A 279,802-nucleotide genomic window follows, 5' to 3' on the forward strand; every position below is an offset into this window, starting at 1 on the left:
CAAAGCGCTGGGATTACAGGCGTGAGCCACTGAGCTGGGCCCTAAGCCATAATTTCTAACTTTGTAGCTAATGTTAGTCTTACAAAGGAAACCTGGGTCTCAGGCAAGAAGGGGGTTTGTTTTGGGAAAGGGCTGTTACTATCTTTGTTTCAATATTAAACTATAAGTTGCTCCTAAAGTTAGTTCCGCCTATGCCTAGGAATGAACAAGGACAACCTGGAGGTTAGAAGCAAAATGGAGTGGGTTAGCTTAGTTCTTTTTCACTGTCATAATTTTACGTTGTAATTTTTGCAAAGGCAGTTTCAAGCGCAGGGACAGTGTGTGGTTCAAGGTTTTACGTAATGCACCTCCCAAACTCAATAAATATTAGTCGCATAAAGGAAAAAAATGCAGCCCTGGAGGAAGATGCCCTGTTGCTGGCATGGGTGAAAAAGAGGCGCTCACAGGGAGGGTTCCTTCCCTGTTCTCCAGCCTCGTATGCACCGAGCAAACAGGCCCGGAACATCCCACGTGCTCAGCCCCTGCTCCACGCCAAATCGCCTTCCCTCCCACTGACGTAACCACGGCGCATCACGTGCCTCCAGAGACCCCGCCCCCCGCTGTGACGCCCCGGGCCTCGGCCCTGGTCCAAAGTCTACCCGCCTCCTTGTGACAGAAGTGCGACTGCCAGCTGCCGAGGCGTTCGGTCCTGCCGCTGCGGCCGCAGCCCCAGGGCTGCGGGGACGGTGAGTCGCCGGGACGCATTCAGAGACGGCTTCCCGCGGGAGCCCTCCTCCCCGGGGGAACGGTCTGGGCGCCGAGCCCCTCAGGTCGGGGCGTGACCTCGGATTGTGGCGACCCCTCCCCGCCCCGGCCCGCGGCGCCTGCGCGGTGCATGCTGGGCACCGTAGTCCCCAGTCTCCGAGCGCGCTGGGGGTCGACCGGGCGGACTACAAGTCCTAGAAGCCTCTGGGCGGTGGGGCTAGGGCGGGGGGGGGTTCGTTGTGCGCGCAAAGCCCCGCGGGGCTGAGGGTCTTGTACTCTCCCGGCTCCTGTCGGGACCCAGGCACCTTTCAGCGTTCGGCTGGCTTCGGGCACCGGGCTTCTGGAGGTAAAGCAGGGCCGGCGGTTGGGGCGCGGCATGGCGGGGCCCGTACCTCTCCTCAGGGCGCTGCCGAGAGCTAGCGCGGCCCTGGGGATGTCGAAGACGCTGCGGTGGCTGGGCCCGGCGGGCGCCCGGCTGTGTGCCGCGGGGTTGTGCGCCTGGAATGGCAGCCTGCTCGCCCGCACGGTTTTCTGTCAGGGAAGGTTGTGGAAATTGCCAACTCCGTCTTGCAGTGCGAGACGGGGAGGGGAGGGGCGGGAGTTGTTTTCTCAAGGAAAGAGGGTCGGGGAGGAGCCCCGTGGCGGAGCCAGCCCCTGCCGAGCCCAGCGGGTGACCTTGGCCGTCCGGGAGCCCAACAGCGTCCTGCACCCGCGCCCGTATCGCCGACGTGTGGAGTCGGGATGTGGCGCTCGGCCGCGCATCCCCCGCGGAGATGGCGACGGCCTGGCCTGGGTTTGGGCTAGGAGTCGCGCCTTCGAGGACCTTGGCTTAGCGAGTTCCTGGGGGGCTTCTCAACAGGTGTTAGGTGAGGTGGGGCGAGCGGCTGTGAGTTCCTGCAAAGGTGGGTTCAAGATCTGCGTCAGAACCACCGGGGACTCTTGGGAAACGGGCAGATTCCTGGGCCCCACCCCAGGTGTTGCGATTCTGTAGTTCCGGCGCGCGGCCCGGGAATCTGCATTTAGTAGGCTCCCCAGATCATTCCCGGGCGCAGCTGGGGCTGAGAACCTGTCCCAGTGAGGAGGATGGCGGGCCCGAGGCAGGGACGTTCCGTAGCGTTTCTGCCAGTTTCTTCTGTATTCTGGAGCCTGATGCTGGGCAGGGCGGTGCCTGGGCAGGTGACTGCTCTCCTGGGTTCTTTGCTGCTTTCCTTGGGGCCGATCTAGGTAGAACTGGGTGGAGGGAGGCGTGCCAGCTCTGCCTTGCCCTCTGCCCTTAATCGGAAAGGTTATGCCCAGTCATTTGCCAGTGTCAGAAGACTCCCCCTCTACACATTCATTTATGAAAAACGTGAAACATATAAAAGTTGTGAACACCCACAGACCGCCCCCTAGAATGTAGAGTTAACATTTTATTGTATTTCATCACATATCTGTCCACCCAGTAGTCCCTCTTGTTTTTTGTGTCAAAGTAAGTTGCAGATATCAGTGCCTTTCCCTCCCAAATAAGCATGCATATCATTAATTAGAGTCTTAGAATTGTTTATTGGGTTTGATTTCTTAATCTTCTGAATGGTTTTTACCTTAATGGAAGCCCTGGGTGTTTAGAAATCCTTCTCTCACCCTTGAGAATTTGAAGGAGTTTGGAGGTTTTCCACAGGAGGGGAGGACCAGGGAAGAGCTTTACAGGTTCTCTTAAAAGGATTCATTTATTTAAAGCCAGGGTCTTGTTCTGTGGCCCAGGCTAGAGTGCAGCGGTGCTGTCACATTCACTGCATCCTGGAACTCCTGGGCTCCAGCGATCCTCCTGAGTACCTGGAACTACAGGCACGTGCCACCATGGTCGACTAACTTTTTATTTTTTTGTAGAGATGGCGTGTCATTATTTTGCCCAGCGGGTCTCTAACTCCTGGGCTCAGGTGATCCTCTCGCCTCACCCTCCCAAAGTGCTGGGATTACAGGCAGGAGCTACTGTGCCCGACTTTACAAGGATTTAAAAGCAGCCAGCCATGGTTCTAGAATCACCATAAGAGCAGAACATTGACTGTGTGATGTAAAGTAATACTTCAGGGAACAAAATTGTTTTGAGAAGTAGCTAACGGAATGCGTCCCAAAGGCCAGCTTGCTCCAGCAGATCACGTTGGCAGTAATTGAAGCTAGTCATCAGCTTGCAGCTCCGTGTCGGCTCATTACACTGTAAGCGTGTCCGTGTTGAACCTACCAGTTCAGTGTGTGTTTTCTAAGCTCTAGGAGAACTGGGCTGTGTAGTGCAATTGAGCTCATGGTGTTGATGCACTGGAGGCCATGGCTTTGAGACCCTTGGGCCCAGGTACTTTGTTCCTTAGCCACAAACGCCAGCCCTTAACCCTACTCAGCTGCCTGAGTGGGAAAGAAAAGAGACGCACTGTGCAAATTTGTCTCCACTTTGAGGAACGTGGTTCCAAGGGCAAGGACATGTTTTTACTCATAAGAGGACATGAAAATGTGGCGGTTAAAGTTGTGGCATTTTTTTTTTTTTTTTTTTTGAGACGGAGTCTCGCTCTGTCACCCAAGCTGGAGTGCTGTGGCCGGATCTCAGCTCACTGCAAGCTCCGCCTCCCAGGTTCACGCCATTCTCCTGCCTCAGCCTCCCGGGTAGCTGGGACTACAGGCACCCGTCACCTCGCCTGGCTAGTTTTTTTTTGTAGTTTTTGGTAGAGATGGGGTTTCACCGTGTTAGCCAGGATGCTCTCGATCTCCTGACCTCGTGATCCGCCCGTCTCGGCCTCCCAAAGTGCTGGGATTACAGGCTTGAGCCACCGCGTCCAGCCAGTTGTGGCATTTTATAGCATGTCACGTGCTGGTGAGAAGGTGGCAGGCAGGGAGAGCTCTGCAGAGGACCTTGGTGCTCCATGGGGAGGATGGAGAGAGTGAGCCAGGCTGGCAGTGGTGACAGCAGGTTCCCTTTCCCCCACGAGGGGACTTGGAAATAGATTACTGAAAATGGAAATGTGCTCCTTTCTAGGATCCCACAAAAAGTTTGTTTCTGTCTCTGCCTAGTCAGGAGTCTCCCAGCCACAGTCTCTGTGGGAGGTGGTAGAGGCTACATTGTAACACAGTGCAGCAGAGGTGGGGGTGCCTAGGGCCTGTGCCAGAACCTCCCCATGCCCAGAGGGCTGTCCACTCTGGGAGACACTGGTTTGGCGGCTCCTGAACCCGTGAGCCTGATGGCCCTGATCACCACTTCTCCTACTCTGTGAGTCATCAGGTAGTGGTCTGGTGACAGTGGTGGTGTCCTGGGACCAGGGCTGCCTAGGTGTGGAGACCTCTCCGTCATATTGAAGCTGTGTGACAGACAGGCCTTGCTCACCGCATCTGTGATAGGTGAAGAGCAGCACCCAGGCCACAGGAAGGCCTGCATCTGCTGTTAGTGCTGAAGAAATGAAGGTCCCCTGATGGCAGACAAAGCAAAACCAATACAAAGCCTGCAGTGCAGGGTGACAGGGTCCAGCAGCATTCTGATTCTTCCCTTGAAAGTAGTTGTGATGTATTTTTGGTAATACTGTATCATTTTTCTAGAAAACATTTCTTGTCACCTTTTCAGTGCTCCTGATTTGTGGGTGAGACCTGGCTTGGTCTGTACATTGATCCAGTACCATCGATTCTTACTGCAAGGAGGTGTAACGGGGTTCAGTGAACACTTGGGGGTCTTCCTGAGATGTAATTGTTCAATCAATGCTAATTAAGTCTCAATTTAGATCTAGTCCCAGTGTCTGGGTATTTCCCCCAAGAAGGAAAAGAGAACAAGGCAGGTAGGTGGAAGTAGGTAGAGAAGGGTGCTAGAGTTGCCTTGGGAGGGTTTAGGGAGAATTCCAACCCGTGTTACTTCAGGAAGAAAGCGAGCTTGGTTGTTGCAATTCTGGTTAACATGCAGGCTGGGTGCCGTGGCTCACGCCTGTAATCCCAACACTTTGGGAGGCCAATGGGGGTGGATCACCTGAGGTTGGGAGTTTGAGACCAGCCTGACCAACATGGAGAAACGCTGTCTCTCTAAAAATACAAAATTAGCCGGGCATGGTGGTGCATGCCTGTAATCCCAGCTACTCCGGAGGCTGAGGCAGGAGAATCACTTGAACCTGGTAGGTGGAGGTTACAGTGAGCCGAGATTGTGCCACTGCACTCCAGCTTGACAGAGCAAGACTCTATCTGAAAAAAACAAACACAAACAAACAAACAAAAAAAAAAACAACATGGAAACAGCGGCCTCACAGGCTGGGGAAGCAGGAGGAAATGGGGTTCTTTGCAGAGTACAGCCCTATGAACATGCTTTGTTCTCACCTGTCAGCCAGGGAGGTGGCAGCACTGCAGGACTTTGCCAGCTGAGGCAGCAGCCAGAATGTCTAAGTGACTTGCCCATGGTTGCCAAATAATGGCAGAGAAGGGCCCACGGCTGGCCCTGAAACAGCAGGGGTGGCGGGAGAGCAGCTGAGGGAGACGTGGGCTCTCCTGGCCCCATTGTGATTACTGCGTCACGAAGTTGACTGGAATTCAAGAAATGGTGTTTTTTCCTGTCTGGATTTTTGGCTATGAACATAAGTACTTTCCTGAGGAGGCAGTGGAGTCCGTCTCGGCTGCGGCTGTGTTGTCGCCCTGGGCAGTGGCCTTTGGGTTAAGAATGGCACAGGAGGGGTCGGGTGCGGTGGCTCACGCCTGTAATCCCAGCACTTTGGGAGGCCGAGGTGGGTGGATCATTTGAGGTCAGGAGTTTGAGACCAGCCTGGCCAACATGGTGAAACGCTGCCTTTACTAAAAAAAAAAATTAGCCAGGCGTGGTGGCAGGTGCCTGTAGTCCCAGCTACTCAGGAGACTGAGGCAGGAGAATTGCTTGAACCTGGGAGTTGGGGGTTGTAGTGAGCCGAGATCGCACCACTGCAGTCCAGCCTGGGCGACAGAGTGAGAGACTGTTTCAAAACAAACAAAAAAAGAATGGCACAGGAGGTCCACTTAGGTTAACCCCAAACCTCTGCACTCATTTCTTCAACACACATGGACCAGGTGCCAAGCAGAGCCCAACGATACGAGTGGGAGAGTCCCAGGATTCTTGAGGGGAGATAAGACAAGGGACAGAGAATCCCTTGGCAGGGGAATCCTCAGGAAGGCCCACGTTTGCAGGGAAGTGGGGTGTGGGCGTGTTGGGAGGCCAGGGAAAGAGTACAGGGGTGGGCTTGGGAAGGGTGGGGGCACGAGATCGTTTGGAGGAGTGTGAGTTACGATCCGGTGGGGTCATGGTAGATCTGGGATATGGTCCAAGTCCAGACTCTTCCCTGTCACCCTTAACTGTTAGATGAGATAGTGGATCTGAGGGCCTTTGAACCATGGAGTTAGTGGGACTTGCTGACTGGTCATGGTTTAAGGGGACGAGAAAGGTCTGGAGCGCCTCTCAGCCATCCAGCTTGGCAATGGGAGTGAAGTGAACAGAAGGGTCCGCTGGCTGGAGAGCAGAGTTCCTGCCTGGAGTGGCAGCCAAGCTGCGGCCCATCCACCCACTCACCCATGTTTCACAGGCTGCCTGGTGCCCTGGAGAAACTGGCCCCAAGCCCTGACCCTGCCCTCCAGGAGCTATGGGTCTGACTGGAAGATGGCCCTGATCACAACTTTCTAATTCTACATGTTATGAATGACTCTCTTGCCCTAGACCTAGAACTCCCTGACCACCTCCCTGTAGAGCTTTGAAGCCCCTGACAGGCCTCCCCTTTTCTCTGCTGGAGCACTTGCTGTCACAGAGGCAACAGCTCCTGCTGGGCTTGCCCCTGTATTTTTTATAAGTTCTTCTCAAGTGTCACTTGTCTTGCCAGGTGGATCTGCAGCTCCCTGAGGGCAGGGACAACAAGGTGAGTGACCTCTATGGAGCATCTGATGAGTCTTTTCAAACAGGTAGTCACTTAAACAAAAGAGAGAAAGGAACTTGGATGGTGATGGCTCTGCTGAGTGAAACGGCTTCATCCTTGAACCTGAAGAGTCCTGCCCTGTTCAGGGGTGAAGGCCTCAAGTGAGCACTTCTCAGGTCTCGGATTCCCCAGGCATTCTGTGTCACCTGACCTCAGGCCTTAGTTTCTGTCCCCAGCATGGTCAAGCTCAGGTTTTGTGGTGTGTGTTTAGCTGCTTTGCAGGGAGAGTGGCCACACCATTACACGTTTCTCTGTGGCCCCAGTAAAACTGGCCAAAAAGGAACTATACCTGCTGAAGGTGGTGGCCAAGTGCTCTCCGGGTCCTCAGCTCTAGGAGCCACCTACTTGATGTCAGAACTTTGGAGGACTGGATTAGCATCGCAGGTGAACACAGAAAATGGAGAATTGCAGGGCGACATGATTTCCCAAGCTCTCTACAAGCCTCTCAGCTTATCAGGTAAAAGTGGGCATCCTGTTGTGGCCAGAGGACCTGGCCCACCCATCCTCCAATACAAGGAGTGTTCCCTGCTCAGTGGAGCTGTCCTTGGTGAGAACTGCAGCCCTGCGGCAACCCCTTCCTTGATCTTCCTTCCTCCATGCCACGTTTTGTTCTGTGCCGGGCCCGATGTTTTATTTCTGTATTTTATGCCCTCCAGTCAACCCCCCACTGAAGGTGCATGCCGTTAAGACAGACATTGATCTGCCATCTTCAGTGCCTAGGAAATGCCTCACACATAGTGTGCGGTCCATACTTACTGGTTGAATAAAATGATATAGCGTGCCTGCATTTCAGCCGTCTCATCTTCCTAAGAGCCAAGATGCAGGGACCATGGTCTGCATGTGCCCTGTCGTTCCCTGAGTGTTGGGGGTGCTGTTTTGCATGCAGGGTTGAATTCTTCAGTACACATTCAGTGGGTTCGGTTCTACAGTCAACTAGCAGAGCAAAGACCTCATTAGTTAAACTGTCCTCTAAAGTCCTTGAATTGCCTATTAGCTCAGAGGCACTCCCACTGCCAGAGGCCCGGAGGGGCCGCAGCCCTGAGGAAATAGCAAGTTCTGTGTCCCATTTCCCTCCTCAGGGAAAGCAGGGGACTGGGCAGCGTCACTTCAGCTTTTTGTCCTGGGTACCATGAAATCTGTGTAAATAGAACGCATGTGATGGAATTCCATATGAGCTGCAGCTTGTGAAGCACTTAATCGGGAGTGTGAGATCCCACTCAAGTGTATTTTGAAAACCGTTTTTGGAGAATATGTGAGAAAAGAAAGAGGGCTGACAGTGATGTGGAAGGAGAAAGAGTCAGGACAGCCAAGGTCCTGTCTTGGCTCTGTCATCTGCAGGCACCTGGGGCAGCCACTTCTCTCCTCGGAGAGCGCTCCCAAGTCTGTGCCACTGCTTGCTCGCCCACTGTCCTCCAGCACTTCACAGGGCACCTGTCTTCCATGGGTGCTTAGTAAACATTTAAGACAGAAATGAATGGCAGCTTAGACTTGGACTCATTCATCTCTGATGGCCTTTCAACCTCCAAAAGGTGGTCTCTGGCCAGGTGCAGTCACTCACGCCTATAGTCCTAGCACTTTGGGAGGCCAAGGAAGAAGGATCACTTGAGGCCAGGAGTTTGAGACTGTGGCGAACATGGCGAAACCCCATCTCTGAAAATACAAATAAGAAGACTGGGTGCGGTGACTCACACCTGTAATCCCAGCACTTTGGGAGGCCGAGGCAGGTGGATCAGGAGGTCAGGAGATCGAGATCATCCTGGCTAACACGGTGAAACCCCGTCTCTACTAAAAATACAAAAAACTAGCTGGGCGTGGAGGCTGAGGCACGAGAATTGCATGAACCTGGGAGGTGGAGGTTGCAGTGAGCCAAGATCACGCCACTGCACTCCAACCTGGTCTCTGATGTCTGAGTCATAGAGAAATATATACATGGCCAAGCAGATGGCAATCCCAATCATGACGTGGGTTCCTGTTTTCCCAAGCCTCCAGAATAAGTCTTCTGTCCCAGTCAGCATGAGTGAACTCAGGGCTAGATGTGACTTCAAGTTACAGGAACTTAGGCAAAAACTGCAATTACTTTTGTACCAACCTCATAAACTTCTACGTACTATTTCTTTTCTTTCTTTTTTTTTTTTTTTGAGACGGAGTCTCGCTCTGTCGCCCAGGCTGGAGTGCAGTGGCTGGATCTCAGCTCACTGCAAGCTCCGCCTCCCGGGTTTACACCATTCTCCTGCCTCAGCCTCCCGAGTAGCTGGGACTACAGGCATCCGCCACCTCGCCTGGCTAGTTTTTTATATTCTTTTAGTAGAGACGAGGTTTCACCGTGTTAGCCAGGATAGTCTCGATCTCCTGACCTCGTGATTCGCCCGTCTCGGCCTCCCAAAGTGCTGGGATTACAGGCTTGAGCCACCGCGCCCGGCCTTTTTCTTTTCTTTGCTTTGCTTTTCTTTTCTTTTTTTTTTTTTTTCTTTTCTTTCTGGCAGTCTTAATCTGTTGCCCAGGTGGAGTTCAGTGGCACAATCATAGTTCACTGCAGCTTTGAACTCCTGGTCTCAAGCGATCCTCCTGCCTTGATTTCCCAAAGTGCTGGGATTTTTTTTTTTCTTTTTTGTGAGATGTAGTCTTGCTCTCTCGTCCTGGCTGGAGTACAGTGGTGGGATCTTTGCTTATTGCAAGCTCCACCTCCTGGGTTCACACCATTCTCCTGCCTCAGCCTCCTGAGTAGCTGGGACTACAGGCGCCAACCACCACGCCCAGCTAATTTTTTTGTATTTTTAGTGGAGACGGGGTTTCACCGTGTTAGCCAAGATGGTCTCTATCTCCTGACCTCATGATCCGCCCACCTTGGCCTCCCAAAGTGCTGGGATTACAGGCGTGAGCCACCGCGCCTGGCCTTTTGTTTTTTTTTTTGTCTTGTTTTGCTTTTTGAGACGGAGTATCACTTTGTCACCCAGGCTGGAATGTACTGGCGCCATCTCAGCTCACCACAACCTCCGCCTCCTAGATTCAAGTGATTCTCCTGCCTCAGCCTCCCGATTAGCTGGGATTACAGGCATGTGCCACCACACTCGGCTAATTTTGTATTTTTAGTAGAGATGGGGTTTCTCCATGTTGGTCAGGCTGGTTTCGAACTCCTGACCTCAAGTGATCCGCCCGCCTCAGCCTCCCAAAGTGCTGGGATTACAGGCGTGAGCCACTGCACCCAGCCTATATACTATTTCATATAATGCAGTGTATACTACTAATTCAGTTTGTTTCACACCCAGCCAGTATGAGTGAATTCTTAGGGTCAGATGCCAACTAAGAGTGATAGGAACTTAGTTAAATTTCTATACGCAAAATACACTGTTGCATCTAATGTAGTATAAAATACAAATTAGATTCCCACTCTCAGTTCCTAGAGCACTTTCTTCACCCAGCAGAACTGTCTTCAAAATAATTGAAAGAATGCCCTGTAACATGAGAAACCTAAATGTCGCAGGGATGAGCCACTCTCCTCACTGTTCTGAGGGAAAATTGCTGGAAGGGGAGCTCTTGTGTATAGGTATGTATGGTGACTGACACATTTGGAAGAAGAAAGCCTAGAGGTTTGCTTTTCCACATCCCACCCCGACCCACGGAATAGGGGGACTCAGGCAAGGCCTGGCCGCAGGCAGAGCCCAGCTCCCTGGCTAAGGAGGGCCAGGAGACATTTGTGTCTGAATTAAGACTCTTCCACCTGGGTGACTGTGAGTGGCCACATGTCTTGACTGCACTTACCTGCTTGGTGCTTTTTTGTAGATTGCAATGCTGTGTCTTGATCTCACCCAGTAGACAGCTGGTTGAACAGAGTCAACCCAAGACTGTCCATTTTGTGTCTGCTCGATACAGGCAGACGGAAGGATTTTGTTTAAGGGCTCCATTTTGAGCGCTTAAGTGATGGTTCTTTAGGTTGATGCTGTTTCTAAAATTAGCCTTGTAGTTACCAAGCCCTGCCTGTGGGACAGGTGCAGATGACTTGTTTATTCACTTGTGGTTGTTCTGTGTCTGTTTTTTTCCTTTTGCTCTGCATTTCCTCTCCTGTCTGTGCTTCCTTCATTTTCTCTGCCAGGACATGCAGGAACAAGCTCTTGAGCAGCGATCTGCCTGGGAGGCAGTTCAGAGTCCCAACGAGATCACTGGACCAGTTGGGAGGTTGGAACTGTGTCCTCAGCATGGGCTCCATCACTCCCGTTTTTATTTTTCATCCAGTGGGGACTTTCTTACCAGCCCTCCTTGGTCAGGTGACCTCCCGCTGGGTCTCCTGGCAGGGTACTCCTAGGCTAGCAGGACCTTGAGGTCATTACATTCCAACTTTACAGATCTAAACTTTCCATTTGCCTGGAGTACCGGGAGGTGATCTGGCAGAACTGACTCATTTGACCAAACTCATGGGAGACCTACGTAAAGGCCATAAGGGGCTGATTTTGGAGAGGAGGCCACTAGCCAGTCCAGGCCTCTGGCTTGCTCTACAGTGCATTTTCTCCTGTATATGAAACTAGATTATGTAGTCTGAGGTGTGTTTCCGGATTGAGGAGGAGTATACTTTTTTTTTTGAGATGGAGTTTCACTCGTCGCCCAGGCTGGAGTGCAATGATGCAATCTCGGCTTACTGCAACCTGTGTCTCCTGGGTTCAAGTAATTCTCTTGCCTCAGCCTCCCAAGTAGCTGGGATTACAGGCATGCGCCACCACACCTGGCTAATTTTTGTATTTTTAGTAGAGATGGGGTTTCACCACGTTGGCCAGGCTGGTCTCGAACTCCTGACCTCAGGTGATCTGCCTGCCTCAGCCTCCCAAAGTGCTAGGATTACAGGTGTGAGCCACTGTGGCCAGCCTTTTTTTTTTTTTTTTTTGAGACAGGGTTCCCCACTGTCATCCATGCTAGAGTGCAGCAGTGCAATCATGGCTCACTGCAGCCTCCACCTCCTGGGCTTGAGTGTGCGTCCCTCTTCAGCCCCCCCCCCCCCCCAAGTAGCTGGGATTATAGGTGTGAGCCACTGTGTCTGACTTATAATGAGCATTTTGAAGAAGGAATCATGTAAGGGTGCTGCCCACCATTAAAAAACTAGAAACTACACATCAGTAGAAAGTTTCTGTATGTGTACGTACATATAAACAAATCCCCTAAACTCTATGTGTTAATATGTGGTATGGCTGAGTGCAGTGGCTCATGCCTGTAATCCCAGCTCTTAGAGAGGCAGAGGCTGGAGGATAGCTTGAGCTTAGGAGTTTGAGACCTGCCTGGGCAATATAGCGAGACCCTGTTCTCCACAAAAAGGAAAAAACAAAGACAAAAAATATGTTATGTATGTAAATACATCTAAAGAAGAATCACACTGTGCTACTGCTTTTTTATTCACTCGCTGCTGTATCAAAACCATTTGTCTGTGTCAATAAAAATCTATATCATTGGCCAGGTGCGGTGGCTCATGCTTGTAATCCTAGCACTTTGGGAGGCCATGGTGGGTGAAATCACCTGAGGTCAGGAGTTCGACACCAACCTGGCCAACATGGTGAAAACACCATCTCGACTAAAATACAAAAACTAGCCAGGCGTGGTGGCGGGTGCCTTTAATCCTTGTTACTCGGGAAGCTGAGGCAGGAGAACTGCTTGAACCTGGGAAGCAGAGGTCACAGTGAGCCGAGACTGCACCATTGCATTCCAACCTGGGCAATAAGAGCAAGACTCCATCTCAAAAAACAAAAACAAAAAAAACTATATCATTTTTTAGGGGCTGAATACAGTTACATTATATAGATAATCACATTCATGTAACTAGTTCCATTTTCTTGAACATCAAGACAGTGGTGCATATAAACATCTTTGCCTGTGAATCTGTGTTTACACGTCCATTTACCTCTAGAACAAATACCCTGACGTGGAATTGAGTCAATAAGACAGTACAGGTAGAAAGGCTGTCCAGAAAAGTTGTACTGATCCACTATGCTGTGGCCCCGTGCTGTGGACGGAGTGTCAAGTGAGAAGTGGTTTGCCAGGAGGTTTGACTAAAATTCAGCATGATATAAATTGCACAGTAATTGTCGTCGTCATAGTTCCTAGAGGCCTTACTACTTTTAGGTTTAGAACCATTCTTCGAGTCTGACTGACTTTGCTTCTGCTTAAGAGCAACAGTGTCACTGGGCGCGGTGGCTCACACGTGTAATTCCAGCACTTTGGGAGGCCGAGGCTGGTGGATCACAAGGTCAGGAGATCGAGACCAACCTGGCTAACGCAGTGAAACCCCATCTGTACTAAAAGTACAAAGAATTAGCTGGGCATGGTGGTGGGCGCCTGTAGTCCCAGCTACTCAGGAGGCTGAGGCAGGAGAATGGCATGAACCCGGGAGGCAGAGCTTGCAGTAAACTGAGATTGCGTCACTGCACTCTAGCCTGGGTGACAGTGCAAGACTCCATCTAGAAAAAAAAAAGAAAGCAACAGTGTCTTCTTTTTTCTTGTGTACTTCCTCTCTCAGGCTTGTGTGGCCGGCTCTGAGTGGTGTGCCCTTCACCCATGGCCTCGCCCGTGCCTCATCACAACTCTTGATTAGGGGCTGCTCCTGCCACCATATCACAGATGGAAAAAAAATCTGAGACTGGAGAGTCAGGTGGTAGGGCAGGGTGGTGGGCATGGGGTCTGATGCCTGTGCCCCACTTGGTGCAAGATTCTGCCCCTGCAGCTCTGCCTGTGACACAGGGCTCATGCTTCTGTTGGAGGGCACAGTGGTGTTTGGGGCCATGTGGTTGGGCTAATGTCTTTTTTGTCTTTTTTATTTTATTTATTTTATTTTTATTTTGTTTTTTATGTTTATTTATCTTTTTTTTTTTGAGACAGAGTCTCGCTCTGTTGCCCAGGCTGGAGTGCAGTGGTGCAATCTTGGCTCCCTGCAAGCTCCAACTCCTGGGGTCACGCCATTCTCCTGCCTCAGCCTACCGAGTAGCTGGGACTACAGGCGCCCGCCACCATGCCTAATTTTTTTTTTATTTTTAGTAGAGACAGGGCTTCACCATGCTAGCCAGGATGGCCTCAATCTCTTGACCTGTGATCTGCCTGCCTTGGCTTCCCAAAGTGCTAGGATTACAGGTGTGAGCCACCGTGCCCGGCTATTTTTTATATTTTGAGACAGAGTCTCGGACTTTTGCCCAGGCTGGAGTACAATGGCATGATCTCGGCTCACTGCAACCTCCGCCTCCTGGGTTCAAGTAATTCTCCTGCCTCAGCCTCTCGAGTAGCTGGGATTATAGTCACATGCCATCATGCCCAGCTAATTTTTGTATTTTTAGTACAGACAGAGTTTCACCATGTTGGCCAGCCTGGTCTCGAACTTCTGACCTTGTGATCGGCCCACCTCTGCCTCCTAAAGTGCCATAATTATAGGCATGAGCCACCGTGCCTGGCCGGGCTGGTGTCTTATCTCTGCTGAGACTCATCATGGTCGAGGAGGAGCATGCAGGGTTGGGTGGGAAGAGAGCCAGCAGATGGGAAAACCAGATCTGTTTTCTGGTCCTTTCTGTGACTTAAGTTGAGCTTGTTTTGAAGTGTTGAGAATTCCCAAGGTATTAGATACACCCATGTTCAAGTGTTAAAATAAATAAATGGTTCAGAGCCACCAGCGATGTTATCTGAGGGAGGGACTGTCTCTCGTCCTGCTTCCATCAGGACAATGGGAAATGGGCCATGTCCAGGATTTCCCAGGCCTGCCTTGCTAGAACTTGGCAGCTGAGGACAACGGTCCCAGAGAAGGGGATACATTGGCAACCTCCCTGAGTCTTGGGAGGGCTCAGCCTCACTAGAGACTGCTCTGCAACTGAGTGGACCTTGGTGGAAGGCCTCCTCCTCCCTCCTCCTCACCCAGTGTTGGGAATAGGGTTCCTCTGGTCAGCAGCTGAAAGGCCACAGAGAATCCTGCCCTGGTTCCACATGGACTGGGGTGGCTGGATTAGCCCCAGGTTTGGGTAGGGCATGGTGGAGAAGGGAGTGGAGAGGGTTTGGGACCCAGGAGCAGTATCACAACAGAGGCTCCCTTTTGAGCACCTCCTCACTTGGAGCACTTCCTTTGTGTCCCTTTGGTGGGCACTTGCATCCAAATAGTGCATGCTCTATTGACGTTCACTGCACACCATCGTCCTCCTCACCTCCTCCTTGAAATGAGCTGAGGTCATGCTGAAATGAGCACTGGGGTTGCAGAAGAATGTGCCCTCCCTCCAAGGCAACCAGCCACTCTTCTCTTGGGGCCTATTTTAACTACAGAAGCATCTGCTCCAGCCTTCCCGCCAGGGGGTATTCCCCATGCCTTGACTTCTGCACTGGCTGAGGCTGTGTCCTGTGACCTAAAGAAAGCCATGATCCTTTTGATCATGGATCCCTTGAAGAGAACTTGTGTTCCTTCAGGCTTAAGGAACTGTAGAGATATATTTTTGTGGTGGAGGGGGATGAAGTCTCACTCTGTCACCCAGGCTAGAGTGCATTGGTGTGACGTAGCTCATTGTAGCCTAGAATCCCTGGGCTAGAACAGTCCTCCCACCTCAGCCTCCCAAGTAGCTGGGATCACAGGTTTCTATCACCATACCTAGCTATTTTTTTTTTTTTTTAGAGATGAGATCTTGCTATATTGCCCAGGCTGGTCTTCAACTCCTAGCTTTAAGCAATCCTCCCACCTTGGCCTCCAAAGTGCTGGGATTACAGGTGTGAGCCCCTGCACCTGTCTATGCTGTATATTTGTAATGACATTTGTTTTTCTTCCTTGTTAATACTTAACCTGAATTTAATATACCAATAATTAACCAAGAAAACAAGTTTTATTACTCACGTGGAAGATGTGGGAGGTGGTCAGTTTGTGCTGGTGTGGTGTCCCATGGCTGTCCTAGGCACTGGCCTCCATCCCAAGGCCCTCATGGTCAAGCACAACTACTGGAGCCATGGCATCCATCTTCCAGGCAGCAGATGGGAGGAGGGCAGGAAGTTTGAAGCGCCTGGCTACGGGCTAAGTCGGCTTGCCTTGAGTGCCTTCTTATGGTCTGGACACTTCTGCTTACAGCTCATCAGCCAGAGCATTGTCACTCTAAGAAAGCTTGGGGACCATCTTGGTTGATGGACTGCTGCCCTGAGTGGAAGTGGAGTTCTGTATTCAAGAATCGGGGAGAGAGTGGATTTGGGTGCAGCTGACAGTCTCCAGTCTGTACTTCATTAGGAAGAACGATGCTGCTCCAGATCTTGTTATTCTGCCTTCTTCCTTTGCAGTGTGATGTGGAGGAACACAGCATAGCCCTGTATGGGTGGTGGTATCTGCGTAGTCATTCATGGAAGATGTCTCCAGCAATACAGCCTGGACATTTACATGTGGGGTTTCGTTCAGCCTCCCAAGAACCTCATTTTCCACATGGGAAAACAGAGGCTCAGAGAGGTTGCGGAATTTGTCCAGGGCTGGAGGCCATCAGGGGCGAGGAAGGGTCCCAGGGAGACTTGTGCTCTCCCAATATTGTATTGACAGTCAAGCAAACAAGGCCACTGTCTTTGTTCCCAAGTGCCACAGTGCAACAAGGCTGAATGGTGCTGGAGGTCTCCTGGGGAAGCCTAAAGCCTGAGGAGAAGGGCCTGGGACACTGCCCAGCTGACTTTGTCATCCTTGTCCTGGAGATCTGGGGTATTTGAGCTCTGAAACAACCCCTGTGGCCGGGTTGCTGTGAGGGCCCCAGGCTGCCATCTGGCCACCCTCCGGGGCATAGCCCTCCTTCCTTAGGCCTTGTGTACTTACTGTTCCTTCTGCTGTCCCCATCCCTCCCTTTGCCTGCTGGTCTCATTAACTCTTCCACCACCTCCTCCCAGGCTTGTTTGAAGAGACGCTGTTAGAGCTCCAGAATGGTGATATTGCCGTCCTTCTGCTGTATCCTGGACTTTCTCAACACCACTGGTCACAGGTGTAATTGTGTTTGTGGTTTTTTGGTGAGGGGGTGATTATTTAATGCTCGTCCTCCTTACTTGACTGTAAGCTTCTGGAAGGCAGGGACGTGTCTTTTGTTTTTTGAGATGGAGTCTCGCTCTGTCACCCAGGCTGGAATGCAGTGGCGCAATCTCGGCTCACTACAACCTCCGCCTCCTGGGTTCAAGTGATTTTCCTGCCTCAGCCTCCCAAGTAGCTGGGACTACGGGCACCCACCACCACGCCCAGCAAATTTTTGTGTTTTTAGTAGAAACGGGGTTTCACCATGTTGGGCAGGATGGTCCTGATCTCTTGACCTCATGATCCATCCACCTCGGCCTCCCAAAGCACTGGGCTTACAGGTGTGAGCCACTGCGCCCAGCCAGGGACATGTCTTTAATCCCCAGCCTGTATCTGGCATGGAGGATGTGCTGAGTAACTATCAGAAGGAATTCCAGAAAGAAGCACCATCCCCTGCCCTCCCCTCAGAGGGCCTCTGTTACACGGTCACCTCACAGACCGTGCTTCAGCCCAGCCCTGGGGTGCTTGGGAGAACAGGCGGAACAGCTATGTGGTACCGCGCAGGGAGTCAGCAGCCATCCCTTGCAAGTAACAGTCCCCCTTCTAAGGACCCTCATGCTGTATGGCCCCTTACAGCAGTTCAGGAAGTTTTTATATCCATGCCTCACTTAATTCTCACACCGCCCTCCCAGGTGGGTTTGAACTAATCTGTCTGTGTGTTAGATGGAGATGTCACAGGATGGAAAGGCCTGGTGTGGGCCAAGCCTTCCTGGAAGGGTCCCCTTTGGGCCTGCACCCTTGGTGGGAATTCTCTGCTCTCTTCCCGCTGTCTCGTCCCTGCTGGGTGCTGCCCCCTGGACTGAGAGCATCTTCCCTGAGGCCCACGTCAGCTCCTGCTTGCTTCTGGCTCGCTTCTTACTTTGGCCTTTTCCTCCAGACCTGGTTTGGGCCTTGCCATTCTCTTTTCAGACTGAAGGAGCACACAGAGTGTTTGTCTTTTACCTCTGCTCTGCCCCTCGTGGAGCAGTGGGCACCTCCTTTGTTCAGCACATGGAAGCTGCAGGCGAGGCAGAAAACGGCCTTTCAGTTTTCCCAGCAAAGCAGAAAGCCCTGTTCCTGGCTGGGTGCCTGGGACCTGTCTCCTGGGGACAGAGGAGCCCCTCTGAGGCCAGCTGGCGTCCTGATGCCATGGCTGCCACGTGGGTAAGCACCTCCTGGGGATGCAGCGCCAAGCCAGCCCAGCCCTGAGAAATGTGGCTGGGCAGCAGTTGCTGCAGAGCCTCTGCCACCAGGTTCTAGGGGTGGAGCATCCTTCCAGGGGCATTACCAACCTTGGGCACTCCCAGGCAGGCCCCTGGCATTTCCACAGCCCGCCAGGAGAGACGGCCCTTGGAGGACTGCTAGTGTCTCTGCCTTCCCAAAGGATTGTCTTGGGTCCCCATGGAGCAGGTGGCCCAGCTGAGCTGTGCTGTGAGGGAATGCTGCTGAGCTGAGCTCTTAGGGCAGGGTTTTGATTGCAAGTCCCTCCAGAATCCTGTAGCAGCATTCCCGTATAGTCATATTAGTGAACGTGCACCAGGATCCCTCGTTGGGGATCAGAAGCCACCCCATGGCAGAGGCGTAAGTACCTGTTGTTTTCTTCCCTGTTGGAAGTTGCCTAATAAAGCATAATAATAGCAGGTTCCGTTTATTTAGCGTCCTTGTGTGCTGGGCCCAGCGTTCCTGCTGCAGGCATTTCGCACACACTGTCTGTCTTCAGCCTCACTCCCACCCTGAGAGGTAGGTATGCTCATCTGTTTACAGAGAAAGAAACCGAGGCTCAGCTCACTCAGCTGGAAACTGGTGGGTCTGGGGGGTCTGGGTTTGAACTAACCTGATGCAGCGCCCCCTGCCCTTTTTTTTTTTTTTTTTTTAATATTGATGACGTCTTGCCATGTTGCCCAGGCTGGTTTTGAATTCCTGGGCTCAAGTAATCCTCCCGTCTCGGCCTCCCAGAGTGCTGGAATTACAGGCCTAAGCCACCATGCCTGGCCCAGAGCCCATGTTCTTGACTGCTTGCTTCATTTAAAGCCTTCCATGGGGTGGCAAACACATCCCTGGGGTGGGGCCTTGCCAGAACAACAAACTCAGGGCCTCCCCAGGAGCGACTCCAAGATTTGCAGGCCACTCTTGATCCCTCTGGTTGTGAAGCCCTGTCCCAGCCCTGCACTTGGCTGATACCGCACCCCCTTAACTTCTAGTGGGGGTTCCTTTAGCACAGCAGTTCTTGAAATGTGATCTGCAGTCTCCTGGGGGTTTCTGAGAGCACTCGACCACTCAGGGGGCTGAGGATCAGAACTGTTTTAATAATAACATGGCCATGATTTGTTACCGTGCCTCTTTGGTTGTGATGGCTTTCAGATTGATGGTGTAGGAGCGGTGGGGAAAGAAGCAGTGGGCCTGCACAGACTCAAGACCGGCACCACACTGTGCTGGTCTTGTTGTAACTGAGTCTTCACCACCACACACAGTACACACACACACACACACACACACACACACACACACGCCAGTGTTGCATCAGACAAAGCAGTAAAAATCAGCTTTTTAAGTCCTGACCTATGAGTCCGCATCTTTTTTTTTTTTTTTTTTTTTTGAGAAGAAGTGTCGCTTGTTGCCCAGGCTGGAGTGCAGTGGTGTGATCTTGGCTCACTGTAAGCTCCGACTCCCGGGTTCACGCCATTCTCCTGCCTCAGCCTCCCGAGTAGCTGGGACTACAGGCGCCCGCCACCATGCCCAGCTAATTTTTTGTATTTTTAGTAGAGACGGGGTTTCACGGTGTTAGCCAGAACGGTCTTGATCTCCTGACCTCGTGATCCGCCCACCTTGGCCTCCCAAAGTGCTGGGATTACAGGCGTGAGCCATCGCACCCCGCCTAGTCCACATCTTTTTAAGATCCTGTGTGATGAAATGAGGCACACATGAAGTATGTCACATGGAGTTTGATGCTGTCATGAGGAAAAGCACATGTGCATTCATTTCAGGTGTGGGCTGAACTAGCTGCCTTTTTCATGGACTCCACCTTCACTTAACTGGCACACACTGTTGTTATTCAGATTTGGATATTTAGCATACACTTCCTTGAAAATGAGCAAGTGAAACAACTGACCTTTTATTTTTGTATATGTTGCTGTTTCTAAATTTGTTAGTGCTTTGTTGCCAGTGATGAAATTCAAACTTTCAAATGATGATTAGCATAACAATATTTAGTGACTTTAATGATGACATTGGTAGCAACACCAGCAATGTGATTTTTAAAAATATATATTGTTCAATGAGATGTGTCAACATTGGTAGATCTGCATTACAGGAACCAGTATTTTCAGGTGACCCACACATGATGTTAAGAAATCATGTCTGTGTAAAAGACTCATTCCAAATGCAAGGTACACCAATGACTTCTAATGTAACACATTAGAAAAAAATCATTGTTAAGGATTCTAATTCCTGTGGCAAGTAACCCTTAAGAAACTACCATTTGTCGGCCGGGCGCGGTGGCTCACACCTGTAATCTCAGTACTTGGGAGGCCGAGGCAGGTGGACATGAGGTCAAGAGATCGAGACCATCCTGGCCAACGTGGTGAAACCCTGTCTCTACTAAAAGTACAAAAATTAGCCGGGTGGCACACCTGTAGTCCCAGCTACTCAGAAGGCTGAGGCAGGAGAATCGCTTGAACCTGTGAGGCAGAGGTTGCAGTGAGCCAAGATTTCGCCACTGCGCTCCAGCCTGGCGACAGAGCGAGACTCCGTGTATAAAAAACAACAACAAAAAACCCTACCACTTATCAAGTCTTGATGTAGTATAAGTCCATTGTGCTTCTCTAACAGAATACCTGAGACTGGGTAATTTATAAAGAACAGGAATTTATCTCCTTACAGTTCTGGAGGCTGGTGTCTTAGTCTATTTGTGTTGCTATAAATTACCTGAGGCTGAGTAATTTATAAAGAAAAGAGTATTTGGCTCCTGGTTCTGCAGGCTTTATAGGATGGCACAGTGCCAACATCTCCTTCTGTTGAGGGCCTCAGGCCGCTTCCATTCATGGCGGAAGGCACATGGGAGTCTCTGTGTGCCGAGATCGCATAGCGAGAGAGCAGGTAAGAAAAGGAGGGGAAGCACTAGGCCCTTTGTGACAACCAGCTGGGATGGAGGGACTAACAGAGTGAGAAGTCACTCACTCCTTCCCCACCCCAGGGAGAGCATTTATCTATTTATGAGGAATCCACCTCCCATGTCCCAAACACCTCCCATTAAGCCCCACCGTCAGTCACCCACAGTCACCAAAACTGTGGTGGCTGGGAAGTCCAGGATCAAGGCACTGCCAGCATCTGGCAAGGGCCTTCTTACTGCGTCATCCCATGGTGGAAGGGCCACAGGGAGATGTACCCACAGAAGACTAACTAATCCTCTTATAAGGAATCCGCTCCCAAGATAATGATTTATAGCCAGTCTCAGAAGCGTAGGTAGGTTGCAAGCTGGGAATTGCGATTGACATCAGAAGTGGGGGGCAGTCTTGGGACTGAGCCCTCAACTTGTGGGATCTGACGCAGTAGCATCAGACCTGAGTGCGACTAGAAGACGTCCAGCTGGTGTCCGCTACAGAACTGACTGCTGGCTTGTTATTGAGGAGAAATCCCCACGTTTTGCCACGAAGTCTTTTCTGTTGATTGTTACGGGGTGAAAGCAGAGGAGAAACAGGTTTTTTCTCCACACCTTCACATGCCACAGAACCCAGAGGGTGTGGAGTTTATTTTTTACTTTGCAGAGGCCTCTGGTCTCCCAGAGGAGTGACTTACTGTTAAGTTTCTGACTGAGTTGTAAAGATTTTCAAACAGGCATCTATTTTGTTTGCAGTTTATAAATCCGATATTTAAAGCGAGAAGGCCAAGAAGCCTCTCTTGGATTTGTCAGGGCTGCAAGTTGATTTCAGTGGGCTCCCCAGACACCCCAAGTCTCCTCTTCCTCTTCTGTTGGGAACAGGGCAGATCCCCAGGTCTCCCAGCCCCTTCCCTCACCAGCACCTTCCCACAGCAGAGGTGCTGGGGCTGCATTTTCAGATCAGACATTTTCCATTTTGTAGCTTTGAACAGTACTTATTTTATTGGAAAACTATTTTGCTTCTGATTGTGTGATTAAAAGATTATTCTTGTAGTTTTTATTGCACCCTACACAACATGGTTTTGTGGGAATGCATGGTTGATTTTATATTGGAAGGCACTGGGAGAATGGGTGTTTAAATTCAGGAAATCTTCATGAGCTGTTTTCCAGATACCTCTCCTTGGTAGAGAAGGATCTGCCCCGCAGTCTCTGCTGGGGTTCAGGAAGGACGCATGTGGATATGGAGGGGTGAGAGGGAGCAGTGAGTAGCAGGCACGGCCCTGGGTGGGGAAGACACGGAGGAGCAACAGGGCCCTGCAGCCCCATGTAAGGGGCAAAGAGAAGGTGGGCTCTGTGGCCAGCGAGCTGGAGTGGAAGCCAGCCCTGTGCAGGTCCAAACCCTTCCCTGTGGCCTGCATTGTCATTATCCAGGTTGGGTGGACACCAAGGGAGGACTTTGCCCTGTGGGCTTGCACCCTGTCATCATGGGCAAGGCTGTATGTGGAATTCCAGAAATAGAATTTTTGAGCTCTAGGAGACCATAGGATTATATCTGTTGACTTTGATGAAAAGATGAGCCAGAGAAAGGCAACACTTGCATTCTCAGAGATGGGGGGTGTGTGCACGCGTGCATGTGTGTGTGCTCCCTGCAAGGGACCCAGGCTGGGATCTGCAGGTGGGTTTAAGTGACTCACCAAGCATAGTGCAGCTTACTTTCCTGGTCTGCTCAGAGCATCCCAGGGCCTGGACCATTCCCTGGTGAGCAAGACTCACCAGACTCACCAACTGCATACCACAGTGTTGGGCCACTTGGTGGACAGTGGTGCCACCTAGAGGCACCAGAGAGCATTTTCTGGGAGTCTGGGAGTTTGTAGCAGGGGCTGGCACCACCTATTCCACAACTCAACATATTGCAACAGTTTTCCAGATGCAGGTAAAGTCCCATCAAAGGCTGCCCTCTTCTCCCCTGCAGGAGGGCACCTGGCGGGCTAGGAGCAGCCTGGGCAAGGGACACCAGGACCAGCTCCAAGAAGCACTGTTGCTACTCCCTGTTCTGTTTTTTCTTTTTCTTTTTTTTTTGAGACGGTCTCGCACTGTTGCCCAGGCTGGAGTGCAGTGGCCTGATCATGGCTCAGTGTATCCTCTCCCTGAGTCTTGGGCTCAGGTGATCCTCCTACCTCAGCCTCCCCAGTAGCTGGGACTACAGGCGTGCACTATCATGCCTAATTTAAAAATTTTTCTTTTGTAGAGACAAGAGTCTTGCCATGTTGACCAGGCTGGTTTCGAACTCTTGGCCTCAATCCATCTTCCAGCATCAGTCTCTCAAAGTGCTGAGATTACAGGCATAAGCTGCTGCACCTGGTTACCACTCACTGTTCTTAACCCTGTGCTATTGGAATTCACTCTGCAGACAGGAGGGTGGGAGAGTCATGCCGGGGTCCTAGACTTATGTCCCGCCCCATCCTTTTCTGGGCCTCCATGTCTTCTGTCGATAATAAGGCAACTCAGAAGAGTGAGTGTGTAATTTCTGAACACTTGGAAAGATGTTCTGTCTCCTGTCAAAGAAATGCATATAAAAATGTGTCATTTTAATATTAAAATTAATGATAACTGGCACTATAAATTGGCATCCTTTCAAAAAGGCATAACATGCTCATGTCCTTTGACCCAGTCATCTCACTCTGATAAGCTTAGCCTGAGGAAATGATCTAAGAAAAGGGAAAGAGCGGTAGACAGAGGTGTTCCCTTGTATTTCATGAAAACAGCAAGTAGGGCCTTGCCTAAATGCCTTAAAGCGTTTGGTCAAGTATGCCCATTTTGTGGAATATTAATATCGATGGTCACGGAGTCTTGTAAGATGGAATATGTGTGACACAGCATTAAAAGGATTTACCAGCCTGGCCAATATGGTGAAATCATGTCTCTACTTAAAAAATACAAAATCTCAGCTACTTGGGAGGCTGAGGCAAGAGAATCGCTGGAACCTGGGAGGCGGAGGTTGCAGTGAGCTAGGATCGCGCCACTGCACTCCAGCCTGGGCGACGGAGCAAGACTCTGTCTCAAAAAGAGAAAAAAATAAAAGGATTTAAAACTGTCAGGACAGCAACTGTATTTTTATATAGTATGGGCTGGGAGCAGTGGCTCCTACCTATAATCCCAACACTTTGGGAGGCCAAGGCAGGAGGATTGTTTGAGGCCAGGAGTTCGAGACCAGCCTGGGCAACATAGTGAGACCCCATCTCTACAAAACAAAACCAACAAGTACGGGTGCCAGTGCATACAGACCAGCAGGGACATATGGAGATGGGCTGCAGCAGGGTGGTAGGACTAATTTTCTTTTCCCTCGTTTTTTAAAAAAAGTTTTATTGACATAATTTATGTATCATTCAATTCACCCATTTAAAGTATACAATTTAGTGGTTTTTAGTTTATTCACAGAATCATTCAACTATTGCTACAGTCGGTTTCAGAGCATCTTCATTACCCCAGAAGGAGATCCCATGTTCCCCACTTCCCCCTCTGTCCCAGACCTAAACAGCTACTAATGTACTTTCTGTCTCTATGGGTTTGCCTACTGGGGACATTTCATATAAGTGAAATCATACATTATGTGGCCTTTTGTGTCTGGCTTCTCTCACCAAGCATGTTTTCAGGGTTCATGCTGTAGGGTGTCAGTGCTTCCTTCCTTTTTATAGCTGAATCGTCTTCCATTGTCTGGGCAGCCTACAGTTTTGTTTATCCACTCTTTGTTGATGGACGTTTGGGTTGTTTCCACTTTTTGGCTATTATGAGTCATGCTGCTGTGAACATTTGTGTACAAACTTCTGTGTAGACAGGTTTTCATTTCTCTTGGGCAGATAACTAGGGGTGGAATTGCTGGGTCATCTGGTAACTCTAGGTTTAACCTTTTGAGGAACTGCCAGACTGTTCCTCAAAAGGGGAACGGGGTGGCAGTTCCTCAAAAGGTTGGCAGGGGCTGTCCCCCACCAGCAGTGTATGAGGGTTCCCGTTTCTCTACATAATGCCTATTACTGTCTTTTTAAATTTTAGCCATCCTAGTAGATAGGAAATGGTCTCCTTGTGGTTTTGGCTTTCATTTCCCTTATGAAAAGATGCTCAGTAGTTTTTCATGTGCTTTTGGCCATTTATTTGTCTTTTGAGAAGTCTTTGTTCAAATCCTTTGCCCATTTTAAAAACTGGGTTGTCTTTCTGTTATTTAATTGAGTTCTTTGTATGTTCTTAATGCAAGTCCTTTATCAGATCTATGAATTATAAAATGTGATGGTGTCCTTTGAAGCACAAGAGTTTTTCATTCTGATGACATCCAGTTGAAGTTTTCTTTCTTTTTGTTGCTTTGCTTTTGGTGTCATATCTAAGAAACCACTGCCTAATTGAAGGTCATAAAGATTGATGCCTGCATTTTCTTCTAAGAGCTTTTTGATCCCTGTCTTTTAGTTTTCAAACTGCCATGGTACTTTATAGTTGAACCCAAGAGCTTGGACTTGGTTCCTCTGGCCCTGCCCCTGATTTGTTAAACTTCATATTCACACTTATGTGCCCTCCATCCCCTGCAGGTGCTGGGCTCTCTGGGAAACGCTCCTTTCCCTGTATCCTTTTGTTCCATTGAAACTGATTTTTGTCTCATTTTATTACTTTTAGCTAAGGTAACTGAACCCACTTCCCAAGTCCTTTATGATGCGAAGTAAGAGCAAAAGCTTCCCGGCTTTCTGAGCTGTGCTCAGAGAGTTTGGTGATAGAAATGAGGGAAAAGATTTCACTTGACTCTTCTTCCTCCCCACCCCCGCCTCAGCAAACAAACCAGAAGGGCACAGGCCAGAGCACAGCTTGCCTGGCAGTCCTCATGCATGGGAGCTGAGGCCTGGTAGGAGGGGATACAGAGGGCCCAGCCATGGCCCTTCGGTGCCACCAGTCTTGGGAGAGGGAGGAAGCAGACCTGTGATGAGACCGGGGAATGGAGGGGTGGTCGGGTGTGTGGATGGCACAGAGTGACAGCCAGGGAGAAGCCTGACGTGGGAAGGGGAGGGACTGCGTGGTACGCGCAGGCCCCTGGGCCCAGCCCTGGCTTGGCGGCCCCTGCTGCCTGCTGAGGGCCCTGCCTTTCCTTCCCCTGAAACAGTTCCCGGAGCCCTGCCTGTTCCCTGTCCATCCAGGCCAGCAGCTGAAGGAGCCTCACCTGCCTCCCTTCTCTGAGTAGCACAGATTTGAGGTAAGAAATCCCCCAGAATCCCCATTCCCAGTCCAGCCTCTGGCAGAGATCAGTCCATTGTCTCCTCGACTGCCTTGGTGCCTGCTAAATGTTTGGGGAGGGGAGAGCTCGGTGCCAAACTGCTCTCATGTGGGGCACGTGCTAAGTTAGGCTCCCTGGGGCACTTTACCTCATTGGACCCTGCTTCCTGGGTTCTGTCCTTGCCCTCCAGCTTCCAAACAGGGAAGAGCAGGTGACTGCTGAGAGGTGAGGATGGTGGCTCTGGGCTAGGTGGCCCTGGGGAAGGTGGGGGATCCCCAGTGCCTGGAGGCAGCCCCTTCTGAGGATGGTCACACGCCTTGTGCAGTGTCTTGGCCACCCCCCAGAGCTGAAGTGGAAGGAACCTGGCTGGGAGCTTAGTTCATGCCTGGGTTTTCCCTCCATGTCCAGGAGAAGCAGCGAAGATGTCCAACGAGCCACCCCCTCCTTATCCTGGGGGCCCCACAGCCCCACTTCTGGAGGAGAAAAGTGGAGCCCCGCCCACCCCAGGTAGGGGGTCACTGTTCCTGAGGCTCCCTGTTGCAGTCCCCTGTCCCCATGGCATGGTTGGGACTCTTAAGTGGTGATGCCCACTCCAGGATCACCCCTGGGCCCCATCTGTGTCCCAAAACAGTGGCCTCTGGTCCAGCTCATTGTCAGAGACTCCAGCTGAGTCTCCTCTTTCTGCCTCTCTGTCCAGGCCGTTCCTCCCCAGCCGTGATGCAGCCCCCTCCAGGCATGCCGCTGCCCCCTGCGGACATTGGGCCCCCACCCTATGAGCCGCCAGGGTCACCCAATGCCCCAGCCTGGCTTTATCCCCCCACACATGAGTGCAGATGGCGCCTACGTGCCTCCGGGTGAGTGGGGAAGGGATCTCAGGGGAGCATGGGCTGCTCCTGGCTGCTGTCTGGCCTGCACTGGCTGTCCTCAGTACAGGTGGGCATCTGTTGTAGGGCAGGGACTCCAACACACCCAACCAGTCCTGGTCTGGAGCTCAGGCTGTGTGTGGACAGGGACTGTGGACGTGGGAAGGTGGGACTGCTATTACTCAGGCTGCTTGGGCAGGGCTGGTCCTTGGCACAACAGGACCTGACATGGGTGGGGAGGGGCACCCTGTGTGCAGGAGAGGGGTGGGTGACCTGCATAGCTTTCCCTCCCTTGGTCATGGGCTTGAGGCTGAGTGCCCTGTCCTTGCATGCCAGAGACAGGAGCAGAGAACCGGGTCATGTGCCTGGCTCTCTGCCACAGCTGTCATGGTCCCCAAGGGGTGGGGACCAGGAAGGGCTGGGAGAATGTGGCCCCAGTTGACTTAGGGCCCCAGCTGTAAGGCCTCCCACTGGCCCGTTAGGAGGGTGGTAGGAAGTCTGAGGCCTAGCCTTGCACCCTGGGCGCTGTGGACCCTGGGGCTTTGCGCCGATCTCTTTGTCTGGGGCAGGTGGCAGGCCAGTGACCGCTCGCCTCCATCTTCTGTGCCATTCCAGGTTTCTACCCTCCTCCAGGCCCCCACCCACCCATGGGCTACTACCCCCCAGGGCCCTACACACCAGGGCCCTACCCTGGCCCTGGGGGCCACACAGCCACAGTCCTGGTCCCTTCAGGAGCTGCCACCACGGTGACAGTGCTGCAGGGAGAGATCTTTGAGGGAGCGCCTGTGCAGACGGTGTGTCCCCACTGCCAACAGGCCATCACCACCAAGATCTCCTACGAGATTGGCTTGATGAATTTCGTGCTGGGTTTCTTCTGTTGCTTCATGGGGTAGGTGGTGTGGGCACTGGTAGGGTTGGGGCTGCACCAGGATCATCTGGCTGCCTCTGCCTCCTCCGCAGCAGGCCTCAGCCTGTTCTTCCCTGTCTCTGATTCAGATGTGATCTGGGCTGCTGCCTGATCCCCTGCCTCATCAATGACTTCAAGGATGTGACGCACACATGCCCCAGCTGCAAAGCCTACATCTACACGTACAAGCGCCTGTGCTAACGGAGCTGGGACTCGGGACTCCCCTGCCTGTCAGTCTGGCCCCCTGTGCTTTGCTCCCTGCGCTCAGTGGTCACTTTCCCGCTCCCACTTGGGGATGGGAGCTGTACCACCATCCCCTCGAAGTCCTGTCCTCCTCACCCTGCCCTACCCTGAGCAGCTGACTCTTCTGGCAAAAATTCTGTTGGGATTTAAGGCCAGGGGTCAGTGGGTGGCAGGGGGCTGCCACTGAACTTGTGTGTTGTTGGTCTGCTTGTTGTGTGCGATAAAGAAGATAAGCTGGGAGGGGTCTCCTGCTGGGGTCCTGATTCCTCTAGTTTCAAACAAGGTACAGGTTCAGTCCAGACTCTTTCCCCCAGGACCAAAAGCAGCCAGAGCAGTAGCCAGTTAGTTCCCCAGGCCTGTAGCCACAGTCGTTTCTGACCTGCTGGGCCGAGAATGGGTAAGTTGTCTGCAGTCAGGTGGACCTAAGTAGGACAGGGTCACAAAGCCTGGGTTTGTTTCTGGGTACTTTGCGTCTCTGGGATGCTAGAGGTGGGGCATGGTGGCCGGAAGTAAAACTGCCAACTCTGGCCCTCAGAACTCTCAGGTATAGAAACCCAGGATGTCTAATACCCTGTCCCAGTGCCCGAGAGCTGTCTGGTGTCAGGTAGAGAGGACACTGTACCTGGGTGAGTGATCAGACCCTGGTAGCTAAGAAGGAACTTCTCCCTTTGGGTCAGTGTGCAGACCCCCTTTCTGGCCATGCCTCTGTGAACCCTGTATTGCTGGGGCCCGAAGGAGCCCCTGAGCCTAGCCCCTTCCCGTCTGCCTCATGTCCTCATTGCGTGTGGATGTGACCTCTGCTCGGTGGCTGGTGTGTCCCAACTGGGGCAAGAGATGGCAGAGGATCCCCCTTGTGGGTGTGCTTGGATGTGCAGAGCCCTCTCCATGAGTTTTCTTCCCTGTAAGTGCCGGGCCCTCGCCCCAGCTGACAGGCTGTTGCTGTACCTGCTCCTGCAGGCACACTGGGCTGGGGACGAGGAAGGAGCAGCCACAAGTGGTAGAACTGCCTGGGTGGACACCAGCCTTGCCCTGTCTTTATTTCCTGAATGGTTTGTGAACCTGCTCACCTGGACCGCTGTATCCTGCCACTGTCCTTCCTGGTCTCGCACTGCCACTGCATGGCCTCCTGTCACTGTGAATCGTGGCCCAGTCTCAGTTTGTAGTTTCTCATTAAATTGGCCCTTTCACTTCCCCACCCTGGGCCTCTGCTCTCTTGCCTGGCTTCCTTCTTCTTTGAGGGAAAGAGGGTGGGGCTGCAGGCAGTCTACTGGCAGGGCAGGAGGCTGAGTCCTCAGAGTCTCACATCCTCAGTGCTGATGCCATGCCAACTGCCTGGGACAACACCAACATGTAAGGACCTAATTAAACCAAACCAGAGTCGGGTGTAGACCAGCCCTGGGAATTCCAGCTGTGACTGGGCCAGGGCACACGTTGGTCTCGGCAGTGGCTGTAAGGTCACCTTCCTTCCTCTGATGCTGGTTTCAACCATCTACATAACACAGCATCCACGCATGGGATCTGCAAGCTGGAGCCCTCCTACCCGCAGGCTTGAGCACAGCATCATCCAGCTCTGGGGAGGCGCCACCTTAAGCAAGACAGACTCGACTGAGGCTGATAGGCTGAAGACTAACAGAGCGCAGTCTGCACACACAGGTTCTGGGCCAGCTTTGGCCCTGGCCATCTCTGCACTAACTCATCTGAATTATGAAGGTGCCAGGCTTGGTCAATAGTTTAAAGAGTTTCCCTACCTTTTAACCCTTTTTGAAATAAAACTTTTACAGATAGTAGATTCCTATTAATAAAACTATTTAAGTTCATGTTTCTATTTTAGACAATGACTTGTTTAAATACAAATATATGCTTTTTTAAAACCTTTTAAGTAGGAAACCTCTAAGGTATTTCTAAGCTAAAAAATAACAGTGCTGGATACACTTTAAAGATATTTGCAGCCGGGCACGGTGGCTCAAGCCTGTAATCCCAGCACTTTGGGAGGCCGAGACGGGCGGATCACGAGGTCAGGAGATCGAGACCATCCTGGCTAACACGGTGAAACCCCGTCTCTACTAAAAAATACAAAAAACTAGCCGGGCGAGGTGGCGGGCGCCTGTAGTCCCAGCTACTCGGGAGGCTGAGGCAGGAGAATGGCGTAAACCCGGGAGGCGGAGCTTGCAGTGAGCTGAGATCCGGCCACTGCACTCCAGCCTGGGCGACAGAGCGAGACTCCGTCTCAAAAAAAAAAAAAAGATATTTGCAAGATGGTTAGAGTGACTTTGCTTTGGAGACTAGGGGTGCTGGAGAGTAGACCAAGGGCAGGAGGTAGCTGCTGGGGGCTGTGATGGACGATGTCCACTCTCCACACAGACATAACATGCCCTTACTTCTGAGGGACTCTCTCTCCTATGGGAGAGGTGGCTTGACCCACCCGGTGCCAGGAGGCAGGGAAGGAGGCAGCTTGCAAAGCCCACTTTATTGAGTGTTGGAGCATTTACACAGGGCGGAGGAGGAGACAAGCTGGGGCTGAGCAGACCTCACCCAAGGGGTTACAGGGATTCTGGGTGAGAGGAATAAGCTCCCAAGGCCTCTGAGGCTTCCACCCACACCCACCCTCACCCCCAGGGTCCAAGAGAGGCCCAGAAGTAGTAGTACAGCAGCATCCAGCAAGGCCCCCTCCCACAGCCTGGGCTTACAGGCCACTCACCTCCAGCAGGGGAGAGAGCCACCCATGTACTACAAAAACTGGGACTACTGGAAGCAGCCTAGGGCCCAGAGGTGTGGGAGCCTGGAGTAGAGCTGGGTTGGTCAGGGGCCAGGCCTGCTGCACTGTGCCGACTGCTCCCAGGGTGACAGCCTGTGCCCAGTGCAGAATCTAGCCCATGGAGAGGATGCCGTCAGGCAGAGGCTCTAGCATCTGGCTTTTATTGGTTGCCTTTCTTAAACCCAGCATTTTTTAAAAAGTCACCTGAGGTGGTAGTTTAGTCAGGGCTGGAGAAAGGGGTAGGCCAGTGGTCAGTCGGGAGGAGGGTACCGGCGTGGCATGATGGGTCCTTCACATGTAGTACCAGGCCAAGAGTCCAGCAGCTAGGGCCATGCCAGTGGCCAGGATGAACTGGAGGCTGGGTTTCTTCAGCACAGCCATGGCTGTTCTGAAGGGACAGCTGCTGCCCTCCAGGGCACCTGTGTGGCAGCATCAATAGGAGACATGGCATCAGTGGAGTCTACTGCTACACCTGCCCCAGGAGGGGAGCTCAGGACACACAGACCTACCTTTGTCTTGTTCACCAGCGTAGAAAGGGCATTTACGCATGTCTCCTTTCCCATCGTGTACAGGGAACCCATCCTCCAAGGTCTCTCTGGCCAGCGTGGAGCCGGCCTGGTCCAGTTCATTGAATATCTGCAGGAGCAGAGGATCGACTGAGCCATCTTTGGGCTGCCCACACTTTTTTTTTTTTTTTTTAATGTCTTTTGACATGAGGTGTCTGTTGCCCAGGCTGGAGTGCAGTGTTGTGAACATGGCTAATTCACTGCAGCCTCAAACTCCTAGGCTCAAGTGGTCCTCCCACCTTAGCCTCCTACATGTGTATACTATCATACCTGGCTAATTTTTAAATTTTGGGGGGAGATGGTGTCTCACCTTGGTTGCCCAGGCTGTTCTTCAACTCCTGGGGTCAAGTAATCCCCCTGCCTCAGCCTCCCAAAGTACTGGGATTACAGGCATGGGCCACTCTGCCTGGCCACACTCTCCTTTTCGAGGATGCCCTCCGGATAGAGTGAGCTGGAGCATGTGAGCTTGCTCAGGTGTGCCAACTACATAGCAAGCAGCCCTGGTGGGCAGCAGCTGCACTGCCTGATGCTCCTCCCTCCCTAGCACGTGCTCTGGGGAGGTGTGGATGTTGGTACCCCAAGAAGGCTGCCAACTGCTGGGTCTCCCCTGGGAACTGACCAGAGAGGCACCCCATGCCTGGCCTTCTCTGAGGTGGCTCTAGCCACTGAAACTACCACAGCACAGACAGGAGGGCATGAGTATACCCCCATTTCTAGTTGCTGGTTATTTTTTTATCAAGAAGCAATAGAAAACCTGGAATATGGGAGAATGAGGCTGTGGCAGGGCTGACCCATCCTGAGTGGCCCTGGGAGGCCTCACTAGAAGCTGACAGGATCTGGGGACACAGTAAGCCTCCCCAGGTTCAGCCTCATCTACAGGCTACTTGTAAACAGAGCTTACTTACTCTCCTTGGTGGCACTGGATGTCTATTAACTTACAAAGCAGGGCTTTTCAGAGCAAAACTTAACTAAAAAGAAAATTATCCATTCTTCAAGACCAGCATCCTGTAGGGAGGAAGGAAACCAGCTCCATTCTCCCAGACCCCTCCATGTGCTGGAGGACTCACCATTCCCAAAACACTACCCACTGGCATCTATCACACCAGGCCTCCATGCTGGGAAACACCCACTGGGCCCACAAGCTCTGGTGGCCACCTTCTTCTCAGCACCCTGCAGCTCATCTGTCCTAATGCCATGTGTGCCCTCCTAGGCCACTCTGGATCTGCTACCACTGTCAAAGTTTCCCTCTTCAGCCCTGGCAGCTGGCAGCTCCCAATAGTACCTGCATGTTATACTCAAAAGCCTTGTTGGCCTCCTCCACGATCCTCTCTTTGGTCTTCATGTTCAGGTCCAGGGCATTCATCCTGGCCCGGTAGAGCTGCTTGAACTGCTGGGCATTGTCCACATTCTCAAACAGGTAGAACTGGGTCCCTTCCCCTGTGCTGGGGAGTTTCAGGGCTCGCTGGGCCACCTTCTTCAGCACCTGGCCCCCCGAGAGGTCCCCCATGTAGCGGGTGTACGCATGGGCCACCAGTAGCTCTGGCTCATTCTGCCCTATGTAGTGGATCCGCTCCACGTACTTTTTGGCAGCCTTGGGGCACTGCACCTGCTCCTCCCAGTTTTCACCAAAGAAATATTCCATGTCCTTGGTCAGCGCCTCCTTCCGGTGCAGCTCCATGGGGAAGTACAAGGGGGCAAAGGCTGGATGGTCCTTGTTGCGCTCCATTTCCTCCTCGAGGGCTGAATATGTAAAGTAAAGTGCCGTGGTGGCCAGCTGTGGAGGTGACAGGAGGAGGCCAGCCATGCCTGAGCACACCACATCTGAGCAGCTGGATGCAGGGGCTCAAGTGACAACCCCCAACCCTGAAGACCCAATCCTATGGCCCATTTTTATGTAGTGAATTATTTAACAACGCAAGGAATCTTGTGTTTCTTAAAGGAATGGCATGGCATGGTGAAGTCTTTGGAACACGCATACTTTTGCTTCCTTCACACAACTATGTTATTCTATCTAAGCCATGAGAAACTTTTTTTTTTTTTTTTTTTTTTTTTTTTTTTTTTTTTTTTTTTTTTTTTTTGCAGGGGACAGAGTCTCGCTCTGTCAACCAGGCTGGAATACAGTGGGGCGATTTCGGCTCACTGCAACCTCCACCTCCCAGGTTCAAGTGATTCTCCCACCTCAGCCTCCCAAGTAGCTGGAAGTACAGGTGTGCGTCACTACACCTGGCTAATTTTTGTATTTTTAGTAGAAACAGGGTTTTACCATGTTGGCCAGGCTGGTCTCAAACTCCTGGCCTCAAGTGATCCACTTGCCTCGGCCTCCCAAAGTGCTGAGATTACAGACATGAGCCATCGTACCCAGCCGAGAGCCAGAGCTTAATGTCAAGAAGGAATGGAGTGTGGAGAAAAGCCCAGCTTTTCCCTCAGAGTGGCTCCGGGGCACCTTTCTCATGGGACCAAGGCCTCCACCCCAACCCCATATGACAGTCTGGAACCCAAAGTGGGGCACAAACCTTAAACAGCTCCTTCTTAATGTTGCCTTTCAAGAAGTCCTTGACAAACTGGGTGTTTTCTGCCCGGTCGTGTGCTTCCTTGGTCCCTTCCTTCAGGAGCTCCGAGAGGTCAGCCATTCTGTGGAGAGATGGGAGGTGTTGTGTGTCAATTAGCCCTTCCCAGCTTCCCAGAAAGGACCATAGGAAGAAGACTGAGTCCAGACCCCAAGGTGACTACCTGTTGTACTGGAGGCCAGGGCTTCTCAGACACTTCACTCCAACACGAAGAGCAGGAATTTGTTGGGGAACACAGGGCAAGCAGACATGACAGTCTACTCCAAGGACTCAGGACACACGGGATGACTGTGGCCTGCTCCTTGAGAGTAGTACCCACGTCCATGTGTCTGTGTTGGGAACCACTCAAACGAGCCATGCGTTGCTTCTGTGGCCACCTAGTGGCCGAAGAGACACACATCTATACTCCCATCAGTATTTGCTGGCTTCTAGGAACAGCCTGCCTTGGAACATGTCTCCTGGAATCCACACACCTCAGTAAGGCTGTGACCATGGGTCTCCTCGGATGGCCCCACTGCCTTCCTTCCACCTTGGACCCACAGCCTCATCAGGACTATATATGACTAGGACCAAGCACAGAAGGATGAAGAGACAACCAAGAGGCTGGGGCTGGGACCTTGGGTTTGTGCTGCTTAAAGGAATTACACAGTGTAAAGGTGTGTGGATGGATGGACAAGGCAGAAAACGTGTGATCCTAAAGATGGTTGTACTTGGGCAAGGGCTTACATGTGTCCACACAATCCATCTACAAGAGTGAGAGAAATTTGGCCTTATCATGGTCTGGCCTCTGCTGGCTTTTTTAGGAGATTAGCTTGTTATCATCCATGTTCTGAGAATCGATTTATTATTAGCAATTATTTCAAAGGATAAAAAAAAAACTTGGCCAATGACTGGGCTATAAAGAGAGGCTAATGATGCAGAACAGGGCCTGGAAGCTCAGGTTTAGCATGAGCTGTCCCTATGCAGAGTAAGGAAAGCCTGCCCTGCAGTCAGAGTTACTCAATTTTATGGGGTAAAGACTGAACAGAGCCAGCTTTGCCTCCATTTACCGTTTCTCAGCCCAGATGAGGAAACATGCAAGTTTTTAAGAAGAAAAAAGGATGACTACCATCAAATCCTATCAGCACTCCCAGGAGCACCTGCTCTGCCTCCTGGGATGAGACAATAGACCAGTGGGGAGAATTCTAAGCAGCCGAAACTGTATGCGGTCCCTGCAGGGCCAAGCAGGCACCCAGGGGTCCAGAGCTCATGGCCCATGGCCACTCCCCAGTGCTGCCAGCAGACGAAACTGGGTGTGCTGAGCAGGACAGGTGCTGGGCCCACCTGACTCAGTGCAGCCAGCCCCCATCACTCACCTCATTTGGTTCTCCTTTTCTAAGGCCCCAGAGTTCTTTTTCTCTGATTCGTCTACCCCCTCTGAGGTTTCCACTTCCGCTGACATTGCTGCTGGGTGTGGTTCTTGCTGCTCTCACTCTGGTCCTGCAGAGACACAAGGAGGTGGTGATGTGGCACCCACGGCAGTCACTTCCCCAAATACCTGCCGGTTCTGCTTTCCTCGGAGCCAATGTAACCAAGGTGACACCCACACACCCCAGGATTGTTTTCTTTAAAATAAAGCTCTGCCATTACTGGGACCATAGTGGAATATGGAAAAAATCTGAATATGAACAACGTATTAGGTAATAGCATGGTATTGACATTAAGCTTGCTGGTTTTAAAAAATAATTGTACTGCGATTATGTAAGAATGTCTTTGTTCCTAAGAAATACACACTGGGGTATTCAGAAGTAAAGGCACACTGCCTGCAACTCCCTGTCAGATGGTTCAGAAGACAGTGTGTGTGCATGTGCATATGCTGCAGGGTGGGGACACTGGCAAGTCAGAAAAGCAAACAAGGCAAAATCCTAGCAGTGAATCTGGGGAAAAGGTTCTTTGAGAGTTCTTTGTACTATTCTTACCATTTTTCTGTATGCTTAAAACTGTATCAAGACAGGGTGCAGGCCGGGCGCGGTGGGTCAAGCCTGTAATCCCAGCACTTTGGGAGGCCGAGACGGGCGGATCACGAGGTCAGGAGATCGAGACCATCCTGGCTAACACGGTGAAACCCCGTCTCTACTAAAAAATACAAAAATCTAGCCGGGCGAGGGTGGCGGGCGCCTGTGGTCCCAGCTACTCGGGAGGCTGAGGCAGGAGAATGGCGTGAACCCGGGAGGCGGAGCTTGCAGTGAGCTGAGATCCGGCCGCTGCACTCTAGCCTGGGCGACAGAGCGAGACTCCGTCTCAAAAAAAAAAAAAAAAAAAAAAAAGACAGGGTGCAGTGGCTCATGCCTGTAATCCCAGCACTTTGGGAGGCCGAGGCAGACTGGAGTTCGAGACCATCCTGGTCAACATGGTGAAACCCCGTATCTACTAAAAATACAAAAAATAGGCCGGGCGCGGTGGCTCAAGCCTGTAATCCCAGCACTTTGGGAGGCCGAGACGGGCGGATCACGAGGTCAGGAGATCGAGACCATCCTGGCTAATACGGTGAAACCCCGTCTCTACTAAAAAATACAAAAACTAGCCGGGCGACGAGGCGGGCGCCTGTAGTCCCAGCTACTCGGGAGGCTGAGACAGGAGAATGGCGTGAACCCGGGAGGCGGAGCTTGCAGTGAGCTGAGAGCCGGCCACTGCACTCCAGCCTGGGCGGCAGAGCAAGACTCCGTCTCAAAAAAAAAAAAAAAAAAAATACAAAAAATAGCCAGGAATGGTGGTGCACACTTGTAATCCCAGCTACTTGGGAGGCTGAGGCAGGAGAATCTCTTGAGCCCAGGAGGCAGAGGTTGCAGTGAGCTGAGATCGCGCCATTGCACTCCAGCCTGGGCAACAAGAGCAAAACTCTGTCTCAAAAAAAAAAAAAAGTATCAAAATTAAAAAGTTAGGCTGGACGCAGTGACTCATGCATTTAATCCCAGCACTTTGGGAGGCCGAGGCGGGTGGATCACCTGAGACTGGGAGTTCAAGACCAGCCTGACCAACATGGAGAAACCCCGTCTCTACTAAAAATACAAAATTAGCCAGATGTGGTGTACATGCACCTGTAATCCCAGCTACTCGGGAGGCTGAGGCAGGAGAATCACTTGAACCTGGGAGGCAGAGGTTGCAGTGAGCCAAGATTGCGCCACTGCATACTTCAGCCTAGGCAATAAGAGTGAAACCCTGTCTCAAAAAAAAAAAAAAAAAAAAAAAAAAAAATTAAAAGTTACCGAAAACAAAGAAAACCTCAAAAACCTTAGGGAAATAAAAAGCTTGGCAAGCAACGCACAGTTCCACCCCTCTGCAAGTGTGCTGACGCCAGTTCATCCTACCTGTGAGAGGCTGGGTGCCTCGTGCAGAGGGCAGCCTACAGGAGTTACCAAAAAAGCAGACGGTCCGTAGCCTACTTAGGACTTTGCTAGGCTGAAGGAAATATTAAGTTGGCCAATCAATTCCCATTGCCTGCTGCAAAGGCTGAGCCTTCGTCAGCCAGGGAAATACAGTCCCATAACAAGGCAAGCTCATGCTCCATCCCTGGGGGCTTCTGCTCAGGCAATGTAAGGCGCAGCCCATTTGGGAAACCTTCTACATGAACAGCAGCACAGTAGCACCAACAACTAACAAAGTAACTCACAAAGACAGAACTAGGGCCAAATCAGGCCAAACTGGGCCAAGGAAAAATAACTTATCTACTGAGCATTTTCTGTGTGCTCTACCCAGAAACAGGTGTCAAGAAGAACAAAGAAGTGTAAGAAATGGTCCTTAAAAGGCTCAAGGCACATATCCTTCCTGAGTTTCCTCTAGATAGCTAGTTACATTTTTGTTATCTTTTAGGATATTACAATACATGGTTTGCTCACTGAGGCCTTTTTGAACCGTCTCTCTCACCTTTACATTTAGCATCTATATTGGGATTATTTTAGGAAGTCAAGTGATAACTCATATAGCACAATGCCTACCATGTGGTAAGCACTCAATGAATGTTACATCATGATCATACTTTATTTTGACTGAGGTTTAGTGATGTCTGAAAACACTCAGAAAATAAACATCGAGATGTACAGAAAAATGGAACCTTCTCTTGACTCCAAATCAGAAACACTCTACTCTGCAATAATGCTGATGAACTGTATGATGCACAGCACAGTCTAGAAGAAAGTGAAAGCAGGCGGGTATCACATGGAACAGTATGCAGAGGGCTTCCTGGGGCAGGACCCTCAACACAGACAGGATTTGGGGCAGGAGTTGGGGAGGGCCTCTAGATCAAAGGAATATTATGAACAAAGCCAGAAACGGGTGGTTCACAGAGATAGCATAAGGCTGCCCAGCTGTGTGTCCGCTTATCAAGGGGCCAGAACAGGCACTGCAAGCTGTAGAATAAGCCTCACGTGGGCCTTCACACCTTGATTTACATATATATATATATTTTTTTTTTTTTTTTGTAAAAGAACATCTTTGCTGGCTGGGCGCAGTGGCTCACACCTGTAATCCCAACACTTTGGGAAGCCAAGGTGCACAGATCACAAGGTCAGGAGTTTGAGACCAGCCACTGGCCAACATGGTAAAACCCTGTCTCTACTAAAAACACAAAAATTAGCCAGGCATGGTGGCACACACCTGTAATCCCAGCTACTCAGGAGGCTGAAGCAAGAGAATCGCTTGAACCTGGGAGGCAGAAGTTGCAGTGAGCGAGATCGAGCTGTTGCACTCCAGCCTGGGAAAAAGAGCGAGAGTCCATCTTAAAAAAAATTTAAAAAGGCCAGGCGTGGTGGCTCACACCTGTAATCCCAGCACTTTGGGAGGCCGAAGCGGGCAGATTATCTGAGGTCAGGAGTTCGAGACCAGCCTGGCCAACAAGGCGAAACCCCGTCTCTACTAAAAATACAACAATCAGCCAGGCATGGTGGCACATGCCTGTAATCCCAGCTACTTGGGAGGCTGACGTAGGAGCATTTCTTGAGCCTGGGAGACAGAGGTTGCAGTGAGTCAAGATCATGCTGACAGAGCGAGACTCTGTCTCGATAATAAATAAATAAAATATTTAAAATAATAATAAATAAATAACAAGAACAGCTTTGCTATACACCCTTGAGGACCCTGAGAGCCAAAATTTGTCTCTGGCTGCTCAGTTCTCAGGCAGCAGAGAAAAAGGTGCTGGGATGAAAACACTGAGCTATCTAGAGGAGGGAGGGGCGCAGTAAAGGGTCCTGGAGCCTCTAGATGGGTGATGGAAGCAAAGGACCAGGCTGAGCGCACACCCCAGGTACCCCGGGACCACAGGCCCCATGCTCCTTACAGGCAAAATGAGGCAAAGACAAGTGCAATCCATGGCCCAGGTCACCAACTGCAGTGACTGGAGTACGCTTCTTGCCATTTGCACCTAATTATCATGCTGCACAACAGTTGACAGGGAAGGTGATTAAATCTCATTAACTGTGTTTTACTCAGTAATAACTCCATGCTCTGGGAGAGTATAGTCTTGCTTAATTAAACAAGTCCTTTTGCTTCTCTTAAAAATACAAAAAGGCGCCAGGCGCAGTGGTTCACAGCTGTAATCCCAGCACTTAGGGAGACCGAGGTGGGCAGATCACCTGAGGTCAGCAATTCGAGACCAGCCAGGCCAACATGGTGAAAGCCCATCTCTACTAAAAATACAAAAATGAGCCAGGCATGGTGGTGAGCACCCGTAATCCCAGCTACTCAGGAGGCTAAGGCAGGAAAATCCCTTGAACCTGGGAGGCGGAGATTGCAGTGAGCCAAGATCATGTCACTGCTGCACTCTAGCCTGGGAAACAGAGCAAGACTGTCAAAAAAAAAAACGGGAAGAGAAAGCTGCTTCCTTTGGTACCCACTTGGGCATTTTCTCAGCAGCACTTTACTTGTGTTAAAGTGCTGTCTGCCAGCTCCTCTTCAACCTCACTCCTGTCTGCCAGCTCCCGGTTCTGACCTCCCAGCCCGTGGGAAGCCAAACTCTGGACCAGAGCTGTCTTTTCCACTACTATAGCTCCAGGGTCTGGAAAATACTAGATTCTCAATAAATACTTGTTGAGTAAAAACACCCAACAGAAAAAAAAAAAAAAAAACAGGGTTGAGGGGAGAGGAAGGAAGGAGAACATCTCGTTCGTGCATGATGCCAATAATATGCAATTTTTTAAAAACAAGAAAAAGTAATCTGCTGTCCACAACTTCAAATTTTCTAAACTCAAAACAGGTTCTACTGATTTTACTTGGAAGGAAAGCTAACAGGAAGAATACTGAGTCCTCAAGGCGGGCTGAAAGTACCAAGTACCATCTGTACAGACCCGGGGGCTGGGGCAGAGGAGGCTCCTGGGAAGGCTCGGTTAGCACATTCAACCCACAGACTGGGGCCAGGGGAGGCGACTTTGTGGCCTAGCCACTGTCCAAGGGACGGGCCACACAGTGTGGCATTCAGAGGCCACCTTACAACAGCAGAAACATAATATTTTTTCACTTTCTGAAAAGCTACATGTCCAGACTTAGTCTGGTTGGTTTCTATACTTGAATGCTCTTTTGTTTGCAGGAACCATTGGTATCTCTAGAAAATTGGGGGCCAAATCATAAACGTAGAACCTTTTTAGACTTCAATCTCTAATATCCACAAGAAGCTACATGTTCCCCACCCCCGCCCCCACCAAAAAAAAGAAGAAAAAAAGATCCTAAAATATTCCACTCTGGGAAATACACTTCAAGAAATAGTGATAGTAATCGTAATCTGTATCAAAATAATACACAGCCATACTATGATGTTAGGAAAAAAACAACACACAGCCTAAGAACAAAGGGCATGACTGCTCAAACAACAGTAAACAATGGAATCCTGGCACAGCAGGGACAAGTTGATAAGCTGTGTTCATGCAGGGAAAAGCCTACAAAAACTTTTTTTTTTTAAAAAGGACCCCAAACACTGACTACAACTGTGTGCAAAAGTATATAAGCATACTGATAATGACAAGCGGGAAATTTGGAGAGCTATAAATACTTGTTTTTTGTTGGACTTTTTAGCCAACTGCCTGCTTCTTTTATACGGAGTGACTCAATTCTCTTGGAAAGAAAAAGGGAAGAGGGAGGGGAAGGCAGGGAAGGGAAAAAAGAAACCAAGAGACAGGAATTGGACCAAGCAAACCAGCTAAGATCCCGCACTGTGTTAACTAACTAGTCAATGGAAACTCCTGGGTCCTCTTTTCTATTACAAATGCTAGAAAGGCCAGTCTGCCCTCTCTCTTTCCCATTTCCAAAAACCTGTGACCCTCTGTTTATAAAATCTACCTCCACTACTCCATAATTCCAGTACTCCTAGCTGTTCACCTGATCAGCTGCTGATTCTCATTCCAACACCTGAGCTAACAGAAGCAGTAACAAAGTTCCTATCACAGTTACTTCCAGGAAAAGAGGTTCCTTTAGACCAGCTCAGCAGATCCAGAATGCTGTCCCAAAGCTTTTGCTCCTGCTAGATTGCTGGCACGAGGCACTACTGGGACTTCTGAGACAACAGACAAAGATGTCAAATCCTCCTCCATGGAGACTAAGTCCAACAAATTTCACGTCAGGTAACTCAGTGCATTGCTGCCAGGTGGGAATATAATCTAAGGTCTATATTATAATTCATTTCCTATATTGTGATACAGAAAGGAACTTTATGACTTCTTTGCCCTGGAGAAACCTCAACTGAAGGAAGAGAGCAGGTTGCTCAGCTCAGCCAGCACCGAGGGTAAGGAACAGCAGACTGACTCATTCCTTGGAATGAGAACAATTCTGCAGGCTTCTGACTCAATGAAACAGTGACACCCGACAGTGACCAGCTACTGCACTGCATGAGATGCCCACAACATGAACTTGGGTTGTTATCCCACAAGCATGGGGAAGCTAAGTGGCTGCTCAGAGACTTCTGCACTGGGACTCCACCAATGCTCCCTCCCTGCTGAACGTCTTGCAGTTGCGCATCATGATTCTTACCATCACCCTAGATGGGGGTCCCCTGCCTGCTTCCTAGAAGGCTGTTTGCAGCTCAGAGCTCACTCCTATATAAAATTGCCACCATATATATATATATATATTTTTTTTTTTTTTTTTTTTTTTGAGGCGGAGTCTCGCTCTGTCGCCCGGACTGGAGTGCAGTGGCCGGATCTCAGCTCACTGCAAGCTCCGCCTCCCGGGTTTACGCCATTCTCCTGCCTCAGCCTCCCGAGTAGCTGGGACTACAGGCGCCCGCCACCTCGCCCAGCTAGTTTTTGTATTTTTAGTAGAGACGGGGTTTCACCGTGTTAGCCAGGATGGTCTCGATCTCCTGACCTCATGATCCGCCCATCTCGGCCTCCCAAAGTGCTGGGATTACAGGCTTGAGCCACCGCGCCCGGCCAATTGCCACCATATTAATATGAGGTGATACTCTTCAGCTTCCACAACTGACTATCATCCTGTCTTCCCAGTAAAACCAAAAGCTTCCTACAAGAGAGATCCAGATTCCCTCAGATTCAGATCAGCGTCCAATATGACTTACAGGCCAGCACCCTGGGGAGCATCCAACCCGTTACAGCTGTTGCAAATACACAGATGGAGTCCTACTGAGAAAGCCAGTTAAACAGAGGGTATGTGTGCCTGTGCCTGTGTGTGTAACGAGAAAATAACAGTTAAATTCTAAAATACCAAGTAAAGTAATATAAATTTTTAATTGGGTCCCATGTCTCTAAATTAGCTGTATGAAATTTGTTTTGACTTCTCTTCAGATCTGACTTGACTCTTCTAAGTTTTTAACTGACAATTATATTTATGGGGTACAGTGTGATGTTTGCACACATGTATACATTGGGGAATAATCAAATCAGGGTTATTAACAGATCTATTAGCTCATATACTTATTTCTTTGTGGTGAGCACTTTTAAAATCCACTCTTTTAGCAATTTTGAAGTATACAATACTATTATAATATTAACCATATTAACTATAGTCACTATGCTGTAAGACAGATCATCAGACCTTATTTCTCCTAACTGAAATTTTGTACCTTTTAATCAACATCTCCCCTTTCCACACCCAACTTTCCCTTCCCCCAGCCACTGGTAACCAACATTTCACACTCTCCTTCTATAACTTGGACTTTTTCAGATTTCACATATAAGTGATATCGTGCACCATTCGTCTTTGTTTGGCTTACTTCACTCAGCATAATGTCCTCTAGATGCATCCATGTAGTCACAAATGACAGAATTTCCTTCTTGTTTATGGCTGAGTAGTATTCCATTGTGCGTAAATACCAGCTTTTAAAAATCCATTAATCCACTGTGTGCTGCGAAGACTAAGTGGGCTAACATGTATGAACGTTTGACAAAAGGTAGCACCACTTCAAATATTGAGCTCTTACTGAGGAAGTCGCTGGTGAGAATGAGCAATTGGATGATTGTTAAACACTGAGAAACAACAAGAAATGCAGCAAATTCTGATAGTTCTGGGCAGGTCACACCTGAGGACTTCTAACTCAGACCTCATTCTCCAGCAGTGTCAGGAAACAGGAATATCTGCCCTTTCCAAGGTGAACCATGTGACCACTACAGGCTAGAATACCCACATTGCAGATGCCACTGGAGATTGGCTGAGCCACATGTTTGGGGCAGCAGACAGAGCTCAATCAGTTCTAATCCACTAAGGCACTAGGTAACAGAGACTTCTCAACACCCTGAAGAAGCCACATCATCTAGAACTATAGCTTCTAAGTTTATAGAATAAATGGCCTGAGGTCTCCTCTGAACTCTGGTACTGCCACTCCTCAGGAAATATTATACATAAGCCCTTTCATTTCAATCACGGGGGCAATTCAATCCCACAGTTCATTGAATGGAAGAGTGACTATTAACCTCTTGATAAAAGAGCAAATCCAGGCTGAGTGCAGTGGCTCACACCTATAATCCCGGCACTTTGGGAGGCCAATTGGGAGGATCGCCTAAGCCTAGGAGTTTAAGACTAGCCTGGGCAACACAGCCAGACCTTGTCTCTACGAAAAACAAAATAATTAGCCAGGCGTGGTGACACACACCTGTAGTCCCAACCACTGGGGAAACTGGGGCCAGAGGATCTTTTAACCCCAGGAGTTCAAGGATGCAGTGAGCTATGATCACACCATTGTACTCCAGCCTGGCAAGGGAGTGAGACTCAAAAAAAAAAAAAAAAAAGAGCAAGTTAAGACTGAATCCAGCTGGGCGTGGTGGCTCACGTCTGTAATCCCAGCACTTTGGGAGGCCAAGTGAGTAGATCACCTGAGGTCAGGCATTCAAGACCAGCCTGGCCAACATGGCGAAACCCTATCTCTACTAAAAATATAAAAAATTAGCCAGGTGTGGTGGCGCGTGACTGTAATCCCAGCTACTCGGGAGGCTGAGGCACAAGAATTGCTTGAACCCAGGATGTAGAGGATGCAGTGAGCCGATAGTGCCACTGCACTCCAGCCTGGGCGACAGAGCAAGACTGTGTCTCCAAAAAAATAAAAAAAAATAAAAATAAATAAAAAAAAAAAGGTTGGGCGCTATTGCTCACACCTGTAATCCCAGCACTTTGGGAGGCCGAGGCAGGTGGATCTCACGAGGTCAAGAGATTAAGACCATCCTGGTTAACACAGTGAAACCCTGTCTCCACTAAAAATACAAAAAAATTAGTTGGGTGTGGTGGCAGGTGCCTGTAGTCCCAGCTACTCGGGAGGCTGAGGCAGGAGAATGGCGTGAACCTGGGAGGTGAAGCTTGGCAATGAGCCGAGATCACGCCACTGCCCTCCAGCCTGGGCTACAAAGCGAGACTCTGTCTCAAAAAACAAACAAAAAAAAAGACAATGAATCCTGGAAAAGTGCGGACTCGGGACACAAAGCACTTGAGTCAGATTTACTAAGTAAGCATTTGCATGTCTGGGCAAAAAGGAAGGCAAAAGCAAAACAACTGCAAACTAATTTAAAGGCATTAGCCTCTTAAGTAACCTCAAAAACTGACAAGAGACTGGTTGTGGTAGCTCAAGCCTATAATCTCTGTACTTTGGAACGCTGAGGTAGAAGGATCGCTTGTGGCCAGGAGTTCAACACCATCCTGGGCAACAAAGTGAGACCCCCTCTCCATCTCAAAAAATATATTGAATAAAAAAAAAAAAACAACTGATAGCAGTTCAAGAAGTCCAAGACTTTTCTTGCAGGCTTTTTTACTGGAGAAGAGAAGTGTGCTCATCTCTAGCCATGTTCAAATACAACTGAGCAAGCAGTGAAGGCAGACACCAAGGACGGAACCTGAAACACTGAAATGAGTTCAAAGAAGGGGCCTGGGATTGACTATTGCTGGGACAACGATGAGTCCTGATAGAGTCTTCCTATTATAACTGAAATAAGCACAAGACTCGCCCCTATTCCCTGACTGCCACCTCACTTTATATGAGAAGAATGTGTCCCAGGGCTGAGAAGCTGAGGACTCTTTAGTTTCATAGGCAGCACCGGGGTGGGGGGAGGTGGTAAAGCCCTGAGTGAATTCTAAAATGGTTCTGGTGGGATTTTTATAGGGACAGAGCCTAGGCTTCAGGCATCCCACAGGGCTGGCTTTAACTGATGAAACCTTGGGTCATCCCTAGATTACTATCAAGCAAATATTATTCCAACACTGAACAACCTTGAAAGCAGGTGTCCTGTGGATAAGTGGAGTCAGTCATGTTTCCTTTTACACAGGCACAAAAATTGTCACCTGTAAGCTTCAGCTTCTATCATAAACAGGAACTGCTGAAGAGCATTTGGGGCTGGAGGGAAAAAAATTAGGTGATTAAGGTGCACATGCAGAACTGTCATTTTGGGAAACCTGAGAGTGCCATCAGCTCCCAGATGCTTTCCTCTCCACAAGCAGCCTGAAGCATTAGAAGCCATTCCTGGAGGCTGGTTCTGGTAGCTCACACCTATAATCTCTGCACTTTGGGAGGCCGAGGCTGAAGGATCACTTGAGTCCAGGAGTTTGAGACCAGCCTAGGAAACATAGTGAGCCCCCAGCTACAAAAAAATAAAAATAAAGTAATTTTTTTTTTTAAAGAAGCCATTCCTGCCTTGGCAGACGACCCTCAAGTTCACCCAAGAGAGCACTAGACTATAAGTCTGACAGAGCTGGGTATACCAGGCTACGTCACTTTCAAGCAGTGTCTCATTGGCTCTGAAGAAACTAAGATCAAGAGAATTAACATGGGCAAGGTCACTCAGAGAGCTAATGATCAAGTTGAGACTAAACTTGAGTCATTCTGAATGCGAGGTGACTCCTCCTGTGTCCCTAGCTAACCCTCATTGGTTCCTGCATGTGAGATTAGTATGGTGTCACCACAGACTGCTAGTAACATGGAAACTGAAGTTATGGGCTAGAGGCACTCGTAGCACACTGCATTTATGCATGCAGTAGAGAGGTTAAACTACTGCCTGTAATTTGTTGTTTTAGTATGAAAAGTGAGCAAGAGGCCGGGCATGGTGACTCACACCTATAATCCCAGCTCTTTGGGAGGCCGAAGTGGGCAGATCACTTGAGGTCAGGAGTTCGAGAACAGCCTGGCCAACATGGTGAAACCCCATCTCTACTAAAAATACAATTATTAGCCAGATGTGGTGGTGCACGCCTGTAATACCAGCTACACAGGAGGCTGAGGCAGGAGAATCGCTTGAACCCAGGAGGTGGAGGCTACAATGAGATGAGATCGATCTACTGTACTCCAGCCTGGTCAACAGAGCGAGACTCTGTCTAAAAAAGAAAAGAAAAGAAAAGAAAAGTGAGCAAGATTCTATTATTTCTGAGAAATAAGTGCTCAGGCCCAGCTGAAGATTCAGAAGTTGATGCTGCTTGTCCCCAAAACACTCACCTTGGCTCACTCAGATTACACAACAACCTTAGAAGATTGTTCCCTGGTGAGATCTATTTTTGATGACTGACAGGGCAGGCCAAGGCTGGTTCCAGCAGGGGAGGATGGCATACCCCAATATTCAGTGCCTGAAGAGAGACAATCAGACCTGCCAGACCTTAGTGGACAATGAAGCCAGGGGCTCCAGAGCATCCCTGTACCAAAGGGAGGTCACAATAGGGTCTGCACATCTCTATAGCATCCATTGCTATAGTAACTACAGAGAAATAGACTAAATCGTGTCAAGCATGTATTGAGTGTTTAAAATCTAAGCAGTCCTGGCCGGGCGCGGTGGCTCAAGGCTGTAATCCCAGCACTTTGGGAGGCCGAGACGGGTGGATCACGAGGTCAGGAGATCGAGACCATCCTGGCTAACACAGTGAAACCCCGTCTCTACTAAAAAATACAAAAAACTAGCAGGGCGAGGTGGCGGGCGCCTGTAGTCCCAGCTACTCGGGAGGCTGAGGCAGGAGAATGGCATAAACCCGGGAGGCAGAGCTTGCAGTGAGCTGAGATCCGGCCACTGCACTCCAGCCTGGGCGACAGAGCGAGACTCCGTCTCAAAAAAAAAAAGAAGGAGATTCTTCATGATGAACCTCAACTCAAAGTCTGTGACCCTCAGTGTAAGCCATTTATTTATTTATTTGTTTTTAGAGACAGGGTTTTGCTCTGTCTGGAGTGTCCCATCTACTTAGGAGACTGTGGTGGTGCGATATTAGCTCACTGCAGTCTCTACCTCCTGGGCTCAGGCGATCCTCCCAATTCATCCTTCTAAGTAGCTAGGACTACATGTGCGCACCACTATGCTAATTTTAAAAAGTATTTTGTAGAGATAGGGTCTCAATATATTGCCCAGGCTGGTCTGGAACTCCTAGCCTCAAGGAATCCTCTCACCCTCCCTGTGTTGGGATTACAGTTGTGAGGTACTGCATCTGGCCCCTAGTATAGATTTGATGCTGCCTGTAAGGCTTTTCATGGAGACAGCGATATTTCCATTTCTTGTTTGAAAGTATATGGGGTGGCCGGGCGCGGTGGCTCAAGCCTGTAATCCCAGCACTTTGGGAGGCCGAGACGGGCGGATCACGAGGTCAGGAGATCGAGACCATCCTGGCTAATACGGTGAAACCACGTCTCTACTAAAAAATACAAAAAACTAGCCAGGCGACGAGGCAGGAGCCTGTAGTCCCAGCTACACGGGAGGCTGGGGCAGTAGAATGGCGTAAACCCGGGAGGCGGAGCTTGCAGTGAGCTGAGATCCGGCCACTGCACTCCAGCCTGGGCGGCAGAGCAAGACTCCGTCTCAAAAAAAAAAAAAAAAAAAAAAAAAGAAAGTAAGAAAGTATATGGGGGTTAGGCACAGTGGCTCACACTTGTAATCTCAGTACTTTGGGAGGCCAAGGCAGGTGGATCACAAGGTCAGGAGTTCAAGACCAGCCTGGCCAATATGGTGAAACCCTATGTCTACTAAAAATACAAAAATTAGATGGATGTGGTGGTGCGTGCCTGTAGTCCTAGCTACTCAGAACCCGGGAGGCAGAGGCTGCAGTGAGCCGAGATCATGCCACTGCACTGCAGCCTGAGCAACAGAGCGAGATTCTATCTCAAAAAAAATAAATAAATAAATAAAAAGAAGGAAAGAAAGAAAAGAAAGAAAAATCTTGGAATTTCAAGCAAAATATATATATATATACTTTTTGAGATAGAGTCTCACTTTGTCACCTAGGCTGGAGTGCAGTGGCAGTCTCGGCCCACTGCAGCCTTGACCTCCTGAGCTCAAGTGATCCTCCCACCTCAGTCCCCCAAGTACCTGGGACTACAGGCATGCAACACCATGCCCAGGTAATTTTTCGGTATTTTTTGTAGAGATGGGGTTTCACCATGTTGCCCAGGCGAGTCTTGAACTCCTGAACTCAACCAATCCAATTGCCTTGGCCTCCCAAAGTGCTAGGATTACAGGAGTGGGCCACAGTACCCGGCCTAGCAAAATAAATTCTGCAAAAGACCTAAGGGAAGATATCGTATTGTTTTAGTTTAACTCCTTCGAGGAGATCCTGAACAAGACTTAGGTGAAGGGTCCTCCAGTAACCGAGAATCAGGGATGGAAGACAGGACACACTTTTGTTTCTTTAGAGTGACTTATAAAAAGTAAAGGTTTAATTAGGTAACTGAAAATTTACTTTGTCCTGTGACAAATCTGATTTGCATTTTCATCTCATGACAACCAATCTCCAATCCAGGGTTTCTCCAATGGGGGCCAACTTGTCCCCCAAGGAACATGTTTGGAAACGTGGCAATGTTTGCAGACATGTTTAGCTGTCACAACTGAAAGATGGGAGTGTGCTACTGACAATAGTGGGTAGAGGTCAGGGACACTGCTCAATGTCCTATAATGCACAGATAGCACACACATGCTTGCATGTGCGCACACACACATACCCCACCGCCACAAACGATCCAGCCCAAATTGTCAACAGCACTAACGTTGAGAAACCCTGCTGGACCACAAAAGCAGTGTGCATTCAAAAGAGGACATGAGTCTAATACCGCTCTCATCCCTTCATCAATTTACAGAGACGAGATTGTTAGTCACCTTTATCAAATATCCCTTACATAGATTTCTGAGGTAACTAAATTTCCACCAAAAAAACAGAAGAGGCTATTAGAGGCCGCTTGGCACTGCCCACAAATGACAATGAAAAGGGTTACAGTACCTTCCCGGGAATAGACCTTATTTGTTATGTATTTGGATCTCTGGAAGTTAAACATTTAAAACAAACTCAGTAACAAAGCCAGGCAGGCTGAAGCCCCTGACAGAAATGTGTTTATTGACTTCTTTGTGGGATGGAACATAAAACTGGGAGAAATTTCATTATCGTTTATCAGTCTGGTATCTGACTGCTAAGAAAGCTAAGAATCAGGAGAACTCTGCAACTAGCTAGCTGTAGGACTTCCTTGGAGCTCCAATGAGTCATTTCTCAGTGAACTACAGGGAGGATGGCTTTGAAGAGGAAGCAAAGCAGGAAAGGCTGTGGGCCTCCTATACCCTGCTTCAGTCAGAACAGCTCCCCTATTCCTTGCTATTATTTTCTCCAAGAAAAAGATTGTGCTGCTTCTAAAAATAAGATCCAAAAAACAACAATAAGTGATAATATTGTAGGCCTGATATTACATTCAGAGCTACCTAAGTAAGCCTTTTATGATCCATCCTAGCACTTGCATCTTGTTACGGTATGTATCTGTTTATATGTTTGTTTTCCAGATTACAGTTCATTTATCTTGGCCTCCTATTGCCCAACCTACACATCAATCAGGGTTTGCTGACTGAATGAATCATTTCCAGAATACAAGGTATTCTCAAAATTGAGGCATTCTCAAAGTGCTGATGACAGAGGGCAATCAAAGGTGAATCTCAGGTATAAGAATAAGGGGCCGGGCGTGCTGGCTCACGCCTGTAATCCCAGCACTTTGGGAGGCCGAGGTGGGTGGATCACGAGGTCAGGAGATCGAGACCATCCTGGCTAACACGGTGAAACCCATCTCTACTAAAAACACAAAAAATTAGCCAGGCATAGTGGCGGGCACCTGTAATCCCAGCTACTCAGGAGGCTGAGGCAGGAGAATGGCGTGAACCCGGGAGACGGAGCCTACAGTGAGCAGAGATTGCGCCACTGCACTCCAGCCTGGGCGACAGTGTGAGACTCCGTCTCAAAAAAAAAAAAAAGAATAATGGGGCAGGTGTGGTAGCTCACACCTATAATCCCAACACTTTGGGAGGCTGAGACAGGAGGATCACTAAGGCCAGGAGTTCGAGACCAGCCTGGGCAACATATAGAGATCCCTGTTGCTACCTCCCCCCAAAAATTATAAAACTAGCTGGATGAGGCTGGACGCAGTGGCTCACACCTGTAATCCCAGCACTTTGGGAGGCCGAGGCAGGTGGATAGCTTGAGTACAGGAGTTCCAGACTAGCCTGGGCAATGTGGCAAAACCCCATCTCTACAAACAATACAAAACTTAGCTGAGCATGGTGGCACACGCCTGTAGTCCCAGCTATCTGGGAGGCTGAGGTAGGAGGATCACTTGACCCTGGGGTTGGAGGCTGCAGTGAGCCACGATCATGCCACTGTACTCCAGCCTATGTGACACAGCAGGACTCTGTTTCAAAAAATTTTTTAAAAGTAAAATAAAATTAGCTGGATATGGTGGTGAGTGCTTGTGGTACCCGCTACTCGCGAGGCTGAGGTGGATCACTTGAGCCCATGACTATGCCACTGCAGAAGGAAGGAAGGAAGAAAGTAAGGGACGAAGGGAGGGAGAAAGGGAGGCAGGATGATGGCTGCCTAATGACTAAACACTTAGTGAAAGATGAGAATGGCCCTGTTGGGGGATCAAGCATTTGACACTTTGTGCTTGAGTAACTCACTGTTTCATACATGAAGGGAAAATGCTGCATTACATTGGTCTTAAACTGGCTTCCTTACATTCCACAGATATGACTACTGAGAGCGTACCTTTTAGATTTTGTTTTATGGTCTCTGAAAGCCTGATTGGTAGCATAACACTGTGTTACTTGCCCCCCCAACCTTTTTTTTTTTTTTTTTTTTTTTTTTTTGAGGCGGAGTCTCGCTCTGTCGCCCGGACTGGAGTGCAGTGGCCAGATCTCAGCTCACTGCAAGCTCCGCCTCCCAGGTTCACGCCATTCTCCTGCCTCAGCCTCCCGAGTAGCTGGGACTACAGGCACCCGCCACCTCGCCTGGCTAGTTTTTTGTATTTTTTAGTAGAGACGGGGTTTCACCGTGTTAGCCAGGATGGTCTCGATCTCCTGACCTCGTGATCCACCCGTCTCGGCCTCCCAAAGTGCTGGGATTACAGGCTTGAGCCACCGCGCCCGGCCTCTTGCCCCCTCTTTATATAAAGAAATGTATACCAGCCTGGGCAACATGGCAAAAACCCTGACTCTACAAAAAGAACTACAAAAATTAGCTGGGTGTGGTGGCACATGCCTGTCGTCCCAGCTACTCAGGAGTCTGAGGCAGGAGGATTGCTTGAGCCCAGGAGGTGGAGGTTGTACTGAGCCAAAAACGCACCACTGCACTCCAGCCTGGGCGACAGAGTGAGATCCTGTCTCAAAAAAAGAGAGAAATGTACAGGCACACTTTTAACTGTCATGGTGGCAAATGCTTGCCAGCCTTCTCCACTCAATGCATACACAAACCACTGACTCCTTGATGTCTACATTTGTGAAAAAACATCCAGTGTCCCCCAAGTTGTCCTTAGAGTCTGGGTTTCATAGCAGCAGCAAGGTCTCTTCATGTTGTTCTCTAGGGAAGGGGTCAGCCACAAAAAGGCAACAGTTATACAACTTTGTAACAAGCCCACATCCTGTATCTATGCACATTTTGGAGGAAACACCAAGGCCTCAGATTATCATTATTGCAAAGGAAAATGCTACAGTTATCATAATTTACTGAAAAAAAAGAAAAAAGAAAAAATCAAAAATCCCAGCAGTTTGCTGTAAAAACTGAGTAACTTCCTGTTACAATCTTCTCCAATGGGGCAGCACCCACAACTATACATATTAAAGTGAAGTTTAATGTCCAAGAGTTTAATTCCTTTAATTCCCGAGTTCCCAAAACTGGTCAAACATCATTATCTCCATTAATCATTATTCAGAGGAAATTCAAATAGCCCAGAACGTCAACTACTGACTGAGGACATGATTAGGCAACAATGAATGAACAGCTTCAGAAAAAAGCAGACAAAATGGAAAAGGCAGCTGTCCAACAGCTCAGGCGTTCTCCAAGCCCGTGAGAGGTATACTCAAGCCTTTTTTTTTTTTTTGAGATGGAGTTTCGCTGTTGCTGCAGCAAAACAATAGAGTGCAATGGCGCAATCTTGGCTTGCTGCAACCTCCGCCTCCTGGGTTCAAGCGATTCTCCTGCCTCAGCCTACTAAGTAGCTGGGACTACAGGCATGCACCACCACATCCAGCTAATTTTGTATTTTTAGTAGACACAAGGTTTCTCCATGTTGGTCAGGCTGGTCTCGAACTCCCAACCTCAGGTGATCCACCCGCCTCGGCCTCCCAAAGTGCTGGGATTATAGGTATGAACCACCGTGCCAGGCCACGTCTGGCTAATTTTGTATTTTTAGAGGTCAGGCTGGTCTCAAACTCCTGATCTCAGGTGATCCACCCACCTTGGCCTTCCAAAGTGCTGGGATTACAGACATGAGCCACTGTGCCCAAACTTTTTTTTTTTTTTTTTTTTGAGACGGAGTCTCGCTCTGTCACCCAGGCTGGAGTGCAGTGGCCGGATCTCAGCTCACTGCAAGCTCCGCCTCCCAGGTTTACGCCATTCTCCTGCCTCAGCCTCCCAAGTAGCTGGGACTACAGGCGCCCGCCACCTCGCCCGGCTAGTTTTTTGTATTTTTTAGTAGAGACATGGTTTCACCATGTTAGCCAGGATGGTCTCGATCTCCTGACCTCGTGATCCGCCTGTCTCGGCCTCCCAAAGTGCTGGGATTACAGGCTTGAGCCACCACACCCGGCCTTTTTTTTTTTTTTTGAGACAAGGTCTTGCTGTGTTGCTCAGGCTGAAGTGCAGTGGCTCAATCATAGCTCATTGCAGCCTCAACTCCTGAGCTCAGGTGATACTTCTGACTTAGCCTCTGGAGCAGCTGGGACTACAGGCATTCACTACCACGTCTAGCTAATTAAAATTTTTTTTGTAGAGACAGGGTCTCACTATGTTGCCCAGATTGGTCTCGAACTCCTGGGCTGAAGCGATCTCTCTTTGGCCTCCCAAAGTACTGGGATTACAGTCGTGGGCCATGATGCCCAGCCTCAAGCCTTTTCTCAAACAAAACCCTATACACATGGCCAATATATAAAGGAAATAAGTGAGCTTCCATACTTAAAAATGAGGAGAGAAAGAGAAAGGAGGGCCAAAAGGGACTGAGCTCAGCTCCTCAGTCGCCTCAGGACCTCGAGCTTGGCTTACTTTGCTCAGCTATGGTCTAGGAGACAAAAGATACTCAATTAAACATTTGCTGGCTACCATTTCCCACTACCTGTGCTAAGTGACCAGTGGCTCTGGGCACGGTCTCTTATTATAGGCCTGTATGCCCAAATCAGCAGTGGGAAGCTGGGCCTGGATTAGCCATTGTTCCCAGACCTGACCTGCCCAGAGCTTTCTGGCTTACTGGGCCAGAGCTCCATCTACTCTTCCACACATCATTTCCAGTTGCCCACTAGCTCCTTGAAAACTTCATGACCTTCCAAAAAACCATGTAGTTTCTGTGTCTTCAACTCACCTCATCCCCAGCATTGGTACTGAGCTCTAACTCTGTATTAGGGACAGGCACATACTCTAATCAGCTGTCCTTGACTAAAGGCAGACCTTGAGCTCTAAACACTTCTGCCTCACCCACACCAGCCAGTTAAGTTGCTGCAGCCTCAGCAGTCCTCTCCTAGGAACCAGATTAGACCGCTGCTAACACATGGGGACACGCTGTCCTTTGGACAAGTACTCAGGCAAGTCCCTTGACAGTTGGTGTTTGGTAAAAGGCTGTTTGTTTACAAAGGAATGTCCTAGGGTTTCTGTCTTCAATCTACTCAAATACTTTTCTCGAACACAATGTGTGTTCGAAGACACAAATTGAGAGATGTGTACTTCTGAAGATGGGAAGAAAGGGTATTTGTCAGAACAATCCTTATCTTTTTTTTTTTTTTTTTTGAGACGGGGTCTTGCTCTGTCACCCAGGCTGGAGTGCAGTGGTGCGATCTCGGCTCACTGCAAGCTCCGCCTCCCGGGTTCACACCATTCTCCTGCCTCAGCCTCCCAAGTAGCTGGGACCACAGGTGCCCGCCACCACACCCGGCTAATTTTTTGTATTTTTAGTAGAGACGGGGTTTCACACTGTTACCCAGGATGGTCTCGATCTCCTGATCTCGTGATCTGCCCGCCTCGGCCTCCCAAAGTGCTGGGATTATAGGCATGAGCCACCGCGCCCAGCCCCTTATCCTGTTTTTGGTTGCAAATCCCTTTCAGAATCAGAGCAAGGCTTCAGATTCTCTCTCCAGGACAATAGTATAGTTTTAAAACATTGCCTGTGGCCAGGCATGGTGGCTCACGCCTGTAATCCCAGCACTTTGGGAGGCCAAGGTGGGTGGATCACCTGAGGTCAGGAGTTCAAGCCCAGCCTGGCCAACATGGTAAAACCCCGTCGCTAACAAAAATACAGAAATTAGCTGGGCATGGTGGTGGCAGGCACCTTAATCCCAGCTACTTGGGAGGCAGAGGCAGGAGAATCGTTTGAACCCAGGCGGCAGAGGTTGCAGTGAGCCAAGATTGAGTCATTGCACTCAAGCCTGGGGGACAAGAGCGAGACTTCCCTCAAAAACAAAAATAAAAACAAAAACAAAAAAAATCAATCCCTGTTCTAAAAGGAGTCTATCAGTGACATTCTCTTTTTATGGGTAAAGTTTTCAGTAAGACCCTGAGTGCTCTAAGAAAGGTTTCTTCTTTCTTTGGCCTCCTTCCTTCTCTTCTCTTCCTACTCTATCTTAGCGGGTTCAGTGCAAGTTCTCCCGTTTTCTCAATTTCTCCACTCTAACTTCCCCGGCCTCTCAAAACTCTCATAAAACTTACAAAGTGATTTTACTGTTTTGTGTCTTCCCAAAGTTACTACCAGCTCCTAGTAAACAAAGACTGTGCTTGGTTTGCTGTTGTATTTGCACATCCCCTCAGTGCCAATACTCTGCACACCTTAGAGGCTCAATACAGTACAGTCAGCCCTACATATCCATGGGCTCTGCATTTGTGGATTCAACCAACCTCAGATTAAAAATATTCACAAAAAGGCCTGGCATGATGGGTCACGCCTGTAATCATAGCACTTTGAGAGGTGGAAGTGGGTGAACCACTTAAGGTCAGGAGTTCAAGACCAGCCTAGTCAACATGATGAAACCCCGTAATCTGCTAAAAATATAAAAATTAGTCGGGGGTTGTGGCAGGCACATGTAATCCCAGATACTTGGGAGGCTAGGGCAAGAGAATCGCTTGAACCCAGGAGGCGGAGGTTGCAGTGAACCAAGACTGCACCATTGCACTCCAGCCTGGGTGACAGAGTGAGATGCCGACTCAATCAACCAATCAATCTTCGGGGGCCGGGGGGGGAAACAAGATGGCTGCATCTGTACTACACATGTACAGACTTTTTTTTCTTGTCATGATTACCTAAACAATACAGTATAAAAACTATTTACATAGCACTGTATTAGGTATTATAAATACAGATGATTTAAACAATACAAAAGATATGTATAAGTTATATGCAAATTCTATACACCATTTTATATAAGAAACTTGAGCTGGGAATGGTGGCTCATGCCTGTAATTCCAGCACTTTGGGAGGCCGAGGCAGGCAGATCACCTGAAGTCAGGAGTTCAAGACCAGCCTGGCCACCATGGTGAAACCTCATGTCTACTAAAAATACAAAAATTAGACAGGCGTGGTGGTGCACACCTATAATCCCAGCTACTCCGGAGGCTGAGGCAGGAGAATCATTTGAACCCGGGAGGTGGAGGTTGCAGTGAGCCAAAATCGCACCACTGCACTCCAGCCTGGGTGACAGTGCAAGACTCCGTCTCAAAAAAAAAAAAAAAAGAAACTTGAGCATCCTGGATCTTGGTACCCTTGAGGGGTCCTGGAACCAATTTCCACAGATGCTGAGGGATGACTATATATACCTGTCAAATGGCCTCATATTACTGTTTCTTGATCCTTCTACCTTTAGATATTTGGACTTGAATGTGTTGCCTCCTTTAAAATTTGGGCATATAGGCCGGGTGCAGTGGCTCAAGCCTGTAATCCCAGCACTTTGGGAGGCTGAGACAGGCGGATCACGAGGTCAGGAGATCGAGACCATCCTGGCTAACATGGTGAAGAAACCCCGTCTCTATTAAAAAATACAAAAAACTAGCCGGGTGTGGTGGCGGGTGCCTATAGTCCCAGCGACTCAGGAGGCTGAGGCAGGAAAATGGCATAAACCCGGGAGGCGGAGCTTGCAGTGAGCTGAGATCCGGCCACTGCACTCCATCCTGGGCAACAGAGCGAGACTCAGTCTCAAAAAAAAAAAAAAAAAAAAAAAAAAAAAAAAAAAATTGGGGCATATGAGGCCCGGCACCGTGGCTCACACCTGTAATCCCAGCACTTTGGGAGGCTGAGGCGGGCGGACCTACTTGAGGTCAGGAGTTCGAGACCAGCCTGGTTAATATGGTGAAACCTCGTCTCTACTAAAAATGCAAAAATTAGCCAGGTATAGTGGCGCACATCTGTAGTCCCAGCTACTTGGGAGGCTGAGGCAGGAGAATCGCTTGAGCCCAGGAAGCGGAGGTTGCAGTGAGCTGAGATAGCGCCACTGCACTCCAGCCTGGGTGTCGCAGCAAGACTCCATCTCAAAAAACAAACACAAAAAGATGTATAGCTATATTTCATCTGCACCCTAGGTTCCTAGCACAAAGCTCCTAAAACTTTTGTAGATGGAGGCACTAGGAGAATCTTTCGTTCTGATATTGGTCTTTTTTTTTTTTTTTGAGAAGGAGTCTCGCTCTGTCACCCAGGCTGGAGTGCAGTGGCCAGATCTCAGCTCACTGCAAACTCCGCCTCCCGGGTTTACGACATTCTCCTGCCTCAGCCTCCCGAGTAGCTGGGACTACAGGCGCCCGCCACCTCGCCCGGCTAGTTTTTTGTATTTTTTTAGTAGAGACGGGGTTTCACCGTGTTAGCCAGGATGGTCTCGATCTCCTGACCTCGTGATCCGCCCGCCTCGGCCTCCCAAAGTGCTGGGATTACAGGCTTGAGCCACCGTGCCCGGCCGTTGATATTGGTCTTTAACCCCAGTTCCTGACACAGAGCTTCTAAAACTTTTGTAATTTCCTAAATCCCTTGGAAGTTCCTGGGTAATAGGAGCATCTTGTTTTGTTTTGCTTGAGACAGAGTCTCATTCTGTCACCCAGGCTGTAGTGCAGTGGCACGATATTGGCTCATTGCAACCTCTACCGCCCAGGTTCACGCGATTCTCCTGCCTCAGCCTCCTGAGTAGCTGGGATTACAGGTGCACACCACCACACCCAGCTAATTTTTTGTGTATTTTTAGTAGAGACAGGGTTTCACTATTTTGGCCAGACTGGTCTCAAACTCCTGACCTCGTGATCTGCCTCCCAAAGTGCTGGGATTACAGGTATGAGCCACTGCACCCAGCTGGTAACAGGAGCATCTTTTGTTATAAGTAAGTAACTCTTGGTGGGCTCCTAGATAGCCTCGGGATAGGGGCTGATTGCCTGGGGAACCAACTATGTGATTAGAGGGTGGGACCTTTCAGCTCTACCCACTTAATCTCAGGGGAGAGGAGAAGGTCTAAAGGTTGAATTGATCACCAATGGCCAATAATGTATTCAATTATGCCTTTGTAATGAAGCCTCCATAAACAAACAAACACACACACACACACACACACACACACACACACACACACACCCAGGGTTTGCATTAGCTTCAGGATAGCTGACTACATGAAAGTTCCAGAAAGGGCGTAGAAGCTCCATGCCCCTTCCTACATGCCTCACCCTATACATGTCTTCCATCTAGCTATTTATCTGTATCCTTTTTTCTTTTTTTCCACTCTGTTGCCCAGGCTGGATGGAGTGCAGTGGTGTGATCTCAATTCACTGCAACCTCCGTCCCCAGGGTCCAAGTAATTTTTCTGCCTCAGCCTCCCTAGTGGCTGGGATTACAGGCATGCACGACCACGCCTAGCTAATTTTTTTGTATTTTTAGTAGAGATGGGGTTTCACCATGTTGGTCAGGCTGGTCTCAAAGTCCTGACCTCAGATGATCTGCCCTCCTTGGGCCTCCCAAAGTGCTGGGATTACAGGCATGAACCAGCACGCCCAGCCATCTGTATCCTTCTTAATATCCTTTAGAGTAAATGGGTAAATATAAGTGAAGTGTTTTCCTGAGTTCTGTGAGCCACTCTAGCAGATTAATCAAACCCGAGGAGGGACTGTCAGAACTCTCAATTTATAGCTGGTAGGTCAGAACAGGTGACAATTTACTACTTGTGACTAATGCCTCAAGTTGGGACAGTTTTGTGGGACTGAGCCCTCAATCGGTGGGATCTGACACTATCTCCAGATAGAGTGTGTCAGAATTTAACTGACTTAGAGGACATCCTGCTGATGTGTCTACTAGAGAACTGCTTGGTGTATGGGGAAACAACTCCCGTATATCTGGTGTCAGAAGTGTTGTGTTGAGTGACTGTGGGAATAGAGTAGGAAAAACACTTTGGGTTTTTTGCCTGTCTCAAATAACTAGAAGAGCCACAAGCGAAGACAGAGAAGCATAACCTACAGCAGCTAGTTTCTCAGCACAGCACGTTTTTCCCCTTCTGGGTCCACTTGCCTTTTTATAAACACAAAAAGTCTTACAAAGCAGGACAAATGTGACACTGAGCACAGACATTTGAACATTTTGCTAGAGGAGTGGAGTTTTTAAAGTTATATTCTAATTAGTGGGATACCTGCTATTACCAAGCAGACTGAAGGCCTGACTTTCCCTGTGCCCTTCCTACATAAAAAGAAGGGAGTAAAGATTTAATGTCTTCTAGGTAGACGTTGGAGGACCACCCAGGCCACACTTCACTAAGTTTGCTTTTTCATCTACCTTCAAACACTACTATTCACACTCAGCTTTGCTCATTTATTCCTTCCCTTCTCCCTCCTGCCCTCCTCCAGACTGCCACAGAGATAGTTCAAGGTGACAACAGCTCCTCTGCAGCAGCACATAGTGGTCTTGCCAGAGACAACAGCAGATCAAGTAACTACTGAAGATGATGGCTACACTTGGACAGGTGACATTACATTATCATCAACAAATATTTATCACCTTCTTCACTATTGTGACTACAAAGAAGGCTAAGATCTTCTGCGCGTTAAGTACCTTTCAATCTAGAGAGTTAGGTGGAAAAATAAAAAGATAACATAAGGTGTACCATTTTATAAATATTAATTGTGCAATACAGACAACTGTGTTAAGACAGAGCTTTATGTTCCTGACTTTCCAGAACAATCCTGATTTCAAATATCCTGTTCCACCTAATTCTTTCAGTACACCTGTATGCTCAGACAATGACATGTGTTTGGCATAAAAATTATGATCATCACAGCTACTTATGAGGCCAGTCAACTAGATTAACTAAAATCAGGATGGCATTATAATACCAGATTGTTTCAATCACACTAGTACCTTCTCGCAGCCTTAGCACAGTGCTTTAATAATAGGCCCTCTATCTCAGACATGTCAACATAAGCAAAACAAAAAATAGTAGGCCTGGCCGGGCACGGTGGCTCATGCCTATAATCCCAATACTTTGGGAGGCAGAGGTAGGTGGATCACCTGACGTCAGGAGTTTGAGACCAGCCTGGCCAACATGGTGAAACCCTGTCTCCACTAAAAATACAAAAAATTAGCCAGGCGTGGTGGCAGGTGCCTATAATCCCAGCTTCCCCAGAGGCTAAGGCAGGAGAATCGCTTAAACCTGGGAGGTGGAAGTTGCAGTGAGCCAAGATCACGCCACTGCACTCTAGCCTGGGTGACAAGAGTAAAACTCTGTCTCAAAAAAAAAAAAAAAAAAAAAAAGTAGGCCCTTAGCCGGGCACGGTCGCTCACACCTGTAATCCCAGCACTTTAGAAGGCCCAGGTGGGTGGACCACTTGAAGTCAGGAGTTTGAGACCAGCCTGGCCAACATGGCGAAACCCCATCTCTACTAAAAATACAAAAATTAACTGGGCGTGCTGGCACACACCTGTAATCCCACCTACTCGGGAGGCTGAGGAAGGAGAATCACTTGAACCCAAAAGGCAGAGGTTGCAGTGAGCCGAGATGGCGCCACTGCACTCTAGCCTGGGCGACAGACCAAGACTCCAGCTAAGAAAAAAAAAAAAAAAGGCTGGGTACTGTGGCTCACGCCTGTTAATACCAGCACTTTGGGAGGCCGAGGAGGGTGGTTTGCTTGAGGTGAAGGGCTGGAGACTAGCCTGGCCAACATGGCGAAACCCCATCTCTACCAAAAATACAAAAATTAGTCAGGCATGTTGGTGCATCCCTGTAGTCCCAGTTACTTGGAAGTCTGAGGCAGGAAAATTGCCTGAACCCTGGAGGCAGAGACTGCAGTGAGTTGAGATCAAATCACTGCACTCCAGCGTGGGTGAGAGAGCCAGACTCTGCCTCAAAAAAATAAAAAATAGGCCGGGCGCGGTGGCTCAAGCCTTTAATCCCAGCACTTTGGGAGGCCGAGACGGGCGGATCACTAGGTCAGGAGATCGAGAGCATCCTGGCTAACACCGTGAAACCCCATCTCTACTAAAAAATACAAAAAACTAGCCGGGCGAGGTGGCGGGCGCCTGTAGTCCCAGCTACTTGGGAGGCTGAGGCAGGAGAATGACGTAAACCCGGAAGGCGGAGCTTGCAGTGAGCTGAGATCTGGCCACTGGACTCCAGCCTGGGCGACAGAGCGAGACTCCGTCTCAAAAATAAATAAATAAATAAATAAATAAAATAAATAAAATAAAAAATAAAAAATAAAAAAGCTGGGCGCAGTGGCTCATGCCCATAATCCCAGCACTTTGGGAGGTCGAGGTGGGTGGATCACCTGAGGTCAGGAGTACGAGACCAGCCTGGCCAACACAGTAAAACCTCATCTCTACTAAAAATACAAAAATTAGCCAGGCATGGTGGCATACAGCTGTAATCCCAGCAACTCAGGAGGCTGAGGCTGGAGAATAGCTTGAACCCAGCAGGCTGAGGTTGCAGTGAGCTGAGATTGTGCCACCACACTCCAGCCTGGATGACACAGCAACACTGTCTCAAAAAAAAAAAAAAAAAAAAAGGCCGGGCGCGGTGGCTCAAGCCTGTAATCCCAGCACTTTGGGAGGCCGAGACGGGCGGATCACGAGGTCAGGAGATTGAGACCATCCTGGCTAACACGGTGAAACCCCGTCTCTACTAAAAAGACAAAAAACTAGCCGGGCGAGGTGGCGGCGCCTGTAGTCCCAGCTACTCGGGAGGCTGAGGCAGGAGAATGGCGTGAACCCGGGAGGCGGAGCTTGCAGTGAGCTGAGATCTGGCCACTGCACTCCAGTCTGGGTGACAGAGCGAGACTCCGTCTCAAAAAAAAAAAAAAAAAAAAAAGGCCAGGTGCGGTGGCTCACGCCTGTAATCCCAGAACTTTGGGAGGCTGAGGCGGGAAGATCACGAGGTCAGGAAATCGAGACTATCCTGGCTAACATGGTGAAACCCCGTCTCTACTAAAAATACAAAAAATTAGCCGGGCGTGGTGGCGGGCACCTATAGTCCCAGCTACTCAGGAGGCTGAGGCAGAAGAATGGCGTGAACCCGGGACGCAGAGCTTGCAGTGAGCCGAGATCGTGCCACTGCACTCCAGCCTGGGCAACAGAGCAAGACTCCGTCTCAAAAAAAAAAAAAAAAAAAAAGAAGAATAAGAAAAAGGCAGGCTGGGTACAAGACACCAGTCTGTTATGCCATTCTTCCCCACAGCCTTTTTAAAGTTACTGAGAACTATGACAGTAATTAGGCCTATGATACTCCTGGGAAGGAAACGAATCTATTTGTGAAACAAAAATTAATTTTTTCCCTAAGCCAAGTGAAGAGAATATCCACTTCGTTGGCCTCTGATATACACACTGACAGCACAGTTCACCACACAACAATCACCTCTTCTGGCGTCCCTTTCCTCAGGTATTCTATTCACTTACCTCTCTATCTTCCCTGCTAGTCCACTCCCTCCTCTTTCCAGCCTGTGCCTTAGACAAGGACCCCAAACAAGAATAACCTGAGAAACTCCAAAAACAGGTTCGCAGTCATAATCCCAATTTTACCAAAAAAGAAAGGTTTGGAAACCCCTTAGATCAACAAGCAGCATCCAAAGACACCAAAAACTTAGGCTCACCAAGTATTAACTTCCTGCCTCAGCCTCCCAAGTAGCTGAGATTATAGGCATGTGCCAGCATCCCACTTATTGTTCAGTCTAATATAATTTTTTTTTTCTTTGAGACCAAGTTTTGCTCTTGTCGCCCAGGCTGGAGTGCAATGGCACGATCTCAGCTCACTACAACCTCCGTCTCCTGGCTGCAAGCAGTTTTCCTTCCTCAGTCTCCCGAGTAGCTGGGATTACAGGCTACTTTTTGCAAGGCTAATTTTTGTGTTTTTAGTAGAGACACGATTTCACCATGTTAGTCAGGCTGGTCTCGAAATTGCAAGGCTAATTTTTGTATTTTTAGTAGAGGCGGGTTTCAACATGTTAGCCAGGCTGGTCTCGAACTCCTGACTTCAGATGATCCACCTGCCTCGGTCTCTCAAAGTGCTGGGATTACAGGCGTGAGCCACCGCACCCAGTCTAGGTCAAGTTTTTAATCTCTTTTCTCTCCAAGGAGTTAGAAGCTGAATTTCAAATTTTACACTGAAATACACAATTCTAATTTTCTTTTCTTTTCTTTTTTTTTTGAGACCAAGTTTTGCTATTGTTGCCCAGGCTGGAGTGCAGTGGCGCAATCTCAGCTCACCACAACCTCCGCCTCACAGGTTCAAGTGATTCTCCTGCCTCAGCCTCTCAAGTAGCTCAGATTATAGGCACGTGCCACCATCCCTATGGTGATGATTATAGGCACGTGCCATCATCCCTATGGTGAATTAGCAAAAAAGCTAATTTTTTTTTTTTTTTTTTAAGTAGAGACAGGGTTTCTCCATGTTGGCCAGGCTGGTCTCTATCTCCCGACCGCAGGCGATCCATCCACCTCGGCCTCCCAAAGTGCTGGGATTACAGGCGTGAGCCACTACACTGGACCCACAATTCTAATTTTCAAAGTATATCGCCCTCCTGGAGGAGTGATATTCCAGTTTTGGGTGCAATCCTGATGTAGAGCCCAAATGTCCTGTGAAGAGAGTCAGCTGTTAAAAGGAAACCAAAAAATCAAGGTAGCTCTAGCTGTCCAATTTTACAAGTTTTCAACAGATTTGATGAGGGGTGACCTAAATGCAGTCAATGCTTTATTGTCTGTTAACTCATTGGCACTGGCGTTTCTAGAGTTGCTCATGTTCCCCCTTTTGGTGACTCACAGCATTTCAACATGTTGCCACAGCAAAGGAAAAAAGGAAATCAAGTCAGACAATGGAGGAATCACAGGATTTCCCTCTTCACATCCCCATTTAGATGAGGTCATTCAATGAGTGTGTGTGTGTTTCCAAGGCTCCACAAATTCCCACACCCTCACCAGTGTTTAAACCTAAATGTTGTATCTGATAACTTTTTCTAATTTTACCAAGTAAACTTTTATATGTCTTATTAACTGTGAACTCCTGGTAAGCACAAATTTTGTCTTGTGATATTTATTTTTTCTTTTTTGAGACAGGGTCTCACTCTGTCAGCCAAGCTGGAGTGCAGTGATGCGATCTCAGCTCACTGCAACCTCCACTTCCTGGGCTCAAGTGATCCTCCAAAATCAACCTCCCCAGTAGCTGGGATTACAGCCACGCGCCACCCTGCCCATTTAATTTTTTGTATTTTTAGTAGAGATAGGGTTTCACCACGTTGACCAGGCTGGTCTCTAAGTCCTGACCTCAGGTGATCCGCCTACATCGGCCTCCCAAAGTGCTGGGATTACAGGCGTGAGCCACCCTGCCCAGCCTAAGCTGAGTTTTAACACTGACCTCGTTTTACACGTGGAAAAATGATCAACTCGCAAGGCTTTGCAAGGGGCTGAGAGGAGAAGGCTTCCTCCGGTGGAAAGTACCACGCAGTGCTTTTTTTCTTTTCTCTTTTTTTGAGATGGAGTCTCGCTCTGTCACCCAGGCTCTGCCTCCTAGGTTCAAAGGATTCCTGCCGCAGCGTCCTGAGTAGTTGGGATTACAGGCATGCCCCAACACCTCAGGCTAATTTTTGTATTTTTAGTAGGGACGGAGTTTCACCATGTTGACCAGTCTGGTCTCGAACTCCTGACCTCAAGTGATCTGCTTGCCTCGGCCTCCCCAAAGTGCTGGGATTACAGGAGTGAGCCACTGCACCGGCCAGCGTTTTTTTCAATCACACTCCACCTTGTCTGGTTTATAGTGCCATCAACAAAACAGTATGTAAGGATGGACAGCCACAGGCCACGACAACCGGCTCATCAGAAGCGATTTTTTTTTTAATGGAATCTTGCTGTGTTGCCCAGGTTGGAGTGCAATGGCGTGATTGGTAGCTCACCGCAACCTCCGCCTCCCGGGTTCAAGCGATTCTCCTGCCTCAGCCTCCTGAGTAGCTGGAGCTACAGGCTCACGTCACCATGCCCTGCTAATTTTTGTATTTTTAGTAGAGACGGGGTTTCATCATGTTGGCCAGGCTGGTCTCGGACTCCTGACCTCAAGCAATCCGCCCGCCCCGGCCTCCCAAAGTGCTGGAATTACAGGCTTGAGCCACCGCCCCGGCCCAGACGCGATTTAAATGGCATGACACAGGCAGGCCACGTGCAAAGACGGCAAGGAGGTCCTGGCAGCTTTTGCAGGGCAATTAATGCACCCAGAGCACTGCGCTCAGAAGGTGACAGGTAAACCCGTGTCCGGACTAACCGGCTGCCCCTACAATTGATCCCTCCCAGTCCGACTCTGCTCCAAGCTGTACCAGGGTTCACTTGTGAAGTCACGACACCCACTCAAGCGGCACTTCGTATACAGATAAGGGCACTGGAGGAAGGGCAGAGACCCGGCCAGTGCCAACAGCCCGGGAAGCCGCTAAGCCGGGCTCCAATCTCTGCCAGCATCCCCTGTCAGCACCGCCGACTGTCCCCAGCTACGACCCGGGGGGTCACCTCGCCCAGCACGGCCGTGACGCTGGGAGGGGGTGGGCCCAAGGGGGACGCCAAAGAAAGCCGCTCAGGCCTCCCCGCGTCCCCGGGGAGACGATTCTAGAGAGCGGCGTCCGGGGTTTCGCCCTCCCCTGACAGCCCCTCCACGCCCGTCTTCGTCCTTCTGCCCGGCCTCACCCAGTTTCCGGCCTGCCCGGTCTCCCCTCAGACCCGCGCTGGGGACGCAGACGGCTGTGGCCTGGCCGAGCCCAGGTCCGAAGGCCTGGACCGAGGCAGTGCCCGCGAAGGACGCGGCGCGGTGCGAGGAGCCGGGCGGAAGGAAGGCCCTGGGAGGGCGCAGACAGCTCACCTGCCGCAGGTCGCTGTGGCCCGACGCAGCCTCCACTCAGCTTGCCCGTCAGCGACTCCCTCAGGCGCCGCAGTCCCCGCAGCCCAGCGGACTGGCGCGAAGGCCGGTGCAACGTCGGCACGCAGCGCGGGGTGGGGCCTAGGGAGGACACGCCCCTTGTAGCTGACACGCCCTTGCGGGGGGCGGGAAGCGGAGCATGTGGCTTTTTCCAGGTCTTTAGACGCTGCAGGCTCAGGCTCTGCTCAGCTGGGTAAGTAGGGGTGCTTCGGCAGGAACGCTACTGTTCACAAGAGCCGAGGTGTGTGAGGGTGCCTCAGGGCTGAGAACTTTTCTTCCGCAGTGTGGTTTAATCCTTTTACATCCACTCAGTGATGTAAGAAATAGGGTTGTCAATCGTGGCACCACCCACTTGGTCACTTGCCAATGCAATCTGCGAAACTGAGTCTCAACTCCGACACATCGGTTACAAGTCTTGTATCTGATCTCCCTGTTGCATTATGGGCATTCTTCAAACAGCAGCCAGAATGACAGAATGATTTTTTTTTTTTTTTTGAGATGGAGTTTTGCTCTTGTCACCCAGGCTGGAGTGCAATGGCGTGATCTCGGCTCACTGCAACCCCTTTCCCCCGGGTTCAAGCAATTCTCTTCCTCAACCTCCCGAATAGCTGGGATTACAGGCACGTGCCACCACACCCGGCTAATTTTTATATTTTTAGTAGAGATGGGGTTTCACCATGTTGGCCAGGCTGGTCTTGAACTCCTGACCTCAGGTGATCCACCCGCCTTGGCCTCCCAAAGTGCTGGGATTACAGGCGTGAACCACCGTGTCTGGACTTTTTTTTTTTTTTTTTTTTTTTTTTGAGACAGGGTCTGGCTGTGTCGCCCAAGCTGGAGTGCAATGGTGCAATCAGAGTTCTCTGCAGCCTCGAACTCCTGTTCTCAAGCCATCCTCTTGCCTCAGCCTTCCAAGTAACTTGGACTAAAGGCATGCACCACCATGCCAGGGAATTTTTTACTGTTTATAATCCCAGCACTATGGTAGGCAGAGGCAAGAGGATTGCTTGAGTGCAGGAGTACAAGACCAGCCTGGGCAACATAGGAAGACCCCATCTCTACAAAAAAATTTAAACATCAGTCTGAGGTGGTGGTGTGTGCCATGTGCCTATAGTCCCAGCCACTTGGGAGGCTGAGGTGGGAGGATTGCTTGAGCCCAGAAGTTCCTAGGCTGCAGTGAGCTGTGATGGTGCCACCTTACTCCAGCCAGGGCAACAGAGTGAGGACGTGTCTCTTCCAAAAAAAAAAAAAAAAAGTCACCAGAGATATGAATATGAATACATAGCTCAGATAGGACGCAATGGCTGATTGCTGTTTTGTTTTGTTTTTTTTTTTTGAGATGGAGTCTCACACTGTCGCCCAGGCTGGAGTGCAATGGCGCAATCTTGGCTTACTGCAGCCTCCTCCCCGGTTCAAGCAATTCTCCTGCCTCAGCCTCCCAAGTAGCTGGGATTACAGGCGCCTGCCACTACGCCCGGCTAATTTTTTGTATTTTTTTTAGTAGAGACGGGGTTTCACTATGTTGGCCAGGCTGGTCTTGAACTCCTGACCTCGTGATCCGCCCACCTTGGCCTCCCAAAGTGCTGGGATCATAGGCGTGAGCCATGGACCCCAGCCCAATTTTTGTGTGTGTTGTTTTTTTTTTTTTTGAGACCGAGTCTCGCTCTGTCGCCCAGGCTGGAGTGCAGTGGCCGGATCTCAGCTCACTGCAAGCTCCGCCTCCCGGGTTTATGCCATTCTCCTGCCTCAGCCTCCCAAGTAGCTGGGACTACAGGCGCCCGCCACCTCGCCCGGCTAGTTTTTTGTATTTTTAGTAGAGACGGGGTTTCACAGTGTTAGCCAGGATGGTGTCGATCTCCTGACCTCGTGATCCGCCCGTCTCGGCCTCCCAAAGTGCTGGGATTACAGGCTTGAGCCACCGCGCCCGGCCTGGGCCTTGTATTTTAAAAGGACTCACATTCCTCAGATAAAATTTCTTCTCTGGGCCAGGCGCGGTGACTCACGCCTGTAATCCCAGCCGTTTGGGAGGCTGAGGCAGGCGGATCACCTGAGGTCAGTTCAAGACCAGCCTGGCCAACATGGTGAAACCGCATCTCTACTAAAAAAAAAAATACAAAAAATTTAAAAAAAATTATTTTCTCAAACTCGAATTAATGTCCACACTGAAGTGTTTAAGGGTGAAGGGCACTGATGTCTGCAACTCACTTTAAATGCATTTAAAAAGTAAGATAGTTGATGAGTGGATAGATGGATAAATATATCTAGGTGGTAAGTATATGGGAGTTCACCATTCAGCTCTTTCAACTTTTCTGTATGTTTACACATTTTCATAATAAAATTTTGGTGAAAATAATATTGTCATCCACGTCTGTGTGAAGAGACCACGAAACAGGCTTTGTGTGAGCAATAAAGCTTTTTAATCACCTGGGTGCAGGCGGGCTGGGCCCGAAGAGAGAGTCAGGGAAGGGAGATAAGGGTGGGGTCGTTTTATAGGATTTGGGTAGGTAAAGGAAAATTACAGTCGAAGGCGGTTTGTTCTCTGGTGGGCAGGAGTGGGAGTCACAAGGTGCTCAGTGGGGGAGCTTTTTGAGCCAGGATGAGCCGGGCACAAGATAATGTCATCGCTTAAGGCAAGGACTGGCCATTTTCACTTCTTTTGTGGTGGAATGCCATCAGTTAAGGCGGGGCAGGACATTTTCACTTCTTTTGTGATTCTTCAGTTACTTCAGGCCATCTGGGCGTATACGTGCAAGTCACAGGGGATGCGATGGCCTGGCTGGGGCTCAGAGGCCTGACAAATATAACTGTAATAGTCTATTGCCAGATGCGCACAGCAAGTCAATACACCAAGACACAGGGCTGCAGCAGAGAGAGGCTGAATAGTAGGGCCAACGAGGTGCAGTGGCTCATGCCTGTAATCCCAGCACGTTTGGGAGGCCAAGGGAGGAGGATCACTTAAGGCCAGGAGTTCAAGATCAGGCTGGACAACATAGTGTAGCAGGACGAGCGGCAGACAGAACTCCTCAGACACCGAGTTACATACAGAAGGAAGCGGTTTATTCAGCTGGGAGCATCGGCAAGATTTCTGTCTCAAGAGCCAAGCCCCCCGAGTGAGCAATTTCTGTCCCTTTTAAGGGCTCACAACTCTAAGGGGGTGCATGTGAGAGAGTCGTGACTGATTGAGCAAGCAGGGGGTACGTGACTGGGGGCTGCATGCACTGGTAATTAGATCGGGACAAAACAAGACAGGGATTTTCACAGTGCATTTCTATACAAGGTCTGTAATCTATAGATAACAGAACTAATTAGGTCAGGGGTCGATCTTTAACTACCAGGCCCAGGGTGCGGCACTGGGCTGTCTGCCTGTGGATTTCATTTCTGCCTTTTAGTTTTTACTTCTTCTTTAGAGGCAGAAATTGGGCATAAGACAATATGAGGGGTGGTCTCCTCCCTTAATAGGAGAACTCATTTCTACAAAAAATAAAAAAAAAATTAGCTGGGCATGGTGTTGTGTACCTTTATTCCCAGCTACTGGGGAGGCTGAGGTGGGAGGATCGCTTGAACCCTGAAATTTGAGGCTGCAATGAGCTATGACCACACCACTGCACTCCAGCCTGGGCAACAGAGTGAGACCCTGTCTCTTAAAAAATCAATCTTAGGGCCACCCAATGAGGAGATGGGAGGAAACTTCAATCTGTCTCCCCCAGTAATTTGGGGCTAGGGTTTTTAAGGATTTTGAAGTGGGCCAAAGTCGTGAAGACTGTTGATTTGTTGAAGAGTGCAGAAGGAAGCCATGGGACAGGAAGATGAAGGAACTATAGTCTCATGCTGACTTCATGGAGGTCTTCAAACTGGTTGACATCACCCTTTTTCCTGGAATTTGGAATCTGAAAAATATCTTAAGCAATTTTTTTTTAAGTTATTTTATTTTTATTTTTTAATCAATCTGTTTTTTTATGATGCACTTTCTGCTTTCGTCATATCTTAAGCAATTCTCAAATAAGAGCTTATGATTCTAGTGTCACAGATCCTAACTATAGGAACAATGGGGAGGCAAAAGGTCAGTTCTCAGGGACTTTCAGTTACAAGGAAGTGGGTAAAAGTACACAGCCTGATTAGTGCTTAAATATAACTGAGTGTGTGTCCAGAATTCTTGTTAACCATGTGAGGCAGGCTTAAATATATTCATTCTGATCCCCTCCTCCACCGACCTTTTTTTTTTTTTTTTGAGATGGAGTCCCGCTCTGTTGCCCAGGGTGTGCAGTGGCATGATCTCGGCTAACTGCAACCTCTGCCTCCCGGGTTCAAGTGATTCTCCTTGAACCTCCCAAGTAGCTGAGACTCCCAAGTAGCTGAGACTACAGGCACCCGCCACCATGCTTGGCTAATTTTTTGTATTTTTAGTTGAGATGGGGTTACACCGTGTTAGCCAGGATGGTCTCGATCTCCTGACCTCGTGATCCACCCACCTCGGCCTCACAAAGTGCTGGGATTACAGGTGTGAGAGACTGCGCTGGGGTGATTCCCCCTTTTAAGAGATGGGGTCTTGCTTTGTCATCCAGACTGGAGTGCAGTGACATGATCTTGGCTCACTGCAACCTTGACCTCCTGGCCTCAAGTGATCCTCCTGCCTCAGCCTCCCAAATCACTGGAATTACAGGCCACCGCACCATGCTGAGTCATTTTTTAGTTTTATTGAACACAAAGAAATTACTGAAATCGTGGGCCGGGTGTGGTGGCTCCTGCCTGTAATCCCAGCACTTTGGGAGCCTGAGGTGGGACGATCACTTGAGGTCAGGAGTTTGAGACCAGCCTGGCCAACATGTCGAAACGCCGTCTCTACCAAAAATACAAGAAAATTTAGCCAGGCATGGTGGCTCCTGCCTGTAATCCCAGCTACTCAGGAAACTGAGGCAGGAGAATAGCTTGAACCCAGGAGGCAGAGGCTGCAGTGAGCCAAGATCACACCACCACTGCACTCCAGCCTGGGCGACAGAGCAAGACTCCACCTTGAAAACAAAAAAACAAAACAAGGCCGGGCATGGTGGCTCAAGCCTGTAATCCCAGCACTTTGGGAGGCCGAGAGGGGCGGATCACGAGGTCAGGAGATCGAGACCATCCCGGCTAACACGGTAAAACCTCCTCTCTACTAAAAATACAAAAACTAGCCGGGCGAGGTGGCGGGCGCCTGTAGTCCCAGCTACTCGGGAGGCTGAGGCAGGAGAATGGCGTAAACCTGGGAGGCGGAGCTTGCAGTGAGCTGAGATCCGGCCACTGTACTCCAGCCCGGGCGACAGAGCGAGACTCGGCCTCAAAAAAAAAAAAAAAAAAAAACGAAAAAACCCAAAATCAGTGCAAATAGCAGCAACTTCAAAAGTGAGTTAAAAGCTGGGCACGGTGGCTCCCACCTGTACTCCCAGCACTTTGGGAGGCTGAGGCGGGTGAATTGTTTGAGGCCAGGAGTTCAAGAACAGCCAGGCTAACATGGTGAAACCCCCCTCTCGACTAGAAATACAAAAATTAGCTGGGCATGGTGGTGTAGCAGGGTGAGCCGCAGAAAAGAACCCCTCAGACACTGGATTGTAGAAGGAAAGGGCTTTACTCAGCAGGGAGCATCAGCAGACTTACGTCTCCAAAACCCAAGCTCCCTTTTAAGCAATTCCTGTCCCTTTTAAGGGCTTACAACTCTAAGGGGGTCTGTGTGAGAGGGTTGTGACCGATTGAGCAAGCAGGGAGTACATGACTGGGGGCTGCATGCACTGGTAATCAGAACCGAAAGGAACAGGACAGGGATTTTCACTGATGCTTTTCCATACAATGTCTGAAATCTATAGATGACATAAGCAGTTAGGTCAGGGCTTGATTTTTAACTACCAGGCCCAGAGCGCGGTGCTGGGCTATCTGCCTGTGGATTCCATTTCTGCCTTTTAGTTTTTAACTTATTTCTTTGGAGGTAGAAATTGGGCATAAGACAGTATGAGGGGTGGTCTCCTCCCTTAGTGGCACATACCCGTAATCCCAACTACTCAGGAAACTGAGACAGGAGAATCGCTTGAACCCAGGAGGCGGAGGTTGCACCGAGCCAACATTGTGCCACCACTGCACTCCAGCCTAGGCGACAGAACCACTCTGTCTTAAAAAGAAAAGAAAAGGCCAGGTGAGGTGGCTCACGCCTGTAATCCCAGCAATTTGGGAGACCGAGGTGGGTGGATCACGAGGTCAGGAGTTCGAGACCAGCCTGGCCAAGATAGTGAAACCCTGTCTCTACTAAAAATACAAAAACTAGCTGGGCGCGGTGGTGTGTGCCTGTAATCCCAGCTACTCGGGAGGCTCAGGCAGGAGAATCTCTTGAACCCGGGGAGCGGAGGTTGCAGTGAGCCGAGATCGCACTCCAGCCTGGACGACAGAGCGAGACCCTGTCTCAAAAAAATAAAATAAAATGCAGTGGCCGGATCTGAGCTCACTGCAAGCTCTGCCTCCCGGGTTCAAGCCATTCTCCTGCCTCAGCCTCCCGAGTAGCTGGGACTACAGGCGCCCACCACCTCGCTCGGCTAGTTTTTTGTATTTTTTAGTAGAGATGGGGTTTCACCGTGTTAGCCAGGATGGTCTCGATCTCCTGACCTCGTGATCCGCCCTTCTCGGCCTCCCAAAGTGCTGGGATTACAGGCTTGAGCCACCGCGCCCGGCCCCTAAAATAATAAAATTTTTAAAGTGAATTAGGCAAAGCAAATACCCAGCGGACAAGGCCTCAAGGGGTACGAGTCATGGACATAGCTTTAACTATCTTTGCCTGACGCCAAATACCTGAAAATTCAGATGTTCATGCAAGATAAAGTAATTTTCTCCTCCTCCCAGTGGTCACCCGCAGCATCCGGTTAAGCGGCTCTCCGCCTCGCTCATTTCGGTCTAACCGGATTTACACAAATTCACGGTGCACGTGCCTGGGGCGGGCAAACCCGGAAAGAATGCCGAGTCCCGCAGGAGCAAGGAGGAGCCAACTGCGCCGGAGGAGGAGTTTCTGCCGACACTTCCGGATTGGCTGCTACAGCCGGGGGTCCTCCGACGCTGTGCTCCCGGGAGCGGCGCTCTGCCGGGTGAGGCCGGAGCTGCGAGGTGGGGTCGGCGTCTCGCGGGCAGCTCCATCCCCGCCTCTGCAGTGGACTTGGCCGCAGAATCGGGGTCCCGGGCTCCTGGAACTTGTTCCGGCCAGGCCGCGGCACGGAGGTCACTCCAGCCGGTGGAACTCGGGCCAGGGAGCGGGTGACCGGACTCGGGCGGGGGAGGCGGGACGGAAGAGGGTCGCGGGTCTCGGGACGGGCGTCTTGCCGCTCCGGGCCCAGCTGCCCCCCCTCGACACATACTCGGTGCGCAGACAATGAGTGGTCCCTTGTTGCTCCTGGCGGGAACCCGGGCCTCACCCCCAATTCCACGCCTCCCACCTACCCCCAGATCTCTCTGGACCGCATTCGTCCCCTTCTCGTCCTCATGGCGGACAAGAAACTGGTGGTGGTTTTCGGAGGCACAGGTGAGCGAAACCCCAGACTGGGGCCCCTGCAGAAGCAGGGCGCCCAGCCCTGAAGACCGCCCGTCCTGGGGTCTGCAGGGAGGGGTAAGGTCACTGGGACCCCCGACCCGGGTTGGGGCTGTGGTCGCAGGAACGAGACCAGAATTGCTTTCCTTTTTTTTTTAGACGGAGTTTTGCTCTGTCACCCAGGCTGGAGTGCAATGGCACGATCTTGGCTCACTGCAACCTTGGCCTCCCGGGTTCAAGGGATTCTCCTGTCTCAGCCTCCCAAGTAGCTGGGATTACGCGCATGCCACCATGCCCGGCTAATTTTTGTATTTTTAGTAGAGTCGGGGTTTCATCGTATTGGTCAGGCTGGTCTCAAACTCCTGACCTCAGGTGATCGACCCGCCTCGGCCTGCCGAAGTGCTGGTGTTACAGGAGTGAGCCACCACGCCCGACCTGCTTTCCAAATTAAAAAAAATAAGTTACTTAACTTACTTGAATAGGAGTACTTGAACATGATACCAAAATTATATCTTCTTCCTAGCCTCCTCTTCTACCTCATCTATCGCTGTTACCAAGTTTCTTGAATATCCTGCCAGAGTAGATAACACGTTATCATTTTTAAAAATGATAGCATAGGCCGGGCGCGGTGGCTCAAGCCTGTAATCCCAGCACTTTGGGAGGCCGAGGCGGGGGATCACGATGTCAGGAGATCGAGACCATCCTGGCTAACACGGTGAAACCCCATCTCTACTAAAAAATACAAAAATCTAGCCGGGCGAGGTGGCGGCACCTGTAGTCCCAGCTACTTGGGAGGCTGAGGCAGGAGAATGGCGTAAACCCAGGAGGCGGAGCTTGTAGTGAGCTGAGATCTGGCCACTGCATTCCAGCCTCGGTGACAGAGTGAGACTCCGTCTCAAAAAAAAAAAAAAAAAAAATGATAGCGTATTATTTCACTCCTATTTTTTTCTTATTTATACATATTTATTATCTATAACAGCTTTATTGAGATATAATTCACATACTATACAATCCACCTGTTTAAAGTGTGTAACTCACGGGTTTCTAGTGTATTCACAGAATTATACAACCATTATTACCACAATCGATTTTAGAAAATTTCCATCACTGCAAAAAGAAACTCTGGCCCAGGTGCAGTGATTCAGCCCTGTAATCCCAGCACTTTAGTTGGACCAAGTGGGCAGATCACTTGAGCTGAGGAGTTTGAGACCAGCCTGAGCAACATGGCAAAACGTCGTCTCTACAAAAAAATACAAAAATTAGCCAGGCATGGTGTCATGCACCTATAGCTACCTGGGAGGTTGAGGTGGAAGGATCACCTGAGTCCAGTAGGTCAAGGCTGCAATGACCTGATTGTGCCACTGCACTCCAGCCTGGGTGACAGAGTGAGACCTGATCTCAAAAAAAAAAAAAAAAAAAGAACTCCATGAACCCATGAATGGTTACTCCCTATTCTAACTCCTCCCAGCCAACCCCTAGAAAGCTCCAATCTACTTTTGGTATCTATGGATTTATCTATTCGGGACATTTCATATGAATAAAATCATAATATGTAGCCTTTTCTTTCTGGCTTCTTCCAATGAGCATGTTTTCAAGGTTTGTTCATGTTATAGTGTGCGTCCGGGCTTTACTATTTTTTTTTTTTTGAGACAAGAGTCCCGCTCTGTTGCCCAGGCCGCAGTACAGTGGCGTGATCTCTGCTCACTGCAACCTCTGCCACCCGGGTTCAAGCGATTCTCCTGTGTCACCCTCCTGAGTGGGACTACTGGCGTAAGCCACCATGCCTGGCTAATTTTTGTACTTTTTGTAGAGATGAGGTTTCGCCATGTGGGCCAGACTGGTCTCAAACTCCTGATCTCAGGTGATCTGCCCACCTCAGCTTTCTAAAGTGCTGGGATTAGAGGCGTAAGCCACCGCACCTGGCCAGCTTTACTTTTTTTTTTTTTTTTGAGACAGAGTTTCTCTCTTGTTGCCCAGGCTGAAGTGTGATGGCGCAATTGCTGCTCACTGCAACCTCTGCCTCCTGGGTTCAAGCAATTCTCCTGCCTCAGCCTCCCAAGTAGCTGGGATTACAGGCGTCTACCACCACACCCAGCTAATTTTGTACTTTTCTGGTAGAGACGGGGTTTCACCATGTTGGTCAGGCTGGTCTCGAACTCCTGACAGCTTTACTCATTTTTATAGCTAATATTCCACTGTATGGATAGACCACATTCTGTTTATCCTTTCATCAGTGGATGGATACTTGATTTATTTCCACTTTTTGGCTATTATGAATAATGCTGCCATGAACATTGGTGTACACTTTTTTCTGAGTCAGGGTCTTGCTCTGTTGCCCAGGCTGGAGTGCAGTGGCTCAGTCATCACTCACTGCAGCTTTGACTTCCAAGCCTCAAGCAATCCTCCTGCCTCAATCTCCTGAGTAGCTGGAACTTTAGATGAGCACTAACAGGCTAGCTGATTTTTTAATTTTTTGTAGAGACAGGGTCTTGCCCTGCTGCCCAGACTGGTCTCAAACTCCTGACCTCAAGCAAAACTCACCCCCCTTACCCTCCCAAAGTGCTTAGATTACAGTTATGAGCTACTGTGCCTGGCCTCAGTCCTTATTTTTGATCTGCAATTTCCGTGTAAATTGCAGATATGTGTACACTGCCCTTTCATACTAAGGCATGCATGACATTAGCTAGGATTCAGTATTTGTTTACAGATTTTTTTTTTAATTATGAGATAAAATATACATATAATAATTTTTTTTTTTTTTTTTTTGGAGACAGGGCCTTACTCTGTCACCCAGGCTGGCGTGCAGTGGTGTGTGTGATCACGGCTCACTGCAGCCTCAACAACCTCCCAGGCTGAGGCTTTCCTCCAGCCTCAGCCTCCCTGGTAGCTGGGACTAGAGGCACATGCCACCATGCCCAGCTAATTTTTGTATTTTTTTGTAGAGATAGGGTTTCGCCTTGTTGCTGGTTTCACCACATTGCCCAGGCTGGTCTCAAACTCCTGGGTTCAAGAGATCTGCCTGACTCAGCCTCCCAAAGTGTCAGGATTACGGGCATGAGCCACGATGCCCAGCTGCAATGCGCAAAATCTTTTTTTTTTTTTTTTTTTTTTTGAGACGGAGTCTCGCTCTGTCGCCCAGGCTGGAGTACAGTGGCGCGATCTCGGCTCACTGCTAGCTCCGCCTCCCGGGTTTATGCCATTCTCTTGCCTCAGCCTCCCGACTAACTGGGACTACAGGCGCCCGCCACATCGCCCGGCTAGTTTTTTTTGTATTTTTTTAGTAGAGACGGGGTTTCACCGTGTTAGCCAGGATGGTCTCGATCTCCTGACCTCGTGATCCGCCCATCTCAGCCTCCCAAAGTGCTGGGATTACAGGCTTGAGCCACCGCGCCCGGCCTATGTGCAAAATCTTAAGGGCACTTCTGACAGATGCGCATGCCTGTGTGACTCAAAATCCCTCGAGATTGGAATAAGTTTTTGTATTCCTTTCTTTTAACTATTTTTCTTTGTCCCATTTTTGAGCAGATCTTAATATGGTTGTGTATCTGAATATGGCTTTATATTCTACTTCAGGAAGAATTCATATCCCATCAAGATCTGAATATGTTTTTGTTTTGTTTTGTTTTGAGACACCCAGACTGGAGTGCAGTGGCCCAATCTCGGCTCACTGCAGCCTCTGCCACCCTGGTTCAAGCGATTCTTCTGCCTCAGCCTCCCGAGTAGTTGGGATTCCAGGCTCCTGCCACGTGCCCAGCTAATTTTTTTTTTTTTTTTTTTTTTTTTTTTGATATGGAATCTTGCTCTGTCGCCCAGGCTGGAGTGCAGTGGCTCAATCTCGGCTCACTGCAAGCTCCACCTCCCGGGTTCACGCCATTCTCCTGCCTCAGCCTCCTAAGTAGCTGGGACTCCAGGCGCCCGCCACCATGCCTGGCTAAGTTTTTGTATTTTTAGTAGAGACGGGGTTTCACCATCTTGGCTAGGCTGGTCTTGAACTCCTGACCTCATGATCCACCCACCTTAGCCTCCCAAAGTGCTGGGATTACAGCCACTGAACCCAGCCTGAATATGGTTTTGTATTCTACTTTTTTTACTTTATTACATCATAAATATTTTTACCTTTATTTTTTTGAAACCAAGTTTCACTCTTGTTGCCCAGGCTGGAGTGCAATGGCACGATCTTGGCTCACTGCAACCTCTGCACTTCCCAGGTTCAAGCGATTCTCCTGCCTCAGTCTCTCGAGTAGCTGGGATTACAGGCATGTGCCACCACGCCTGGATAATTTTGTATTTTTAGTAGAGACAGTGGTTTCTCCATGTTAGTCAGGGTGTTCTCGAACTCCCGACCTCAGGTGTTCCACCCGCCTTGGCCTCAAGGTGCTGGATTACAGGTGTGAGCCACTGCGCCGGCCCTTTTTTTTTGAGAGGGAGTCTCACTTTGTCACCCAGGTCACCCAGGCTGGAGTACAGTGGCGTGATCTGGGCTCACTGCAAGCTCCGCCTCCTGGGTTCAAGTGATTCTCCTGCCTCAGCCTCTTGAGTGGCTGTGACTACAGGTGCCCGCCACCACGCCTGGCTAAGTTTTTGTATTTTTAGCAGAGACGGGGTTTTACCTTGTTAGCCAGGATGGTCTCGATCTCCTGACCTTGTGATCCACCCGCCCTGGCCTCCCAAAGTGCTGTGATTACAGGTGTGACCCACCGTACCTGGCCCTTTTTTTTTTTTTTTTTTTAAATACAGATTCTCACTCTGTCACCCAGGCTGCAGTGCCGTGGCACAATCTCAGCTCATTGCAACCTCCGCCTCCTGGGTTCCAGCAATTCTCGTGCCTCAGCCTCCTGAGTAGCAGGGAGTACAGGCATGTGCCACCACACCCAGCTAATTTTTGTATTTTTTGATAGAGGTGGGGTTTCACCAAGCCAAGATCGTACCACTGCACTTCAGCCTGGGTGATAGAGTGAGACTTCATCTCAAAAAAATAAATAAAATAAAATAAAAATAATTGAATGAGAATCATCGCTGAGAAGGTTTCCTGGATGTTCCTTGCGGTGGTGGAGCACTCCCTTCAGGGTTTGGCCCTTCGGTGGGACTTTTAGGCAGGTTTGACCTGGGAGGTGTTTTTGACTCTTTATAGGTGCCCAGGGTGGCTCTGTGGCCCGCACGCTCCTGGAAGATGGAACATTCAGGGTTCGAGTGGTGACCCGAAACCCTGGGAAGAAGGCAGCAAAGGAGCTGAGGCTTCAAGGTGCAGAAGTAGTGAAGGGAGACCAAGATGACCAGGTCAGCATGGAATTGGCCCTGAATGGGGCTTACGCCACCTTCATTGTGACCAATTACTGGGAGAGCTGCAGCCAGGAGAAGGAGGTCAAGCAGGTGAGGGCAAGCAGGAGCTGCAGGGAGGCCGGGCCAGGCTAGGAGCAGAGCGCCTGGGAGGAGCTCCAATTCTGCAGGGAGGGCTGAGCACTGCAGGCCTTTCCCTCTTCTTCATGCCTCTGCCTGCTCTAGGCTGTGAAGTAGGTGGATGCTGTTGCTTTCTCATCCAATGATTTTTTTTTTTGAGACAGTCTCAGTCTCACTGAGCAACCACACCTGGTCTGTTTTTTAATCAAAAATGTTAGAAGTTGCTTTTTTAAATAAATAATTTCCAGTTTTAGTTTAGATTCAGGGGTACATGCACAGGTTTGTTACATTGGTATAATGAGTGATACTGGGGTCTGGGGTGTGACCGGACCTATCACCCAGGTAGTGGGCACAGTACCCAGTAGGTAGGTTTCAACCCTTGCCTCCCTCCCTCCCACGGTCCCCAGTGTCTGCTGTTGCCTTCATGTCCACATGTACCCATCCAAACTTGTCCACATGTACCCATCCAAACTTGTCCACATGTACCCATCCAAACTTGTCCACATGTACCCATCCAAACTTGTCCACATGTACCCATCCAAACTTGTCCACATGTACCCATCCAAACGTGTCCACGTGTACCCATCCAAACGTGTCCACGTGTACCCATCCAAACGTGTCCACGTGTACCCATCCAAACGTGTCCACGTGTACCCATCCAAACGTGTCCGCGTGTACCCATCCAAACTTGTCCGCGTGTACCCATCCAAACGTGTCCGCGTGTACCCATCCAAACGTGTCCGCGTGTACCCATCCAAACGTGTCCGCGTGTACCCATCCAAACGTGTCCACGTGTACCCATCCAAACGTGTCCACGTGTACCCATCCAAACGTGTCCACGTGTACCCATCCAAACTTGTCCACCTGTACCCATCCAAACGTGTCCACGTGTACCCATCCAAACGTGTCCACGTGTACCCATCCAAACGTGTCCACGTGTACCCATCCAAACTTGTCCACGTGTACCCATCCAAACTTGTCCACCTGTACCCATCCAAACGTGTCCACGTGTACCCATCCAAACGTGTCCGCGTGTACCCATCCAAACTTGTCCGCGTGTACCCATCCAAACGTGTCCGCGTGTACCCATCCAAACGTGTCCACGTGTACCCATCCAAACGTGTCCACGTGTACCCATCCAAACGTGTCCACGTGTACCCATCCAAACGTGTCCACGTGTACCCATCCAAACGTGTCCACGTGTACCCATCCAAACTTGTCCACCTGTACCCATCCAAACGTGTCCACGTGTACCCATCCAAACGTGTCCACGTGTACCCATCCAAACGTGTCCACGTGTACCCATCCAAACGTGTCCACGTGTACCCATCCAAACTTGTCCACCTGTACCCATCCAAACGTGTCCACGTGTACCCATCCAAACGTGTCCACGTGTACCCATCCAAACGTGTCCACCTGTACCCATCCAAACGTGTCCACGTGTACCCATCCAAACTTGTCCACCTGTACCCATCCAAACTTGTCCACCTGTACCCATCCAAACGTGTCCACGTGTACCCATCCAAACTTGTCCACCTGTACCCATCCAAACGTGTCCACGTGTACCCATCCAAACGTGTCCACGTGTACCCATCCAAACGTGTCCACGTGTACCCATCCAAACGTGTCCACGTGTACCCATCCAAACGTGTCCACCTGTACCCATCCAAACGTGTCCACGTGTACCCATCCAAACTTGTCCACCTGTACCCATCCAAACTTGTCCACCTGTACCCATCCAAACGTGTCCACGTGTACCCATCCAAACTTGTCCACCTGTACCCATCCAAACTTGTCCACCTGTACCCATCCAAACTTGTCCACCTGTACCCATCCAAACTTGTCCACCTGTACCCATCCAAACGTGTCCACGTGTACCCATCCAAACGTGTCCACGTGTACCCATCCAAACGTGTCCACCTGTACCCATCCAAACGTGTCCACGTGTACCCATCCAAACTTGTCCACCTGTACCCATCCAAACTTGTCCACCTGTACCCATCCAAACGTGTCCACGTGTACCCATCCAAACGTGTCCACGTGTACCCATCCAAACGTGTCCACCTGTACCCATCCAAACGTGTCCACGTGTACCCATCCAAACTTGTCCACCTGTACCCATCCAAACTTGTCCACCTGTACCCATCCAAACGTGTCCACGTGTACCCATCCAAACGTGTCCACGTGTACCCATCCAAACGTGTCCACCTGTACCCATCCAAACGTGTCCACGTGTACCCATCCAAACTTGTCCACCTGTACCCATCCAAACTTGTCCACCTGTACCCATCCAAACGTGTCCACATGTACCCATCCAAACGTGTCCACCTGTACCCATCCAAACGTGTCCACGTGTACCCATCCAAACTTGTCCACCTGTACCCATCCAAACTTGTCCACCTGTACCCATCCAAACGTGTCCACGTGTACCCATCCAAACTTGTCCACCTGTACCCATCCAAACTTGTCCACCTGTACCCATCCAAACTTGTCCACCTGTACCCATCCAAACTTGTCCACCTGTACCCATCCAAACGTGTCCACGTGTACCCATCCAAACGTGTCCACGTGTACCCATCCAAACGTGTCCACGTGTACCCATCCAAACGTGTCCACGTGTACCCATCCAAACGTGTCCACGTGTACCCATCCAAACTTGTCCACGTGTACCCATCCAAACGTGTCCACGTGTACCCATCCAAACGTGTCCACGTGTACCCATCCAAACTTGTCCACGTGTACCCATCCAAACTTGTCCACGTGTACCCATCCAAACTTGTCCACGTGTACCCATCCAAACTTGTCCACCTGTACCCATCCAAACGTGTCCACGTGTACCCATCCAAACTTGTCCACGTGTACCCATCCAAACTTGTCCACGTGTACCCATCCAAACGTGTCCACGTGTACCCATCCAAACGTGTCCACGTGTACCCATCCAAACGTGTCCACGTGTACCCATCCAAACTTGTCCACGTGTACCCATCCAAACGTGTCCACGTGTACCCATCCAAACGTGTCCACGTGTACCCATCCAAACTTGTCCACGTGTACCCATCCAAACTTGTCCACGTGTACCCATCCAAACTTGTCCACGTGTACCCATCCAAACTTGTTATTAGCCTTGACCCTTCCTTCAATTATGGTCTTACCTAGAAGCCCATTATATAGAACGGACAAAGACAACTTCTCTGATTAACACAGATCTTTTTTGGTTTTTTTTTTTGAGACGGAGTCTCGCTCTGTCCCCCAGGCTGGAGTGCAGTGGCCGGATCTCAGCTCACTGCACGCTCCGCCTCCCGGGTTCCCGCCATTCTCCTGCCTCAGCCTCCCGAGTAGCTGGGACTACAGGCGCCCGCCACCTCGCCCGGCTAATTTTTTGTATTTTTAGTAGAGATGGGGTTTTACCATGTTAGCCAGGATGGTTTCAATCTCCTGACCTTGTGATCTGCCTGCCTCGGCCTCCCAAAGTGCTGGGATTACAGGCGTGAGCCACTGTGACTGGCCAGATCTTTTTTTTTTTTTTAAGATGGAGTCTCGTTCCGTCGTACAGGCTAGAGTGCAGTGGTGGAATCTCAACTCATGGCAACCTCTGCCTCCCAGATTCAAGCAATTCTCCTGCCTCAGCCTCCCGAGTAGCTTGGATTACAGGTGCGCACCAGCACGCCCAGCTAATTTTTGTATTTTTAGTAGAGACGGGGTTTCACCATGTTGGCCAGGCCGGTCTTGAACTCCTGACCTCATCTGATCTGCTCGCCTTGGCCTCCCAAAGTGCTGGGATTACAGGCGTAAACCACATGCCCGGCCCGAAGCAGATCTTATTTCTTTTCTTTCTTTCTTTCTTTTTTGAGACTGAGTTTCGCTCTTTTTGCCCAGGCTGGAGTGCAATGGCGCAATCTTGGCTCACCGCAACCTCCGCCTCCCGGGTTCAAGTGATTCTCCTGCCTCAGCCTCCCGAGTAGCTGAGATTACAGGCATGTGCCACCATGCCCGGCTAATTTTTTTGTATTTTTAGTAGAGACAGGGTTTCTCCATTTCGGTCAGGCTGGTCTCGAACTCCCGACCTCGGGTGATCTGCTTGCCTCGGCCTCCCAAAGTGCTGGGACTACAGTTGTGAGCCACCCCGCCCAGCCCAGCAGATCTTATTTCTAATCCTGATGATTCCGTGTGGGCTTCCTGGTACTGTCACAACAAAGGACCACAATCCACGTGGCTTAAAACCATAGAAATCAGCTGGGCGTGGTAGCGCACGCTTGTAATCCCAGCACTTTGGGAGGCCGAGGCAGGCGGATCACTTGAAGTCAGGAGTTTGAGGCCAGCCTGGCCAAGACAGTGAAACCCCGTCTCTACTAAAAATACAAAAATTAGCTGGTCATGGTGGCGGGCGTCTGTAATCCCAGCTACTCAGGAGGCTAAGGCAGGAGAATCACTTGAACCCTAGAGGTGGAGGTTGCAGTGAGCCAAGATTGTGCCACTGCACTCCAGCCTGGGTAACAGAGGTAGACTCTGTCTCAAAAACAAAAACAAAAACAAAAATAGAAATAGATTCTCTGATATTCTAGAAGCTAGAAGTCCAAAATCAAGGTGTCAGCAATGTCACCCTCTCTCCAGAGGCTTTGAGGCTGGGTGCGGTGGTTCATGCTTGTAATCCCAGCACTTTGGGAGGCTGAGATGGGCAGATCACTTAAGGTCAGGGGTTCAAGACCAGCCTGGCCAACACAGCAAAACCCTGTCTCTACAAAAATTACAAAAATTAGCCAGGCATGGTGGCGGGCACCTGTAGTCCCAGCTACTCAGGAGGGTGAGGCAGGAGAATTGCTTGAATCCAGGAGACGGAGGCTGCAGTGAGCAGATATCGCACCACTGCACTCCAGCAGTGGATGACAGAGCGGGAGTCCGTCTTAAAAAACAAAACAGTGGCCAGGCGCGGTGGCTCAAGCCTGTAATCCCAGCACTTTGGGAGGCCGAGATGGGCGGATCACGAGGTCAGGAGATCGAGACCATCCTGGCTAACACGGTGAAACCCCGTCTCTACTAAAAAATATAAAAAACTAGCCGGGCGAGGTGGCGGGCGCTTGTAGTCCCAGCTACTTGGGAGGCTGAGGCAGGAGAATGGCATAAACCTGGGAGGCGGAGCTTGCAGTGAGCTGAGATCCGGCCACTGCACTCCAGCCTGGGCGACAGAGCGAGACTCCGTCTCAAAAACAAAACAAAACAAAACAGGCCAGGCGCAGTGGCTCACGCCTGTAATCCAGCAATTTGGGAGGCCAGGTGGGTAGATCACGAGGTCAGGAGATCGAGACCATCCTGGCTAACACAGTTAAACCCTGTCTCTACTAAAAATAGAAAAAATTGGCCAGGTGTGGTGGCAGGCGCCTATAGTCCCAGCTACTCAGGAGGCTAAGACAGGAGAATGGCATGAACTTGGGAGGCAGAGGTTACAGTGAGCCACGATCTTGCCACTGCACTTCAGCCTGGGTGACAAAGTGAGACTCCGTCTCAAAACAAAACGAAACAAAACAAGGGGTTCAAGGGAAATCCTTCTTCACCGTTTCCGGTTTCTTGTGGCTCCAGGTGTTCCTTGGCTTGTGGCCACAAAGCTCCCATCTCCGCTTCCCTCTTCGCATCGCCTTCTCCAAGTTCGTCTCCTCTCCCGTCTCTCATAAGTACCCTGGTTACTGGATTTAGGGCCCATCTGGTTAGTGCAGGATGTTCCTATCTCAAGATCCTTCACATAATTGCATCTGCCAAGACCCTTTTTCTGAATAAGGTCACATTCACATGTTTTAGGAGTGAGGATGTGGCGTATCTTTTTGGAAGCCACCATCCGAATCCCTGCATCACCTCATGCAGTAGGTAGTGTTGTCATCTGCATTTAACCAACGAGCTCAGGATGGTGCCATCACTTGTCCAGGGTCACACAGCTTGTACATGGCAGAGCCTGATTGGAACCTAGGCAGCTGTGGTGTCTCTGTATAGCCTCCCAGGGCTCTCCAAGGAAGATGGCTGAGGTCCGTGGGCAGGGTGTTCTCACACCAGCAGAAATGGGACACGTGCATTGTCCTTTGGGCCTCCATGCAGGCCGTCCCCCTGCAGCCGACCTGCTCGCCCCTCCTATGTTGCACATGGTGGGCCACAGTTGGTGGCTGGTAGAAGGCTGCCAGGGCTGTGTTAACAGGTGTGCTGTCATATGTGAACATCATTCCAGGAGAGGGGGCCTCCTCAGGGATAAGTGGGGTCTGGCTGTCAACCTCGCAGATGGTGGCCGCTCCGGGATTAGAACACTGGGGCCGTGACCAGGGACAGACGTCCTTCCTCTGAGCCTTGTGATCTCTCTTTCCCTGCCCTCCAGGGGAAGCTGCTCGCTGATCTGGCCAAGCGCCTGGGCCTCCACTATGTGGTCTATAGCGGCCTAGAGAACATCAAGAAGCTGACGGCAGGGAGACTGGCCGCGGCGCACTTTGACGGCAAAGGGGAGGTGGAGGAATATTTCCGAGACATCGGCGTTCCCATGACCAGTGTGCGGCTGCCCTGCTATTTCGAGAACTTCCTCTCCCACTTCTTGCCCCAGAAAGCCCCAGACGGAGAGAGCTACTTGCTGAGTGAGTGCCCTTCCTCGCACACGGTGAGGCAGAGCTCTCCGCCTTGTGAAGCCGTTAGTGTAGCAGACCTCAGGCAGCTGTCATGTGGTGCCAGGTCTGAGCCGTGGCTCCCTCACGTTGGGCCCAGGGACTGAGCATGTCCTGTCAGCTTGCAGGGCCTCAACTTCCTGTTCTGTGAGATGGGCTTTATACTGACGTTTGCAGGGGTGGCAAGATCTACTGAGACAGTGATGATGCAATGCTCGCTTGGTCCACTGGAAGGCTTTACAGAGAGGACCTAGTGGTTGTCAGTTCTCCTTCAAAGATAAGGAGGAGGAGCAGGTGCAGTGGTTCACACCTATAATCCCAGCACTTTGGGAGGCTGAGGCGGGGATATCACCTGAGGTCAGGAGTTCAAGACCAGCCAACATGGTGAAACCCTGTCTCTACTAAAAATACAAAAATTAGCCAGCCCGGCATGGTGGCGCACACCTGTAATCCCAGCTACTTGGGAGCCTGAGGCAGGAAAATTGCTTGAACCTAGGAGGCGGAGGTTGCAGTGAGCCGAGATTGTGGCACTGCACTCTAGCCTGGGCGACAGAGCAAGACCCCGTGACAAAAAAAAAAAAAAGACTGGGCACGATGGCTCACGCCTGTAATCCCAGCACTTTGGGAGGCCAAGGATGGTGGATCACAGGGTCTGGAGATCGAGACCATCCTGGCTAACATGGTGAAACCCCATCTCTACTAAAAATACAAAAAATTAGCCAGGCGTGGTGGCGGGCGCCTGTTGTCCCAGCTACTCTGGAGGCTGAGGCAGGAGAACGACGTGAACCCAAGAGGCGGAGCTTGCAGTGAGCTGAGATCCGGCCACTGCACTCCTGCCTGGGCGACAGAGCAAGACTCTGTCTCAAAAAAAAAAAAAAAAACCTCCAGTCAGGGATATCTCCTGCTCCGGTCTCTGAGCTCTGTGCCCTCGAGCTCCTAGGGGATCTGAACTGGTAGCTGCATTGGCCCGTCTCTAGGTAAGAGGATGGCACCCAAGCATTCCACGGGCCACACCCAGACCCTTGCCAGCCTCCCCATCTACAAAACCTCAGCCTGGAAAGTTGCAAGTCATTCATTCATTCAGGATTTATCAAGCATTTATCATGGACGTGCTGCTCTGGGCCAGCCCTTGGTGTCTGGTTAATCAGGATTTCTGGTAAGTGAGTTGGTATTCAGAGTATCCACCCAGAGGTGGACATTCCAGCTTCCAGGAATTGAGGATATGACAGAGTACTTCAAGCTGGTGCCTCAGGATCAGTGGAGACCCTGGGCTCCAGCCGCACTCTCTGTAGCAGCTTTCAAAGTCCTTTTCCTTTGTCCCTTGTCCGTCATCCTAGCGCTAAGAGAGCTGGGCAGGCCCAGGTTCGTAGCCCCATTCTGGGAACGCAGCAACCCAGACTCAGAGAGCCTCAACAGCCTGCCCCAGCTGGCAGTAGCCGGATTCCATCCTGCTTCCTGACTCAATTCCACTGCTACCTCTGTGCTACCACAAATAGCAAGACATATCTTAGCTATGCCTGAGTGCTGGAGTATGCAGCTGACTGCTGGGAAGAACCAGCTTGGACCCTTTGGAGAGGGGCTCTGTCCCTGCCCGGGTCTGCCCTTGGGACATGTGCCAGCTCATGTCTGTGCCCCACAGGCCTGCCCACAGGTGACGTTCCCATGGATGGCATGTCTGTGTCCGACCTGGGTCCCGTGGTGCTCAGCCTGCTGAAGATGCCAGAAAAATACATCGGCCAGAACATCGGGCTGAGTACTTGTAGGCACACGGCTGAGGAGTATGCTGCCCTGCTCACCAAGCACACCTACAAAGTTGTGCACGATGCCAAGGTGGGTCTCCCCCACCAGGGGACTCAGGTAGCCGTGTCAGGGCTTTCTAGCTCCCCATAGGGAGGGTGTATCCAGGGCTGCCCACCCCTCTGGGAAATGCATCTAAATTCATTTGTTCATTGTCAACAGTTTATTTTCTGCTGTTCTGGGAGCTAAGTGGCCACAGAGTGAAATTTCTGGCTTACATGTTTTGGCCAAGTAGAGAGAAAAGCTTCCAGGAGGAGGGGTGAAAATGCAGGCCCTGCCGGGCTCCTCTGTGGGAGGGGATTTGAAGGGGAAGAGTCTAGAAAGAGAAGCCCAACCCCTGCCCCCAATACTGGCCTGGCTGGGTGGGCAGAGGCCTACTGGACAGACTCTTGGGTACCTGGTTTCTAATGTCTGTCATTACCATTAGGAAAGTAAGACCTACTCATTAAAGAATCTGGAAGGCCGGTTGCAGTGGCTCATGCCTGTAATCCCAGAACTTTGGGAAGCTGAGGCAGGTGGATCACCTGAGGTCAGGAGTTCGAGACCAGCCTGGCCAACATGGTGAAACCCCATCTCTACTAAAAATAAACAAATTAGCCGGGTGTGGTGGTAGGCGCCTGTAATCCCAGCTACGTGGGAGGCTAAGGCAGGAGAATCACTGGAACCCAGGAGGCGGAGTTTGCAGTGAGCCGAGATCATGCCATTGCACTCCAGCCTGGGTGACAGAACGAGACTCCAATTCAAACAAACAAAAAAAAAAGAATCTGGGAAACACTGGAGTCCTTAAAAGACAAAAGTTGGGCCGGGCGTGGTGGCTCACGCCTGTAATCCCGGCACTTTGGGAGGCTGAGGCAGGTGGATCACGAGGTCAGGAGATCGAGACCATCCTGGCTAACATGGTGAAACCCCATCTCTACTAAAAATACAAAAATTAGCCGGGCGTGGTGGTGGGCGCCTATAGTCCCAGCTACTCGGGAGGCTGAGGCAGGACAATGGCGTGAACCCAGGAGGCAGAGCTTGCAGTGAGCCTAGACGGTGCCACTGCACTCTAGCCTAGGGGACAGAGCGAGACTCTATCTCAAAATAAACAAAGAAACAAAGACAAAAGTTGAGCTGGGTATGGTGGCTCACACCTGTAATCCCAGCACTGTGGGAGGCCCAGCTGTGTAGATCACGAAGTCAGGAGCTGGAGACCAGCCTGGCCAACATGGTGAAACACTGTCTCTACTTAACATACAAGAATTAGCCGGCATGGTTGCAAGCACCTGTAACCCCAACCATTAGGGAGGCTGAGGCAGGAGAATTGCTTGAACCTGGGAAGCGGAGGTTGCAGTGAGCCGAGATCGCGCCACGGCATTCCACCCTGTGCGACAGAGCAAGACTCCATCTCAGAAAAAAAAAAAAAAAAAGACAAAAGTTAGTTGGGCACGTTGGCTCATACCTGTAATCCCAGCACTTTGGGAGGCTGTGGCAGGACTGCTTGAGCCCAGGAGTTGAAGACAAACCTAGGCAACATAGTGAGACCCCCATCTCTACAAAACATACAAAAATAACCCGATTGTGGTGGTGAGCACCTGTTGCCCCAGCTATTCAGGAGGCCAAGGCAGGAGGATCACTTGAGCCTAGGAGTTCAAGACCTGCCTGGGAACCATAGGGAGACCCCTTCTCTAGAAAAAATAAAAATTAGCCATGTGTGATGGTACGTGCCTGTAGTCCCAGCTATTCAGGAGGCTGAGGTGGGAGGATTGCTTGAGCCCAGGAGTTCGAGGCTGCAGTGAGCTATGTGCACCCTACCGCCACTCTAGTCTGAATGACGGAATAAGACTCAGTCTTAACAACAACAAAGACAAAAGTCACCCTTAGAGCCCTACCGAGACCCAGTACAGTAATGGGAGGAGGCTGTGGCACAGAAAGGTTCAGCGTTCAGGTGGGTCAGCCTCCTGGGCTGAGATCTGGTTCCAGCCATCGAGACCTGCCAACGTGTAAGTTCAAGAATGTTTCCTGACCCCTCTCTACCTGTTTTCTCATCTGTGAAAAGAGTGTATCAATAGTATACACCCCTTTGGTTTGTTGTGAGGATTAAATGAAAAAAAAATGCAAAAGGTTTGTTTTAGTACTATGCCTAACACCTCCAAAATATGCACTAAATGACTTATATTGCTTTAAAAAAGAAAAAGGCCTGAGCCAGGTCATGGAAGATTTGGGGAGCTGAGGAGTTAAGATTCAGCTCAGTGGGGACGGGAACAGCTTTGGTTTTTTGTCTGTCTGTCTTGTGGGTGCTGTTTTTGAGACAGTCTCACTCTTTTGTCCAGGCTGGAGTGTAGTGGCACAATCATAGCTCACTGCAACTTCAACCTCCCAGGCTCAAGCAGCCCAACCACCTGTGCCTCCCAAGTAGCTGGGACTATAGGTGCATGCCACTGGGCCTGGCTAATTTTTGAAAATTTTTTGTAGAGTAGGGGTTTCGCTTTGTTGCCTAGGCAGGCTGGTCTCGAACTCCTGGGCTCAAGCGATCCACCCACCTCCACGTCCCCAAGTGCTGGCATGACAGGTGTGAGCCACCATGTCGGGTCAAGCTTTGGTTTTTGAGCAAGAAAGTGATGCAGGGAGGTCTCTGATTTGGAAGGGATTGAGATATTTTCATCTCATGATCTGAAAATAATAGTCTTTTTATTTATTTATTCAGTTTTGAGACAGGGTCTCACTCTGTCACCCAGGCTGGAGTACAATGGTGTGATCTCAGCTCACTGCAACCTCCACCTCCTGGGTTCAAGCAGTTCTGTCTCAGCCTCCTAAGTAGCTGGGATTACACGCATGCACCACCAGGCCCAGCTAATTTTTGTATTTTTGGTAGAGATGGGGTTTTACCGTGTTGGCCAGGCTGGTCTCAAACTCCTGGCCTCAAGTGACTTGCCTGCCTCAGCCTCCCCAAGTGCAAGGATTATGGGAATGAGCCACAGCCTCTGGCTACGAACAATCTTTAAACTGATCTAGAATGTCAGCCTGCTCAGGAGAGTAGCGGTGTCTCAACTTTTGGCTCTTCTAACTTCTACTAAGTTTTCAACTGACCTTGTACTGAGGACCTGGGTCAGCGACTGAGACAGTAGTCGTTCTGGGTGTAGCAAGTCGGGAGACCCCAGCCCATCTGGCCTTCCCCCCCAGCTTGCCACCTCCCAGGGCACTGGAGGACGCCGGCCACGACAGGCTCCTCTGCTTCCAGATGACTCCTGAGGACTACGAAAAGCTTGGCTTTCCCGGGGCGCGGGACCTGGCCAACATGTTCCGTTTCTATGCCCTGAGACCTGATCATGACATCGAGCTGACCCTGAGACTCAACCCCAAGGCCCTGACGCTGGACCAGTGGCTGGAACAGCACAAAGGGGACTTCGCCCTGCTGTGACCTGCCCAGCTTGCAGCCCCTTGTGGGGGTTGGGGACACCAGAGGGGCAGAGGCACCGACATCTGAATAAAGCCATTGTTCTCCCAGATGGCTTCCAGGATTTGGCTTGGGGTGATAGCTGGGTACCAACACAGCAGTAAGAGGGGGTCCAGGGCTGAAGGGATCACTTGGTGACTGGGACGAGTGACCTACACGTGTGTTTAGTCAAACAGGTGTGAAGTGGCCCGTTCTAACCTCAGCTAGCAGAGCAGCTCTGACCAGCAGCCTCTGTTCCCATCACATTTGAAATTCATTTACAGACGGGGACATAGCACAGGACACAGAGGAGCCCCAGGAGCCGAGCTTCCGACACACCCCTTTTCATCTCCAGAGTCAGTAAGGCCATCTGCACATGTGAGCTGGGGACAGGCTCTGCCGGGGGGCGGGGAAGGAAAGGGCTTCTCCCTTTCCTCCTCATCCTTGTCCTGGGAGGAGCCAGCCTTGGGGTGCTGTCCAGGACACAGGCGACCTTCAAACAGGTTGGAAAAAGGAAAATCGGATGTGGCAGAGCTGTGGCCCACAACGCACAGTGATTGCACACTGCTGGGAAAAGGTGATGCTGCCTGCAGCAAAGGCTGGGAAGCAAAACTGAAGGAGAAACAATCCACCTTGCTTGCTGGGGTGGGTCACAGAGAAGAGGGACAGAGGCCGAGAGACCAGTCATTTGCCTGAGAGTTCGTGGTCCATGGCAGTTCTGTGATTTTTTTTTTTGAGACGGAGTCTCACTCTGTCACAGGCTGGAGTGCAGTGGCGCGATCTCAGCTCACTGCAACCTCCGCCTCCTGGGTTCAAGTGATTCTCCTGCCTCAGCCTCCCAAGTAGCTGGGATTACAGGCACCGGCCACCACGCCCAGCTAATTTTTGTATTTTTAGTAGACACGGGGTTTCACCATATTGTCCAGGATGGTCTTGATCTATTGACCTCGTGATCCACCTGCCTCAGCCTCCCAAAGTGCTGGGATTACAGGCATGAGCCACTGCGCCCAGACAATTACTATTATTACTATTTTTTTTTTTAAGAGTCAAGGTCTCGCTCTGTTGCCCAGGCTGGAGTGCAGTGGTGCAGTCATAGCTCCCTGCAGCCTTCACCTCCGAGGCTTAAGTGGTCCTTCCACCTCAACCTCCTGAGTAGCTGGGATTACAATATGGGTGTCAACCACCAAGCCCAGCAGTTCTGTGAATTTCAACACGTTTGGGTTTGTGTGACTACCATCATGATTTTTATTTTTTTACTTCCCCACCCTGGCTCTGGTACTCCAGGCACAAAAGTTCATTGTATCCGTTGACTGAAGCATTTCTTTGACAATTTACCAGTATGCTGGGCCCTAAATACAATGTAGCAAAAAAAGTTATGCTCCCTGCCTTGAGGAGCTTCTGTTTAGTGAGAGAGCCTGATAGAAACGCACAATAAATAGTTATGAATCCATGCCTGTAATCCTGGCACTTTGGGAGGCCGAGGTGGAGGATCGCTTTAGTTCAGGAAGTTTGAAATGAGCCTGGGCAACATAGCAAGACCCCATCTCTACTAAAAAAAAGAAATACAGGCCAGGTGCAGTGGCTCACGCCTGTAATCCCAGCACTTTGGGAGGCGGAGGCGGGTGGATCACGAGGCCAGGAGATCAAGACCATCCTGGCTAACACGGTGAAACCCCATCTCAGGCACGGTGGCGGGCACCTGTAGTCCCAGCTACTCGGGATGCTGAGGCAGGAGAATTGCGTGAACCCAGGAGGCGGAGGTTGCAGTGAGCCCAGATCGCCTGGGCGACAGAGCGAGACTCCGTTTCAAAAACAGAAACAAAAAAACAAAAAAAACTAGGGCCAGGCGAGGTGGCTCATGCCTGTAATCCCAGCACTTTGGGAGGCCAAAGCAGATGGATCAGTTGAGGTCAGGAGTTCGAAACCGACTTGGTCAACATGGAGAAACCCTGTCTCTACCAAAAAATACAAAAATTAGCTGGGCATGGTGGCGTGTGCCAGTAGTCTCAGCTACTCGGGAGGCTGAGGCAGGAGAATCAGTTGAACCCAGGAGGTGGAGGTTGTGGTGAGCTGAGACTGTACCACTGCACTCCACCCAGCCTGGGCGACAGAGGGAGACTCTGTCTCAAAAACAAAAAATATACAAGAAATGGTGGCAGGCATGTGCCTGTACTCTCAGCTACTCAGGAAGCTGTGGTGGGAGGATCACTTGAGCCCAGGAGGTCAAGGCTGTGGTGAGCTGTGATTGCACCACCGCACGCCAGCCAGGGCAACAGAGTGAAAACCTGTCTCAAAAAAATAAAACCCAAAAAACAAATTGACGTAAGGGCTGCAAAAAACAAAACAGCAAGGATAAATAACAAATGGGGGCAGGAGCAGCATTGGGGAAGGTGACCAGTAAGCTAAAGTCTGTGGATCATGCCCTTGGCCACATGACTGTGGACCCACTTCACCTTTTACGTTCCCACCTGGCCCATTTGTGACCCTTCAAGGGTCATGACAAATCAGCAGAACTTCTGGTTAAAAGACATGCACAGGGCTGGGCGCGGTGGCTCAAGCCTGTAATCCCAGCACTTTGGGAGGCCGAGACGGGCGGATCACGAGGTCAGGAGATCGAGACCATCCCGGCTAACACGGTGAAACCCCGTCTCTACTAAAAAATACAAAAAACTAGCCGGGCGAGGTGGCGGGCGCCTGTAGTCCCAGCTACTCGGGAGGCTGAGGCAGGAGAATGGCGTAAACCCGGGAGGCGGAGCTTGTAGTGAGCTGAGATCCGGCCACTGTACTCCAGCCCGGGCCACGGGGCGAGACTCCGTCTCAAAAAAAAAAAAAAAGACGTGCACAGTACTTATCAACCAGCAAGTGAAACAAGCCTCTTGCAGGAGCTGTGCAGCTGCGTCCTCCATATCAGAGCTGGCTCTGCAGTGCTACGAACACAGAGGGGCAGGGGCAGCTGGAGGCCTGTGGGCCTGGAGAGGATTCCTGCAGACAGAGCGGGGTTTGGTTGACAGGAAAGGAAACAAAGGCCAGTCCACCAGAACCCGAAGGACTGTGAGGGAGGAGGAGGCTCAGGTTGGAAGCAACCCAAGCCCAGGCCTGAGGTGGGGACGGGGCTGAAGACCAATCCCTGAGAGCTGGCCTTGTGCACCCTCCTAATGTTTTGTTTTGTTTTTGAGATGGAGTCTCGCTCTGCCACCCAGGCTGGAATCCTGTGGCGTGATCTCGGCTCACTGCAACCTCTGCCTCCCGGGTTCAAGGGGATCTCCTGCCTCAGCCTCCCGAGTAGCTGGGATTACAGGCGCATACCACCACACCTGGTTAATTTTTGTATTTTTAGTAGAGACGGGGTTTCACCATGTTGGCCAGGCTGGTCTTGAACTTGTGACCTCATGATTCGCCCATCTTGGCCTCCCAAAGTGCTGGGATTACAAGTGTGAGCCACCATGCCTGGCCCACCCTCCTTATTTTTAAGCAAGTGCCAAGCATGCACCTCCCACAGGCTCACGGGCCTAGAGATACTTTATTTTCTTCAGACAGGGTCTGGCTGTGTCACCTAGGCTGGAGTGCAGTTGCATGATCACAGCTCACTGCAGCCTCCAACTCCCCAGCTCAAGGAATCCTGCCACCTGAAGCTTTCCGAGGAGCTGAGATTACAGGTGCAAGCCACCACTCCCAGCTAATTTTAAAAAATTTTTTGTAGAGATGGGGTCTATCTTGCTCCTGAGCTCATGCAATCCTCCCTCCTTGGCCTCCTAAAGTGTTGGGATTACAGGTATGAGCCACCATGCCTGGCCTTTTTCTTGTATTTTTAAATACATACTCCTACTCCGAAGCTATAAAGTCTGGTGACATATACATCAGGAGCACAAGTGGAAATAAACCAAACCCAGGCCTGGAAAGGGCATGGAATTTTACAGCTGTTGCATGGCCACCCCCCCCTTTTTTTTTTTGAGATGTAGTCTCGTGCTGTTGCCTAGGCTAGAATGCAATGGCATAATCTCCACTCATTGCAACCTCCACCTCCTGAGTTCAAGCGATTCTCCTGTCTCAGCCTCCTGAGTAGCTGGGATTACAGGTGTGCGCCACCACGCCTGGCTAATTTTTTTGTATTTTTGTAGAGACGGGGTTTTACCATGTTGGCCAGACTTGTCTTGAACTCCTGACTTCAACTGATCCACCCGCCTCGGCCTCCCAAAGTGCTGGGATTATAGGCGTGAGCCACCGGACCCAGCCATGTACAGCCACCTTCTAATCCCTTGAGGGAAGGATTCTTCAACACAACAACGGTTTCTGTTTAGCAAGAGAATCCGCCTTTCTCTTCCAAAGTCTTTCTCTAGACTTCTGCTTTGAAACAATAGGACATGAATGAGACTCAGGGCGACTGTACCAGGAATAAGCCCAAGCTTTCACATGAGACACAGTCTAGCTCCCCACTGCTGTGTCCCCAGGAGCTAGAATAGTGCCTAGTCCATACTGAGTGTCCACAGTAGTCTGGCAATCAGTATTTCATTGATGAAAATACTGGGAAGTATCTGAGATGAGCAGAATGTCACTGCTGAGCCTCTCCTATCCGTCAGCTCTTTCCCGAGTCTCTTCTCCACCTGACCCAGCGAATGGACTCACATCTCACCCTGCTCAGCCCGGAGCACCAGGGCGGACTGAGCCGTGTATCAAGGCCCCTTCAGCCATGCCAGGCATAGAGCTCGGCTGGGAACCCAGAGTAGCCAAACTATAATACATAAAAATTTTGGCCAGGCATGGTGGCTCACACCTGTAATCCTAGCACTTTGGGAGGCCAAGGCAGGCGGATCACCTGAGGTCAGGAGTTCAAGACCAGCCTGGCCAACATTGTGAAACCCCCATCTGTACTAAAAATACAAAAATGAGTCAGGCGTGGTGGCGGGTGCCTGTAGTCCCAGCTACTCAGAAGACTGAGACAGGCGAATCACTTGAACCCAGGAAGCAGAGGTTGCACTGAGCAGAGATGGTATCACTTCACTCCAGTATGGGCGACAGAGTGAGACTCTACATCAAAAAAATAAAATAAAATTGAATGTAAAAGATGCAAAGACTCTGAAAAGAATGTAGAGAAACAATCCAGTGGGGGAGACTGAAATGCAGGGACCCAGGGACGCTGCCCAGCTCTCACAGCATGGGCTCCCAAGGAAAAAGTCACATCCAGATTCTAGAACATTCACTCACATGGGACTGTTGTGTCATGGCCAGCACCCCACTCTGGAATCTGACTGAGGGTCAGCACTGTCGGCATCCCAGACCTGTCTGCCTCTATGTGCTCTGGGTGGGCGTGAGCACAGGATGAGGCCAGCCAAGTCTCCTGTAACCCCCCCATAAGCCACCTGCAGAGGCTGGCTGAATTCTTTCAAAGAAGAAATGACCACAATTTAGGTTTTAAATATCTTTTTGCAATAGATAATCTTATTTACATTAACACAGAATCATTTTACATTCCTAAATCAGACACTAATAGATGCTTTATTTTAGTAAATTATAAAGGAAAACAAAAAGGAAACTATTGAGAAATGTTTCTTCATTAACCTGTCTGACAACAGCCCGAGGATCCTGAAACACATGGAAACTGCGACATGCTACCAGCAGAGGCTGGGGAATGGGTGTTCTGCTCTGGCTGAATGGTGGGGAGCCTTTAACTGCTTAGCCTGTGCTTTCCTTTTCTGAATCAACATTTACACAGGAAAAAACAATGATTAGCACTGAATAATTTAAACACACTTCAGAAAATAGATGTCAACAGTGTAAGTGGGAGAACCAAGACCCTGGCTAGCAACAGTGGCAGGGCTTCAGTTCCCAAGGCAGCTGAAATCTGGCCAGCACAGTGCTGCAGAGGGCTGTGGCTCAGCAGAAGGGCAGGAGCCTTCCATGCCTGGCTTAAAACAACAGGACTCGATGGTCAGGGACAGGCGGCCATCCTGGATGGGGTGGGAGCAAGGACTGTCCATCCTGATAAGGATCACCACCACCCACACGGTCAGGAGCAGAACCCCCAGGGACTCTCTGGGCCTCTATGTGCCTCCCAGGCCCTGAGTGTGCAGCTGCTTGGTACCCCGGGAATAAAGACTAACTGAGCAGAGCAGCTGACGCCTCAGCAGGGCCCCTCATCAGGGGAGGACGGTGCTGATGGGGCCTGGGGGCCCCAGACTCCCATGAAGACAACCTGTGAGGAAGAACTCATTCTGGAACCTCCCGGAGGTTTGCTGAGAAGGAAATTAATCACTTTGTAACTTGGTGCCGCTTAAGGCTTCATTTCTAAGCTGTAAGCATGGCCTTTAATTAAGATCTCCACAACATTCAATTCCAAATTAGAGTTTTAGTCCTACAAGAGTCTAACCGTCTCCCTCTGCCTGAGCCAGGGGCTGTCACCTACCCATGGACAGGAAACTGCCACCAGCCTTCGGGGCTGCATCCTACTCCCCGGGCTGTCCACTGTGACCTTTCTGTGGAGAGAGGTGTTGTCCCATGATTTCGCTGTTGTCAAGGCCATCCAGAGGCTCTGCGGGTGGGAGCTCAGTGCTGCTGTTCTGGAATCCTCCCGTCTCCCAGGTGTCCTGGCCCTGGGAGGGGCTGCTGCTTCCTGGCCTAGTTTCCAGTGGATCTTTTTCCTGAGCCAAAGAGACAGGCAGTTACCTTATACTCAACATCTCAAGGGAACATACCCTGCTGGGGAGCATCTGTTAATCCCTGGAAAGCAGCTGTGCGAAGAGAGGGGCGAGAACCCCAGCCGCTGAGATGAGCGTAGTCAACAAAAGTGGGTCCCAAGATGACAGGGCGAGCAAGCGCTACCCCTGGAGCAGCCCCCAGGCTTGCACAGCCCTGCGCTGTCTACACAGGCGGGCAGCTTCCAAGCAGGCAGGACGTGAGGAGATCTGAGTTCTAGGCCTGGCTCTGCCTGACTCGCCCTTTGTGACCATGGGCAAGCCGGACCCACCACTGTAGGGGGGCTGTACAACAGCCCCCCCATCGCCACCTCCCCAGGAAGAAGACACAGCCAGAGGCTGGCCGCGGCAGCCCAGCCAGTCCTACACTACAGGTTGACTGCCACGTCATCTCTTCCCTAGGCTGAGAGGCCGGCTCCTATTGGAGCTAGGTTTACCACACCTTGGACTGGCACCTGTTCCAACTCCTGGGGATAGGGGCACAATATTGGTTAAAGTGGGAGAAAACCAGGATTAGTTCACAGAGGAAAACAAGGGAAAGAAACCTCCAGGGTTTTCCTACCTCAGCGGGAATATCAGGAGGTAAACATTTTCTTAAGTTTGGAAAGGAATCCCTCCTCGTCCTCCCCAGCCTCACGCCTAGCCTTGCTTCCTGCGGAGCTATCCATGGAGCTGCCACCTGGGCACAAACAGCAGAAAGAACTGGTGTCAGGGGCCCGCACCTCCAAGGTCACATCCCAGGCCCCACCTACCCCGGCCTGGCTACCCAGGGGCCCACATTCAAGGAGCGGCCAAGCACCACCTCAAGAAGAGTGGCGGCCACTCCTAAGATGGCACAGGATGCCTCACCTGGCAGATGACTGAGGTAACAGACCACTCAGAGCCTGAAGGTCTCCCAACTGCCCTTTCAATCATGGACCCACAGCAGGGAAACAAGAAATAGAGATGGACCATGACAGCTGTCTCTATCTGAGCAACAGTGACAAAAACACAGTCAAGTGCCAGACACCTCCCAGGCCAGGACATACACTTCCTTACAGGCAAATGAAAAAAACAAAAAAGGGAGGCACAGAGAGGTTACAGGGTTTACCCAAGGCCCACAGAGCCAACAAGCGGGAGGGAGGAATGAGTGTGAGCCCACGCAGTCTGACTCCAAAGCCGAGACTCTCAACCACCATGCTATTGGCTATAAGAAGGTAAATAATGACGCCAAGAAAAACCCTACTTCTAGACCAAATGACCAGATTCCATGCTGCTGCTGTGTGTAAAGACCCTGCAGAACAGCCTATGTAGGAGTCACGGCCACGCACAATCCTCTGTCATGGGCACTTCATCTCATCTCTCACATCAGCAGTCTATGTTGTCCCCATTTGGGGCGCAACAAGTTGAGCAAGTTGTCCCCATTTGGGGCGCCTAACCTAAGTGCTCTCAACCTGGGGGAGGTGTGCTATTTCTTTAGGGCCCAGGCTGACACCACCTAGAGGTACTTTCTCACACAAACGTGTTACAGATTTGCCAACCACTAGACAAGGAGTGCACACTTTTGTTATGAGTGAGAATATAAACCTGAACTTGGCATGTTAATTGTCGAGCGCATTTTTAATGTGCCCAGAGACCTAGGCCATAACGGAGTAAAGACCTCAGTCTAAGTAAGACAGTGCCTTCGCTAGTGGAAGGTCCAAAGCTTGGTTCCACAGGTCCCCGGGAAGGGGCGAGGCAGGCTACATAAAACAGAGTGAGACCCAGTCTCAAAAAAGAAAAGGCCGGGCGCAGTGGCTCATGCCTGTAATCCTAGCACTTTGGGAGGTCGAGGCGGGCAGATTGCCTGAGCTCAGGAGTTTGAGACTGGCCTCAGCAACATGGTGAAACCCCATCTCTACTAAAATACAAAAACATAGCCGGGGGCGGCGTGCGCGTGTAGTCCCAGCTACTCGGGAGGCTAAGGCAGAATTGCTGGAACCCAAGAGGCAGAGTGTGTTGCAGTGAGCCGAGATCGCGCCACCGCACTCTGGCCTGGGTGACAGAGTGAGACTCTGTCTCCAAAAAAAGCAAAAGAACAATAAGGAGCCATACTGTGTCTCTCACTCAAAAAGTCACATGGTAATTGCAAGCCCCCCCAGTTCCCTCTCTTTTTGCCAGAAGATGGACCTGTTTATCCCTGCAAGTGCTGAGTCTCTAAGCACACCATGGTCTTTCTGGGAGACCAGGGTCAGCTATTAAGGTTTTCAGCAGCTACATTAAGGAATAAAAATAAATAAGATACTAAGCGCATCAAAAACTACGCTGGTCAGGCACAGTGGCTCATGTCTGTAATTCCAACACTCTAGGAGGCCAAGGTGGGAGGATCACTTGAGTCCACGAGTTTGAGGCTGCCATGAGCTATGATTGCACCACTGCACTCCAGGCTGGGCCACGAAGCAAGACTCTGTCTCAACCAAATAAATCCCACTGTTGCTTAAGTTCTCAGGACATGGGAATTATATGTCCTGTAATACTGTCATCTGTGGACGCAAAACTAACTTCCTTCACAGTATGAGAGACTTAATCACTCACAGGCAGCAGACCGACATGTGACAGTGTATGCTTAGGGACACTCTCGCCCTGGCACCCAGGCTGGAGTACAGCGTCGCTGTTGTGACTCACCGCAGCCTTGAGTACTGGGGCTCAAGTGATCTCATCTCAGCTTCCCAGGCAGCTGGTGATGGAGGTGCACGCTACTGCACCTGGCTAGTTTTAAAACCTTTTGTAGAGACAGTCTCACTATATTGCCCAGGCTGGTCTCGAACTCCTGGGTTCAAGTGATCTTCTTGTATTAGCCTCCCAAAGTGCTGGGATTATAGGTGTGAGCCACTGCACCTGGCCTCACCAAGATTTTTAAAAGGAAGAGCCGACAGTGTCTTGCACACAGGAGAAGAAATCCTGGCTGAGTGAGGGAACAGCTGAGTGAGGCTGAGTGATCAGGACAAGGAACCATGAAAGTGACAAAGGATCTCAGTGGATGGCGGAATCAACTCTCAACTTACAGTATCAGAGAGGGGGTCAAAACATCAACTGGTAACCACTAATACCCACCCTCCAATAGAGTAAGCAACACCCACGACCCCACCCAGGGCCCGGCCCTAGCACACCTCAAGCTACCCTGATGGGCGGGAGGAGGGAAGGACAGCTGTCTATGGAGCCAATCTCGCATGTGCAATGATTAGAGTTCCAGGGAACAGCTACACTATGACCAATTCTATTTTAGTTCAAGAGATACAACAAGAATAAAAGATGATAGCATATGTACCAAACCATTAAAATAAGTGATATTCGGAACCTGGTTGGGCTACAGAGTTTTATGGCAGGTGCTTTTTTTTTTTTTTTTTGAGACAGAGTCTCGCTATGTCGCCCAGGCTGGAGTGGAGCAGCACAATCTCAGCTCACTGCAACCTCTGCCTCCCGGATTCAAGCAATTCTCCTGCCTCAGCCTCCTGAGTAGCTAGGATTACAGATGCTCACCACCATACCCGGCTACTTTTTGTATTTTTCTTTTTTAGTAAAGACAGGGTTTCACCATGTTGGTCAGGCTGGTCTCAAACTCCTGACCTCGTGATCCACCCTCCTCGGCCTCCCAAAGCGCTGGGACTACAAGCGAGAGCCACTGCGCCTGGCCTTTTTTGTGTGTGTGACCGAGTCTCACTCTGTCACCCAGGCTGGAGTGCAGTGGCGCGGTCTTGCTCACTGCATCCTCTGTCTCCTCAGTTCAAGCGATTCTCCTGCCTCAGCCTCCCCAGTAGCTGGGATTACAGGCATGCACCACCATACCCAGCTAATTTTTGCATTTTTAGTAGGGACGGGGTATCACCATGTTGTCCAGGCTCCTGACCTCAACTGATCCACCTGCCTCGTCCTCCCAAAGTGCTGGGAGACGAGAGCCATTACGCCATTACATGCGAGAGCCATTGCGCCCAGCCAGCAGCTGCTTTTTAAAAGCGGACTTCCAGTCCCCTAGGAGCAACAGGAGCTCAGTGAAATTCCAGGGACTTCCATCCCAGCCCCTGCCCCTGCCCCTGGAGCTCCAAATCCTCCACTTTATTGAAAAATCTGCCCCCAGCTCCAAACACCTGCTACGAATTACCATGCACTAATCTAAGGCCACGCAAGTTCTGAGAACTCCACCCAGGAGCCAAACAAAACCAAAATAATGCAATGAGGAAAATACGTGCAGCCTGAACCAAGGACCCCCTGGGCACAGCCTGCCCTGCCCTGAGCAGGAGTCCCAGGAAACAGAGGCCCCACCTCCCACGGGAAGAGGGGCTCCAGCTCGGGTACCATTGCCACAGGTGCCCACAGCAGGTGTTCTGGTGACAGATTGCTAACACTCAGCCACTCGCTAGCACGATGTCTGAACTCAGGGTAAATGGTGCATCTGTTCATGGCTAGATGAACTCGGAGTGAGTCCTGCTCTAAAGCAGCGAACTGAGTCCTCTGACTGTGGCTCCACTGCTGTGGCTGCTGTTGTTCAAAAGACACTCTGAAATCCTAGCGGAGTGTCCCAGGTGGGAAGTGCACAAATCCTTCCAATCCATGCTCTCCTTATGCTTTTGAGAGGAGCTCTTAGGGAAGGATTTGTCCAAGGTCACAGGGCAAGTGGCAGAACCAAGGATAGAACTCAGAACACTGGGTCTGAGACACGCAGAGCTGCCTCCAGGAAGTGCCCTGGTGCTCTCACCTCAGCACACGAACATGCACAGAGAGGAGGTGAAGCTTGGACTGGGGGCTGCGGCTCCCTGCCCGGTGTTCCCGCCCACAGCCCCCCTCTTTCAACTGCACATTTTAAAGGCTTCATGAAGAACCCCAAGTGGAAACCCCAACATGCTGCCCTGAATCGTCCATACTCCAGGGGGCTCTGAGGTCCCCACATGTCGCCGCGTAGTCTTCAGACCCCTTACCAGAGCTGGTGAGTGTGACACCATTCACTGTCCCCTCCACATCTGTCTCGTCCTCGGCGTAGCTCAGGATCAGGTTCTGCTGTCGACTCGTTAGCCTCCTGTGGATCAAGCAGAGTCAGCAGCCAAGGCTTCCACCAGGAAGCTTTGGAAGAACTCACAGGCAGCCAGTGCCCTTGAAGCACACGGGAGGAGAGGGACCCAACCCTGGCAGGGGCGGAAACCCTGAGCCAGTGCAGTGGTGAGAACCTAAGGACCACGCCCTCAAAGCTTCTGTACAGAAAAGCTCCTAAAACACCCTAAGTCGTTTAAACAAGTGTCACTATGGCTATACTAAATACAGTTTACAGGAGGGGAAACACATTTTACAAGTGTGTGTGTGAAGCAGGTAAGAAATTATCTAATTATGCCAGGCGCAGTGGCTCATGCCTGTAATCCCAGCACTTTGGGAGGCCAAGGTGGGCAGATCACGAGGTCAGGAAATAGAGACCATCCTGGTCAACAAGGTGAAACCCCGTCTCTACTACAAAAATTAGCTGGGCGTGGCAGTGTGTCCCTGTAGTCCCAGCTACTTGGGAGGTTGAGGCAGGAGAATTGCTTGAACTTGGGAGGTGGAGGCTGCAGTGAGCCGTGATTGCGCCACTGAACTCCACCTGGAGACAGAGCTGGACTCTGTCTCAAAAAAAAAAAAAAAAAAAAAAAAAAGAAAAGAAATTATCTAATTAACAAAAAGCACGAGTGCTCCCGAGGTGAGTCAGGCATGTCCTGCCCTAGGTACTCACAGCACTCTGCCCAGGCTGCCTCTCCAGCTCCTAACAGTGCTAGTAACATCAGTGAGAAAATCAGCGGGCCAGGCATGCTGGCTCACACCTGTAATCCCAGCACTTTGGGAGGACAAGGTGGGCAGATCACCTGAGATCAGGAGTTCGAGACTAGCCTGGCCAGCGACACTCCATCTCTACTAAAAATATAAAAATTATCCGGGTGTGGTGGTAGGCACCTGTAGTCCCAGCAACTTGGGAGGCTGAGGCATGAGAATCACTTGAACCAGGGAGGAGGAGGTTGCAGTGAGCTGAGATGGCACACCACACTCCAGCCTGGGCAACAGAGCGAGAGACTCCTCAAAAAAATGCCAGGCACGGTGGCTCATACCTGTAATCCCAGCACATTGGGAGGCCGAGGCAGGTGGATCAAGAGGTCAGGAGTTCGAGACCAGCCTGACCAACACAGTGAAACCCCGTCTCTACTAAAAATACAAACATTAGCCAGGCGTGGTGGCGGGCGCCTACAGTCCCAGAGGCTGAGGCAAGAGAATGGCGTGAACCTGGGAGGCAGGAGCTTGCAGTGAGCCGAGATCACGCCACTGCACTCCAGCCTGGGCTACAGAGTGAGACTCCGTCTCAAAAAAAAAAAAAGAAAGAAAAAAAACAGGCCGGGCGCGGTGGCTCAAGCCTGTAATCCCAGCACTTTGGGAGGCCGAGATGGGCGGATCATGAGGTCAGGAGATCGAGACCATTCTGGCTAATACGGTGAAACCCCGTCTCTACTAAAAAATACAAAAAACTAGCCGGGCGACGAGGCGGGCGCCTGTAGTCCCAGCTACTCGGGAGGCTGAGACAGGAGAATGGCGTGAACCCGGGAGGCAGAGCTTGCAGTGAGCTGAGAGCAGGCCACTGCACTCCAGCCTGGGCAGCAGAGCAAGACTCCGTCTCAAAAAAAAAAAAAAAAAAAAAAAAGAAAAAAAACAAGAAGAAACTCAATAATAGCAGCAGCAGCAGCGAAGCAATTCCTATGTGTTGTTCATTTAATTCTCCCAGCAACTCCAAGAAGTCGACCAGACCGGCTGGGCGCAGTGGCTCACACCTGTAATCCCAGCACTCTGGGAGGCCGAGGTGGGCGGATCACTAGGTCAGGAGATTGAAGCCATCCTGGCTAACACGGTGAAACCCCGTCACTACTAAAAATACAAAAAATTAGCAGGGTGTGGTGGCGGGCACCTGTAATCCCAGCTACTCAGGAGGCTGAGGTAGGAGAAGTGCTTGAACCCAGGGAGCGGAGGTTGCAGTGAGCTGAGGTGGCGCCACTGCATTCCAGCCTGGGGGACACAGCGAGACTCCATCTCAAAAAAAAAAAAAAAAAGAAGTATACCATTCTATTACACCCACTTTACAGACAGAGAATTCGGGCAGGAACCACCTGACCTATAGGGAGCAGTCCGCTGCCCAAGCCACAGAGGCTCCCAGAGCAGTGCCACCGCAGGGGCAGGCTGGCTTAGACACGGCCTAGGGGGCACTTACTTTGGAACTCGTATCTTGATGTGGATGTAGTGGTCTCCGTAGCCGTAGCTGTTAATCCGGGGGATGCCTTTCCCACCCATGCGAATCTTCTGGTCTGTCTGAGTCCCAGGGGGGATCTATAAAGAAAGAAAATCTGTGGTTTCCCCTGGTCCCCAGTTGCTCAAATAAAAAGTTTTCACTACATGAAGACAATCTTGATAGGAATTCGTTGAAAAGAACTACCACTGGCTCACGCCTGTAATCCCATCACTTTGGGAGATTGAGATGGGTTGATCACGAGGTCAGGAGTTCAAGACCTGCCTGGTGAACATGGTGAAACCCCGTCTCTACTAAAAATACAAAAATCAGCCCGGCATGGTAACGTGCACCTGTAATCTCAGCTACTCGGGAGGCTGAGGCAGGAGAATTGCTCGAACCCAGGGAGGCGGAGGTTGCAGTGAGCCGAGACTGTGCCACTGCACTCCAGCTCTCGGTGACAGAGCAAGACTCCATCTCGGGGGGAAAAAAAAGCCAGGCACAGCAGCTCACGCCTGTAATCCCAGCACTTTGGGGGGCCAAGGCAGGTGGATCACGAGTCAGGAGATCGAGACCATCCTGGCCAACACGGTAAAATCCGATCTCCAACAAAACACAAAAAATTAGCTAGGCATGGTGGCGCATGCCTGTAGTCCCAGCTACTCAGGAGGCTGAGACGGGAATCGCTTGAACCTGGGAGGCGAAGCACCACTACACTCCAGCCTGATGACAGAGCAACACCCTGCTGTCTCAAAAAAAAAAAAAAAGAATGGCCACTGGGCTGGGCACAGTGGCTCACGCCTGTAATCCCAGCACTTTGTGAGGCTGAAGCGGGTGAATTGCCTGAGCTCTGGAGTTCAAGACCACCCTGGGAAACACAGTGAAACCCTGTCTCTACTAAAATACAAAAAATTAGCTGGGTGTGGTGGCGTGCGCCTGTAATCCCAGCTACTTGGGAGGTTGAGGCAGGAGAATCACTTGAACCCTGGATGTGGGGGTTGCAGTGAGCCAAGATTGTGCCATTGCACTCCAGCCTGGACGACAGAGTGAGACTCCAGCTCAAAAAAAAAAAAAAAAAAAAAAAAAAAAAAAAAAAAAAAAAGAACTGCCACTTGGGTTTCTGGGCCAAGCCCGCCCACAAGCACATGGAAATAAGCTAAGTTGGGTCTGCCCAGAGCAGAGCCTGTGACTAGGATGAGGGGGCAGGAGTTTGGGCAAGTGAGCCCAGGAAGCAGGAGTGAGGGAGCGAAGCAGGAAACGCCAATACAGGGTGTGTGGCTGAGGTCGCTCCCTGGCCCTCGGAACCACAGGACCCTGGAGAAGCCAAGGAACAGCCCCCAGATGGAGGAGAAAGCCTTGGCCCAAAATGCCCACCTCCTTGGTGGAGGTTATCCCAAGGTTCCCCACAAAGAAGCTGGAGAAGGTTCTGAGGCGCATACAGAGAATGAAGTGGCCTGGAAGTGGGAGGAGCAGGAGGGGCAGATCAAGAGAGAGGTGGGGGATAGGTGAGGGCAGCACACAGGCAGCCATCACTGTGGCCAAAGAGATGTGCACAGCCCCAGAGACTTCTGCTCTTGGAGCCAGACGCTGGACAGAAGCAAGAGCAGAGAACACACCCCAGGGTGAACCTCTCTGTGTCCTGGGTGTGCCCAGTTCCCAGGCCCCGCTAACCAGTGTGGGAGTGATGCCAGCCAGTAACTGCTTCCCATGCGATTATAGAGTCAAGGCCTGTGGCTCGTGGTCCACACTCAAGGAGCAATCTAAAATTCCTCATGTCCTCCCCTGTGAGTACCCCCCAAAATGCTGGTCACTCATGGGTTCCAGGCCACTGGTCAGTTCTTTTCCATTTCAGAAAAAGAACAATAAAGTACAAGGGTGACAAAGGCATTCTCACACCCTCTTACCGTCAGGTTGATCGTCTCGTACAGGCCCTGGGCTCTGGCTGTCCCCCCAAGAAGAGCTTGAGCTATAGAAATAAAGAGGTCGGAGTGGATGTCTGCGCCGTCCCTCCGGAACACAGGGCTTTTCTGCACCTAAGGTCAAACATGACAGATGCATGTGAAGATAAGTCCACTGCAGACTAAACACCAGCTGCGTGCCTGGCCAGGCCCAAGCTCAGACTTGACAAACTTCACACCCCTTCCATACATAAAGCACAGTGTTGAGGCAAAGAACTGTCGTTCCACCAAGGTGACACCATCATAAGCCCAGGAATGACATATTCTACATATTTCAACACTGCAATATTCTACACATTTGCACACCGAAACGGAAGCGCGCCTGGATTTCCTCAGTCTCAGATCAAGTCATTCAATTGTGAAGGGAAATAAAAACGTAAAACTGGCTTTTGAACTTTTTTTTTTTTTTTGAGACGGAGTCTCGCTCTGTCGCCCGGGCTGGAGTGCAGTGACCAGATCTCAGCTCACTGCAAGCTCCGCCTCCCGGGTTTACGCCATTCTCCTGCCTCAGCCTCCCGAGTAGCTGGGACTACAGGCGCCTGCCACCTCGCCCGGCTAGTTTTTTGTATTTTTTAGTAGAGACGGGGTTTCACCGTGTTAGCCAGGATGGTCTCGATCTCCTGACCTCGTGATCCACCCATCTCGGCCTCCCAAAGTGCTGGGATTACAGGCTTGAGCCACCGCGCCCGGCCTGAACTTTTTTTTTAATCTTACTTTAGCCAGGCATGGTGGTTCACACCTGTAATCCCAGCACTTTGAGAGGCCAAGGTGGGTGGATCACCTGAGGTCAGGAGTTTGACACCAGCCTGGTCAACATGGTGAAACCCCGTCTCTACTAAAAATACAAAAATTAGCCAGGTGTGGTGGCAGGTGTCTGTAATCCCAGCTACTCAGGAGGCTGAGGCAGGAGATCCGATTGAACCTGGGAGATGAAGGTTGCATTGAACAGAGATCACACCACTGCACTCTAGCCTGAGCAACAGAGCAAGACTCCATCTCAAAAACAACAACAACAACAACAACAAAATCTTACTTTATTAGGAAGTATAGGCTAGCCGTGGTGGCTCACGCTTATAATCCCAACACTTTGGGAGGCCAAGGTGGGTGGATTACCTGAAGTCAGGAATTCGAGACCAGCCCGGCCAACATGGTAAAACCCCGTCTCTACTAAAAATACAAAAATTAGCTAGGTGTGGTGGCGCATGCCTGTAATCCCAGCTACTCAGGAGGCTGAGGCATGAGAATCCCTTGAACCTGGGAAGTGGAGGTTGCAGTGAACTGAGATCACGCCACTTGCACTCCAGCCTGGGCAACAGAGCAAGACTCTGTCTCCAAAAAAAGGAAAAAAAAAACGGGCAGAGTAAATAATATAACAAGCGTGTCATACCCACAACCCAGTGGAGGTATCACAGGCTGGGTGCCGTGGCTCACACTTGTAATCCCAGCACTTTGGGAGGCCAAGGTGGGTGGATCATTTGAACCCTGGGGTTTGAGACCAGCCTGGGCAATATGGTGAAACCCCATCTTTACTAAAAATACAAAAATCAGCCGGGCCTGGTGGTATGCACCTGTGGTCCCAGCTACTCAGGAGGCTGAGGTGGGAAGACCACCTGAGCCCAGGGAGTCTGAGGCTGCAGTGAGCCAAGATCGCCCTACTGCATTCCATCCTAGGCAACAAAGCAAGACCCTACCTCAAAAAAATAAAGTAAAATAAACTAAAACATCATAAATACAGGTGAGTCTTGCCTTCCTCAGCCAACCACGACCCTGACTTTAGCATTTATCATTCCTTTGAGCTTCTATTTACTATGTATCTCCAAGTCCCTAAATAATACATAATGCCATCTCACATGCCTTAAAACTTTACGTAGATGGTCTCTGAGGCCCTATAGCCACTGGCAAGCTGCCTTCCATCCCTGCTGTCCGTACCTGCAACGCCTGGAGCACCCCTTGAGTGCAGCTCTCACTCTTTCCTTCCGACTACCCTGCAGCAGCCTCTGACCACCACGGCTCACTGAGCCATTCTCTTGTTGGAGGAAGGCGGTGTCTTGCTACCATGGACAGGACTCTCGTGCACCCCTTTGTACCCATTGCCTGCTAGGCTTGTGTGGGTTTTTCTCAAGTGTACACATAGGAGGGAAATTGCCAGTAGAAGCCATTTTCATTAATGTTTCCACCATCTCAGAAAACCAAGGTTTGCCCCTGTATACAGTATGTAAAATTATAACTTTCACACTCACTGCCTCATCAACAATCTTATCATAAAAACGCAAGATGTTTTCTGTATTTTTGTGACCTGTATTTCTAACTTGTTAACATCTTGAAGAAGTTGTCTTCTCACCACACAAGGCACAGAACTTTGAAGGTAACTCTAGGTGGCCACTGTGCCCCTCAGAAACATGAATGGCAAGACATGTTTCTGTGAAGCTTTGACTGCATGGAGCAGCCTCAGCCACATCCACCCGAAGAGAGGAAGGGCCCAACAGAAGCTGTGCGGGACAGAGCACCTACCCTGAACGTGATGAAAATTTCCCTTTTCCCCACAGGCATCCTCACGGTCTGGCCATCCTCGACTCCTACAAGGGACGTTAGAAAGGAAGCAGTTAGGCAGAGCCCGGTGGCTCATGCCTGCAATCCCAGCACTTTGGGAGGCTAAAGCGGGCAGATCATGACGTCAAGAGATCAAGACCATCCTGGCCAACATGGTGAAACCCCGTTTCTAATAAAAATACAAAAATTAGCTGGACGTGTCAGTGTGCGCCTGTAGTCACAGCTACTCGGGAGGCTGAGGGAATAGAATCGCTTGAACCCAGGAGGTGGAGGTTGCAGTGAGCCGAGATTACTCCACTGCACTCCAGCCTGGCAACAGAGCGAGACACCATGTTAAAAAAAAGAAAAAAGAAAAAAAGAAAAAAAAAGAAAGGGGGCAGTTATTTTGAGACCGCCCACAGCACTTTCCACCCAAGATCCACTTGTAACCCACAGCTTCTTCCCCACTCCTGTTTCTTATTAACGAGGAACAATGACATTATGTAAGAGGCACATGGGTAACCTTCCAGAGATGCAACGCAAGACACCTGATGACTCAGCACCTGCCTCAGGCCTGGTCTATGTAGCACCTCAGGGAGTTCACGGTCTTACTGGGGTGATGGGTGTTAACCAAACAATAGCACTAATGCACAACTACAAACACAGAAATGTTCTTCAAAGCAAATGCTCACAACTCTAGAGAAAGGGATATCTAAAGAACAGGGAGGAGGGCGTGAGGCTTGCTAGGGAAGGGATACTCAAGCTGGGATCTCCAAGATGAACAAAGTTAACCCAAAAAAGAAAGCAGAAAGTGAGTTTCAGGCAAGGGAACAGTAGACGTGGACTGGGGGGTGGGATCTGTGGAGCTGATGTAGATAGGGTGGCAGTGGGGACAATGATGGCTTCGGTGACTAAGACAGAGGAGAGAGGAGAGGAGCCCGGGGGTTGGAAGCTGCTCCCTCACCAGGAAGAAGCAGAGCAGGCACATCAGGTCTCTTCTCCCCAGTGTGACACTCAAAGTGTAGATTCTAAGGATAACTGGCACAAATAGAAAGATTCAAGGAGACTCTAGTTCCTCCTCCAGCCTGGGGCTCCAGGGCCCCAACCATAACTTCTACTAAGAGCCCACTCACACAGAGTGCGGTGGCCTCAGCCCTTTCCGCCGTCTCCAAGCTCCTGGACATGGTGGGCCCAAACACCCACCTGCAGGCACAGGGACCATCACTCGCTTTTTCTGCTTGGCTTGTCCTGCTCCCCTGCAGACCACACAGGGCGTTATGATGATGGAGCCACGGCCACCACATCTCCTACACGTGGAACGCATCACAAAAGGGCCTGTGTTGATGGTTTCCTGATAAAAACAAGAAAAATGGTAACCTAACTATGCAGGTAAACCGATGGGTGGTTCTGGGACCACAATGTGCGTAAGAAAAATGTCTCTTTAAGGCTTGTTTTTTATGTGCATGTGCACTCAAACATACTGCCTAGGAACCCAGGTGCAGGGCATCAGAGTCTGTTCATCTTATTTTCTAGAACACACAAACTTCTGCACTCCAGATCATCAACCTGACCATACGACACTGAAAAATGTGATACCGCCTCTTACAGAAGTACCTGACGACTCCTGGGAGCTGAGCAGTACATTTAAAAAAGATTATTCCCCCTTGAATTACAAAAGCAATTGTTAGAAAAATAATGAAGAAAGTGACAACTGGATGCAATCCCCTGCCCCACCCCCGGAGCTGCTGTGCTCTGGTTGCTGAGCCTGCGATGCCAGGGAAGGAGGAGCACAGGCTCGTCTCCTCAGGGTCACGGGGGAAAGACAGATAGGCTGAGTTCACCAACTCCCTCCACTCCTAGCATAAGTTCTCTGGGAGCAGTGCCACAACCAGCTCTTCTCACGGTCAGTGGCGCAAGCCGTGGGAGGTGGAGTCTTGGGCAGACCCTTACCATGCCGGAGCCACCGCAGTAGTGGCAATGCTGCACCTTGGTGCCGGGCTCGTTCCCCTTGCCGTTGCAGCGCTCACAGGTGTCCATGATGTTCACGGTGAATTCCTTGTTGACCCCCTTTGCAGCCTGATTGAATGTCAACTCCATGATGTACTGAAGAAACCAAGGGACAGCCTCTCAACTTTTGTTTGCAACGACCAAAACTGATGCTTGGCTCTAAAGGGAAAGGAGGGCACTGGCCCACATTTTCAGTCACTCTTTCACCACTGTACTTACTTGCACTCTGCCAGGTAAGCACAGGTAGGACTCACTGAACCAATTCTGCCCTAGTCTTTGGGATTTGTAAGAGATAATGTGACTTAAATGAAAACATACTTTCAATAAACTGAAAATGTTCACAGATAAATACTCATACATGGTACTTAAAAAGGAGCCTGAAGGCCGGGCGCGGTGGCTCAAGCCTGTAATCCCAGCACTTGGGAGGCCGAGACGGGCGGATCACGAGGTCAGGAGATCGAGACCATCCTGGCTAATACGGTGAAACCCCGTCTCTACTAAAAAATACAAAAAACTAGCCGGGCAACGAGGCGTGCGCCTGTAGTCCCAGCTACTCGGGAGGCTGAGACAGGGGAATGGCGTGAACCCGGGAGGCGGAGCTTGCAGTGAGCTGAGAGCCGGCCACTGCATTCCAGCCTGGGCGGCAGAGCAAGACTCCGTCTCAAAAAAAAAAAGGAGCCTGAATGATCCACAATCATAACTTAGATCATAAATATATCCCCTCTCTCTTCCACTCTGACAGTGTTTTATAAAGACATGAGAGAGGATCAGCAGTGCCTTCCCAGCAGACAGAGCTCTCCTGGAACACTGTACAGATGAGAGACAACACTCACACCCTCAGCGTGGGCTCTGAAAGCCTTCGGTGCTGCCTGACTCTGCAACTGTGAAGAATACCATCAGAATGGATGTACTCATTACTACCCATGCGATTTTTCAAATACTGAAATTATTTCCTACTAAAATGGCTGCCTCCAGATCACTCCATTTAAGCTGCCTTGCCTTTCTGAGAAACAGAATCTGATAAAACAATTTGTTTGACCCATACTTAGTCTAAAATCTGATTAATTCTTCAAAGCGAGGAACTTACTTCCTGAGGCTGATCAAACACAGTCTGGAAATCTCCAAACGAAGAGGAAGAGAACTCCCCGAAGATCTTCCTGAACAGCTCCTCGGGGTCCACAGTGGGGCCTCCCTTCCAGTAGCTATGCTGGGAGCCGCTGGCCCCAGAATCGAAGCCCGCAGAGCCGTAGGCATCGTACTGCTTCCTCTTCACCTCATCACTCAAAACCTACAGCAAAAGGCAGAGCCACTGGGCATCCTGGGTCCACCAAGGCCCAGGAATACAGACAAGAGTTCACAGCAAATAAGGCAGCCATAACATTTACTAACTGGCCCTGTGTGCAAACACATCCTATGAGGTTGGGGTGGGCCTGTGACTTTAGCACCCAGAATAGGGACGAGATGACCAAACTGAATGCTAAGTGTAGGGCGTGAAGTGCTTCCAAAAGTCTCACGAACTCTCCCAGGGGTCGCGCGTGCTGGGGAAATGTTTGTGTTGATCCTCGCTCGACCTCACAGGCACCCTGGATTCTTCACAGATTCACACTTCACCTCTCTCCTCAGGAGACATTACCTTGTAGAGAATTTAGGCTTCCTACGCTTACCTTCATCGACAGGTCTTCTGCAAGCCAGAACAACCGGAGTAACAAGTAGAAGTAACACAGCGACAACAGCCGTGCTGCAATCCTAGCTCACTGCAGCCTCAACCTCCCAAGTTGAAGCAATCCTCCCGCCTCAGCCTCCCGAGTATCTGGGTCTACAGGCGCACACCACAATGCCTGGCAAATTTTTTAATTTTTGGAGAGACAGGGTCTTGCTATATTGCCCAGGCTGCTTTAAACTCCTGGTCTCAAGCAATCCTCCCACTTCGACCTCCCAAAATGCTGGGATTACAGGCATGAGTCATTGGGCCTGGCTCACAAAACTGTTCATAAGGACTAACTACCTCAAAAACGGGGATTAGGGAGGGGCAAAAAAAAATGTAGTATTCACTTTGTATCTTTTCTTTTTTTTTGAGACAGAGTCTTGCTCTGTCACCAGGCTGGAGTGCAGTGGCACGATCTCGGCTCACTGCAACCTCTGCCTCCCGGGTTCAAGTGATGCTCCTGCCTCAGCCTCCCGAGTATCTGTGACTAAAGGCACGCACCACCACCATGTCCAGCTAATTTTTTTGTATTTTTAGTACAGACAGGGTTTCACCATGTTTGCTAGGATGGTCTCGATCTCTTAGCCTCGTGATTCGCCTGCCTCAGCCTCCCAAACGGCTGGGATTACAGGCGTGAGCCACCACGCCTGGCCCTCACTTTGTACCTTTTTTTATGTGTTTTACTTTTTTTTTTCTTTAATTAAAAAGACACTGCCCTAGGCTGAGTATGGTGGCTCACACCTGTAATCCTAGGACTTTGGGAAGCCAAGGCAGGTGGACTGCTTGAGTTCATGAGTTCAAGACCAGCCTGGGCAACATGGTGAAACCCATCACACGAAAAATATAAAAACATTAGCCAAGAATGGTGGTGCACGCCTACAGTTCCAGCTAGTTGGGAGACTGAGGTGGGAAAATTGCTTGAGCACGGAGGTTGAGGTTGAGGCTGCAGTCAGCCGTGACTGCACCACTGCACTCCAGCCTGGGCAACAAAGTGAGACCCTATCTCAAAAAAAAAAAAAAAAGGCACTGTCCTTAAGGCCAAACAGAATAGAGTATGCGTCCTCCAAAGCAAAAGACACTTCCACCTAGAATGGAGGGGGACGAAGAAAACAGGTGGAGGACAGCTTGGTGCCTAGGGTAATTCTTAGGGCACCCAGTTCAGACGCAAAGGAAGAAGGTTGGCAGAGGAAGAGACAGGTAGGAGTCCATGACTTCCTGGTGGCTTTTATCTCCTGGTTCCAGCCCTTCTCAAGGAATTGCTGCTACTCTTGGGTTCTGAGGCTTGGTCCTTTTAATAACATCCCCCTTGGAGATGGAAGTAAGCAAAATGGTGGATTAGGACTCTCCAAAACTCATCCCCCTGGCAGAAACATCAAATCAACTATCCATGTGGAAAAATACATTCACAAGAATAACATCCCCCCTACCCCATTAAAAACTGAATCTGCTGGGTGCAGTGGGGAACCGGTAGTCCCAGCTATTCAGGAAGTTGAGGTTGAGGCAGGAAGACTGCTTGAGGCCGAGTCTGAGGCTGCAGGGAGCCGTGATCTCGCCACTACACTCCAGCCTAGGCAACAGAGTGAGACCTCAACTCTTTTATTTATTTATTTTTTGACTGGGAGTCTCGCTCTGTTGCCCAAGCTGGAGTGCAATGGTGTAATCTTCGGCTCACCGATGCCTCCTGGGTTCAAGCAATTCTCCAGCCTCAGTCTCCCGAATAGCTGGGATTACAGGCGCCCACCAGCACACCTGGCTAATTTTTGTATTTTTAGTACAGACAGGGTTTCACCATATTGGGCAAGCTGGTCTCTTGGCCAGGCTGGTCTCAAACTCCTGACCTCGTGATCCGCCTGCCTTGGCCTCCCAAAGTGCTGGGATTATAGGGATTATAGACGTGAGCCACTGCACCTGGCTGAGACTTCAACTCTTAAAAATAAATAAATAGGCCGGGAGCGGTGGCTCACGCCTGTAATCCCAGCACTTTGGGAGGCTGAGGCGGGCAGATCACGAGGTCAGGAGATCAAGACCATTCTGGCTAACACGGTGAAACTCCGTCTCTGCTAAAAATACAAAAAAAATTAGCCGGGCATGGTGGCGGGCGCCTGTAGTCCCAGCTACTCAGGAGGCTGAGGCAGGAGAACGGAGTGAACCCGGAGGCGGAGCTTGCAGTGAGCGGAGATCGCGCCACTGCACTTCAGCCTGGGCGACAGAGCGAGACTCCGTCTCAAAAAAAATAAAAATAAATAAATAAATTTAATCTTATCTCCATAGAAGTAGGTTCCAAGACTCTTCAGTTATGTTATCCATTAGTTTGAGTTACTTAATAAAAACAAATTATTTTAAAATTGCCCTAGTAAATAAACCTTTCATTAGATCTAGTTGACAGACATCTACTCAAAAAAGATTTACTGAATTGAGGCTGTTCTTGTATGTGGCTGTCCCCTCCTGTAGATATACGAGCTCCTATATATCCTGAACGCCATTAGACGGCCAAAGTTGGCCAGGTGTGGTGCCTTGCACCTACAATCCCAGTACTTTGAGAGGCCCAGGCAGGAGGATCTCTTGAGCCCAGGAGTTCAAGACCAGGATGAGCAACATAGAGGGACCCTGTCTCTTAACCAAAGAAAAGATGGTCAAAACATCTGGGGAACAGGTCTACTTTCAGAAAACTATGGAAGTGGTCAACAGCTGTTTTCAGAGATTTGTCCTCTGATTACATTGTAAATTCTTATAGGACAAAAATGGGCTTCTACTTTTACAATAACTGCTATCCCCAAAAAGCAGTGATGCCCTGAGGTGGAGGAAGGGGGTGTTACTGAATAAGGGCTGAATTAATTAATCCAGCTGTGAGTTCCCAAATCCAGCTACAAGTCTAAATTACCTGGGGAACTTTATTAGTATAGATTATTGGATCCTGCTTTTTTTTTTTTAAGAGGGAGTCTTGCTCTGTCACCCAGGCTGGAGTGCAGTGGCACGATCTCGGCTCACTGCAAGCTCCACCTCCTGGGTTCACACCATTCTCCTGCCTCAGCCTCCCCAGCAGCTGGGACTACAGGCTAATTGTTTTGTATTTTTAGTAGAGATAGGGTTTCATCGTGTTAGCCGGGATGGTCTCTATCTCCTGACCTCGTGATCCACTCGCCTCGGCCTCCCAAAGTGCTGGGATTACAGGCATAAGCCACCACGCCCGGCCTGGATCCCATTCTTCATTGAGATTCCAAGTTAGTCTTAGAATTTTTTTTTTTTTTTTGAGAGGTCTTGTTCTGTTGCCCAGAACATAGTGCTACGGTACAATCATGGCATCATGGGTCACTGCAGCCTTGAGCCCCTCAAGTGATGAACCTGACTCAGCCTCCCAAGTAGCTGGGTTTACAGGTGCGCCACTACCATGCCTGGTGATATACTTTTTTTTTTTTTGTAGAGATGGGGTCTCACTACATTGCCCAAGCTGGTCTCAAACTCCTAGGGTCAAGCCAACTCCTGAGATCAAGTGATCCTCCTGACAGTCTCCCAAAGTGCTAGGACTACAAGAGTGAGCCACCATGCTTGGCCTGGAATCTCTCTTTTTTTTTTTTTTTTTTTTTTTTTTGAGGACGAAGAATGGACTCGGTCGCCAGGCTGGAGTGCAGTGGCAGGATCTCAGCTCACTCCAGCTCCGCCTCCCAGGTCACGGACATTCTCCTGCCTCCGCCTCCAAGTAGCTGGGACTACAGGCGCCCGCTCAATCGCAAGGCAGTTTTTGTATTATTTTTAGAGACGGGGTTTTCCGTATTAGCCAGATGGTCTCGATCTCCCTGACCTTGTGATCCGCCCGTCTCGGCCTCCAAAGTTGCTGGGATTACAGGCTGAGCCACCCGCCGGCCGGCCTCTTTTTTTTTTTTTAACAAGATGACTTAGTGCAGGGAAATGGCTTCACACTGGACTGTATGACACACCAGGCTGCCCCAGGTAGCAACGCAACCTTTGATTCACACACATAGCTATAACAGCAGTGGCTGCATGCACCAAAGTCGTGTTACCTCATAGGCTTCTGCCAGCTGGGAGAACTTCTCCTTGGCTTTGGGATCATCCTGATTTGTGTCGGGGTGATACTTCTTGGCAAGCTAAGGGAAAAACATGAGAAATTATTTCAGATACAACATGAACCCCAAATACCAGACACAACAGAACCCCAGATACCAGTCATAATTATGTTTCCTTTATCAAAGTTGTCTTTCGGCCGGGTGCAGTGGCTCACGCCTGTAATCCCAACACTTTGGGAAGCGAAGGCAGGCAGATCACTTAAGCTCAGGAGTTCAAGACCAGCCTGGGCAACATGGCGAAACCCCTCTCCACCAAAAATACAAAAAATTAGTCAGGCATAGTGGCACAAGCCTGTGGTCCCAGCTACTCAGGAAGCTGAAACACGAGAATCACTTGAACCTGGGAGGTAGAGGTTGCAGTGAGCAGAGATCAAGCCACTGCACTCCAGCCTAGGTGACGGAGTTAGACTCTGTTCCCCCACCCCACAAAATAATAATAATAATGATCTGTTTTAATGTACCCATCTCTTAACTTGAGGGCAGGAACTAATTCTGATGTATCTTTGCCCTTAGCACCCAGCATGGCTTAGAATAGGTTAATGAACAAAAAAGAAAAACAAAATTTTAAAAAGGGGGCCGGGTGCAGTGGCTCATGCCTATAATCCCAGCACTCTGGGATGCTGAGCTGGGTGGATCACCAGAGTTCAGGAGTTTGAGACCAGCGTGGCCAACATGGTGAAACCCCATTTCTACTAAAAATACAAAAATTAGCCAGGTGTGGTTGCGCACGCCTATAAACACAGGTACTCGGAAGGCTGAGGCAGGAGAATCGCTTGAGCCTGGGAGGCAGAGGCTGCAGTGAGCCAAGATTGCACCACTACACTCCAGCCTGAGCAAGAGAGCGAGACTCTGTCTGAAAAAAGGAAAAATTTTAAAAAAGGAAAGAAAATGACTGAATAAATAGACCGTTTCTGCTGTTTCAATTATTTTTGTAAGTACATAAAATACAGTAATTGCTACAGCTTTACCTGATCTTTTTACTTGCACGCCTAAAAACTTGAATGGTTCTCTAAATTAAGTATTTCTCTTAAATTATGTCTCTAGGACTTGCTAAGGGCCTCAAATCAACTGTCATGTGAATTCAACCCAGCCTCCATCTTTTCAATCTTTTCCCACTCTTGGATCAGGCACCTGACTCTTGAGCTCAGGAAGAGACAGGCCATTCGCTATTCACAGGCCAGGATCTCTGCTTCCTGTCCCCATGCCTCTGTTCATTCCATTACAACCCAATTAAAAAAAAAGACAACCCAATTAAAAGAGGGCAATGGATCCAAACACACATTTCTCCAAAGACATACTAATGGCCAACATGCACCAGAAAAGATGCTCAACATCATTAGTCACCAGGGAAAAAGCAAATAGAAACTTTAACGAGATAGCATTTCATATTCACTAGGGTAGTAATTAAAAAGACAGATGATAATAAGTGTTCACTGGAATGTGGAGAAATCATGGCCCTCTTATGCTGCTGGTGGGAATGTAAAATGGTGCAGCTGCTTTGAAAAAGGCTGGCAGCTTCTCAAAAGGTTAAACATCCACTTACCATAGGACTCAGCAACTATACTCCTAAATATCCAAGAGAACTGAAAACATGTCTACACAAAAACTTACATATGAATGTCTATATAGCAGCACTGTTCATGACAGCAAAAAGTGGAAAATATCCAAATGTCTATCAAACGATGAAGAAACAAAATGTGATCAATCCATGCAACAGATTATTTGAGTATGAAAAGGGATGAAGTATTGACACAAGCTACAACACAGATGAGCCTTGAAAACATTCTGTGAATGAAAGAAGCCAGACACACAAAAGGATACATATCCTATGATTCCCTGTATATGAATATTCAGAATCGGTGATCCAAAGAGGCAGAACGCAGGTTAGCAGCTGCCAGGGACCGGGGAGAAAGGACACTGGAGGAGGGTGCTAATGAACACAGGATTTCTTTTTGAGGTAATGAAAATGTCCTAACGTTGACTGTGGTGGCAGCTGCACAACTCCAGTGAAGTGTGCACTTATAAAAAGCTGTCAATCCTACAGTGGTGCCTCCAATATTGATTTTATTTTATTGGTCAGAGCAAACCAAGGGTCTAGGAACCAGTGGTGTAGACATCTTGTATACAACTTTACTCAGCTACCCTAACTACCCTAATACACTCTGGGATACGACAATGGGAATTTCACATTTTCCAGGTTAAGAAAAGGCCAGGCGTGGTGGCTCACGCCTGTAATCCCAGCACTTTGGGAGGCTGAGGTGGGTGGATTGACTGAGGCCAGGAGTTTGAGACCAGCCTGACCAACAAAGCAAAACCCCACCTCTACTGAAAATACAAAAACAATTAGCCGGGTGTGGTGGCATGTGCCTGTAGTCCCAGTTACTCGGGAGGTGGAGGTTGCGGTGAGCCGAGGTCACGACACTGCACTCCAGCCTGGGCGATGGGATGAGATTCCATCTCAGAAAAAAAAAAAAAAAAAAAAAGAAAGGAAGTAATTCTAAACCTATAAACTTCTATCTGGATGCAAAAAATGACTACCTAAAACTTAGACTAGCATACCTACTGATTCAGAAACTACAGATTAAATTTAATTATGAAAACAGCTCTGGAAAAAAACTTCTTAACATCTCTGGTTTTTTCTCTTTTTTCTGAAGCACTAACCTCTATGGCATTGTGCACCGAAAAACAGTATAGCAAAGTCCAACTTTATCACACCCTTCTATATATCAGCTCATGAGACCTACCCACATGGGCATATATGCTATACTGATTCAGGATCAGATGGGATCAAAAACATTCCTTCTACAATTTGGTCACCAAAACCTGACTTCCATACAGACCTGATAATAGGCTTTCTTGATCTCTTTCTGGCTGGCATTTCGAGGCACTCCTAATATCTGGTAATAATCTTCTTTGGCCAAAGGGGCATTCGTGTGGAAGGAGGCAGTACAAATCAAAGGGTAATGTTTTGTTCCTAAAAAGAAAAAAAAAAAAAGAAAGAAAATCACTCTGGGAATGTTCTCAACAAAAGAAAACTGTGAGTACATGACCCACCGGTCTATATCTGTGAAGGAACAACCAACCTGGTAGGGTTTGGCTGTGTCCCCACCCAGATCTCATCTAGAATTTTAGTTCCCATAATCTGCATGTGTCATGGGAGGGACCTGATGGGAGGTAACTGAAGCACAGGGGCGGTTACCTCCATGCTGTTCTCCCGACAGTAAGTTCTCACGAGATCTGATAGTTTTATAAGGGGCTTTTCACCCTTTTGCTCATTCTTCCTGCTGCCATGTTAAGAAGGATGTGTTTGCTTCTCCCTCCACCATGATAGCTGAGGCTTCCCCCGCCATACTCAACTGTGAGTTAATTAAACCTCTTTCCTTTAAAATTTATCCAGTCTTAAGTATGTCTTTATTAGCTGCATGAGAACAGACTAATACACAGGCTACAGCTTTAGGGCTGTCCCTGGCCAAGCCCACTGCAGACCAAACTCAATGTACTTCAATAATGGCTAAAGAAGCCACAGTATTCAATTAATATTAAACAATGTCAGAGTATTGGATGAGGCTGGTTCTCCTGCCTTATACTACTGGAGTGGTCTCAGCACACCACTAAAGGAATAATACTCCTGACTGCGAGATGATTAAAAAGGGATTCAGCTCCCCTTCTTATACCACATGAGCACTTACCATATGCTACGTATTTTCATATTCTTCTGTCATACTTAATGCTTAACAACTCCCCACATTCTTTTCCCTCTATCTTGCAGCCTTGGGTATCTGCTTAAGGAGCGGTTCTCAAGACTGTGGTCCCTGGACCAACAGCATCATTACATTGATGAAAATACAGACGTTCAAGCCCTACTCCACACATTCACCAAAAACTCAGGAGGTCTCCACTCACTAGCAGACAACTCCCCCTATGTCTCCAGGCATTGCCAAATGTCCCCTAGGAAGTAAGTGTCCCCTGCTGAGAACCAATGACAACTCAATCTAGGAAGATCGGGGAAGAACTTCTAGGCATCAGTTGTTAAGCTGCAGAAACTGGCTGAGCTGCCCAAGAAAGCACTTGCCATTTTCAGTGGAAAACAAGTAGTGGTTACTAACTAGGATGACTTTGTACTTTGGATCTGGATTTGCAGCACCTTTTTTTAACAGCAAGACAACAACTGCTTAAGAAACAAAGATGTTTTAGTTCATCCATTTAACAGATAGGAAGAGCGGGTTTTTTGTTTTGTTTTTTTTTTGAGATGGAGTTTCGCTCCGTCTCCCAGGCTGGAGTGCAGTGGTGCCATCCTGGCTCACTGCAAGCTATACCTCCCGGGTTCACGCCATTCTCCTGCCTCGGCCTCCCAAGTAGCTGGGACTACAGGAGCCCGCCACCACGCCCGGCTAACTTTCTTATATTTTTAGTAGGGACGGGGTTTCACTGTGTAGGCCAGGATGGTCTCGATCTCCTGACCTCGTGATCCACCTGACTCAGCCTCCCAAAGTGCTGGGATTACAGGCGTGAGAAACCGTGCCCCGCAGGTTTTCTGTTTGTTTGCTTTTTTTTTGAGATGAGTTTCACTCTTGTTGCCCAGACTGGCATGCAATGGTGCAATCTTGGCTCACTGCAACCTCTGCCTCCTGGGTTCAAGTGATTCTCCTGCCTCAGCCTCCCAAGTAACTGGGACTACAGGAATGCGCCACCAGGCCGGGACTGGAATAGTGTTTTAATAGGTGAAATGTGGCCGGGCGCGGTGGCTCAAGCCTGTAATCCCACCACCTTGGGAGGCCGAGACGGGCGGATCACGAGGTCAGGAGATTGAGACCATCCTGGCTAACACGGTGAAACCCCGTCTCTACTAAAAATACAAAAAACTAGCCGGGCGAGGTGGCGGCGCCTGTAGTCCCAGCTACTCGGGAGGCTGAGGCAGGAGAATGGCTAAACCCGGGAGGCGGAGCTTGCAGTGAGCTGAGATCTGGCCACTGCACTCCAGTCTGGGTGACAGAGCGAGAAAAAAAAAAAAAAAAAAGGTGAAAAAAAATAAAAATAAAAAAAATAGGTGAAATCTCTTTAAAAAGTGAGTAAGCCGGGCCAGGCGTGGTGGCTTACGCCTGTAATCCCAGCACTTGGGGAGGCCAAGGCGGGCGGATCACCTGAGGTCATGAGTTAGCGACCACCCTGACCAACATGGAGAAACCCCGTCTCCTATACTAAAAATACAAAATTAGCCAGGCGTGGTGGCGCATGCCTGTAATCCCAGCTAGTCAGGAGGCTGAGGCAGGAGAATCGCTTGAACCTGGGAGGCAGAGGTTGCAGTGAGCCAAGATCACACCACTGCACTCCAGCCTGGGCAACAGGAGCAAAACTCCATCTCAGAAAAAATTTAAAAAATAATAATAATAATAAACAAATAAATAAAAATAAGCCCGGGCACAGTGGCTCTCACCTGTAATCCCAGAACTTTGGGAACCTGAGGCGTGAGGATCGCTTGAGCCCAAGAGTTCGAAACCAGCCTGGGCAACACAGAGACCCTGTCTCTATTAAAAATAAATAAATAAATGGATCAAAGACTTGAACTTATAAGGCACACTAGCTATGTTTGCAAATAGACTTATGACATGGGAAAAAAAAAAGAGAGAGAAAGAAATAGGCTAAGAGAGCTTTGAATCCATACAGATTTATGCCTCTAAACTAGAGATTCTGTATGTGGTGGCAGTGGTGGTTACAGATGATAATGATTAATGGGGCCTAGGAATAAGAAGGGCCTTAGAGTTGTGCTAAGGAGTCTGGATTTTATCCTAAGAGCAACAGAGAGCCACTGCAAATGTTAAACAAATAACTCATTGGGTTTGCATGAGAAACAACTCTAGGCCGGGCGCGGTGGCTCACGCCTGTTGTAATCCCAGCACTTTGGGAGGCCGAGGCGGGTGGATCACTTGAGGCCAGGAGTTTGAGACCAGCCTGGCCAACATGGTGAAACCTTGTTTCTACTAAAAATGCAAAAATTAGCTGGTCATGGTGGCGCACACCTATAATCCCAGCTACTCCAGAGGCTGAGGCACGAGAATTGCTTGAACCTGGGAGGCTGAGGTTGCAGTGAGCCAAGTTGGTGCCACTACACTCCAGCCTGGGAAACACAGCAAGACTCCATCTGAAAAAAAAAAAGAGAGAAACAACTCTAGGAGGCCTGGGAGACTACTTGAAGTTAATGAGCACAAAATACAGCCAGAGGTGTTGAACACATCCAAGTAGGAGGCCGGGTAAAGGATAATCAGAGAGGAGAATGAATAGGAATGGTCAGGATACTTAAAATTAGAAGTAGGAAATAAATCCGTGTGTTTGGCATACCCAATACCCTGAGAATATAAACAACACACTGGAAGCAGTAGGGGTCAGGAGACCACTACTGTGTTTCTTCAGTCAGACTTGAGAAAACACTAGAGCTGGCTTATTATTGAACCTGTACTCCACCTTCTTTTTATTTGGGAGTAAGGGGTTGCCCTGGCCCAGTCCAGCCTCTCTCTCACCACTCCTTCCAATGCCAGAAGGCTGAGGCTGCTAGTGACCTGTGGCAGCTGTGACTTCAACATTGTGGGCAGAGAACATGGACTGGAGGTAGTACAGAGATAGTGAACGCACAAAACTGCATGTGGATAAAGACAAATCACGTTTAATTACAAGATTGATGTCTTTGTTTTTTCTTTTTTTTTGAGTCAGAGTCTCGCTCTGTCGCCCAGCTGAAGTGTGGTGGTGTGATCTCGGTTCATTGCAACCTCCATCTCCCAGGTTCAAGCAATTCTTCTGGTTTAGCCTCTCAAGTAGCCAGGACTACAGGCACACACCACCACAGCTCGCTAATTTTTGTATTTTTAGTAGGTAAAAATTTCACCATGTTGGCCAGGCTGATCTCAAACTCCTGACCTCAAGTGATCCGCCGGCCTTGTCCTACCAAAGTGGTGGGATTACAGGCATAAGCTACCATCCCCAGTCTGATGACTTTTGACATTATCTAAAGGGCATCAATGATTAACAATAATTAGAGTTCATTTAATAGACAATTTAGGCCGGGCGCGGTGGCTCAAGCCTGTAATCCCAGCACTTTGGGAGGCCGAGACGGGCGGATCACGAGGTCAGGAGATCGAGACCATCCTGGCTAACACGGTGAAACCCCGTCTCTACTAAAAAATACAAAAACTAGCCGGGCGAGGATGGCGGGCGCCTGTAGTCCCAGCTACTTGGGAGGCTGAGGCAGGAGAATGGCGTGGACCCGGGAGGCGGAGCTTGCAGTGAGCTGAGATCCGGCCACTGCACTCCAGCCTGGGTGACAGAGCGAGACTCCGTCTCAAAAAAAAAAAAAAAAAATAGACAATTTATTTTACCAGATATGACCAGTAAATGTCCTGTCCTTTTTAGAACAACCCAGAATAAAATTAGCCTCCAAGTCGTTCCAAGAATGGCCAATCCATTGTCCAACAACTGCTTTTTTTTTTTTTGACAGGGAATCTGGCTCTTGTTGCCCAGGCTGGAGTGCGTGCAGTGGCACGATCTCGGCTCACTGCAACCTCTGCCTCCTGGGTTCAAGTAATTCTCCTGCCTCAGCCTCCCGAGTAGCTGGGATTACAGCCATCATGCCTGACCAATTTTTTCTATTTTTAGTAGAGATAAGCTTTGGCCATGTTGTCCAGGCTGGTCTCAAACTCCTGACCTCAGGTGACCAACCCACCTCCCAAAGTGCTGGGATTACAGGCATGAGCCACCATGCCTAGCCACCAACAACTGCTTTCTTTCTGCTTGGAAGAAAAGTCAGATTTAAAGTGTTGTTACGTCAACTTACTACTAGATTTGAGACAAGATCACAGACTAGTGTTTGGAAGCTGAGTTGATGACCTTTTTAATTTTTTTTTTTAAGAGACGGGGGTCTCATCATGTTGCCTAGGCCAAACTCCAATTCCTGGACTCCAGCAATCCTCCCACCCCAACCTCCTGAGTAGCTCGGACCAGAGGCTCGCCACCACATGGCTTCTCAGTTGATGACTTTATTCATTAATTTTTTGGTAGAGAAAGAGTCATACTCTGTCGCCCAGGCTGGAGTGATGTCATCATGGCTCACTGCAGCCTCAACCTCCTGGGCTCAAGGGATTCTCCCACCTCAGCCTCCCGAGCAGCTGGGAGTTCAGGCAGTTGCCACCACAGTCGGCTAATTTTTTTTTTTTTTTTGAGACATGGTTTCGCTCTTGTTGCCCAGGCTGGAGTGCGATGGCGCAACCTCAGCTCACGGCAACCTCCGACTTTCAGGTTCAAGCAATTCTCCTGCCCCAGTCTCCCGAGTACCTGGGATTACAGGCAAGTGCCACCAGGTCTGGCTAATTTTGTAATTTTTGTAGAGACGGGGTTTCTCCATGTTGATCAGGCTGTTCTCAAACTCCCGACCTCACGTGATCCGCCCATGTAGGCCTCCCAAAGTGCTGAGATTACAGGCGTGAGCCACCGCATCCAGCTAGTCAGATAATTTTTAAAAATATTTTTGTAGGCGAGGCGTGGTGGCTCACACCTGTAATCCCAGCACTTTAGGAGGCCGAGGTGGGTGGATCACGAGGTCAAGAGATGGAGACTATCCTGGCCAACATGGTGAAATCCCGTCTCTACTAAAAATAGAAAAATTAACTGGGAGTGGTGGCACGTGCCTGTAGTCCCAGTACTCAGGAGGCTGAGGCAGGAGAATTGCTTGAACCCAGGAGGTGGAGGTTGCAGTAAGCCGAGATCACAGTGAGCCAACATTGCATCACTGCACTCCAGCCTGGCTACAGAGCGAGACTCCATCTTAAAAAAAAAAAAAAAAAAGAAAAAGAAAAAAAACTTTTGTAGAGATGGGATCTCCCTATGTTGCCCAGGTTGGTCCCAAACTGCTGGGCTCATGTGATCCTCCTGTCTCAGCGCCAGCATAGTGCTGGAATTACAGTCGTGAGCCACCCTGCCCAACCACTTGATGACTCTACCTGTGAAAACAGAACATATATACTCTGAAGGATGCCGCCTCTCACCTGTGTACACTACCTGATACAAAACTTGCCCGTGGCAGGTTATAAGCTCACTTGGGGAACAAAACAGCTAACCACAGTTCTTAGTAACAGCCTCACACAATGCTTAGTATTTAGTGCCTCTCTTTCACATACACAATAACAACAAATGCTCCCAAATTTGTACAGCTGGAACTTGAACAAATTTGACTTAATAAAAGAAGTCACCTAAGGAATTAATATTTGAACAAAAAGATGCAGCCAGATTCTATTTAAAACAACCTTGACATTAGAAAATGTTAGCAAGCTCTAAAAATGACCACTTTTGCTCATGTTGAAAAATCTAGCCTGGCATGGTGGCTCATGACTATAACTCTGGCACTTCGGGAGGCCAAGGTGGAAGGGTCATTTGAGGCCAGGAGTTTGAAACCAGCCTGGGCAACATAGTAGGACCATGGCTCTACAGAATAAAAAAATATGTATGTGTTTAAGAAAAAAATAAAAAAATCCATCATGACATCTCTCCAAATAATCCACATGAAATCTAGAAAGAATACTGAACAGACGACTGCTCCTTCCATGAGGTATACAGATGCAGGGACAGAATTTAAAAATTCACTCTTGGGCCAGGCCTGGTGGCTCACAACCGTAATCCCAGCACTTTGGGAGGCCAAGGTGAGCAGATCACTTGAAGCCAGGAGTTCAAGACCAGCCTGGCCAACAAGGTGAAATCCTGTCTCTAATAAAAATATAAAAGCTGACCAGGCACAATGGCTGACACCTGTAATCCCAACACTTTGGGAGGCCAAGGCAGGCGGATAGTCTGAGGTCAGGAGTTCGAGACCAGCCTGGCCAACACAGTGAAACACCGTCACTCCTAAAAATACAAAAATTAGCCAGGCGTGGTGGTGGACACCTGTAATCCCAGCTACTAGGGAAGCTGAGATAGGAGAATTGCTTGAACCCGGGAGGCGGAGCTTGCAGTGAGCAGAGATCACACCACTTACACTCCAGCCTGGGCAACAGAGCAAGACCCCGTCTCAAAAAAAAAAAGAAAAAAAAAAGGCTAGGCATGGTGGCACACACCTGTAATCCCAGCTACTTGGGAGGCTGAGGCAGGAGAATCGCCTGACTCTGGCAGGCAGAGGTTGCAGTGAGCCAGGATCACATCACTGCACTTCGGCCTGGGCAACAGAGCATGAGTCCATCTCAAAAATAAAAATAAGGCTGGGCGCGGTGGCTCATGCCTGTAATCCCAGCACTTTGGTAGGCCAAGGTGGGCGGATCACCAGGTCAGGAGATTGAGACCATCCTGGCTAACATGGTGAAACTCCATCTCTACTAAAAATACAAAAAATTAGGCATGGTGGCGGGCACCTATAGTCCCAGCTATTCGAGAGGCTGAGGCAGGAAAATGGCGTGAACCCAGGAGGCGGAGCTTGCAGTGAGCTGAGACAGTGCCACTGCACTCCAGCCGAGGTGACAGAGCCTAGGTGAGACTCCGTCTCAAAACAAAAAGAAAATTCATTCTCTTGGCCAGGTGCAGTGGCTGATGCCTGTAATCCTAGCAATTTGGGAGGCTGAAACAAGCAAATCACTTGAGCCCAGCCTGGGTAACATGGTGAAATCCCATCTACAGAAAACTAGCGGGGTGTGGTGGTGCATGCCTGTATAGTGCCAGCTACTTAAGAGACTGAGGATGGAGGATCGATTGAACCTGGGAGGTCCAGGTTGCACTGAGTTGTGATCGTGCCACTGCACTCCAGTCTGGGCCACAGGAGGCCCTATTGTAAACAATAATTAAATAAATAAATAATCGGCCGGGCGCGGTGGCTCAAGCCTGTAATCCCAGCACTTTGGGAGGCCGAGACGGGCGGATCACGAGGTCAGGAGATCGAGACCATCCTGGCTAACATGGTGAAACCCCGTCTCTACTAAAAACTACAGAAAAACTAGCCGGGCGACGTGGCGGCGCCTGTAGTCCCAGCTACCCGGGAGGCTGAGACAGGAGAATGGCGTGAACCCGGGAGGCGGAGCTTGCAGTGAGCTGAGATCCGGCCACAGCACTCCAGCCTGGGTGACAGAGCGAGACTCCGTCTCAAAAAAATAAATAAATAAAAAATAAATAAATAAATAAATAAATAATCACTCTCTTAACCAAACACACATCCAATCTCTTTGTTCTCTGCCATCTCCTCAGCGCCCAGAACAGTGGCTGGCATACAACTGGCCTCAATTAATACCTGTGAATGAATGAATTTTCAAAGAGAGGCTCAAAGGGATTAAATAATACACCCCACTCACACACACTGGGAAAGTTCACCCCTGAAACCCAGTCTCTTTTCTTTACATTGCATGAAGTAACCACAATTACTGATACTTTAACAATTGTCGGCCGGGCGCGATGGCTCAAGCCTGTAATCCCAGCACTTTGGGAGGCCGAGACGGGTGGATCGCGAGGTCAGGAGATCGAGACCATCCTGGCTAACACGGCGAAACCCCGTCTCTACTAAAAAATACAAAAAACTAGCCGGGCGAGTTGGCGGGTGCCTGTAGTCCCAGCTACTTGGGAGGCTGAGGCAGGAGAATGGCGTAAACCCGGGAGGCGGAGCTTGCAGTGAGCTGAGATCCGGCCACTGCACTCCAGCCTGGGCGACAGAGCGAGACTCCGTCTCAAAAAAAAAAAAAAAAAAAAAAAAAAAAAAAAAACAATTGTCTACTATGTACGTATTACAAACTGGATTGCAATAGGAAGTTACTTGGTATAAATTCTCTTCTCAGGGCCCTTTATTAATCTTTATACATTTATAGATAGCTTAAATATCATTTGCACAAACTCTGGAGGACACGAAACTAGCACAATTCAGGTACATACAACACACAGCACAAAACACACAGCATAAGAAAACATGGTTAAGCAAGGCGCGGTGGTTCACGCCTGTAAACCCAGCACTTTGGGAAGCCAACGGGGGAGGCGAGTCACCTGAGGTCAGGAGTTTTGAGACCAGCCTGGCCAACATGGCGAAACCCCATCTCTATAAAAGATAACAAAAATTAGCCAGGGGTAGGCCGGGCGCGGTGGCTCAAGCCTGTAATCCCAGCACTTTGGGAGGCCGAGACGGGCGGATCACGAGGTCAGGAGATCAAGACCATCCTGGCTAACATGGTGAAACCCCGTCTCTACTAAAAAAATACAAAAAACTAGCCGGGCGACCTGGCGGGCGCCTGTAGTCCCAGCTACTCGGGAGGCTGAGTCAGGAGAACGGCGTAAACCCGGGAGGCGGAGCTTGCAGTGAGCTGAGATCTGGCCACTGCACTCCAGCCTGGGCGACAGAGCAAGACTCCGTCTCAAAAAAAAAAAAAAAAAAAATTAGCCAGGGGATGGTGGCGCGTGCCTGTAATCCCAGCTACTTGGGAGGCTGAGGCAGAAGAATCTCTTGAACCCAGGAGGCAGAGGTTGCAGTGAGTCGAGATCCAGCCACTGCACTCCAGCCTGGGCAACAGAGCGAGTCAGTCTCAAAAAAAAAAAAAAAAAAGAAAGAAAAGAAAACATGGCTAAGCACTTCAAGGCTTAACGTATAATTCAGTATCATCTCAGGCAATGAAATCAAGTCTCCACCTCTTTGTGACATTTGTAAGTGGTTTAACATCTAAGCCTCGGTATCTTTATAAAATGGAATAACAGTGCCTCTCACGTGGAAATGTGATGTAAGGGGGGAACCATGCCTGGACAACAGTAAGTGCTCAATAAATGTCTGACTGTGTTATTATTACAATCACCAACTAAGGACTTCTAAAAAGATCGTTAACTGTGCCCTTGAATTAGCACCACGTGATAGAAAGAGCGTAAGCTATGACACGACAGTTGTGGGTTTGAGATGGGTTTGAGACAACTCTTCCCGTCTAACTTCATGACCTTGGGCTGGTCGATTCCTCTGTTGAATCTCAGTTTCCCATTCTCTAAAATGGGGATGACGACAGGCATCTTGCAGGGTTTTTGTAACTTAAAAGTACCTAGGCCTCTCCGAATGGCAGTTAGCTCTTCCCTTCCTCTACGGGCTAGAAGGTGGAGAGATGGGAAAGGAAGAGGACGAGGGAGCAGCGGCCTCCAGAAATGTTGACAGAGAGGTGAAGGATCACGGTCCACGGGGCGTTTTATCACCGCCGCCGGAGGCTCCACGCTTCTCTCCCTTCCCTGACGGCTGAGTAGCCTCTTAGGCCTCCCCGCCTCCTGCCTGCCTGTGTCTCCGGCAATTTTGCATCCGGGTCGGAAGACACCCTCCACCCCACTACCCCCGCAGCCGCAGTCACAACGAGGAGACTCACTCCTTTCTAGGCCCTGAAACCGCCACTCGGGAGGTGGAACCTGCCCTCACCTGTGAGGCTGACACCAGGTCTCAATGTCAGCAGCGCTCTGGGGCCGCGAGAGGTCAGGGAAGACGCAAAGGCGGGGACGCTCAGCTTGCGGCTCAGCCATGCCCCCACTACACCCTCCCTGGGTGGCCGAACCCCTCTCCCCGATGCAGCCGGCAGCCGCGGGGTCCCCACAGCCACCAGCAACCAGCGTGTGGAACACCGCGCCGCCATCTTGGCCGGGGGACACTGCGCCTGCGCCGCCCGGCTCTAGGGGGCCTCGCGGGAACGGCGGGCGCGCGTAGAGGTGCATGCGTGGCGCACGCGCAGCCGCACCCAACGCGCCTTCCGGGGAGCCATCGCCGAAACGCGGTTTGTTTTGAAGAGTGTTGTTCGGTAGACTTGCCCTGCAGAACCTCGTTATTCTGTGCTAGACAATCAATGAGTGTACGTTATCGGTGTAAGGACCTGGTTGAATGTAGCCGAACGTAACCGGTCCGAGGGTTCTGGCTAAGGGCGAGACTACAAGTCCCGGCATGCAACGCGGCCCGCCGTCGCGCCACTCCCACTGTGCAATGCAATGGTTCCCTCCTGCTGACCCTGAGACTTAGGGCGAATTGCCTGAGCTTTACTCATGGGGTCTCCGCGCGCTTCTAGTAAATCTTCACCGCCACCCCCATAGCCTGGCCGGAGTCTCACTTTCTCTTAGGCTGATTCCCCACCCGCCTCCTCTAACAAGACTCAGTTCTCTCCTTTTTTTTTTTTTCCTTTGGGCAGACAGCCTCGCTCTGTCGCGGCTGGAGTGCAGTGGCGCGATCTCGACTCACTGCAACCTCCGCCTCCCGGGTTCAAACAGTTCTCTGCCTCAGTCTCCCGAGTAGCTGGGATTACAGGCGAGTGCCACCACACCCGGCTAATTTTTTTGTATTTTTAGTATAGACGGGGGTGTCACCATCTTGGCCAGGCTGGTCTTGGAACTCCTGACCTGGTGATCCACCCGCCTCGGCTTCTCGAAAGTGCTGGGGTTACAGGCGAGAGCCACCTAGCCTACCTTAGCTCCCTCCTTAAGCGTGTTAGCCTTTTCCAAACCTGCAGTGAACTTGCTGGTTCAGAATGGGAGCCGTGCTGCCCAAAAACTAAATTAGTAAAACTTGTGAGCGCCTGCTGTGTGTCATGCATGTTCTAGAATATCGGGGATACAACGATGCATGATACACCATCTCTGCTCGGGAGGAGCAAACAGTGACCCAAGAGAGGCTCCTTACCAACTAACAATGTTGAATGCTATCATAGGAATAAGCACTAACAGGCATACAAAGTGAAGGAGTCATTCCATTTCTAAAATCGGGGAGAGGAAGTTTGGGATGTCAGGGCTTCTGAGAAGTAAGATTCAAATTGGACATCGATGAAAAAGTGTGTCAGGTAGGGGTGGAGTATTCCAAGTAGCCTGAACTTCAGAAACAAATGTCTAAGATATGAAAGTGTTTGCCGTCTTTGCTTAAGCTGTAAATTTAAGAGTATGTGATGAGGCCGGTCGCGGTGACCTGTAATCCCAGCACTTTGGGAGGCTGAGGTGGACGGATCACGAGGTCAGGAGTGTGAGACCAGCCTGGCCAACATGGTGACACCCTGTCTCTACTAAAAATACAAAAATTAGCCAGGCGTGGTAGCACACACCTGTAATCCCAGCTGTTCGGGTGGCTGAGGCAGGAGACTCACTTGAACCCAGAGGCGGAGGTTGCGGGGAGCCAAGATCCCACCACTGCACTCCAGCCTGGGTGAAAGAGCGAAACTCTATCTCAAAAAAAAAAGTATGTGGTAAGATGAGGCTAGGAAGGGAGACCTGACCTGATTAGTCTTGTAAAGGACTTCCAATTTTCACACTCCCACCATCATCACCACCTCAAGCAATAGGAAGAAAACCTGAGGATTCTTGGTTGGATTTAAAACAATCTGTGCTCCTAAATCTTCGCCCCCATCCCCAAACCCTGGGAATCTGTGCCACTCCCCCTTCCCCCTACTCCCAGCATTGTTACACCAAATTTTTGTGTACGTGGATGTTAATTTGGGTAGATACCCATAGCTTTTGTCAAATTCTCCACAGGCATTGAGACTCGAAGATTAAAAACCACCAGTCCTTTGAAGAACAATGACCAAGCTATCTTAAATTGCAAGTAATAGTTGAAGAGAGTTGGGCTACGGAATGGAGAGGACTGAGATGAACAAGGGTGTTGGGAGGTGAGAAAAGAGTTCCTTTAATACATTCAGCAAATACTTAAATGACCAGCATAGTGATTAAGAGTATGGGTTCTGGGCCGGGCGCAATGGCTGACACCTGCAATCCCAGCACTCTGGGAGGCTGAGGCGGGTGCATCACCTGAGATCAGGAGTTTGAGACCAGCCTGGCCAACACGGTGAAACCCTGTCTCTACTAAAAATACAAAAATTAGCTAAGTGTGGTGGCAGGCGCCTGTAATCCCAGCTACTTGGGAGGCTGAGGCAGGAGAATTGCTTGAACCCGGGAGGTGGAGGTTGCAGTGAGCCGAGATTGTGCCACAGCACTCCAGCCTGGGTGACAGGGTGAGACTTCATCTCAAAAAAAAAAAAGGTCCGGGCACGGTGGCTCACGCCTGTAATCCCAGCACTTTAGGAGGCCAAGGTGGGTGGATCACCAGGTCAGGAGATTGAGACCATCCTGGCTGACACGCTGAAACCCCGTCTCTACTAAAAATATGAAAAATTAGCCGGGCATGGTGGCGGGTGCCTGTAGTCCAGCCACTTGGGAGACTGAGGCAGGAGAATGGCGTGAACCTGGGAGGCGGAGCTTGCAGTGAGCCAAGATGCGCCACTGCGCTCCAGCCTGGGTGACAGAGCAAGACTCTGTCTTAAAAAAAAAAAGATACGGGTTATGAGTGGGCGCAATGGCTCATGCCTGTAATCCCAGTGCTCTGGGAGGCCAAGAAGGGCGGATCACAAGGTCAGGAGTTCAAGACCAGTCTGGCCAACATAGTGAAACCCCATCTCTACTAAAAATACAAAAATTAGCCAGGCATGGTGGCATGTGCCTGTAGTCCCAGCTACTTGGGAGGCTGAGGCAGGAGAATCGCTTGAACCCAGGAGGCAGAGGCTGCAGTAAGCCAAGATTGCGCCACTGCACTCTAGCCTGGGCAACAAGAGAAAAACTCCGCCTCAAAAAAAAAAAAAAGAGTATGGGTTCTGTGGCCAGGCGTGGTGGCTCAAACCTGTAATCCTAGCATTTTGGGAGGCTGAGGCGGGCGGATCACCTGAGGTCAGGTGTTGGAGACTAGCCTGGCCAACATAGCGAAACTTCGTCTCTACCGCAAATACAAAAATTAGCCGGGTGTGATGGCGGTTGCCTATAATCCCAGCTGCTCGGGAGGCTGAGGCAGGAGTATCGCTTGAATCCAGGAGATGGAAGTTGCAGTGAGCCAAGATTGTGCCACTGCACTCCAGCCTAGGTGACAGAGTGAGACTCCGTCTTAACAATAAAGAAAAAGAGTATGGGTTCTGTGCTAGGCATGGTGGCTCATGCCTGTAAATCCCTGCACCTTGGGAGGCTGACGCAGGAGGATCATTTGGGCCCAGAAGTTCAAGACCAGCCTTGGCAACATAGCAAGACCTCATCTTTACAAAAAAAAATTTTTTAGGCCAGGCGCGGTGGCTCAAGCCTGTAATCCCAGCACTTTGGGAGGCCGAGACGGGCGGATCACGAGGTCAGGAGATCGAGACCATCCTGGCTAACACGGTGAAACCCCCTCTCTACTAAAACATACAAAAAGCTAGCCGGGCAAGGTGGTGGGCGCCTGTAGTCCCAGCTACTCAGGAGGCTGAGGCAGGAGAATGGCATAAACCCGGGAGGCGGAGCTTGCAGTGAGCTGAGATCCGGCCACAGCACTCCAGCCTGGGCGACAGAGCGAGACTCCATCTCAAAAAAAAAAAAAAAAATTTTTTTTAATTGGCGGGGCATGTGGCATATGCTTGTGGTCCCAATTATTTGGGAGACCGAGGTGGGAGGACCACTTGATTCCAGGAGTTCAAGGCTACAGTGAGCTATGATAGTGCCACTGCATTGCTGTCTGAGCAACAGAGCAAGACATTTTCTCAGAAAAAAAGCATAGCTCTGGAGTCTGCCTGGGATTGAATTCTAGCTGTGCCGCTTACCATCTGTGTGTCCTTGGGCAACTTCACTCTGTTCCTCTGTTTCCTTTTCTCTAGAATGGGGACATAGGCTGGGCACGGTGGCTCACACCTGTAATCCCAGCACTTTGAGAGGCTGAGGTGGGAGGATTGCTTGAGCCTGGGAGGCTGAGGTTGCAATGGGCCATGATTGTGCCACCGTACTCCAGCCTGGGTGACAAATGAAGACCATATCTCAAATAAATAAATGAGGACTTAATAGTAACGACTTTAGCCCCGTGTGGTGGCTCACGCCTGTAATCCCAGCACTTTGGGAGGCCGAGGCGGGAGGATCACCTGAGATTCAAGACCAGCCTGGCCAACATGGTGAAACCCCGTCTCTCCTAAAAAAGTACAAAAATTGCCGGGCATGGTGGCTCATGCCAGTAATCCTAGCACTTTGGGAGGCTGAGGTAGGTTTATCACCTGAGGTCAGGAGTTCAAGACCAGCCTGAGCCACTTGGTGAAACCCTGTCACTACAAAAATACAAAAATGAGGCCGGGCACGGTGGCTCATGCCTGTAATCCCAGCACTTTGGGAGGCTGAGGTCGGCAGATCACAAGGTCAGGAGTTTGAGACCAGTCTGGCCAACATAGTGAAACCCTGTCTCTACTAAAAATACACAAAAAATTAGCTGGGTGTGGTGGTGTGCGCCTGTAATACCAGCTACTCAGGAGGCTGAGGCAGGAGAATCACATGACCCTGGGAGGTGGAGGTTGCAGTGAGCCTAGATTGTGCCACTGCACTTCAGCCTGGGTGACAGAATGAGACTCCATCTCCAAAAAAACCAACAAAAAACAAAAATACAAAAATGAGCCAGGCACAGCAGCACGTGCCTATAATCCCAGCTACTTGGGAGGCTGAGACACGAGAATCATTTGATCCAAGGAGGCGGAGGCTGCAGTAAGCTGAGATTGCACCACTGCACTACAGCCTGGGCAACAGAGTGAGACTCCTTCTCAAAAAAAGAAAAAATATTAACCAAGAGTGGTGGCACGCACCTGTAGTCCCAGTTACTGGGGAGGCTGAGGCAGGAAAATCACTTGAACCTGGGAGGTGGAGGTTGCAGTGAGCCGAGATCATACCACTGCACTCCAGCCTGCACAACACAGCAAGACTCTGTCTCAAAACAAAACAAAATATAGTAATGACCTCAAAGGGTGATCTGAGTGAAATCATGTAAAGGCTTCCTATAGTACTTGATGCTATAGCCAGTGCTCAGTCTGCATTAGCCCCATGTGCCAGGCTCCACTAAGCACTGAGAATACTAAGAACTCAGACACGGTTACTTACTTACAGGGAGCCCAAAACTTAGGGGAAATGGGGGTTGGGGGAATGTTACTGGTTGAGAAGAACAACTTTCAAGAATAGAAGCTGAGAATAGGAGCCAAAAGACCTTTCATTTACTACCTCAGAGTGAGTGAGGAACTACAGGAGAGCTCAGTAATATGAAAACTGTCACCGTTGTAACTTCCCCCTTTTTTTGTTTTAATTTTTGTTTATCCCCCATTTATTTCCCCATAGCGATGAACAGTAAAAATTCTCTACGTCGAAAGGGTGTGTGTGTTCTTGTTTTCAGGGATAGCAGGAAGGCTGATTGTCGAGGAACCAGTATTTTCTATTATGAAGCAGAGAACTCTTTTTTTTTTTTTTTTTTTTTTTGAGACGGAGTCTAGCTCTGTCGCAGAGGCTGGAGTGCAGTGGTGCGATCTCGGCTCACTGCAAGTTCCGCCTCCCGGGTTCACGCCATTCTTCTGCCTCAGCCTCCCAAGCAGCTGGGACTACAGGCGCCCGCCACCGCGCCCGGCTAATTTTTTGGATTTTTAGTAGAGACGGGGTTTCACTGTGGTCTCGATCTCCTGACCTCGTGATCCGCCCGCCTCGGCCTCCGAAAGTGCTGGGATTACAGGCGTGTAAGAGGCCAGAGAACTCTTCAGGAGTGTAGTGGAGTGGATGATGGTAATTACCAAAGGAAAGGACAAAGTCCTTGGGATCTGCCACACAGAAGAAAGAAAAACATGGGAAAGACTCCCAGCTGAGAGCAGCCCAGGCCTATGCCTGGTCTCTTTTTGGTGCTAGACTTTATTATTATTATTATTTTTTTTTTTTTTTTTTTTTTTTTTTTTTTTTTTGAGACGGAGTCTCGCTCTGTCACCCAGGCTGGAGTGCAGTGGCCGGATCTCAGCTCACTGCCAGCTCCGCCTCCCGGGTTTACGCCATTCTCCTGCCTCAGCCTCCCGAGTAGCTGGGACTACAGGCGCCAGCCACCTCGCCCGGCTAGCTTTTTTTGTATTTTTTAGTAGAGACGGGGTTTCACCGTGTTAGCCAGGATGATCTCGAACTCCTGACCTCGTGATCCGCCCGTCTCGGCCTCCCAAAGTGCTGGGATTACAGGCTTGAGCCACCGCGCCCGGCTATTATTATTATTTTTTAAGACAGTGTTTTGCTCTTGCTGTCCAGGCTGGAGTGCAATGGTGCGATCTCAACTCACCGCAACCTCCACCTCCCAGGTTCAAGCAATTCTCCTGCCTCAGCCTCCTGAGTAGCTGGGATTACAGGCATGCGCCACCACGCCCAGCTAATTTTGTATTTTTGGTACAGACGGGGTTTTGCCACGTTGGCCAGGCTGGTCTCGAACTCCTGACCTCAAGTGATCTGCCCACCTCAGCCTCCCAAAGTGCTGAGATTACAGGCTTGAGCCACTGTTCCCTGGCTTTGTTTTCTATTTTGATATGAGCACAACCCTATGAGGTAGGTAGGGGGAGGACTATTCCCGTTTTCACAAACAGACACGCCCCCTACAAAGGAAAAAAACAATAAAATAGGCTCTGCAAGATGAAAAGACTTGTCTAAGGCCACATAGCTAGTAAGTGAGTGAATCAACACCCAATCCCAGGTCTTCTCACAATAAAACCGTGTTTCTTTTCCTTTAAATCACATGCCTACCAATCGTCCGTGTGATCAGCATCTCTCAAGCATATGGCTCTTGAGAGTTTCTGAAGTACTTTCTCATGCTTATTTTGATTTGCTTTTCACGACAAAAGAGAGGCAGGGCAAGCATTTATTACTACCATGGGTACAAACTGCTGCCCTGCCTCTCAAGGACTTCTGCTGCGACTAGACACAAATGGATCCATCCCAGGCTTGTTGCCAAAGACTGCAGGAGCCACAAGCTACACCTATCCACAGTGCCAGTCAGAATATGACTGCATGTTCTCCAGGCAGAAGCTCAAAAATGTGAGCTTTAAGGAGAAACAGGCCGGGCGCAGTGGCTCACGCTTGTAATCCTAGCACTTTGGGAGGCTGAGGTGGGCAGATAGCCTGAGGTCAGGAGTTTGAGACCAGCCTGGGCAACATGACGAAATCCCATATCTACTAAAAATACAAAAATTAGCCAGGTAGGGTGGTATGCGCCTGTAATCCCAGCTACTCGGGAGGCTGAGGCAGGAGAATCGTTTGAATCCAGGAGACAGAGGTTGCGGTGAGCTGAGATCGCGCCACTGTACTCCAGCCTTGGCGACAGACTCTGTCTCAAAGAAAAAAAAAAAAACCAGAAAGGAGAAATAAATGTTACTTGCAAAGGGCACACAAAGTCGTAAGCGTTTCCCCCTCCACACTTCATTTCACTAGACCAGCAATTCTACTGAGCCCGTTCCCCAAATCCTGAGCTGTGGGCGTGTGTATGAGAGCTGGGAAGGAGTTTAATGGTGCTCCTCCACAGTGCTGGGCTGAAGGCAACGGGAGACAAGAGGGTCTCCGTGATTTCTTGCTGAAACCACTGATCATTTGAAGTATAATGGAACTGACCAAATTCATGGCTGCCAATGGCTGCAACTCTTCCATGTGAGCTCAGAGCTCTTCTACAGAAGGCAGAAGAGCTTCAGCCCAGCTCTTCAGGGGCATGATTTCTCTAAGTGTAGCATTTTCTTTACTTCACAGAGAGTATAGGATAATTCCAAGCGGGTGAGGAACGTGTGGTCCAGATGTTCTGGTCTGTGATGTCTGTAGCAGGTGCAGTTCCCTGTGAAAGGGGATGAGCTGTGCCTCGGACGCCTGGGATCCAGTGGGACCACTGTCCTGATGATTTTCGTTTTACTTTATATTTTTTTGAGATGAAGTCTCGCTTTTGTCCCCAGGCTGGAGTGCAATGGCGTGATCTCAGCTCATTGCAACCTCCGCCTCCCGGGTTCAAGTGATTCTCCTACCTCAGCCTCCCGAGTAGCTGGAATTACAGGCGCCTGCCACCACGCCTGGCTAATTATTTTTATTTTTAGTAGAGACAGGGTTTCACCACGGTGGCCAGGCTGGTCTTGAACTCCTGACCTCAGGTGATCCACCCACCTGGGCCTCCCAAAGTACTGGGATTACAGGTGTGAGCCACAATGCCCAGTCACCTGATGATTTTCTTTGCTTTCTTTGTTTGTTTTGTTTTGTTTTGTTTTGAGACAGAGTCTTGCCCTGTGGCCCAAGCTGGAGAGCAATGGCACGATCTCGACTCACTGCAACCTCCGCCTCCCGGGTTCAAGCAGTTCTCTGCCTCAACCTCCCAAGTAGCTGGGAATGCAAGCACCCACCACCACGCCCAGCTAATTTTTGTATTTTTAGGAGAGACAGGGTTTCACCATCTTGGCCAGGCTGGTATAGAACTCCTGACCTCTTGATCCACCTGCCTCAGCCTCCCAAAGTGCTGGGATTACAGGCGTGAGCCACTGCGCCCGGCCAACCTGATGATTTGCTAAAAACCTTTTTGGACTGGGCACAGTGGCTTACGCCTGTAATCCTAGCACTTTGGAAGGCTGAGACGGTGGACCACTTGAGGTCAGGATTTTGAGACCAGCCTGGTCAACATGGCAAAACCCCATCTCTACTAAAAATAGAAAAATTAGGAGTGGTGGCGCACACTTGTAATCCCAGCTACTCAGGAGGCTGAGGCAGGAGAATCGCTTGAACTCAGGAGGTGGAGGTTGCAGTGAGCCAAGATCACACCACTGCACTCTAGCCTGGGCAACAGAGTGAGACTCTGTCTCAAACAAACAAAAAACCTTTTCAATAAACCACAAGTGACTTTGACTCACAGTAAATATACTTCTGCCCAAACTAAGATAAAATGTAAGCATTGCTTTTCAAACCTTAGAAATGCAAGAATCAGCTGGGTGCCTTGGCTCATGCCTGTAATCCCCACACTTTGGCAGGCCAAGTTGAGAGGATTGCTTGAGACCAGCCTGAGCAATAGAATTAGACCTCATCTGGACAAAACATTTTTAAAAATTGAAAAATAAAAAATTAGGTGGGAGTGTTGGCTTGCACCTGTAGTCCAGGAGACTGAGATGGGAGGTTCGATCACCTGAGCCCAGGAGACGGAGGTTGCTGTGAGTCAAGATTGTACTGCTGCAGTACAATCAGGGCAACGGAGTGAGACCTTGTCTCAGAAAAAAAAAGAAAAATGCAAGAATCTCTGTTTTAAAGGTAAAAAAGGCTGGGCACGGTGGCTTACACCTTTAATCCTAGTACTTTGAGAGACCAAGGCAGGAGGATCACTTGAGCCCAGGAGTTCGAGACCAGCCTAGGCAACATGGTGAGACTGCATCTCTACAAAAATAAAAAGAAAATGGGCTAGGTGCAGTGACTCATGCCTGTAATCCCAGCACTTTGGGAGGCCCATGTGGGCGGGCAGATCACTTTGGGAGGCCAGGCAGGAGTTCAAGACCAACTTGGCCAACAAGGTGAAACCCCATTTTTTTTTGTTTGTTTGTTTTGTTTTTCTTTCTTTCTTTTTTTTTTTTTTTTGAGATGGAGTCTTGTTCTGTCACCAGGCTGGAGTACAATGGTGCGATCTTGGCTCACTGCAACCTCTGCCTCCTGGGTTCAAGTGATTCCCCAGCCTCAACCTCCCGAGTAGCTGGGACTACAGGTGCATGCCACCACACTCAGCTAATTTTTTTTTTTTTATTTTAGTAGAGACGGGGGTTTCATCATGTTGACCAGGATGGTCTTGATCTCCTGACCTCATGATCCACCCACCTCAGCCTCCCAAAGTGCTGGGATTACACGTGTGAGCCACCACGTCCGGCTGGTGAAACCTCGGTTCTACTAAAAATATAAAAATTAGCCAGGCGTGGTGGCCCGTGCCTGTAATCCCAGGTACTCGGGAGGCCGAGGCAGGAGAATCACTTGAACCCGGGAGGCAAAGGTTGCGGTGAGCCGAGATTGCCGCCATTGCACTCCAGCCTGGGCAACAAGAGCGAAACTTCGTCTCAAGAAAATAAAAAATAATGGCCGGAGTCCAGAGAGTGACCACTCGTCTCACATGTTCTCAGACCCTTTCTGGCTGAAGAGAGTGATTCCGTAAGAGTTCAGTGTATTCCGGCTGCCACAAACTTAAGCAGAATAAATTACTTTGGGAATTGCAAAGTTGAACTGGAGGGCCTCCGATATTCCTCCCAGTCCCACAAACCTGTGAATAACCAGCTTTGTTTCTTTATACTCCTAGTAATGCAGACAACTCCACTGTTTGTCTTAAGGGTACTGGAAGACACCTCTCTACCCTGAATGGCTGTCCATCAAATGGCAGGTCAAATTCCAGCAAAACAGTAATGGCTGGTTAGCCTGCTGCCTGGCATTGGTGATTTGGATTTCACAAGTCCTGTTTTCAAGAATAATTAATAACAAACAAGAATTTGAGAGTTCATTGTAATAAGGCCCTCATTCTGGAAAACTCAAAAATAATTCGTACAACTGAAGAAAGTAACATTAGCAGAAAGAAAAAGGGCCTAGTGATGAAGAAGAGGGCAAAAACCCTGCAGAAAAGCCTGGAAGAGTCTCATGATGCGTCCCAATTTTTCACTGTGATGCCAAAGAAAGAAGTTTCCAGCCTGCTGTTAATATTCTAGGAAATCGGTGATTTCAACAAATCACAGTTTCTGTGGGAGAGGGATAAATGAGGCTGGCTTCAATGCCAACAAGCTCCTTAGATCTAGTTATCTGTCCCTGAACTGACTATTCATTAAAATGCACATTGAAAACATTTTTTCTGGCTGGGCGCTGTAGCTCACACCTGTCATCTCAGCACTTTGGGAGGCTAAGGCAGGTGGATCACTTGAGGTCAGGAGTTTGAGAGAGCAGCCTGGCCAACATGGTGAAATCCTGTCTTTACTAAAAATACAAAAAAAATGGCTGGGTGCCTTGGCTCATACCTGTAATCCCAGCACTTCGGGAGGCTGAGGGAGGATCATGAGGTCAGGAGTTAGAGAGTGGCCTGACCCACATGGTAAAACCCCCTCTCTTACTAAAACTACAAAAATTAGCCAGGCACGGTGACAGGCACCTGTAATCCCAGCTACTCAGGAGACTGAGGCAAGAAATCTGCTTGAACCCAGGAGGCAGAGTTTGCAGTGAGCCAAGATTGTGTCATTGTACTGCAGCCTGGGCAACAGAGAGACTCCATCTCAAAAAACAAAAAAATTAGCCGGGTGTGGTGGCGTGCACCTGTAATCCCAGCTACTCGGGAGGCTGAGGCAAGATAATTGCTTGAACCTGCGAGGCAGAGGTTGCAGTGAGCCGAGAACGCACCACTGCACTCCAGCCTGGGTGACAGGAAGTCCGTGTCAAATAAATAAATAATAAATAAACATTAAAAGTTATTATAATTATTTTTAGAGACAGGGTCTCTTTCTGTCCACCTGGCTGGAGTGCAGTGGCACGATCACAGATCACTGCAGCCTCGACCTCTTGGACTCAAGGGATCCTCTTGCCTCAGTCTCTCAAAGTCCGGGATTACAGACGTGAGCCACCGCGCCTGGCCCGATGCAGAGGCTTTTGAGTAGGCCCGGCCGACAGGGATTTGCTGGTCTACCTGGGCCCCTGTTGCCCCTCTGCCTCTTACCGTTGGTGTGAGCTGGGGACCAACAGCTTACATTCTCCTTTAGCGGAGGGTTTCCTGTCTCTAAAATGGAGCTAATTTCTCCCTCTCTACCGGAAGAGGTAGATAGTGCTGGAAGGCGTGCTAGGTACAGCGCAAATACTCCACAGCAAATCCTGCACACAAAATCGCGGATGCTGCGACCCAGACCCCACGCAAGCAAGCACCACACGGTACGTGGGCGGACAGCTGCGCCCCACGTGACCTCCCACCCGCGCCTGTCAGTCCCCTCGATATCAGGGCGTGGCCTCGGGGGGCGGGGCCGGCGGTGAGCGAGCGAAACGAGAGGTCAGGGGCGTGGCCGAGCCGGCCGGAGGCGGCTGCGATTGGCAGTGGGGCGTGCCGGGGGCGTGACCGCGGCATTGGGTCCGGGGTAGGGCCCAGGCAGCCGGATTCGCGGTTGCTCGGCGTGCACCTGAGGCTCGACGCCCGGGGTCCTCGAAGCCGCGTCCGCCGCCGTCCCGGTCGCCATGAACCGCTTCAGGGTGTCCAAGTTCCGGCACACGGAGGCTCGGCCGCCCCGCCGCGAGGTGAGTCCAGCCCGAGGACCGGGCGCTGTCGCCTCGGGCCCCGGCCGGCTGCCCCTCCCCCTGCCCGGACCCCACACGGGGCCCCCCGAGGGCCGCCTGGACCCCCGAGCCCTACATCCCCGGGGAACCCCCTTCAGGCCCGGACCCCGGCTTCCGGGCCGTTTCGTCGCCTCCGGAGGGCAGAGTTCGGCGCTCCCGTGACTCCCTCTGGCGCTCGGTGACCCTGGCGGTCTGCCTGCCTCACCCACCTCGCCCCGGGACCCCCGAGGCGGCGCAGCCCTCCTAGTCGGGGCCCAGGCCTGCCAGGCCGCCTCTAGCTTCCGGTCGGCCTCGCCGAGAGCCGGGGCTCGGGGCGCTGCCGGCGCCTGGCTCCTCCTCCCTGCCGCTCCGAGTCGCCCCTGCCCCGGGCTGGGCTGTGGGGAGACGCCCCTCTCTCCTCTGGCTCCGGCGAGCCCGAGTGTGTCAGTGGTGGGGAGGGAGCCCCTCGGCCGCACGCGCCCCTCCTTTGGGTTTCCGCCGGTGCTTCCTCTTCTGGCTGCTGGCGCAAGCTCTTCCCTTATCTCGGTGATGCTGCCACGGCTGGGTGGGGCCTGGGGAAGCCTGAGCAGGTGGAGCCCCAAAGAATTGCTGAGGCAGGTGCCAGGAGACCCTTCGGACCCCCGAAAGGGCAGGAGGACTGATGAGAGGTATGCTTTGGTGGATGTAGCTCTGCTCTGCCGCTTTCCATGTTATTTTTAAGGCCTGGGAGTGTCCTGCGATACCTGGGCCTAGGAATTGACCTCAAGTGACCCCATCAGGGTCCCAGAGCAAGTCAGGGCAGTCTGGGTAGAGGCTCCGTTTTTGTGGTCTGGACTGTATTTCCTCTGCTCCCACTTCATGCTCTGCTAAGCTGCTGGAGACATCGCGGTGAACACAATGGCATTTTCCTTCCCCTGTGACACTTGTAGCCTCATGAGGGAGACAGCAAACTGACGGACAAGAGCATTGGAGGTTTTCATAAGGACATCGAAGAACACACATAAGGGGCTGGGATGGAGAATGGAGGGGCCAGTCTCAGTAGGGTGGTCAGGAAAGGCTGTTTGGAGTAGGTAGCATTTCAGCTGAGGCCAGAAGGGTGAGAATTGAGAAAGAGCCTGGTGGAGAAATGGAAAGTGAACATGAGTGGATGGAGTGGATGGCCGGAGCAGCATGGTGACGGATGAGTCCAGAGTGGTCCTACAGAACCTGAGGGCCACCGGAAGAAGTTGGGTTTTATTCTCAATGCAGTGGGGAGCCATTGAAAAGTTAGGGGGAGGGGCTGGACACTGTGACTCCCAGTACTTTGGGAGGCTGAGGTGGGTGGACTACTTTGAGCTCAGGAGTTTGAGACCAGCCTGGGCAACGTGCCGAAACCCCTCTGTACAACAAGTTAAAAAAAATAAAAATTAGCCAGGCATGGTGGCTCACTGCAGTGGTCCCAGCTACTTGGGAGGCTGAGGTTGGAGGATCTGGAGGATCTCTTGAGCCCAGGAAGCGGAGGTTGCAGTGAGCCGAGATCGTACCACTACACACCAGCCTGGGCAACAGAGTGAGACACTGTCTCAAAAAAAGAAAAAAAAAAAGTTAGGAGGAGGTACCTAGGTTTGTATCAAGACAGCTGGCGGCTCTGAGTGCAGTTAAGTACTGCTTGGAGGGGTCTGGAGAATACTTGAGGGATCCTAGTTCTTGCTCCTGGGTGGGCCCTAGTCCAGCAACATAAAGAGATAGGCATGGAACTACAGACTGTAGGGAGAACTTAAAACAGTTTATGTTAGGGAGGTGGGAGAACAGGTGATCTGGTCTTTTCACACATATTTCCAGTCACTGTGTTTATACAGTAAACACGAATCAGGAGGGAGAAATAATAGGGTGGGACTGATGTTCTAACCATGGCAGGTGAACATTGATATAGAAACTTCAGGTGGCGGAGGTGGTTTCCGGGGTGCCATGGGTGGGTGGATTGGAAAACGTGGGTGTTCTGTCATTGAGGGCAGGAAGGAGTGCTGAGCGGTGGTTTGACGACAACAGAGAAAATGTGTGGACCTTGCAGATCTTAGTTTCAGAAAAGTGCTCCTCTGCCTCCCCTTGGGTGGGGGTGTGCCTTTTACTTATGAGACTTTGTGGAGAGGTGTGTCCTGATGAGGCCAGGCCTTGGTGGTCCCCTTCCCTGGGCTTGGGTGTTTTTCTCCTGGTACTTGGGGGAGGCCTGGCCACATTTTGCATTTTCTTTTTCTTTCTTTTTTTTTTTTTCTGAGACGGAGTCTCGCTCTGTTGCCCAGGCTGGAGTGCAGTGGCATGATCTCAGCTCACTGCAACTTCTGCCTCCTGGGTTCAAGCGATTCTCCTGCTTCAATCTCCTGAGTAGCTGGAATTGTCGGTGCCCCCCGTACCATGCCTGGCTAATTTTTGTATTTTTAGTAGAGATAGGGTTTCGCCATGTTGGCCAGGCTGGTCTCAACTCCTGACCTCAGGGTGATCTGCCCACCTCAGCCTCCCAAAGTGCTGGAATTACAGGCGTGAGCCACTGTGCCTTGCCCACATTTTGCATTTTCTAAGGGACTTCGTGAGTGGGGACCCGATCTGAAGTAATACATCACGGCTGGGTGTGGTGGCTAATGCCTGTAATCCCAGCATTTTGGGAGACCGAGACAGGCAGATCACTTGAGGCCAGGAGTTCAAGACCAGCCTGGCCAACATGATGAAACCCCATCTCTACTAAAAATACAAAAATTAGCTGGGCTTGGTGGCAGGCACCTGTAATCCCAGCTACTCAGGAGGCTGAGGCAGGAGAATCACTTGAACCCAGGAGGCGGAGATTGCAGTGATCCCAGATTGTGCCACTGCACTCTAACCTAGGCAACAGAGTGAGACTGTCTCAAAAAGAAAAGAAAAAGTAAATAAAAGAATGCATCTCGAATGGTACAGCTTTGAGCTAGAGTTCCCCAGATTATGCCCCACCCCTTGCTTTAGGCATGTGTGGAGGTGGAACCCTGTCTGTCATCACATGCTTCTTTACTCTTGGTTTTCAGGCCTGGATCAGTGACATTCGAGCAGGAACCGCCCCTTCATGCAGGAACCACATCAAATCAAGCTGCAGCTTGATCGCGTTCAACTCCGACCATCCAGGTAGGGAGTGGCCATGAGTGTGGAGATTCGCTCATGTATTTGGTCATCGTCACCATAGATGGAGTGGGGAGCAGGGGCAGGCTTGGTTTGGTTGGAGACTTGGAACAGAACTGCCTTGGGGAGCTCAGAGGTGAGCCCCATGCCAGGCTTTAGACCCCCACAAACTGGTCCAAGTGCAGTAATCTGATTGCTTTTGATTAGGGCATGTGTGTGTACAAACCACATGCAAGAGCATGGCCAGGAGGGCTGGGAGGGGACTGATGCTTGTATTTCCAGCTGTCCCCCTGTGCTCCCTGCTCCTCATCTTCAGGCCCTGGATGGCTGGGGACAGTAGGAACACAAAGGTTTGAAAATCCCATGTTTTGTTTGGCACTCTCTTGATTGATACTGGTAACTCAGACCCTCAAGCTGGCTTAAGCAATAAATGGATAACGTTTTAACCTAACTAAGAGGTCAGGGGCTTCAGGCAGATTGGTACCCAAAGGCTCACATGTACTGTTGGCCCTGACCTCTCTGGGTCTCTCAACTCTGCCACCTTGGGTATTGGCTTCCTCCTCAAGTAAAGGTGGGGAAAGTGGCAGATGGTAGCCACAAACCCCATACAAAAGCCCCCAGCCCGTTTGTATGACCCATGTGAAAAAGAGAGGACCTCTCACCTAATGTCTTCTGTATCCATCCGAGGCATGGATGGCTCATGCATGGGGCCAGAACCTACCCATAGGCCATTGCTATGTGCAGAGGATATGATCTTGTGATTAGTGGAGACTCTGGGAAGGTCTGAAGCTGAGCTGCTGGGTTTCATCTCCTCTGGGAGCCCTGGGCGAGGAGTTCGGTGGTCCTCCTTCAGGTGGGGCCTGAAGTCAGAGCCCCCGTGTTTGTTTAACAGGTGTACTGGGCATTGTGCCTCTGCAAGGCCAAGGAGAAGACAAGCAACGTGTGGTCCACCTGGGCTGCCATTCAGGTGAGTGGGTGTCTAACTAGTGGGTGAAGCCTGAAACTTGCACCTCCCTCTCCAGCGCCAGAAATTCATCCTCACCTGGCCCCACCGCCCCATGGTTTGCCAGGTCCCTCCTGTCACCCTGTCTGTGCACTCTCTCAGAAATGGTGGGGCTCAGAAGGCTTCCTCCTGGTGTAGAATTCCGGCCTGGGCGGAGAGGATGGAAGCTGTGTGCTCCGGTTGTGAGCTGGATGGAGTGGGGTGTGCAGTGGCCACCCCAGGCTCCAGACTGATGCTGGCTCCCTGTCCCTGCCGAGGACTCCACACTGGATGGCTCTGAGCCCTCCGTCTTCTCCTGGAGCCCCCTCTCCAGCAGGCATCCTCCCCAGCCCAGCCGCTCGGGGCCCTCCAAGGAGGTGGCTGTGCTGGGCTGCAGGGGTGGAGATGGGCTGTCACAAAGAGACCTTTTGTGTCCTGCAGCTGCTTCTGGGAGCGCCCAGCAGCCTGCCTGGCAGACTGCCTGCCTTGAGGGAACAGTTTGCTCGCCTCAGATGGAGGCAGAGCGGCCCAGCTGGCCTCACCTCTCCCTGTCCAGCTGCAGCGGCCGCGGGCCCAGTCTCTCTGGCCTGCATTCCTGGCTGCTTGTTGGGAGGCCTTCGGGTGAGGGAAGGCAGTTGATACCTGGTCCTCAGGCTGGATATGCAGGGCCCTGGAGGGATTCTGATGGTGATAATGATGGTGGTTAATAACAACAGTAAAGATTTATGGAGAGTATGTTAGCTGAGTTTTCTCATCTAAACTTTTTTTTTTAACTTTTAAAAAGTATATAGAAGGCAAGGTCTTGCTGTATTGCCCAGGCTGTTCTCAAACTCCTGGGCTCAAGCAGTCCTCTCAAGTGAGCCTCCCAAAGTACTAGCATTACAGGTGTGATCCACCATGCCCAGCCAACATTACCTGTTTTTTGTTTGTTTTTGTGACAGGGTCTTGCTCTGTCACTCAGGCTGGAGTGCAGTAGCATAATCATGGCTCACTGCAGCCTTGACCTCCTGGGCTCAAGCAATCCTCCCACCTCAGCCTCCCAAGTTATCAGGACCACAGGCGTATGTCACCACCCCTCCGGCTAATTTTTTTTTTTTTTAATTTTTTTTTATTTTGAGACGGAGTCTCGCTCTGTCGCCCGGGCTGGAGTGCAGTGGCCGGCTCTCAGCTCACTGCAAGCTCCGCCTCCCGGGTTTACGCCATTCTCCTGCCTCAGCCTCCCGAGTAGCTGGGACTACAGGCGCCCGCCACCTCGCCCGGCTAGCTTTTTGTATTTTTTAGTAGAGACGGGGTTTCACCGTGTTAGCCAGGATGGTCTCGAACTCCTGACCTCGTGATCCGCCCGTCTCGGCCTCCCAAAGTGCTGGGATTACAGGCTTGAGCCACCGCGCCCGGCCCCTCCGGCTAATTTTTAAAAATTTTTTGTAAAATGGGGTCTTGCTGTGTTGCCCAGCCTGGTCTTGAACTCCTGGCCTCAAGCTATCTTCCCGTCTCCCACCTTGGCCTTCCAAAGTGTTGGGGCCCAGTCATATTACCTGTTTTAAGTAAAGAGCCAGATGATTCTTTTTTTTTTTTTTTTTTGAGACGGAGTCTCGCTCTGTCGCCCAGCCTGGAGTGCGGTGGCGCCATCTCCGCTCACTGCAAGCTCCGCCTCTGGATTCACGCCATTCTCCTGCCTCGGTCTCCTGAGTAGCTGGGACTACAGGCACCCGCCACCATGCCCAGCTAATTTTTTTTGTATTTTGTATTTTGTATTTAACACGGGGTTTCACCGTGTTAGCCAGGATGGTCTTGATCTCCTTACCTCGTGATCCGCCCACCTCGGCCTCCCAAAGTACTGGGATTACAGGTGTGAGCCACCGTGCCCGGCCAAGAGCCTGATGGTTCTTATTAAAGAGACTGAGTCATGCGCACTGCCATTCAGTTTTAGAACGTTTCCATCATCCCCAAAAGATCCCAAGTGCCCCTTTGCAGTTAATCCATTTCTACCTCGGATACCACAGCCCCAGGCAACAGCTGATCTGCTTCCTGCCTCTGTAGCAGAGGTCTGCAAACTACTGTCACGGCCAGATCCAGCTGGCTGTCTGTTTTTGTAAACAGTTTTATTGGAACACTGCCACGCCCATTCATTGATGTATAGTCTGTGGCTGCTTTCTTGCAACAATTGCAGAGTTGAGTTGTGACTGAGACTGTTGAGCCCTGAAATCCTAGAATATTTACTACCTTGCCCTTTGCAGCTGTTTACCGGCCTCTCCTCTATGGAGCGGCCTCTTCTGCGCATCTCACGTAAACGGAATCACCCAATACATGGTCTTTGGAATCTGGCATCTTTCATGTAGCATGTTGTTTTAGAGATACATCTGTGTGGCAGCTTGTATAACAAGTCTGTGCTCACCTAATCTCAAATCTCTTTGAAGTAGGTTTTTTTTTTTTTTTTTTTTTTTTTTGAGACGGAGTCTTGCTCTGTGGCCCGGGCTGGAGTGCAGTGGCCGGATCTCAGCTCACTGCAAGCTCCGCCTCCCGGGTTTACGCCATTCTCCTGCCTCAGCCTCCCGAGTAGCTGGGACTACAAGCGCCCGCCGCCTCGCCCGGCTAGTTTTTTGTATTTTTTAGTAGAGATGGGGTTTCACCGTGTTAGCCAGGATGGTCTCGATCTCCTGACCTCGTGATCCACCCGTCTCGGCCTCCCAAAGTGCTGGGATTACAGGCTTGAGCCACCACGCCCGGCCTGAAGTAGGTTTTAAAACAACCCATTTTATAGCTATGAAAACTGAGACTCCTGCAAGGTTAGGAACTTACCCACTGTTACGGCAGGGCCAGAATCAGAACCCAGGTCTATAGGAGCCTGTGTTTGGGTTTGTTTTTTTTAGAGACAGGGTCTCTCTCTGTCGCCCAGGCTCGAGTGTGGTGGTGCAATCACAGCACACTGCAGTCTCAAATTCCTGGGCTCAAGGGATCCTCTATCTCAGCCTCCCTGGTAGCTGGGACTATAGCCACACACCACCATGCCCAGCTGATTTCTTTATGTTTTGTGGAGTTTGGATTTTGCTGTGTTGCCCAGGCTGGTCTTGAACTCCTAGCGTCAAGTGATCCTCCCACCTTGGCCTCCCAAAGTGCTGAGATTACAGGCGTGAACCAATGTGCCTGGCTTCATGTTTGATTTTTTGATACTTTTTACCCATGAGGGAGCTAGCCCAAGTTAGTGATGCTTACAAGGTGGTGAACCCTTTGCTACTAGGACTCTCCAAATAGAAGCTGGACCAGGGTTTTGTAGGCAAGTCCTTAGCCTCATTGTGGCTGCAGCTGTTCAGAGCCTTGCCTGCTTGAGCAGCCCTACTGGGAAACTGCTCATGGGAAGGTGAGCTCCAGCAGCCCTGGAATCTGCCCTAGAGGCACCAGGTGCCCTTCTGCTTCAGAGGTGCTGGTGTGGGGAGAAATGGCCAGGCGAGGCTCTGGCTGCTGCCCTGCCTTCAGGGGCTCCTTCAGCCTCTCAGCTCAGGGCCACTCTTGCCCTTACGTCCAGCGGCCAGCGGGGCAGAGGGTGAGCAACTTCTGGGCGCGTTTCTGGTGTCCAGGCTGTGGGGTGGCAGCTGGGGCCCACTCCAGTGGGGAGAGGCAGCAGCATGTCATGCTGAGCGGTACAGGTTCTAAAGCCAGCCCTGTCTCTCAGCTGTGTGACTTGGAGCAGTTACCCACCCTCTCTGGGTTTTGGTGTCCCCATCCTCCAGTGGGGGATGCTGCCACAGCACCACCTGCTGCATCCTTGTGAGGATTCAGTGAGGTCCCTGCATGTCAGCCCTTGGGCACCTGTGGTGCCGGCACACGCTGAGCACTCACAGTACTTGATTACGTCATCACATCTCATGCCTGAGTTGCCAGCCCACCTGTGCCAGCTGCTACACCTGCCCAGGGACCTACTTTGCCCTGCAGGGCCCAGCAAGCACACCCCAGAGTGAGGGCAGCAGGGGTTCTGTGGCTTTAGGCCCACGACTGTTGTGGTCCTGCCAGCTGGGATTCCAGGCCAAGGCTATCCAAAGGCATGTCCCATCTTTTCCCTGTCTCCGGCGGTCAGGAGGAAGACAGTCCTGCTCAGTCCTGTTGGGAGGCAGATATCAGCGGGTGGTCGCTGTGCTCCCAGCTCTGGTGATGCTTCTCGTCCTGTTCATGCCCCGAACCCCTGCCACCCTCCATGCCTAGTGTCTACCTCCCCAGCCACCCACCACATTTCCCTCTGGTGTCTGGCTCACTTTGTGCATCGCACCTACCCCTCCCCACCTCCGGAGCTGAGCCATTCAAGTTCTTATTTAATTTTTGAGACAAGGTCTTGCTCTGTCGCCCAGGCTGGAATGCAGTGGTGTGATCTCTGCTCACTCCAACTTCTGCCTCCTGAGTTCAAGCAATTCTCCTGCCTTAGCCTCCCGAGTAGCTGGGACTATAGGCGCCCGCCACCACACCCAACTAATTTTTATATTTTTTGTAGAGACGGGGTTTCACCATGTTGCCCAGGCTGGTCTCAAACTCTTGAGCCCGAGTGATCCGCCCACCTTAGCTTCCCAATGTTGATATTACAGGCGTGAGCCACCATGCCCAGCCACAATGCAGGTTCTTTGGTTGCACAGAACTAAAGCCAACTCCAGCTTGCTTAACCAAAAAGCAATTTATTAGGTGACTCCTGGGGACAGTTCCACCACTGAAGGAACAGCGGGCTGTGCTGCCCTAGGAAGGGTCAGGCTGGGCGGCTGCATTCCTGCGTGTGCCTGGTGACTCAAGGGGCTTCCTGCCCATTTCATGCCAACCTCCTGATGCCAGAGCCCTTGGCCACCCTGGCTCAGTAGGGCCCTCAGGGACATATGTCACAGGAGGGGCCTGTGGCGTTTGCCCCCATGGTGTCCAGAGGGGCATTGTCGACTTGCAGCCTATTTCTGTGTGCACGCAAAGTGTCACTTCAGAAGCCCTAGGCTTTGCTTCCTACTGGGTTGGAAACAGGACATTCCAGTGGGTTCAGCCATTCCTCTCCCACAGACCTGGTCACCGACTTGGACTTCTCGCCCTTTGATGACTTCCTCCTGGCCACAGGCTCGGCCGACAGGACGGTGAGTGGAGCCAGTTGGAAGAGCTGCTCTATGTTCCAGCCCGTAGTCCAGGGCTTCTGAGCCCCACCCCCATCCCCACAGGGCTCTGCTGCCTTCCAGTCCAGCCCTGCCACACTCCCCCAGGGCTGCAGGGCTGGTCTGAATTCCTGGCCCCACAGGGCTTGCTTGGAGCTGTGGCTGTGACCTGACCTGGAGCCCAAGGACAGCAGGCGGGGAGGCTGCCAGAAACAGCTGAGCCACTTCCCCGACTCTCGGACCATGCCCTGTGGTCCTGGAGCTGAGATCCCCTCCCTCCTTTCGCGGATGTGGGGTATGCAGCCCCTGGCCCAAGCAAGCTGAGGTGGGTGGGCACCCCCCATCGACAGACCAATGATGTGGTCTCCTGGAGCAGCCTGGTTCCAACACGGGACCTCACTGGGGTCACGGCAGCTGGCTCAAGGCAGTGAGGCCCTCAACCCCGTGCTCACGGACTTGGTCTTTCCTGCAGGTAAAATTCTGGCGGCTGCCAGGGCCCGGCCAGGCCCTGCCCTCAGCACCCGGGGTGGTGCTGGGCCCCGAGGACCTCCCAGTGGAGGTGCTGCAGTTCCACCCCACCTCTGATGGCGTCCTGGTGAGCGCAGCAGGCACCGCTGTGAAGGTCTGGGATGTGGCCAAGCAGCAGCCTCTGACAGGTACAGGCCACCCTGGCCTGCCCTTCCCAGGGCAGTCCAACTCTGGACAGCACTCCGTCTCTTTGCTGGCGTGTTTAGTAACATAAATGTAAAAACAGATACCAAAGTTTTACACTTACATAGTATAAAAGTTTTAAGATTCTTTTTTTTTTTTGAGACGGAGTCTCGCTCTGTCACCCAGGCTGGAGTGCAGTGGCCGGATCTCAGCTCACTGCAAGCTCCGCCTCCCAGGTTCACGCCATTCTCCTGCCTTAGCCTCCCAAGTAGCTGGGACTCCAGGCGCCTGCCGCCACACCTGGCTAATTTTGTTTTTGTATTTTTAGTAGAGACGGGGTTTCACCGTGTTAGCCTAGGATGGTCTCGATCTCCTGACCTCGTGATCCGCCCGTCTCGGCCTCCCAAAGTGCTGGGATTACAGGCTTGAGCCACCGCGCCCAGCCAAGTTTTAAGATTCTATGAGGCTGTAATAAACACCCCATCTCTCTTCGCTCTCCGTAGCCATCAGTTTCATCCTCTTAGCTGTTTTGTTTTTTTTATTTTTTATTTTCCTGTTGTTTTTCTCCATTTAAAAAATTAACGGCCGGGCGCAGTGGCTAATGCCTGTAATCCCAACACTCTGGGAGGCCGAGGTGGGTGGATCACCTGAGGTCAGGACTTCAAAACCAGCCTGGTCAACATGGCAAAACCCCGTCTCTACTAAAAATACAAAAATTAGCTGGGCATGGTGGCGCACACCTGTAATCCCAGCTACTCAGAAGGCTGAGGCAAGAGCATTGCTCCAACCCAGGAGGTAGAGGTTGCAGTGAACCGAGATTGCGCCACTGCATTCCAGCCTGGGTGACAGAGTGAGACGCAGTCTCAAAAAAATAAAAATAAAAAATAACGTTGGCTGGGCGCGGTGGCTCACGCCTGTAATCCCAGCACTTTAGGAGACCAAGGCAGGCGAATCAGGAGGTCAGGAGTTCGAGACCAGCCTGGCCAACATAGTGAAACCTTGTCTCTACTAAAAATACAAAAACTTAGCCACCGGGCATGGTGACAGGTGCCTGTAATCCCAGCTACTCGGGAGGCTGAGGCAGGAGAATTGCTTGAACCCAGGAGGCGGAGGTTGCAGTGAGCCGAGATCGTGTCATTGCACTCCACCCTGGGTGACAAAAGCAAGACTCCCATCTCAAAAAAAAAAAAAGAAAAAAACAAAAAACAAAAAAACCTTCTTGGACGGGCGCCGTGGCTCACACCTGTAATCCCAGCACTTTGGGAGGCCAAAACAGGAGGATCGCTTGAGCCCAAGATTTTGAGAATTAGCCTGAGTGACATAGTGAGATACAATCTCTACAAAAAATTAAAAAATGAGCCAGGCGTGGTGGCATGACCTGTGTCCCAGGTACTCAGGAGACTGAGATGGGAGGATTACTTGAACCCCAGGAGGTGAAAGCTGCGGTGAGCTATGATAACACCACTGCATTCCAGCCTGGGCGACGGAGCAAGCTGCTGTCTCAAAAAATAATAACAATAGGCCGGGTGCAGTGGCTCATGCCTGTGATCCCAGCACTTTGGGAAGCTGAGGTGGGCAGATCACTTGACGTTAGAAGTTCGAGATCAGCCTGGCCAACGTGGTGAAATTTCGTCTCTACTAAAAATAAAAAAATTAGCCGGGCATGGTGGCAGCTGCCTGTAATCCCAGCTATCTGGGAGGCTGAGGCAGCAGAATTGCTGGAACCCAAGAGGCAGAGATTGCACTGAGCTGAGATCGCACCACTGCACTCCAGCCTGGGTGACAGAGCAAGTCTCCAAAAAGTAGTGGAGGTTAGGACTTCACCGTCTTTTTAGGGGAGCACAATTTAACCTGGAACAGGAGTTGCAGAGGATGTAGAAGTGTATTTTAATACCTCACACTAGTGGGAGAGAGTATAGATGGCAGGTGTAGAGGCTTAGGATGGGAGTGACCCTATGGGGTGGGAGCTATATTGGAAGTGAGTCTGGGAGGGATGAGAGAGCCAGGCCAGGAGCAGGAAGCCTCAGAAGGTAGTTGAGTGATGTACAGCTGCACAAAGGTGGGGTGAAGGAAGCAGCCTGTGGTGCAGGGGAAGCTGTCTGGGAGGAGCTGCTGCCCTTACCCCCTTGGCTGAAAAGGATCCTCGTAGCTGCTGCCTTTGCTCTGGGAGTTCCCCCCAGCAAGGCCCGCCTCCACCCACTTCCCTGGTGCCCTCGCTGCCCAGAGCCTAACTGTGACTGCTTCTCTGCAGAGCTGGTGGCCCATGGGGACCTGGTGCAGAGCGCCATCTGGAACCGGGATGGAGCCCTGGTGGGCACGGCGTGCAAGGTGAGCAGGCAGGGCGGGGAGCCCCTGTCGGGCTCTGTGCTTGTCTCCTGGGCTGGGACCCCCTGGGCTGGGCCTTCCAGGCTTGTTGTTTAGCGGGCAGCGGAGCACTGAGGTCAGGATAGTTACCTGTGTGCCCTGTCCGCTAGCTGCCCCTCACACCCCCACTAACCTACGTCTGAAAGTCCCTACCTTGCCTGGACCCCTGTCAGATGAGAGCCCATGCTGGTTCCTGGTTTGCGCCCTATCATCCCCACCTTCACCCAGCCTCCTCTGACCCCGTCTGGTCTGTCCTAACCGCCAGCCTTTCCGTGAGACTCTTGTTAGGCAACGTTTGGCCACAGGTGCTGGGCCAGGCCCCAGCTGCTAGGGAGGTGACTTCCATCATGGACAGTACAGACAAGAGGATCTGTGACCTGGGCTCTGCAAGAGGGACATGGTGCTTTGAGCTGGTTGGACAGGCCAGGGATACATGGCCTCAGATCTGGGACTAGGACAGGTGGGTGCGGGGCAGGCGGGTGCTGGGTGGTGAGTAAGGGTTGTGCCTGTTGCCGTAGGGGTAATGGGAAGGCAATGAAGTGGTTTTTATTTTTTTTTTTATTTTTTTTTTTTGAGACAGAGTCTCGCTCTGTTGCCCAGGCTGGAGTGCAGTGGCGTGATCTCGGCTCACTACAAGCTCTGCCTCCCGGGTTCATGCCATTCTCCTGCCTTAGCCTCCCGAGTAGCTGGGACTACAGGCGCCTGCCACCTCGCCCGGCTAATTTTTTGTATTTTTAGTAGAGACGGGGTTTCATTGTGGTCTCGATCTCCTGACCTCATGATCTGCCCGCCTCAGCCTCCCAAAGTACTTGGATTATAGGCGTGAGCCACTGCACCCAGTGGCAATGAAGTGTTAAAGGCCAGAGTAGGGCAGGTGGTATAGTGAGGAGAGCAGATTTGCATTTGGAACTGCATGGACAGTGCGTGGCAGGAGGGCAGCATCTACAGGGGGATGAGGGACAGCCTGCAGGGAGGTGAGAGCTGTTCTCTGCCGGGGATGGCAGAGACCTCTGGGAGGAGGAAGCCAAGTGTTGGAGAAGGGTTGGGTGGGAGGCATGGTGGTCCTGAGGCAGTAGGAGAGGCCTGTCACTGGGAAGGGGATGTGCTGTGGCAGGGAGGGGGTGCTAGAGGGGCACCTGGTGTGAATGTTCTGGGCAGAGCTGCTCCAGGGTGCCTGCAGCCTCGTTGAGCTGCCAGTGGTACCTGGAGGTGTCAGTGGGGTCTGGCCGGAGGGGCTGTGAGCAGAATCCGGCTGCAGGTGAAAAGGTCTTGTTTGTTTGATATGCTGACCGCATAGTGCTCCCCCTAGGAGGGGATGAGGAGAGCCTGCAGGGGAGGAGGTGGAAGGAGGATAGCCAGGACCGGGCTGGGGCCTGAGACCAGGGCCAAAGGGCTTCCCCAGGGAGGCAGCCGTGGGTACTGCCAAGGGTCTCTGAAGACGTGTCAGGGTTGCTGGGAATGAGGCACCTGTCAGGGCGCTTCTGGAGGTGTGCCAAGCCTGAAGACACATGAAGAACGGCTGAGAGGCCTGGGGATGGAGCCGAACAGGAGCTAGCAGGGCAGGGAGGCCAACCAGACCTGAGCATCCTGCCCCAGGGCTCTGCATACTTGGAAGGACCCTAGTCTAACTTTCTTTTCTGTACTCTGCTTTTGTGGAAGCCCCTCTCCCAGTCTTGATCAGTTTTTCCTTTGTGGTGGTCGTTGAGCAGAGAGTCCCAGACGCTGGCCTGAGCTCTGGGGACCAATAAGGTTCTGAGCTCTGGGGAGACCTGAGCTCTGGGGAGACCTGAGCTCTGGGGAGACCTGATATACGTGCTTTGGCCTAACCCTGCTTGGGATGGCTTCCCAGGCAGAGTGATCTCAAGGCCGGTCCTTGAGGGATGAGCCCTGGCTGTGAAGGAGGGGACAGGCTTCCCAGGCAGAGGGGATGGCCTGGGCAGTCTCAGCAGGACTCAGAGATGGCTGCCTTGGGACTGTGACATCTCCTTTCTTTGAGAAACTGTCTCTGCCCCTCTGTCACTGGTGTGGTGGTCCAGGTCCTCCTCCTGGGGGTCCGAGCCCTATTTACCGTCACAGCTGTGCAGGGAAGGACAGTGAGCAACCCCGTGGGCCACCGGCGTGGCCTCTCTTCTGCTTGCTTGCTGGCGTCTTGCAGGAAGTCAGAGGAGTCCACAGTATGGAGGAGCTCCTGCTGCTTCCCCAGTGGATGTGTTTCCCCCACTAAACCCAGAGCTTAAAGTTGCAGGGACGAGAAGCACACATGTCCCAAGTGGGTCGTGGGAGTGATGCTTAGTGGAACAACTCCCGCTCCTTTCCCTGGTTCCTGGACCTAGGAATTCCACCTGTGGGGATGCAGCATTGCCTCCAAGCCGCACCCGTCAGCACAGTCTAGGGCCAATGGCTACCTCAGCCCTGGGTCTGCTGCCGCCTCCTTTTGCTGTAAAGCAGGCACATCGGGTCCTGGTGGGGTATCCTACACTGGAAACCCTGGCAGTATGGAGCCGGGAGTGGGGGGCGGCCTGACTGTAGTAGGGCAGCCGGTGATGCCCATGAGTGTGCAGAGAGCGAGGGCTTGTCCTGAGCTGTGGCTGGAGCTGCTGGATGGGCCCACCCCACAGCAGGAGCGAGCCTGAGTCCCTCTTTGCTGCGGCACCTGGCTCTGGGTTTCCGCACTGGAGCTGCTCATGCCACGGGCTGCCTGATGGGGATGGGGGTGGAGGGGTCATGGGACTTCCCACCAGAGTGTGCCCCCACCCCCGCCCCATCTCCTTCCTGGCGGGGAAGCCTCCGTGCCCCTGGTTCCCACTCCTGTCCTGCCGCTGTGTGAGCAGGTCTGCCTCCCGGGACCACCAAAGCTCCCTCCTACTCCCTCTCAGCTCCTCCCACTGCGGTGAAGGGGCGTCCCGAGCTGGGAGAGAAGGGGCAGGAGGCCGCTAGGGGGCGCGCTCTCCTCACGGATGGCCCATCCCAGCCTGCTGCTCTCCTACTCCCGGCATAGTTGAGCCTGGTGAGCGGGGGGAGGACATGGCCTCTGCAGCCCAGTTCCTCTCCGCTGCGCCAGAGCAGCCTCAGTGCTCACTCTGAACTCTGGTTTGGACCCCACGTTAAGCTCCTGCACCCGGTGGCCCAGCTGCCCTCATGGAGTGTATGCTGTGAGTTCCGCCCTTAGCCCCAGCGCCCAGCCCTGCCCAGGGGTGGCGCTGTCTGCATCCTCACAGTTCACAGGGCTGGGCGGGTAGCCGGGCGCTGGCTCATGCCTGTAATCCCAGCACTTTGGGAGGACGAGGTGGGAGGATCACTTGAGCCCAGGAGTTCAAGACCAACCCGGGCAACATGGTGAAACTCCATGTCTACAAAAAAATGCAAAAGTTAGCCAGGCATGGTGGCACACGCCTGTGGTCCCAGGCTGAGGCAGGAGGATTGCTTGAGCCCAGGAGTTGGAGGCTGAAGTGAGCTGGGATTGAACCACTTCATTCCAGCCTGGGCGATGAAGCAAGACCTTGTCTCTTTAAAAAAAAAAAAAAAAAAAAAAAAAAACACCAAACTGGCTGGGCACAGTGGCTCACGCCTGTAATCCCAGCACTTTGGGAGGCCAAGGCAGGCGGATCACCTGATGTCAGGAGTTCGAGACCAACCTGGCCAACATAGTGAAACCCCGCCTCTACTAAAAATACAAAAATTAGCCAGGCATGGTGGCACGCACCTGTAATCCCAGCTACTCAGGAGGCTATGGCAGGAGAATCTCTTGAACCTGGGAGGCGGAGGTTGCAGTGAGCCGAGATCACGCCATTGTGCTCCAGCCTGGGCGACAGAGCAAGACACCGTCTCAAAACAAACTAAAACCTCAAACAAAAAAAATTAAAATAAAAATAAACCGTAGGGAGCTCAGGGGCTTGCCCACGTCATAGCTGGTCAATGGTGGTGTTGGCATCGGGATGCAGGCTGTTGGTCTCTGCAACTCCGTGGGGCAGGAGCAGCCCTGGGTGCTGGATGTCACGTCCTGCCCTTCATCTCCTTAGAGCCTCTGTCGCTTGCTGTCCCTTGTGTCCTACCTGTCTCCTGCTGTCCTCTCTCTCTGTCCTTGGTCTCTAGTTGCTCTATCTGGCCCGCTCTGTCATTGTCCTCTGTTTCTATCCCTCTCTGTCCTCTCTCATCCCTCACTGTCCCTCGCTGTTCTCTCTCTGTTCTCTGTCCTCTGTCTCTCATCCTCCTCTCTCTGTCTCTCGCCGTCCCTCTGAACCCGAGGCTGTGGAGTAGTGGAGTGTTAAGAGCCAGTCCCTGGATTGTACCTGGTGCCTGCCTGGTACATAGCAGCAGGTCCTTGGTAAACTGCAGCTAGCAGGGCTTTGCCAGGAGCGGCATAAAACCGGGGCCCTGCCGAGGCAGACCAGGGAGACCTGGCTTTTGAGGCCCTCTCCAGACAAGTCCCCACTTCTGCCAGCCATGCATGTGCCCACGGCCCCTTTGGTTTCCACCATCTGCCTCCTCACGTGGCCTCTCCTCCCCCAACACCACACACCAGCAAGCTCCTTTCTCCACCTCTTTGCTCATGCTGTTTTACCTTCCTTGAATGCCTTTCCCTTCCCAGCACAAGCTCTGTCCTTCCAAGACCAGGTCGAAGTTCTTCCCTGCAGTTTCCCATGACAACCTCCAGGCCCCAGAGTCTAGCACTTAGCCTGGAGCTTGGTAGTAGCGGGGAGGCTACTCATCCCCCAGGGAGGGGCTGCACGTAGAGCGGGAATTCAGTTGGTTTTCCCCTGCATTTCTTTTTGGGTTGTTTTAATTGATAGACTATTTTCTAGAACAGTTTTAAGTTTACAAAAAAAGCGAGCAAGTAGTACAAGGATTTTCCATATTCCTTACCTCCTCCCTCCCCAGTGTCTGTGACGAACATCCTGTATGAGTGTGGTACGTTGTTTCAATTGAGGAACCAATGGTAAACTATTATTGTTACTATTATTATATTATTGCACTGCTGGAGCGCAGTGGTGTGATCTCAGCTCACTGCAATCTCTGCCTCCTGGGTTCAAGTGATTCTCGTGCCTCAGCCTCCCGTGTAGTTAGGACTACAGGCACGTGCCACCACACTCGGCTACTTTTTTGTTTGTTTTGTTTTGTTTTGAGACAGAGTCTCGCTCTTGTTGCCCAAGCTGGAGCACAGTGGCACGATCTCAGCTCACCTCAACCTCCACCTCCAGGGTTCAAGCGATTCTCCTGCCTCACCCTCCCGGGTTGCTGGGATTACAGGCAGGTGCCACCACACCCAGCTAATTTTGTGTTTTTAGTAGAGACAGGGTTTCTCCCTGTTGGTCAGACTGATCTCGAACTCCAGACCTCAGGTGATCTGGCCACCTTGGCCTCCCAAAGTGCTGGGATTACAGGTGTGAGCCTCTGTGCCTGGCCTAATTTTTTTTTATTTTTAGATATGGAGTTTCACCATGTTGACTAGGCTGGTCTCAAACTTCTGACCTCAAGTGATCCACCCACCTCGGCCTCCCGAAGTGCTGGGATTATAGGTCTGAGCCACCATACCCAGCCTGATACATTGTTATTAAATAAAGTGCACAGTTTACATGAGGGTTCAGTCTGTGTTGTATGTTCTATGGGTTTTGACAAATGCGTGATGTAATGTAACCACTTTACCACTTTACGGAATAGTTTCACTGCTTTGAACATCCACTGGGTTCCACCTATTCATCCTTTCCTCCCTCCTCCCAGATCACTGCCAAGCGCTGATCTTTTCATTGTCTGTATATTGGACTTTTCCAGAACATCATATAGTTGGAATTACATGGTACGTAGTATGTAGCCTTTTCAGATTGGCTTCTTTCACTTAGCAGTGTACTTTTGTGGGCTAATAGCTGTTTTTTAAATTATGGTAAGAAAACACATATAAAATTTACCTTCTTTTTTTTAAACTTGCTGCTGCCTCGAACTCCAAGGCTCAAACAGTCCTCCCATCTCAGACTCCTAAGTAGCTGGGACTACTAGCACTAGCCACCACGCCCAGCTACATTTTTATTTTTAATTTTTTGTAGGGACAGGGATCTCACTATGTTGCCCAGGCTCGTCTCAAACTCCTGGGCTCAAATGATCCTCCTTGACCTCCCGAAGTGCCAAAAATCACCGTCTTAACCATTTTTAAGTGTGCAGTTCAGTAGTGTTAAGTATATTTACACTGTTGTGAAACAGATTTGAGAACTTTCTCATCTTGCAGAACTGAAACTCTATACCCATTAAACAGCAGTTCCCCTTTGCCCTACCTCCCAGCCCCTAGGAACTGCCGTTCCACTTTCTGTGTGTATAATTTGACTACTTTAGATGCCTCACATAAGCAGAGTCATATACTATTTGTTCTTTTGGGGCTGACTGATTTCTCTGAGCATCATGGAATGCTGCGTCGTCAGGGGTTACTGGTTGTTGCTGTGTGCAGTAGGACTTCCTTGCCTCTGAAGGCTGCGCAGGACACGCAGACCACGTTTTGTTGATCCATTTATCAATCAGTAGATCTTGGTTGTTTCCACTTCTTGGCTATTGCAAGTAGTGCTGCTGTGAACACGGGTGTGCAAATATCTCTTTGTGGCCTGCGTTCCGTTCTTTTGTGTAGGTACCCAAAAGTGGGGTTGCTGGAACACATGATAGGTCTACTTTTAATTTTTTGAGGAATTGCCATACTGTTTTCCATAGCAATTGCACCATTTTACAATCCCACCAACAGTGTGCAAGGGTTATAACTTGACGTACCCACCAACACTTGCTTTCTTTTTTTCTTTGAGACAGAGTCTCGCACTGTCACCCGGGCTAGAGTGCAATGAATGGTGCCATCTCGGTTCACTGCAATCTCCGCCTGCTAGGTTCGTGCGATTCTCCTGCCTCAGCCTCCCCAGTAGCTGGGAATACAGGCACACACCACCAAACCTGGCTAATTTTTGTATTTTTAGTAGAGACGGAGTTTCACTATGTTGGCCACACTGGTCTTGAACTCCTGACCTCGTGATCCACCCACCTTGGCTTCCCAAAGTGTCGGGATTACAGGTGTGAGCCACTGCACCCCACCTTGCTATTTTTTTTTTTTTTTTCAAGATGGAGTCTCTTTCTGTCACCCAGGCTGGAGTGCAGTGGCACGATCTCGGTTCACTGCAACCTCCACCTCCTGAGTTCAAGTGATTCTCCTGCCTCAGCCTCCCGAGTAGCTGGTATTACAGGTGCATACCACCACGCCCAGCTAATTTTTGTATTTTTAGTAGAGACGGGGTTTCACCATGTTGGACAGGCTCATCTCGAACTCCTGACCACAAGTGATTCTCCCGACCTTGGCTTCACAAAGTGCTTGGATTACAGGCATGAGCCACCGTGCCCGGCCTGACACTTGCTATTTTTAAAAATGTAATAGGCATCCTAATGGGTGTTAGGGGATATCTTATTGTGGTTTGGGTTTGTATTTCTCTAATGGTTAACGATATTGAACACCTTTTCATATGCTTTTTGGCCATTTGTATATATATATTTTAAAAACATATGTTTAAACCAGGCGTGGTGGCTCACACCTGTAATGCCGTCCCTTTGGGAGGCTGAGGCAGAAGGGTTGCTCGAGGCCAGGAGTTCAAAACCAGCCTGCTCAACATAATGAGACCTCATCTCTACAAAAGAAAAATTAAAACATTAGCAGGGCCTGGTAGCTTGTGCCTGTGGTCCCAGCTACTTGGGAAGCGGAGGTGGGAGGATCGCTTGAGTCCAGGAAGTTGATTTGCAGTGAGCTGTGATTGCACCACAGCACTTGAGCCTGGGCAACAGAGCGAGACTCTGTCTCAAAAACAAACAAACAAAAGGCCAGGGAGGGAGGTGGGAGGATCACGAGGTCAGGAGATTGAGACCATCCTGGCTAACACGGTGATACCCCGTCTCTACTAAAAATACAAAAAATTAGCTGGGCGTGGTGGCGGGCACCTGTATTCCCAGCTACTCGGGCGGCTGAAGCAAGAGAATCACTTGAACACGAGAGGCAGAGGTTGCAGTGAGCCGAGATCACACCACTGCACTCCAGCCTAGGTGGCGAGTGAAACTTCATCTCAAAAAAAAAAAAAAAAAAAAAACAAAAAAACAAAGAGAACTGTCCATTTATGGACTTTGCCATATTGCTCAGGCTGGTCTCGAATTCCTGGGCTCAAGTAATTCTTCTACTTTGGCCTCCCAAAGTGTTGGGATTACAGGCAGGACCCACTGTGCCTGGCCTACGGTAGCATTTTTGGGTTGTTTTTTGGATGGAGCCTCAGTCTGTTTCCCAGGCTGAAGTGCAGTGGCACGATCTTGGTTCACTGCAAGCTCATTGCAACCTCTGTCTGCCGGGTTCAAGTGATTCTCCTGACTCAGCCTCCCAAGTAGCTGCGATTACAGGCATGTGCCACCACGCTGGGCTAATTTTTTTGTATTCTTAGTAGAGATGACGTTTCACCGTGTTAGCCAGGCTGATCATCCAACTCTTAACCTCAAATGATCCACCAGCCTTGGGCTGCTACCAAAGTACTGAATTACAGGCGGGAGCCACTGCACTTGGTTGGCTATTCTGTGTCTTTTGTTTCTTTATAGAAACTTCAAAATCAGTTTGTCCACAAAATAATTTACTGGAATTTTGATTGGGACTCTGTTGAATTTATAAAGTTGAGAATAATTGACTTTTTGACAGTATTGAGATTCTATATCCATGAACATGAACTACCTATTTATTTAGATCTTCTTTGATTTTTTCATCAAAGTTTTGCAATTGTCCTCATATAAATCTTGTATATATTTCATTAGATTTATAACTAAGTACAGGTTGTCCCTGACTTACAATTTTTTTACTTTACGATGGTGTGAAAGTGATACATAACCACAAGTTTTCACACTTTAAGCACTGGTGATTCTTTGAACAAAGACTCTGACTCTCTGGTCTGCAAATTTCACTTAATATATATTTCTTTTCTTTTTCCTTTGAGACAGGAGTCTTGCTCTGTCGCCCAGTCTGGAGTGCAGTGGTGTAATCTCGGTTCACTGCAAGCTCCGCCTCCCAGGTTCACGCCATTCTCCTGCCTCAGCCTCCCATAGCTGGGACTACAGGCGCCCGCCACCTCGCCCAGCTAATTTTTTGTATTTTTAGTAGAGACGGGGTTTCACCATGTTAGCCAGGATGATCTTGATCTCCTGACCTGGTGATCTGCCTACCTTGGCCTCCCAAAATGCTGGGATTACAGGCGTGAGCCCCTGGGCCTGGCCTTTGTGTGTGTGTGTGTGTGTGTGTGTGTGTGTGAGTGTAAGAGAGTCTTGCTGGGTCACCCAGGCTGGAGTGCAGTGGCATGATCTTGGCTCACTGCAACCTCTGCCTCCCAGGTTCAAGCAATTTTGCCTCAGCCTCCTGAGTAGCTGGGATTACAGGTGCCTGCCACCATGCCTGGTTCATTTTTGTATTTTTGGTAGAGACAGGGTTTCACCTTGTTGGCCAGACTGGTCTCGAACTCCTAACCTTAAGTGATCTGCCGCCTCGGCCTCCCATAGTGCTGGAATTACAGGCATGAGCTTCTGCTCCTGGCCATACTTACTATATTTTCAATTTAAGATGGGTTTATTGGGATGTAACTCCATTGTATTTTGAGTAGCATGTGTATTTCAAGTTTTTTTTAATGTGTGCTGGTGCAAAGGATGTTGTTTTTCTTTTTTTTTTTTTTTTTGAGACGGAGTCTCATTCTGTTGCCCAGGCTGGAGTGCAGTGGTGCAACCTCAGCTCACTGCAACCTCTGCCTCCCGGGTTCAAGCGATTCTTCTGCCTCAGCCCCCTGAGTAGCTGGGATTACAGGCGCCCGCCACCACGCCCAGCTAATTTTTTTATTTTTAGTAGAAACGCGGTTTCACCATGTTGACCAGACTAGTCTCGAACTCCTGACCTCAGGTGATCCACCCACCTCAGCCTCACAGTGCTGGGATTACAGGCATGAGCCACTATGCCTGGTTGGTGTTGTTTTTCATTTCAAATTCGAGTTGTTTACTGTTTTTCAAAATAGGAAAACAGGAATCTATGCTGAATGAAACAAAATAGACTTGTGCTAAGATGTAAAAAGGAAAAGTTAACCAGCCCCCACCTTCCTCACACTTGGTACCCAGCATTAGCACAGCGGCCTGTGTTAGTCTAGACCTTTTCTCCCTGCTCAGCAAACATGTAAAATGTATGGACTATATGACAGCTGTGTAACAATAAAAACAAACAGGATCATGGTCACACAAATGGAGATTTTTGTTGATTTTTACCACAGTAGAATCACACTATGCCATGTTATTCTCCAGCTTCCTTTTGCACTTAATTTATTATAGCCAAACGTGGTGCATGTTTGTGTACACACACGTGTGCATGCACACACACACAGATTGTTCCACAGAAAGAAGGTCCTATGCAAAGTATGGGTGTTTTATTTCAGTACATTTTTTTCTGCTTTTTGTCTGTTTCCATTCTCCCTTTGGATAATCTGAATCAGTTACTGCCAAATGGATGGTTCGGAGGTGTAAGCTCATTTTCCTGGTTAAATGCTAAATTCTGTAAGTGCAGAAATGAGGTCATCGCGTGAGCCTCTCCAGGCTGGGCCTAGCATAGGGCTGAGCATGTGTGGGGCACTGACAGCCTAGAGTTTAGTTCTGGACCTCCATTTGTCTGACTGTCGGGGGTCATGGTGATAGTACCACTTCATAGGGTAGTTGGAAGACTAGGAGGGGTCGAGTGTCTGGTATGCCTGGTGTGGAGTAGGTGTCAGGCAGCTGAACACTCCTTGCTGAGCTTGCTTTTTTGGGGGACTGGGTGGTGCTTGCTGCTGTGCTGAGAAGGAGGCACAGGGCTGAGGAGGGATGCCCTGGTGTGTGATGCCAGCCCTGTGTGCTGGGGATGGGCTGCTCAGAGCTGGGGGGTGGGGGAACAGGCTGGCTTCCAGGGACCCTCTAGCCCTAGTTGCAAGTTGTTTCCTCCTCTCTGCTTTTCCAGGACAAGCAGCTGCGGATCTTTGACCCCAGAACAAAGCCTCAGGCCTCTCAGGTGAGTTGTGTGGGCAAGCCGGGGTGGATTGAAGCCTCCACTGAGGCTGAGGACCCAGTGGTTCTAGCAGGTGGAGGTAAGGGCAGGCCTGGGGTCCTGGCGGACATGTTCCGCAGCACCAGGGGTCCCCAGGAGGTGGGCCATCACTGCTGGGAGCTCTTCCTGTGAAGTGTGTTCTGGGTCCTGGGAGGGCCTGGCTTTGATCACAGGCTGGGCAGAGGTAAGCTTCTCCCAGGCTCTCCACAGAGGCCATCCTGTGGCTTCAGTCAGTGACCTGAGATCCCCACTTCCTTCCTTTGAGACCTTCACCCTGGCACGGTCAGCAGAGACCAGCTGCAGAGGAGCCAAAAAGAAACAGCTCCTGTCCTCTGCAGGAAGACCCTGGGTGGGACCTATCAAAACGTACAGGCTCCAGGAACTGAGCGTGTTTTGGCTTGTGTCTGTGCATGGAGTGTGCGTGGCCATTTCAGTTCCGAGCGGGGAAGCTGGGACCTGGCTCATGCTGCAGCATCCAGCCACTGGGGCACCATTCATTCGCCCTACAGAGACCTTGTAGGCAGGAGCAACAATCCTGGGACAGGGCCCTGTCCCGGGGTAGTTGCTGGGGGCTTCTCTTGCTGGGCTGGTTTAGTGCTTCCCTGAGTAACTGGCTGGGGAGCGAAGGCCTGAGTAATGCCAAGGGGCCAGGCACAGATGGCCTGGAGGAGGACGGGCTCGTCTGAGGAGTCTGTGTGAGTGGTGCTGGGGGAAACAGGCCCGTGGTCACCTGGGCTGTGGGAAGCCATTAGATAATTTTTTTTTAATTCATTTTTTGAGATAGAGTCTCGCTCTGTCGCCCAGGCTAGAGTGCAGTGGCTCAGTCTCGGCTCACTGCAAGCTCCGCCTCCCGGGTTCACACCATTCTCCTGCCTTAGCCTCCCAAGTAGCTGGGACTCCAGGCGCTTGCCGCCACACCTGGCTAATTTTGTTTTTGTATTTTTAGTAGAGACGGGGTTTCACCATGTTAGCCAGGATGGTCTCAATCTCCTGACCTCGTGATCCTCCCGCCTCAGCCTCCCAGAGTGCTGGGATTATAGGTATGAGCCACCATGCCCAGCCGCCATTAGAGAGTTTTAAGCAGGAAGTACGATGAGTAGATTTATATTTCTTTTTTGGGGGGAGATGGAGTCTCGCTCTGTCGCCCAGGCTGGAGTCCAGTGGCGCGATCTCGGCTCACTGCAAGCTCCGCCTCCTGGGTTCACACCATTCCCCTGCCTCAGCCTCCCGAGTAGCTGGGACTACAGGCCCCCACCACCACACCCGGCTAATTTTTTTGTATTTTTAGTAGAGACAGAGTTTCACCATGTTGGTCAGGCTGGTCTGGAACTCCTGACCTTGTGATCCGCCCGCCTTGGCCTGCCAAAGTGCTGGGATTATAGACGTGAGCTACTGCACCTGGCCGTGGATTTACTTTTTTTTTTTTTTTTTTTTTTTTGAGACGGAGTCTCGCTCTGTCGCCCGGGCTGGAGTGTAGTGGCCGGATCTCAGCTCACTGCAAGCTCCGCCTCCCGGGCTTACGCCATTCTCCTGCCTCAGCCTCCCAAGTAGCTGGGACTACAGGCGCCCGCCATCTCGCCCGGCTAGTTTTTTGTATTTTTTAGTAGAGACAGGGTTTCACCGTGTTAGCCAGGATGGTCTGGATCTCCTGACCTCGTGATCCGCCCGTCTCGGCCTCCCAAAGTGCTGGGATTACAGGCTTGAGCCACCGCGCCCGGCGGATTTACATTTCTAAAAAGAACTTTTTAGAAGGTGAGGAGGCTTCTTTCCTGAGGAAGGTGAAGTTTAGGGTCCTGCTGTTAGCTCAGGAGAGGAGCTCCCTAGCAAAGACCTAGGCCCATCACAGATACCTCCTCCCCATTTCTAGGACTTTTTCCTCACCCGGGGTCAAGGGCAAACCACCAGCCCAAACCAAACTAGCGTTAGACTGGAGCCCCAGAGCCCCCTACACACATAAGACTGAGGAGAGAAACCCAGTCATATGGAAGATTGCAATTTTTTAGTCCAAACGGTACAGTCAGTTCCACTTTTGTCCAGCTGAAGATTGAGAGGACTCCCGTTTAACCAGTGAAACTAGCCAGGCAGAGTGGTTTTGGCCACACCCTGGTCATACTTGCTGGTGAGGCTGGCTGACCTCTTCGTCATGTGGGACCTGGGCTTGGTAGATGGTGGCTGTCTGCATCTCAAGGCAGTGTGCATGTGCGCGGTATCCTCACTAGGTAGCTTTCTTTGACCTCCAAGCCTTTGCCCAGAAAGCGGGGCCCAGGCTCAGCTTGAAGGCGCCACGGAGGCTTCCTCCGGCCTCCTTCACTTTCTCAGGTTGCACTCTCCTCTCCAGAGTCCAGGGCACTGCTGGGGCACCTATGCTTCTGCTCCTGACCTACCAGGCGTGGCTCTGAGCCAGCTTGCTGGGCCCACGTGATTCTTCCTCTTCTCCCCTCCTCCACCCCCTCTTTCCAGCCTTCCTCCTCTCTCTCCTCCTCTTCCAGCAGGGCTGGGGGCGGTGACTGATGCCGAGGTGGGGATAGAGTGGCTGCTGTCCAAGGGGCTCCCAGCTCCTGGAAGAGAGAGAGAGAGAGAGAGGATCTGGTTCTGGAGGGAGCCCCCCTGCGGGACTTTGGGGCGAGGAGACCTGGGAAGAGCGTGGGTGGCTCCCACCCCTTCCAGCTGCTGGCTGGGGCCTGTGCTCGGGCCCTGGTGCGGGGGCAGCAGGCCTGGAATGCCGCTCTCCGTGTGGCCCTGCCCCCCACTTCCGCCCAGGGCATCTGGCCCACACCTGGCTTCTATTAGGAAAACCGCTGCTGGCAGCCAGGGCCGGTGTGAGCCGAGGAGCCGACTTGAGGGAGAGGCCTTCTGGGAGCGCTTTCTCTGGCAACCCTCCTTCCTGCCTAGTGGGGTGTGGCTGGGGGTCAGGGAGCGGAGCCGCCTGCCCTCCATCCAACCTCTGTCCTCTGTGGGTCCACCCCACCTGAGCCCTGGTGCTGTCCCAGAGCCCGGAGTGGGCCAGGGAGTCCGTCCGCCACTGTCTTATTGGAGCCCTGCCTCAGGCATGAGCTTGGAGCAGGGGACCCTAGGGCGACTCCTCCTGCTCACACCCCTGCTTGGTTCTTAGACTGCATGTATGAGCCTTTGTTATGCACCAGGCACTTGGCATATTCCATTTCCTTGGAGGTATAGACCCCAAGGGTCAGATGGTTCTGTGGCTTCTCCAGAGTCCCACCTCAGGGTGACAGAGGCAGGCTCACCCATCTGATTGCACAACCCCCCGGACCCCCACTGCCGCCCCTTCCCTGTACAACTGGCCTAGCTGAGGCTGGGTGAGGCTCTGGAGCCCAGGCTGTTCTGGGGAAGTGGCAGCCCCAAATGAGTGTGGAGGACTCAGAACCCTTGTCTAGGTGGGAGGGGGCCCCAGACTGAGCCCTCTAGGAACCCCAGTGCATCAGACAGGCCAGTTGGGGGTGGTGAGCCTCAGAGGAGAGAAGGGAGTGACTGGGGGAGTCTTACTATTAAAGTAGGTCCCCTTACCCAAGCAGGGAGCCAGGGCTGCTCCTGAAATCATCCTGCCCTGCACAGGAAGTGTTGCCATGGTGATGAAGGGGTGAGCATACGCCTCCCCTCCTCACCCCCTGCGGGGCTGGCACTGCTCCTGCCCTGCCACAGCCCCTCCTGTTCTCAGAACCAGGTTGGGGGGGGCCCTTGGGGATGCAGGGTAACAGGATGCCTGGGTCTCAGCTGCAGCCCCTGTTCTTGCCCGCTACCCAGGAGAATGAGGAGCTGGAGAGAGGGCTCTTCTCTGAGGCTTGCTGAGGCTGGCAAACGGGTCTCGCTCTGTCACCCAGGCGGGAGTGCAGTGGCGCCATCACGGCTTTCTGCAGCGTTGACCTCCTGGGCTCGAGCGATCCTCCTGCCTCAGCCTCCCTAGTAGCTGGGACTACAGGCACGCACCACCACGTCAAGCTAGTTGGGTTTTTTTTTTTTTCGAGATAGAGTCTTGCTCTGTCACCCAGGCTAGAGTGCAAGGGCTTAATCTCGGCTCACTGCAACCTCCGCCTCCCAGGTTCAAGTGATTCTCCTGCCTCAGCCTCCTGAGTAGCTGGGATTACAGGCGCCTGCCACCATTCCCAGCTAATTTTTGTATTTTTGGTAGAGATGGGGATTCACCATGTTGGCCAGGCTGGTCTTGAACTCCTGACCTCAGGTATCCCGCCGCCTCAGCCTCCCAAAGTGCTAGGATTACATGCGTGGGCCATTGTGCCCGGCCTAATGTTTGTTTTTCTAAGAAGTTTTTCAGTTTGTGGCCCAGGCTGCTCTGGAACTCCTGGGCTCAAGCAGTCCTCCCGCCTCAGCCTCCCAATGTGTTGGGATTACAGCAGGGACTATTGCACCCAGCCCACCTCTCATTTTTGATACTGGTGATCACTCCATTGATAAGGAGTTACAGAGTAAGGGGTGGGCCACTGACCCCCTACCTCACTTGGGGGCTTCCTGTGGTCTCTGGGCAAACTGAGCTAGGTGTCCCCACAGTGGGGAGTGGCTGGGCACAGCCAAAGCTCTTACCTGGAGCTCTGAAGGCTGGGCTGAACACTCCAGGGAGCGAGAGCTGGCCCAGGATGTTTGCTGGAAACCAGAGTGTTTCTGGGGCAGCTGTGGTCTTGGGCGGCTCCTCCTCCCTTCCCTGCTGCCTCCTAGCCGCGACTTTGTGCAAGTCTCATCACCACTGTGAGCCTCACGGCCCTCTTGTGCAGGTGGAGGAGACAGCTGGGGCCGGGCCACTTTGCACCATGGCTTCCTCTTTCTGCGCCTCTGGCTTCCCACATGTGAATTAGGAAGGTGGGAGATACAGGCCAAGGGATGTCTCACCCCTAGCCTTAGCCTGTGCCCCCTAGGTGAAAGGTGCTCAGTGGTAGCCCCGGAGGGATCCTGCAGGCTTGGCCCGGCCTCCACCTTCTGCATCCCCAGCTGCTGGCTGAGGGGGTCTCTCTGCGTCCAGTTTTCAACTCTTTGCGGATGCTAGTTCCCATAGCTGGCTCACGCCTGTCAACCCTCACAGCCTAGTGGGAATGACGCTAGGTCTTCCCTCATTTACACTCTGACGGTACCCTGCTATCACTTGTGAGACATGCACACGTGACACCTGTCAGACACAATCCTGAGCCTTCTACAAGTGTTCCCTCTTACTCCTTATGGCCGTCTTCAAAAGTAGGTCCTTCAGCACCACAGGAAAGATTAAAAAAAAAAAAGTAAATTCTGTTACAGTGCTTTTTACAGACATGGAAACTGAGGCACAGAGCCGGTGACTGACCCACCATGGAAGGTGGCCGTGGTGGCTGGGCTGGGGCTCTCCTGGGTCCACCTCCAGAGCTTCCTCCCCTAACACCGTGCGGTTCCCCCATGGCAGGCACAGTCAGATGGAATGACACACTGATTTCTGTTTGGCGTACATCTGCCCCCCCGACGTGTTTATTCTACGGGCACGGGGACTTTTCCCATTTTGTTCACCGTGTCATCTCGAATAGTGTGTCGCTCAAATATCCATATGAGGAGAAAATAGATGAGCGAGGGGCACTGCTTCCCCCCAGCACCTGCCCTCTAGCTGAGAACCATCCGGCCCCACCGCCAGCTCCTAGCACAGTTCTGGTCTCTGGGAGGCCTTGTGTGTTTCTTGAATGAATGAATGGCTTTTGGACAAACTAGGAGCCCCCTGGTGGGCTGCGCACACACAGATATTTGCACACTAAACACCGAGCAGGCAGGATCCTGAATGACACTGTGACCCTCTCCGGGTGTCGAGGGCAGGGCTGGCCAATGGCTCGACCCTTGTCCTGACCCGATATCCCCTCTTACGTGGAGAGACGGCGGTGGGGCCTTGGTTCTCAGGCTCCAGCCCCAACTTCCTGTGCCGGCCGCAGCCTGGTGGGAAGGGAACAGTGAGAAAAGCCCCTCGAAGGACGGGACCTGGAGCCGTTTCCGATGGTCTCCCACGCTGGAGTCAGCCTCCACGGGCTGGGGAGGGGGCCCCAGGCCAGCTCCTCGCAGGCTGCTTCCCTCCCTCATTCATTCCCAAGGAGATCGTGGGAAGCTCAGAGGAAGCTGGCCATGGTTTGGGGTGAGCTATTTTTGGTAACAGGGTCCTTTGTCTCAGGCTCCAGGGGCCAGGGTGACTGGGAGGAGCTGTTTGCATTTCCTCTGGCCCCCTCAGCTCCCTACTGCCAGGGCCCAGGAGGACAGGGCCCCACCCACCATGTGAGCTTCCCTCTCCTCCCGGGGGCCGGGAGCTTTCCTGCTGGCAACTCCAGCACCTTGGGAGGGCCAGGAGAGGCACTGCTTGGCGCTCTCTGGACGTTGCCCAGAGGTGGGTCCCAGGCCCTGCCTCCTGCCTGGGGCGGCGGCAGTGATCCTCAAAATCCCCCGATTTACACGGCACTTTGCCACAAGCCCTGCCTTTCCACATGGCAACAGCCCTGGGAAGTGGGTGGCACCGCACCGGGTGCCCCTTACACAAGCGAGAGAAATGACACTTTGAGAGAGTGTGGCGTCCCCCGGATCACACAGCTCGTGGGGGCAAGAAAGTGCCAGTGCCTTTAGCCCCTGGTGTGCAGTAGGGAAGGGGCCTGGAGCTGGGGAGCGAGGCACTCGGGAGGAGCAGTCAGGTTGGCCTCTGGGCGCAGAGCTGCTCTCAGCTGGGGCGGAGGTGGGACTGATCCCTGGGGTGCTTTGGAGACCACCTTTGGTCCCAGTGGGGATGTGGAGAAGGACCCAGCCCTTCCCACCCTCTATGAGGTTTTCAGGCAGGTGGGCAGCAGAAGTTCCCCAGCTCAGGCCCAGTCCAGGGGGCCCCGCCCGCCAGCAGGGGGCCTGGGGGCTCAGGTCCACCTCTTGCCTCCTGCAGAGCACACAGGCCCATGAGAACAGCAGGGATAGCCGGCTGGCATGGACGGGCTCCCGGGAGCACCTTGTGTCTACTGGATTCAACCAGGTAGGGGGTTCCTCCTGGAGGAGCAGGGCATGGCCAGGTGGGGATGTGTCCAGCCCTTCAGGCAGGGACGAAGCCAATGGGAGGCGGGGGACTGAGGGCCAGTTCCAGGCCTGTCCATATACGGCCTGACTGCAGCCGGGTCTCAGAGCCTCAGGGGACTGACGGCTGCTGAAAACTGGCAGATTCCATTTGTAATAGCTCAGCCTGACCCCAGGAGCTATAGTGGCCCCACAGGGACTGAGTCCATGGAGGGAACCGCCCCTCATCCCTTGTCACCTAAGGGTTCTTAAAGGGGCAGAACATGAAAACCCAAACTCTCTTTCCTTGGGGTTACTCCCATCCCTACTCCAAGCCCTGCTCTGAGGCAGGTGCCCTGTGTCAGGCGGTACCCTCAGGCACTGGGTTTCCTGGGAGCCCCTGGGTGGGGCTCTGAGGGACAGGCCCCTCTGAGCCCCTCTCTCGCCCTCCCTGCAGATGCGTGAGCATGAAGTGAAACTGTGGGACACGCGGGTCTTCTCCAACGCCCTGGCCTCCCTCACCTTGGACACCTCACCGGGGTAGGAGCTGCGACACGCGGGTGGGCTGGGGGGCTAATGACCCAGGGCGCCGCTGGCAAGGGCACCTGATCTGGCCTGTCAATGAGGCGGGCTGATCTCCGGGCTGTTCTGGGTACCTGATCTGGGCTGCAAGGCCTTGCGACAGACACCTGGCCCTGTACCCCTGACGCTTCCAGGTGTCACCTACAGCAGGTGCTCTGGTACCCCTCTGGCCCCTGGTAGTAGAGTGGGCCCTTGGTCACCAGAGGTTTCATGGCGGGGGGTTGACACAGTCATGCTTGGCATTCAGGGAGAGGGTGTGGTCCGGAAATGCAAGAATGCACTTCATTTTTCTGTGGATGTTCTGGTAGGGCTGAGGCCCAGGGAGGCTCCAGGCTATGATAGGAGGGTGGGCGTGCGCATTGTTGGACAGCCTGGCAGGTTGGAGGTGGAGGTAGAGGTGGAGGTAGAGGTGGAGGTGGAGGTGGAGGTGGGCCTTGGCATAATTATGTGGCCCACTGAGGTTTATGCTGCCTACTCCGCACCAGCCATATGGCTGTCCTGTTCTATGCTGAGGTGTGTCCCCAGGTGAGGCTGGTGTCCAGGCAGCCTGGGGGGCTCCAAGCGCACCTCATCCTTCCATCTGCCCCCAGAAGTGTGTGGAGAGGGCTTTTGGCAGTGCATGGCAGTCCTGGCCAGGTGGCAAGTCTTGGCCTTGGCCCACTGCGGCTCCGGAGCCAGACACCAGGAGGCCCAGGGCAAGCATTTATGAGTGACCCATCCGTTCAGACCACCCACAACACAGCTGGGGAAACTGAGGCTGGGGGTGTTCAGAGACGTAGCCAGGCAGGGCCAGGGTGGAGCGACAGGGACTCCATCCGCCTTCTGAAGCTTCAGCCGTGACTCATGAGGGCCTTGCTGGAATCTTCGCAGGCAGGGGGATCTGAGAACGTCAGAGCCGGGAAAGGGGTGGTCCTTGGCAAGCTTATTCCTTCTTCCATTGCATAACTGAGGAAACTGAGTCACAGGCAACAATGACCTGTCCAGGCTCTGGGAGCAGCAAGGGTATGTGTCTGGGAGTAAGGAAGGCTGTGGGATCTTCCGGGGAGTCCCCAAAAGAGGTCCCACATGAATACCAGTGAAAGCTCCTGCCAAGGGCTTCCCCCGGCTGAGAGCTGACCAGAGGAGGGGTAGGGGTCAGGGTGACAGTGACGCCCTCTTCCATCCTCTCACACCCATGGACATCCTCTCACACCCATGGAGGGGCTGAGAAGCTGGCAAGGCCCATTTTACAGATGAGGGAGGCAAAGGTGAGCAAGATTCAGCACCTTCCCTGAAGTCACATGGAGGGCGAGAGGCAGAGTCAGGGCTGCCCTCAGCCTCCTGCCTGCTCTGGGCATTGGGGATTCAGGGAGGAGTCAATGGGACCCGCCCTGCCTTGAGGAGTCAGAGCTCCCGGGCCTTCAGACTCCACGTCTAGGATCTGTCCCCATGTACCCCATCCTGGGCCTGGAGCTGCCTGGCATCTTGTCTTCTAGACCTTTCTAGTTCAGACAGCTCCTTCCCTGCAGGGCCCCCAGCAGAGGCATTGGTGTGAAGGGACCCAGCACCGGTCACTTCCACCCACCACTTCCTGCCTTCCAGGCTCCGCCCCCAGTGACAGGGTCCCCATCCCCTGCAAGCATCTCCTGTCCCGCCCCAGTGTGGCCTCTGGAGGAGTTAATGATGCCCAGACCTCACGGTGCCACTGGCCAAGGCTGACCCTGTAATTACCACAGTTAAGAATAGCCTCGAAGGACCATTGAGGACTGGAATTTCTCAAATCACTCCCAGATGGGTGGCCAGGCCAGGGTCCTCTGCCCCCAAGCCCTGGCCCCTGCTCTGCCTTCCTGGCACCCTTGGCAAGGGAGCCGGGACTCTCCAGCCCCCATGAAGCTGGTGGATGCCAAGGATGTGTGCCAGCCCCCCAGCTGTTCTGAGAGGTGGTGGGTCCCCTGCACCCCCAGGCATCCTGGAAGCTGGAGCCCCCTACTGACTCCCTGGGGTGCCGGGACCTCTGAGTGAATCTGGGCTGAGCATGGAAAGTCTGGAGTGTCATCTATGGGCACGGGAAGTTGGCAACTGCATCCACTCCACCACCCTCGAGTTCTTCTGTTTTACAGATTTTCCATCTTTTCTTGGGCAGAACAGTGTGTGCCCTTAGGAGAGCTAGAGGCGGCCAGGGTTCGTGCCCACACCCCGTCTCCGCCTTATCCTCACCCACGGGCCTCACTGTGCTCCCACCTATGCCCTCCCCGTGACATTCGTGGAGTATCTGAGGGGAAGCCGGCCACAGTAGGAGGAGCGGGGGCTGGGAGCCAGGCCAGCCTCAAACACCAAGGTCCTGTCTGTGCTCAGGAAGCATCCATGGAGGGCTGCCCAGCACTTTGTGTGCCTGGCACCATGCTTGGTGCCAGGTGGAGGTGGGAGGATAATGAGAGGGACCGGCAGCCTGCACTGAAGGAACATCTCATGCTTTGGTCTGGGAGGCGCAAAGATACACCTGTCTTGGGTGCCATGCTTCTGGGTGTGAACTGAGTGGGGATGAGTGTATGAACACCTTTGAGGGGGCTGGGCGAACTGTATCACCCCCTACCCCCATAGAAGTAGGGTCTGTTGCTTCTGTAGCTCACAGTGGCCCTAAGCCCTCCCGCGTGGCTGGCAGCCCCATCCGTGGCTGGGGAGCAGGTGCTGGGGTCCTGTCTCCACTTACTGTGAGCACACTGACTTCCCTCCCTGAAGCTGCTCCTTTTCAATATATGAGGTCGCCGGGCATAAAACAAGAGCATATGTCACCCACATGGCCCAGAGCCTGCTGTGGTCAGCACCTGGTGATGGGGGCTCGCACACCCCCACATCTGCCCCTGGTCCCTGGCCTTGAGTCGGGGGACTTGTCCCGGATCGAGGCTGCATCTCAGCTTGGCCACCCCCTGGCTGGGTTCTCCCCTTCCCCGAAGCCCTGATCTGAGGGCACATTCCAGACACTGTTCCTGGGAAGGCTTCCTTTCTTTGGGCCCTGTCACCCCCCGACTACACCCCACCACTGTCCCACTCGGCCAGGTTTGCTTTGCAGTGAAAACATTTTTTCAGCAGCCACTGTGTTCAGCGGCAGCCTCAGGCCCACAAAGGCCCCTTTGACAAGGCAGCCACGGGAAGGGGGAGGCAGGCCTGGCTGCAGCCACTCCCCTAATGGGACCCAGGCCTACAGGAAACCCACCTGGGCTGCCACTGCTGCCTTAGGAAGAAGGGGCCCCACCCAGGCCCACTGCCACCACCCACTGCCCGCCATGACCCACGGCCCGCCTCTTCCCTCCCTGTGCCAGAGACCTCAGCAGCCGCTAATTGAATCCAGAGCCTCGCGTGGCTGGGCCTGACTCGGCACTGACATCAACACCCGCGCCGCGGGGCCTACTCCCTGGGTCTGGCTTGGCTGACTCTGTCCCACCAGGGGTGAGCCTGAGTGCTGGGGGCTGGGGCCATGACCTGTGGGACAGTGGCATGGGGTCTGCAGGAGGCTCACTCCAGCATGTTCTGGGTGCCCCTGCAGCAGCAGCCCAGTGGGCCCCCTCCCCTCCTTCCCACTGAGGGTAACAGGAAAAGGTGCTCTGTGTCTATCACTGTCCCCAAGCTCCCTGCACCCAGTCCAGGCCACAGCTGCACTCAGCATCCCTGCCCCCACCTCAGCATGCAGCCTTCCTGGAAAATGCTTCCACTTCTAGGGTTTCCAGAAAGCCTGGGCACATCCCTAATGCAGGGGCTGAGGGGGCATCCCAAGGCCACCAATCCTGGCACCATCTGCAAGCCAGCCTGGGCCCTTTGTTCCTGTCCCCCAGCTTGTCCTGCCAGCTGGGGCTCAGCTCCTTTCTCCCCACCCATGGGGTCCCTGCCTTTGATGATTCACACTTCTCTCCCAACAAAGCCCTCACTGCAGCCGGGAGCAGGAGGCAGGGAGCAGGATTTCCCTGCTGCACCCGTGCTGGGCAGTGGGGTGGCATGGGGCTTGGGCCATGCAAACCTGGCTCTCCCGAGACACTGTAGGGAAGGTCCTGGAGGCCATCTGGTCCCGGGACCATCCATGAGGCCTGGAATGAGATAGCCCAGGGCCCTATCCCTAGAGGAAGGCAGGCAGTGAACTGCCCATCAGACCAACCCAGGAGGGCCTCACATGGCCCCATATCTGCCACAAGCCTCTCCCAGCCGCACATGGGCCAGAGCTCCTGCTGCCAGAAGACAGGGCCTGGGGAAGGTAAGGCTTCTTTTTTTTTTTTTTTTTTTTTGTATTTTTTTTTTTTTTAGTAGAGACGGGGTTTCACCGTGTTAGCCAGGATGGTCTCGATCTCCTGACCTCGTGATCCGCCCGCCTCGGCCTCCCAAAGTGCTGGGATTACAGGCCTGAGCCACTGCGCCCGGCCCCAGGTGAGGCTTCTTGACCCGTCCTTGTCCCAGGCCAGAGGCAGCCCTGCCCCACCTGGGCCCAGCCTCACCTCATTCAAGCCTAGGGTGGATGGCACCCAGGTCAGGACACCTGGGAGGGCTGCCCAAGCCCAGGGGATGCTGACTGAGGGCCCTGGCTCCCCATAGCAAGGGCTGCTCCTCGATCTCCCTCCACCCAGCCCTTCTACCCTGGGGCTGAGCCCAAGAAACACATTTCATTTCATCTTTTATTTTCTTACAAAAGGCCTTCATATCATCGTTTGTCTTACAAAAACCAAAGTCCTTGTCTCTGAGTTTGAAAAAATCTTCCCAGAATAAATGGGAAAGGATCTCTTATAAATATATGTATTTTTTTAAAAAAAGCAAAACATGTTCCTAAAGCATCTTCCTTTCCAGTTTCTTTTGTTCCTTCGCTTCCTGGGGCCAAAGCTAGAGTCACACAGCCCCGTCGCCCACCTGCTCTCCCTCTGCTCTTTCTGGGAGCTTCCTTCACTGACCCCCAGGGTCTGCTTGGAGTGGGAGAGCCCAGCAGGGCCCAGGCATGCGTTACCAGCACATGGCAGGGCCGGCGTGCCGAGGGACTGCACATTGCGGAGGGCAGGGCGGACGCCGTCCTCATAGGCACTCGGTTCTGGGGACATTTGGGCTTATCAGCTGGGCCACGGCATCTCACAGACGAGGAGACGAGGTCCAGAGGGGACAGGACCCAGCTGTGGTCACACAGCCCTGTCTGCACACGTCCCCGAGGTTGGGACTGAGAACTTACGTGGTGTGGCAGCAGGAGGGGGCTGGCCGTCTCACTGGCTGAGAGCCTGGCCCCGGCTGCCCTGTCTCTCCCTGGCCTAGATGTAGGGCTTTGCGTGGAGGGGTGACTGGAGGCCAGGCCCTGGGAAGCCCATGAGTGGCACCTCACACTCAGACCCGCTGGGCAGGGCCTCTCCACCGCCCTCTGTTGCCTTTGGGCCTGGCTCCAAGGGGGCCTTCACCCCCTCCAGTTCCAGGGGCCCAGCCCCTGGCCCCACCTGCCCTTTGTCCTGAGCCGCTGCTGCCACAGCCCGTCCCCGCCGCACACAGTAGGCTGCCCCCACTGCAGCCAGCGCAGCCAGGAACACCGCAGCCAGGGCGGGCGCAATGAGGAGCGGCAGGTTGCCCTCGCGGGCCTGGGTGACTGGGGCGTGGTTGGAGTGGACAGCTGGGGGTGTGCGGGCCTCCCCGCAGGCCTCCTCGCCCTCCGGCACCCGCCCGGGCCCCAAAGGCATGACACAGATGGAGTAGGTGGCGTTGGGCCGCAGCTGGGTGACCGTGTACTCAGTGAGCGAGGCGGGCAGCCGCAGCGTCACCAGCCGCTTATCAGGGCCCGATAGGTTGCGGTAGGTGAGGCGAAGGCTCCTGAGCTGCACGGAGCTCCCCTGGAGGTAGCGCTGCAGCCCCACACGCAGGGAGGTGGGGCTCACCGGCTCGATGCCCAGCATCAGGGGCCGTGGTGGCCTCGGCATGGCCGGTGTAGGGCTGGGCCGTGTCCCCTGTCCCATCTGGGTCTCACAGTACAGGCCTGTGAAGCCCTCAGGGCACAGGCACGCCAGGTGGTGCCGTGCCCCCAGGTGGCATGTGCCCCCATTGAGGCAGGTGGACGGTGGGCAGTCCTGGGGCTGGGGGACAGGCCCTACAGTAGGTGGGGCAGTGGAGGGCAGGCTGGGGGCCTCAGTAGCCGGCTCTGTGGGGCTAAGCCAGGTAGGAGCCAAGCTAGAAGACAAGGGTGTAGGCTCCTGCACCATGGGCCTCGTGGTGGGCACTGCGGCTGTGGTAGTGGTGGCTGGGCAGCCAAAGTCGGCGTAGTCAAGCTCCAGGAGCAGTCGGCCAGCATTCTTGGGCGGGAAGTGGCAGCGCGTCTCCTCAGGGCTGGCCAGTGTGACGTGGCTCTCGCGCACCCAGGGGCCAAACCAGCTCAGGGGGCACACGCAGTTGAAGGGGTTGCGGGCAGCTGCCAGCAGCCGCAGGCGGGGGAAGAGGCCCGAGAGGTCGCTAGGCAGGGCCTGCAGGCTTAGGTTGCTCAGGTCCAGCTCCTGCAGGGCAGCCAGGCCGGCCAGGTCATCGGGCCGCAGCTGGGCGATGCGGGTGTTGCCGGCTACCCGCAGGCGCGTCAGGCCCCGGAGGCCTCGGATCACAGGTGGCACTCGCTCCAGCTGGTTGTCGGACAAATCCAGGTCGTGGAGGTTGCGCAAGCGGCTGAAGAGCCCCTCGTCCAGCTGCTGCAGCCCCAGACCGGCCAGCCGCAGCGCCTCCACGTTGGCAGTGTCCAGGATGCCGGGCTCCAGGGCCAGGAGGCTGTTGTGGCTGAGGTCCAGCAGCAGCAGGCGGGGCAGGCGCAGCGGGGGCAGTGCCCTCAGCTCATTGTCCTGCAGCTTGAGCTCCAGGAGGCGGTCGAGCGTGTCAAAGGCACCAGGTTGGATGTGGCGGATGCGGTTCTTGCCCAGGTAGAGGCGCTCGAGGCGCCGCAGGCCATGGAAAGTCTCATTGGTGATTTCATGCAGCCTGTTGGCTGTCAGGTCCAGGTTGCTGAGGTTGGTGAGTGGCTGGAAGACCCCGCTGGGCAGGCTGGCAATCTGGTTCTGTGACAGGTCCAGGAGCTGCAGGCTTGGCAGGCCAGCAAAGCTGCCTGTGTCGAGCGTGGTGATGCCATTCTCAAAGACGTACAGCCCCACCGTGTTGGGTGGCACATCTCGGGGCACCGTGGTCCCCTGGCGGGCAGTGCAGAAGACTGTCTGTGGCTGGCTGCACTGGCAGCCGGATGGGCAGCCCTGCACCCTGGGCCTCAGGGCCAGGAGCAGGAGCAGCGGCAACAGCAGAGGGACCCTGGAGCACATCTTCTGTCCCTGGGAGCAGAGAGGAGGCAGAGACAGAAGACTGTGAGTCAGGGGCCTAGAGGGCAGCCACACCAGGAAGAGCCAGAGGGAATTCACTGCTCCTGCCCCCAAATGTGAGAGAACCCAATGGTTATAAGTCAGGTCGCCCGTGCCCCTGAACCAGGTTCTGTCCCAGCCCCGTCACTCCCTCACTGTGTGACCTTGTCGTTACATCCAGTGCACATAGAGGTCATCATGGGGCCTGACATCCACTGAACGTGCAGTGACCATGCACCGCTTCCTCCTGAACCCCAACCCTCCTGCCTCTGCCTAGGTAGGTTCCCCCATCCCCTGCCTCAGAGGTGGACAGAGAAAGAGAGAATCGAGAATCGTGGGACTTGGAGCGGCAGCTCCTCCCTACAGGGTCTGGAAGAGGGGGCAGGCAGGCAGCTGGGTGGGTGTGTAAGCAGAGAAGCTGGCTGCCCTGGTCCCCGGCTCCTGCTGCCACGCTCCGTGTCCCGCCCTCCTTGGAGGAGGGACTGTAGTGGGAAGACTTCACATGGAAACTATGGGATCCATGTTTTTCAACTTGGGCAGTCAGACCTGCTTAGGCTGGGGGCTGCGGGCCGCCAGGAAGTGGCCGGCGGGAAGGTTCCTGGAGGAGGGGCAGAGGTCACAGGCATTGGTAGGTGTCTCCTGTGAGGGAGGGAGGCGGGGAGCTGAGGCTGGTGACACAGCTGGAGCTGGGGGGCCACAGGGTTCAGGTGGGGACACTGGCTACATAGCAGCCCCAGGGGCAGTGCCAGGCCTGGGAAAACTCTGCAGAGTCATTCATCTACTGTTTCTTTTTTTTTTGAGATGGAGTTTCACTCTGTCGCCCAGGCTGGAGTGCAGTGGCGTCATCTCAGCTCACTGCAACCTCCGCCTCCCAGGTTCAAGTAATTCTCCTGCCTCAGCCTCCCATGTAGCTGGGACTACAGGTGCCAGCCACCAAGCTCAGCTAATTTTTGTATTTTTTTTTAGTAGTGATGGGGTTTCGCCATGTTGGTCAGGCTGGTCTCAAACTCCCGACCTCAGGTATCTGCCCACTTCAGCCTCCAAAAGTGCTGAGATTACAAGCGTGAGCCACCCACCCCCAGCTTCATCTACTGTTTCTTGGGGACTGCCCTGAGCTGGGCACCAAGAAAGATGAGCAGCAGCCATCCCCTCGGCAGTGGTGGTGCAAATCCTTCCCACGTGCCAGCTAAGTGGGAAGGACTAAGGAACACTAAGTGTTTACCATCACCTCAGGTAGCCCCCCAGCAGCCACATCAGGGCAGACAGAAGAAAGCAGGGCTCATGGAGGTGCAGGGACTTGCTGCCATTGCAGTGCCAGCAAGTCCAAGCCAGAGTCCAGGTGTACAACAGCCGCCTGTGACGGGTGCATGCCCTCTAGATGTCCTGGGGGCGGGGGCTCCCACCAGCCACTCCAGGCTCCAGATCTTAGCTGCACTGCCCAAGTCAGGCAGGTCTGTGGCTGGCCCCCATCACCTAGACTCCTAGGGAGACCACTGGGGCGGTCCCCAGGAGCAGCCCTCCCCACCTTGGCACCCCTAGAGTCCATGAGCCTCATACGGGGTGCCAGCCCATCCCCAGGAAGCACCCTGCTGAGTGGCACCTACAGCTCATACAAGAGCCCTTTGTGCTGGAGCCTGGGCTTCCCCTTCCCCCACACAGGCCGTGCAGGTAGTCCAGGGAACACGACCCTCACCCAGCCTGCACTCCACCCCACTGCCCCAGGCTAGGGGGACCCATCCATGGGGCTCCCTCTCCCCGAGGTACGTGGGTTTCTGGAATGTAAGGAGGAGGAGCAGGTGGTCCCAGGACAGATGAGACAAATCACTGGTGAGGTGGCCACTGGGGTCTGCGGGTAGCTCAAGGTGAAGGAAGGAGCCCTTGTCTCCAGGGTTTGGCCCACGCAGGCCCTGCCCACCTGTAGTATCGCACTGTCAGAGTCGTCTCCCCTAGAAGCCACCGACCCTTGTTAGCGACAACAAGCGCCCTTCAGAGGCCAGCAGGCTAAGCCTCCCCGACCTAGCGGTGTGCCCCTTGCTGTCGTGTGCCTAAGGTGAGACCTGGCCTGCTTTTGCCATAGGTGTCTCCAGGCCCGCTTAGCTCACCTCTGCCGAGTGAACAGCCCAGGAGGGCCTGGCACTGAGCACTGGAAGAAGTTAGCACCCCGAACCCCAGGCACATGTCCCTGGCCCGGCCAGCACCACCCCAGGGGGGCTCGTGTCTGATGACCTAAGGCCCTGGGGCCACACCCCCAGCCTTCTCCTCCCCTATGGGACCCGCTCCACCCTCACTGACTCAGAGGACGGCGGGTGCGGCCTGGCCTCCAGATGTGGGCTGTGAGTGACCCCCACCCCACCCACGTCCATGTGGGGGGTGAGGCCACCTCTGCCTGAATTAGTCCTCCCAGCGGGGCCAGGCCAGGGTCAGGAAGGGTGCAGCCAGGTTCCAGGGTGGGAAGGGACCCGCCACGTGGCCAGCCTGGCCACCACTGTGGCCTCAGCTCCCCTTGGGCCTCATTTAAGGTCACAGTTAAAAGCTCTCACTCCAGACAGGCGGCCCTGGGCTCAGAGGTGTCCAAGCTGCGAGGCCACAGACAGTGACTTTGCTCTCACACCTCGGTTTCTTCATCTGAGTATCTGGGACGCTTCAGGGCTGCAGTGGGGGATGCATGTGGAGTCCTCAGCCCTGCGAGGCCAGGTGTGCAGGCCAGCTCTTAGGGGCACATACTGGGGGGTGCTCTTCTCCCTACACTGTTGGGTCTTTAACCAGCAAGGTCGTGAAGGGGGAGGGGACGCTGTGGGTCCATCTGGCCACAGGGTGGCTTTCTGGCTGACAGGTTGTGAGCTGTGGAATGTGCGTCCCTGTCAGCAGGGCAGGGGTCTGGGTCAGGACTGTGGGCTGGGGTCGTGGGCTGACCACCCAGCAGGTAGCAGCCAGCCTGCTTCCCAGCCCCGTAAAATGTGTGGTGAGCTCTTTTGCCTGAGCCCCAATTTTATACCCCACAGCAAAGGGAGGAGGGAGGAGGCAGCGCTGGAGCTTTGGAAAACCCCAGAGTTTGTAAGCTACAGGCTGGCAGCTCTGAGGGCGCCGCCAGGGGCTCCTGGCACTGAGGAACCCATCAGGCAGCCCCAAGAGGAACCCAGTGGGGGAAGGCTGACCGTGGAGGGGACGGTGGCGGGGTGGCAGGGGACAGAGGCCAGAGTCCCTTTCTCAACTGTGGGCCTCAGTTTCTCACCTCTGGAGTTGGTGCAAGCAGCCCTGCCCCCTCACCCTCTGGAGTTGTAGTTTTCTGTTGTTCTGTTTGTTTTCAAATGCGGAAGTTCTTTTAACAAGTTCTGGAAGCTGTCCCGCCCGCCTGGGGTCTGGGCGTGTGCTTGGTGTGGGCTGGGGGCTGTCTACAGGTCACACTGTTTGCCACCGCCAACCCGCCCTCCCACCCGGTGATCCCAGGACCTGAGCTTTGATATTTGATCCACTAGTCAGGCAGGGAGGTGAGACCTTTTCCTCTGCCCAGTGCAGGTGGTGTTCCGGAGGCAGCCCTGGGATTCGGGGATGTTGAGGGGTGGGAAGATGACAGCGAGGGTCTGGGGTCTCCCTCCTCCACCCAAGTTCCTCAGCCTTGCTGAGTGCTGCTGCGGGCCTTGCCCCCTCCTTAGCACGGTAGCTGGCATAGGGCGACAGGGTCCACAGCCCAGCCACGGCCCCTACCTCAGCCCCCATCGTGCAGTGGGGACTGCTCGTGGCCCCTGTGTCTGGGGTGACTTGGTTTGTGCTCGGGGCACGTGCTAAGTGGTCGGTAAGCACGTGTACTTCACTGCAGAGGGTGGTACTCATAAATGCAGAAGCCTGCCTGCCACCCGGGCGCGGATACTACTAAGGGAGAGGGTTTCAGGCCAGCTTTATACAGATCGGACATCCCCACACCAAGGCTGCTCTTCACCCTGGGGGCTGGGGGCGGGGGTGGGGTATCTCCGGTTCTGGAAGGGGGCATGTGGTGGGTGATCTGTCCTTTGGCAGTCCCCTTCAGCACAGGACTTCAGGGAGGGGCCCTATGAGTAAGGAGGACAAGGCACTTGTATCTCATCTCCCAGGGGGACGTCCACCCACCCCCCTGGGGTACACCACACACGCCCAGGGTCAGGCGGGGACGGGCGAGGGGATAGCATGGCTGGGGTGGGACCCAGGCATCTGGCGAGCACATCAGCCCCTGGCGAGCTCATCTCAGTGATCCTGGGGCAGGCGGTGTGCCTGCTGAGTAGGGGACAGGCTTGGACAGACAGACAGTCTGAGTCCAGCACGCCCCTCCTGTGCCGGATGCTTCAGCGTGGGTACAGGACAGGCGCTGCAGGTCTGACCCTGAGACTCCGGGCCCCCGCTCCCCATGCTGGCCCGCCGAGGCTCTGTGTGGCCGGCGAGGCCTGGCAGCAGCCCAGCCCCGGGAGTCTGCCAGCCCCTCCAGGCAGGCGGGACTGTGCCGGCGGCCAGGACGGCTGGCTCCAGTTTCGCTGACGTGTCCGAGGAGGCTCAGGGCCCGGCTGGGTCCGCCCCATCTCCCCTTCCTTGGGACACAGCAGTCCCAAGGGCAGGGCAAAGAGGTCAGGGGTCTTGGGCCCTCACAGAAAGGGCAGAGAGGGCTGGGCCTCGAGTTCCTCAGGGACTGCGGCAGGTAGGCCCTCTGTATAGGCGCGGGGACCCCTGGCTGGTGATTGAGCGGGGGTCCACACCACTGTCAGCCTCTTACTCCATCCACCACCCCAAGCTGGCGCTCTTCATTCCACAGATAATGCCACAGCCAGGAGCTCGGTCAGGCACTCAGCACGCTTTGTGACCTCACCCAAGCACGCTCCCTTCTCTGGGCTAACATCTCCCACCTGTGACGCCAGGGCTTTGCCCCGGGGCTGCACATCAGAATCACCCAGGAAGCAAAAAAACCTCCATGCTGGGGCCCCACCCCCAGGCCAATTAAACAAGAATTTCTGCTGGGCATGGTGGTTCATGCCTGTAATCCCAGCACTTTGGGAGGCCGAGGTGGGAGGATCACGAGGTCAGCAGATTGAGACCATCCTGGCTAACGTGGTGAAACCCCAGTCTCTACTAAAAATACAAAAAAATTAGCCGGGCGTGGTGGCAGGCGCCTGTAGTCCCAGCTACTTGGGAGGCGGAGCTTGCAGTGAGCCAAGATTGCGCCACTGCACTCCAGCCTGGGGGACAGAGCTAGACTCCGTCTCAAAAAAAAAAAAAAGACTTTCTAGGGGTGAGACCCAGGCAGAGCTGTATTTTGGAGAAGCTCCTTGAGCGAGTCCTCTGCACAGCCAGGGTTCAGAACACCAGGGCAGAGGATAGCAAAGGGGACTGTCAGGATGTCAGCTCGTCTTCCTGTGCAGGGAGGGGGCTCTGGATCCCGGAGCGGGTGTGGACCAGCTGGCAGGGCTGGGAGAGGAGGAGGCACAGGGCCTTCCCTCCTCCCTCCACCCAGGAGGCTGGCCCAGCCCCAGGTGGGTGCCTTCATTGGCACCGTGGGTAACTTGGCAGCTGCCAGACCTGTTAGCCCAGGGCAGGGAGACCAGTGACTAAGGCCAGGCCCCAGCTCAAGTGAGCCCCTGGGGCAGTGGGATGTGCCATCTCAGTCACAAGAGGTGCAACCTGTCAGGGAGGACACCTGTGGCCCTGGGAGCTGTGTGGTGGCTATAGCCCAACTAGAAATGGGCCAGTCCAGATGCCACTGTCGGCACGCGGCAGGTATGATGCCACCAGGGCTAGGCCTCACACGGGGCCTCCTCACTGCCCTGTCCCCACCCAGGGGCAAGCACCCATCTAGAAAGGCCCTAACCTGCAATTCACCCTGAACTTGCCAGAAGAACACCTTAGTCACCAGGGAAGGCCGCCAGCTCTAAGCTTCCTGGGCCTGGGGATCTGAGAAGGAAGTGGCCCTGGAGGGGGTCTTGCCTTTCTCAAGTTCCCCATGCTGAACCCCCCACAGTCACCCAGGGTTCTTGGCCAACCCGTGGCAGAAATGGTGCCCCTGGGGTCTGTGAGCAGATCAATCGGCAGGCGGGATGGACTCAGGGAGGCAGAACAGGACCTGGCCACTGAACCACAACCCAGCCCCCGCACTGCTCTCAGTGCCCAGCCGGGCTCGGGGCCCAGGGCCAGCAGGGGCCCCAGCGGTCGCCTCAGCCCCTTCCCAGTGCAGGCTGGCTCCCTCCTCCCTCCTTAATTAAATCTCTCAGGCAGCCCCTGAGGAATGTCGGAGCCTTATTGCATTCCCCACGAGGAGTCTGGTGGGGGTCGTCCCCAACCTTGGAGAATAATTGGCCCCTGGCCCGCCCCCACCTCCCCCCAAAACCGAGGTGGCCCGAGGGAGCCTCCTCCAGCCTCCTCACACCCAGGGAGGCTGGAATGAGGAAAAGCGGGGGAGGCCGGCGGCCCAGCGCGGAGGGAAAGCGATCCGGCTGACTCTGGAATGTGGAAACCGATAAAAGGAAGGAGGCTGAGGCCCTGCCCCTCCTGGTGCAAGCAGGCTCCCCGAAACGCCCCCGCCCACCCCCAAATACACAGCCCTGCTCCAGTCACGCGCATGCAGACACGCCCACACCAGACACACACCCACTGGGCAGTGCTCCTGCAGACACACACACACACACACACACACACACACGTGCACCCTCCCCCTTCTCCAAGAACTCACGCAAATTCCACAGCAGTGAGGGGAGCTGGTTTTCTTGGCAGCACAGAGCCTTGGGCTCCCCAGCCCAGGGAGGAGACTCTAAGGGCAGCTGATGGGGGGTCCAGGAGAGGTCACTAACAGAGTTAGGTGGCCTTGCTGCCCTCCCGTGAGCTCAGGGCTGTCCAGTGGTCAGGGATGGCTCTGTGGGCAGCCTCCCCTCTGCACACCTCTGCTCCACTGGCAGGACTGGCTGTCTGGGCTGCTGAGGTGGGAGCTCCCTCCTGGGCTCAGCAGGGCCCTGCTTTCTTGTTCCCAAAGGCTACCCAGTGTAGTGTTAGGATCCACTTATAAGCCCAGGCAAGGACTTAATTCTCTTTACTTGGGACTTGTCCCAGCTGTCCCGGGGCTGTCGGTGGGGGTGACAGTAATGGGAGCTAGGAGCCTCGGACCCATCTCCTGCCTAGGGCATCTCCCTTGCCATCTCCCTGGCCCCTGGGCTGCCTGCCAGAGGGGCCTTCCTTGGTTAAGCACAGGTCTGGGCAGTGTCTGAGAGGCTCCTTATGCTAAATCCCTTTCTCCCATTCCCAGAATATGGAGAGAGGTGCCATCCAGACAAATGCCCTGGGACCCCAGCCCCCAGCCCCACCTCCATCTGACTCTCCAGACCCACAGGTATCAGGACAGCTGTTCCAATGCGCAGGAGACGGGGGTGGGACAGGCGGTGCCCGGCCCCCAGGCTGGCACGCGTGTGCGCATCCTCCCTCCCCAGGCCCAGGGGAGGCTAGATAATGGTCTGGAGGGGATCCAGCTGGGCTGCTCATCACCAGAGCCTCTTCCTGCCTCTGACACTCTGTTTACAGAAGCTCCAGGCCAACTCCCCTGGGAGAAGAGAGTAAACTCAGGGGACTGCTCCCCATCCCCCACCTGCCTGCCCCAGCTCTGTTGGGTTTTTGTCAATAGCTGGGCCCATCCTGGACTTTGCTGCCCACTGGACTGGCCCTAATGGACCCTGCTTGGAGGGTCCCAGCCCGGCCACCCCTCTATGCCCTCAACACCCAAAGTAGTCTAGTGTGAAGGGACCTTGGAGATTTTATCCAGTCCCCAGCCCTGGAGGCTCTCAGCCCGGGGAAGGGGGCTCTAGGTCCCGCTGCCTCTCTTCAGAGCCTCACCTGTCCTTGGTGCAAAAGGCAGGCAGGGGGACACCTAGACCCCCAGGACCTCTTCCTTCCACCCTGCACACTCCACCCCTGGGCCACAGCAGGAGAGGCGGTCAGTGACCCTGGTGTGGCAATCGTTAACGAACGGGGGAGAGGCAGAATGGTTGGCACCAATCGGCTGGCCTGCCAGTGACCACAGGGGACCTCGGCAGTCCTCAGGCCCCAGCACTGCCAGCCCAGGGACACAAAGGACTAGGCTGGCTCCAGGCCACTGGGTTTGCAGCCCATGCAAAGCCCCTTCCCTGGCAGAGGCAGAGACCTGGCACCCTGCTATCCGGAGCACTAAGGGCCCTGGCCAGTACAGGTCCATCCCCCACCTGGAGGGATGGGCATCAGATGCCCACCAGCCACTCCCCGCCCCTCCCTAGGGCTGCATATCTGTACCCCCCAGCTGTGCTTTGAGTGACAAGGGTCCAGAGGACCCCAGGCAGCCCTTCTGCACAGCAGCACCTACTGCCGGACCCCAGGAGGGAAAAGTAACCAAGCCTACGCCTTGGCTATCCCCCTCAAAGGGGTCTGAATCATAAAACGGGTCATGCCGGAGGGCCCAGCCGTGGGAGAAGGAAGCATGGGAGGGGGTGTTTATTTTGTCTGCTTGCAGCCTCGGGCTCACCGCACACTCAGGCGCACACTCAGGCGCGCACCCTGGCCGGCCGCGGGGCTGTCGGTGCCCCAGGACGGCGGGGGAAGGAGCGCACAGGGCCTGCCCGCCAGGCGGCCCGGGTGACCGTGCGGGGCTGGGACCGCGGTCCCGAGAGTGCGTGTGTGCGCGCGGCGGCGGTCCGAGCGCGTGAACCGCGCGTGTGCACAGCCTGGCCCTGGCGCCCCCGTCCCCGCCCGCAGCCCCCCAGCCCGGCAGAAACTCACCGGGAGGCGGCGGCGGCGCAGGGAGCCGGGCGGGGCAGGCCGCGGCCTCAGTCTTTCCCGGTCAGTCGGGCCCGACGGGGGTCTTGGGTCCCGAGGCAACCGCGTTCGAGTCTGCGTCCACCCGCCCCGGGCTCGGGCTCCGGAGTCGCCTCGGGGGAGGCCGGTCGCGCCTTAAGAGACCGGGGAGCGGGCCTGCCGCGGCAGGGGGCGTGGCCTCTCCCCATTGGCCGGGGCGGAGCCGCGTGGAGACACGCCCCTTCCCCACCGAGGGGCTCGTGGGCCGGCTTGGCCTGGCCCTCACTCTGCGGCCTCCCGACCTGGGTCGGGAGACCTTGCCCGTCGTGGGTTTGCCTGATGACACTGGGCAGGTTCCTGCTTTTTATGTAAAAAGCGAGAGACTATTTAGGAATCCTAAGAGTCACAGCCCAGATGCCTATGAGGCACCAGACAGGTGACAACTGCCAGAAGTCCACCCCAGGGCCTCTGCGGCCCTGGAAAAGCGGGATGGTGGGAGTGGGTCTGGTAAGGGCTGAGTCCTCATGACCAGCCCGGGCCAGCTAGAGCTTTGGATTTTTGAAGAGAAACTGGAAATCCAGATTTTTAGGTGAAATCTCTCAATGTGTTATTGTTGGTAGCTAATCCCAATTTCAAAAAACTCCTGGCAGCCCACACAAAGCCCTTTCAAGAGCCTCCTAAGTACAAACTCTAATGCCAAATCTGAGCTCAGGGTCCTCGTAGCCACGACAGCCTTCAGAGTTGTGAGCAGCCCTGGACTCCCTTCCCCACCATATTATAAGAGGAAAGGACTGTGTCAGGGAGGGCAGTGGTGGTCTGCCCACGGCCCCACAGTTACTGGCAGCTTCAAGCCTGAGATGTGAAGGCACAGAAGTGGTCACCGTTGGTGGGTGGGACCTGGGCTGCAGTTGACAGTGGCCCTTGATTGGGCAGGAGGGGCGGGTGCCAGGGGCTGGACTAGTCCAGAAAAATCCCCTGCCTTGGAGGATTCCAGGAAAACACTCTGCCCTCCTCCCCCTCTGCATTTGTGGTCAGTCATGCTTCAGAGCCTTTGGGGGCCCAGCTCAGTTCCTGACTTCCGGAGAGCCTTTGGACACCCACACCCCCTCCAGCCCGGCCTGTGGCCAAGCCCCTTGGCTGGGCTAGCTCTAGTCTTTGGGGGGCCTGAAGGCTTATCCCTGGGAGGCTGGGCCACAGCAGCTGGAGGGTTTCGTAGTCTCTGGAGGACTCAGTTATCTTCAGAAGGCAGGATGGCCTCTGTGTCTAGCCATCAAGGGCTAAGCAGGGTCTGGCTGGGACAGTCACCTTCTGGACCTCCCCTCCACAGGGCCCTCTCCCCACAGGGTGCCTTTCCAGGACTGGTGGGGCTCCACACCCCATACGTTTCTCCGTCTACATGGATTAGGGCATGGCTTGCGGACCTCTGTTCCTGGGTTGGGGCTGGCCCTTGGGTGCGTTTAGTGCCGCCTTTATGGGAGTTTTTACAACTTTGAAGGCACTGCTAACATTGAAAAATCAGGTGGTTTCATATTAAAATGGGGCTTCCCAGCTTGCATTGAACAGGAACTCTTAGCTGTGGCTGAGTGGCAGTTGCTCCCTCTGCCAAAACGTAGGCTCATGGGTCACTCCAGTCCCTACCACTCCTTGCTGCCTCCTGCCAAGCTGTCCACTCACTTGAGTTTCCTGCCCGGCCCCAGAACCATCTGAGCTTCCAATCAGTGCTGTGCAGCCTCTTGTCGAACTGTTTCCCTGCTTCTTCCCTTGGCCCTGTGTCCTCTGAAGCATCCACAGATGCCCAGGGTCAGGGGTAAAGAGGGCTCCAAGAGCCTCCAACCTGATTTTCCTTAAGGAACGGGACCTCCTGATGGCCTTGAAGCTTCTCGCCTCTGTGGCCGGTTCTTGCAGATGGAGAGACCCTATCTGCCTGGTGTTCACCCCCTGCCCCAATCCTGTGCCCTGGTTTTACACAGGTCCCCACTTACCGAGAGGCTCAAGGGAAGCTTTTAGGAGTCCCCTCTCAGTTTATCCAACATTGCCTTGTATGGCTTCAAGGTGCCACCCGCCTTTAGAACCTGGTTACCAGCAGCCTGCACACAGCGGGGGAGCTAGGGAGTGTGGGGGTGGGAGTGGGGGTGGGGTCGAAGGATCCTAACTCTTCCACCTGGGTGATAGGGACAGATCCAAGAGACCCAGCCTGCTTTGAACTGACACAATGGCAGAATGTTTGAGTTGGTGGGAAGGGGCCTGAGGGGGAGGGATGGGCTAGAGCGGAGGACAGAGGAGGAGCCTTGCAGCTGCTCTTTGTAGCAAGCACACCCTGGTGCTTCCCCTCTGTGCTAATCACAGGAGTCCTGGGAGAGCTGGGGGGTCTTATCCAGAGGCTGAAGCTGCTCGTTCCTCCTAGTTGGTACTGAGGTTGTCTTCTAGCTTCTGGGACCTGGCTGACGGACAGTGGCAGATCTGGGCTTTAGACCTTCTATAACTTTATGCCTGGGACAGACCCCAGAACCTGGGTCAGAGTCAGAGCCCTTCCCAGTGGCAGGCCCAGATTCCAGCAGGAGAGGTGCCGACAATACCTTTTACCACCTCTGGCCCTCTGCCTAGCTGGGGCTCACGTACCATGTTCCGGACCTAGACCCCGCTTAGGTCTCTTTACACGGCCTGGGGTCAGGCCCATGCCAACACTTGGACAACCTTTGGGGCTGGGTGCCGTGACCCCATTTCTTGGCCCGTGCTATGGCAGACAGGATGCCCCCGCCTGGCAGAGTTGTCCAGATGGCTCTGCCTGAGGCAAGGAAGACTGGCCTGACCTGTCAGAGGAGCCAGCCCTGCCCTCCCTGACTTCCTGCCCCCTCAGTCCCAGCTCCTGAGTCAGTGACTGGCTGGCTGGGATGATGGAACGGGGGTGAGGGAGGCTGAGCACTAGACCTCCTCAGGCGGTTGGCTCAGCGCACAGGTGAGCCTCTGATGCCATGAGGTGGTCCCTGGCCTGTTTCCGCCTTCTCATAAGGGCAGCAGAGGGGCCACAGGAGATCTGCCCAGCCTACTTGCCCTCAGCTTCTGTCCTGGGACCTGTTTCCACTCTTCCCAGCCTGTGCCCCCAGCAGCCAGTGTGATCCCTGCTCAGTGCCAGTCTGGTCCTATCCTCTTTCTATTTTTTTTTTTTTTGAGACGGAGTCTCGCTCTGTCGCCCAGGCTGGAGTGCAGTGGCCGGATCTCAGCTCACTGCAAGCTCCGCCTCCCGGGTTTACGCCATTCTCCTGCCTCAGCCTCCCGAGTAGCTGGGACTACAGGCTCCCGCCACCTCGCCTGGCTAGTTTTTTGTATTTTTAGTAGATACGGGGTTTCACTGTGTTAGCCAGGATGGTCTCGATCTCCTGACCTCGTGATCTGCCCGTCTCGGCCTCCCAAAGTGCTGGGATTACAGGCTTGAGCCACCGCACCCGGCCTCCTCTTTCTATTTTTATGTTTTGAGCAAGGTCTTCCTGTGTTGCCCACGGTGGGGCAGGGTGATGCGATTTTTTTTTTTTTTTTTTTTTTTTTTTTTTTTTTGAGATGCAGTCTCACTCTGCAGCCGAGGCTGGAGTACAGTGGTGCAATCTCGGCTCACTGCAACCTCCACCTCCCAGGTTCAAGTGATTCTCCTGCGTAGCTAGGATTACAGGTGCATGCCACCGTGGTCAGCTCATTTTTGCATTTTTAGTAGAGATGAGTTTTCACCATGTTGGCCAGGCTGGTCTCAAACTCCTGACCTAAAGTGATCCACCCGCCTTGGCCTCCCAAAGTGCTGGGATTACAGGTGTGAGCCACCATGCCCGGCCAGTAATGTGATCTTGACTCACTGCAGCCTCAAACTCCTGGGCTCAAGTGACCCTCCTGCCTCAGCCTCCCTAGTAGCTGGGACCACAGGTGTGCACTACCACACCAGGCTAACATTTAATTTTGTTTTTTGAGATGGAGTCTCACTCAGGCTACAATGCATTGGTGCCATCTCGGCTCACTGAAAACTCCACCTCCCGGGTTCAAGCGGTTCTCCTGCCTGAGCCTCCCAAGTAGCTGGGATTACAGATGCACACCACCACACCTGGCCAACTTTTGTATTTTTAGTAGAGTCAGGGTTTCATCATGTGCCTGGCCTAATTTTTTTTATTTTTAGATATGGAGTTTCACCATGTTGACTAGGCTGGTCTCAAACTCCTGACCTCCAGTGACCCACCTGCCTCGGCCTCCCCGAAGTGCTGGGATTATAGGTGTGAGCCAGCATACCTGGCTAATTTTTTAATTTTTAATTTTTTTGAAGAGCCACGGTCTCATGATGGTGCCCAGGCTGGTCACAGTGTTGACCTACTAGGCTCAAGTGATCCTCCCACCTCAGCCTCCCAAAGTGCTGGGATCACCAACATGAGCCACTGTGCCCGGCCTGGCCTCTTGTGCTTGAAACGCACTGTTACCTTTTCATTGCTCATCCATTGGAGGCAGAACTCCCCCTCCCCACATGCACCAGGCCCTTCCTGTCTGGCCTCCACCTGCCCATCCTGAGCCTCAGCCCTCACCCACACTCTCCAGGCTGCCAGGCACATTGTCCGTCTTGTTCCTTAAACAGGCCATGAACGTTCACCACATGCCACAGGACCTTTGCACAGGCTGTGTTCTCTCTGAAACTCTCTTCCTGTGAGCTGTTTGATTTCTGCATGACCTTGGGATCACAGGGAACACCCTCTCCCCTGCTGCTGAGGCCCAGTCCCCCTGTTCTGTCACTGTGTGTCCTCGGTGAACCTTCCCTTCACGTGTTTGTCTATGGGATTGTGCCTGTCTGCCTCTTGTGCTAGGCTGTGAGCACCTTGAGGATAGAGGCAGGGTCTGTTGCACTGATCTCTGGGCATACCTACATGCAGGTCGAGCCGAGGACCAGGCAAAGACCGGCTCATCAAAGGAGTGAATGACTGTGAACGAATGCATGAGTGAAAGCCCTGTCAAAGCTGCTGTAGGGACTTGCTTCTGCCCCAGTGGAGCCAGTGTCAGTGTGGAGCACACTCCAGGCCATGCACCACCTTGGTCCCCTGCCCTCCGCCACCACAAGCAGTGATCAGGCCGGGTTGCAAAGGGCATTGCTGAGCCCGGCTCACCCTGCTGGGCCCTCAGTAATTAGGGGCCTGTGTTACTCACAGGTGACAAGCCCAAGGCACTTCAGGAAGTCATGGAGACACCCAGGGCCCCACCCAGCTTCCCAGCCACTCTGTGGCTCCTGGAAGTTGGGGGAGGGGAGGTGGTCAGGACTGCTTAGTGGTCGGCTGGCAGGACGGGATGGGAGGACAGTGGAGGGGGGCCGGGCCCTTTGTCACCGGGGTGAGGGATAGAGGCAGCTGCCACAGCTGGGTGACCTCTGACCCTGGAAACACAGTGGGGACGGGCTTCTGTTTGAGGGTGTCAGTGTCTGGGTTGGGGATTCCAGGCCTGCAGGTCCCAGAAACAAGAAACCAAGACCAAGTGCAGTGGTTCATGCCTATAATCCTGGCACTTTGGGAGGATCACTTGAGGCCAGGAGTTTGAGACCAGCCTCGGGAACAGAGTGAGACCTTGTTTCTACAAAAATAGAAGTAAAAATAGCTAGGCATGGTGGTGCACACCCATAGTCCCAGCCACTCTGGAGGCTGAGTGGGAGCATTGCTTGTGCCCAGGAGGTTGAGGCTGCGGTGAGCAATGATTGTGCCACTGCACTCCAGCCTGGGTAACAGAGGGAGACCCTGTTTCTAAAAAAAAAAAAAAAAAGCAAAGATCAGGAGCGAGAAACACAGGAAGGCATCTGTCAGAGTCCTTCCAGGCCCCCACTCCCCTCAAAAGGCCCTGGAGTCGGAAGGCAGCTCTCACAGGGCTGAGGGGTTGTGGAGGGGGTCTCTGAAGGGCCCCAGCAGGGAGGTATAAAGCCCCGGCCAGTGACAGGCAGTTGGCCAATGCTGAGCTGGACATAGAGTGGCAGGGGCTCTGGGGGCTTCCAGCCTGCCCACTCTATTCCCAGCTGCCACCCCATCCTGCTCCTGCCTCAAGACCAGAGAAGGCCTGGGAGCATCCTGCCGGCAGGATCGGCGGGGGTGGCAGGCCTGGGGTGGGCAGGGAAGACCAGTGGCCGAAGGAGCCCCTGGGCAGCCAGCCCCGGGCACCTGGCTCAGATTTGGACACAGGAACTTTAACTCAGCGTGGAGGGGTCTCTGAGCTTCCAAGATATCATCGAGGCCCAGGAAACGTGGGGTAACTGAGTAGAGGGCCCCAAACCTCAGTGCAGATTCGGAACTGCAGGGCTGTCTGCACTGCTCCTGGATGCTGCCCGTCCACAGGCAGTGCCAAGTGGGGCACTGGCATCACCTTGCCTCTGGCATCACCTCTCCACCTTCCTTGGCAATACTGGCCTGATGTCTGGGCTGTCAGAGGTGGGAGGGGGACAGAATGCATGTGGGGTCTTCTTGGAGGAAGAGCTGGGGCTGAGATCGGGCCCAAGTTCCCCTGTGCCCACTCCAGTCCTGGAGTGACGCAGGTGTGCAGGTGGAGGGCCAGGGAGGAGCAGCTGGGGTGTGGGCGTGTGTTGGGCATGTGGGAAGCTCAGGGAGAGGAGGGGGTTCCTGGGGACCAGGCTGAACATGGCTGGATGTCCAAGTGGCTCCCAGTCACTGTGGTGCCTGTCCTGGGTTCCTACATGGGGTCACGAGGCTGGCAGCCCTCCCACTGCCCCGACCAACCATCCTGCCTTCTCTTCCCCAGGTGTCTCATGCCTCTGCTGGACCCTGACTCCGGGCTCCTGGTCCTGGCAGGAAAGGTGAGTGAGAAGCTGGGGCTCCTACCCACATCCACACCCTGGAGTCCAGCCCCTGGCCTTCCCCGAGAGAGAGGAGGAACTAGAACAGGGCCTCTGTGTCTTCCCCTGTGCAGCCGAGGTGACTGTAGCTCTCCTAGAACACTGGCCTTCCTGAGAACAAGGCCGAGAATAGAGCGGTGTCAGCACACAGTCAGCACTCCATAAATACTGACATACACCCCCGGTGCTCACTCCATGTGCAAGGAGGCTGGGCAAGTGAGGTAGAGTCGGCCTAGGGCTCAGCTCAGCGCCCAGCATGTGGGAGAGCCCCATCTCCAGCCACCATGATTCTGTGGCTCAGGTCCTTGGGGACCTATGGAGGAGCTGGTGCTAGCCCTGGGCCCTCCCCAGGGGTACAGTCAGCAAACAGGGCTCAGTTCAGACTCATTTCAGGGCGAGAGGCAGCTGTACTGTTACGAGGTGGTCCCGCAGCAGCTGGCGCTGAGCCCAGGTAAACCTTGCTTCCTCGCCCCCTCTCCCTTACCCTCCACTCCCCCACCCATCCTGCCTGTTCCCCTGCCTGGTGTCCTCAACAGTGACCCAGTGTGTCTTGGAGAGCGTGCTGCGGGGGGCTGCCCTTGTGCCCCGGCAGGCGCTAGCTGTCATGAGCTGCGAGGTACTCCGCGTCCTGCAGCTGAGCGACACAGCCATCGTGCCCATCGGCTACCACGTGCCCCGCAAGGTGAGGGGGACCTGGGCGAGGGGCTGCGGGGGCTGGGGAGTTGGGGGGCCTGGGCTTCACTGGCTGCCTGCTTGTCTGCGGCCAGTCTGTGGAGTTCCACGAGGACCTGTTCCCGGACACTGCCGGCTGTGTGCCTGCCACCGACCCCCACAGCTGGTGGGCTGGGGACAACCAGCAGGTAGGACCAGGGCCTGGCTCACCTCTCCTGGCCTCCCCAAGCTCCAGGAAGCCCCCTGTGTGGCTGTGTGCCAACTCAGTCTGGCCTGCTGGGTGCCCCCCATCCCTACCTAGTCGACCCTCCCATGGGGGCCTTCCTGACCGGGCAGCCCATGCCCCTATCACCCCACTGCTGGCCTCCATGCAGGTGCAGAAGGTCAGCCTCAACCCTGCCTGCCGGCCCCACCCCAGCTTCACTTCCCGTCTGGTGCCCTCTATGGAGCCCCTCCCTGACACAGCCCAGCCTGCAGTGATGGAGACACCCGTGGGTGATGTAGACGCAAGTGTGAGTACCAGGGCCACCCCCATCCTCCCTCAGCGACACCGCAGTGGCTGCACTGAGTGTTCACTGGCCCAACGGCCTTTTTTTTTTTTTTGAGACAGAGTGTTACTCTGTCACCCAAGCTAGAGTGCAGTGGCACGATCTTGGCTTACTGCAGCCTGCTTTTCCTGGGTTCAAGTGATTCTCCTGCCTCAGCCTCCTGAGTAGTTGGGATCACAGGCATGGGCCACCATGCCTGACTATATTTTATTTTATTTTTTGAGACGGAGTTTCGCTTTTATTGCCCAGGCTGGAGTGCAATGGCGCGATCTCGGCTCACTACAACCTCCGCCTCCCAGGTTCAAATGGTTCTCCTGCCTCAGCCTCCCGAGTAGCTGGCATTACAGGCGTGCACCACCATGCCTGGCTAATTTGTATCTTTAATAGAGACGGGTTTTCACCATGTTGGCCAGGCTGGTCTTGAACACCTAACCTCGTAATCCACCCGCCTTGGCCTTCCAAAGTGCTGGGATTACAGGCATGAGCCACAGCGCCCAGCCAATTTTTATACTTTTTTTTTTTTTTTTTTTTTTGAGGCGGAGTCTCGTTCTGTCGCCCGGACTGGAGTGCAGTGGCCGGATCTCAGCTCACTGCAAGCTCCGCCTCCCGGGTTGACGCCATTCTCCTGCCTCAGCCTCCCGAGTAGCTGGGACTACAGGCGCCCGCCACCTCGCCCGGCTAGTTTTTTTATTTTTAGTAGAGACGGGGTTTCACCGTGTTAGCCAGGATGATCTCGATCTCCTGACCTCGTGATCCGCCCGTCTCGGCCTCCCAAAGTGCTGGGATTACAGGCTTGAGCCACCGCGCCTGGCCAATTTTTATAGTTTTTTAGTAGAGTCGGGCTTCACCATGTTGGCCAGGCTGGCCTTGAACTCCTGACTTCATGATCTGTCTGCCTCGGCCTCCGTTTGGGATTACAGACTTGAGCTGGGATTACAGACTTGAGCCACCAAGCCCGGCCCCAACCTTCTTTGTCAAGTGTAACAGAGACAGAGAAACACATGGAGTGTAAAGAAGGAACTTCACAGTGCTTTCTAAATTGGGCAAACACTTAAAAAGCAAGAATTTTCATATAGATCTAGATTTCTGGCTTCTCTTAAAATACTGGCAGATCAACCTGCTGGGCACACCCTCCTGCAGAGCCGGGAGCCAGCAGCTGCCACTTGCTGTCCCCGCAGTCTGAAGCTCAGCTGCTTCCCTGTGTGTCTGCATTTATGCCCATGCCCCCACCGCTCCTGTCCCATGCCCACAGCAGGGGCTCCTCCAGGTGACCCTGGAGTCAGGTGGCAGGCACCCCCTCCCTTTGGCCAGCACACCCAGGAGCAGGCTGGCTGACCCCATGCCCCTCCCCAGGAGGGCTTCTCTTCACCTCCCAGTTCACTGACCTCACCCTCCACGCCCTCCAGCCTGGGGCCCTCACTCTCCAGCACCAGTGGCGTCGGGACCAGCCCCAGTCTGAGGTCGCTGCAGAGCCTGCTGGGTAAGGAGGCAGGACGCGGAGCTCACCCCTACTGTGGGAGCCCTGTCTGCCCCACTCCCCATCAACCTCCTCTGTACCCTACCACTGAGCACAGGCCTCGTGCAGGGCACCCCCCTCACCCAGACTCACTGGCAGGGTCATTTGTCCTGGGGGCTGGGGTGTGGCAGCTGAGTCTCACCTGTAAAACAGGAGGGTGACTGGGGCCACCAGCTTCTGAGCAGCTGAAGCCCTGGGCCCCACCAGGATTCCTCCGAGCCACCACAGAATAGGGTATCGTTCCAGGCATTATTCCTGGGCGAGTTGCATCCACTGGATTAGTAGAGGCCTGGGCCTAGGTCCACGCTGCACACCTGCCTGGAGTGAGGGGAGCAGGCAGCCGGGACTCAGAGTGCAGGACAGCGGGGGACGGCATCCTCACACATGGTTCCATGTCCCTGCCACCTGCCAGGCCCCAGTTCCAAGTTCCGCCATGCTCAGGGCACCGTCCTGCACCGAGACAGCCACATCACCAACCTCAAGGGGCTCAACCTCACCACACCTGGTGAGAGTGATGGCTTCTGCGCCAACAAGCTACATGTGGCCGTGCCCCTGCTCAGCAACGGGGGACAGGTGGCTGTGCTCGAGGTGAGGGCCCCACCCCACCAGGGCTGCCCCTCAGTTCCCTGCCAGTGGTAAAGACACAGAGGGCCTTAGCTACCCACACGGCACAGGGAGCACAAACCGTGTGTCAGTCCCCTACCCGCCTGTCCTGTGATCCTCCCAGCCACCTGCCACAGGGCCTGCCACTTTTATCCCCATTTTACAGATGAGGGAGAAGAGACACAGAGAGGTTTAGTGATTTGCCCTGGTCACACAGCTGTGTAAGTGGTGGAGCTGGGATCCGAAGCCAGGCCACCTGAGCCCCAAGCCTGAGCTTTTCCCGCCAGTTCACGCTGCTGCCCCCTCACTCTCTGGGGCCTTGTGGTTGGCACTTGGGGCTCACAGTACAAGGTGGTCAGGGCAGAGAGCTTGGGTCACCCAGCGGTGAGAGTCTCTGCTGCAGAGGGTGGGCTCCCAGATATGCTGCTTGCTCACAGCCCCTCAGGACTGGCTTTTCTGCCTGGCACTGATGGGCCTTGGGGTGGGGGCACCTCCCACAGCTACGGAAGCCTGGCCGCCTGCCCGACACAGCACTGCCCACGCTGCAGAATGGGGCAGCTGTGACTGATTTGGCCTGGGACCCCTTTGATCCCCATCGCCTCGCTGTGGGTAAGGAGGCTGGGTGCCTGGGCCTGAGGGAGGGTCCTGGATCCCGGATGGGGGCTGGGGAGCCCAGAGGTCTTGGGCCCAGCAATGATGAGCCTCTGTCTGTCCTCTGTAGCTGGTGAGGATGCCAGGATCAGACTGTGGCAGGTGCCCCCACAGGGCCTGGAAGAGGTGCTCACCACACCGGAGACTGTGCTCACAGGTCAGGCGGGCTCAGGAATGGGGCTGGGGTGACCAGTGTCTCCCGAGGGCTCCCCATCACGCCTGCCTTCGTCCAGGCCACACGGAGAAGATCTGCTCCCTGCGCTTCCACCCACTGGCAGCCGATGTGCTGGCCTCGTCCTCCTATGACCTCACTGTTCGCATCTGGGACCTTCAGGCTGGAGTTGATCGGCTGAAGCTGCAGGGCCACCAAGACCAGGTAGGACAGCTGCAGAGGTGGGGCCAGCAGTGAGGAGAGGCAGGACCAGCAGTGAGGAGAGGCAGGACCAGCAGTGAGGAGGGGCGGAGCCAGCAGTGAGGAGAGGCAGGACCAGCAGTGAGGAGAGGCAGGACCAGCAGTGAGGAGGGGCGGAGCCAGCAGTGAGGAGAGGCGAGACCAGCAGTGAAGAGGGGTGGGGCCAGCAGTGAGGAGCAGGGGGCCAGCAGTGAGGAGGGGCAATGCCAGCAGTGAGGAGAAGGGGGGCACAGCAATGAGGAGCAGGGGGCCAGCAGTGAGGAGGGGCAGAACCAGCAGTGAGGAGAGGTGGGGCCAGCAGTGAGGAGAGAGGGGGCCAGCAGTGAGAATAGGCAGGAGCAGTGAGGAGGGGTGGGGCCAGCAGTGAAGCAAGGCCGTCTCTCACGTCCCTTCCTGCCCCCAGATCTTCAGCCTGGCCTGGAGTCCTGATGGGCAGCAGCTGGCCACTGTCTGCAAGGATGGGTGTGTGCGGATCTACAGGCCCCGGAGTGGCCCTGAGCCCCTGCAAGTGAGTGCATAGGGGCTGGGGAGTGACCACAGACCTGGTTCAGGGGTCCTGGCTGGGTGTCACGTGATGTGCCTCAACAGGAGGGTCCAGGGCCCAAGGGAGGACGCGGAGCCCGCATTGTCTGGGTGTGTGATGGTCGCTGTCTGCTGGTGTCTGGCTTTGACAGGTGAGGACTCAGGGATCCCCATCCCCAGGCTTCAGCAGCCACCTGTGTCCCCCTTCTCCACAATCACATACATTTGTCAGGCTTTCGGAAACCATTCCTGCCCCTCATGGGATGGTTGGGTAGGTGGGTAGATGATTGGATGAGTGGGTTAGATGGGTGGATGGATAGGTGGGCAAATGGATGGGTGGGTAGATGAATAAATGTGGGGATAGATGGGTGGATGGATGGATGGATGGATGAATGAAGGGGGTAGGGGAGAGATGGATGGATGAGTTGTGGGTAAGGGGGAGATGGATGCAGGGGAGGGTGAGGGAACAGGGGAGATGGATGGAAGGGTGTTTGGGGGTTACCGGGGAGATGGATAGAAGGGTGGGTGAGGGGTTTGGGGGAGATAGATGCAGGGTGTATGAGGGGGTCTGGGGGAGATGGAAGCAGGGGTGGTGAGGCAGTCAGGGGGCGATGGATGGGTGAGCGATTAGTTGGGGAGAAAAGAGTCAACGGGGGACCCAGAGGCGGAGGGGCAGGTTAGGGTGTGGCTGTGCCGGGCCAGGCCAGCGCTTCTGAGGGCCACACTAGGCCTCACCTGCAACCCAGAACAGAGCAGGGGCTACGTGGGCACCTTCTCCCTGCCCCAGGCCCCTCCAGCTCTGAAACACCTGCTTCTGCCCCCAAACCCCCTTGCAGCCAAAGTGAGCGCCAGCTGCTCCTGTATGAAGCTGAGGCCCTGGCTGGCGGACCCTTGGCGGTGCTGGGCCTGGACGTGGCTCCCTCAACCCTGCTGCCCAGCTACGACCCAGACACTGGCTTGGTGCTCCTGACCGGCAAGGTGGGCTGGGCTGCAGGGTGGAGTGGCAGGTGAGAGGTGGCGCGGGAAAGACCGGTGTTGCTGGAGGGTCCCTAGTCTGCCTTGTTCCCCGCAGGGTGACACCCGTGTGTTCCTGTACGAGCTGCTCCCCGAGTCCCCTTTCTTCCTGGAGTGCAACAGCTTCACATCGCCCGACCCCCATAAGGTGAGGCCACCCTGGCGCCTGGTCCCCGATGGGACCACAAGGCTGCCCTGCCCCCTGGTGGCCATGTGGGCAAGTACAGGAGCCTCTGGGTCGGGGTCAGAGTCCCTGGGCTGGGGGTGGGCTGGCAAGAAGAGCTGCTACTGGAATTATTTAGGAAGTTTGAGAGCCGTTGTCATACTCAACCATTATTAAAAATTATACCGTAGGCTGGGTACAGTGGCCTGGAATCCCAACACTTTGGAAGGCTGAGGCAGGAGGATTGCTTGAGCCCAGGAGTTCAAGACCAGCCTGGGCAACATAGCAAGACCCCATCTCTACAAAACAAACAAAAAATTACACTAGATAAGGTTAAACCATATGAACCCAAAATATGAACCTAAAAATAAGAATATTAAAAACCAAAGTAACAAACACTCAGTTTATCACTTCTAATTAATTTATCCAATTTCACTGTTATTTGTGCTGAGGTCACATGTTTCTATGTTGGAGTGCATGGAGGAAATGCAGGATGATGTGCTATTTACATCTCTTCCCAGCACCACATTCAGGGAGTGGAGGTGGCATCTAGAAGCCGCCCATGGTGGGAGTTTGTACACTATGGAAACAGGAAAACACTACAAATCAGGGCTTTCCCTCCAGAGAGCAGGTTGTTCAACATGATCAACACATTACTGTCCAGGGACAGGCCCTAGGCATGGTGGTCCTAAGTGAGGGGTGCTGGCACCCTGGGGAGACTACGTGTCCCGCCATGAGCTCTAGGTCCCAGTGGCAGCTACGACTCCCTTGCTCCCCCAGGGCTTCGTCCTCCTGCCTAAGACAGAGTGCGATGTGCGGGAAGTGGAGTTGATGCGGTGTCTGCGGCTGCGCCAGTCCTCCCTGGAGCCTGTGGCTTTCCGGCTGCCCCGAGTCCGGGTGAGGGTGGGGACCTGGGACTCCCATGCCCACCCCCTTCTTGGTGCCTAGAGGGAATTTTGGGTCTCGTCCGGCCCTGCTTCCAAACTTCGCCACCCATCGTTCTTTGGGGACACCTACCTCCTTCTGCTGAGATGCTGAAACTCATGGAAGCCCCAGATGGGTGGAAGGGTCCCAGGTCTTGCCCTGTCCCTCCCCAACAGATGCTCGTGTGCCCTGGGCCCCTGGTCAGTGTCTCAGGACAGCCCGTTTCTCCCTCTGCAGAAAGAGTTCTTCCAGGATGACGTGTTCCCAGACACAGCCGTGAGCTGGGAGCCGGTGCTCAGTGCCGAGGCCTGGCTGCAAGGCGCTAATGGGCAACCCTGGCTTCTCAGCCTGCAGCCTCCTGACATGAGTCCAGGTGCGCTGAGGGACTGGGTGTGCGGAGGAAGCAGGATGGGGGTTGGAGAAAGGGACAGAAGGCCCAGGTTGAAGTTCCGTTCCTGTTGGCACGCCAATTCCTCTGGCCCTTGCGAGGGTGGAGTGGCTGTGTCAATCAGTCTCTGAGCCCCTGGAGGGCAGGGCCCGCGGTCTGTGTTTTCATCATAGGTCCCCACCCCTAACACACACACACACGCACACACTCTGGTATCTAGGGCAGGGCTTATGCACTGAGGCTCCATTGACTGTTAACACCACCTCTTAGATCTGTGCCTCTTAGAAATTCTCTTAGAAATCCCCTAGGTAGGCCAGGCATGGTGGCTCACGCCTGTAATCCCAGCACTTTGGGAGGCCGAGACGAGCGGATCACCAGGTCAGGAGATTGAGACCATCCTGGCTAACACGGTGAAACCCCGTCTGTATTAAAAAAAATACAAAAAAAAAATTAGCTGGGTATGGTGGCGGGCACCTGTAGTCCCAGCTACTCGGGAGGCTGAGGCAGGAGAATGGCATGAACCCAGGGGGCAGAGCTTGCAGTGAGCCGAGATCGCGCCACTGCACTCCAGCCTGGGCGACAGAGCGAGACTCTGTCTCAAAAAAGAAAAAAAAAAGAAAAGAAATCCTCTAGGTCAGCCAGGCGCGGTGTCTCAAGCCTGTAATCCCAGCACTTTGGGAGGCCGAGGTGAGTGGATCACCTGAGGTCAGGAGTTTGAGACCAGCCTGGCCAACTTGGTGAAACCCCATCTCTACCAAAAATACAAAACTAGTCAGGCATGGTGGTGGGCGCCTGTAATCCCAGGTACTCCAGAGGCGGAAGCAGGAGAATCGCTTGAACCCAGAGAAGGCAGAGGTTGCAGTGAGCTAAGATCACACCATTGCACTCCAGCCTGGGCGACAAGAGCAAAACTCCATCTCAAAAACAAAAAAAAAAAAAAAGAAAGAAAGAAAGAAATCTCCTAGGGCTTGGCACCAAAGAGCCCTCACAAAGGCAACTCTCTGATGCCTGTCCTTGCCCTGTCCCAGTGAGCCAAGCCCCCCGAGAGGCCCCTGCTCGTCGCGCCCCATCCTCGGCACAGTATCTGGAAGAGAAGTCAGACCAGCAAAAGAAGGAGGAGGTAGGCATGGGAGAGAGCAGCCATGCGGAGGTGACAGAGTCCTGGCTGCACCTGACCGTGGCCCCTTAGTTCTCCATCCCCAACCCAGACTGGGACAGCAGCCACATGTCACATCCCCTTCACACTAGAACCTGGTGGGAGACCTTCTAGAGCCATGCCACTGACCATGGGGCATGGGAAGTTGGCGAGGGCAGTGGGAGCCTTGCCCTGGCCAGACCAAACCCAGCCCAAGCTGGAGGTTCTGAGCCCAAGTGCTTTTGGGACCCTGGAGTACATTTTGAGCATTTGAGGCCCGTGCAGAGACAGTAGCCCCTGTATCTGGTGCCACATGCCACAGTCTGTCAGTCTCTGACTCCCCCCATCTCTTCTTTGTGTCTTTTTCAATAGAAACCCATCGATTTTATCAGGGCTGTAATTAAAATGGCTCTTTTGAGGCCGGGCACAGTGGTTCACGTCTGTAATCCTAACACTTTGGGAGCCCAAGGCAGGTGGACTGCTTGAGCTCAGGAGTTTGAGACCACCCCTGGGCAACACGGTGAAACCCCATCTGTACTAAAATACAAAAATTTAGCCAGGCGTGGTGGCGGGCGCCTGTGATCTCAACTACTCGGGAGGCTGAGGCAGGAGAATGACCTGAACCCGGGAGGCGGAGATTGCAGTGAGCCGAAATCGCACCATTGTACTCCAGCCTGGGTGACAGAGCAAGACTCCATCTCAAAAAATAAATAAAGGCCGGGCGCGGTGGCTCAAGCCTGTAATCCCAGCACTTTGGGAGGCTGAGGCGGGCGGATCACAAGGTCAGGAGATCGAGACCATCCTGGCTAACACGGTGAAACCCCGTCTCTACTAAAAAATACAAAAAACTAGCCGGGCGAGGTGGCGGGCACCTGTAGTCCCAGCTACTTGGGAGGCTGAGGCAGGAGAATGGCATGAACCCGGGAGGTGGAGCTTGCAGTGAGCTGAGATCTGGCCAGTGCACTCCAGCTTGGGTGACAGAGCGAGACTCTGTCTCAAAAAATAAAAATAAATAAAAATAAATAAATAAATAAATAAATAAAAATAAAAATGAAATGGCTCTTTTGGCCAGTCATGGTGGCTCACACCTGTAATCCCAGCACTTTGGGAGGCCAAAGCAAGAGGATCTAAGCGATGGAGTTTGAGACCCAGCATGAGACCAGTGAAACCCCATCTCTACAAAAAATTTTTAAAAATTAACCAGGTGTAGCCAGGCACGATGGCTCACACCTGTAATCCCAGCACTTTGGGAGGCCGAGTTGGGCGGATCACTTGAGGTCAGGAGTTTGACACCAGCCTGACCAACGTGGTGAAACCCCGTCTCTACTAAAAACACAAAATTAGCCGGGCATGGTGGTGCGTGCCTGTAATCCCAGCTACTCGGGAAGCTGAGGCAGGAGACTCACTTGAACCGAGGAGGCGGAGGTTGTGGCGAGCCAACATTGCGCCATTGCACTCCAGCCTAGGCAACAAGAACGAAACTCTGTCTCAAAAAAATAAATACGGCCGGGCGCCGTGGCTCAAGCCTGTAATCCCAGCACTTTGGGAGGCCGAGACAGGCGGATCACGAGGTCAGGAGATTGAGACCATCCTGGCTAACACAGTGAAACCCCGTATCTATAATAATAATAAAATAAAAAATATCTAAAATAATAATAAAATAAAAAATAAATAAATAAATACATAAAAATTAACCAGATATGGTGCTACACACTTGTAGTCCCAGCTACTTGGGAGACTGAGGCAGGAGAATCGGTTGCGCCCAGAAAGTCAAGGCTGCAGTGAGCCATGATTACACCACTGCACTCCAGTCTGGGTGACAGAGCAAGACCTTGTCTCTCAAAAAAAAAAAAAAAAGCTGGGCACGGTGACTCACGCCTATAATCCTAGCACTTTGGGAGGCTGAGGCGGGCGGATCATGAGGTCAGGAGATCAAGACCATCCTGGCTAACATGGTGAAACCCCATCTTTACTAAAAATACAAAAAATTAGCCGGGCGCGGTTGCGGGCGCCTGTAGTCCCAGCTACTCGGGAGGCTGAGGCAGGAGAATGGCGTGAACCCGGGAGGCGGAGCTTGCAGTGAGCCGAGATTGAGCCACTGCCCTCCAGCCTGTGCGACAGAGCGAGACACCGTCTCAAAAAAAAAAGCCCTTTTCACAGCATTGTCAGGGTTGTTCTTGGAGTGGGAGTAGCGAGTCCTATTCCCTTCCCTACCCGTCTCCTGTCCTCTCTCCCAGCTGCTGAATGCCATGGTGGCAAAACTGGGGAACCGGGAAGACCCGCTCCCCCAGGACTCCTTTGAAGGCGTGGACGAGGATGAGTGGGTGAGTGGCGAGTGGCCTCACTTCCCGGCAGGCAGCACGGTCCCTCGCACACGCCACAGTACATGCCTCCTCCCTTCCCAGGCCCTCCTGACTCCCTCCCACCTCTTGGTGTTTCACCCCAGGACTAGCCTGCGCCCCCGTCACCTCCACCTTACCTACGCTGCCATCTCCTAGTGCACACCTCACAGCTTATCCTCAAGCTGGAAGATACCTCTCTGGCCCCGGTACATGTCACCCCTGCGCTCCTGGCTTCCCGTGGGCACTTCCACAGCCTCTGGGCCTCTGGCAGCTTCCAGGGACTGTTCTCACCTCTGCTGTCTCTGGGATCAGCTGCTGCTCATCAGCTGCCCACTAGCATGTAGCCAGGGGTGCAGGGTGGCGGGGGGTCAGTAGCATGTCCCCGGGCAGGCCCTGGGCACCCTGTCTCTCCTGGTCTCACTGCTGACCTGGGCTGGTCCCAACCTGGGTTGGCCTTATCCAGGATCTTTGGTCACCCCACACTGCCCCATCTTGCCTGCTGTCCTAGTTCTGGTCAAGGGCCTTGGGGGCTGGCCCCCCACCCGGCCTTCTGGAGCAGCACCAGTCTCAGGGCCCTGGGACCAGCTGCCCTGCTTCCCAGGTTTGTAGCCAGGAGAAGGGGGGCATCGCAGAGCTGATGGTCCAATAAGGGGGTGTGAGCCCTGCAGGGACTGGCCCGCACCTGCCCTGTATGTTCTCAGCAATTAAACTTTTTTAAGCTGGACACCTGTTGTGCTGCTGTGGTCTCTGGGCTGGCTGGAAAGGAAAGGGGACAGGAATGTGGGTGGCAAGGATCTGGCCCTGGGCTCCCCTTTATCTCAGCCTCACTCTGGTACCAAGGCCCGATCAGCTGTGCATTGCTGGGAGTCATTCGCTCACCATTCAGATTCCTGGCAGTGCTCTGGATGGCAGGATGCTGTAAAGGACAGGAGAGATAAGGCCTTGCAAGGACCTTCAACTTCTTACAGCCGCCTTATGCAGGGGAGCCAGACTGTCTGCACGCGAGCAGATAGAGTGTGAAGACAGCAGTAAAGAAGAGAAACTGGCTGGGCATGGTGGCTCTTGCCTATAATACCAGCACTTTGGGAGGCCAAGGTGGAAGGATCATTTGGAGGCCAGGAGTTCAAGACCAGCCTGGCCCACATGGTAAAACCCAGTCTCTACTAAAAATACAAAAAGTAGCCAGGCGTAGTAAGCGCCTGTAATCCCAGCTACTTAGGAAGCTGAGGCAGGAGAATTGCTTGAATCCAGGAGTCAGAGGTTGCAGTGAGTTGACATCCCACCATTGAACTCCAGCCTGGGCGACAGAGCAAGACTCAGTCTCAAAAAACAAACAAGCAAAAAAACCTGTAGGACAGGAAGCAGCTGGGATGCAGCGAGGCAGGGAATTCAGGGTCTGAGAAGGTGACTTTCAGCTAAGAGCCAAGACCTGAAGGCTGATGAGGAGCCAGCCAGGGAGAGAGCCACTTCCAAGGCAAGGAAGTACAATGTGGGCACAGAGAGAGGAATGTGGAGGGCGGGAGGAAGAGGAAGAAGGGCAGCGGTGCAGAGCAGGGGTCCAGGTGGCCCAACTTTCATCCCACTATTTGCCTAATGCTGTGTGCCAGATGCCCTTCCAGGCGCTTGACATCTAAGAGCAGAGGAGAGAGAAAAGTCTTGCCCAATAGGAACTCCCACTCTAGTGGAAGGAAACAGATTCTCAACAATAAACATAAAGGGAGGCCAAGGTGGGAGGATTGCTTGAACCCAGGACTTTGAGGTCAGACTGGGCAACATAGGGGTACCCTTGTCTCTACAATGAAAACAAATATTAGTCGGGCACAGTGGCTCACACCTGTAATCCCAGCACTTTGGGAGGCCGAGGCGGGCGGATCACGAGGTCAGGAGATCAAGACCATCCTGGCTAAGACGGTGAAACCCCGTCTCTACGAAAAATACAAAAAATTAGCCAGATATGGTGGCGGGCACCTGTAGTCCCAGCTACTCAGGAGGCTGAGGCAAGATAATCGCTTGAACCCGGGAGGCATGGTGGCACATGCCTGTGGTCCCAGCTACTCAGCTGAGGTGAGAGTATCAGTCAAGGCTGGAAAGTCAAGACTGCAGTGAGCCTTGATCATGCTACTGTACTGCAGCGTGGGCGACAGAGTGAGATTCTGTCTAGAAAAAAAAAAAAATTTTTTTTTGGCTGGGCATGGTAGCTCACACCTGTAATCCCAGCACTTTGGGAGGCTGAAGTGGGAGAATCACTTGAACCAGGGAGGTGGAGATTGCAGTGAGCCAAGATTGGGCCACTGCACTCCAGCCTGGGTGACAGAGGAATACTTCATCTAAAAAAAAAAAAAAAAAAAAAAGGCTGGGCGCGGTGGCTCAAGCCTGTAATCCCAGCACTTTGGGAGACCGAGACGGGCGGATCACGAGGTCAGGAGGTCGAGACCATCCTGACTAACATGGTGAAACCCCGTCTCTACTAAAAATACAAAAACTAGCCGGGCGAGGTGGCGGGCGCCTGTAGTCCCAGCTACTCGGGAGGCTGAGGCAGGAGAATGGTATAAACCCGGGAGGCGGAGCTTGCAGTGAGCTGAGATCCGGCCACTGCACTCCAGCCCAGGCGACAGAGCGAGACTCCGTCTCAAAAAAAAAAAAAAAAGAAAGGAAAAATAATTTAAAAATAAAATAAATCGGTTGGGCACAGTGTCACATGCCTATAATCCCAGCACTTTGGGAGGCTGATGCGGGTGGATCACTTGAGGCCAGTAGTTCAAGACCAGCCTGGCCAACATGGTGAAACCCTGTCTCCACTAAAAATTCAAAAATTAATGGGGCATAGTGGTGCATGCCTGTAATCCCAGTTACTCAGGAGGCTAGAGCATGAGCATTGCCTGAACCTAGGAGGTGGAGGTTGCAGTGAGGCAGGACTGCACCACTGCACTCCAGCCTGGGTGACAGGGTGAGTCCCTGTCTCAAAATAATAAAAAAAAAAAAAGTAAATTATGCGGTTTGGTAGAGGGTGATTAGAGTCTTGGGAAAAAAAATAGAGACAAGAAGGGAGGATAAGCCAGTCAAAAAAGGCTGCACATTGTATGATTCAATTTTTTTTCTCATTTTTCATTTTTATCTTTTTTTTTTGAGGCGGGGCCTGACTCTGTTGCCCAGGCTGGAGTGCAGTGGTGTGATCACAGCTCATAGCAGCCTCTACCTCCCAGGCTCAAGAGATCCTCCCACCACTCAGCCTCCCGAGTGGCTGGGATTACAGGCCCTGCCACCACACCCGGCAATTTTTGTATTATTTGTAGAGATAGGGTTTCACCATGTTGTCCAGCCTGGCCTTGAGTTCCTGACCTCAAGCGATCCACCTCGGCCTCCTAAAGTTTTGAAATTACAGGTGTGAGCCACCACACCTGGCTTGCATGATTCCATTTCTATGAAATGTCCAGAACCTGTGAATCCATAGAGAGAAAAATGAGTGGTTGACAGAGGCTGGGGGAGGGGGCTGGGGAGTGACTAATGGGTGATGAAAATATTCTGGAACTAATAGTGGTGACAGTGGCGCAGCTCTGTGAATAAAAGGCATTGGATTTTGCACTTGAAAGTCATGAAATGTATGGGTTATATCTCAATAAAGGTGTTACTTTTTTCATTCATGGAGGGCAAGTCACGGCGTTGTAAGGGGTCCTGGTGGGCCTGATTGAGGTGACATTTTAGCAAAGATTCGAAGGAGGGAACCAGCTTCCCAGGCAGGAGGAATGTGGATGAAACCTAGTTTGAAGTTTTTTGTTTTCTAAAGTATTTTTTTTTTTTTTTTTTTGAGACGGAGCCTCGCTCTGTCGCCTGGGCTGGAGTGCAGTGGCCAGATCTCAGCTCACTGCAAGCTCCGCTGCCTCCCGGGTTCACGCCATTCTCTCGCCTCAGCCTCCCAAGTAGCTGGGACTACAGGCGCCCGCCACCTCGCCTGGCTAGTTTTTTTGTATTTTTTAATAGAGACGGAGTTTCACCATGTTAGCCAGGATGGTCTCGATCTCCTGACCTTGTGATCCACCCGTCTCGGCCTCCCAAAGTGCTGGGATTACAGGCTTGAGCCACCGCGCCCGGCCTCTAAAGTATTCTTGAGAATATGGCATCCTACTCCATATTATGTTCATTGATTTCATATGATGTTGCATTCCCAAATATTTTGGCAAAATCAAGGGCAGAAATCGCCCAATGTCTGACCGATGTGCTTAGCTGCTCCAGCGCACCGGGGTAAGCACGCAGGCAATTGAGGCTCTTGGTACCGCCCCTCGCACTCCCAACGCCAGCCACCAGTTATCCAGAGCGCGACGCAGTCTCCGCCCTGTGTCAAACCCCGCCTCCGACTCCGCCCCGAGCCTCTACGACACTGCCGGCGCCCCGCCCCGGGAGCCAAGCAAAGCGCATGCCCAGCGCCGTGTCGCGCACGCGCGCTCTAAGGCTTCCCTTGACCTTTGACCCGCCGACTACCCTTGAGGCCGGGCCGCGGGGCCAGGAAGTCGGAGTTGGAGCCCCTGAGGCAGAGCGGCTGCCATGGTGAGGCCCGAGTCGGGCGCTACCCGGGAGGGGAGGCCGAGTCGGACTGGGGGCCGGGTGGCGAGCTTCGGGCTGGGAGGCGGGAGCCGTGCGCCTCCTGCGTGCCCGGCACGAAGCATGGTCTGGGGGCGTTGCACCCAGGGGGATCGAGGCCGGCAGCGGCGGCCTCAGGGTCAGGGAAAACGTGGTCGCGCTGTGCCTAGCCCGCGTTGAGCGAGCAGCCGTGGGCGGCGGTGGAGCATGGGGCTGGCCGGTGAGCACCTCCCCTGCCCTGGAACCTTACAGCGCTGCAGAGTCGATGTTGCAGCCCTGTTGTTATGCCCAGTGGAAAGCTGGCCTTTCCAGGGAAGTGGCAGACCTGGGACTTGAACTAGGCCCCGAGACAGCGAGCACGGAGCGTTTGTGTGATACCGTTGGCACCTAGAGCCAGTCACCTGGGGAACCTTGAAAAGTGCAGGTTTGGCCGGGTGCGGTGGCTCACGCCTGTAATCCCAGCACTCTGGGAGGTCGAAGCGGGTGGATCACGAGGTCAGGAGATCGAGACCAGCCTGACCAACATGATGAAACCCCGTCTCCACCAAAAAATTAGCCGGGTGGGGTGGTGTGCGCCTGTAGTCCATGCTACCCGGGAGGCTGAGGCAGGATAATCGCTTGAACTCGCGAGACAGAGGTTGCAATGAGCCAAGATCCGCCATTGCACTCCAGCCTGAGCGACAGGGGAGACTCCGTTTCAAAAAAAAAAAAAAATTATATATATGTATTATATATACTATATATATTTATATATACTATATATTATGTTATATATTTTTATATATCATGTATTGTGTGTGTGTGTGTGTGTGTATATAAGCTGGGCATGGTGGCGCATGCCTGTAATCCCAGCTGCTTGGGAGGCGCGAGTATCTCTTGAACCCGGGAGGCAGAGGCTGCAGTGAGCCAAGATTGTGCCGCTGCACTCCAGCCTGGGCGACAGAGCAAAACTCTCTCAAAAAGGAAAAAAAAAAGAGGGGAAAAAATAGGCCGGGCGCGGTGGCTCAAGCCTGTAATCCCAGCACTTTGGGAGGCCGAGACGGGCGGATCATGAGGTCAGGAGATCAAGACCATCCTGGCTAACACGGTGAAACCCCATCTCTACTAAAAAAAATACAAAAAACTAGCCAGGCGAGGTGGCGGCGCCTGTAGTCCCAGCTACTCGGGAGGCTGAGGCAGGAGAATGGCGGGAACCCGGGAGGCGGAGCTTGCAGTGAGCTGAGATCCCGCCACTGCACTCCAGCCTGGGCGACACAGTGACACTCCGTCTCAAAAAAAAAAAAAAAAGGCCGGGCGCGGTGGCTCAAGCCTGTAATCCCAGCACTTTGGGAGGCCGAGACGGGCGGATCACGAGGTCAGGAGATCCAGACCATCCTGGCTAACACGGTGAAACCCCGTCTCTACTAAAAATACAAAAAAACTAGCCGGGCGAGGTGGCGGGCGCCTGTAGTCCCAGCTACTCGGGAGGCTGAGGCAGGAGAATGGCGTAAACCCGGGAGGCGGAGCTGGCAGTGAGCTGAGATCTGGCCACTGCACTCCAGTCCGGGCGACAGAGCGAGACTCCGCCTCAAAAAAAAAAAAGGGGCGGGGGGAAATAAAAGTTCAGGTTCTTGAGCCCTATCCCTGGAGGTTCTGCATACATAAGTTCCCCAAGTGACTCTGTTGCAGCCACTTTTTTTTTTTTTTTGAGATGGAGTCTTGCTCTGTCGCCCAGGCTGGAGTGCAGTGGCCCGATCTCCGCTCACTGCAAGCTCCGCAGCCTCCTGGGCTCACGCCATTCTCCTGCCTCAGCCTCTCTAGAAGCTGGGACTACAGGCGCCCGCCACCATGCCTGGTTAATTTTTTTTTTTTTTTTTTTTTTTTTTGTATTTTCGGTAGAGACGGGGTTTCACTGTGTTCCCCAGGATGGTCTTGAAAAGTATATTAACTTTTCCTGTTAATATACTGTCACGCTGGGTGCAGTGGCTCAGGCCTATAATCCCAGCACTTTGGGAGTCCGAGGCAGGAGGACTGCTTGGGCCCAGAAGTTTGAGACCAGCCTGGCAATGTGGCGACACCTAACTACAAAAAATATAAAACATGAGCTGGGCATAGTGGAGCATGCCTGTTGTCCTAACTACCCAGGAGGCTGAGGCTACTCGGGAGGATGAGATGGGAGGATCACCTGAGCCCCAGGAGGTTGAGGCTGCACTAAGCTGTGATCGTACCACTGTACTCCAGCCTAGGAGACCCATCCTGGGCAACACAGCAAGACCCCATCACTACAAAAATATAAAAATTATCCGGGTGTGCTAGCACTCACCTGTAGGCCCAACTACTTGGGGGTCTAAGGTAGGAGGATCGCTTGAGCCCAGGAATTCAAGGCTCCAGTGAGCTAGGATCGCTGCACTGCATCCTAGCCTGGGCGACAGACAGAGATCCTATCTCAAAAAACAAACAAACAAAAAACCTTATGAGTTTTGGGACAGAGCTGGGCTCAAAAGAGGTCTCTGACACCGTGGGATGCATGACTATGGAGGAGTCAAAACTGTCTGGGGCTCAGGTTCCTTATCTGTAAAATAAGGACAATGACAGCAGGACTTCATAAACATTACATGAGAGACTCTACATAACGCCTCAGCTCAGGGGCTGGCACTTGTAAGCTGTTAGCTGTTACGTTATCCTTATCACTATGTTAGTTAAGAAGTGGCTGCAGGCCGGGCATGGTGGCTCACGCCTGTAATGCCAGCACTTTGGTAGGCCGAGGCGGACGGATCACGAGGTCAGGAGATTGAGACCATCCTGGCTAACACGGTGAAACCCCGTCTCTATGAAAAATACAAAAAATTAGCCGGGCGTGGTGGCGGGCGGCTGTAGTCCCAGCTACTCAGGAGGCTGAGGCAGGAGAATGGCGTAACATGGGAGGCGGAGCTTGCAGTGAGCCCAGGGTCATGCCACTGCACTCCAGCTTGGTGACAGAGCGAGACTCCATCTCAAAAAAAAAAGTGCTGACTGGGCGCAGTGACTCACACCTGTAATCCCAGCACTTTGGGAGGCCGAGGCAGGGTCGATTGCCTGAGCTCAGGGGTTTGAGACCAGCCTGGGCAACACGGTGAAACCCTGTCTGTACTAAAAATACAAAAAATTGGCCGGGCGCAGTGGCTCACACCTGTAATCATAGCACTTTGGGGGGCCGAGGCGGATGGATCACCTGAGGTCGGGAGTTCGAGACCAGCCTGATCAACATGGAGAAACCCCGTCTCTACTAAAAATACAAAATTAGTTGAGCGTGGTGGCGCATGCCTGTAATCTCAGCTGCTCGAGAGGCTGAGGCAGGAGAATTGCTTGAACCCAGGAGGCGGAGGTTGCGGTGAGCCAAAATCATGCCATTGCACTCCAGCCTGGGCAACAGGAGCGAAACTCCATCTCAAAAAAAAAAAAAAAAAAATTAGCTGGGTGTGGTGGTGGACGCCTGTAGTCCCATCCACTCAGGAGGCTGAGGCAGAAAAATTGCTTGAACCTGGGAGGCGGAGGTTGCAGTGAGCCGAGATCGCGCCACTGCACTCCAGCCTGGGCCACAGAGCCAGACTCTGTCTCCAAAAAAAAAAAAAGAAAGTGCTGTCGGAAGGTATACGTGGGAAAGCCTGGGAAGGATTTCACCTGAGAGATGGGGGGATGATGTTAAGTCCTGAGGGATGTTGGGTTTTGACAGGATCAGGGTAGAAGGGAGGATGTTCAAGGTGGAGGAACTCAGAACAGCAAAGGCCCTGAGGAGTACAGAAGTATGAGAGCGGCTCTAGGATCGGAGGGTGTGGTTGCAGCGTGGAGAGAGATGAGGGTGAGAAGTTGAGGCCAGACCAGGCGCTGCGAATGCCACACTGGGGAGTGGACCGAATCTGCAGGTGGCAGTGGAGAATTGTGTGTGTTCTGGGAGATGGCCAGAATCCTCCTGCAGAAGGGTTAGGAGGCGCTTGGAAACCCTGCCTGGGGACATGGAGTTCATGAGACAGCAAGGCTGCAGCAGCCATATTCATTCAGATGCATCGGGGGCACCTGCTGTGCCAGCCACTGGCCAGGCCCCGAATGTCGTGGCACGTGCTGCAGTTGTGGTCCCAGCCTTTCTCCTGTCTAGTTGTGATGCCCGTATCTGTTTTCAGGGGCCCTGGGTGACCAGAGTGTCCTTGAGAAGAGAGTGAGTCTCAGGCTATCTGCTTATGTACCCGGAGCCTGGGGCTTGGCCTCAAAGGCCCATTGCACGGGAATCTCAGACACAAGTCAGTGTAAGCCCCATTGCTGAGTGCCTCCCACAGCACTGTGTGGTCCCAGCTGCTGGGCTCTGGTCCTGCCTCGGGCCAGGTTGCTACCCAGCAAGGAGGTACATGTGCTGCCTCCACACATGCCAGGGTTGAATCCTGTGCTTCTAACTGTTGCTCTCTGACAGCCGCGTGGCCTGAAGTTGAATGCCAAGTCAGCTGGGTCATCTCACCTGGGACCCTCAGGCCCAAGTGTCAGTCAGTGGACTATGGGATGTTTGGAGCCTCTGGGAGGGGCCTCAGGCAGTGGTTGGTTTGGTCACCCATGGTAGCCACAGCTGGCAGAGATCTCCCTGTGAATGAGCTCTGAATGCAGCCTGACCCATGGTGGAAGCTCAGGGGACGTTGGGGTACTGGATAGGTGGATGAGGGGCGTGGCTGCACCGCCTAGTTCTGGGCCTGCCACTGTCCGTCCATGTGGTGTTAACGGCATTGCCTCCTGAGAGCCTTTTGTCCTCTTGTGAGGAAGGCATTATTCTCTCCATTTCGCAGTTAAGAAAACTGAGGTAGGCTGGGCACAGTGGCGCACGCCTATAATCCCAGCACTTTGAGAAGCTGAGGCAGGCAGATCATGTGAACCTAGGAGTGCAAGACCATACCTGGGCAACATGGTGAAACCCCATCTCTCCAGAAAAATACAAAAATTGAGCCAAATGTGGTGGCGTGTGCCCAGCCTCCAGAAGTTACGAAGTTTCCACCTACTTGTGAAATCCTAACCCACCTGTGTTTGTTCATTCCCCTAATGGCCCATATCACATCCCGCCTGTTAAGGAAAGAGCAGGTGCTCGGAGGCTGAGTACAAGTAGCTGCAGCTACTCAGAGGCTTAAGCAGGAGAATCTCTTGAGGCTGGGAGGCTGAGGCTGCCAGTGAGCCATGATTGCACCACTGCACTCCAGCCTGGACGACAGAGTTAGACTCTGCTTCAAAAAATAAAAAAGGCCGGGTGTGGTGTCTCACGCCTGTTATCCCAGCACTTTGGGAGGCCGAGGCAGGTGGATCACCTGAGGTCAGGAGTTTGAGACCAGCCTGACCAACATGGTGAAACCTCATCTCTACTAAAAATTCAAAATTAGCTAGGCTTGGTTGTGTTCACCTGTAATCCCAGTTACTTGGGAGGGTGAGGCAGGAGAATCGTTTGAACCTGGGAGGCGGAGGTTGCAGTGAACTGAGATCAAGCCACTGCACTCTAGCCTGAGTGACAAAGCGAGACTCAGTCTCAAAAAAATAAATAATAAAAAACCCAAAACAAACAAACAAAAAAAAAACAGGTTCAGAGAGGTTGAGTAACTTGTCCAGGGGCACACAGCTATTGAGAAACAAAGCTAGGGTTCTGGTCCCAGGTCAGCGTGGTTCTCATTCTGCTGCCTTGCTCCTTCCCAGCTCCCTGAGGGAATGTAGTATGGTGCCTTCACCCCTGCAGGAAGCACCCCTGCAGGAAGCACCCCTGCAGGAAGGCTTCACCCTGCAGCCTTCACCCCTGAGGAAGCAAAGGGCCTATATCAAATGAGCTGCTGTTTTGAAAGAAGTTTTGTTACTTCATAATGCCTGGCCATTGACAGAGTTTGGGAGACAGTAAGGAATGAAAACCAATGTTGATTGAGCGTCTACTGTACCATTAGGCTCTGTGCCAGGCACTTGAAAGGCATTATCTCATTTAATCCATATGACAGCTTTATTGGTGGCCACATTTTACAGGTAGGCACACTGGGGCTCAAAGGAGTTGAGAACATGTCTGTGGTCACACAGCTGGGATTTGCACACAGGTTATCTCAAAGCCTGCAGGTATAACCATTACACTACACTGCCTCTTCTGGGAGATGCCTCCCGCAGGAACCTTGCTGGCCTCAATGGGCCGTCCAGTCTGCTGAAACTTTGCAGTCCAGCCACCCTCTGCCCTGCAGCTCTAGGCAGCTAAAGCCACAGGCCATCACGCCACTTTGGTTTGAAGTGTGCAGGGGTGGTTGGGGAAGCTCCCCAGTTATGACCTCCGCTCTTAACGTTCATTATTTTGCAACAGTCATTGGCCTTGGCAGAATAGTAAACAAGTGATTGCAAGGCCGTGCGATAGCAGCAGAGGGACCGAGTTGGTGGGAGGGGTAGTTTGAGACCTGAGCTGTGTTTCAGGCCTAGGGGACCCTCTGCCTTTCACCTCTGTCCTTCAGACTGCACCAGCATCCCATCCCTGAGCCTCCTGTTCCACTCGGGAGGGGCTGTAGGACGGAGGCGAAGTCACGTGAGACCGCAGGTGTCAGCAGGTGCATTCCTGACCCGTCCTCGCCTGCAGTACAGCCCCAGCCCTGCCCCTCTCCATGATTACAGGAGGGTACAGCTGGCCAGAGCCCTGCCCCTCGCTGTGATCACAGGAGGGTCTTCTCTGGCCTCTGCTTTCTGCTGTGAAATCTAGAAGTTACGAAGTTTCCACCTACTTTTGAAATCTTAACCCACTTGTGTTTGTTCATTCCCCTAATGGCCCGTAATTACATCCCGCCTGTTAAGGAAAGAGCAGGTCCTCGGAGGCTGAAGGCCAGCTCTGAAGTCGAATCCACTGGAATCTGGAGTGAGCCCTTCTGGCCTCTGGGTTGGGTTCTTGATACTTGTCGGCTTGCCCAGGAGCCCTCCCTTCAGACCCCGGGATCCTCCGTAGTGGCTGCCGTGACTGATAGCGCCAGCCTTGGGTTTCCCGTCTGCCTCTGAGGCACCCACACACCCACTGGTGTGTCCTCAGGCTAGTCACCAACCCCGGCCCCCCCACCCCTGAGTTGTCAGAATTAAAAGGCACAATGAATTGAACGTGTTTGGGTCTTTGGCGCTGTGCCTGGTGTGCGGGCTCAGTTGATACTTGTTGACTGAAGGGAAATCTACAGAAAAGCACTAGGAAGAAAGGGAAAGTCACTCGGCTGTGCCGCATGAGCTTTCAACCTATGCCTAGCCGCCTCCAGCCCGCGCCACGCCCCCGTGTCTACAGCTTCACAGTCACAAGGTCCTTTGTAAATGCTGTCTATATATAATCTCTTTGTTTCACATAAGATCTGTGCATCTTTCCCTGTCATCTGCCAGATTCCCAGTCTTTCCCAGGCCAGCGTAGGCTGTTGGCTGCTTGCAGGAACTCCCTTCTGCCTTCTCTCCTGCCAGTTTTGGCTCAACCCAGTCCTTTTGCCTAGAAAGCCCTAGTATTTCCGTCATGATTCTACCTGCCCTGCAAAGCCCAGCCCAGGAGGAATCCCCTCCTGTCACAGAATCCCATCTCAGTCTTGAGCTTTTCTTCTCGACTCTGTGCTTCCGGTCGCCTCTTACTGAGTCTTCCCCAGGGCCTCCGTGGGGCATGGGATCACACGTGCAGCCTTCCAGCATGTTCACCCTGCTGTGCGACAGTGGGTTTCCCTGCCGGACCAGCAGTATGCTCCGACTCAGGGCAGGGACCAGGTTCTGTGTAGCTTTGTGCTCAAGTGCTGAGCAGAGTAGACTCTCAGCAGATGTTTGAACAAATGAGCGAGCCTGACTCTCCCTCATCATTTGGTCCATAGTGTGTTTAAATACCCTTTTAGTGGGCTTTTAGTTCCTTGAAGATGGCAACAAGTTTGCTTAGTAACTTTGTTTTATTGAATGGAACGGACTTAAACTCATCAGACTTGGGAGAATTAGGACAGATCTGTTTCCCCATTGGTAAAATAAAGGTTGGGCCTGATCTCAGAAACTCAAGAAGAGTGATTGTGGGCCCCAGGGTCGAGAGTGAGATACTACCAGGTTCTGGGTCCGAGACCACAGTGTTTCTTCCTGAAGCTGGTGACTGCAGCCACTTTGCCTTGCTCCTCTCCGCCTTTTCTGAAGGATGATGGGGGGGCCAGTCTGCCTCTGGGAGCTCCGTCAAGTTCACCCACCCCAACTGCCTGCCCATTGAGTGAGTAAGCCACCCACCACGGAAGCTTTCATTCAGGGTGCTTTGGAGGGGGTGGCCTGGGGCTGCAGCTCTGTGCTTCGTGACCTCGGGTCTCCAGGAGCCTTGCCCCTTGGCAGCCGTTTCCAGGGCCCGTCTCTGTGGGCCCACAGGGAGCAGCCTGCTAAGTGGGTGCCTGATTTACCCACAGGCCAAGTACCTGGCGCAGATCATTGTGATGGGTGTGCAGGTGGTGGGCAGGGCCTTTGCACGGGCCCTGCGGCAGGAGTTTGCAGGTAAGCATGGGTCTGTCTCCCCTTTGGGCTGGAAGTTCCTCTCCAGGTCAGATTTTACCCATAGCCATGGGCACCTCAGACCTGCTGGTTCTGCAGTGTGGGTAGCCTGGGGCACTTCCCATGGTGGGGAGTGGTGGCAGACCAGGGCATCCTTCAGTGGGGACCTGGTTATCAACAGCATCCGGGGCAGGAGCTGGCACAGTGGCCCATCCGGATACCTGGTTTTGTAAACATAATTTTTTTTTTTTTTTGAGTTGGAGTCTCACTCTGTCACCCAGGCTGGAGTGCAGTGGGGCAATCTCGGCTCGCTGCAACCTCTGCCTCCTGGTTCAAGTGATTCTCCTGCCTCAGCCTCCTGAGTAGCTGGGATTACAAGCACCCGACACCACACCGGGCTAATTTTTGTATTTTTAGTAGAGACGGGGTTTTACCATGTTGGCCAGGCTGGTCTGGAACGCCTGACCTCAGGTGATCCGCCCTCCTCAAAGTGCTGGGATTACAGGTGTGAGCCACAGCACCTGGCCCTGGTTTTGTAAATTGATTTAATTGGAACACAGACACACCCACAGGCTGCTTTCTTTTTTCTTGAGATGGAGTTTTCGCTCTTGTTGCCCAGGCTGGAGTGCAATGGCGAGATCTTGGCTCACTGCAACCTCCACCTCCTAGGTTCAAGTGATTCTCCTACCTCAGCCTCCTGAGTAGCTGGGATTACAGGCATTCGCCACCACGTCCAGCTAATTTTGTATTTTTAGTAGAGACGGGGTTTCTCCATGTTGGTCAAGCTGGTCTTGAACTCCCAACCTCAGGTGATCCACCCACCTCGGCCTCCCAAAGTGCTGCTGGCATTACAGGCGTGAGCCACCGCACACAGCCTTTTTTTTCCTTTGGAGACAGAGTCTCACTCTGTCGCCCAGGCTGGAGTACAGTGGTGTGATCTCAGTTCACTGCAACCTCTGCCTCCTGGGTTCAATCAATGCTCCTGCCTCAGCCTCCCGAGTAGCTGAGACTACAGGCATGTGCCACCACGCTCAGCTAATTTTTGTACTTTTAGTAGAGACAGGGTTTCACCATGTTGGCCAGGATGGTCTCGATCTCTTGACCTCGTGATCTGCCCGTCTCGGCCTCCCAAAGTGCTGGGATTACAGGAGTGAGCCATTGTGCCCGGCTGACAGGCTGCTTTCAAGGCAGAGTTGAATGGTTCCAGTGCAGGCTCATTAGTCCGCAAAGCCTAAAATAGCTACTCTCTGAGGCTTTAGGAAAAGTTTAGCAGCTCCTGATTCTAGTTTCTGGGGTCACTGAAAGGGAACAGGTCACCCAAGGCAGTGGCTTTGGTGGTCTAGGTGACAGGTGGGCAGCTGGGCTGCTGCAGAGCCCTCTCATGCCCGCAGCCCCACTGTACAGTCCCCATCATAGCCTAAAGCTCCCCAATTTGCTGTGCTCCTGGGATATGGCAGTTGGGGGACAGGGTCATCTCATGGTCTAGGTTGGGGACCAGGAGCCAGTTTTAGTGGTCACACCCTGCCCTTATCCTCCAGTGAGGCACGTCTGTCCTCACTTTCCCAGCCTCTACCCCCTAAAAAAGAAACCACTCCTGGAGAAGAGGCAGATCCTAGCCACCTGTCCCTGTGTCTCTCATCCTGTGCCAGTGGCAGAGGTGAGCCACCAACTTGGAAGGCCCAGGGTGAAGTCTGGGCTGCTGAGGACTGAGTGATCACCCACATGTCCACACAGCCAGCCGGGCCGCAGCTGATGCCCGAGGACGCGCTGGACACCGGTCTGCAGCCGCTTCCAACCTCTCCGGCCTCAGCCTCCAGGAGGCACAGCAGATTCTCAACGTGTCCAAGCTGAACCCCGAGGAGGTCCAGAAGGTGAGGCCACTAGGCCGCCCGAAGTTTGAAGGGGAGAGGCTGCCAGGGCGGGAAGAGTGAAGGGAGGCCTAGCCAAGGAGGCCCGATGTGGAGGCTGCAGTCATACCCAGCTCGGACTCCAAGTTGCGGGAGCCACTGTTACTGGTGAAGTTTTAGGCCTGAGGCAGGACAGTTGTAGAGACAGAGTGCCTGCTGGTAGCAGCCGAGTCGCCCTCCAGGGTACCCGTCTTCATCTCTGCCCCTCAGTGGCCACAACAGCTGCATGTGGCACACAGGGTGGAGAGGAGCCCTGTTGCCTCTCTGATGTGGCCCCACATAGCCTGCCCAGCGTCTCTCGCCTGCAGTCTGCAGCCCTCTCACCCGTCCCCTCTCCTTTGCAGAACTATGAACACTTATTTAAGGTGAATGACAAATCCGTGGGTGGCTCTTTCTACCTGCAGTCAAAGGTGAGTGGTCTTTGATTCTGGGAGGAAGTCAGTCATGGGACCCCCTCTCCTCACCTGGGGCTCGATTCCCAGTCGGGGGAGCTGGCCAAGGGGTTGGCACAGAAAACTGCTGGGCCTTCCATGGTGCCCGAGCCTCAGGGAGTCCCCCTGAACTGCCACCCCTCTGACTAATTCAGCTCTGCGGGGTCCAGCCACTCAGGCTGTGTCACCCCAGACAGCAGCCCTCCCTCCCAGCAGCTGGGACTTGGAAGGAGCAGGAGCCACAGCCGGTGGGGTGCTAGAAACAGCTTTTAGCTCACAGAGGTCACAGCATGCGCTGGGCCCCTGCAGCTCAGCTCTGTCTCCCCAGACCACCCCCTGACCCTGGGGCGCCGCTGAAGGAAGCATTAGTATCCACCCACTGCCCTCCAAAAAATGGACCTGGGCTGACAGGAAGAGGCTGTCCCATGTGGGCAAGGGGTATGGGGCAGAGGCTTGGCCTCCTGGCCTGACTATCTGTGACCCACTAGGTGGTCCGCGCAAAGGAGCGCCTGGATGAGGAACTCAAAATCCAGGCCCAGGAGGACAGAGAAAAAGGGCAGAAGCCCCACACGTGACTTCTCGGCTCCCCCCACCCACCTCGCCACCTCTAATTTATAGCTTGGTAATAAATGTCTTTTCTGCATTTCTCGTGTGCATGTGTCCAGATTCCAGAAGGCAGGTTGCTCCTCCTGCCACTTGCAGGGCTGTGGGTGCTGAGGATGGGGAGGCAGCAGCCTTTAACAGCCCAGAAGGGCCTGGCTGGGTGAGGTTGGCGGGCAGCCAGCCAGTGGGTCCCAGCTGAGTCCTGTCACGTACAGGATGCAGCCGCTCCTGCTTCCACAGCGCCCGAGCCAGCGTTAGGCTCCCTCTCGTGGCGTCTCTGCCCCAAGAGCTCTGTCGGCAGCCACCCTGTCTCTGGGGCAGGTTTGCACCTAGCACCTCAGTAATCTGGGCACGATACCCCAGAATGCGGCTGGGCGAAGACGGGCCTTTGCCCGCCACTCACCAAAGCCACAGCGAACAGTAGTGGGCTGACAGCCTGAACCCTGGGATGCTCTGCCTGGAATCTTCCCTCAGCTCCTGTCACCTGTGCGCCCTCAGCACCTACCTCCTTCCCAGGCTTCCAGTTCCTGCTCTCAGCGGCAGCCTGAGAAGGAGGGGAACCTGCAGGGTTGGGGAGAAAGCCCAGATCAGGCCTGCAGGGGCTCAGGGCAGTGGTGACTGCATGTCAGGGCCAGGTTCCTGGCACATCCACGACACACAAGCCATCTTTGCAACTCACTTTTATTGTTTCTTTATAAACCTCCTCTCCCATGGAGGAATATATTGTTATAGTCATTAGCTTATCTCTTTTTTTAAAACTCTATGCTAACAGCAATGGAGCCAAGAGGAGGAAAAACATAAGCTACAATAGAAAGGCACTTAGAACCTGTTAAAATACTGACATCCTGGAATGTGCAACAACAAACCAATGACAACCACAAAAAGTACACCAGCCCTGCGGAGCCTGGTCCGTCACGGAGTCGCATGCTGAGCTTGTCAGCCTTCCAGTGCCCTGTTCCTCCGCTCTGCTCAAGTCGAAAACCCATGACCCCACCAGGGACTTAAGGCCTGGGGCCCTCACAGGGGTGGGGGTGCTCAGGGCCTGGGTGGGGCCCAACGAAAGGAGACCAGCTCCCTCCTACCTTGCCCATAGCCCCTTCGAGGGGCAGAGCCAGTGTGGCTGGGCCCTGTCAGGGCTGGAGTCCGAAGCCCAGTGGCAAGGTGGGCCGAGTCAGGGTGACCCCTCTGGGACAGAAGGGCAGTCCAGGAGAGGGTGGGGTCAGCAGAGCTGCCAGAGGAACTGCAGGGTCACTAAGGACCCCAAGGCTGTCCGGGCAGTTGCCTCGTTCTACAGATGGGGAGATGGAAGGGCCTGGCCACTCTGAGGCCTGGTGATAGGGCAGGCCTAGAAACGAGAACTCCCAGCTGCCAGGCGGGAGAGGGAGCGGGGAAAGGCCCCAGATGGGGGGGCGCAAGGCCCTCCAACACCCTTAAGTGGTTCTGGCCTCCGTCAGGGTCCCTCTGAGTGGCACAGAACCGGAAGAGGGGGGGCCCCGCTGGGTGTTAGGGGTGGGGAAGTGCCTCTGAGAAAGCAGCCCAGCAGGGAAAAGCCAGAGGAAGCAATGTGTTACGGGTTGGTGCCCTCCTCCAGCCACTGCTTCCCTCAGGCCTTCAGTCCACAGCCTCCAGAAAGCTCCCGACACAGTGCTGACTGGGAGCCCCCTCCCCTGCATGCTGTCACTTGGAGTCCCCAGACCAGGAGCTGTGTCCCAGCCTGTGGTCAGTCGTCCCCAGCTAGCCTCTCCTTCCTGGTACAGAACCAAGGACCCGAAGGCCTCTGTAGGGGGCGCTGCCCAGGCCAGGCCCAGCGGGGGTGGAAGGAGGAAGACCGGGTGCTGGGCCTGGCCCCACATGCTCCCTGAGCCATTCAGTGTCCTGGCACCACAGCTGGCCTGGCACCTCCCCTTGACAGCTCAGGGGCCCTCAGACCTGCTTCCCACGCTCCCAGGGTGCCCCAAAAGGTAGAGGAAGAGGCCCCGGGGTGCAGGGGTGGAGTGACCAGCTATCCCGTCTGGTGCTGTGGGCCTGGCCTAGGGTGAGGAGGGCAGCTACAGAGCGGGTCTCCCTTCTAACTAGTGGGAGGCGCCTTGTCCTGGTGGGCGTGCTTCTGCCTGGGGCTTTGCAGGGGCCTGCATCTGTCTTGCTTTCCCTCTGGAGGCAGGGTCAGAGGGAAAGGGGTCTAAGGAGCCCCCAAGGCAGGGGCTGGGTGAGCCTAGGAGGGAAGGGCAGGCCTCCCTGGGGGCTCCCCTCAGGAAGGGAGAGCCTGGTGCCAGCAGGGAGGGCAGATACCACCCCACCCGCCCCCTTTGCTGGGAGAGGGCGACTTGCCCTGGGTGGTTACTAGGTGAGGGAGGTGCCAGGGTGGGAGAGGGAAAGAGGAGGAGGTTGGGCAGGGGAAAGCCCCGTAGAAGCTGAGGGCCGGGTGGTGGGGAACAGAGAGGAGCGAGGCTTCAGCACCCAGGAGCACAGCTCTCCCTGCATGACAGGCCAGGTCCCCACCTGGGGGCTGGGAGGCCAGCCATAAATGACCTAGCACCATCCTTGCTCCCCGGTGGGCTGGGCTGGGGCTGTCCGGGCAGTAGGACATTATTGCTATTTCACAGAAGAGTTTCCGTTCGTCGGGGGCAGTGCCGGAGCTGCCGGCGGGGCCACCACAGCTGTCTGCAGGGTGGGCTCAGTTCACCACAGCCGGTTTGAGCAGCACCGAGCCCGGCGGGATGACCACCCAGCCAGGGGCCAGCGCCTCTGGGCTGCTGGCGGCCGAGTTGACGCCCGTGGACAGGTCCAGCACAGTGCCTGGCAGCAGGGGGAGTCCATCGGGGCTTGGCCGGGAGCAGCTGCTCTCCGTCCTTTCGAGGGGCGTCTTGCGGCCCTCCATGCCCAGGGCCCTGGTGGGCACCGACCCACGCCCCTTCTCCCCCTCGGCCTTGCCACCAGCGGCGCCAGCGAGGAGGGAGACCACAGGCAAGCCCAGTCCGCCAGCCCCAAAGGGCGAGGGCAGCAGCGGGTTCTTGGCCAGATTGAGAGGCAGGACGGGGCCTGGCAGCCCAGGGCCCATGCCCCCCCCACCCCCACTGCCCCCAGCGTTGCCACAGGCCAGGGCACTGAGGTCGAGGGGGCCGGGGGCCAGGGGTAGGGGCAGGCCGGGAAGACCAGGGCCTCCAAAGAGGGCAGCTGGGTTGGGGATGATGATCTGGGCCCCACTGACATAGGGGCCGCCGTCGGGGGCGGGCAGTGGTGGCTTGGGGGGTGGGCGCAGCTGCAGGAGCTCTTGCTGCTCGTGGGACACGAAGTGGCCGTGGGCCTTGATGTGCTTGCGCAGTGAGCTGGGGTCCGTGTAGCGCTTGTGGCAGCCGGGCATCTTGCAGTAGTAGGGCTTGTCCACGTAGTGGGTGCGTGTGTGCTTAAAGCGGTCACTGGAGTTGGAATAGCGCTTGTTGCAGCCCTCGTAGGGGCAGACGTAGGGCTTCTCACCTGCAGAGTGGTGCGGTGCAGAGCTGCCGTGAGGGGCCTCTCCCCTTCCTGGGTCTCACCCCATGTACTCAACATCCTCCAGGCCAAGCACTCCCTGGGAGCACGGGCGCCCCAATTCTGGGGGCAGGGGGCATCCCCGGCACATGGCATGAGATCGGGCCCCAAGTAGGGCACAGAGGCTTTCTGAAAAGCCAGGCTGGTTGACTCCAGCTCTGACTGGCATCGCCCTGCACCCTCTGCTACAGAGGGTGTGCCTTTCAGCAGCAGAACATGGCCTTGGAGGCCAGGCCCGGTGGTTCATGCCTGTAATTTCAGTACTTTGGGAAGCACCATGGCAGGCAGATCACTTGAGGCCAGGAGTTCCAGACCAGCCGGGCCAACATGGTGAAACCCCATCTCTACTAAAAATACGAAAACTAGCTGGGTGTGGTGGTGGATGCCTGTAATCCCAGCTACCTGGGAGGCTGAGGCAGGAGAATCACTTGAACTCGGGAGGTGGAGGTTGCAGTGAGTCGAGATTGTGCCACTGCGCTCCAGCCTGGGTGACAGAGTGAGTCTGTTTCAAGAAAAAAAAAGAAACCATGGCCTTGGAGATCACATCCTGGCTCAAGGCACCCAGCGTGGGCCTGGCCACAGGGAATGCTGCCTGGGTACCACTGCCCTCACTCAACAAATGGCTCAAGGTTCACCAGGCATCTTCTGGCCCTCGCCACAGCAGGGGGCCACATGCAGCAACTGACCTCCTGACACATGGCTCTCCACCTGGAGATGTGCTGCCAGGGTGAAATAAACACCAGGAAAAAAGATACACATCAGCTCCTTGAGGCTTTGTCATGAAATGAAGAACTTCAATATCTCACCGATTTGTCTTTAATACTGAATTGATAACACGGATGTATGGGGTCATATTACATTTAAGTAATTACATTGTTAATTACATTTAATACATATTACAATTAATTTTACCCATTTCTTGTTGCATTTTTTTGTTTTGTTTTGGTTTTGTTTTTTTGAGATGGAGTCTCGCTCTGTCGCCCAGGCTGGAGTGCACTGGTTGGATCTCGGCTCACAGCAAGCTCCGCCTCCCAGGTTCACACCATTCTCCTGCCTCAGCCTCCCGAGTAGCTGGGACTATAGGCGCCCGCCACCTCGCCCGGCTAATTTTTTGTATTTTTAGTAAAGACAGGGTTTCACCATGTTAGCCAGGATGGTCTTGATCTCCTGACCTCATGTTCTGCCCGCCTCAGCCTCCCAAAGTGCTGGGATTACAGGCGTGAGCCACCGCACGTGGCCTTGCTGTTTTTTATGCAGTGATGAGGAAATGTAAAATTACATCTGTGGCTCCGACAGCCAGAGGTGTCCTGCTGTGGGCCTGGGCTGTAGTGAGGAGTGAAGCCGACCTGGCCTCTGTGATCACAGAGGTGGCATTAGTCAGATGATACCCACGGGACCCAGGAAATGGCATTGGTGCTCCAAGAGCAGGTGCTGGGTGGGGGTCTGACCCTCAGGGGACGCTTCCCCCAGCAAACTGCATTGGAAAAGGGACCCCTGGGTGATGAGATCAACCCTCATCTCTGAGGTCTGGGACCGACTTACAGTCCCCTCCTCCTGGGGACCTGCCCAGCCAGTCTCAGCTGAGCGCCCCCTTCATGGGCTGAGCCGCCCGGCCCCGGCCTCTTACCTGTGTGCGACCGGTTGTGGATCTTCAGGTTCTCCAGGCGGGAGAAGCTCTTGCTACAGGTCGGGCAGCGGTGCGGTTTCTCGTTGGTGTGTGTGCGGATGTGGATGAGCATCTTGTACCTGCTCCAGGGAGGGCAGGGGGTGTGGCTCAGCTCACTGGACACCCCAGTCCTCCCTCTACCCCTCTCTACCCCACCTCACCTGGCGTTGAAGCCTCGGCCATGGCGGGCACAGCCCTCCCAGTGGCAGCAGTACCCCGCGTCCTTCTCGGGCTTGACATGGTAGTCGTTGACATGGTCCACCAGGTCTTGCAGGAGCTCAAAGAGCTGGTTACACTGTGGGGGCCGGGAAGGGTTCTGAGCCCATGCGGGGTGACCTGCCCTGGACTCCACACCACTCTTCCTGGCCCCCACTCACCTTGGCCCAGCGACACACCAGCTGCTTGGGCAGGGGCAGGTCTGGCGAGAGGCACTTGTCCTTGGGAGGGGTAAGGAAGGAGGAGGCAGGCAGGTGCAGGGGCCCCCCAGAGCCCAGGGGCAGGAAGAACTGGAAGGAGCTGGGGACACCATCCAAATAGCGCAGTGGCTGGAAGTCCTGGGGTGCGAGGGGAGAGCTAGTTAGGGTCCTGCTGGCCTGGAGCCCCCTGGTCCCATCTAAAGTGGATTGAATGGCGTCCTCAAACAGAGACATTCAGGTCCTCTTCTCCCCAGCCCCTACCTGTGCATGTGGCCTTATTTGGAACTAGTGTCTTTGCAGATGTGATCAAGTTAAGATGAAGTCACATTAGATTAGGGTGGGCCCTACATCCAGTGACTGATGTCTTTTTTAAATTTTTATTTTCTTTTTTTTTTTTTTTTTGAGACGGAGTCTTGCTCTGTCACCCAGGCTGGAGTGCAGTCGCCGGATCTCAGCTGACTGCAAGCTCCGCCTCCCGGGTTCACGCCATTCTCCTGGCTCAGCCTCCCGAGTAGCTGGGACTACAGGCGCCCGCCACCTCGCCCGGCTAGTTTTTTGTATTTTTTTAGTAGAGACGGGGTTTCACCGTGTTAGCCAGGATGGTCTCGATCTCCTGACCTTGTGATCCGCCCATCTCGGCCTCCCAAAGTGCTGGGATTACAGGCTTGAGCCACCGCGCCCGGCCTAAATTTTTATTTTCTTAATTAAAAAAAAAATATAGCCAGGTGCGGTGGCTCACACCTGTAATCCCAGCACTTTGGGAGGCGGAGGTGGGCGGATCACTTGAGGTCAGGAGTTCAAGACCAGCCTGGCCAACATGGTGAAAACCCCTTTCTGCTAAAAATACAAAAATTAGCCAGGTGTGGTGGCGCATGCCTGTAATCTCAGCTATTTGGGAGGCTGAGGCAGGATAATTGCGTGAACCTGGGAGGCGGAGGCTGCAGTGAGCCGCGATTGTGCCACTGCACTCCAACCTGGGTGACGGAGTGAGACTCTGCTTAAAAAAAAAAAAAAGGCCGGGCGCGGTGGCTCACACCTGTAATCCCAGCACTTTCGGAAGCCAAGATGGGTGGATCACTTGAGATCAGCCTGGCCAACATGGTAAAACCCATCTGTACTAAAAATACAAAATTAGGCCAGGCGTGATGGTTCACACCTGTAATTCCAGCACTTTGGGAGGCCGAGACGGGTGGATCACGATGTCAGGAGATTGAGACCATCCTGGCTAACACAATGAAACCCCGTCTCTACTAAAAATGCAAAAAAAAAAAAAAAAAAAAAAAATTAGCCAGGCATGGGGGTGGGCGCCTGTAGTCCCAGCTACTAGGGAGGCTGAGGCAGGAGAATGGCATGAACCCTGGAGGTGGAGCTTGCAGTTGCAGTGAGCCAAAATTGCACCACTGCACTCCAGCCTGGGCAACAGAGCGAGACTCCGTCTCAAAAAAACAACAACAAAAAACAAAATTAGCCAGGTGTGCTGGTGTATACCTGTAGTCCCAGCTTGGGAGGCTGAGGCAGGAGAATCGCTTGAACCTGGGAGGCAGAGGTTGCAGTGAGCTGAGATCTGAGCCACTGCACTCCAGCCTGGGCAACGGATCAAGACTCTGTCTCAAGAAACAAAATAAAATTAAATTAAAAAATAAATAGATATGGGGTCTTCCTATGTTGCCCAGGCTAGTTTTGAACTCCTGGGCTCAAGCAATCTTCCCACCTTGGCCTCTTAAAGTGCTGGAGTTACAAGGTGTGAGCCACCATGCCCGGCCATGACTGGTGTCTTTATAAGACAAAGCAGAGAGAGGTTTGGACACAGAGGGATAAAGGCCATGTGAAAACAGGGCATAGCCTGGAGGGAAGCAGCTACCAGGCTAGAGTGCCAGGCATTGCCAGAAGCCACCAGAAGGCGGGAGAGAGGCAGGGAAGTTTCTCCCCTAGAGCCTTCCAGGTAGACTCCAGCCTCCAGAACTATGAGGGGTAAAATGTCTGTTGTTTTAAATCACTCAGTTTTGGGGTACTTTGTCATGGCAACCCCAGGAAACCAGTCCACCCCTCTCTCTGGAACTCTCACCCCTCCTTACCGAGGCACTGGGCACTGGAGGCAGGTCCCCGTTGCCCTGACGCTCAGGGGACAGCGAGCTGCTGCCATTGGGGGAGTCCAGCCCAGATGGTGGTGACAAGCTGAGGTCCACGAGAGGGGCTGCTGAAAAGCGTCCCTCCACCTTCTCAGGGAACTTGGAGTTCAGCAGGAAGCCTAAGGGAGAGGCACAATTCAGGGAATGCTGGAGCACAGAGTCCTGGTGGGCCAGGTCCTCCTGCCTTGAACCCCCACTGTGACCTTGGGAGCAGACACCAGCCACGCCCCCAGACCACACTGGGAGCCCTGGAATCTGAGGAGCAGCCAATGGAGCTGACAGGTGTGGGACACTGCCCACCACCTCTAACCTTTACCAGCCGCCAGAGCTTGGCCCCCGTGAGCCGGGAGGGGAAGTGCCCGCTTTACAGACAGGAATGGTCTGGCTCGCAGAGTTAATAACAGAACAGGACTCGAACCCAGGGCCCCTGGGTCCCTGTCAGACGGACAGGTAGGAATCTTTCTAGCTTTTCCCAGGCCCCTTCCTGCCTCAGTGCTCCCTTCTGTAAAGTGGCAGGTTTGGGCTAGGCTGCTCCCATAGCCTTCACATTCGGACAAGTGGTGAATCTGGTTTTCGGGTGAATCTGCTCTTGGAAGCAGGGCAGAAGTGGTGCACGCCACCCTGGGCCCGAGCACTGGGCATCCCTGAGAGACACCTGCTGGGCTCAGACCCAGACTCTACTGCCTGGGTTGGCCAGCTGCACCACCCCACAGCCCAGGGTGCAGGTCCTGGGACCTCTGCCACACCTTCTGAATGCCGGGTTGCCCAATCAACTCCTCCAGATCTGTCCAGAGGCCTGTTTGCACGTGCCAGCCACGTGAACTGGGCATTGCAGCTCCCACCTCCCTCCAGACATACACTTCTGGGCGGACGGAAGGACAAGCCTGTGGGCCTGTGGGCTTCCCATGAGCTGGAAGCCAAGAGGGGCTGCAGCTACATGCTGGTGGACACATTTGGCCATTCTCCCTATCACCACGGCTGGATCAGGGCTGAGTCCCCCTGCCCTGCCCAGGGCCAGTACCTGAGGGCGGGGACCCCGGAGAACCAGGTGTGGGGCTGTCGTCCACCAGGCCCAGCTCCCTGTGCAGAGCACGGGGCCGGACCACACCCAGAGTCCTCTCCCGCTTCTCTCTCGCCGCCCGGAGCTTGGTGATACTCAGCTTCAGGTCGAGCGGCTCGTCCAGGGAGTGCATGGTGAGGGGGCTGGAGTTGGAGGTGGCAACAGGCAGTGGGCTCCCAGCTGGTCTTCACGCAGGAGCCTGGGGAAGGACAGGAGCTCTGCTGTGGCCCTGGGACCCCAGGCTTCTCCTCGGGCTGCACTCACGACAGTCTGACAGGAGCAGGAGCAGGAGCAGGGGGCAGGGTGAGGTTGTCTCCTGGGTAGGGAGACCCTCCGAGGGACCTGGCCGGCAGCTATCATGGGAGGAGAGCCAATGGCCTCCTCAGAGATTCAACATCCGCTGCCCACAAGTCTCTTGAGGAAGACAAAGCTCATGTTCTCCATTTTGCCATGAAACTGAATTTTATTTATTTGCTGACAGGGTCTCACTCTGTCACTTAGGTTAGAGTGCAAGTGGCATGATCATAGCTCACTGCAGCCTCGACCTCCTAGGCCCAAGCGATCCTCCCACCTCAGCCTCCCTGGTAGCTGGGACTACAGGCATGCACCACTCCTGGCTAAAAAAAAAAAAAAAAATTTTTTTTTGTAGAGATGGGGTCTCGCCATGTTGCCCAAACTGATCTCGAACTCCTGTCCTCAAGTGATCCTCCTGCCTTGGCCTCCCAAAATGCTGGGAGTATATGCCTGAGCCACCACACTTGGCGAAATTGAGTCTTTTAGAGGCATCGCCTCAGATCGCTAGTGCTCAGAAGTGGCAGAACCATCAGATTCAAGGCCTGAAGCTAGATCTCCCAGGAACCGGTTAGCCGAGTCCCAACAGCCATTTCTGACAGAGCAGGAGCCATGCTCCGGACTCCCGCCCTGTTTGACCCCAAAGATCTAGAACCAGGCCAGGGGGTAAGGAGCATCCTCCGAGGTGGCCAGCAGGCAGCCACACCCACCTCCAGGGAGCATGCACCAGGCAAATCGAGGAAGTGGGCACAGCCAGGGGCCCTACCTCCCTCTCTGCAGAGGCCTGGAGGAGAGGCATCGCAAGCCAGGGAGCCCCAGGGTGCTGGGCCGCCACCAGGGGGCAGCTGGGGATTGCGGCCTGGCCTGGCCAGGCCAGCTGGGGCAGGGTTGGCAGAGTCGACCAGCTCTACCTGAGAGTTAACCTATAAATATGTAAAAGTTATTTTTTACTGGAGATGATATTCCTTTTGTATAACTTCCCATGTTGTAATTTTCATCATTTTTCTTAGAATTTCTCACTGGTATAATTTTTGTTTTCTTTTTGGAAATGGAGTCTCTCAGTCACCCAGGCTGGAGTACAGTGGCGTGACCTCGGCTCACTACAACCTCTGCCTCCCGGGTTCAAGTGATTCTCCTGCCTCAGCCTCCCGAGTAGCTGGGATTACAAGCGTACACCACCACACCCAGCTCATTTTTCTATTTTTAGTAGCGACGGGGTTTTACTATGTTGAGCAGGCTGGTCTCAAACTCCTGACCTCAAGTGATCTGCCCGCCTTGGCCTCCCAAAGTGCTGGGATTATAGGTGTGAGCCACCTCACCCCACCTAGTATAATTTTTCTCACATGCAAATGATCTAACAGTATCCACCGACCCGAGAACAAGGTCAACGCTTCATTCTAAACCCAAACTTCACATTCAGAGCAGCAATCTTTTCCCACGTGGTTAAACACGACACTTCCTTGCATTCATTCATTGGAATTATTACAATTTGAAAATCCAACTGCCGCACAATCACACTGTGAGATCCCATCTTTTTTTTTTTTTTTTTTTTTTTTTGAGACGGAGTCTCGCTCTGTCACCCAAGCTGGAGTGCACTGGCCAGATCTCAGCTCACTGCAAGCTCCGCCTCCCGGGTTCACGCCATTCTCCTGCCTCAGCCTCCCGAGTAGCTGGGACTACAGGCGCCCGCCACCTCACCCGGCTAGTTTTTTGTATTTTTTAGTAGAGACGGGGTTTCACCGTGTTAGCCAGGATGGTCTCGATCTCCTGACCTCGTGATCCACCCGCCTCGGCCTCCCAAAGTGCTGGGGCTTGAGCCACCGCGCCCGGCATCGGGGTCTTCACTCAATACCAAAGGGCGGCCATGGTGGACCTAACTACTACATGGTGAAATACTTTGGATATGCCCCCGTGTTTCCCTGGGGACTAGCATGGCCTGTGAGTGGGCAGAGCTGCCCAGATGCTTTCCACAGGGCAGGACAGGAAGGCAGCCCTCACGTCCCCACTCGGGGCCTCAATCCAGCCTTCCCTTGGTTCTGACCCCCCCTCATTCATTTGCCCCAGCAAGCTCCCCTTCTGCCCTGACTCTCCAAGCAATGAGGGCATAAAACGATCCCCTTCACTGGAGATCCTCTGCTTCTAGGGAACCATCCCAAGGCCCCACCCCAACATGGCTGACAAGGGAGTCTCAGCAAAGGGAGGCTGCCCACCTCTCCCAAGGATGTGTCATCAGAGCCAGGGCAACTGCCCTAGGCCGTGGGACCTAGGTCTGCGACCTGCCCCTGTTGGAGCTGTCAGATGGTTTGAATTTGCCTCCCAGGCCACCCGTGGGCCAGGGGCTCCCAGAGATGTGGTGGGGTAGGGACCACACCCCCGCCAGCAGGTGGGTGGGTGACAGTAATGGATGGACTGGGATCCTCTCCACCGTTTCTCTGGCTGGACAGGGAGTTGCCCTCTGCCTGAACCCCTGCCAGTTCCATCTATCTGTGTGTCTATCGTCCTGCTACCTGTTTATTTTTAGATACAGGCGCAGTCCAGTCTCCCCGAAGCTCCTCTGTGCTGGGAGCCTGGACGGGGAGGAAGGAAGTAAATATTTATGCTGATGAAGAATTCAGGAGCCAGGAAGGGCTGGTGGCCTGGTCCCTTGGCTGGCCCGGGGCCACAGGCCTCCCCACAGCCTCTGTCCTCACCCCCACCCCCACCCTTCCGGAGAAGGGGACCACAAGGGCAGGATGGTTTGGAAACTGGGAATTCCAGCTGACGGGGACACTCACTGGCAGTGCTACCCAAGCAGCATCCTTTGGCACCTGGCCCACTGCCTTCCCAGGACAGATGGGAACTCAGGGGACACTTCCCTAGGAGGAGCCTGTCTCCCCAGGTGGGACCAGCCACACAACCCAAAGCCAGAGGGAGGACTCCAGTGCCCCCCCTTCATCAGCAGGCCCAGTCTCCAGGGGCACCCCCACACACTTCCTGCCACTGGGTCCTGCCAGGGAGGCAGGGGTTCATTCCAATGCACGCCAGAGCCCAGCTCAGAGCCTGCCTCCCTGCCCCCGGGAAAGGAAGGAGCTGCCCCCAGCCCTACACCTCCCAGCATCTCCGTTCCAGGCCCTCCCCACCCAGAGTTTTTCTTCCTATGGAGGCCCCACCCCACAGGGGAGACAGTCTGTGACCCTGCTTCAGTTCTGACCTTGGCCAGCCTTAAAGCCTCCCCTTCCACCCCCGCCCTGACCGGCAGCAGCCAGTTCTGGGTTCTGCTCTGCGCTTTGTTCCCGGCTGGGTGAAGGGGGCAGGCGAGAGCCAGGTTCCTGCTCTCCTGAAAGCCTCGGAGGCCCAGAGCGGGGAGCAGCGGGCCTGCAACCTGGGAACCCTGAGTGAATGCCCATGAGTGGGTGGCCGTGGCCGTGGCCCTCCCCAGCAGTGAGGCCGACAGCCTGGCTCTGGACAAGCTCAGCCAGAGGCCCAGGCGCTAATTACTGTGGGGTCCCCAGGGCAGGAGCAGGCTGTCCGTCAGGTGGGAGCACCCCGTGGACGCTCCCCGGGCCCAGCGCAAGGCCTGCCGGCCCCACGCCCCTCTGCGCCTCCTGGTAGAGCCTTCCGTGTCTCAGTTTCCCCCCTGGTGGGACGGTGCAGCATGGAGGGTGCACCCAGCCCAGGGCCGCGTCTCTCGAGCGCCCAGCCCGAGATGCGCCCAGCGCGGCGCCCCCACTCTCAAGGGCCCGGGGATTGGGGTGAGGGGTGGGGGGCGCTGCGCGGCTCCTCCAGCTGCAAAAGGAACTAATTAGAGCAGGGCGAGCGGGAGGAAGCGGCTGCGGCCAGGGAGGAAGCGCGCGGGGGCGGCCGCGGGGACCACCGGGGCGGCGGGGGCTTCGGGAGACCGCGCCCGGCCCTCCCCACCCCCCTAGGGCGGGGGTCACCCGGAGGGTGGGCTGGGCGGGCCCCCCGCCGACCCGGCCCGAGACAATGGCTGCTATTGTGTGCCCGCCGAGCAGACGGCCCCCAGCTGCAGCGCTGGCGAGCCACCCGGCCCCCAAGCCGTCCCGGCCAGGCCAGGTAGCCAAGGATCCCGCCCCAGCAGGCGGGGCCTGCTGCTGTCCTCACCCTCCCTACTGGGAAGTGCGGGGCGGCCCAGCGCACTCAAGGAAACTAAGGCCCGGAAAAGACAGCCTCTTCCAGGGCCCCTTGGCCTGGGGTGGGTCATACACCAGAGACGGGGGTAAAGGACCATTAGATACTGACCACGTCTCAGGCCCATCTGTCTATGGATTCACTGAGCCCTCTACAACCCTGCCTGGAAGTAGCTGCTGTCATTTTACCGGTCTCATAGATGAGGAAACTGAGGCTTGAGATCACCAGGCTAATAGGGAGCTGGCTGGGGTCCTGCTCTGAATAAAGCTCCTTCTAGGCCAGGTGCCCCGGCTCAGGCCTGTAAGCCCAGCCCATTGGGAGGCCAAGGCAGGAGAATCCCTTGAGCACAGGAGTTCCACACCAGGCTGGGCAACATGGAAAAATCCCCTTTCTACAAGAAATCCAAAAATTAGCTGGGTGACCGTGCGCGGTAGCTCATGCCTATAATCCCAGCACTTTGGGAGGCCCAGGGTTGATCACCTGAGGTCAGGAGTTCCAGACCAGCCTGGCCAACACTGTGAAAACCCGTCTCTACTAAAAATACAAAAATTAGCCGGGCGTGGTGGTGGGTGCCTGTAATTCTTTTTTTTTTTTTTTTTTGAAACAGAGTCTCCCTCTGTCACAGGCTGGAGTGCAGAGACACGATCTTGGCTCACTGCAAGCTCCGCCTCCCGGGTTCACGCCATTCTCCTGCCTCAGCCTCCTGAGTAGCTGGGACTACAGGTGCCCGCCACCACACCTGGCTAATTTTTTGTATTTTTAGTAGAGAAGGAGTTTCACCATGTTAGCCAGGATGGTCTCGATTTCCTGACCTCATGATCCACCCGTGTCGGCCTCCCAGCTGCTGGGATTACAGGCTTGAGCCACCCGGCCTGGCCGGCCTTTTTTTTTTTTTTTTTTTTTTTTTTAAAGAGACAGAGTCTTGCTATGTCTCCCAGGCTGGAGTGCAGTGGTGTGATTATAGCTAACTGCAGTCTAAGCTCAAGAGATCGTCCTGCCTTAGCCTCCTGAGTAGCTGGGACCACAGGTGCACCACCACCACACCCAGCTGATTTTTAATTTTTTAATTTTGCAGAGATGGGGTCTCATTGTGTCATCCAGGCTGGTCTCAAGTCATTCTCCTGTCTCTGCCTCCCAAAGTGCTAGGATTACAGGCAGGAGCCACCATGCCCAGCCCATGGTCTTCTAATTGAACAGAAAGAGGAAGCGAGTCCCTGGCCACTGCTGTACCAGTCAGCGAAGTCCTGGTCTGTGGGTGTCCCTGAGTCCTATTACTGGAACCATCACTTCAGCAATCTGGTCTTATAGATGGGGAAACTGAGGGCTGAAGGGGGAGGCATCCAGCCCAGGCTGTACAAGTGGGTGGCAAACCTACAACCGGAAGCCATGGGCGAACAGCATGAGGACAGTACCCACAGCTAGCTGCGGACAGGCATGCCTCTCCTGTGAAGGCAGGTGCTGTTTCATCCCCATTTTATGGATGCAAAAACTGAGGCTCAGGGGAGTGAAGTGACCCGTCAAATGTCACACAGCTTGTCCGTGGCAGAGCTGGGTTTCAACCCCAGTTGAGTCCAGAAGCCATGTTCACCACTGGGCCTTCCGATGCCAGGGGCTTAGGTTTGGTAGCCCACCCGCCCCCGCCCAAGGACTTGTGGGGCTAGGAGGGACAGCAGAGCAGGCAGTGGGTGGGTGCTGGAGTGGCTGGCTGGGGTGGGGGAGCCCACCAGGAGGCCTGGAGAGCCAAGGGCAGATCTGCTGCCAAAGCAAACGGCCCCACAGCCCCGAATTCCTGGGAACCAGCTGCGGCTCCCTGCTCTGGCCAAGAGCTCCACCCTCCTTGGCCGCCCCGCAGCAGGGGCTGGAGGGCAGGGCCAGGGCCTGCTGGGGGCCCCGGACAGGGCCTGCTGGGGGCCCCAGGCAGGAGGCCTTGTCCTCTCAGGACCCCCGTTCCTGAACAGGCAGCAGAACCAGGCTCTAAATCTGGGGCCCCACCCAGCTCTGCTGCTCCCTCTGCATGTGTCTCTTCAGTCTGAGCCTCATTCCCCTCATCCCAAATGGGATTATACAGGACCCCCACACTGGGTTTCAGGGAGAAACCAATGCAGTGCTGCATATCCAATCATTATTGAGTGCTTCTCATTCGTCTGTAACGTTTACCACAGACAACAGTGTCCAGCACATAGTAGGTGCTTAAAACGTGCTGAATGAATCGTCGCCAGTGTGCATGAGTCCACAGTCTTTGGCCCGTCTACTGCTGTGAGGGCAGCTGAGTGGGGACTGGCCATACCCTCTATGCCCACAGACACTGCAGTCTCACCCTGAACCAGGAGAACCTGGGCTCTGTCGCCTGCCAGCCAGTGTGCACCCTAAACAAGCCTGTGCCCCTCAAAGAACCTCAGGCCTCTTCGATCCTGGGGAGTGAACACAGCTGGCCCTAACCACCTTCCAGAGCCCAACTGCATCAAAGGAAGAGCAGTAGAAGGCCCCGGGAAGGCCTGATCAACCCTGGAAGGAGCTGGCAGCAAAGATGCCTCCTCCCAGGACTAGGGAGGGAGGGGCTTATCTTGAGGCCTGGCCCAGCAGATCCCAGGAGAGGGGCCAGGGCAGGTGGCACTTCCGGGAGGAGTGGGGGGTTCACCATCCCTGGGAACCTTTGGTTCAGGAGACAGCCCCTCCCCTCCCAAGATGGGGCACTCAGCCAACACCCCCAGACCTTTTGGGAGGGCAGACCCCCCCCAGGTGGGAACACAAGGGGCCCCAGGTGACCCAGCCAGGGCTGACCTCTGCTCTCTGCCATGGGGTCCTTGGGAAAGCACCTGAAGATGGGATGTGCCAGGGATCCCATTTCTGCGTGTTCACAGAGTGTGCCCCAGGGCCAGGTTGCCTGGTTACAGCCCCCTGTGCCACCCCTGGCTGTGGGAACTCAGAAGGGCCCTGCTGTCTCTGAGCCTTGGTTTTGTCGTAGGTAACACAGGAACCACGGCAATGGTCCCTGGGACTCAGGGCATCCTGCAAAGGAGGGCCTTATTCCCATGCCTGCCACAAAGAAGGTGCCAGCTACTGGTAACCCTGAGGATTACTGTTTCTGGCCCCAGGCCGGGGGTGCCCTGCACAGCAACTTGGGCCTGCCAAGGTCACCCAGATAATTGAGGCAGAGCTGAAGCTGGAAGACGCACCAGGGGGCTTCCCTGCCCCGCACCAGCCCAGGCTTCCTAGGAGATGCCCCACCAGATGCGCTTCCTTCTCCAACGCCAGCAGGGAGGGTGACACCGGGCTCCGGGAGCCCCAGCACACATACGCACACTCACACAGATGGCCATGGCAGTCCAGCTGCAGGGCCGGCCTGGCACAAAGGCCTCCCCATCCTGGTGGCTCTGGGCCCCCGCTGCAGCGGCCTCCACCCCCCGCTGCCTGCCCGCTGCTGCACCTTTGTACAACTATGTCTGGTATTTTCCTGTCTGCCCAGCTTTGTGGGGGTGCTTGGAGCTATGAGCACTGCCTGCACCTGGGCCCCAGTCAGAGGAAAGCCTGCTCCGCAGCCCCCACACCTGCCCACCCACCCAGACTGGGAGGGAGGGGACCCGAGCACTGGGCCCTGCCACCCAAATCCCTGGGAGGGGCTGGCACCAGGGAGCGAGACAGGGATGCATGCCCAGCAAGGCTGGGGCACGGGCAGCCCAGGCCTTGCCAGGCAGCACTGCCGTTCTCGGTGGACCCAGCCAGAGCTATCTGGGGCCAGCAAAGGGATGGACCAGTGTCACACAGGACGTGAATAGGCCCCCACAGCACCCCCAGATGTACAGACACCTGTGCACAAATGCAGCACACATAGGAAACGACAATAACCCCTTGCCCCAGCGTTGGGGCCAGGACTCAGGAACCTTGGCTTACAGGGAGAGCAGGGATGAGGCCCGGTCCCCAGAGGGAGGGAAACACCGCGCCTCCCAAGCCACGCCTGGCTGCAGGTAGATCCCACGAGGAGCTCCTAAGTCCTGGGGGGTTGGGGACATGCCCATGGCCCACGCCTCCCCTGCCCGGGGTTAGGCACCAGGTCCACTGGGAACGACACCCGCCAACTCTGAGAGCAGCAGTGGGTAAGGCAGGCAGTGGACCTTGGCCTGCCCTCCTGCCTCGGTTCTCCAACCCACGCATTCATGCATTCCAACGCCAGGCCCTGCTAGATCGAACTGGACCTTGAGGGTGCCCCGACCAGGGTGGGGTGGGAGGAACAGTGTCAGGGCAGCTGCTCCTGCAGGGGGTCGGGCACAGATCCGAGTCAGCTTCATGGACACGGGGTGAAGAGCCTTGAGGTGGCGGGAGCCCTGCAGGCCGGCGCCCAGTCAGCATGCCTGCTGCACACCGTCCATCACCGTGACGACCCCGCCAATGGATGCCATTTTCCCCATTTTCCATGTGGGGAAACCTGCCACCATCACAGAGCCAGCAAGGAGCACAGCTACGTTTGCCTCCAGACCCCAAAGCCCAATGCCACAGAGGCCCAGAGGCATGGCCCGGCTGACCTGCAGTGACCCTGCCAGTCATGGAGTAGAGAGGAGGAGGCAGGAAAGAAAGAAGCACCTCAGAGAGGCTGGGACAGAACCGAGAGGGCACTGGGGAGCCACAGAGTGCTCTACATAGAAGAGTGCCACCTGCCCTCTGAGTCCAGAGCCTCCTGCCCCCAGGCCCTCTCCTTTGGTAGCCCCCTTCCTCAGGATCCCCTGCCTCCTGGGAACCTGATGCTCCCGGGTGCCAGCTCCTCCCTCACCACCATCCACACCCTCTGTTCTCCTCCAGCCACCATCCCCTTCTGCGCCCTCCTCCACCAAGTGCTCCCTGGTTCACCCTCCCCAACCTCGGCCTCTGGAGCTGCACATGGGCTGTGAGTCCAGGTACCCGAGGGCCTGCTGGTCAAAGACTTGTCTCTGTACACCCCAGCTGGAGGCAGGCCGTCCCGAGGCCAAGACCTTGTCAATGCATCACTAAAGCCACAATGTCACCTGTTCACAGTGTCGTGTACACACAGCCCTGACTTTCAACCCCAGACCTCCCCCTGGCCCTGGTATCCAGAGCCTCCTTCCAAGAAGGGAGTCTGGGAGTGGGCCGGGATACATCTGGGACGCCGGGCAGATCCAAACCCGCTGTGGCTACTGAAGAGAAGGACCTCACCAACAGACCCCTGCCCCAGTTCCCACGGCCCCTGGCACAGAGCCCACCCCTTCCACCAGAGTGAACTGGGCAGTGGGGCAGGGAACCCAGAATGAGAAAACGAGGCCTGGGTTTCCCCATCCATAGGAGGGGGCCTGCCGAGAGGACTACCAAAGCTGCAACACCCTAACCACTCACCTCACGTGGCATGGTGGCACCTGCCCTTCACATATCCCAACACCTGGCACTCTGCGAATGAGTCCATCTCATTCATGTATTCACTCACTCGACAGACATTCCCACCCTCACCCCCAGGTGAGGAGGGGAGGGGTAGGTATAGGGGGGTTTGCGCCTAAAGAGGAATGTGACTTGCCCAAGGTCAAGGCTAGAAGCAGGGGCTGGTCTCCTGACAGACGCCTCTTCCTCCCTGTCCCCGGCAAGGGACCCAGGAACAGAGCTGGACAAGGGTGGGGTGGTCCCTGGGAACCGCCCTGACCAGCGGACGGTGGGAAGGGCCCAGTCCCCCCCCCAGCTCCATCTCCTGCCGCGCCCGCCCAGCCCTGGCCCCCAGCCCCAGAACAGCTGGGCAAGAACAGGCCCAGCAGGGCACCGCACACACCGGACTCCAGCTCATGCCCTCCTCCCCAGCCACCCACCCCTCTCTGCTCGGCCACTCTGCAAGAAAGCAAGTGCAGAAGCCAAGGACAGCCTCCAAAGCCATTGAGGTCCTTTTCCTTCCAAAGGGGCACACCCACTGGCGGGATCTGCGAGGCCTGGTGGCTCCAGCGTCCCTAGAACCAAACAGGGTGACCACCAGGTGTCCTGGGGGGTGCTGGGGGAGGGCGTGGCTGGCAGGGAGATGAGCGCCAGCACAGGGTTGGAGGGACTTCAGAATAGGGAGGACAATGGAGGCTCCTACAGCCTTGCGGGGAGGGGACATCCCAGCTCAGAGTCAGTCTGCCTGAAAGTTGGGGTGGGGAATGGGGGCTCTGGATGAAGGTGGGAGTGGCCCAGAGGAGAACTGGCCCAGGCAGGCCGGGACTTGCTAGACAGCCCCAGGCAGACGATGCGGGGAAGGGGAGAGGTTTCTTCCAGACACATCGGCCCCCATCATGCCCTTGCAGTGGACGTGAGGGCAGGAGTGGAGCTGGGGGAATTCCCAGGCTGAACCGACATTTCAGGGGTCAGGGTCAGACAGCCCTAGACTCCAGTTCCCCTCTGTCCTTCCCTGATTGAGAGTGACCTCGGACTAAACCCTCAAATGTCTCAGAGCCTCAGTTTCCCCCCACCACCCTCCGATGACCTCTTGACTCCCAGGGTCCCAGTGAGGCTGCCCTGGGTGCGTGCTGCGCCAACGTTGGGGACCCTCTGTGTGATGGGCAGGACTGTTTTCCAGAGGCTCCCGGCCGAGGGTTGACTCAGTCCACTCAGCAGTCTCCTGGGGCCTCTGCCGGCTTCCCACCCGCCCTTGGCCATGACTGGAGGAAGGGGCCAGGGCTGGGTCTGCGTCCCCTCCCCCGGCAGCCATCTGCCAAGACTGGAGTCCGTGTGCACGCACATGTGACACTCACAGGCCGGCCCCTCCCCATGGTGGGCACTACCTGGCCTCTCCGGCACCGAAGACAAAGGGCACAAGGAGCCCAAGTCACCCCCCCGCCAGCCACCGAACTGGAAGAGTCTCAGCCCCAGCCCATCCCCCACCAGGGGCCACTGGAGCAGATGGGAAGCCCCCACCTCTCAGCTGGAATCACTTCCCATCTCCGTGCCCCCCAGGCCCACTCAGCCTGGCCCCCAGCTAACTAGAACCCTCTAGCCCATCTAGGGGAGTGGGGGAGTGGAACTCGAGTACGCGGCCTCTGTGTCTGCCCAGCCTCACCCAGGGCTAAGCCAGAGCCAAGAGAGAAATGTGGGTCTCCTCCAGCCTGTGCCCTGCAGACCCCACCACCATCATTACCATGATCCCTCTCCAGTTCCTGGGATCAAAGCAGTGCCCCCCACCCTGGCCCCCCAGCAGAGTACTAGAGGTGCTTGTTGGAAGCGTGAAGTCCCCGCCCCCAGCCACGCCTGACTTCGAATTCACCAGGGTGGGGCAGAGGCAGCCACCTCAGAAACCACGGAGAGGCAGATGTGTCCCGGGAGACTCGCTAGGGCTGTGGTCCCCACACCCAGGGATGGCAGCAGGCTGGGGCAGGGCATGTGTTCCCAGGGACATGAACCTCCAGACACACATCCACATCAGGGCCTCAACCCATCTTTGTGGACCCTTTCATAGCCCCTGGGAAGGAAGACAACTTAGGCAGAGGGTGGAGAGCATCTTTCTGGCTAGTCCCAGAGATGCCCTAGCCAATGGGGAGAGGGTCTCTTACTGCTCAATACACAAACCCGCCAAGTCTAGGATGTCCCTGACCCCTGAGAAGGACATTTATCTGGGTGAAGGGAAGACCACCCAGGATCTTCTGGGGTTCCCCTCTGGCCTGTCACCTGCTGTAAAATAAAGTAACAATTATAAACCTGAAGAGACGAAGGGATTCAAGGGACACTTTTCTCTGCAGCCACCCCCACCCCAATTCCAGCCAGCACAGGGCCTCTCCCATGGAATCAATTTCCTCCTTGGGTGCCGGAGCCTCCTGGGCCTCCCTGCTGAGAGGCAGGAACCTTCAGAGGCAGCCTCTGGGGCTGGAGGGCAGGCCAAGCGACCCCCAGCACTGCCTCCCCGGGAGCCCCACCCCAGATGCCCCCCGAAGAGCTCCACATGTGGTCCCCCAGTCACAGCTGTCGCCACCCTCCCTCACCCAGAGATTATCCCAAACCCTGGCCGGCACTGGCCCTCACCCCCGGTCCAGGTGGGGAATTCAGATTCCAGGCAAGTGGAGCGGGTGGCTAGAAATACACATGGGAAACTGTTGCCGGGAAAACACATTCTTCCTCGTATATGGCTGCCCAGACCCTGAGAGGATTAGGTGGTGAGAAGACACTCCCACCGCCCAGGGCCAAGGCCAGGCCGGGAAGGAGGGTGGAGAGGAGAGTGGGGGCCTTGGAAATGGGGTCCAGACCTCCCTCCAGGCCCCGAGAAGGGGCCCTGGGAGACCTCTGTCTTCCCCACCTGGCCTGTTCACTCTCAGCCCTTCTACTTGTCCGCCCCGCGAGTGGAGCCCAGGCGGGGGAAGAAATCGCGGTGGCTACCCAGTCGCAGCTGGGTTTCTCAGAAACAAAAGCTTTGGGGGGACGCGGTTCACACGATTGTTTGCGATGAGGTTTTGGGATGTCTGTGGCATCCAGTTATTCATCCGGGCTCCACCCTCGGATAATTGAGAGTTGTTTTTTGTTGGACTTACACCCTCTCCCTCCCCCCGGCCCCCCTCCACCCAGGCTTCCCATGGACTCTGGGAGCTCACCTGGTCTGACCCCTTGGTTTCACAGACAAGGCCGGGAGAGGGGAAGAGCCTGACCCAAGGCCCACTGGAAGCTGGTGGTCGAGCCAAGACTGTTCAACCCGGGGCAGAAGACTCCCAGGCCAGGGGCTTTCCCCAGTCACCCTCCAGGCTGTGACCGGGCTCCAGCCAAGCCCCAGAAGCCACTGACCCCAAAAGCAGCAGTGCCTGGAAGTGGGGTGACTCACTGTCTGGCTTCCCAGGGCACCCCCTCCCCATTGGTGAGGGAGGGACTGGCAGGTGTCCCTGTGTAGAGAGCCAGGAGCAAGGAGAGAACTCCCCAGGGGGCCTGGGCCAGGGTCACTCAGGGGCCGAAGAGCCCCAGCTGGAGGGATTTAACACCAAAGGTCAAAGGTCACAGACAGGGAAGGGCGGGCAGGCACAGGGGGTCAGGGGGTCAGCGCTAATGGCAGCTCCGGAAAGGAGGGGGAGGAGAAAAGGTTAAGAAAAACAGGGTTCCTTCCAAGGGGTCCGCACAACCCGCAAAACACCGTCCCAAGTCCCTGGCACTGTCTCCTGCTTGGCTGGCTGCAGACAGGGCCAAGCTGAGTTGGAGGTAGGTGGTGAAATGGGCCAGGCTGGAGCTTGGCAAGGGGCGTCCTGGTAGGGGCCTCCCAGGTGCAGCCCTCCCCCTGTGCAGGCCATGCCAGCTAGGAGGCCCAGCCTGGGCTCTGGGGAGAAGGAGAAGCAGAGGGGGAGGTCCGAGGTCACCCGGGAGGGGTGTGTGGGCTGGGCCTGGACAGCTGTGGCCCTGTGGCACCAGAAAGGGGCTTGTGGAGGGGTGACCCAAGGGACCAGTTTCCCCTCCCCTGAGCCTGGGGGCTGGAAGGCCCTCCCAAGCACAGTGTCTCTGGGCTTCCTCCCCAGCCACAGGCTGGCCCCACCTTCCCTCCAGGATGCCAGGACACGCAGGATGGCGGCCTACTACCCAGGGTGCCAGCCTCCGAGAACCATGGCCCAGACCAAGCGCAGGCCTTGGCCAGGTCCCCAGCCGGCCTGGCTGCCCCTTCAGTGTCAAGCGTTCCCTCCAGAGCCAAGATCCTGGGCTGTGATGGCTGGGGGCCCAGGGCCCCTCCCAGCATCCCTTCCAGCTTCCCAGGCCCCAGGGCAGGGCTAGGCAACTCCTTGAAACCATTGCTTCCCGGCCACCTTCTGGCCAGGCTGGGCGGGCCCTCCTGGACAAGCAGACAGGCTGTACGCTGCCCTGCTGTGGCCCGAGTACCCCGCTGGGCAGGGCAGCATGCCAAGGCCTCCAGGTGCCAGCCTGGATTCCAGCCCCATCCCAGGGGGCCAGCGAGGAAGCCGTGCGTGCTTCTCCTCCCTCGGGATGCACCTGCCTCACCCCCTCCTCCACCGGCTCCAGACCCGCCCGCCGGCAAGTGTGGACCCCCCTGCCATCTCCTCCCTGCCAGGCCCCTTGCCTGCGTCCACCCTGACGGCAGGGGAGAAACAAGTGCCGGACTTGTCCCCAACCCCTAGTCCTGACCCCCCAGGGACGCCCCTTCCGGAGGTCCAAGGAAGGACCCGGGCATGCGAGGGGCAGCAGGAGGGAGACTTTCCTGGCCAAGGGAAGAGGGACCTTCCAAAGCCCTTCCTAGAAGCAGCCCCGGCGCGGCCGAGAGGAGGGGCGGCTGCCCCGGACAACTTCATGCCCAGGCTCCGGGTGCCCCCCTCTCACCTCGCCGCACGCCCACCACCGCGGCCGCGGAACTTCCCAGCTGAAGTTTGCGCCCGCCCCGGGCCCGGCCGCTGCTCCGCCCGGCCTCCAGACGGAGGGAGGGAAGGAGGGAGAAGAAAGACCGAGAGCTCGAGGGACCCGGCCGGGGAGCCGGCGAGGGAGGGAGCGCGCGAGCCAGCGAGCGAGCGAGCGAACGCGGGGGCCTCGGCGAGAGCTCACAATGGCCCGGGGCGCGGACGCGAGCGGGGGAGGCGACCCTCGGCCCCGCAGCCCCGGCGCGACAGACGCGCCCTCACCCCCGCCCCGGCCCGGTCCCCACGGCGCGACGCCCAGGGGGCTTCCTACCTCGGCGGCGGGGGCGGTTGGGCTCCGGGCTGCGGGCTCCGGCGGTCGAGGGGCGCGAGGAGCCGAGCAGGGGAGGGGCCGGGGCGGGCGGGGGCCGGGGCGCGAGGCTCACGGGGCGCAGGCTCCCCTGGCACGGCCGCCCGGCGCCCGGCCGCTCCGCCACATCTGCAGCTCGGGCAGGGAAGGTGGCTGCGGCGGCCCGGCCGTGCGGGGATGTCTTAGAGGGAGGGCGGGCGGGCGGGAGGAGGGAGGAGGGAGGCGGCGGGAGGAGGGCCCGGCGGCCGCGGAGGAGGGCGAGGAGGAGGGGCGTGGGGGGCGGCCTCCACCCCTCCTGTCGCTCGCTCGCTTGCTCCCGCCCTCCGCAACAAAACCCCTCTCACCGCTGCGGCCCCAGGCCCGGGGCGCCAGCTGCCAGGCGGGGCGTGCGCGTCGGGGGAGGGGGCGGCGGGAGCCGGCGCTGGGCCGAGGGAGGGGGAAGGGAGGGCGGCGTGGCCGCGGGGAGCGGGCACCGGGAGGGAGGGGCGAGGGAATGAAAGGGGGCGCCGAGCCGCGCGCGTCCTCCTCGGCCGCATCCTCACGCACCCCCCCGCGGCCCCGCCCCCGGCCCGAGGGCAGCGCTGGGACACGGCCGGGAGCTAGCCTGGGGGGGCGGGGGAGCCTAAGATGTCCCGCCCTCGGGGAAGCCCGGGGAGGGGGCCGGGCGCGCGGGCCCAGAGGAAAAGCCCCGAAGACCGGGAAGATGGAGGAGGTCGCGGCGGCGGAGCAGGCGGGGACCCCTCGCCTCCTCCCGCGGGGTCACCTTGGCCAGGCCCCCCTGCGGCCCTGGGCGGCGGAGAAGGCGGTAGGAATGCCTCTCTGCGGGCCCTGATTTCTCCGCCCAGCCCAGTTCCAGGAACGCGCAGGCAGCGCCCGGCGGGCAGAGGCCCCGGATCCCGATGCCGTGCGGCGCAAACCAGGGTTCGGGGCCCGGCGCAGCCCCTCACACTGGTCAGACGGCGGGCGACTCCCTGCCTTGCCCTCGGCCTCAGTTTCCCTCATGGTAGAATAAGGACGAGGCCCGATGCCGAGCAATCCGGACTTCCGCTTGGTTCCTAGCTTTGTCCCAACATTTGGGACCACCTGCGTCCCCAGCCCGAGCGCCGCGGGAGGTCTAGACCCCTCCTGGACATCAGCACCCTGCGTGGCGCCCGCGGCCAGGGCAGCGAGTGCAGTGAGCGGATACACGCGAGGGAGAAGCCCCGCACCCGGCCCAGCTGTTTTCTGCCTCTTGTTTAACCACAGACTTGCGTTCTTGAGGGTGTTTTGTTTGGGCTAATCCTGTGCCCCCCGCCCTGTTATCTTCTTACTGCTCTGGCTGTATGCTGGCAAATCGTAGTTCAAAAAAACAGCCCTCCTGCTGTTGGACACCCCCTCTCCCCATCGGAGTTGGCCTTGAGGAGTCTAGGAGACGGAAAAAGGCACCTCAGAATCAGCATCCCCTAGAGGTGAGGCATCTGACGCCGGTTTTAATTCGGTCTTCATTGGTGCATTTGATGGTGCGATCCCCGCCAGAGCCCGAAGCACGTGGCTCTTGATCACAAGGCATCGTGGCAGGCACAAGACTTGGCACATAGTAGGCGCTCATGGCCTGGTGCCCAGATGGACACATAGTAGGTCCTCATAGGTTATGTGGACACACAATCGATGCTCATTGTATTTTAAGAGAATGCACACATAGTAGGTGCTCAGGACGTTGTGAGTGAATGCACACATAGTAGGTGCTCAGGACGTTGTGAGTGAATGCACACATAGTAGGTGTGGATTCATAATGGATGCTTATGTTTTGGTCTAATGGACACATATTAGGGCTCATGACCTATTGTGGGAATAGGCACATAGTAGGTGCTCAGGAGCTGTAGGTTGATACCTGGAAGGGATGTGGGAAGGCCGTTTGCCTGGAGCAAAGGCTCGGAAGTTGGCGATTTGGAGGTGGCTTCCCCCAGCCCCCACCCTCATCCCACCCCGGTCTCCTGAGTGTGGATATTGTGGAGTGTGGCCGGGTTAAACATTAGCCGGGAGATGGGCCCCGGGGGAAGGCCAGCTTCGGGACCTAGCGCTTCCAGGAGGGGGCTGTTAAGGGCCGACTCTCTGGGTCCGGCGACCTGCGCCGGCGCCCGGAAGGGCCGAGGCCGAGGCCCGCAGAGCGCCCTCTCCCGGCGGCGGGAATCGCTGCGCTTCAGCCCGGAGCGCTGCCCTGCAGCTGACCGTATCCGAACTCAGGCAGGCAGAGTTGCAGCCTGGTTGCGGGGGCGGTCCAGGCGTGCAGAAAAAAGGTACAGGAGACGCTAGTTTAAATCTGTTAGTAAAAATGTTTATCGGCCAGGCGCGGTGGCTCATACCTGTAAGCCCAGCACTTTGGGAGGCCGAAGTGGGAGGATCCCTGGAGGCCAGGAGTTGGAGACCAGCCTGGGCAACATAGTGAGACCCCCACCTCCCGCCTCATCTCTATTATATTTTTTAAAATTGGCTGGGGGTGGTGGCTTACACCTGTAATCTCAACATTTTGGGAGACTGAGGCGGGAGGATCACTTTAGGTCAGGAGTTTAAGACCAGCCTGGCCAACATGCTGAAACCCCATCCCTACTAAAAATACAAAAATTAGCCGGGCGTGGTGCCTCGTGCTTGTAATCGCAGCTACTCAGGAGGCTGAGGCAGGAGAATCACTTGAACTCGGGAGGCAGAGGTTGCAGTGAGCCGAGATAGCGTCACTGCACTCCAGCATGGGGGACAGAGCAAGAATAATAATAATAATATTTTTAAAATGTTTATTGAGGCTAGGTGTGGTGGCTCATACCTGTCATCCCAGCACTTTGGGAGGCCGAGGCCGGTGGATCACCTGGGGTCAGGAGTTCAAGACCAGCCCAGCCAACATGGTGAAACCCTGTCTCTACTAAAAATAAAAAAAATATATTAGCCGGGTGTGGTGGTGGGCACCTATAGTCCCAACTTCTCTGGAGGCTGAGGCAGGAGAATCGCTTGAACCTGGGAGGCAGAGGTTGAAGTGAGCTGAGATCGCGCCACTGCACTCCAGCCTGGGCAACAGAGTGAGACTCTGTCTCAAAAAAAAAAATTTTTTATTGAGTGCTCGCAGGATGCCAAGCCCTGTGCCACAGTGTGGATAAATAGAAAACACCCCCAGCAGGGGAGACAGACCTGAACCAAATGACCAGAGAAATCAGACGACTCTGTGCCATGAGAGAGACTTGACCAGAAGCAACTTCACCCTTGAGGGTCTTTTTAAGAGATTATTTATTTATGAGACAGAGTCTCGTTCTGTCGCCCAGGCTAGAATGCAGTGGTGCACTATCGGCTCACTGCAACTTCCGCCTCCCGGGTTCAAGCTATTCACCTGCCTAAGCCTCCTGAGTAGCTGGGATTACAGGTGCCTGCCATCATGCTTGGCTAAATTTTTTTGTATTTTTAGTAGAGACAGGGTTTCACCATGTTGGCCAGGCTGGTCTTGAACTCCTGACCTTGTGATCTGCACATCTTAGTCTCCCGAAGTGCTGGGATTACAGGCATGAGCCACCACGTCCGGCGTTTTTGAGAGATTTCTGCATGTTGCTCCCAGGAAGAACTCTGATGTGGGCTCCCCAACCCCCTCTGGGTTCTTAATCTGAATGGTGAAGAAGAGCGTCTTTTTTCTGAGGCTGCTGTGATGAGTAAATGCAGTATGCTCCCAATACTTGTTAGCAATCACTGGGAGATATCAGGCCCAGCACAGGGCTTGTCAGTTCCAGGAACTAGCTGCTGTCTGCTTAGTCTCCAGGAAACCCCTTAAATTTGGCTGGTTGGCTCCTGCAAAACCAGTAAGTGTGAAGAAAGAACTCTGTGGTCTTGGTGGGGTGATTTAACCAGAAACCTCCAGTTCTCGGCCGGGTGCGGTGGCTCACACTTATAATCCCAGCACTTTGGGAGGCTGAGGCAGGCAGATCACCTGAGGTCAGAAGTTCGAGACCAGCCTGGCCAACATGGTGAAACCCTGCCTCTACTAAAAATACAAAAATTAGCCAAGCATGGTAGCATGGGCCTGTAATCCCAGCTATTCGGGAGGCTGACTCAGGAGAATCACTTAAACCTGGGAGGCAGAGATTGCAGTAAGCCGAGATCATGCCATTGCACTCCAGCCTGGGCGACAGAGCAGGACTCCATCTCAAACAAAAAGAAAGAGAGAGAGAGAGAGAGAGAGGGAGGGAGGGAGGGAGGGAAGGAAGGAAGGAAGGGAGGGGAAACCTCTCCAGTTCTCGGCCAGACCAGTCTTTATTTTTTTATTTATTTTTCTTTAAATTTTTTTAGAGACAGAGTCTCCCTCTCTTGCCCAGGTTGGACTGCAATGGCTCTATCCTAGCTCACTGTAGCCTCCCTCCAACTTCAGGGCTCAAGCAAGCCTCCCAACTCAGCCTCCCAAAGTGCTGGGATTACAGGTGTGAGCCACCTCCAGACTAGTTCTTTCTCTCTACCAGACATTTTATTTTTTAACTTTTATTTTTATTTGTGTAAATAGAGACAGGGCTGGGCACAGTGGCTCATGCCTGTAATCCCAGCACTCTATGAGGCCAAGGCAGGAGGATCAAGAGTTTGAGACCAGCCTGGGCAATATAATGAGACCCCATCCCTTTTTTTTTTTTTTTAGACGGAGTTTTGCTCTTGTCTCCCAGTCTGGAGTCCAATGGCGCGATCTTGGCTCACTGCAACCTCTGTCTCCTGGGTTCAAGTGATTCTCCTGCCTAAGCCTCCCGAGTACCTGGGATTGTAGGCGCTCGCCACTATGCCTGGCTAATTTTTTGTATTTTTAGTAGAGACGAGATTTCACCATGTTGCTCAGGCTAGTCTTTAACTCCTGACCTCAGGTGATCCACCCGCACCGGCCTCCCAAGAGACAACATCTCTTTACAAAAAATAAAAAGTTATCTGGGCCTGGTGGCACACATCTGTAATCCCAGCTACTTGGGAGGCTGAGGTGGAAGAATCACTGGAGCCGAGAAGATCGAGGCTGCAGTGAGCTGTGATCATGCCACTGCACTCTACCCTGGGTGACAGAGCAAGACCCTGTCTAAAAATAATAATAGCGTGGCTGGGTGTGGTGGCTCATGCCTGTAATCCCAGCACTTTGGGAGGCCGAGACGGGCAGATCACGAGGTCAGGAGATCGAGACCATCCTGGCTAACACAGTGAAACCCTGTTTCTACGAAAAATACAAAAAAATTAGCCAGGCGTGGTGACGGGTTCCTGTAGTCCCAGCTACTCGGGAGGCTGAGGCAGGAGAATGGCATGAACCCAGAAGGCGGAGTTTGCAGTGAGCCGAGATTGTGCCACTGCACTCCAGCCTGGGTGACAGAGCGAGACTCTGTCTCAAAAATAAAAAAAAAATAAAATTAATAATATAATAATAATAATAATAATAGCTGGGCGTGGTGGCTCACACCTGTAATCACAGCAATTTGGGAGGCTGAGGCGGGCAGATGACCTGAGGTCAGGGTTTGAGATCAGCCTGGCTAACATGGTAAAACCCCGTCTCTACTAAACATACAAAAAGTAGTTGGGAGTGGTGGTGTGTGCCTGTAATCCCAGCTACTCAAGAGGCTGAGACAGGAGAATCGCTTGGACCCAGGAGGCGGAGCTTGCAGTGAGCCAAGATAGCGCCACTCCACTCCAGCCTAGGCAACAGAGCAAGACTCTGTCTCAGAAATAATAATAATAACAATAATAATAGTAATAATTAAAGACAAGTGTGTTGACCTGTAGTCCCAGCTACTTGGGAGGTTGAGGCAGAAAGATCACTTGAACCTGGGAGGTGGAGGCTGCAGTGAGCTGACATGGTGTCACTGTACTCCAGCCTGGATGACAAAGTGAGAATATGTCTCAAAATAATAATAATATTTAGAGACAGATCTCGCCATCTTGCCCAGACTGGTCTTGAACTGCTGGACTCAAGTGATCCTCCTGCCTCAGCCTCCCAAAGTGCTGGGATTCCAGGTGGAGCCATCCCCAGCTCTTTCTCTCTACTGGACATTTCCATTATATTCACGACAACCGCACAGAGTTCACTAACTTGTCCAAGGTTGTATAAGCTAGTAGGAGGCATAGTCCCGATTGCGTTCTCCGTGTGTCTGCAGTCTGAATCCAAAGCTTGTGCTCTCTAACCCACTACTTCCCTGGGGCATCAGGTAGCTGGCAAGATGGGGGACAGGCAGTGGAGACAACCAACAAGGCCAGGCTCTTAGCTGTTTTCTCTAGGTTCTGCTTTTCCAGGAGGCAGCAGCTGCCACTGCAGGAGAGCCAGGCCCCATTTCTCCTTCTAGGTGAACAACAGGCACAGAGGCATGTCCTCCCTCCCTGCCATTGTGCTGGGCGTCCTCCTCTCAGAGTAGGGCCTCTTGGAGGGAGGATGATCTCCCCTATTAGACGGTAGGATCCCCAAGGAGAGGGACACTGTCTGCTTTGTCTCTCCCCCTGCAAGGTCCTGCCCAGGGCCTGGCATGTTGTAATGCTTCCTGAGTATTGCTGATAGATACACTTTGGGGACTGAACTTCGTCCCCTAATCCTTAACAATAAACATTTATTGAACATCACCTAAGTTCCCATTCATTTTTTTTTTTTTTTTTGAGACAGAGTCTTGCTCTGTCGACCAGGCTGGAATGCATTTGCATGATCTTGGCTCACTGCAATCTCCACCTCCCAGGTTTAAGCAATTCTCCTGCCTCAGCCTCCCGAGTAGCTGGGATTACAGACATACGCCACCACACCCGGCAAATTTTCGTATTTTTAGTAGAAACGGGGTTTCACTATGTTGGCCAGGCTGGTCTCGAACTCCTGACCTCATGATCCGCCCACTTGGGCTTCCCAAAGTGCTGGGATTACAGGCGTGAGTCACTGCACCTGGCTGGTTCCCATTCATTCTCATCCAACAGATTATTAAGCTCTCTTTTTTTTTGAGATAGGGTCTCACTCTATTGCCCAGGCTGGAGCGCAGTGGTGCGATCACGGCTCACTGCAGCCTCGACATCCCAGGCTCAGGGGATCCTGCCACCTCCACCTCCCAAGGAGCTGGGACTACAGGCGTGTGCCACCACACTCACCTAATTTTCGTATTTTCTGTAGAGACAGGGGTCTTACTATGTTACCCAGGCTAGTTTTGAACTTCTGGGTTCAAGCAATCCTCCTGTCTTAGCCTCATAACAGGCGTGAGCCACCATACACGGCTGAGAGCCTATCTCTTTCTTTTTTGAGACAGAGTCTTGCTCTGTCACCCAGGCTGGAGTGCAGTGGTATGATCTCGGCTCACTGCAACCTCTGTCTCCCGGGTTGAAGGGATTGTCCTCCCTCAGCCTCCTCAGTAGCTGGGATTACAGGCTTATGCCACCACATCTGCCTAATTTTTGTATTTTTCGTAGAGATGGGGTTTTGCCATGTTGGCCAGGCTGTTCTCTAACTCCTGACCTCAGGTGATCCGCCCACCTCAGCCTCCCAAAGTGCTGGGATTACAGGCGTGAGGCACCGTGCCTGGCCCTGAGAACCTATCCCTTAAAAAAAAAGAAGTAACCCTTGAGACCTACATTGTAGATGTAGGAGAGATGACAGGAACCAGGATGGATAAATGGTGGCAGATCCAGAACTCTGGCCCTTGACCTTGGCCAAGCCCTGTAACCTCTCTGAGCCTCAGTTTCCCCATCTGTGAAATGGCAGTCCTCGGGGTACCTATCACCACTGGCCTCTGTGAGGCTCAGTGGGAAGTGCACAGAAAGGGCTTCCAGCAGCACGTGGTTGGGAGAAAGAGCCCCACAAATGGTAGCTATTATGAATGAAGTAGCCTACAGCGAGCAGGGCCCAGGCACGAGGCATGAGTGATGGAGGGAGTGAGATCAGGATGACTTATCAACCCCGAGCCTGTGGCCTGGCGAGCGTCTCTCTCCATTGGTGCTGGCTGGTTGAGCCTACGGAGCTGGGGCTGTCTGTGGGTGGGGTGTTTATTCTGGGAAGCGGCCCTGGCTGCTCTTCATTCCCTGCCGCAGGGAGAAAGGAGGGGTTCAAGTCAGAACCAAAGCCATGCTGGGCCTGGTATGTACAACACAGCGCCACCTGCCCGCAGGGCTCAGAGCTGAAAATGCCCAGGAGGTGCAGCCCCAGGGGCCCGGCTGGGTCTTGCAGATGTGAGACACTCCCAGGGTGACCCACCTGACTCTCCAAGAACCTGTCCTGCAAAACCTGAAATGCTCAGCTTTTGGAAGTCTAGAGACTGGGTCCTGCATCCCAGGGTGGGGACAGGATGGGACGCCTGGGCTGGGGCGAGAGTTATATCATAGGTGGGGATGTCCCTGGTGGTAGCGCTGTCACCCTTGGGCTCCTTCATCAGAGGCTTGCTTCATGGAAGCCATGTGAGCTATGCAGTTGCACAGGGCTGGCCCTTAGAAGGGACTGACTGCGGTTGAATGTTCTGCTGTCACCATCTTGAAATTCTTAATCATTTTAGAACATGGCCCGCAAATTTTCATTTTAAATTACGTGGCCTGTCCTGCCTTCGTGGTTTCGTTTCTCCTAGCACGTAGCTTCTCCCTCCCATCAGGGCCCACAGACCCAACCCTCAGCCACATCCAACAAGTCAGGAGTGCCTTAGGTAAGCCTCATTTCCTGAAAGGTGGTGGGAGACATACACCTGCCCGCCCCCAACCCAGCAGGACTAACCTTTCTGGAAAACCCGAAGCCAGCTGTGTGATATGGGTGAGTCACTCAACGGCTCTGAGCTTCTCAGTATCATAATATTGCACAGATCCTTTGGAAGTTTAAAAGAGGTAGTTTTGGGCCGGGCCCTGTGGCTCATGCCTGTAATCATAGCACTTTGGGAGGCCAAGGCAGGTGGATCCCTTGGGGTCACGAGTTCGAGACCAGCCTGGCCAACATCATGAGACCTGGTTTCTACTAAAAATACAAAAATTATCTGGGCACGGTGGCATGCGCCTGTAATCCCAGCTATTCAGGAGGCTGAGGCACGACAATCACTTGAAACCAGGAGGCAGAGGTTGCAGTGAGCTGAAATTGTACCACTGAAATCTAGCCGGGGTGACAGAGCGAGACTCCATCACAAAATAAATAAAAAGTAGAAGAGGTAGTTTTGGTTGGGCACAGTAGCTCATGCCTATAGTTCCAGCACTTTGGGAGGCCAAGGCAGGAGGATTGCTTGAACCCAGGAGTTCGAGACCAGCCTGGGCAACACACTGAGACCCTGTTCCCTATCTCTACAAAAGATTAAAAAATTAGCTGGTCGTGGTGCTGCATGCCTGTACTCACAGCTACTTGGACAGCTGAGGCGAGAGGATTGCTTGAACCCAGGAGATGGAGGCTGCAGTGAGCTGAGATTGTGCCACTGAACTCCAGCCTGGGGGACGGAGTGAGACCCAGTCTCAAAAAAAAAGGCCAGTCACAGTGGCTCACGCCTGTAATCCCACCATTTTGGGAGGCTGAGGCAGGCAGATCACCTGAAATCAGGAGTTGGAGACCAGCCTAACCAAAATGGAAAAACCCCGTCTCTACTAAAAATACAAAATTAGCTGGGCGTGGTGGCGCATGCCTATAATCCCAGGTACTTGTAATCCCAAGGAGAATCGCTTGAACCTGGGAGGCAGAGGTTGTGGTGAGCCAAGATCGCAACATTGTACTCCAGCCTGAGCAACAAGACCGAAACTCCATCTCAAAAAATAAATAAATAAATAATATAAAAATAATGAAAGAGGTAGTTTTATATGAAGGGCACAGTTGCTGATGCGGAATAAACGTTCAGGAAATTAGAGCTATTATTATGTTTAAAAGATGAGGATTATTGGCCAGGAGCAGTGGCTCACGCCTGTAAATCCCAGCACTTTGGGAGGATGAGGCGGGCAGATCACGAGGTCAGGAGTTCGAGACCAGCCTTGCCAACATAGTGAAATCCTGTCTCTACTAAAAATACAAAAATTAGCCAGGCATGGTGGTACGCGTCTGTAGTCCCAGCTACTTGGGAGGCTGAGGCAGGAGAATGGCTTGAATCCAGAGGCGGAGGTCGTGGTGGGCTGAGATCTAGCCACTGCACTCCAGCCTGAGCAACAGAACCAGACTCCAACTCAAAAAAAAAAAAAAATTAAGATTATTGCAGGACTGGACGCAGTGTCTGACGCCTGTAATCCCACCACTTTGGGAGGCCGAGGCGGGCAGATCACGAAGTCAGGAGTTCAAAACCAGCCTGACCAACATGGTGAAACCCCATCTCTACTAAAAATACAAAAATTAACCGGGAGTGTTGGCACGCGCCTGTGATCCCTGCTACTCGGGAGGCTGAGGGAGGAGAATCGCTAGAACCCCAGAGGCGGAGGTTGCAGTGAACCAAGATCGCGCCGTTGCACTCCAGCTCTGGGCGACAGAGGAAGACTCTGTCTCGGGGGGAAAAAAAAGATTGCAGGCTCTAACTTGGAGGGAAAGGGGTCCGCCCGGCATCCCGGAGGACCTGCCCGGGTGGGGAGGAGCCGTCCTTCCCCTGGCCCCGCCCCTCCTGCCCTCCTGCCTTCCGAGGGAGGAGACCTCCCAGGGCAGGGACAACGGGGCGGAGAAGCGGGAGCGACACATTTTTGAGTCGTGACCAAGTGGAAACTCCCTCCCCGAGGCGGAAGCCGGGGGCGCCCCACTGGGGCCCAAGCCTCCGCCGGGGCGGGATTCCAGGCCGGGGGCCGCCGGTGACCCGGGCCCCGCCTCTCGCCCGCCTCATGAATATGAATAAGCCGGCTAGGGAGCGGAAGTGCGAGGCGGCCCCAGCCAGGCTGGCTCCGCCACTGACTGCGCGGGCTCGAGGCCGGGGGGCGTGGTCTGGCCCGGACGCCCCGCCCCTACGCCCACGCGGGGCCTCCTTCCGGCCGGCGCGCCCCGGACGTGACCTCGCGGGCGCGCGCTGGGAGCCGCCCGACGGGGCGCAGACAGCACCCTTCTGGCGTCGGCGCCCGCAGTCATTCTTTCCATCGCTGGGGACACAGGAGTCAGAAATGAAACAGCCCTGTCCTCGTGGGGCTTACATTCAGTCGCAAGGGCCACCAGTCGAATTGGGAAATCGCCTCGGATGTTACATGAGCGCCCAGGGAAGACAGGGCAGGGCCTCCTGGGGAGGTGACTTGAGTCAAGACTCAAAGGAAGGAAGCGAGGGAACAAGCCATGCGAAGAACGAAGGAACATTCCAGAAAGATTTCACATCCCAGGCCTAAGGTCCAGGGGCAGCAGGCATTGAGGCTGATGTGGCTGGATTGGAGAGAAAGAGGAATTAAAAGGACGGAATAATGACAATAATGGCTCACATTTTTTAGCAAGAGGTGGGTTCACTACCTGTCTATCATTATCTGGGGGAAAATTAGGCTCAGGGAGGTAAAATAATTTGCCCAAGGTCACACAGCTTGGAAATGGCCAGACCAGCATTGGAACCCAAGGGGACGGATGTCTGAAACACACCCAGCAGTCCCAAGGTGGGATGACCTTGACCAAGACAGGCCCTTTACCCCGTGCCTCAGTTTCATCTCAAATAGCTGCCTGAAACGCAGCCTAAAATCAGGGCACAGAGTAAGGCTGTAGCTGAGTCTTCGTGACATCTGTTCTCCTGGGGGATGCTTTTGTTGTCTGGGAAGCACTTGTCACCTCTCCAGGCTCTGGAGCAGGTACAAGTGGCTTCGGGGAGGAAGGGCGGGAGCCAGGAGGAGGCTGCTTCTGGTGGCTTGGGAAGAGAGGGAGTGGGTGGGGGGCCGGGCTGGCTGAGTGCTTTGGAGGATAACAAAGGCAGTGTCAGCCAGGCAGCTATGTCCGCTGCTAGCAACCGTGCAGGCAGCATCCCCCGCCGTCCCTCTGAGCCTGGAGAGATTGAAACACACAGCCAGCGCACCTGCTGCCCAGGTGAGGTGCAGAAGGCCTGGGGGTTGCCAGTCTGGGCTCTGCCGCAAGAAAGTGGCTTTTCTGCAGTGGGAAGCGGGGAGGAAGTGCTTGCACCCTCCCGCAAAGCTCTGTCTCTGCCTCTGGATCCATGGTGCTGAGGCCTGAGGGCTCTCATGGGTACGGGCCTGGTGAGTCATCTAGAATTTGCCCCTTCCCCAGCCTGGTGCAGCCTCTAGTCTCCGCCTTTAGGCTCTGATGTAAACTGAGACTGGGTCAGGAGTGGGACCCATCCTCCGTGTTTGAGGAGCTGGGCTATTACATGAGCCCCTACCTCAGGTCGCTAGTGAGTCAGAGGTCCTGGTGGGACCAGACCAAAATGGAACCTACTATCGGGCCCATTTTGAGAGGGGGGGACACAGAGAGGTTAAAAGTAGATGCACACACAGCTCTAAAGTAGCAGAGATGGCATTCAAGTCCAAAGCCTTTGACTCCAGGACGGGCACAGTGGCTCACACCTGTAATTTCAGCACTTTGGGAGGCCGAGGTGGAAAGATCTCCTAAACCCAGGAGTTCAAGACCAGCATGGGCAACATGGTAAGACTCTCTGTTAGCTGGGCGTGATGGCACACAGCTGTAGTCCCAGCTACTCCGGAGGCTGAAGCAAGAGAATTGCTTGAACCTGGGAGGCAAATGTTGCAGTGAGCGGACAGAGCAAGATTCCATCTCAAAACAAACAATCAAAAACACTAGTCTTGCCCAGTGAGGTGGCTCATGCCTGTAATCCCAACACTTTATGAGGCCGAGGCGGGCGGACCACCTGAGGTCAGGAGTTCCAGACCAGCCTGGTCAACATGGTGAAACCCCTTCTCTACTAAAAAATACAAAAATTTGCCGGGCATGATGGCAGGCGCCTGTAATTCCAGCTACTTGGGAGGCTGAGGCAGGAGAATCCCTTGAACCTGGGAGGTAGAAGTTGCAGTAAGCCGAGACCGTGCTATTGCACTCCAGTCTGGGAAACAAGAGTGGAACTCGGTCCCCAAAAGCAAAAAAAAAAAAAAACACTAGTCTCAAGCCACAACCATGTCTCCAACTTCCCCAGCCAGGTTTCTCAAAACAGTGGGCTACCTGAGGTCACCCACTCCTGCCAAACTCCAGGCGGGCTTCCTCATCCCTTGCTCTATCCTAAATGGTTCCTTAAGTGACACTTCACTCCCTGTCATCCTCCAAGCTGAGACCCCACCAGTGGCTGACTTTTCCTTTGTGGTTCCACCCACCTCCTAAATCCCTCTAGGGGCTGGGCACAGTGGCTCACTCCTGTAATCCCAGCACTTTGGGAGGCCGAAGCAGGTGGATCACGAGGTCAGGAAATCGAGACCACGGTGAAACCCCGTCTCTACTAAAAATACAAAAAATTAGCTGGGCTAGGTGGCGGCGCCTGTAGTCCCAGCTACTGGGGAGGCTGAGGCGGGAGAATGGCGTGAACCCGGGAGGCAGAACTTGCAGTGAGTCGAGATCACACCACTGCGCTCCAACCTGAGCGACAGAGCGAGACTCCACCTCAAAAAAAAAAAAAAAAAAAAGAAATCCCTCTAGGGTCCTGCCCCTCTGCCTGTAACACCTAAAACCGAACACTCCTGAAAGTTTTGTCCTGGGAACCCCTTTCCTTGACACTTTAACTCAGTGGAAGAGGCAAAAGTGAGGGGAACCCCGATCCCTTAAGAGTTCCCCACATATTTATTATTGTTATTATTCTTATTTTTGAGATGGAATTTTGCTGTTTTTGCCCAGTCTGGAATGCAATGCCGTGATCTCAGCTCACTGCAACCTCCACCTCCCGGGTTCAAGTGATTCTCCCACCCTAGCCTCCCGAGTAGCTGGGATCAGAGGCGCCCATCACCACACCAAACTAATTTTGTATTTTTAGTTGAGACAGGATTTCACCGTGTTGCCCAGGCTGGTCTCGAACTCCTCAGATGATCCGCCCTTGGCTTCCCAAAGTACTGGGATTGCAGGTGTGAGCCACTGTGCCCGGCTCAGAGTTCCCCATATTTATACTTGGCCTCCAGGGCTCACTGGCCTCCATTTTTAGGGACTTGCTTGGTATCTGCCCTTGGGTAACCCACTGGAGCTTTCCAAATGGACTCTTTGATTGGAGGGGAATCTGGCTACACCTGTCACCCTAGGATGGACCAGCAGGGCCCGTCTTGAGGCTGCACTGGAGGACAGAGGAAAAAGGGTCATCTTTAAGAGTCCCACTGAGTAGCCAGGTTTCCCTGCTGGAAATTCCTGCCTTGTTTTCCTTTCCCCAGTAAAACTAGGGGAGCTGCCTCATTTTCCTGAACCCTGAGTCCTTAGCCCCCGCCCCCACCCCTGTTGGTTCTAGCACCCAGGTTTTCGGCCTCGGGGTTGCTTTGCACCATCCCCTTCCCCCAACCCAGGCAAGTTCGCTTCTGCTTCTATCGGTGTCCCTTGTCCAGCCCTCGTTAGCAGGCTCTGACACTTCTCAGTGTCCTGTCCGCTTTGCAGAGAACTGACATGTGAGCTGTGCCCAGGGACATCTGCTGAATGGGCGGGTCCCCTGCCGGACCAGCCCATCTGTCCCTCACTCAGTGTTCCTTCTGAGCTGAAGCTGCCCAGCATCCCCCATCTGTGTGAATGTTCACACAGCACTGGCCAAAACCCTGTCGAGAATCACGTGATTGAGATCCTGGTTTTGCCCCTGTCAGCTTTAGTACAAGACAGATTTCTTTTTCTTTTTATCTCCTGAGATAGGCCTCACTCTATCGCCCAGGCTGGAGTGCAGTGCTGCGATCTCAGCTCCCTGCAGCCTCAGCCTTCGGGGCTCTAGCAATCCTCCCACCTCAGCCTCCCAAGTAGCTAGGATTATAGGCGCACACCACCATGCTCAGCTATTTTTTTACTTTTATATTTAGTAAAGACAGGGTCTCACTGTGTTTCCCAGGCTGGTCTCAAATTCCTGGCCCCAAGTGATCCTCCCGCCTTGACCTCCCAAAGTGGTGGGATTACAGGCGTGAGCCACCGTGCCCGGCCACCCAACAGATTTCTTTTCTTTCTTTCTTTTTTTTTCCCCAAGACAGAGTCTCACTCTGTCATCCAGGCTGGAGTGCATTGGCGCAATCTCGGGTCACTGCAACCTCTGCCTCCTGGGTTAAAGCAATTCTCCTGCTTCAAGCTCCCGAATAGCTGGGATTACAGGCGCATGCCAACACGCCCAGCTGGCTAATTTTTTGTATTTTTAGTAGAGATGGGGCTTCACCATGTTGGCCAGGCTGGTCTGTAACTCCTGACCTGGTGATCCACCTGCCTTGGCCTCCCAAAGTGCTGGGATTACAGGCGTAAGCCTCCGTGCCCGGCCAACCCAACAGATTTCTTTTTTTTTTTTTTGAGACAGAGTCTCGCTCTGTCGCCCTGGCTGGAGTGCAGTGGCGCGATCTCCACTCACTGCAAGCTCCGCCGCCTCCCGGGTTAACGCCATTCTCCTGCCTCAGTCTCTCTAGAAGCTGGGACTACAGGCACCCGCCACCACGCCCGGCTAATTTTTTTTTTTTTTTGTATTTTCAGTAGAGACGGGGTTTCACCGTGTTCGCCAGGATGGTCTCGATCTCCTGACCTCGTGATCCGCCCGCCTTAGCCTCTGAAAGTTCTGGGATTACAGGCGTGAGCCACCGCGCCCGGCCCCCAACAGATTTCTTGAGGTGAGTTTTGGTTTCCTGGCATGGTATTGGCTATGCAACCTCATCTGTATTGTCCTTGGCGAACAGTATAACTTGTTTTGTATTACTGTGTTTAATCCTCAAAATCACCCCACCAAGTAGATTGTCACAATCAGGCCTGTTTTGTGGATGATGAGAGGCAGGCTTGGAGAAGCCACGTGGTTCATCCAAGAATGCAAAGCTGCAAAGTAGTGGAGGTGGGGTTCAAGTCCTGTCGGTTTCACCACTGAGCGCCTCGCCATTCCCTGCCATCCTCTCTTGATTGTGATACTTCTTTTTTTTTTTTTTTTTTGAGATGGAGTCTCACTCTTTCTCCCAGGCTGGAGTGCAATGGTGCGATCGCGGCTCACTGCAACCTCCACCTCCCAGGTTCAAGCGATTCTCCTGCCTCAGCCTCTGGAGTAGCTGGGACTACAGGTGCCCGCCACCACACCCGGCTACTCTTTTTGTATTTTTTTTAGTAAAGACAGGGTTTCACCATGTTAGCCAGGATGGTCTCGATCTCCTGACCTCGTGATCCGCCCACCTTGGCCTCCCAAAGTCCTGGGGTTACAGTCATGAGCCACTGCACCTGACTTTTAGGCCAGCTAATTTTAAGGTGCTCCTCTGAGTAGGGAGAACTGGGGGTCATGCAGGGGGGTACCTCAGTGAATCTGGACAGAGTGTGGTGCTGTTGGGAGCCTGCAGCCCCTTTCAAACAGTCTGATTCCTTGAAAGGTTAAACGTGGAGGCCGGGCACGGTGGCTCAGGTTTGTAATCCCAGCACTTTGGGAAGCCGAGGTGGGCGGATCACTTGAGGTCAGGAGTTGGAGACCAGCCTGAACAAGATGGCGAAACCCTGCCTCGATGAAAAATACAAAAAAAAAAAATTAGCTGGGTGTGGTAGTGGGCGCCTGTAGTCCCAGCTACTCAGGAGGCTGAGGCAGGAGGATCCTTTGAATTTGGGAAGCAGAGGTTGCAGTGAGCTGAAATCAGGCCACTGCACTCCAGCCAGGGCGACAGAGTGAGACTCCATCTCAAAAACAACGAAAAAGTTAAACATGGAGTGACCATATGACACAGCAGTGCCCCTCCTAGGTATATATCGTGTATATCCAAGAGGAATGGAAACATATCTGCACAAACATTTGCACGGGAATATTCAGAGCAGCGTTATTCGTTAAGAGCCAAAAAGTGGAAACAACTCATGTATCCATCACTTGATGAACGGATAAATCAACCGTGATCTCTCCAAACAGCAGATTACGATTCAGCCATAAAAAGGAAAGAAGCGGCCGGGCGTGGTGGCTCACTCCTGTAATCCCAGCACTTTGGGAGGCCAGGCCAGCAGATCACGAGGTCAGAAGATCGAGACCATCCTGGCCAATAAGAACGGTGAAACCCCGTCTCTAAAATAATTAGCCAGGTGTGATGGCACATGCCTGTAGACCCAGGCATGGGTCTACTTGGGAGGCTGAGGCAGGAGAATTGCTTGAACCTGGGAGGCGGAGGCCACTGCACTCCAGCCTGGGTGACAGAGCGAGACTCCATCTCAAAAAAAAAAAAAAAGGGAACAAAGCACCAATACATACTACAGCATGGATGACCCTTGAAAGCATTATGCCCGGTGACAAGCAAGACACACAGGACTGCATATTGTGTTTCTGTTCATATGAAATTTCCACAATAAGCAAATCCATAGAGACAGGAAGTAGATTAAGGGCTGGAGGCAGTGGCTCACACCTACAGGCATGAGTAGTTTGGAAAGCTAGGGCAGGAGGATCACTTGAGACCAGGAGTTCAAGACCAGCCTGAGCAACAGAGTGGACCCCCTATCTAAAAATAAAATAAAATAAAATTAGCTGAGTGTGGTGACGCCCACCTGTAGTCCCAGCTCCTTGGGAGACTGAGAGGGGAGGACTGCTTGACCCTAAGAGGTAGAGGCTACAGTGAGCTCTGATCAAACCACTGAACTCTAGCCTGGGCAACACAGTGAGACCCTGTCTCTAAAAATAAATAAATAAATAAAAAGATAAAAGAGAGTAGCTTAGGGGTTGCCTGGGGTTGGGAGTGGTGACCCAGCATTGGGGAATGACGCTAAATGGAGTTTCTTTTTGGGGTAATGAAAATATTCCAAAATTGGTCAGACGCAGTGGCTCTTACCTGTAATCCAAGCACTTTTGGGAGGCCAAGGCAGGTGGACCACTTGCTGTCAGGGGTTTGAGACCAGCCTGGCTAACACAGTGAAACCCCGTCTCTACTAAAAGTACAAAAAATTAGCCGGGCATGGTGGTGCTCACCTATAGTCCCAGCTACTTGGGAGGCTGAGGTGGGAGAATCGCTTGAATCCAGGAGACAGAGGTTGCAGTGAGCTGAGATCATGCCACTGCACTCCAGTCTGGGTGACAGAGTGAGACTCTGTCTCAAAAAAAAAAAAAAAAAAAAAAAAAAAAAAACGAAAAGAAAGTATTCCAAAATTGTGGTTATGGATGCACAAATCTGTGAATATTTGAAAACAACTGAATCATCTACTGTGGGGTAATTGTAAAGTGGTGTAAAGGGGTGAATTGTATGGATTATATCTCACTAAAGGTCTTTTTTTTTCTTTTTCTTTTTTTTTGAGATGGAGTCTCGCTCTGTCATCCAGGCTGGAGTGCAGTGGTACAATCTCGGCTCACTGCAAGCTCCACCTCCGGGTTCACGCTATTCTCCTGCCTCAGCCTCCCAAGTCGCTGGGACTACAGGCGACCGCCATCATGCCCGGCTAATTTTTTGTATTTTTAATAGAGATGGGGTTTCACCGTATTAGCCAGCATGGTCTCGATCTCCTGACCTCGTGATCCGCCCGCCTCGGCCTCCCAAAGTGTTGGGATTACAGGCATGAGCCACCACGCCCAGCCTCACTAAAGGTCTTATAAAAAAAAATTAGCCAGATTCCCGGCTTCAGTGACAAAAGAAGGCAGGAGAAGAGGACCCAAGAACTTTCTGACTGGGGAAAATATTTTTGGGTTATATTTCTGTAATTCTGGTGAAACGATTACAGAAGCGATGGGATAGAGGAGATTTCTTTAAAAAAATTATTTTTTTAATTTAGTAGACATGAGATCTTGCTATATTGCCCAGGCTGGTCTTGAACTCCTGGACTCAAGCAATCCTCCTGCCTGGGCCTCCCGGAGCTCGGGGATTACAGGTGTGCACACCCACAACCACCTGATAGAGGAGGTTTCTATTCATCCTTCAGGTCTCAGGTTATAAGTTACCCCAAGAGAAGCCTCCTCCACCCCATAACTCTCCCTCTGTCACTTTGTCACATATCTGAGCCCTTGTTTCTTCCTTTTTTTGAAACAAAGTCTTGTTCCGTTGCCAGGCTGGAGTGCAGTGGCGTGATCTCGACTCACTGCAATCGCCGCCTCTTGGGTTCAAGCGATTCTCCTGCCTCAGCCTCCAGAGTAGCTGGGATTACAGGCGCACACCACCACACGCAGCTAATTTTTGTGTTTTTAGTAGAGACGGGGTTTCACCATGTTGGCCAGGGTGGTCTCCATCGTCTGACCTCGTGATCTGCCAGCCTCAGCCTCCCAAAATGCTGGGATTACAGGCGTGAGCCACTGCTCCCGGCCTGTTTCTTCCTTTTATAGCCCTTCCTACACTTGGAATTCTTTTCTGCCTCTGGACCTGATTTTGTTTGGCTCTTGCCCAGCTGAGTTCCATGAGGTTAGGGGCTTGTGTGTATCTTGTCTGCCACATAATAGGTGCTCAGTGCACACCTGTTGAATGGATGGACCATAGATATATTGATAACAGCTGTGAGCGGTTGGGAGCGAGTGAGCAGAGCAGGGCTGCTCAGGGTGTCTCCAGCCCCAGTGGCTTTCTCTCTGTTCCAGTTCCAGGAGAAAGTCTCTGGAAAGGAAGCCCAAAGTCGGGTCTGGCTGGGAAGAGGTGGGGGCTGGGGCGGGTGCCGGGTGCTGGGGCCGGGAGGAAGTCTGCAGCCAGGCTGCTGAGGGTGTGGCGTCTGTGTGTGCACCTTTGGAATGTGGCTGATTCACTCTGAGGGGAGCCATATGCTGCCGCCACCGCCTCAGATCTGACATCTGGAGGCTGAATTCCAGGAGGAGAGAGACAGATTCCTGCAAGCAGATGCCAACTTTGAAGGTCACAGGGAGCAATGGAACTGCTTTAGGAGGGGGTGAGAGGGTCCAACACTCCCTCCAGGGGCTGGGAGGGAGGTGAGGGCCCCTCCCCAGACTTGCCCTCGCCCCTCATCTACCAGAGCCTCTATGGGGCAGCTGGGGGCGCAAGGCAGAGAGCATGAGCTCAGCCTTCAGACCTGGATTCAAAGACCAGTTCCTGGGCCAGGCACAGTGGCCCATGCCTGTAATCCCAGTACTTTTGGAAGCTGAGGTGGGAGGATCACTTGAACCTAGAAGTTTGAGACCAGTCTGGACAACATAGTGAGACCCCATCTCTACAAAGAAATAGAAAAATTAGCTAGGTGTGGTGGTGCGGGCCTGTAGTCCCAGCTACTCCTGAGGCAGGAGGATTGCTTGAGCCCAGGAGGTAGAGGCTGCAGTGAGCCAAGGTTGCACCACTGCACTCTAGCCTGGGTGACAGAGCGAGACCCCATCTCAAAAATAAATAAATAAATAACAGACAGACCAGTTCCTTGACAGCTCGTGTAACTGCAGAGGCCGAGGGTCTAGCTGGGTCCAGTGCTCACAGGAATGCTGGCTTGCATCTCCTGGCCAAGTTTCCTCCATGTTTGCTTTGCTCTCGGGCCAGCGCTTCCTGAGAGGCCCTGTTACAGGCCCATGAGCTTGTGTCCCCCACGGATTCCACAGAATCCTAGGCTTGCCTCTCTTTTGCCAGAGCTGGGTCCCAACCTAGCCCTGTAGCGATCACCAGTACTCCTGATGGGACGGGCCTGGGTCAGGAGCCTGCCCAGCACAGGGCTGATACCCCTGTAGCCCCATGGAGCAAATGGAAATAAGGGGTGCTGTCCCTTAAAAGAACCACACCAACTGGGCGCGGTGGCTCATGCCTGGAATCCCAGCACTTTGGGAGGCCGAAGTGGGAGGATCGATTGATCCCAGGAGTTGGAGACCAGCCTGGGCAACAGAGCGAGACTCCGTCTCAAAAAAAATTTTTTTGTGTGTGTAGAAGGGGTCTCACTGTGTTGCCCAGGCTGGAGCACAGTGGCATGATCTTGGCTCACTGCAAGCTCCACCTCCCAGGTTCACGCCATTCTCTTGCCTCAGCCTCCCGAGTAGCTGGGACTACAGGCGCCTGCCACCACGCCCAGCTAATTTTTTTGTACTTTCAAAAAATTTTTTAAAATTAGATGAGCATAGTGGTGTGCACCTGTAGTCCCAGATATTTGGGAAACTGAGGCAGGAAGATGGCTTTAACCCAGGAGGTTAAGGCTTCAGTGAGCCTTGATCGCACCACTGCATTCCAGCCTGGTCGACAGAGCAAGACCCTATCTCAAAAACAAAACAAAAAAACATAAATACAAGAGGGACCCCCCAGCTCTGCTAAGCTGCCTCCACCATGCTGGCTCCAGGCCCTGTGCTCAGCTTCATGGGATTTGATGTCGCCAGGTGTCCCTTTGGTTGAGTCTCTCCCTTAAGCTCTCAAAAGCTCATTTTCTTCATCTCTGAAATCTCCAAGCTTCTTTTCAGGATTGGATGAGACAATCCTGGCAAATCCCTTGGCACAGGCCTGGCCCTGAGGAGGCAGATGATAGCGCACGTCTAGTTCCTTTCTCATCCTGACATCTAGGTTCTCTGTGATCTGCCTGTGGGCTGAAGGATGGTGTGCATGTGTGTGTGCATGTGTGTGCATGTGTGCATGTGTGTGTGCATGTGTGTGCATGTGTGTGTGTGCATGGGTGTGCATGTGTGTGCATGTGTGTGCGTGGGTGTGCATGGGTGTGTCTGCATGCAGCAGCAGCCCGCTTTCTGTTCTCCGAGGAGTTTTGTATTTGATTTATCCAGAGGCTTGGGGGCTCCACGGGAGAGATGGTGGAGATAGGAGGAGCAGCAGGGGTGAGGGGAAAAGCCTGGTTCCAGCTGGGGCTGCAGCTGGGGGCCCGCAGGCTCTGGCCTGCCCTGGGAGGCCCTCCCTGGACCTGCAGCTGCATCTGGGGCTGGAGGAGGGGCCAGGTGTCCTCCTGCTTCAGGAGCTGCCGCCTGTGCCCCTCCCGTGACTCATGAGGACTGTGTCTGGTTGATTCACATTGGAGGGTCCCTGAATGAGCTTTATGCATTAGAGGACCTGTATTCTTGTTCCTGGAACCTGGGAGTGGGTCAGAAGGGGAAGGGTTCTGGCCAGGCATGGTGACTCACACCTGTAATCCCAGCACTTTGGGAAGCTGAGGCAGGCAGATCACCTGAGGTCAGGAGTTCGAGATCAACCTGGCCAACATGGTGAAACCCCGTCTCTACTAAAAATACAAAAATTAGCTGGGCGTGGTGGTGGCGCATGCCTGTAGTCCTAGATACTTGGGAGGCTGAAGCAGGAGAATTGGTTGAACCCAGGAGGCAGAAGTTGCAGTGCGCTGAGATCACGCCATTGCACTCCAGCTCCAGTCTAGGTGACAGAGCGAGATAGAAAGAGAGAGAGAGAGAGAAAGAAAGAGAGAGAGAGAGAGAAAGAAAAGAAGAAGGCCGGGCACGGTGGCTCAAGCCTGTAATCCCAGCACTTTGGGAGGCCGAGGCGGGCAGATCACGAGGTCAGGAGTTTGAGACCATCCTGGCTAACACGGTGAAACCCCGTCTCTACTAAAAAATACAAAAAGCTAGCCGGGCGAGGTGGCGGGCGCCTGTAGTCCCAGCTACTCGGGAGGCTGAGGCAGGAGAATGGCGTAAACCCGGGAGGCGGAGCTTGCAGTGAGCTGAGATCCGGCCACTGCACTCCAGCCTGGGCGACAGAGCGAGACTTTATCTCAAAAAAAAAAAAAAAAAAAAAAAAAAAAGAAGAAGAGGAGGAGGAGGAAAAAGAAAGAAGGGAGGGGAGGCCCGGCGCGGTGGCTCACGCCTATAATCCCAGCACTTTGGGAGGCCGAGGCAGGCGGATCACGAGGTCAGGAGATTGAGACCATCCTGGCTAACACAGTGAAACCCCATCTCTACTAAAAATACAAAAAATTAGCCAGGCATGGTGGCGGGTGCCTGTAGTCCCAACTACTCGGGAGGCTGAGGCTGGAGAATAGTGTGGACCTGGGAAGTGGAGCTTGCTTGCAGTGAGCCGAGATTGCGCCGCTGCACTCCAGCCTGGGAGACAGTGAGACTCCATCTCAACAAAAAAAAAGAAAAAAGGGAGGGGAGAAGAGAGGAGGGGAGTGGGAGAGAAGGGGGAGGGGAGGGAAGGGTAGGGTAGTGTCCTGCCAGGTCTGGGCTTCTTAGGAGAGCAAGTTCCCAGAGCCAGAGCCTCCAGGACACCTCCAAAGAATCTTGGAACCTCTGGGAGAACAGAGAGAGGCCAGCAATGGGATTTTTGCTGCTGTCTGTGAACCAGCAAAGTAAAGCAGCTCCTGGAATTAGCTCGGGGTAGAGGGAACATTAGAACCTATGTACCACTCCCTGCACTCCATGACTTCCACTCCTGTGCCCAGTGTCACTCCTGCCTGCCCATCCCCTTCACACCACCGAGTACTCCCAATCTCTGCTCAAACCCTACCTCCTTGGAGAAATCCTTCTAGACCGGCCACTAGAGCCCTTGGTTGTTGGCATCTTGACAGCAGTGGGTTCAGAGCCTGTTTGGAGCTTCGTGGGGACACTGCCTCTGTCGACATGGTGGTTGGTGGTTCCTCTTTGCATAGCCACCTGCCTGGTCCCTCACCCATGTCCTGTGTGCACCGAGAACTCCCTGAGTCAGTGCTTCAGGCTCTGCCGAGGCCACACTCTGCCTGTTCATCCAAACTCTTTCATTTTACAGCAGACTCCCTGAAGATGGGCACAGTCCTGACAGCTGCATTTGCTGAGCTTTTACTAAGTGCTTTTTAAAAAATTAAGCTTTAGGACCAGGCATGGTGCCTCACGCCTGTCATCCCAGCATTTTAGGGGGCGAGGTGTGAGGATGGCTTGAGTCCAGGAATTGGAGACCAGTCTGGGCAACATAGTGAGACCCTGTCTCAAAAAATAAAATAAAATCGGCTGGACACGGTGGCTCACGCCTGTAATCCCAGCACCTTGGGAGGCTGAGGTGGGTGGATCACGAGGTCAGGAGATCGAGACCATCCTGGCTAACATGGTGAAACTCCAAACCCTGTCTCTACTAAAAAAATTAGCCGGGCGTGATGGCACGCGCATGTAGTTCCAGCTATTTGGGAGGCTGAGGCAGGAGAATCGCTTGATCCCGGCAGGCGGAGGTTGCAGTGAGCTGAGATTGCACCACTGCACTCCAGCCTGGGTGACAGAGTGAGACTCCATCTCAAAAAAAGGTTAAAAAATAAAATCAAGATATAATTCACATGCCATAAAATTCACCTCTTTAAAGTGTACAATCAGTGGTTTTTAGTATATTCAGAGTCGTGCAACCATCACCAACATCTAATTCTAGAACATTTTCACCATCCCAAAAAGAAACCCTATACTCCAGAAGCAGCCACTCCCCATTCCTCTTTCCTCCCAGGTCCTGGCAACGCACCAGCCTACTTTCTGCCTCTATGGATTTCCCTATTCTGGGCATTTCTAATAATGTTGTGGTCTCTTGTGATTGGCTTTTCACTTAATGTTTCACGGTTCGTCCATATTGTAGCATAGATCAGCACCCTGGTCCTTTTTTTTGAGACAGAGTCTCACTTTGTCGCTCCGGCTGGAGTGCAATGTTGAAATATCTGCTCACTGCAACCTCTGCCTCCCGAATTCAAGCGATACTTGTGCCTCAGCCCCTGGAGTAGCTGGGATTACAGGCGTGGACCACCACGCCCAGCTAATTTTTGTATTTTTAGTAGAGATGGGGTTTCGTCATGTTGGCCAGGCTGGTCTTAAACTCCTGGCCTCAAGTGATCTGCCTGCCTCAGTCTCCCACAGTGCTGGGATTATATGGCGGCATGAGCCACCACACCTAGCATCCATCTATGTATGTATGTATGTATGTATGTATGTATGTATGTATGTATCTATCTATCTATCTATCTATCTATTTTTGAGACAGAGTCTCGCCCTGTCCCCCAGGCTGAAGTACAGTGGTACAATCTCGTCTCACTGCAACCTCCACCTCCTGGGTTCAAGTGATTCTCCTGCCTCAGTCTCCCGAGTAGCTGGGATTACAGGCACCCCCCACCACCCCCGGCTAATTTTTGTATTTTGAGTAGAGACGGGGTTTCACCATGTTGCCCAGGCTGCTCTCCAACTCCTGGCCTCAAGCAATCCTCCTGCCTCAGCCTCCCAAAGTGCTGTGATTACAGGCATGAGTCACCGTGCCCAGTTTTTTTTTTTTTTTTTTTTTTTTTTTTTTTTTTGAGACAGAGTCTTGCTCTGTCACCCAGGTTGGAGTGCAGTGGAGTGATCTCAGCTCACTGCAACCTCCGCCTCCCGGGTTCAAGCGATTCTTCTGCCTCAGCCTCCCAAGTAGCTGGGACTACAGGCGTGCATCACCACGCCCAGCTAATTTTTGTATTTTTAGTAGAGACAGGGTTTCACCATATTGGCCAGGCTGGTTTGGAACTCCTTACCTGAGATGATCCAAATGCCTTGGCCTCCCAAAGTGCTGGGATTACAGGTGTGAGCCACTGCACCCAGCCTATTTTATATATATATATATATATATATATTAGAAAGTGTGTGGATAAGGCACTCGCACTGTGTCTGGTACCTCTCACCTCTCTGGGTGGTGCTTATGCATCCCTGAGGTGCCTGTGCAAAGGCAGACGGATGCCCATGCCCATGGAGGGGCAGGAGCCCTGCAACATTGCCTGCCCCCAAGCAGCAGGAGGCTCGTTTATCCACTTATCAGGGAAGCTTCCTGTGCCTCAGTTTTCCCAAGGTGGAGAAGAGTGAAGTCAAGGCCAGGCCTCTGCAGTTTGGACCCCCTGAGGGATCTCCCTGTCCTCCTTGGTTCTCCAGGCCCCACTTTGCCACTGCCCCATCTCCCCACCTAGAGCTTCCTGCAGAGCCGGGTACCTTCTCTGCTGGTTGCCTGCGCACCTGTGCCCCTTCCCTAGATCTGCAGCAGGGAACTGCCGCCCGGTGGCCTAAGGGCTTGGACACTGGCCATGACCATGAACACCACCCCCTACCCTGTGTGGGTGCCATAGCCCAGCCCGAGGCTGAAGGGCCAGCTGTACGGCGGGGCCATGGAAGGGAGGACCAGGCAGCCTCCTGTGACTCTTGCCAGGGAAACCCTCTGTGCTTGCTGCTGTTCAGCCTTTCCCAGCCCTGCCCCTCTCGTCCTGCTTCTCACATTTCAGCTTCTGAGTTACTGGCACCACTGTCTGTTGCTGCTGCTGCTGCTGCTGAAGCCGGCACCAGCCAGACATTAACCCCTGATGCGCTGGCGGCCGCGGCTGCCCAGCAGGAAAGGTGCACCAGGGGCTCAAGCTCTGGTGGGCTTGAAGGAGGAGAGAGCAATCCCAGAGCCGGTCCCCTTGCTCCACTCCGCAGTGCTTTTTGGGCTTGCTTCTTCCCTGTCTGTATAGACTTGAAGCCAAAACCCTTTCTGACCCCTACGAGTTGCTCCTTCCTCTGACCATCTGGCTCTGACCATCAGCCCACAGGACGGGGCTACACTTCACCTGGCAGCTGACCTTGTGGTTTCATGCATGGCCACGTTTTCTCCCTCCGTATGTCTTGTCATGCCCAGCGGGACTCTCCTCTTGTACCTGGCCTTACCTGGTCAGGACTGGGCCACCAGGACCAGGTAAGCTCTTGAGTTTTGAGGCCAACAGGTTCTTCAGGGCAGCTGCTGGGGAGTCTGGAGGAGCCTGAAAGAAGTGCAGGCCTTGGCAGTGGCTGGCTGTGATGGGCTTGGCCAAGCCCCTTGGGCATGATCATAGGACTCAGGGCGCCGTGACGAGGATGAGTGCAGGCGGGGCGTGGTGGCTCACACCTGTAATACCAGCACTTGGGGAGGCCGAAGCAGCCAGATCACCTGAGGTCAGGACTTCAAGACCAGCCTGGCCAACACGGTTAAACCCCGTCTCTACAAAAATACAAACATTAGCAGGGCATGGTGGTGGGTGCCTATAAACCCAGCTACTTGGGAGGCTGAGGTGGGAGAATTGCTTGAGCCTGGAAGGCAGAAGTTGCAGTGAGCCAAGATTGCACCATTGCACTCCAACCTGGATGACAGAACGAGACTCCATCAGAGAGGGAGGGAGGGAGGGAGGGAGGGAGGGAGGAAGGAAGGAAGGAACGAACGAACGAACGAAGGAGGGAAGGAAGGAAGGAGGGAACGAACTAGGAGTGCAAGGAAAGCCCCCACAGCAGCACTGGCCTGCACTGGCGATGATCCATGGCTCCCACGTCCCGGACCCACACTGGGGCTCAGAGCCTGCCCCTCCCCAGGGAGAGCTGGCGCCTGTTTCCTGGCTGCCTCTCCCACCTGGAAACTCACCCAGCTTTGGTTTTCATGAGAGCAGGCCTTCAACCCTCCTCTGGCCTGGTCAGCCCCAGCCTTCCCTTTTTGTCTCAAGTGGAGCTTGACATTCCACCTTCTGTCCCCAACCTCTGTTCACTGCATGTGAAGAGAGCCAGTCACCCAGAGGCACAATGGAGATGTCACCTCCCAGGTGTCCTCGTCCCACATCCCTCTGCTTCCTGCCTTTCTCCTGATCCCCAAATGCAACTTCCTGGTTTCTTTCTTTTTTCTTTTTCTTTTTTGAGATGGAGTCTCGCTTTGTCACTGAGGCTGGTGTGCAGTGGTGCAATCCCGGCTCACTGCAACCTCCGCCTCCCGGGGTTCAAGGGATTCTCCTGCCTCAGCCTCCTGAGTGATTGGGACTACAGGAGTGCGCCACTACGCCTGGCTAATTTTTGTATTTCTAGTAGAGACGAGGTTTCACCATGTTGGCCAGGTTGTTCTAAAACTCCTGACCTCAGGTGATCCTCCCGCTTCTGCGTCCCAAATTGCTGGGATTACAGGTGCGAGCGAGCCAATTTTTTTTTTCTTTTTTTAAGTAGAGACAGGGTGAGGCCGAGACGGGCGGATCACGAGGTCAGGAGATCGAGACCATCCTGGCTAACACGGTGAAACAGGGTTTCACCATGTTGGCCAGGCTGGTCTCAAACTCCTGCACTCAAGTGATCTGCCCGCCTCAGCCTCCCAAAGTGCTGAGATTACAAGCGTGATCCACCACTCCCGGCTCTTTGTTTTTTTTAAGAGTCTCACTTGGTTGCCCTGGCTGGAGTGCAGTGACATGATCATGGTTCACTGCAGCCTCAACCTCTTGGCCTCAAGTGATCCTACCTCCTCAGCCTCCCAAATAGCTGGGCCAGGTAAACCACCAACACACCCAGTTAAGTTTTAAACTTTGTAGAGATGGAGTCTTGCTAGGTTGTCCAGGCTGGTCTCAAACTCCCAGGCTCAAGTGATCCTCCTACATCAGTCTCCCTAAGTGCCGGGGTTACAAGTGTGAGCCACGGCCCCTAGCTCCCCTTGATTTCTGGTGGGCCTCCTTTGACCCTCCACTCTCTCTGGCCACACTGCCTTGGTTCCTTGGCTGGCTCAACCTCCCTCCCTCCCTCCCTCCTTCCTTCCTTCCTTCCTTCCTTCCTTCCTTCCTTCCTTCCTTCCTTCCTTCCTTCCTTCCTTCCTTCCTTCCTCTCTCCCTCTGTTTCTTTCATATTTCTTTTTTTTTTTTTTTTTGATGTAGTCTCACTCTGTTGGCCAGGCTGCAGTGCAGTGGCATGATCTCGACTCACTGCAATCTCCGCCTCCTGGGTTCAAGCGACTCTTCTTCCTCAGCCTTCTGAGTAGCTAGGATTACAGTGGTATGCCACCATGCCTAGCTAATTTTTGTATTTTTAGTAGAGACAGGGTTTCACTATGTTGGCCAGGCTGATCTTGAACTCCTGACCTCAAGTGATCCACCTGCCTTGGCCTCCCAAATGCTGGGATTACAGGTGTGAGCTACCATACCTGGCCTGATTTACTCTCATTTTCTGGTAACCAGAGGCCTCATGGTGAGAAGGCCCCAGGCTGGGTGTCAGGGGTCTTAGATCTGGTCTCATGGTTATAGCTAATTCTTTGAGGGTCTTCAGAAGTGTCCATCCTCTATGTCAACAGGCCTCAGGCTTTTCCTCTGCTTGATGGAATTATTATAACTGCCCCATGGCCTCACAATCAATGGATGAAGCAGTTTGATGGCCATTTCTATGTAAAGCAGAAAACAGTCCAGACAGCATGGCTGTGAATTGAGTGTTTCTAAAGGGAGTATACTCTGTTGAAGGCCTGGGCACCTGGTTCCCCCTTGCTGACACTGAGAAGCAGAGAGGCACTTCCCTAGGGGAAAAGTCCCTAAAGGGAGCTGAACTCCCCCGTGGAGTGCGGGAGGAGGAAGAGAAATTGAGGGCTGAAAAGGACAGGGCAGGTGAGCTGATGGAGGGGAGACAGAGAGGCAGAGGGAGAGGGCTGGCAGGAGCCCACAGCTGGAGCCAGAGAGAGAGGGTACAGGGGACTCCAGCCACCTCAAACAGGGTTGCAGCCAGCCCCGTTTGTGTGTGTGTGTTTGTGTGTTTCTTTGTTTGTTTGTTTTTGAGACAAGGTCTCCCTCTGTCACCAAGGCTGGAGTGCAGTGGTGCAGTCATGACTCACTCCAACCTCAACATCCTGGGATCAAGTGATCGTCTCACCTCAGCTTCCTAAGTAGCTGGGACCACAGCATGCGCCACCAGGCCCAGCTGATTTTTTTTGTTTTGTTTTGTTTTGTTTGAGACAGTTTCACTCTTGTTGCCCCAGTTGGAGTGCAATGGCGCGATCTCAGCTGACTGCAACCTCCACCTCCTGGGTTCAAGCAATTCTCCTGCCTCAGCCTCTGAGTAGCTGGGATTACAGGCACGCGCCACCAAGCCCAGCTAATTTTTTGTAGTAGAAACGGGGTTTTACCGTGTTAGCCAGGCTGGTCTGGAACTCCTGACCTCAGGTGATCCGCCCGCTTTACCCTCCCAAAGTGCTGGGATTACAGGTGTGAGCCACCAAGCAGGCCTTTTTTGTTTTTTGTTTTTTAGATGAAGTTTCTCTCTGTCCCTCAGGCTGGAGTGCGGTGATCTCAGCTCACTGCAGGCTCTGCCTCCCAGGCTCAAGCAATTCTCGTGCCTCAGCCTCCTGAGGAGCTGGAAATACAGGTGCCCACCACCATGCCCAGCGAATTTTTGTATTTTTAGTAGAGATGGAGTTTTTCCATGTTGGCCAGGCTGGTCTCAAACTCCTGACCTCAAGTGATCTGCCTACCTCGGCCTCCCAAAGTGCTGGGATTACAGGAGTGAGCCACTGTGCCCAGCCAATTAAAAAAAAAATTTTGTTTTTGTTTTTATTGAGACAGAATTTCACTCTTGTTGCCCAGGCTGGAGTGCAATGGCATGATCTCAACTCACTGCAACCTCCACCTCCTGGTTTCAAGCGATTCTCCTGCCTTTGTCTCCCAAATAGCTGGGATTACAGGCATGCGCCACCACACGCAGCTAATTTTGTATTTTTAGTAGAGACGGTGTTTCACCATGTTGGTCAGTCCGGTGTCAAACTCTGGACCTCAGGTGATCCACCCGCCTCTGCCTCCCAAAGTGTTGGGATTACAGGCATGAGCCACCACACCCGGCCTTAAACATTTTTTGTAGAGATGGGGGCTTGCTACGTTGCCCAGGCTGGTCTTGAGCTCGTAGGCTTAAGTGATCCTCCTGCCTCAGCCTTATGAGTAGCTGGGACTACAAGTGCACACCATCACGCATATATATATATATATATATATATATATATATATATATATATAGTTTTTTTTTTGTTTTTTGGTGACAGAGAGTCTCAGTCTGTTGTCCAGGCTATGGTGTAGTGTCACGATCTTGGCTTACTGCAACCTCTGCCTCCCAGGTTCGGGCAATCCTCCTACCTCAGCCTCCTACTTCAGTCCCAGTAGCTGGGATTACAGGCGCCCGCCACCACGCCTGGCTAAGTTTTTTTTTTGTATTTTTAGTAGAGACAGGGTTTCACCATGTCGGCCAGCCCGGTCTCGAGCTCCTAACCTCGTGATCTGCCTGCCTTGGCCTCCCAAAGTGTTAGGATTACAGGCGTGAGCCACTGCACCCAGCCCACAGCTGGCTAATTTTCTTTTTAGTTTCTTTAATTTTTTTTTTTTTTTTTTTTTTTTTTTTTTTTTTTTTTGAGGCGGAGTCTCGCTCCGTCGCCCAGGCTGGAGTGCAGTGGCCAGATCTCAGCTCACTGCAAGCTCCACCTCCCGGGTTTACGCCATTCTCCTGCCTCAGCCTCCCGAGTAGCTGGGACTACAGGCGCCCGCCACCTCGCCCGGCTCATTTTTTGTATTTTTTTAGTAGAGACGGGGTTTCACCGTGTTAGCCAGGATGGTCTCGATCTCCTGACCTCGTGATCCACCCGTCTCGGCCTCCCAAAGTGCTGGGATTACAGGCTTGAGCCACCGCGCCCGGCCAGTTTCTTTAATTTTTAATTAATTTCTTTATTTAGACATGGAGTCTCCCTCTGTCACCCAGGCTGGAGTACAGTGGCAGGATCTCAGCCCACTGCAATCTCCGCCTCCGGGGTTCAAGTGATTCTCCTGCCTCGGCCTCCTGAGTAGCTGGGATTACAGGTGCCCGCCACCACTCCCAGCAAATTTTCGTATTTTTAGTAGAAGTGGGGTTTCACCATGTTGACCAGGCTGGCCTCGAACTTCCTACCTCAAATGATCCACCTGCCTCGGCGTCCCAAAGTGCTGGGATTACAGGCATGAGGCACAGTACCCAGCTAATTTTTTTTAAAGATGAAATCTTGCCATGTTGCCCAGGCTGGTTGGGAACTCCTGAGCTCAAATGATCCTCCCGTCTGGCCTCCCAGAGGGCTGGGATCACAGGTGTGAGCGACCAGGAAGCAGCCGCATTTTCAGGGCTTACTCATGGCCAAGGTGAATCAGATCCGGCTGAGGACGAGGCAGGCATCACAGGTCTCCCTAGACGAGCGAGGCACCCTAGGGATCTGCAGGGCCTCTGGGGTGTGGGGGCCCAGTCAGCCCCTTCACCCCAACACCGGCCTGGGGCTCCCCCACCTTGTTTCCGCTCGGCATCCACAAAGCAGCGCGTGTGCCGAACGCCCCCTACTGGTTGGGGAAGCGCCAACCCTATGAGCCCAGAGATCTCCCCCTGACTTGGGGAGAGGAGGGCCAGAGGACCGGAATGGGCCTTGCTCCAGACCCCAGCAGGGGCATCTGACCCCCGTTCCGCCTTCCTGGGAGCATCCAGGATCCTTTCCCAGGCAGGGACTTTTTGGTTCTCATCCCGGCTCCAACGACTGGTATCCCTGCCCCTGCCACCACCCCAAGCAGGCTATAGTTCCCCATAGGCACGGGAGCATACCAGGGCCGGAAAGGT

The 279,802-nt window shown here is 53.2% G+C and overlaps 8 protein-coding genes across 18 annotated transcripts; 4 read left to right on the forward strand and 4 right to left on the reverse strand.

Moving 5' to 3' along the window:
- Positions 1-933: 933 nt before the first annotated feature.
- Positions 934-29,839, forward strand: CDIP1 (cell death inducing p53 target 1). The gene is given in 7 exon segments (XM_010353911.2): positions 934-1,090; positions 25,899-25,988; positions 26,418-26,516; positions 26,707-26,792; positions 26,794-26,863; positions 27,488-27,761; positions 27,869-29,839. Coding segments are annotated over 5 exon segments (627 nt in total). The 5' UTR covers positions 934-1,090; positions 25,899-25,988; positions 26,418-26,431; the 3' UTR covers positions 27,981-29,839.
- Positions 29,840-30,471: 632 nt separating this feature from the next.
- On the reverse strand, positions 30,472-66,244 carry HMOX2 (heme oxygenase 2). 3 transcript variants are annotated; one of them, XM_010353915.1, is made up of 6 exons: positions 65,928-66,244; positions 35,266-35,389; positions 33,857-33,974; positions 32,626-33,117; positions 31,287-31,413; positions 30,472-31,196 (listed from the first exon to the last, which is right to left on the reverse strand). In XM_010353915.1, exons 2-6 carry the CDS (start codon positions 35,349-35,351, stop codon positions 31,069-31,071), a joined length of 951 nt encoding a protein of 316 aa, XP_010352217.1. In that variant the 5' UTR covers positions 35,352-35,389; positions 65,928-66,244; the 3' UTR covers positions 30,472-31,068. The 3 variants fall into 3 exon arrangements, with proteins under 3 accessions (XP_010352217.1, XP_010352216.1, XP_030780648.1); XM_010353914.2 differs by having other exon boundaries at positions 66,100-66,212; XM_030924788.1 differs by lacking the exon at positions 65,928-66,244 and adding an exon at positions 42,444-42,463.
- Positions 66,245-72,915: 6,671 nt separating this feature from the next.
- Positions 72,916-90,995, forward strand: NMRAL1 (NmrA like redox sensor 1). Of its 4 annotated transcripts, none has more exons than XM_030924789.1 (6): positions 72,916-73,247; positions 73,603-73,678; positions 78,816-79,054; positions 85,434-85,683; positions 87,350-87,540; positions 90,728-90,995. In XM_030924789.1, the coding sequence occupies exons 1-6, from the start codon at positions 73,119-73,121 to the stop codon at positions 90,905-90,907; spliced, it is 1,065 nt and encodes a 354-aa protein (XP_030780649.1). In that variant the 5' UTR covers positions 72,916-73,118; the 3' UTR covers positions 90,908-90,995. The 4 variants fall into 4 exon arrangements, with proteins under 4 accessions (XP_030780649.1, XP_030780650.1, XP_030780651.1 ...); XM_030924790.1 differs by having other exon boundaries at positions 73,014-73,247; positions 78,816-78,961; XM_030924791.1 differs by having other exon boundaries at positions 73,014-73,247; positions 90,670-90,993.
- Positions 90,996-96,323: 5,328 nt separating this feature from the next.
- Positions 96,324-130,798, reverse strand: DNAJA3 (DnaJ heat shock protein family (Hsp40) member A3). Of its 3 annotated transcripts, XM_010353917.2 has the most exons (12): positions 130,514-130,798; positions 119,973-120,106; positions 117,070-117,153; positions 112,433-112,633; positions 111,289-111,441; positions 110,542-110,689; positions 109,321-109,385; positions 106,756-106,884; positions 104,837-104,952; positions 102,543-102,640; positions 98,174-98,290; positions 96,324-97,557 (listed from the first exon to the last, which is right to left on the reverse strand). In XM_010353917.2, exons 1-11 carry the CDS (start codon positions 130,722-130,724, stop codon positions 98,187-98,189), a joined length of 1,443 nt encoding a protein of 480 aa, XP_010352219.1. In that variant the 5' UTR covers positions 130,725-130,798; the 3' UTR covers positions 96,324-97,557; positions 98,174-98,186. The 3 variants fall into 3 exon arrangements, with proteins under 3 accessions (XP_010352219.1, XP_010352220.1, XP_010352221.1); XM_010353918.2 differs by lacking the exon at positions 98,174-98,290; XM_010353919.2 differs by lacking the exons at positions 98,174-98,290; positions 117,070-117,153; positions 119,973-120,106 and having other exon boundaries at positions 112,433-112,502; positions 130,514-130,614.
- Positions 130,799-142,930: 12,132 nt separating this feature from the next.
- On the forward strand, positions 142,931-208,576 carry CORO7 (coronin 7). Of its 4 annotated transcripts, XM_010353922.2 has the most exons (28): positions 142,931-143,136; positions 146,184-146,280; positions 147,167-147,241; positions 152,279-152,349; positions 152,837-153,020; positions 155,267-155,343; positions 166,379-166,429; positions 173,355-173,441; positions 173,916-173,998; positions 196,867-196,921; positions 197,354-197,411; positions 197,497-197,642; positions 197,728-197,820; positions 198,007-198,144; positions 199,534-199,660; positions 200,109-200,284; positions 200,800-200,908; positions 201,021-201,107; positions 201,184-201,326; positions 201,766-201,870; positions 201,951-202,036; positions 202,721-202,862; positions 202,957-203,046; positions 203,842-203,958; positions 204,223-204,358; positions 205,402-205,493; positions 207,746-207,832; positions 207,955-208,573. In XM_010353922.2, exons 1-28 carry the CDS (start codon positions 143,077-143,079, stop codon positions 207,958-207,960), a joined length of 2,778 nt encoding a protein of 925 aa, XP_010352224.2. In that variant the 5' UTR covers positions 142,931-143,076; the 3' UTR covers positions 207,961-208,573. The 4 variants fall into 4 exon arrangements, with proteins under 4 accessions (XP_010352224.2, XP_010352223.2, XP_030781470.1 ...); XM_010353921.2 differs by having other exon boundaries at positions 197,728-198,144; XM_030925610.1 differs by lacking the exons at positions 152,279-152,349; positions 152,837-153,020 and having other exon boundaries at positions 142,968-143,136; positions 207,955-208,576.
- On the reverse strand, positions 178,667-190,283 carry VASN (vasorin). The gene is made up of 2 exons (XM_030925611.1): positions 190,099-190,283; positions 178,667-181,323 (listed from the first exon to the last, which is right to left on the reverse strand). The coding sequence occupies exon 2, from the start codon at positions 181,312-181,314 to the stop codon at positions 179,293-179,295; it is 2,022 nt and encodes a 673-aa protein (XP_030781471.1). The 5' UTR covers positions 181,315-181,323; positions 190,099-190,283; the 3' UTR covers positions 178,667-179,292.
- A 3,681-nt stretch (positions 208,577-212,257) lies between the features above and the next one.
- PAM16 (presequence translocase associated motor 16) lies at positions 212,258-223,866 on the forward strand. Its single transcript, XM_010353926.2, has 5 exons — positions 212,258-212,392; positions 220,804-220,888; positions 222,620-222,756; positions 223,137-223,202; positions 223,712-223,866. Exons 1-5 carry the CDS (start codon positions 212,390-212,392, stop codon positions 223,796-223,798), a joined length of 378 nt encoding a protein of 125 aa, XP_010352228.1. The 5' UTR covers positions 212,258-212,389; the 3' UTR covers positions 223,799-223,866.
- Positions 223,867-224,491: 625 nt separating this feature from the next.
- GLIS2 (GLIS family zinc finger 2) lies at positions 224,492-247,893 on the reverse strand. The gene is made up of 7 exons (XM_030925626.1): positions 247,644-247,893; positions 232,587-232,824; positions 231,512-231,684; positions 229,398-229,574; positions 229,182-229,315; positions 228,982-229,100; positions 224,492-227,300 (listed from the first exon to the last, which is right to left on the reverse strand). The coding sequence occupies exons 2-7, from the start codon at positions 232,756-232,758 to the stop codon at positions 226,501-226,503; spliced, it is 1,575 nt and encodes a 524-aa protein (XP_030781486.1). The 5' UTR covers positions 232,759-232,824; positions 247,644-247,893; the 3' UTR covers positions 224,492-226,500.
- Positions 247,894-279,802: the final 31,909 nt, after the last annotated feature.

This window comes from Rhinopithecus roxellana, chromosome 20, assembly GCF_007565055.1.
Source record: "Rhinopithecus roxellana isolate Shanxi Qingling chromosome 20, ASM756505v1, whole genome shotgun sequence".
Lineage (NCBI taxonomy): Eukaryota > Metazoa > Chordata > Mammalia > Primates > Cercopithecidae > Rhinopithecus > Rhinopithecus roxellana.

Bases quoted from the DNA above. Each gene is read 5' to 3' on its own strand.
- HMOX2 (XM_010353915.1), bottom strand. From the start codon at position 35,351: ATGTCAGCGGAAGTGGAAACCTCAGAGGGGGTAGACGAATCAGAGAAA. The intron at 33,975-35,265 runs GTGAGTGATGGG...ATCTCTCCACAG, and splicing joins GAAAAGGAGAACCAAATGAG to AATGGCTGACCTCTCGGAGC. The intron at 31,414-32,625 runs GTACTATTGGGA...CTGCTCCTGCAG, and splicing joins CTTTTGAGTATAACATGCAG to ATATTCAATGAACTGGACCA.
- PAM16 (XM_010353926.2), top strand. The intron at 220,889-222,619 runs GTAAGCATGGGT...ATGTCCACACAG, and splicing joins CCTGCGGCAGGAGTTTGCAG to CCAGCCGGGCCGCAGCTGAT. The intron at 223,203-223,711 runs GTGAGTGGTCTT...GTGACCCACTAG, and splicing joins CTTTCTACCTGCAGTCAAAG to GTGGTCCGCGCAAAGGAGCG.
- CORO7 (XM_010353921.2), top strand. From the start codon at position 143,077: ATGAACCGCTTCAGGGTGTCCAAGTTCCGGCACACGGAGGCTCGGCCG. The intron at 201,108-201,183 runs GTCAGGCGGGCT...GCCTTCGTCCAG, and splicing joins ACCGGAGACTGTGCTCACAG to GCCACACGGAGAAGATCTGC. The intron at 205,494-207,745 runs GTAGGCATGGGA...CCTCTCTCCCAG, and splicing joins ACCAGCAAAAGAAGGAGGAG to CTGCTGAATGCCATGGTGGC.
- GLIS2 (XM_030925626.1), bottom strand. From the start codon at position 232,758: ATGCACTCCCTGGACGAGCCGCTCGACCTGAAGCTGAGTATCACCAAG. The intron at 231,685-232,586 runs GTACTGGCCCTG...CCTCTCCCTTAG, and splicing joins TCCGGGGTCCCCGCCCTCAG to GCTTCCTGCTGAACTCCAAG. The intron at 229,316-229,397 runs GTGAGTGGGGGC...CGGCCCCCACAG, and splicing joins TGGTGTGTCGCTGGGCCAAG to TGTAACCAGCTCTTTGAGCT.
- VASN (XM_030925611.1), bottom strand. From the start codon at position 181,314: ATGTGCTCCAGGGTCCCTCTGCTGTTGCCGCTGCTCCTGCTCCTGGCC.
- DNAJA3 (XM_010353917.2), bottom strand. From the start codon at position 130,724: ATGGCGGCGCGGTGTTCCACACGCTGGTTGCTGGTGGCTGTGGGGACC. The intron at 109,386-110,541 runs GTGGGTGTTTGG...CGTCCCTTGTAG, and splicing joins GATGGTCCCTGTGCCTGCAG to GAGTCGAGGATGGCCAGACC. The intron at 106,885-109,320 runs GTAGGTGCTCTG...GTTTGACCTTAG, and splicing joins AAATTTTCATCACGTTCAGG to GTGCAGAAAAGCCCTGTGTT.
- NMRAL1 (XM_030924789.1), top strand. From the start codon at position 73,119: ATGCCGAGTCCCGCAGGAGCAAGGAGGAGCCAACTGCGCCGGAGGAGG. The intron at 73,679-78,815 runs GTGAGCGAAACC...GACTCTTTATAG, and splicing joins GGTGGTTTTCGGAGGCACAG to GTGCCCAGGGTGGCTCTGTG. The intron at 87,541-90,727 runs GTGGGTCTCCCC...CTCTGCTTCCAG, and splicing joins AAGTTGTGCACGATGCCAAG to ATGACTCCTGAGGACTACGA.